The sequence below is a fragment of the Artibeus jamaicensis genome, unplaced genomic scaffold (genome assembly GCF_021234435.1).
Source record: "Artibeus jamaicensis isolate MK-2021 breed Jamaican fruit bat unplaced genomic scaffold, CSHL_Jam_final contig_466, whole genome shotgun sequence".
In the NCBI taxonomy this organism is placed as follows: domain Eukaryota; kingdom Metazoa; phylum Chordata; class Mammalia; order Chiroptera; family Phyllostomidae; genus Artibeus; species Artibeus jamaicensis.
This window is the reverse complement of record NW_026521844.1, coordinates 15,508,456-15,796,813: the sequence shown is the minus strand read 5'-3', so window position 1 is coordinate 15,796,813 and position 288,358 is coordinate 15,508,456. Positions and strand designations below refer to the sequence as shown.

Genomic DNA, 288,358 nt, shown 5'->3' with positions numbered 1-288,358 from the left:
CCCCACCTCCCTCCCCTTTTCCACCCCACCTTGTTATTGTCCATGTGTTCTTTATACTTGTTCCTCCAAACCCTTCCTCTTTTCCCCTAAAATTCATTCCCCTCTCCCTCTGGTCACTATCAGCTTGTTCTCAATTTCAGTGTCTTTGGTTATATTTTGCTTGTTTGTTTTGTTGTTTAGGTTCCTCTTAAAGGTGAGATCATATGGTATTTGTCTTTTACTGCCTGGCTTATTTCACTCAGCATAATACTCTCCAGACGCATCCATGCTGTCACAAAGGGTAGGAGCTCCTTCTTTCTTTCTGCTGCTTAGAATTCCATTGTATAAATGTACCATAGATTTTGGATCCATTCATTTACTGGTGGGCACCTAGGTTGCTCCCAGCACTTGGCTATTGTAAATTGTGCTACTATGAACCTTTTTACATATGATTTCTTGTCAATGCCAAGATGTGAACTAGCAAGAGTTGGTAGCTTCTCACCTCCAAAATCAACTTAAAGAAACCAAAGCAGTGAAATATAAATAAGGATTCTAGGAATTAATAACAACTACCACAAAATAGTCCCATTGAAAAGCCATTAGAAAGAATGAAGGGTGCTTTTATCTAGATTTGTGGCTATAACCAGAATTGCTGGGAAATCAATGAGAAGATAGGCTAGAATAAATCCTTTTAAACTCTGCTACCCTTCCACCCCATACACACCAGGTGCCGGTATGATTTGGTTAATATTAGGACCCTGAATGTGTAAGTAGTTTAGTAAAAGAAGTGTAGACTTACCAATGTCTACATTCACTCTTCCAAAATCCTTGAGGCTGATGGATTTCATCCAGGTACAAGGCTTCCAACCAATGTTTTTCCACCTTAAGAGTTAAAGGTGCAACCCTGACCATCATTGTTGCCTGGTATAGTGGCTTCAGACAGGTGAGATAGCCTTGAGACTTGTCCTGAATGTTTTCCCCATGTTGCAGAGAGAGAGAGTAGCTGATAAAAAAAGAGAAAGAAATGGACTCACCATCAAACATAAACACTTATGGAAAAAAAACTTCCTCAAAGAAGGATAATTACACTGAACAATCTACATTACCTGCCACAAAGTTATTGAACAGGTGGACAAGGATTTAAAACAAACCTAATAAATATTTTCAGGAATTAAGAGGGTTAACAGTAATATAAAACAGTAATATAATAAAACAGTAATACAAAAATTATTCTCATTGTTCACCCAATTCAGATTAATTTCTCTAACTTTGAGCTTGACAGAACCAAATATTTGTTACTAAAGTTAGAAGTAATCTATCATAATCACCAAAACAAAAAATAACAGCAAATGTTGTTTTTGTTCCTTTGACTTTTCAACCATGTGGTATGACCACTGGGGGCGCTAGAGGAACGCTTCCTCCCAGAGGACCTGAGAGGAGCAGTAGGACAGAGTGGGGCCCAGACAGGCCCTCCACGGGTTGTCCTGCATGACATGTACACAGTCACGCACAAACATATTTATCTACATATTTATTTTTTCAACTAATGTGTATACACAATTTAAAAATAAAATTCTATGTGAAGAATATAGTTTAATGCAGTTGTTTTCTGCATCACTCTACCTTTCTCCATGTTCCCTTCCTACAAATATTTTAGCAGTTACTTTAGGTTCTTTTAAAATACTGTAGCCTCCATGAGGGCAGAAGCCTTTCCGTATGTTGTTCTAGCAACTGCTGGACATTTTGGGGGCATGTTGGAAACTTTCTTTAAATGTCTGGCTATCCTGGATTGTTCTTTCATATTTAAGAATGATTCAAGAAGACACTGACTAAAACTGGTGTGAGGCATGATTTGAAGACTAGAATGTATGAGAGTCAAATCAATTCTTTTTTCCAGTTTTATTAAAATATAATTGACATACAACACTGTATTAGTTTAGTTGAACAACATAATGATTTTTATGTGTATGTACTGTGAAACGATTACCACCATAAGTTAACACCTGTCACCTCACATAGTTATATAATTTTTCTCATGATGAGAACATTTAAGATCCATTCTCTCAGCAACTCTCAAATATACAATACAGGACTGTTGACTATAGCCTGTATATTATATTGCTGTATATGATATCCGTATGATTTATTTATCTATAACTGGAAATTTATGTGTCCAACCACTTTTGCCTGATTTCTGTACTTCCCACTCACCACTTTTAACAATCACTAATATTTTCTGTGCATCTATGAGCTGAATTTTTTTAGATTTCACATATGGGAGATTATGTAACATTTGTCTTTCTCTGTTTTATTTATTTCACTTAGTGTAACCCCCTCAACTTACATCTATGTTATAGCAAATGGTAGGATCTCCACCTTTCTGTGGCTGAATAATATTCCATTGTGTATTCCAATTAGTATATTACATTTTTAGACCACTCAGCCATTGATGAATATTCAGTGGTTTCCACATCTTGGCTACTGTAAATAATACTACAGTAAACATGTTGTGTAGATATCTCTTTGAGATAGTGATTTCTCATTCCCTACAGATATCTACCCAGAAATAAAATTGTAGGGAATTTAAATTGACACAGCCACTGTGCAAAACAGTATGGAAGTTCCTGAAAAAATTAAAAATAGGACTACCACATGATCAAATCAATTTTTAAGCTGAAATTCCCCTAAATGAGAGGGGAGATAGGACTCTAAGCAGGTAGATATTGGATACATATACAAGGCATTTAATTCAATACAATAGAACCATTCTGTTTTTTGTTTTGGTGAAAGATGGTGACAAATCATACTTAATTCCTGATGTTATTCCTCTATAGTAGGGGAAAAAGTGGGGGGCTCAGCTGTTGAGTGCTGGTATCATACAGCCTTAGGTCTTATTCCTATTCTCAGCAAATGTTCAGGTTGCAGATGTATCAGCTATCAGGGATTCTACAGGTTTTAATTTCCTCTTTAGCTGAATTCCCATCTGGCATTCTCTAGGCTGTGATTTTCAACTGTCGTGTAGGTGTAGGTGGCTTTCTCCATTTGTTTTATGGCATTCAGGTTGTTTTCTTTTTCTCTTTTTTCATTTTTTTAAAACTGCCATTTAAGATATTAATATTCATCTCAGAAGAAGGAGGAGAGAAAAAGTCTTGCAGTAGGTCTGTCACTTTTGTAGGTAGTTCCATGAAGTTCTTCTGATGTGTCTTAGTTGTGGGGCTTTTATGCCACTCTGGAGCTGCCGTTTTAAGAGATCATGATTTGAACCATCAGCTTACTTTCATTTCAATGTCTAACAATCAAGGAGAGGCATTTAGTTCTTTACAAGACTATCTTAAACAATTTAAAATAAAGGGTGGTCAACAGTTAGCAGTTGCAGTGCTAGTGCTTATGTATAAGACAGAGCAGCCAGAGGGGAGCAGGATCCTGAAGGAGTGTCCCTGCAGGTTCAAGATGATGTTTTACACACGGGCCTCTGGGCATTCCTGAAAATCTGAACAAGGAGCTAGTTGTTTGAACAAGGTTTTATTTCACCGTTCCATTAAACAGAAAAACAAAAACAAGCAAAAAAGGAAAAGAAAATGGGAATGTGAAAATACCTCAGATCATAGAGATGTAATAAACTATACAACATATTTCTTATTTCCTAGCTGATTCTAAAATGAAAATGATGTAGCTATTTAAACAAATGTAGTTAATATGTAATAAAGCTACAGAATGGGATAAATAAACGTGCTGTTCACTGTGATAGTATTTTGGTAAGAAATAGACTGGGGTCTGAGCAGTTAGTAAACCAAAGAAGTCAAGGCCAGTTTCACAGACCTTGTGACTTAGAGGTAGAGTAGCATGCTAGTTACTAAGAGAAGCTATATTTTTATTTTTTCTGGACTTTATTTTTGAATTTCTCTCATGTCAGTAAATTTTTCATTTGTGAATCAATAATGTGGGGAGAAATACAGTAGGTTTGGAAAAAAAGCAGAATTTGGGAACAAGATAAATTTGTTCTTGGCACTGCCATGTGTTTCCTCTCCTGTCCTTAGGAGATTCTCAAAGTCATAATTTTTCATCTTTATATCAAGGGGTCTAATTGTATGTTATGCCTCTGACACGGGATTCCCTAAAGGTTACCTAAGTTTTCAAAAGCTGAAATACACCACAGCCACTATCACTTTCCTGCCTTGCTCCACCACTTCACAGTTACTTATAGTTTTGCTGTTTTTATCACAATCTGAATTATTTGTTATTAAGATTGATTGTATATGACCATTTTAGATTGGTGCATTACGCAGATGGGTATACACAGATGGGCTTTTTGAGTCTTCTTGCTGGAAGAGGGGCAGCCATGATTTCTTATTTAGTGTTCACAAATACCAACAATGCAGCATATCTTTCTATGTGCCAAACTTAATAATCTTGTTACAAGACAATAAGAAAATTATCGATGTAAACTACCCATTTTTATGAACACGTGGTCAGGTACATTAGCTTGGTTTTCATGCACAGATATTGCTTCTGTAGAATACAGATAGAAGGACTAACTACTCTTTCAAGGCACCCTTGAAAATAATTATTCACATGTCCTCTTTCTGCCCTTTTTCTCCTTGGTGGTCCTTAGACATTCTTTTTCTTTAATAGTGCCAGAAGTAGTAGGGGGTAAGAAGGGGTGGACAAGGGGATTTTGTGTACAGTTATAGATATAGCCTTTTGTATTTTCATTTTTGAAACTGCAGCCTTTGCTTTGAATGTATTTACACAGATGTTGGGGAAGACAGCTTGTAACCATCTACCACTGGCCTTGTGGTCACCTTTGCCTTAAAGCAATCTCTGGGAGGTACATTAAAATGATTGTATTAGACACCCATTTCTAAGACACCATGTTTTTATTCCACATTGTCCTTTTGGAATGTAACCTAACCCATATTCTTGAGACTAGGCATATTTACTTAGTATTATATGATTAGTTCATTTGGAGACGTATGGTTTTCTCATGCTAATATCAGTAGTCTATACAATGTACATGGGGCAAGCTAACACATACCTACTATGCTTCTTAAATAATTATCTCAAAAATGTTGGAACTGAATTTTGACATAATGTCAACAATTAGTAGTAAAGAGAAAATAAATCTTACCTGATTTTTAGGGTTCAAAGTTGATATTAAGAAAAATATTTTCAGAAGGTCATACTGAATAAAACCCTAACTTAAATATAAAAATATTTAAAAGTAGATAATCACTCAGCAATATCATTAAAATTAGCAAGAGATTTTGTTAAGACAAATTATGAGAACACAGTGGTACATTTTAATTTTGCTTTTAAGATCTTATTTTCTCTTGCTTTTTAAATATGTAACTAAACGATTACATCCTTCCTGATTCTTTCTTTCAGGGAAGCTCTCTGTTCCTTCAGATTTTGCAGGTGCACATGTCCTGCTGCTATGCCAAATGCTGCATCCCACCAGGAGTTTTTACCTGGCCAGGTGTCATTGCTGCCAAGCTGAAGAAAGAACACTAAGTCAAACCCTCAGGGAGATGTGGGCAGTAGAGTTGCTACCCACCAAGTTGGAGCTGTTACACGCGTGATGGCACTGTGCAGCCTTCAGTTGTGACCGGGCAGTTTCTCTGCTTTAGCGAACTCTGCTCTTGCTCACTGACTGGTCATATGGGCCTCCTGCTGCTGTGCCCAATAACTGCAGCTTAGATGCCTACATTTTTTCTCACCTTTTTTACCAGGAAGGAAGCATTGTCTCTGATTGTCCATCAGGTCTAATCCTTTCTCAGCATGATACTTGTTAGCATAATTGCAGAGAAAGGATTTTAAAAAGTGCATTAGGAGTTGTTTCTTTTTATTTGGACAAAAAAAAAGCATTGTATATATTTTGCTAATTCTAGTAGTTAAAGTTTATTCAATTTTCACCCATTATATTTACATTATTGGGATACATTAGAAACCTTACTAAATTCTAAAAAAACATCATAATCATCTCTATTAATATTATCAAAATCCAGATAATCCCAACTAATATTTTTGAAAAGTCTCAGCCCCAAGGGAATATGAATTATGAACAATCCAGTTACTTTTGAATCACCTTTGGTCATACAGCTGGGTTGCTCATGATTTGTACAAAAATGGAATGGAAGAACTTAGTTTTGAGATCGCTTTTCAAAAGAGCTATGAAGTCACTAAAACCCTTTTTACTCAGTCTTCAGAAAATAATCTGGGAGACAAAAGTGGTCATGTACATGGAAGGAAAATGCTGCCAGCCCAGAGATCAAGATGAAATGAGAAGCAATTATGTCTGCATGAGTATAGTTTCTCTCCCTAGAATAATAATATATGTGAGCTTTTAAAAAACAGAAAAGGCTTCAAAATTTTTGTTGACTCAAAGGAAAAAGTGTAATTGGTATCTCTGGTTAAAGAAAATATAAGTTAGGTTTTAAGTCAATGATATAAGTAAAAACAAATATTGATGAAGAATTATAGGAATGGAGATTCAAAATATACATTAACTTATGTATTGTTACTATTTTTGTGCCTACAATAATCCTTTGTATATTTCTGTACAAGGTTCAGAAAGAGACACAATGTTAGGAAAGTTATTGAAGTTTGATACAACTTGTAAATAAGGAAAAAGGTTTTTAAATGATGTTAAAAGCTGTAATTGGCACCTAGGACACATCTTGACAGGTGTCAAACAGTATAATGAGGACTCCCTGAATATTACTCAAGTGAGAAGTTTCTAGTTCCAGTTCACATTCCACTAAAAACTGGGGCAGTATCTTCTGGTAATATTACTCTACTTTTGCCAAAGTTTTGTTTTTGTTATTTTGTAATGGCATTATCTGGCTTTAAAGTCTGAAGGCATCCTTTTCACTATCACAGTTTTAAAAAACTTGTTGTAAAGAGGAAAATATTAAAGCAAATATTCTCTTGCTTGTTTTGCGCAGTGTTTACCATTTAGCATGATGACTCTGACACCATATAGAGTAAAAAGTCTAAGAAAGTTTTGGGTAATTATATCATCTTAACATAAAAAAATATTCACATCTATACCCAAGATTACTCTATCCAGCAAAGCTATCATTTAGAATGGAAGGGCAGGTAAAGTGTTTCCCAGATAAGGTCAAGTTAAAGGAGTTCATCATTACCAAGCCCTTATTATATAAAATGTTAAAGGGACTTATGTAAGAAAAAGAATATGATAAAAATATGAACAGTAAAATGTCAACAAACTCATTACTATCAACAACTGAACCTAAAAAACAGAAACAAAAACAAACTAAGCAAACAACTAGAACAGGAACAGAATCACAGAAATGGAGATCACATGAAGGGTTTTCAGTAGGGAGTGGGGGTGGAGAATGGGGGAAAAGGTACAGGGAATAAGAAGCATAAATGGTAGGTACAAAATAGACAGGGGGAGGTTAAGAATATGGGAAATGGAGAAGCCAAAGAACTTATATGTATGGCCCATGGACATGAACTAGAGAGAGGAATGCTGGTGAGAATGGGGTGCAGGGTGGAGGGGAATAAAGGTGGATAAATGGGGCAACTATAATAACATAACCAATAAAATATATTTAAAAAATAAATGAAGTAACAGAAAAAATATTCACATTCGTTTGTTTAAAGTTAAGTAATAACTTATTTTGTGACTTGCTTTATCATAAATAAGAGACACAGGGATAAGAACGTGTCCCTTTTTACTCTGGGATAAGCCATCTCACATGACCCAAATTCCTGTCTTGATATTGGCTTTGCATTAGTTTTCCATGTCTGACCTCACATAAGCAAATGTTGCAGGGTTCATACAGGCATACAGTCATAAAACCCAATAATAATTTGTAGAGATCAATCCACACTCAAAATGAAGCATTTCATAACAGGAAACAATTTGTAGAAATGATTCACAGGTTAAAATTCAGACAAACTTGACTGTTAGGATCTCATCATACCTAGTACTTTTTCATGAAGCTTATTGTCCTGATTGTCTGCGGTACAGTTCAGTTTTTTTTAACCATATCATTACCAAATGTTCCACTAAATCAGATTAACCAGAATATAGTGTTTGAGTGAGAAGTCAACACCTCATACAAAGAGAACTTTCTTTAGGTTTTGAATTTAGTTTAACAAAGGTCAAGGGTCTCAAGACCAGTCATTAGGGTTCAAACTCCAATCCCAGTGATGTCTTTCCAGAACAGTGTCCCTGTGTAGGCAGATGTTTTCAAGTTGTGATCTACTGGTGGAGAGACTAGTCCTAAAGTTATGAGTAGTGGATGTGTTTCTTCTTTCTATGACAAACCTGCAACTGAGTTAGGGAAGTCGTGACCTTTTCTTTATTATGGGAATTAATGCTTCTCAATACACAGATGAAATCAGACTATATATAATATATATTTCAATACATATTAGACCTTTAAAAATTATCTTCTCTGTTGTAATGCTTAATTAGTTGATTTTATATGTTGACTTGGCCAGGTCAAACATTATTCTAGATGTTTCTGTGGAAGTTTGTTTAGGTGAGGTTAGCACTTAAGTCAATAAAATTATAAACTTTGGATTAAACAGACTACTTTTCAAAATATTGTGTGGGTGTCATCTGATTACTTGAAGGCTTTAACAGAACAAGACTGACCTCCCTAGAAGAAGAGAAAATTTTACCAATGGACCGCCTGTGAACTCAGACTGCAGTACTACCCTGGATTTCCTGCCTGCTTGTCTACCCAGTAGGTTTCGGACTTGCCAAAACTTCACAGCTGTGCGAGTCAATTCCTTAGAATAAATTCTCATTCTCTCTCTCTGTCACACTCGCGCACACACACACACACACACGCACACACGCACACACACTCCTATTATATTTCTCTGGAGACCCCTGATTAATACAACTGCTAACACTTTTACTATTTCTACACTTTAAAAAAACCTTTTGACTCCTGGTTGGTGTGGCTCAGTTGGTTGGAGTGTCATCTCATGCATCAAAAGGCCGAGAGTTCAATTACCTTGTCGGGCACATATCTAAGTTGTGGGTTCAATCCCCCTTTGGGTGCCTACGAGAGGCAGCTGGTTAATGTTTCTCACATCAATGTCTCTTTCTCTCTCCCCATTCCTCTCTCTAAAAATCAGTAAACACACAAAAATAAAATAAAATAAAATAAAATAAAATGCCTTCTGATAGTCTCCAATGCCCTCACCTGTATTGAGATATAACATTACGTAGGTCTAATGTATGCATGTGACTGAATACACACATGTATTGCAGAATGATGGCCACAGGGTTACTCAACACATCTATCGCCTCAAAAAAACTAACATCAGTTTTTGGATGGGGGATAGTGAGAACATTTAAAATCTGTTCTTTCACAATGTTGTGCGTCAGATATTCATAACTTATTCTTCTTATAACTGAGAGTTTGTATCCTTTGACCAATTTCCTCATTTCTCCCAACCCCAATCCTGCGGAAACCATCATTTGACTTTCTGTTTCTATGAGTTCAGACTTTTAAAGGTTCCACACATCTGTGACGAATATAGTATTTGTCTTTGTCTGCCTCTATTTCACTTCACATAGTGATCTCCAGGTCCATCCATGCTGTCACAAAATGCAGCAAGGTTTTCCTTTTTGGCTAAATAGTATTCCAGTCTATGTCCATAATTACTTTATCAGAAAATTACTGTCACTTGACACTTAGGTTGTTTCTGTAGGTTGTTTCTGTGCCTTAGCTATTGTGAATAATGATGCAATGAACACTGGGGTGCAGATATCTCTTTAAGGTAGTGATTTCATTTCCTTCAGATACATACCCAGAAATTTAAATGCTGTTTCATATGGTAGTTCTATTTTTAACATTTTGAAGAACCCCTTTATTATTTTTTACAGTGGTGTACCAGTTTACATTCTTATATTATTTCTACTATTAATCTGATACCTTAGTCTCCCGTGAAAAAAAAATTTTGTGTCTCTTTCAATTAACAAGCTATGTCAGTTTCACATTACGACCCTGTCTTTTCACATTTCTGTGAGGATAGAGAAGGAGAGAGAAAGAGAAAAAGAGAGGAAGCATTCGTTTTATTGTATGGGAAGGAATCTGGGCTTAGCATTTGTAACACTCTCAATTGTTTTAAGGTAGATCAGGTAAAAACTCAATTTACTTCCCATTACTAATGAATTAAGTCTTATTTTATGTGGAAACTCAAACAATATAATAATACAGCATATTAGCTCTTTAGTCCCATGTAATTTTGTTAATTTAAAGAAAAACTGAAATTGCCTGATACATTATTTTCACTAAAAAATAAAATATTTTCAACTTGCTTTTTTTCATCCTATTTAAATTTTTAACATCCTATTTAAGCTAAACTTAAGTGTAAAAATGCTTAGAACTTGAAAATAAGTCTTTTTTTTAAAATTAAAGCTTAGCCAGTATCTGTACTCTAACAAAGCTAACCATTTTAAATATATAAATTTAGTTCCAAAGAAAGTGTATGCATGTATAAATCATGTTGCATACATTGTACATACTCACTTCAATGATGTCCTATGAACATTAGTAAAAATAGATCATCCACTGAATGATAACAATACCTGAATGCAGTTAGTACTCTGAAGAATTTGAAAAACAGAGCACATGCACAGGGGCTGGTCTTTCCATTATACTGCTTGCTTTGCACATGTATGTCTCTGCGATTTTAGATGTTAATAGAGATTATAGAAGGGCCATGCAATTTGAAGGTGATTTGGATTTTTTTGACATGGAAAAGAAGGGGGGTTATTTTACTTCACTTTTGTTGAAAGGAGTTAAGTTTAAATAAATTTGTAGTTAAGTAAGAAAACTGGATAAGGATTTCCCTTATTTCAGCAAAAAAGTTGTAGAGCACTTCTCAGGCAGAAAGTGCTCTCTCCGGAGTGACCCAGTGTTGGCCTTTACTGCAGGAATAGATTTGTTTTGGTAGACTGTGATAGCCAGCTACCTGCAGAGAGAAGGGAATCGTAGTAGAAAAAATTCTTAATGCAGTAGGTAAATATTCTTTCATTGAGTGAAACTTTCCCATATGGTATTCTCTTACACTCAGCATAATTTATAGACTTTTAATTCTATAACACTTTATTTTAGAATAATAACAAATAATTCAAAAATTAACAAGAGAATATATCTTTTGTGCACAAGTTTTAGCCTATTTAAGTCTAACAAGTCCACTCTGGAATAGCTAAGAACAAGATGTAGAATGAATGAGAAAAGAAAATACAGCAGAACGTACCAGATGTTCTTCATGTGTTGGTTTTACATATATCTTTCTTTGTTAGCTTTTAGTTGCAGATTGAGTGCAACATACATCATTTTATTCACAGTGAATAGCTATGTGTCATATATTCACATATGGATATCATTTCTCTAGATTTATTGAAATAGAAAGATAGGAAAAAACAACATGGCATGTATGCTGAATTCTATATAAGCAAGTGTGAATTATATAGTTAGATTTTTCTCTTCAAGGGGTTTCTTATCACTCTCTCACTGGGTAGTGTAAGGATTAATTAGTTAAAGTTTGTAGGCTCTTTGAAGCTAGAAAACACTAAGCAAGTGCTAAGCATTATCACTGTTATCATGGTAACTCGAGAGTGAGGTATATGTGATTTGCAACCTCATCAGCTCTTTGACATGTGTGTCTAGCCAGATTCACAGTTTTCTCTTACAGTGTTTTATGGAATAAAAAGTTCTCATCAAATTTTGAAGATTAAACACATTCTATTGAAATTATATGAATCTACAATCTTCCCTCTTCTTATTAAAGTGATCTTTCTCAAAATAGAGAAAACTGGGGATATGATTCCAAAGCTAATTTAATAAAGTAGGATTTTGACATTCATTATAACTCATCTATTATCACTGGAGAGAACTAAGCCTTAGTTCTCTTAATTAGTATAACTAAAGTTTAGTTAATTTGCATGATAGTTGCTGTTCGCATCTTTTTTATTTCAAAAGACAGTCAGGCAAGTATTCATTATCTCCATAAAGCTTATATTGATTCTATTAACATGTTTTGATCATTTTGCACTATAGTAATATAAATTCTGCAATCTTTTAAGAACATATTTCACATAGTTAAACATGAGAATTATTTCCTGATTTCTTAGTTAAATTGTGCATATATCCTTCACTCTCTTTATATTGTATGATTGTTTATAATGTGTCAAGAGCAGTAATGTGCTGATTATATATTTTGTTTCATATTCATATTTATAAAAAGTTTTTCTTTAATAAAGTACCACATTTTTCTAATTTTCCTTTTTGGAACCCCTAGGAGGTGGCAATGGGGTCAGGAACTTTGTTAAAGCAAATGAATGTGTAAGAAGATCATTTAAAGTTCAACTGAAAATGGACCATTATGAAATTATTAATTTTTGAGTAAAATTTGAAATATATATAATTAATATAATCATACCATATCATATAAATCTATTTACCTCTACTTAGAAGTAGAGGTAGGTAAATAGATTTTGCCTATTTATAGTGTACAAGGTACACTATGAATGTGTACCTTGTTCTATCTACATTACATTCAATTATAATTGGAGCACACACATCTTTTCAGTTCATTTCCTTTCTCCAACTTTGGAGGTGTAAATCTTACAAATCTATCATTTAGTTTTGTCACATTTTTATAGTTTCATTAAATATATAGGTTTATAAATAACACTTATTAGTGTTTTGAGAGTTTTAATATTGATGTGGATAGTATTGTCTTCTTTTTTTCCACTTAATACTCTTGTTGAGAACTATGCATATGGAAACAGTACATCCTCGTGTTTTGTATTCCATCATGTTTCATACTGTGTTTGCCCAAATGTTGCTCTGAAAACGTTTTCTATTCTTCAAGGTGCACATGTGTAAGAGTCTCTGATGGATATATACAAAAGGAAGAGCTATTGCAGGCTTTGTGTAATTTCAATTTTGGGGAGACCAACCATCCTTTCCTTGTCCACACATCCTGATTAGGTTAGCATATGTCCTGGATTTTTTTTAGTGAAATATTATTATAACTTGCATTGATAAAAACTAACCTGGATTTGTTAAATGTCCCTTTTGTGTAATAGTTCCAGCTTTTGTCATGTGTTTGTGAGACTATGAAACAAATGATATGTTAAAAAGAGTTCTAACCTCAATAGGGAGTTAAATTTGAAAACTGACTTTATTTTTCTCACCCATTAAAAAAAAACACGACTAATGGTTTCCTTTCAAGGACAGCACGCCCAGTTCTTGGTGGTCACATGATGCGCACCGCGTCAGAAGTGGCTAGGGACATGCAACTCTTTCCAGTCTTGCATTGAGGTAAGGAAAGTGTTAGACGTAATTTTCCATATTTCCCACTTACATGAAACTGGTAGGCAACCAAATGTTGGATTTGGGGAAAACAAAGGAAATCAGAGGTTAGGTATATGGAAATAATATGTAGCAGAGTAGAAACCAAGCCCTGTAGTTATTTTGCTACAGTGATTTTTTTTGTCATCTCTCGGACACCTACAATTATTTATTTAGTGAGTTTCTTGTTAACTTCATTTAGTTTGAGATAATATTTGATCAGCGAGTTAAAAAAATAAAAGTACATGTTTAATAAAAACTAAACACTAGATTTCCCTTTTGAGAAAGTTTGTATCAACCATAAATCCTGTACAATATATCCATTAGCTTTTTTTATTCTCTACGTGGTTGTGAAGGGGTTTTTTTTTGCTTCAAGAAGGTAACACTGGAAAACAACAGCTCGTATTTCTAAAGTTAATAGTTATTTTAAAGAAACTGCCCAAAGATGTCATTTTCCCAGGTTTAACATGTATATCTACAGAAGGTATGAAAGAATATCACTTGAAGAAATATGGCTTTTTATTTAGATCAAATTATTATTTTCTTAAATAGTATATTTTATTCCAAATATTTTCTGCACTTATAAAATATGCAGTAATAGATGTTAATATTAGCTTTATTAATAGCAGAGTAAATTCAAAAACAGTTGAGTAATGCCATATACATATTTCATGTCTAGAGAATTAGGTCCCAAAATGGTTCAATTAAAAACCCAATAAATTAAACCAAAATAAAGATTTTGAAAGTTTATTCTGCCAGAAGTTAAACATTTGGCAACCTTAACATTGCTTTTAAAATTCAGTCCAAAAGCTAACACTGATAATAACTGTTGTTGGTGATGACATGAATCAACTTTGGAAACAACTGCAGATCATTTAATAAAAATTAATAATAAACTATGTGAAATATGTATTTTCAGAAAATAATCAGAGATTATGATGGCTAACAAACTGCATTAAGCCCAAAAATATGTTTCACAATAATTATTTTACTTGTGATTTTTAAAGTTTAAATAGAAAAGGTTTTTTTTGCTTCAAGATATACAATTATGGTTTAAACTTTCTAAAGAATTTCATTTTCAGAGGAAATTTTGAACAGGACTATTTATAGGCCCATCAATACAATAAAAACAATTGTCAGTCAATAAATAAATGTATTAAAAATCACATAATTTTATGTATTTTATTATACTGTTTTATTCTAAAAAGTCAATTTACTGACATATTTTATATTCATCCTCATTATACTAGATATCACTAAATTACTCTGTAGATTGGTGTAACAAATTTATTCTTTTTTAGCAGTGGGTATTATTTTAGAAATTGTCAAGCTAATGCATGAAAAATGGAAATTCATGTGACTTTGAGATGTATCTCCCTAAATACTAATGGGTTGAGCCTCATGTCACTTTTTTATTGGTCATTAGAGTTTCTTCTTTTTCTGCTAGGTTAGATCATCTATTTATTTTGTCATTTATTTATAAGATTTATTTTGACATTTTTGTACATTGTTACTTTTCCCATACAATTTAATAGTGCTTATCTAGAGTTTCATAGATAACCAGGATAAATTGGAACCCATGAACTCAAGGTTTCCAAAGAGTCAACTCAGAAGTCTTCTTTTGTAATGCTAACTTCAAATATATTAAAGTACCGTATTTTGCCATGTATAATGCTCACGTTTTTGCCCAAAATTTTCAGGGAAAAATAAGGATGCACATTATACATGGGTAGTACTAATCCTGTATTCATATAAACATTTTTAATTCTTTTATTTATGTTTATGTGTTAAAAGTGTAACTCTAGAAAGCAATAATGATGTCCGTATTCAACATAACACCCTGGAATATGATAATCTATTTTGTTGAATCTATGATGAACTTCCAAAAAAAGCAGTTTCCACCAACGATTCAACAAAGTGAAATGAAGAGTGACCTGTTATCCACAGAGTAAGATAGATGATGCCAAGTGTTACCCACTTGATAAGACAGATGATGTCAGCCTTATCACCATAGGGTGAACAGTGAGATATTTCTCTTTGTGCACTTGAGGCAGGAATAATGATTGGAAAATCCATTAGAAAATATCAGAACAGTTTTCATATACTGCAAGCTTTAAGCTAACAGTTATTAAATATGCTAAAACACGTGGCAACAGAGCTGCTGAGAGATAGTTTGGACCTCCTCCCACAGGGAGCGTCCTCAGACTATGGAGTCTCTCAATTAAACAATGCATGTCATCGCAGGGTAAGATAGGACCACTCCAAGACTCCCACGTTTAGATGCTCCAAAGCGCAAAATGTTATCCTCTTAATAAATGCTGCATTTAAATAGCCATTTCAACCCTTCTACCCTATTTCAAAATCTTCTACCCTTATAGAAATAATATACTTATTAAATGTTAATTACCTGGCTTCTGTATAGTCTACTAAATATTTCACAATTGCCTTTTTTGGTAGTAAATAACCACTTTTCATCATACCTATTAAAAATGCGAGTTTTTCAACTCTTACTTCAGCTTACTGGGTCAGTATTTCCAAGGAAAATAACTCAATTTTTGAAATGACCCAAGTCATTTTTAGAGAAGTTTGGAAAACTGCTCTAACTCACAATCGAAAATAACATAAACAATGGAAAGCAAGTTAGAATGAAAAAGAAATGTATCTCCTCATCCTCTTCCTCCTTGGGAATGTCAAATTTTAGGGGACACACTCATGTGTTGCTTATTGCTTTATCTCTTTGTTATAAAATAGCAGTATTTAACACACAGGTTTAACCACTGTAACAAAATAACTTCTATAAATGTTCTAGTGCAACTAATTTTGTACTAAAAATTTGGAGACTGATATTTTTTTTTAAAGATTTTATTTATTTATCTTTAGAGGGGAAGGAGAGGGGCATGTCCGCCGGACTGATATTTTAAATTTGACATATCTGTGAGCTATCATCAGCTTGAGGGAATCAGCTTGAGAGGTCAGAGCTACAGTGAGAGGAGTTCTTAGTCTCGTTAACTTCTAGACTGTTTTGTGTGAAGGGAGGTGCAGGCATTGGATGAAGAGATAGGCCACTGAAGCACAACTGTGGTTAAAGCTGGAAAAGCTTTGGTGAGGTTGCACATGGTAAGAACTCCACTGGAAACTTAGAATGTTTCTGCTTTTTCATTAAATCTTCCGTAGGCTTTTAAAGGATATGACAATGTGGAAAGAGGCCAACTTTGTAGTCAGACAATGGACTTTGAGAAGTTAGCTTACTGTTTCAAGTCTCAAATACCAGGTTTGTGCAATGGCATTAAAAATATCTACTACCTGAAAGGGTGGTTATAAAAACTTATAAAATTAATGGCCATTGATTATATTTCTCTTGTATTTTTACCTAAAACAAGACCCCTACTTAATTTAGTTACTCTGCATAGCTTTGTGTGGTATTTTTTAAGAAATACTTTTCTGGTGATGAAGAAAAGAATAGTTATTCTGGCAAAGTAGCGAAGGGGCCAAAGTTTTACCACCTTAAAACTGCCTTTTGGAATATGGGCTTTAAGCTGGTTATTAAGAAACAAAAGGCTCAGAAAGAACCTTTGACCCTCCTCCTTTCCTGCTCAAGTATAGGAGATACAAAGCTCTGAGGATGGTCTGTTAACTAGATCACAGCTCCCCCCCGACCACGCGTGCCATTGTTTCTGGGTTGCCTAACAAGAATTACCCTACCAGTCTGTTCTGGTCTTTCTCAACTACCTGTGGGTTGCCTATTTCCTTAAAAAAACTCAGACCCTGCCCTCTCCTTTTTCCTTTTTTTTTTTAAAATTTATTTAGTTACTTTTCAAGTACATTTTTTTTTTTCTCTCCCCCACCCCTGCCCGGTCTCCCCCCTCCCTCCCATCCCCCCCCCCCCCCAGTCCTCATCTCTGTGTCTTTCATACTTGTTCCTCAAAATCCCTCCCCCTTTTTCCCCTTAAGTTCCCTTCCCTCTCCCCTCTGGTCGCTGCCCACTTGTTCTCTATTTCAGCGTCTTTGTTTTTATTCTGTTTGCTTGTTTGTTTTATTCTTTAGCTTCCTGTCAAAGGTGAGATCATATGGTATTTGTCCTTCAATGCCTGGCCTATTTCACTCAGCATAATGCTTTCCAGTTCCATCCATGTTGTTGCAAAAGGTAGTAGCTCCTTCTTTCTCTCTGCTGCATAAAATTCCATGGTGTATATGTACTTTTTCCTTTTTATATAATGGCATATAAACCTCAACTACTCAATGTGTTTCAGGTCTTATTTTTATATGGAACCCCTGAATGTACATTCAGGTAATAAACTGTGGACATTTTCTTTTGTTAATTGGGCTCTGTTAATTTATTAGCCCAGCTAGAAGAGCTTAGAAGGTGAGAGGAATAGTATTTTTTTAGCCCCTATAGTAGAATATTGAGTCTACCAGTGACTTTTCAGAGCTCCAGTTGTTTGACATGACTTGCAAAAATGTGGATAATTGCAGGTCGTTTAGGATACAGTCGTCAACTTACTGTGTTTGTATAGTTCTTGAGCAGGACACAAAGCCTGTACTGAGCAGTTAGATGTGAATGAAGAAGAGTCATTGATAAATGGTCATCTCAAAGATGAGTTCCCTAAATTTCTAGTTTGGAATATTTTGTGTATGGTGCTCCTAATTTGTGAGGCAGAGAAATGCTATAGGAGGAATCAAGTGTCTGGGCAAAATAAAGGACCTCATTTTAATATGTAGACACATAAAGTGGAAAGTTGAATATCAGTGCTAAGATCTGGCTTGGAAACATATATTTTGTTAATGGTTACCATAAAAATCATGTTTAAATCTCCAAGAATTCTACACCTACAGAAAAAAAGCAAACAGTTCCATGATTAAAATCACAACAATTTCAACATTTAGAGACTTGGTAGAGAAGCCAACAAAATACATATAAATTTTATTTTAAAAATGAATGGGAAAAAACAAATTACCTAGTAAGGGGTATTAAAACACCAGTTATTAGCTAGCAAACTGGAAAAATAATATAATCTATAGAGTATCTTTGATCAGGTATCCACATGTAAATGCTAGAAGTAAATTAATAAAATTATTTTTTATTATTTTTGCTGTAAAAGCCTTAATGCTTCCATTTGGACCAAGACATATGAGAGGGCTTCAGGCTGGTTAAAAGGATGATCAGTGGTTTCAGGGAGAGGCTCAGGTGGGAGCCAGACACAGAAAAGCCCCTCAGAGGCCTCTGGGCTCCAAGGTCTCCTGTTCATGCTTGAGGGTGAGCCTTTTAAAGAGACACTAGCCAAGTCCAGCATGGGAGGCAGCCAGCCTGTGAAGGTGACTCAGGTGGTCGCCACCTTCTCATCCAGCAAGTGGTTCAGAAAGTCAAAGAACTGAGGGTCTGTGCAGCAGATAGAGCCCAGGGCATGCAGATGCAAAAGTGCCTTGTTCAGGTTCTGCTTTAGGACCGTGGCAGTGGCTTCCATGGCATCCTATCATCCCACTCATCCTGGGAAGTCTTGAGCACATCCTGGAAGAGGTTGCTGCTCTTGTTTTGCATATTCAAAAAATGCTCAGGCCCTCATGGTTCTGATATGGGAAACTTTGAAAAACCTCTGTTTAACCTTTATTTGCCCAGGCCCCAGGCACCCTAGAGAGAATGATGGGGCCTGTCTGGGAGGGTGGGTGGCCGGATAGTCAGTAGGACTGGAACTAGCACCCCTGCTGATAGAACAATTATCACATTCTGCTTCTGTATCCCACGTTTGTCACATAGACAGGAAGACCCCTAAGCTATATAACCCCCCAAGAATCCTTTGTTCGGGGCTCAGAATTTGGAGACTGACTCCTCTGGGACGGTGCACATTAAATAATAAACCTCATACTTCAGAATCCCTCGGTGTCTGGTCGCTTCATTTTTCTGCAACAATTCTCCTCAGCCGACTTGGGGAAGAAGATGCCCACAGCCCCCAGAGCCACACCACTGTGACTGAAATGGAAGCCCAGAGAGAGGAAGGTGGAGGAGGCCCACAGATGCACGTTGACTGGGCGATTGGTGGCCGTCTTCACCTAGTGGAATAATTCTGATGAACTTGTGAGCTTATGGTTGCTCAGCAATAAAGAGTTAAGCTCGAAAAATGGTGTTGGCTGGTCTCAGATACGGAGGATGGCTGAGATGTTTCCAAAGGTAGTGACAGGAAAAGTGGTTGGAGTCTGCATTGGTTGGAAGGGGTGTCTCTGGCTCTGTCCTGTCCCAACACTGTTGAAGCAAGAGACAGGTCCTGGGGACAGCTGAGGCCACTGCCACATTAAATTATTTTCAAAGGCAATATTTTATAAACAAAAATTAATTATTCTAAATTCTATCAGCAGGTGTTTTCTATTACTCTCTTACTCTTCTTTATTTTTATGCCATTTTAATTCACCAAAATTGACTTCTGTGAACCCATTTTCATTTTTTATTTAACACTTCCCCTCTATTTTTAATGTATAAAACATCATATTTTTCAGTGGAGAAGATATGCAGAGTAAAACATCTTTGCTTTTTAGAGTTGGGCTTCTGAAATGTGGCTTACTTAAGGATAATCATCAGATCTTAAGTTTTCAGGTTTTTGTGATTGCCTGTTCAAAATAATCAGCCTCTTAAAGTGGTGACTACAATACAATTAAAATTATGCAGGATTTTAAGAAAATTATGTATAAGAGAATGGGAAGTTCTTAAATTTGAGGTCTTAACAGCATTGTTTCATCTAAGTGGGTTCTCAACTTACTTTCCCCAGATTTTTATTTTCCCCCCTCAGACCACATATTATAACTAGGAACATTGTTAAGCTTGAGATTCTTATTTATAGAAATAGAGATTGTAGAAAAACTTTAAGAGTTGAAACAATTCTGTGATTTTCTACATGAAATTTTTTCAAAACAAAATAGAGAGGTAGGTAAGTTTTCACTTAGTGTCCTTGCCTCCCCCTCCCCCAGGTGCCCTCTTTTCATCCTTTAGTTTCTGTGTCCCTAGTGACTGTGTGGTCCACACTGAATGTACATATGACCCGAGAGAAAGAGAGATGTTATTTTTATCATATAAAGATTTTGTCATTATTACAGGTACATATCTCCATATTTTTAAGCTATCTTTAATCTTATCTTTTAATAAAAATTTAATGATTTTCCTTCAAAGATATAGTTTTTACTAGATTTATTCTTTTAAGTATATTTTATTGATTATGCTATTACAGTTGTCATATTTTTTCTCCCCTTTATTTGTCTCCACCCTGCACCCTCCACTCCCACTGTCAATCCCCACACTGTTGTCCATCCGTGTCCATGGATCATTCATGCATGTTCTTTGACTAGTCCCTTCCCATTCTTTCCACTATTATCCCCCACTTGCCTCCCCTCTGGTCACTGCCAATTAGTTCCATGTTTTCATATTTCTGGCTCTATTTTGCTTATTAGTTTTTTTTGTTTATTAAGTTTTTCTTATAGGTAAGATCATATCGTATTTGTCTTTCACCAAATGACTTATTTCAGTTAGCATAATACTCTGCAGTTCCATCCATTCTATCACAAAAGGCAGGAGTTCTTTCTTTCTGCTGCATAATATTCCATTGTGTAAATACACCACAGTTTACTGGTGGGCACTTAATGCCCCTTAATCTCTTATTCATATGTTCTAGCTTTGCTACTCTGTTACATTCTAAGAAATTTTTCTAATTTATTTCTGAGTTTTTAATTCCTATCTTCATCTTTGTCTACTTTATTTTTAACCTGGAATTTTTAAATCTTCCTCTTCTGTTTGTAATGTATTTTTTCTCTTACTACCACTTACTTTAAAAAAAATTGTTGCAAGCCTGTTAATATCACATTGTCTTTCAGATTATCATTCTATCATCTAAATTCTTATGTCTAATAGACTGTCTGCTGTGTCTTTGAGTTTCTTATTACAGATTTGCATATTTCATCAAATCTGAAATGTCACCAAATGTAAGATGTAACCTTTCTCTTTCTCTATTCTTAAAGAAACAACTGCTTCTAGATATCCAAAAATGTAAAACATGCCTCTAAATATGAGTAAATATGACATCGACATGTCATTTTGCATTTTGTATGTGTGTAACTTTGAATTCATCTTTAGTAAAGATATGTGTGCATATCTGTGTATTGACAATCATATGAGGCTATTTTGCAGGAATATCTTTCCAGTTATTTTTCTTATGCTTATATCAAAATATCTTGGTACAGTGCTGGCTAGAGTTCATTATTTTTACATGAAATTTTATGCTTAAAATTCTTGTACTGTGTAGGTGATACAAATTTGACCCTAAACTCATATGAGGTCCAGATCTTGCTTGGAATTATCGGGTACTATATTTTTATGTTCTCCAAAAAAAATTCTGACATAAAAAGTTACTTGCAACCTTACTTCCTGGAAGTCCCAAGATATTCTCCCCTTTCTTACGAGGACATTGAAATCCATGCCCATTACTTTCTCCAAAGCAATAAACTTCCCACTGCCCAAAACATGCAACTGCCTTAGTTTTTCATTCTTAGCTTTACATATAGATTCCTCTTTAAATCTAGGGTCTAAGGCTTTTCTTTCACTACTATCAGTGAGTTTAGTATGATTTAACATATTATCCTTTATCTTATCATTTATAACCAATTCCACAATTAATTTGTAGGTAATTTACTTTGCAATACTAGCAAAGTGGTTTGTTTAGTTGTCTATTTTACAATAAATAACAATCGGAGATATATTAGTGAACTATTTCACATTTGAAAGTACATGTTACATTTTTAAACTAATGCGAAATTCTTTTTTAATTTAGATTTTTTTCAACTTCAGTTTACATTCAATTTATTTAGTATTAGTTTCAGGTTTATAGCATAGTGGTTAGACAATTATACACTTTGAAAAGTATTCCTCCAAAAAAAAAGTAAGCTGAGGGGAGAAGATTGTGGCCAAGTAGGTGGAAGCCGAGCCTACTTGCTTATACCCCCAGTGTGGATTTTCAACTAATCTTCCAACAAGTGACCTGAGCAATCAATGAAATTTTAGCTGATAAGAATTTCTGAAGCCAAGGAGTACAGAGGAGGCTTTGCATTATCTGGTAATAGATTTTACAAGTTGAAGGGGAAATACCCTGCATGACGTGCCTGAAGCAGAGGAGACAAACCCCAGCTTGGTGGGTCCCACCCTTCCCAGAGAGCGGGGCCAAGTCCCTATCAGGGAACCCCCAACCCCGATCAGAAGAGACTTGGGAGGATATATGGAGTCTGGGAGACTCGGGCTGCACACACACAGTGAGCAGCATGTAAATGGCTGCAGCGCCATGGGAGAGTCCGGGAGAGAAATTCTGGTGCCTAAGAGTATTGGAGGCATTGGCAGGCTCTGGCCAGCCCTGACTGAGAGACTTTTTGCCTTTTGGTGAAGTGAAGTGTGCGCAGATCTGGGCAGTGGCTTGGAGCTGCAGTGTGGGTACCACAAAGGGACTTTTTTAAAGAAGGAAGCTGAGGCATAGCTGAGCAGGGAACCCATGCAGCTCCCTACCAGCAAAGAGGCCAAATTCAAAGCGTGGATTGTGCCCACTGAACCCAGCTGGCCAGGAAGTGTAGAAGGCTGCATGGCAAAGGGATGTGGGGCCCCACTCAGTGTGGCTGGCATGCAGGGAGCTGTACACATAATGGAGGGTTTGGGTCCTGTGAGAGCAATGAGCTGGGAATTGGATGGGCTAGAGCTGAGCTCCTGAGAAGCTTTGCAGCCAGGCAGGGCCACCCAAACCATTGAATACAAAAGTCTGGGAGGGGGAAGGCTTGCCCATCCCCCACTTGCAGGATTGCAAACTACTCAAGGCCAGGCCTGAGAACCTGCTGCCAGGTACACATCCACAGGAGAAACAAAAAGAATCTCCAAAGAAGCACCTTATAAACTTTTATCAGATGCTATATTGAGTCCTTTTCAGGCCACATTCCACTGAACAGCAGAGCAGAGAGATTAGGAATTGACATAGCAAGAGGTAATCAGGGCCCTGTCCAGACTCTGTTCTCACATAGAGCTGCCATCAATGCCAAGCAGGAAACAGCTGACCCTTTTACACAGATCGGTCCCTCACATAAAACAGCTAATTCATCAGAAACTATACATTAGTGAAAATAATGCAGGACAGACTAAGACATGTGTCACAGGGGTAGGGAACACACCCATCATCTTCCCTGAAGACTGAACAGCACCTCCCGGGTAGGTGATCTGACGGGGACCTGGGCCTACAGTGTCCATGGCGTTATGGATGAGATATGAGATAAATTTACGCGGACTACTGAGTCCTGTAGAGGAAAAGGGACGGCATGGCTACTCCCTCAAGGAGGGAAGCACCTCAGAGTGGCCTGGCAACTCTCTCAAGGGGAGAGTGCACTGACCCTTGCCCAGACAGGCTTTTATCAGGTTCGATTAGCACAGGAATACAGGTTAAGTTCATTAATCATTGTCAGACAGTAAGGATCAAATAATAGATAGCATACAAAGAACTAGGAGGGCCTATTCTGAGTCAGGGTCTATTAGCTAAAGGGCTACAAAACTTTGGGAAACAAACTCATTTCCTGCTTGTGCCTTTATCTTTTAACTAAGAGCATTATTAGCAAAGCAGGTTTCACAGGATTTTACATATTCTTTCTCAGGCCTGATCACCTGAGGAGCCCGCCCTTTCCAGCACAGGGCTGCGCTCTGTCATTGTTTCAGGCTTAAGTCAGCCAGAGGAGGCAAGATAGCCAAAAAATTAGGAGAAATGAGGACTCAGGCTTCATCAAAGCCAAGGGGCCAGGATCCATCACCCCCTTTCTCTATAGCCCCCCAAGTCCTTCCCTGGGGCCTCCACGTGATCATGTCTGTCTTCAGTCTATCCCTGCCCCCCACCCCCAGGGAATCTTACTTGTCATTGGCTAACTGATCAAGTTAGTAGCCTCCAATGCTTGATCATTGGAGGCCAGTTATAGAAAAAGGAGCAGAAGCAGTGCCCCTGCCAGGGATATAAGCTTTGTCTCCTTAGTGGCTTATGGTCTGAAGGTCACTCACTCAGCCTTAGCCATGGTGGGGTTTCAGCTCCTGAAACCAGGCAGCGTGGTTCCCAACAGTGATCCAGAAATCCCACCCTCCTGATTGCACAAAAGGCCTTGCTCCAGAAGCAGGTGGAGATGGTACTCAGAGGTTAGATAAACCACCCCTGCACTTTGTGCTGATAAAAAGACAGCAGGGCAGAACAGTGGAGACCAGACAAGCCTGAAGGAGAAAGTCACAGACTGTGGATCACTGGTAGCCTTGAACAGGCTGCCTAAAGCTAGACTGGGACAGCAGCTGACATCGGGATGGACTCTGAAGGAGAAGACAGTTGACCAACAATTACTAGACTTTGCTGAAATAAATTCCACTTCATTCTTTTTCATTATTTGCACTACTGTTTCTCCTGCATAGCTTTTTAACATTGTTTCTACATTTTCAATTTTGTTCCCATTTCACTATTTTTATTTTACTTTGTATTTTTAATATATTTATTATTTTTTATTTTTGTTTTAATTCTATTCTCATATTTTATTCTTCACTTCTCTTACTCTATTTTGCTTTTATCCCTCTCCATTATTTTGTTTTAAAATTTATTTCCCCCTCTACACTTTATTTCTATTCCTCACTCTAACTATTTCTCCTCCCTCCACTTTCATGAAACCATCTTTCTTTCCATTAGTCATGTCACATTCTGAGATGTGTCCTTTTTTTATAATATTCTTATTGTCATTCCACGTTTATTAATATTTGTTCAGTTGTTGATATTGGGGTTGTTGTTGCATTTCTTTAAATTCTATCCCTTGGTATTCACTATTTTATATTTTAAATCTCATATTTTACTGTTCTCCTGTCCTACTCCATTTTGCCTTCCTCCTCCCCTGTTTAATTAATAAATAACATTATTACTCTCTTTCCACCCTTATCAATCTTTGCTTCTCTTTCACAGATATTGCTGTGGTACTTGCTTTTCCTTTATTTGGTTTCTAGTTTTTTAATAGTTTTTTTCTCAGAAAACTATTACTGTACTCTTCTCTTGTCTTACTCCAGTTTGCTCTATTTCCTCTCTATTTTATTTATGTGGTAAATTTTATTTTCTCACTTTTCACCTTGTTTTTATTCACTACTCTTATATCTATTCCTCTTACCTTCAGAAAATCATTTTTCTTTATGTTAGACACCTCACACTTGTTTTTTTTATATAACATCCTTATTCTTATTTCACCTTTATAAATCTTGGCTCATTTGTTATTGATATCATAATATCGTTGGTAGGTATCTTTTTTTTGTTTGCCGGGTTGTTTTGTTTTGTTCTGGTGGCTCCTGTACAGCATACAAGACATGGTGAGGTTGTGACTCTCACTCAGAAAATTGGAGGGGAGAACCACTAAGGAATGAGCCAACAACAAGCAAAACTCATTTACAAAAAGAGAGTTTACATAAACTGTATAGAGGGCATCCCTCAAATATCTAGCTCAAGAGTTCAAGGAGACTGCAACACACAGTTTCACAGAAATCCTATCACAGAAGTCTAGTCCATAAAGACAGGGAGTCAAAACAGATCAATCTAATATGTAGAAGCAAACTAAGAGAGCCACCTGAAATTGGTAGACAAAGAAACAACCCCCAATCAAAAGGAAAGGCAGAATCCCCAGAAAGGGTGCTAAATGAAATTGAGGCAAGCAGTTTATCAGACACAAAGTTCAAAGTAGTGATTATAAGCATACTAAAGTAACTCAGTGAAAACTACAAAAAACTTAGTGGGAATTACATCAGCATGAAAAAGGACATAGGAAATATGAATAAGAACCAAGAGAAAATGAAGAATATAATATCAAAAAGAATAATACACAAGAAGGAATGAAAATCAGACTAGATGAAACAGGGGGTTGAATCAGGGAGTTGGAAAGCAAGATAGAACAAACAGTACAACAAACTAAAAAAAGGGAAAATAAAAAAGAACAAGATAGTTTAAGGGAGCTACAGGACAACATGAAATGTAACAATATCTGCAACATAGGTATTCCAGAGGGAAAATAAAAGAAGCAAGTGATAGAAAACCTGTTTGAAAAAATAATGACAGAAAACTTCCCTAACTTGGTGCTGGAAATAGTCACACAAGTTCAAGAAGCACCCCAGTCAAAATGAAACCAAAGAGGCCCACTTCATGATGCATTATAGTTAAAAATGACAAAATGCAAAGAAAGAATCTTGCAGGAAGCAAGGAAAGAATAGCTTGTAATATATAAGGAAGCTCAGATAAGACAGTCAGATGATTTTTCAACAGAGACACTACAACTCAGAAGGAACTGGAATGTAATAGTCTAAGCAGTGAAAAGCAAGGATCTGCAACCAAGACTACTCAACCCAGCAAGGCTCTCATTTAAAATGGAAGGTTAAATAAGGAGCTTTCCAGACAAAAAAAAGGCTAAAACTGTACCCCTCCACCAAACCAGCATTGTAGGAGATGCTGAAGGGACTGCTTTAAGAAGATGAAGAAAGGGAGAGAAAGACAGAGAGGAACGCAGGCACAAAGGGAAAAAGTGGCAATGAATAAGTACCTATCGATAATAACCTAAAATGTAAATGGATTATATGTTCCAATCAAAAGACATAGGATAGTTGATTGGATAAGAAAACACAACCCACATACATGATGTCTACAAGAGACCCACTGCAGAACAAATGATCTTGCAGAAAAAATACTCCAAGCCAATGGACATGAAATAAAAGCAGGGATAGCAATAATTATATCAGACAAAATAAACTTCAAAACAAAGCCCATAACAAGAGACAAAGAAGTTCACTACATAATACTTAAGGGAGTTGTCCAAGAGGATATAACCCTTGTAAACATATATGCACCCAACATAGGAGCACCTAAATACATAAAGAAAATGTTGAAAAACTTTAAGGAGGAGATTGACAGAAATGCAGTCATCATAAAGGATTTTAACACCCTACTATCAATAGGATAGATTGTCCAAACAAAAAAATCAACAAGTATATTGTGGCATTGAACAACATTCTACATCAAATGGATTTAATTGATATTTAAAGAGCAATTCACCCCATACACACAAAATATACAATTTCTTCAAAGGCACATGAGTTATTTTTAAAGATAGACCATCTGGTAAGACACAAAATAACCCTCAACATTCAAGAGAATTGAAATTCTACCAAGCATCTTCTCAAATCACAATGATTTGACACCAGACATCAACCTCAAGGAAAAAAATTTAAAAAACATTCAAATACATGGAGACTGAACAACAAGTTATTAAATAATAAATGGGGTAACAATGAGATCAAGGAGGAAATCCAAAAAGTACCTGAAAACAAATTAAAGTGAACACACAACAACCAAAACCTATAGGACACAGTGAAAGCAAGTCTAAGAGGGAAATTATAGCAATACCAACCTACCTAAAGGAAGTAGAAAATTCTCCAATAAACAACCTAACCCTACATCTACAAGAACTGGAGGAACAACAACAAACAAAGCCCAGAGCAAGTAGAAGAAAGAAAATAATCTATATCAGAGCAGAATTAAATGACAGAGACTAAAAAGACAATTCAAAAGATCCGTGAATCCAGGAACTGGTTCTTTGAAAGATAAATAAAAATTGACAAACATTTAACCAGACTCATCATGAAAACTTTTGTTGGATTAATATACCTTTATCATTGTGTATTGTTCTTCTTTGTCTTTTGCTCTAGCATTTGTTGTAAATTCTATTTTGTCTAATATAGGTATTTATTTCTACCTTAGTTATTTTGTTTCCATTTGAATAAAATATTTCTTTCTATCCCTTTAAGTCTGTATATGTCTTTCCACCTGAACTACATACAGCACATATATGGGTCTGTTTTCTTATCCCTTCAGCCACACTATGTCTTCTGATTGGAGCACTTAATCCATTTCCACTTAAAGTTATTGTTGATAGTCATGTATTTATTTCTAATTTATTATTCATATTTCTGTATCTTTTTCTTTCTTAAAGAAGACCCTTTAATATTTCTTATAATACTGGTATTGATTTGGTGTTAATGAACTCTTTTAGCTTTTTTTTTAATCTGGGAAGCTTTTTATTTCTCAATTTTAAATAATAGCTTCACAGTTCACAGTAGTCTAATCTTTAGGCCCTTTATTTTTATTATTTTAAATATTTTGTGCTATTCCCTTCTGGACAGAAATGTTTCTTTTGCAAAACCAGGTAACAGTCTTCTAGGAGCTCCTTATAGGTAACTGTCTTTCTCTTGCTGCTTTTAAGATTCACTTGTTGTTTTTAATCTTTTGCATTTTAATTATGACGTGTCTTGGTGTGGACCTCTTTGGGCTCATCTTATTTGCCACTCTTTGTGCTTCCTAGACTGCATGTCTTTCTTTCACCAGATTAGAAAAGCCTTCAATTATTATTTTTTAAAATAGATTTTTAATCCCTTGATCTATCTTACCTCGTTCTGATACTCCTATGATGTGGATGCTGTTATAAATGATGTTGTCCCAGCAGTCTCTTAAAATATCCTCATTTTTAAAAATTCTTTTTAAAAAATTTTTGCTGCTATGATTAGGTATTTTCTTATACCCTGTCTTCAAAATTACTGATTTGGTCCTCTGCTTTATCAAATCTGCTGTTGGTTCCTTCTACTGTATTCTTCATTGCAGATATTATAATCTTCATTTCTGATTAGTTTATTTTTATGGTTTCTCTGTCTTGTTTTAATGCTTACTTTCTTTTTGTTTAAGTTCTCACTAAATTCTTCTACTCTTCCCTAAGTTTCTAGAGCATACTTACAACCAGTATTTTTGAAGTCTGTATCTGGTTGATTGCTTGCCTCTAATTCATTTAAGGAATGAAGAAATTTTTTAAGGACATTTTTCCTATTCTTTCTTTTGGGACATGTTTCTTTTTCTCTTTACTTTTGTTGTCTTTATTAGTTTCTGTGTATTAAGTAGACATGCCATGTCTATCAGTCTTGTTATGATGATTTTATATAGTATGTGTCCTGTGGGCTCAGTGGTGCATTCTTCCTGGTTACCTGAGCTAGGTGCTTTAGGAGTGTCCCTTGTGGAGGGTATGTAAGCCCTACTATTGTGGTTGAATCTTGATTGTTTTTGGTGCATCCATAGGTAGGACTGACCCTTATGTTGGCCGACTGTGAACATCAACTCCAACCATAGTGTATGAGCTTCTGTGCAGAAGATGACACCATGATGTAGAATTTACCCCAGGAGTGTCTGGTGCCTGCCACAGCTCCCTTTGTGTGTGCTACTTGTGGAGCTAATTGGGTCATGCTCTGATGTGGCCTAAAGCTTGTCACTGGGTGTTTTGATTTGGGGGCCTCTTGGCAGGGATTCTCTTGCAAGTAAATGTCAGATGCTGCCTGTGACTGTCTCTGGGCTACCTCTAAGATGCTAGAAAGAAATCAACAGTTAGTGGCTGTCCTTGCTGTGCCTGGGCTTGTGTGGGAGGGGCCAACCAGTATACCAAGGCCAGCTTCCTCCAGTACCATGCCTGAGGCAGGTCAGTACAAGACCTAAGGCACCCTGATATCTTTCTTCACTGCCAGTTTACCTGTTAGACTCAGTCACTGCAAGAGCCTCTGGTGATATGCATGCTTCATGAGTTAGGTTTTCAATGAGTCCCAGGTAGTGGTGAGCACTGTTCACTGGACTGATACAAATTCAAACTCAGCAGCAGCACTGGGGCCACCCAGCAAAAGTTTCAGGGTATACCAAGGCCAACTGCCACCTATTTAGGCTCACTGACTTTGCAGTAGGGCGAGATGTTAAGGAGTAATCAGAATGAGCCAAGTAGACTCCAGTAGAGTTCATCAGGATAAAACAGATTAAGATTTGGCCATGTAGGAGGAGGGCTCTGCACAGGAACAGTGACTCTGGTTGGGGCCCACTGGAAAAATGGTCCTCACACTAGAGCCACACAACTCAGTCCAGTCTTGTCTGAGCTGCTGTCCCTCTATTGGAGCCCAGATTGAGGAGACACAAATGCAATTTTGTGGTTCGGCCCCTTAAGAGTATACCTGGGTTTCAAGTGGTCTCCTATCTCACCCTGGCAGGTGGAATCCCTGCAGATTTTTATAGCCAGGTATTATAAGAGCCTCTCTTCCTGGCTTTGATGTTCCAGGTTGGGGAGGCCAGTGTGGGCTTCAGACCTTTTGCAGCTGAGTTATCCCTCTGGATTATGAACTATGGCGCATAGATGCAGGGCCAGGCCTTTTTGCATTTCTGACCTTCTTACCAGTCTCCAGGTAGCTTCTTCTGTATATTCTTGGTTATAACACTTTTGTTTACCTAGTCTTTAGTTGTGTGTTCAGGTTGGTTGTTTTATAACTTAGGTGTAATTATGATTTGCTTTTGAGAGAAGGTGAATGTATCTTCTACCTACTCTGCTGGTGTCTTGGATCTCTCTGAAATTATTTTTCTATGGATTTTGTAAACATTGCTTTACATGTTCTTAATTTTTTTTCTTTATTTTTACTTGGAATCAAGTCTTTATTTCAGAAATACTTTCACATTTTTGAATATTTTACTTGTTCTCTCTTTCCATTAAGAGCAAAATTTTTTGTATGTGGAGAATATTGTTTGTGTTTTGTGGAGGCTAAAAAGTTAATAATTCTCCACATTCTAGCTGGGCTAATGATCAAATTAATCAGAGGCAGATCAACAGAAGAAAAATCAAATTTTAATACATGCACATGAGGTTTACATAAGCATGAAAATTCCAAAGAATTTAAGACAGCATTGGATATACATATGACATTTTGGAAAAGGTAATACTGTGGAGACAGTAAAAGTTCAATGATTGTCAGGAGTTGGGGGAGAGACAGATGAATAGGCAGAACAGGGTGAATTTTAGGTCAGTGACAATATTCTGCATGATACTGTGGTGGTGGATACATTATAAATTTTTCAAAATCTGTAGAATATATAATACCAAGGGTGACCCCTAAGATAACTGAAGGCTTACCATCAGCATCAACTCTGTTTCTATCTTACTCCATTCAAATGGAAAGCTAATGTGCACCTAGAGCAAAGTGTAAAATACAGGTGGGTAACCTCTGTTATCATGCATTGTTCATAGCTTCTATTTTCAACTGACCCAATCAGACTCAACTTGTACCTTTTGGCATGACTGACCTTGTGCCTGTGATTTGGAAATATGGTTTATTTTTATGTTGAAGGCTTTATTTCTTTAGTTACATGTAGTCTTATCGATGAAAGCCATTGTCAGCCTCCCAATTTACCATTTCTAGAATCCATTCTCTTTTCTTAAACTCTTATATCTTAGGAGACACCTGAGATAGCTGGCATCCCCTTTTGTTTTTCTCCGGCATCAAGTTGATCTTGCATCATCAAACCTCTGTCTTTACAACCATGTGTAACCTTTGATTTGAGCCCAGTTAGTCTTCAAAAACTTGCAAACACTCCCATATATTTTCATTCTCATTCTGCTAACTGACTTCATCTTCTAGTGCTTTCCCCATTTGACTTTGTCAGCTACCTCACCTCTCCTAGTGGGAAGCTTCTCCTTCAACAATGTAAGTAAGACTACTTAACTGCTGTGGTGGATCTAATCAGAGCTTCATAAAGCTTTAGTAAACAAAACTCAATTCATCACTGAGGTATTATCAAAACTATTCCATTACCATCAGAATAAATCTTTGGGTGGGAAGAAGGGAGAGGTGCTTTCCAAAGGAGCACCATTACTTTGCTTTATTTTAAAAGTAAAATTTTCAGGGGTAGTGGAAGAGAATAGCTGGGTCTTCAATTATATTTGGAATAAAACAAATGGACATTACTTCAACCGATAAGAACCGTTACAGAATGGACCTGTGGGGGATGATATACTATTACTGAATAGACCCCCTCTTCTCCCAAGGTCCCCTTGTGCTAGGCCTGCCTTGCCCACCACCAGGGAATTATAGCTCTCAGCACCAGAGATTGGTGAAAAGAAAAGGAAATATTTATTAAAAAAGTTATACATACTTAGAGTAATGACTTAATGTCTCATTAAAATCCCCAAATCTTTCAAACACCCACAAACAGTCCTTCCTTCTGCCCTTTGCCCAGTCTGGGGTACCATATCTCAGGAAAAGAATTAGAAGACCATGGCTCAGGTAGCCCCTGGTTCTTTTCAGTAATCTGTGCTCAGCTGGCAGGCCTCCTGAATTTCCTCCTGAATTTTTCCTGAGATCAGCTGTGTTGCTGGGATCTCCAATTCTTTTAAAATATATTTTATTGATTATGCTATTACAGTTGTCTCATTTCTCCCCCTTTATTCCCCTCCATCCTGCACACCCCATCCCACCCATATTCCCCCCCTTTAGTTCATGTCCGTGGGTCATACACATAAGTTCTTTGGCTTCTACATTTCCTATACTATTCTTACCCTCCTCCTGTATATTTTCTACCTACCATCTATGCTACTTATTCTCTGTACCTTTTCTTAATCCAAATCCACCTGGCCCACCAGCAAGAGTCCTTTTACCCCTTTTGCTTCCCACAGCATCTCTGGCATTCTTCTAAACTGCTAAGAGAGAGTGCTGTATCACTGCTATATCTTACTTTCTGGCTTCCTAAGAAGCATGGCAAAAGAAGCCCCAAAGCCATGTGGTTCCCTCTCTTGCCAAAGCTGCATGAGTCTCCCTTGTATGGCTGCTGTGCCTGGGTTTAAATCCCAGCGCCAATGTTCTTCTGCACCTGCATTTCCAACTACTCCCACAGTTGGCTACACCTGCCAGCATTCCCATATTTTTCCAGTTTTTCTGGGATGCCATAGTAATTCTGGGCAGATGTGGCCCTGTGGTGTAGAATGAACCATTTCCAAGTTCTCACACAGGCGCTGTAGCCAGGGGGAGTTGCCTTCCATTTACATAATGGGCGGAAGTCACTTCCATCTCCCTGGCTCAAAGCATGGTCACAGCTGTTTAACATATCTATGAAATCAGTTAAATGTTATAAATATATTAAATGGTCATTCTAGTGGTTATTTAAAAACTTTTGGTATGCAAAATAACTCAATGGCCTTGCTGCATGCGTCCTATCCCCCAGTTCAGACTTTTGTGGGTGAGGACATCCTATATTTTTAATATTTCCTGGACACCTTACGTTCTGGACACCATTACAAATCCCTCTTTGGAGGGGGCCCTGGATGCACCCTGTACAGAACTTCTGAAGGATGTGTATACTGATTATAAACCCCAGTGTCACTTTGCACATCTCCTCCCTTAAGGAACAGTTTTTCAACCCACAGAACTTTCTTCTATGTGATGGGTTCCTGTACTCTGTGAAAGGTTTTAGGAAGATTGGTGCTTTTGCATCAGCAGTTACAGTAACTAGAGAAGAATTATTGCTTCCTTAACTTTGTGGCTCTGTTGACATAAAAAATAAATTAAAAAATCAAAGCCAGATGGCTCTAGAGGAAATGTGTCTGATGCTCCGACTGTTGTTATGACACCCTGGGAGGAGTTGTGTTACGGCTGGTCACCATGGCCCTGTTTTCCTGGTCCATCTGTTCCCTGGACTTTCTGTAGGAGCACTTGTGGCTTCAGTTAACTTTGAGCAGTAAAGTACCTGGTTCTGGTTCCATAATGCCAAATAAAATATAACTTTAGGGTTACAGATGAGAAAAGAACAGACAATATGTTAACTGTGTTCATAGACTCGGAACACAGCTAAAAGCAAAGAGAAACATCTGAGAAAATTGATAGAGCATTTTGAAACCAGCAGAACTACCTCCTATTTCTTCACAAGAAAGATGTCATCTATTGTCAATGGAAGACCTAGAAAAGTTGTGAAAACTAATTTCTTTCTCCAGTAACCTGAAGGAAATCTTTTTTCATTGTACCCAACCACTTTCGTGAGAGTGGTAAGGCATGAGGTTGACAGTCTGTTTGTGATACAAATTTCTTAGTTTCAATAAGGCTAATAGGTAGCATTGGTAAGGAATGATCACATCTGGTAAGCCCAGTGGCATATCAGTAAACCAGATTTCTAAAATGAGGAAAGCCCCTAATTTGTATGTAGGCTTCACAGAGTTTTATTATGTAACCTGTGGCCCATTTCAAGCTGCCCATGTTATAAGGACAGGCTCACAAAATTCTTGAATATTTAAAATTTAGCTGTCAGAGTGCCAATTCAGTGTGCTCCAGCTCGCCTCTGGACAAGTCCCAAATAGCCACACCAGACATAGTTTATAACAGATATGTTTTGAGATAAAACAAGTTTCTTGCAATGTCCTGATGATAAGGATTCTAGTGTGTAGAGTAAGAATGGTATTCCTGAAATGGTCTTGGAAACACAAACACGAAAATAGAGTTTGGTTCAAAGATTTTTTATAGCTTTTTAAAAACTAGCAAAAACATCATTAGATCATGTTGCTTAGGAATTTTCCTATACAATTTCACTATTTAGGATAGCTTAAAGTATTAGACCAAACTGGAGCATAGGGGTGGTGGTCAGCTTTAGTGAACACCACAGGGTAAAAATGTACTCAGTATTTTTCATACATTGTAATAAAAATTATGGTAGGAAGCTAAGTAATCTCATCATTTAAATAATGACCTCTTCCTCTAAGTTTAGCTGTTACATTTACTGGCAATGTTTCTAATCTTATTGTTCTTAACAAATGTGTAGATAGAAATGCACTTTTGGAGCTGTTGGCATCTGATTGCTAAAACGAATACAAGAGTTGACAAGAGACGTAAACTATAAAGCACTGGAGATTTTTTCTAATTCTGTAGAATGAAACAATGGGGAGTGATTGTGAAAGTTATATAAGTATTTCATTCCTTGCTTTGCAAAGTTTTATAAAAATTGTCATCTAAGTTACCAGTAAGCCAAAACAAAAAACCATTATTTTTAATACATCATGTTGTGTTGACAAACGCAGGACTTATTTTCTAACAGTACAGCCCTCATATTAAAAATGACTAAAGAGAGATGTATGCAGTTTTGAGTAGCAGTGGTTAGATTCAACATGCTCAATGCATTTTCATCTTTTCATGTTTTAAAAAAAGGGATTATTTTATTATTTGAAAAGATGGTGTACAGTCAGAAACATTCCAAAAAATATGTCTGGGAGGAATGTGAGGAGTTTGATTTGAAGTTGGTATAAAGTACAGAAATACATTTTGGCACAAATCAGTTTGAGGAAATTTTGAAATGAATTTGTATAAATTAAATATTGAAATTTTTGCATTTTGATAAATTGTGTGTATATATATTTTTAAATGCAGTGAAATTACCCATCTTCTAATAAAACACTGAGTGGCTGAATTAGAAAAATCATGCTCTGGTACCAGATTGCCTTGGTTGAAATCCCAGTCCCTTGGGTAGTTTTTTAAAAGAGTTTATTTGTATTTCACTTACCACATCTGTTAATAGTGTTGTAATATTGGTATCTCCTCTACATGGTTGTCATGGGGACTAAATGAGTTTATTTTTTTTAACAAAAGTAATGGCATATGACAAATATTCTTCTGAAATTTGCTTTTCTGACTAATACTGTATAGTGATTCATTTTACTTGTTATCCTGATTCTTTGTATGAACTTCCCAATGATATATGTATTTGATGTAAATTTTCCAAGCATTTCTATTATGACCAATGCTGACATGATTATTCTAATGTTGTGTAAATATTCTGTACTTCAAGTTCTAATAATAGCAGAGCCAACAATCAATTTAATATTTATATTTTTAAACACTATCAATAGAAAGGGCATTTACTTAATGGTTAATACTATACTTGCATTTTAAGTAGAAAACTAAAAATTTAAAGTTTACAATATGTTTTCTATTACTAAAACACCTATAACCACTATTTTAATTATATTTGCTTGGATGTGTTTGAGAGAGTTGACTACCCGATGTTTGGGATACGGTGTGTAAGCATGTTTCCCTGTTTAATGGAAAGCTGTTGTGAACCATATAAAAGAGTTTGTTGCTGACCCATGGGTCTATAAATAGAATAAGTGAAACTGGTATCCATCCTGAGTGAACATTTTTCTTTCTATAGGCAATGCCAAGGAGGCAGTCCTCCCATCCACTCAGACACACACAGTCTTATAGATCTGCTACATTCATAGCAAACCATGCCAGAGCTTTAGAACTATGGCTGTTAAAAGGATCCCTAGTTTTGAATTCTTGGAACCCTTGCATCTATCCTTCCTATGAATTACTCAGTCAATTTTTTAGTGAGAAGTCTTCTATTTAGTGGTGATAATTGCTAATTGGTTCTGTAAACCTCCCTGGATAAAGAGCATTAGAAAAAAAGATTTTCCAAAAGGGGCTGCTTTTAACAAGGGTAAAAGAAGCACTCCCATGTGCAGTATGTCAAAGACATGCATATGGAACCGCTTTGTAGTTTCACATGCAAAGGTGGCAACCAACCTCAGCGTGATGGCAATTATGTATGAGGAATTATGCATTCTCAACTTCAGTGTGATAGTGTTTATATTTTTAGGTACAGTGTGATTTTTAACATTTTTGGATTGGTAATTAAAGTTAAGGTAGGTGCATGAATAATTCATGCCGAATAAAAACAGCTTATATAAAAAATGATACCAGTAGTCAGGTATTTAGGAATTAAACAAATTTGTTCTTTTCTTTCAGATATTCATTACCTCCCATAAAAAGTGGTGAAGAATATACTTTTTAAAGCAAAAGTAAATCTAATCTGTCTCTTGAAACATCTCAGTGTCATTGGAAGTCATTGACTCACTTACTCTGAGGGACTCCTAATGGGAAAATTATTATCAAGGCACAAATCAAAATGAAACCTTAAAAGAATTTTATTTATGTCTACACTAAGAAGACTTTTGGAAATGCTAGTAGTTATTGCTATGGTAATTAAAGTTTTTAACTTATGGTAACTTTGTATTTCTTTGTAACATCAAAGAATTTTTGGATTGAGTTTCAAATCTTTAATAAGAGTGGATTTAACCATTTAGAGTGAAAAAAGCTAAATTTTAGGTAAAATTTGAGACATCAAATTTAAAGCAGAAAATATGCTGTCTGGTCTTCTCATTTTGTAGTTACTGTGTGAAACGAAAGGTCACGGAGCCTTACAGTCAATCGGGGTTCTTTTGTAGTATTCGGACTCTACTCGTCAGATCTTCCTCCAAAACCTCAGTGCCCCAATTCAGTTCACACTGGAGAGGAGCGAAGTTCTCACCACGAGAAACAACAGCCTACCTGCAGGCGCAACAGAACACTAATCATAAAATCTGTTCTGTGTCTTTGTACCACAGTATGCTACTAATTCTACTAAGCATAGTTTATAGTGTCTGAAATCCTCTTGAATGAGGCCTTTGCTAATAATTTTTCATGGTAACTTACTTTATTTTTGATCTGGGAAATATATTCCTCTCGTTTGGGATATTTAATTCACTAAATCTATGATGTGATGATTAATTCTTTGCTCTTTAGCTACAATGAGCTATACACAATATCTAAACAAAATTAGTGGAGGCTCAAGAATATTCTCTTGCCTGAATATCATGTATCATCATTTCAAGAACACTAGTTATAAAAATGAGACTATAATAACAACACTATTAAATATGTAAATAAATTTGATTTAATTTTTGGGGTCATTATTAAAATGAGTACTAAAAAGGGCACAAGACATTAGGTTTTCATATGTATCTTTGTTAAAATAAAAAAAGAATTAGCATCAGAGGACAAATTAATGTCAAAGATTATCATATACAATTAGTGTAATATTCATATCAAATCTTTTGACGACTGTTTTTGATTAAGAGATGAAACTCACTATAAGTAGGTAAGAAATTATTATTGTTGTAAGAAAAAATCTAAACAGATCAAATTACCTTGGTTTCAACCAGAAAGTCTTACTCCCTTACATTGATTAACTTCTCCAATTTTTCAGTTGACTTGGATAGAATATTAGATACTAAATTAGTTATGAAAAGTAGTTAGATAAGTAAATTATATATGATACAACAAATAATACAAAAATACATTCTTTGTATAACATTAATCTTATTTTAAAGTTATTTGCAAATCAGTTGTTTGAAAACAGTACCACACTTTTTCATAAAAATAATGTCACAAGGACTCGTTACTTTATACATACCAATCTTTATAACTCGTAATTGCAAGATACAAGACCAATAAACCTACAGCGAAGACTTGATTCACTGTGATCCTAAAACCATTAGAAGAGAGTGTGAGGAGTGGAGGAGAACAGTCGTTGAAACGGAAAAGATCTGGCAACTCAACGCCTCCAAAATCAGAAGCAAGGGAACACTTTCAGAGTCTCCAATTTAGGAGAAGGGACAATGGGTACAAGTCACTTGTAATCTAAGTTTTCACAAAAGGAAGATTGTTTGACTATAATAGAATACAATTAGTGATAGTTCTGTTGTTTGGCAATATTCACTGCTTCCATCAGCCCCTTGACTCTGGGCAGGGTCCAAAGAGACATTAACACATGAGAGAGAAGCAGGGACTTGAAATGTGCTTGGCAGTTGGACTTGCCCTCTGGAAAATAACTTGGTTAGCTGTTGGCTGAAGGAGGATACGTTGGAGTAGACTGAGATAAAATCAAACCCAGCTTAAATGAGTCACACCACAGCTAATCTGTAGATGCAAGGGCAAGAAGTATATGTGTGCTATAAAATAGTACTATATTTTGGTGTGACTTTATTGTGAAAATAATTTAACTGATGATACACTCTTTAACTCAACAACAACAACAAAAAATACTTTTGCCAAGCTTCAGACTAAGATTTACAGGGAGATCCAAAGTAAGAAAATTTAACTAGAACAGTGATGATGACCTTGGTAGCAGCCACTGTGAAAATGTGTTTTACTTGTATTGCCTCATTTTATATTAAAAAATGCTAAAAACTGGGATGCTTAAAACTTTGGCTTTACTAATTTAGATATGTCATATTTGCACGTCACCTGGGGTCTGCATTTCCCACTGCATGTCGGTCAAAAAGTCAGTTTAACGGACTCTTATTGTGGTCGAACTTTCCCACTGTAGATATGGGTGTAAATTGTGTCTCTGACTGAAGACGGTTTCCTAGATGAAATAGAAATGAAAAGAAAGACAGTTCTCCTGTCACTGATGCTCTATCACTCAGCCTTTGTAACTCTCTTATCAGTATTTATTATTTTGGTTGAGTAGTTCTTAAATATTCAAACAGGCAAATGACCTTGGACAATTGGATATTGCTTCATCTTTCACTAGCATATAACATAATTTGCCTAAGAATTATAGAGAGAAAGAGGCAATTTCATCTACCCATCCACTAGTAAGAATAAGGGAGAAAAACATAGGGAAATAGAGGGAGATACACAGAGAAGAAATGGAGACAGGAAAATAAATTATTAATTTTACCTGGAATTAAGAAATCTTCAAAAACCAGTGATTGTTTCTGCACCTCCAAAACGTTAAAATGTAATGATGTAGAGGACAGAAGCTGAGTCACACCCTAAGCAGAGGAAAGAGAATATTCAGAGCTATGGAGCCTACTGAAAAAGAGAGGAAGCAGTGTAAGTATAGGAAATCCGTGACACTATGTGTGGACTAAGCCAGGGCTGTAGGGCTGTGGAGGCAGGGAGTGGAGGGGATACTGCTAGTAAAAGTTTAAAGTGGGAATGCACACATTTTGGTACTTTGAAATTAGACATTTATTCAGTCAATGTGTGATGTTTAGAAATGAAGGTGAAATTTGCTTTTCTCCCTTTAGAAAGAAACTCTGCAATGTGGAAAGGGATAGTGGTAGGATGAACCTAGAGATCGAAGCCAGTTAGGAAAAGATTATTCTAGTATTGCAGGTGAGACATGGCACTTTGAAACCCTAGTGGAGACTGTGGGGAGGGAGAAGAGATATATAAGAGACATCCCAGGAGGCAGTGGAAATTCCAGGACTCAGAAGCAACCTTATTAAGTCTGCTACCTGTCTGTGGTCCCCACTCTAATAATAATATCTAGACCCAGATTTCTGCCCTTTGTGATCCTTTACCACAGGGAATGAATAAGAAAAGTATAGTAATCACATCTTAGAAAGACTGAAGTTAATTTTTTATTTTATAATTAATGCAGTCCTAGTTCAAATAGACTTTATTTAACCTACCAACTCTTTTTAAACAATGTTAGCTCTTTAATTATTAATCGACAAACAGATGCCAAATGCACAGCAAAACACTGGCACAAGCTCAGAAGGAAGTCTTTCTTGGAAATACTATTAGCTGATGTATTTATTATTCAATGTATCTGAAAGAAAAATACATCTATTAAAAATGTAATATTGACTGAGTGCCAACTGTATTCAACTTTCATTCAGATGTTTCTTAAATTTATTTTTCAGTATATAAGACAATTCAATGTAAAAAGTTATATTACCACTTGCCAATAAATAGGCATGGAGATACATACATCTTAGATGGAAAAAGAGTATATCCTACCAAGTAGAGTTCTAAGAATGTTTCATCCTTGCATTGTTAATAATATGCAAATATGTACTGTAACTGTTTGTACATACGTCTTCTTAATGCCTTTCAGCTTGTTAAAGTGAAGTTTAAGAAGCTCCTGGAGGAGTAATAGGCTGCGTATAATGGACTGGGGAGTGAAAAGTTTGGCTCTATATCCTTAATTAGTTTCTAATTTCTCTGTAATCTCATCATGAGTCTCTAACATAAAATAATATTGACCATACATATGGTACAAGTGGGTACTGGCATTTTAGATTATTCTCATGGGGCTCACTAAATTATTTGCTGATTCAAATTGAACTTCACCTTCAGCATAATTTTAAATTTGATTAGTAAATATTACCCCATGAACATTACGTAGGCTTATTGTTAGAACTAAGTGAAATAAGATATGTAGCATAATGTCTGTGAAGAAATAATCTGGCAACATGCCCTGGTCCATTTACGGAATAAGAATTTACATCATATTGTATATTGGGGAAAGCCAAAAAATACTTTGCATCCTGAGGTAAACAAAATAAAGCAAGCAATAATAACAAAAACGAAATCATTCTGTCTAGTTCTACTCCCCAAATTAACCCAAATCTTGAACTTTCTGGTAAGTTACTGGCCCCCTAAAAAAATAATTTTATCCTGACCTTTGCAATGTGATGCTGCACACCTGTGACAATTTTTATTAATAGGATAATCGTGGAAGATACTGACTGTTCAGATACACTGATGACTTTATTCATTCTGAAGATTCAGGACACCCTTAGTCAGATGACTTAGACTGGTCACTTCAGGTAGGACACAATGACTGACTCAGATGAGTAACCTTAGATACTGAATATTCTAAAATATGAACTATCTCGACATAAAGACTATATCTCCTGCAGCCCAAGAGAGCCTGACCTTTCCAACACCACTGTGGGGAAGGAAGTGACTAAGTTGAGACATCAAATAATTTTCTACCTTCTATGTATATAAAATGCTTAGGTATGTTTTCTCAAAATTTAGTTGGCTGTGGTTTCATGTAATTAATCCCAATGAGCACTAAGGCAGCTTGTGATTTGGTGAGAACTCTGCTATTACTTTACAATATTTTCTCTGGCTAATAAAGGACAGGTATTAGTTGTTTTTTAAATTTCAATGTATTTATTAGTGTTCTAATATTAAAAAATTAATTAGCATAATTTATAATGTGCAGCATTAGTGTTACAGAGCAGACTGTAAGAAATTTGTTACTAAATCACTCACAAAGATCTACTTGGACAGAATCTATTTATACTTTCTATGACTTATATTTAGTAACAAAAATATATGCTACTTCTAAGGTTTATCACTAAACTAATTATTGTATCTGAGGTGAATGAGATTGTGTTTGTGATGAATTATTTAAATAAATGAAATTTTAAACTTAATAATTAAGATTTGTGAGATTGATGTGTCACACTGAATACTGCTAATTTACTGAATATTGTAGTTGGTCTCATACATCATTCTATTCAAGAATAGTTTGCTGAACATATATACTGCATATTTGGAATGTGGAGATCAATATTTTGATGCAAAATATGTAAAAGGTATCATCTCTGACACTAAATATATAACCCACTTTTAAAAATAAGCCACACCAGTGTGAAATATAGGCATCATATCAAAGCATACTTTCAATGGCTCTTTAAAGTCTAACCTCTCCTTAAGTTGCCATTGAAATCTCTTAGTAATGGAATATTCACAAAATTTTTTATCCTATCTTTCTTTATTTTCTACATTACTTAGCAGCTAAATATTTTCATAATTTGTTGAGTATTTTAAACCTCTCCACATGGTTGTATTCATGCCAGAGCTTGAAGTAAAGTTATATAAGGAAAAGATGGAGAAGATCACAGAGGAAGTGGGACATGAGCTCTGTCCTAAAAGGAAAATGGAAATTCAATCAATTGTCCAATAAAAATCCCAACTGTCAGGCAGAGGAGCATAGAATTGATTTAATGGACACGTCTGAGTCTGGGTGGTTTCTCATGGTCCACGTTCATAAAGCTAAGTGATACTTCGGTTCTGAGAAATTCCCTTCTTTCCTTAGGCCAAAATTAAATCCATGGTTTAGAGGTAAGTAGAAAATCAAGCATCACCTCCCTTCCTGCTACAAACAAAAGAAAACAAACTTTGTAGCCAGAACAGCAGGAAGCTGGCTTTGTAAAACTGCAATCAAAGCTGCTCTGTTGATCAGCCAGCAATGGATCTCACGTGGTAATCTGGGAGCATGCCACCACCATGATGCTTTCAATCCTAGTTAGCAAATACCCCCTTCTAAGATGAAATCTGTCCCCTTTGAGTAACCATTGGGGCCATAAGGTTGATAAATCCAAACAAAAGTGTATTTTCTGGTCTAAATTCCATTATAAATTACACACATTTGAAATACAAATACAGTTTAACTTATTTCCTATGAAATACAAAAAGTTATAGGTTTTTGACCATATATGTTCTGGGATATCTGTACTAGTATAAAATGTATCATGGTATGCTGTTGATCATTTTAAAGGTAAAATAAATATGCAGTTGCAGGACCATACAGTTAAACCTTCAGTTGTGTAAAGAGTTGTACAGAGACATACAACCAATGCTTCTGGCATGAATATAAACAATGGCAAAATGAGAAGAAAAATCCCAGACAGTAGCCATATAATAAGGTTTATACTTCTTTTCATTTTATCTTATACTTGTAAAAAATCAATATTATTAAATATATATATATGTATATATATATATCTGGAGAAAGGGTAAGGAAGGGAGAAAAAGATAGGGAGAAATATTGATGTCAGAGGGAAATACTGATCAGTTGCCTTCCACATGGGCCCTGACCATGGACCAAATCGGTAACCCAGACATGTGTCCTGACTAGGAATCGAACTGGCAACCCTTCACTCCGTGGGATGACACCCAACCAGGCCACAATGGTAAGGGATCAGTGTTATTTTCGAGTATCGGAAAATGTGATACTAATTTCTTAATACGTGGTATTTTAAATATTCTTCCAAGGTTTTCATAGGACTTAGTTTAGTTAGAATTAAGCTTACCTGAAGCAAACTTTGTTTTAAGTAAAAATATATTTAACAAACACAACTCTGGAATTTTAGGAAGAATTTTTTAAATTACTGTTTACTTTGCTCAGACTAAAAAAAAGTTAGTGAAAAATTTGAGTAATGAACTACTACTTCCTGTGAACGGAACAAACATCTCTGTATTCATATCTAAAATAACTTTCTCTTTCTTCTCAAAGAGGTACAATTAGATCATGACAATCACAGAATATTAGAAAATACTGTTAAGAAATGTATGAAATTAAGAAAAATAATTAGATTTCTATATTTAAGAGAAATTTATTATTTTATAATTTGCATTATATATAGAATACTCAGTGGGAAAAAAATGGTCTTTAGGGTTTTTACCTTTCCTTTTATGTGATGAAGTTAAAGATAAAAGGCAAGCCTTTGTGCTTATGTCTGGAGTATAAAAGCAGCTCAGTGTGAGAAAATGAGAGTCCATGAACTACTATGTCAAAAACATTTTCAGTCAGAATTCCAGAAATAGCAAATTGTTAAATAGATAATTAAAATGTCTTTGGGGTATAAACCATAGGCACTTAGGGTTTTAATCATGTAGTTCATATTCATCAAAAGTTTTTTTCTTTTATTTTGATGCTGTTTTTAGAGAAAGACCAAGATCTGTGCCTCTGAAATTCTTCGGTTTGATAGGGTCTGATATTAGCATCTTTAGCTCAAAATAGTCATCATTTTCTTAGATGGCTGTTAGAAGCCTTCAGCAATACTGTCTTACAGAAACAGTTTCCATTTCTCATGACATTGGAACATGGTAGGAACTTCTGTGCCATGGCATAGGAATTGTGTTATCCATGGTCTGACTTTTATTTTCAGGGAAGGGATGTTGTAACTAATCATAGCTGTAACATAAACAGAGTTTACTCTAAATAATTGGTTAAAATGTAATGCAAGCAAAAGAGCATAGGTTTGGAAGTAAGGTGCTGACTGGAATAAAAAAAATATGATAAAGCTCTGGCTGGTATGACTCAGTGGATTGAGCACTGGCCTGCAAACCAAAAGGTCACTGATTCAATTCCCAGTCAGGGCACATGCCTGTGTTGCAGGCCAGGTCCCCAGTAGGGGGCGCATGAGAGGCAACCACACATTGATGTTTCTCTTCTTCCTTTCATCATTCTCTAAAACAAAAGAAAATCTTTACAAAATATATAATAAATATCTAAATATGTCTTGAAATGCTTATATCATCAAAGATGTACACCTTAGAAATTTACTTATTTTTGTTTCTTGGTATATGTGGCATTATTTTTTTCTATTTCTCTCTTTACATCTGAAAAATGACCATAAGTATACTTGATAACATTGGGTATAAAAATTAGTACACAAGAAAATATTTATACATAGATACACTATTAATTTCACATTAAAATATATATTCCCTAGAGTTAAATTTAGGGAATAAATTTGAAATATGAAATATAGCAGTGTATATTGCAACCTGCTCCACTATTCTTTTAACATTGTTTCTGCTAAAAGTGTTTTTTGTAAAAGACAAATTGTAACTAATACATGACCCATGATAAACTGCGTATTTGTGTTTGAGTTCCAGGAACTAACTTCAAAGGAAGCTGACTCCAGCAACCAGACCTTCCAGCTCCAGGAGACTTGCTGACTTTCAACCATAAAACCCAGACCTCTGCTTGACCAGTTTAGAGGTAATCATCAGAATAGACTGTGCTGACCTACACGTAGAGAACTTTCAACCACCCTCTCCCTGGTTTCTTTGTTCTGCTTTCCCTCTGCCTTGTAATAAAAACTCCTGCCCGCACAAAGATGTGAAGATGGTCTTTGGGGCAGGAGTTCACTGTCCTTTCAGGCTGTCAGCACCTGAGTAAACTGTCCTTCCTTCCATCAGCACTTGCCTCTTGAGTGTTGGCTTTTGAAGTGGCAGGCAGTCAAACCTGAGTTTGGTATGATGTTCTCTTATCAGCCCTGTTGTTGCATAAAACAAAAGGTGTAGATGTGAGTTAATTATTGTATCCCTTACTATCTTAGATCAAAAACAAAGGTTAACATCCCTCATTACCAGAGAAAGAAAAATTAAAGCCACAAGGAGATATCACCTCAAATCTGTCAGGATGGCATCATCAATAAACCAACAGACAGCATGTATGGGTGAGAATGTGGAGAAAGGAGAATCCTTTTGCCTTGTTGGTCAGAATGCAGATCGGTAAAGCCACTGAGGAAAACAGTATGATGTTGCTTCAGAAAATTAAAAATGAACCTGAGATTCCACTTCTGGGAATATATCCAAAGAAACCTGAAACATTAAAGTAAAAGAATATACATACCCCTGTGTTTATTGTAGCATTCTTTACAATAGCTAAGATTTGGAAGCAGCCCAAGTGTCCATCAGTAGATGAGTGGGTAAAATGACTATGGGACATTTATACAATGGAATACTACTTGGCTGTAAAAAAGAGAAGAAAAATTTTATCCTTTGCAATAACGTAGATGGACATGTGGAACATTTTGCTAAGTGAAATAAACCAGTCAGAAAAAAGATAAATATCACATGATTTCACTCATCTGTGGAATCTATTGAAAAAACTGAACAAACGAGCAAAATAAAGACAGACTCATAGATGGAGAGCAGGCTGACAGCTCTTGGAGGTGTTGGGGGAGCAGTGGAGGGACTAAACAAAAAAGGAAAAGATTTCATGGACTTGGACAGTGCTGTGATGATTGTGGGTGGGGGCAGGTGGAAGAGGGTATAAGGGGATCACTGGCAATGGAAAAAATACAATAAAAATGACTTAAAAAAAACAATGCAGATATTCCTCTAAGTTAACAGTGAATGCACACATTGTAAATAACACTTAAATAATCTTCTGTATTCTTGCTAATGAAAAGGAAATTAAAATCATTAGAGAACAAGATGTTTTAAATAATTGAAACATTTCAAAATGCTCCATATTTTACATAAAGAAATTGTCTCATTTGTTGTATTGGGTGAGAAAATGATGGAAGTAGATACAGAAATCATATTAGCGGAAATGTCCTTATTCACTACTTAAAACAAGTTTTAAGTAGTAAAACTGCAGATGCTGCTGTACTTGGGTTTAACGGCGTGAAAACATATGCAGGTGGAGACAATGGGAACTTGTACGTATCGGCCAGGGAGATGATGTGGTGGCAAAGCAAAATATCTTCCTTACTGACAGAGTGTGTAGAGTCATATCTAGTAAATGAGGAAAATATAATTGGCGCCTCCAGAACATTAGTCACAAATTTGCAAACTGATTTCTAAATGTTAGTAATGGGGTTCAAATAGGAAACTTCCTAAAAGTAATATTTTATAGTATAGGGATGTATTTATATGTATGTATATATATTATACTATATAAACATATAGTATATAAAATATTATGCTAGTAAAATGTGACTTTTGATAATTATTAGTTTACTTTATGTCTGAATACACTAAACAACTGATCTTTCTATTGACAATATTATCTTCAGGTTTAGCTTCTAATCATGTAAACGACATAGCTGAGGCAAAGTGAACTTTAGATTTTCTTTATAAACATTATTAAAACTGACATTTTTAGTTTTCACACCAAAACATAAGGTTAAAAATAGCATTTAAATGGTGTTATAATGAAATATATGAAACAAAAATCAAACCTACTGTATACCCATGAAAAATCTGAAAAAGCTAACAGACAAAAAGAATAATTCTTTTCAGTATTTAGTATCTTGGTATTTCTAAGATTACATATCTAATTTCATCATTGATTTCTGTGAAAATCATCTTGTTTTCTTCAAATTTGGGATTGTGGCACCCCTGCAAATCAAATTCTCCGGTGCTGTGTTTTCCAGCTCACACAGGGTCACTGGAAGCCTCTTTGTTTATCCTGTAAACACCTCACTTTCAAATCCTATCTAATGCCAGAGGATGCTAATCACTTTATCTGTTTTAGTCTGAAACACTCAGAATTGTTTTAAATTCTTTATAAAATCTCTCAGCATAAAGTCTGCCTGGATTTTTCTTAAAAAGATTTTGGACTTAACTTGGAAAACTTTTTAGAAAAAGCATAACACTGTGAGGTTTTAACTGAAGAACAGTTGGGATTAAATCTTGTAATGCAAAATCAGTTACAATAAATATGTTATTGTGTCTCAATTCCACTGAATTGTTGGTCTCAGATAGATGTTTAACAGTACCAAAATATATTTAAAGCCTGAGAGTGTTTTTAAACACATACACACTTTAAAAAAACATTCAGTTAAATAAAATAACATTGATGATACTTTTATATGAGCCAGATATTTATCTCAATTTGACTTATATTTAAAATAACTAATTGCTAAACTAAACTTTTCATATTTAAGCAGTTATTCACATATAAATAAATCATACAAGTATTTTTTGAGGTTTTATTAAAACAATATCACTTTGTAGTAGTAATTTACCTCAAGGAGCATCTATAAAGGACGCATGGACAAAGCCAAAGAGGGGAGAGATTGAAGGAAGGTGGGTGGGGCGGGGAGAAAATGAAGACAACTGTACTGGAACAACAGTAAAAAAAAATAATATAAGCCTTTTTAAAAAAACAAACAACAAATATAATATTAAACGTATTATATTTTAGTTACTGTTAATAAAAAATAAAAGTAGTTTATTAGTCATCAACTCTTCTACTTCAAATTGGAAATTTTCAATAACTAAGCTTGAATATTTAAAGCACAAACTCATTCACATCAATCAGATATAATTTTTATTTTGCCTTTTTGAGAAATGATCTAAATGCTCAATCATTTAGAAATGAAGATTATAATTAAAACAGTGTGCAACTTAATGTTAATCAGAAATTACGTGATGTACAGTAGCAACTAAAAAGATTCAAATGACTTCCAGATAACAGAAGTAAAGCTGAGAACAGTCTTTTAATAAAGGCCATTTTGCCTTGTAGGAAAAGATTGTTAGTTGTAAAAAGAAACCTTTTAAACTAATATGATGAGGTGCATGTGAAAATTAATATTATGCTTTAATGTTCTCTCCAGTGAGTAGCCTCAGTTGATTTATTCATTTAGGTAATTATGTTCAGCAATATTAGTAATTCACTGTTAAATTGAATTTGGAGAACACACAATAAATTGAAACTGTAGTCATATTTCTTTCTTGCTGTGTAACAAACAGAGATGTATTGATGTAAGTTCTGAGTGTAGTACATAAGTTAAATTCCCTAGACTGCAATTTGATCAAAAAGCTTTAGACATTTACTTGAGCTATATTAGATGGCAGCCATTGGATGGCAGTAAAATTCTACATCAATCACTTTAGCAAAGTGAAGCTGGGAAATAATGGGACTTTTATTATTTAACAGCAGAATGCTGATTTAAAAGGCAAAGCTCAGGGGGTTGTGTATACTGCAGCAATACTAACTGTTTTTTTAAAGCATATTCTTTTATTCTCCCCTCAGTTTAAAGGGAGATGCAATTCTGGAAAAATTATTTATAGAATTTTATCATTATAAGAGATTATGTTTCTGCTTTTCTTTTATGTAATAAAAATTTTTGTATTATATTTTTAAAAGAACCCAATAAAAGGAAATTAACAAATATATATGACTCAAATGTTTTATGCATTGTCAATGCCTGAATCCATTTTTAAAAATATTTAAAAAGAACATTTACATTTTTGTTATATTAAGGGCTTGGAAAGCAAATACTTTTAAAATAAAACTATAAACATCATAATGCTTACATTTTTTTACACATTTTAAACAGGAGACAAAGTTTCAAAGCACATAGTAAATAAACATTGCTAAAGGTAATATGACAGAAGACATTTTTCCTTCCAAAGAAGCTTTAAATTCTGTACTTGCATAGACCTCTGAAATCAGTCAATACTTTATCCTAGATATCTTAAAGACAATGTGAATATTTCTGACAATTGTTATCCCAGAATTAGTCACAGGGTGGGCAAGTCTATAAAGAAAACCTTTGTTGTCTTAAACTTGTTGTGTTTATCATATGAGTTTAACAGGAACAGAGCCAAAACAAAATGCTACATGTCCTAGATTTTACATAAAGAAATGCATGTTTTTTTGTCCCTTCCCCTTCATTTAGATTTTTATTTGATGAGAAGTTGATAAGTTCAATTACGATTTATTTGGCAATAAAATGAACCAATTGTTTTCAGAAAATATTCAGGGTGGTCTGCCACAATCAAAAGGCTATTAATCAGAATTTCATGGGACAAACCACAGACTTCCTTGCTATTTATCCTCTCCCTCACTTTATGTTTAAAGTCTATTAAAAGTTTATAGTCTTCCAAAGATCATATTAGGCATTAAAATTCAGACATCTCATTCTTACTGCAAAATTGTTGGAAGAAAAGAAAATAAATGGGTTATCACGAATCCATTCTCATCAGGAGGAGTGTAAAAAGCATGCACAGTGGAACAATATTCATTTATTTTTATGACAGTGCTTAAGAAGAGAAAAAAGGAAGTGAAATAAACCTAGGGATATGTAATATTATGACTTCCATGCACAGGGAGTTAGGAAAGCTGGAATGGAATACCTCAGCCTGCAGATGGGTTATATTTAACTTTGCATGTGAGTGTGTATTATAGAGTTATTTTTGCAAGATTTGGTTTATTGAGTTAATGAGTTTATTTCTGATAAAAAGAATAGATTTTATTTATATTTAAATTGGTATTTTGCAATATTATAAAAATCTATCCTGCCGAACTTTGTTAGAATAAAGAAGGCATTTACATCTTTTTCTACATATGTCATTCTCAAAGAAGTCATGGTTGAAAAAGTATATATAAAAGTAAATCTTAAGTATTCATAGATATATAGAGTTTTTTAAGATTAATTTAAAAAATTTAGGCATTTTGCAATTTTATACAGTGTTAAAAACAATAGCATTTCTTCTAATGTAGTACAAAATTGATCGATGCTTGAATCTTAATCTATATTTAATTATTTATGGCTACACTGTACATTCAAATGATAAGCTGATTTTACCCGGAAATTTAGGAAAGCATCTGCAAGAGCATAAACTGAATTTCTTTATATTGAGACACTATCTATCTAAATCTAACTGATTATTCACAATGATGTAGAAAGATAGTGAGTGATATGGTCAAATTTATTCTCAATCAGCAGGGCATATTGCAAATATTTTCTTAAATTTAATGCTACAAATTTTATTGAAAATTCCTTCTTAGTAGTCCTAAAATTGTATACAAAAATTGCTGCAGGTCTTTGAAGAAATAATGTGTCTTTATCTTGTTTATTCTTATAAAGGCATATGAAATGTTGAAATGGATACACAAAAAGAAGTAGCTGAGAAGCTATAATGCCTACTTCAGAATTCACAGTATGCTTTATACCCCTCTGATGCATGTTCATCGAATCAGTGTTATCTAGTCTGTTTTTAAACAGAGTATTAAGTACATAGCTGAACCCCTTGAATTAAATATTGGTTCTGTTACTGACTAGCTGTGTGACCTTGTGGAGTTTACCTGATCTCTCTGTGCCATCATTTTCTTTCTCTTTCAAGTATATGAAATAGTATTACCTATCTCTCAAGTTTGTTGTAATGAGCATATGAAGAAAAATATATGCAATTATTAACTAGGAAAGTGGTAATGTCATGGTATAAATATGGCAGTTATCACTGCTGTGTGTCAGAAAAGTAAATAGAAAGACCTAGGGCCCCTGCTCTTAAGGAGCTCATAAACAAGCTTAGGAGATAAATGAGTGTTTTTGAGATATAATCATGTACCTGATATTGTAGATACAAAGTGGAGTACTTCAAGATGCTCACAGGCAGGGGCAGGAGATATAACATAGTGGGGTAAATGAGGTGATAGAGCTCTGCCCTGTCTAGAATACAACACATAGAAGAGGATGCCAGTCTAGTCTTCAGGCTGCACAGTAGGCTGAGGCTGAGCCATAGAGGACCATTTCCATGAAGAGCCATGCCTTTAACTGGATTTTGAAGAATATGAGTCAGTCAGAAGAGAAGTCGGATGTAAGTAGAGGAATCATCTTATCAGAAAGCAACAAACACAAGAAAATTTGATCTGTTCAATGAACTCTAAGTGATTCATCCATGATATAGGTAGAAGATACATAGGAAAAATTAAAATTTTTTTTCAAACAGATTTAAATTTAACGCAAAAAAATAAAATAATACCTGATATATTTAGCTTTTATGTTGTGGTAGAATTTCACTCCTGTCATTTGGCGTGCAGATTATCCAATAAGGAAAACAGGGCTGGGCTTCTATGGTAGATTACACCTGTATTTAAAATCTGGAAATACAAATGATAAAATGTCAAATGACATTCAATTATTTCTGCTAAAAAAATGACTGTATCTGAATTAAAAATTACCTTATAATGCATATTATATTTCAACAATGCTACACTTGGATCACTTTATTATAAATAGTGTTGTATAATTTAAAAAATAATTACTAGCTGTGATACTGTGATGTATAAAAATAAATATATATTTTGTCTTCATCCTCATTTCTGACACAAAGCTCCTCAAATTCCTGGAACTTCCTAAGTGAGAAAATATTCAAGGTATCTTTATTATGTTAATGAGGTGGATTTTAGAGAGCACACAAGAATGGTGGCTGGTTGCCAGGAGAACCAACCATGTGATTTGAGAGTTAGACCTCTCAGTCCTACTCTTGCCCCCATCCTCCACCTGCAAGGAAGTGGAGAGGAGTTGGCGATTGAGTTTACCAAGGGTCGATAATTTAATCAATCATGCCTAAGTGATGAAGCCTCCAACAAAACACAAAAGAACAGGGTTCAGAGACCTTCCAGATGGTGAACAAGTGCAGACTTGAAGAGAGTGATGCACTTGGAGAGGATTTGGAAACCTAAATCCTTTTCCTATACCTTGTTCTATGCATATCTCCTATATGACAGTTCTTGAATTATGTCATTTCATAATACATCAGTGATCTAGTAAGGAAAGTGTCTCATAGTCTTGTGAGCTGATCTAGCAAATTAATTACGCCCAAGGAGAGGGTCACTTCAACCTTTGATTTACAGGCACAGTTGACAACCTGGACTTGCTATTGGCCTCTCAGGTAGATGGCAGTCTTGTAGCCCTAACATGAGAGATCTGATGCTATCTATCTCCAGGTAGGTAGTTTTAGAATTGAGCTGAACTTTAAGAGCACTCATCTGGTGTTGAAGAATTGCTTGGTGGTATGGGGACAAAAATCCACACATGGAAATTGGGTGTCAGTGTAATGAAAAGCTCTAACACTTATATTAATGGTTTTACTAAAAGATTGCATAATAAAAGGTGGAAATTGGACCAAAATGACAGAATTGCAAATGAAAAATTTTCTGGTCTTGCAAATGAAAAAAAAAAGTGTGCTTAATAAAAACAGCTGTTAAAGAATTATAATGGTAAAGGAAACATATCATCAGGAACGTATAGATCATATACATATGATATATACATACATACACATACACACATATATAAAGGAAACCAACATGGAGCCCAGAGATCACAAAAAGGTTGCTTATTATTACCCTATATATAAACTTTTGACCAGCTGTAAGACCACATCCTGAACTTTACTGCCTCCTCACTATGGTAACCACACAAGTTGTACTGTTCACCTTGAAAGGAGTCAATCTAGTTCACCAGCCAGTACCTCTCATTTGCACAGAAGACCTATGAGGTTTAAATATTTGGACTTTTGTGCTTGCTAAGGGACACATCCTGGCACTTGGTAATCTCACCACTCCAACTTGACCCAGTCCTCCTCACCCTATGTTACACAGATGGACAATAAAAGTTTCCTTTGTTACAAACTTTGTAATTTCTGCATTAATAAACCCTGCCTTTGTTTGTTCTCTTCAGAGCACAGTTTGTGTTGCTGCTTGAATCCCAAATATGAATTTTTTAAGTTAGTGGAATCATCATCGGCTACACCAGAAGGTTGTGGGTTCCATCCTCAGTCAGAATGCATATAAGAGGCAACCAAATCAATGTTTGTCTCTCAAATTAGTGTTTCTCGCTCTTCCTTCCTCTTAAAAAAACAATTAAAAATACCTTTGGGTGAGGATAAAAAAATAATAAGAGATAATGTAAAATCACCTACTTTTGAGAAAAAGCAACATTATAAAATAAAGGGTCCAAATGAGCAATATATAGGAAATATCTTCCAATGAACAGAGTTAAAAGGTAAAATAGAAAACTTTTAAATAAATATAAGCAATAACCTCTGAGAAAAGGAAAAAGGCAATGTAATGAAACATTCATTAACAAAACAAGAATAAACTATGGAAAGAAAGAACAAACAGTGATCAAATTATTAAATTCAGTTATGAAAAAAGTAACCAAATTATCAAAGCAGAAAATAAAATTAGCGAGCTAAAATATTGTGCCAAAGAATTAGAGCCACACTAGACAACCCATCTTCTAATATGTTACCTTTTGGTTGGTATTTATATAGTCAATATGTTTATTTACTTATCCAAATTAAACACAATATTTTAAAATAAATTATTGTTGGGAAAATTTTTTAGTTACAGTTAGGCAGCTTGTCATAATCATGTATAAATATTTTTAAAGCACAGAAAGTGTCAACAAAGATGATGAGTATTATTGATTATTCTGGTACATAAAGAGGTTATTAAAATTAATTTTAGCCTCCAGATCCACAATTATATAAAGGACAATTTTTAAAGAAACAGAATCTTGATATTAAGATGGAAAATATACAACATGCAAAACAAAACATAAAGACATGGATGAAGACCTATGAATGGTCCCAGGATGAAGTCCCCCGGTATGGATTGAGTATGTGTTGACTAAAAAACAAAAACAAAAACAAAAAGCAGTAAGTGAAAAGAGTAAAATGCTTTAGTGTTGAAAAAAGACATACTTTCACACTGAAAGTGGCCACAAGATAAAACAAAACACCAGATGAATAGAGTCAATGCAGTGAAATTTTAGAACAAAGAAGATAATGATAAAATTATAAAAAATGCTACAGGGGATTGTGGGGGAGCTCTCCCCAGAGGTCCAGCCCCCCCCTCACCACAGATGAGAGTAAGTCTACCAAGATGTGATCTGGTTGGGGAGGAAAGATGGATGATCTTGCAAAGGAGAAAGGCCTGGAACCTGTTCCTCAATGAGCTTTTATTGGGTTTAATTTGCATAGGAATACAGCATGTATATGTAAAGCTCATTGATCAGTGTCAGGCAGAAATGATTAGACAGTAGATAACAGTCAAAGAACTCTGAGGGCTTATTCTGAGTCAGGGTCAGATAGTTTAAGGGCCATAAAACTTTGGGGAACAAACCCACTTCATGCTTGGACCCTTATCGTTTAAATTGAGGGTATTAGCAAAGCAGGTTTCACTGGACTTATGCATTCTTCTTTAGGCCTGATCACCCTAGGGAACCCGACCTTTCCAGCACAGGGCTGCACCCACCTCCAGCATTGTTTCAGGCTTAAGTCAGGCAGGGGAAGTAAGGCAGCCAAGAGATTAGGAGACTTATTGCAGACAGAATGAGGAGGACTCGGGCTATGTCAAAGCCGAGGGGCCATCACCCCCTTTTTCTATAGCTCCCCAAGTCCTTCCCTGAAGGCCCCTTTGTGACCATGCCTGTCTTAGGTTGTCCTTCCCTTGAGGAATCTTACCCATCACTGGCTAACTGGTCACACATTTGAGGCCAAGCAGGGTAAAGTAAAGGGGGTAGAGAAGGCACCCCTGCCAGGGAGATAAGCTTTGTCTCCTTAGTGGCTTAGGGTCCCAAGGTCACTCACTCAGCCTTAGCCATGGAGGGTTACAGTTTCTGAAACTGGGCAGGGTGGTTCCCAACAGGGGATAAAAGTACAAGCTTGCAAGCACACACAAATGCACACACAACACTTAGTTTATTTACAATTAGGAAAGAATAAAAATTTAGGGGGCATCTGATTTTCTTTCATCGAAACTGAATTGAGGAAACGATGAAGCAATATCTTCAAGGTTCATAGGGAAATTATTTTGAATTTAAGCTTCCTACCATTTTCAATCTGTATCTATTTATCTGCTTTCTGTCTACCTACCTACCGACCTATCTGCTATTTATTAGAAGCAGTTTCGAAATGCAACCTGTGGCAGATTGTATATTCAAAAAGGGTCAAGACCAATATTTCAGATCCAGTATAATTGCCAAAACTTCAAGATATCCCCTTTAAAGAGATGGAGTCAATTTGCCATTTCCTTGAACAAGGAAAGTACATTTCAACTGCCATGATAGAATAGGGCAGAGATGAAACTAAGTATCATTGATAACATGAAAATTTTTAAATGTTATAGGATTAAAAAATCAACAAATAGCAACCAAATTGGACAAATACTTGCCATACATAATTTGTCTAAAAACTCTTACAAATTAATAGAAAGATTATGACAATTTAAGAATTGAGCAAAATTCAGGAATAACTAAGTCACAGAAAAAGAAATGCACATAGGCAATAAAATACAAAAAATATGCATAACTCACTAAATATAAGAAATATGCAAGCTGAAATTTCAATGAGATGTCACTTTTGCTTATAATATTGGCAAAAGTAGATTTTAGATTTACAATATTTAGTAATGTAAGGGTTTTATTAATAGCAACTTACAGTATCTAATTAAACTGTAAAAGGTTAAAATTTTTATATTTATTGCGCTGTACATTAGATCTCTAGAGCTAAGTTACTACTCACTGAAAGTTAGTACTCTCAAGCACCTGACCTGTCCCCCACATCCTGTCCCCGGAAGCCACCATCTTACTCTCTGTGTTTACAAGTTTGACATTTTTAGATTCCACATTTGAGTCATATTATACAACATAATAAAGCTTGATCGGATCGTAGACCTTACATATTTCAACCACTAAAAAGAAATGATAATTATGTAATATGATAGAGATGTTATCACTACAATGACAATCATATTACATATATAAATGTATCAAATGAACATTTACATGTCAAATATATTTCAATTGACCCTTAACATTAAAATAACTCAACTCACGAGTCCTACTTGTAGAAATCTATCATACAAAAATATTTGTATAAACATATGTGTGCCTGTGTGTGTGCCTACGTAGGCATACAAGGAAGTGACTTAGAGCAGCATTGATGATTCTCAAAGTTACTAATAATGCCCATGTGCCCTAATTTAGAAACATATAAAACACAAAATATAAGATAAAATAATATAAGTTAATCAAATAAGGTAAATATATTTATATTTATAGGTATATAAAAATGGCCAAGCTAGATATCAACACAAATATATATGTGTATATAACTATAGCTGTGTACATATGAAGATACAGATAGTACTTTTTACATAACTTGACTTACAAATGAATATATATGAGCTTATATGAATGCATACATATATGTAAAATTATTTGGAAAGATATACACTAATCCATGAATCACTGGAAATTAATTTTAGGAGGGAAATAGGTGTGTGTGACCAGCATAGGTGTAATTTCAATTTTTATTTATGTAGCTTATGTTATTTGATTTTTCAAAGTGAATATAGTGCTCACTTTGGCAGCACATGTACTAAAATTGGAACCATACAAAGAAGATCAGCATGGCACCTGTGCAAGGATGACATGGAAATTCATAAAGTGATCTCTATTTTTATGTAATAATATCCATATAACAGGGATACCAGGAAGAAAAGAAGAGGAACAGGGGATAGAAAAAACTGTTTGAAAGAGTAATGATGGAAAACTTCTCTAATTTTATTAAAGAAAAAGTTATACAAGTCCAGGAAGTACAGAAGGTATCAAACAAGATGAACCCAAAGAGGCCCACTCAAGACACATCATAATTAAAATGGCAAAATTCAAAGACAAAGAGAAAATCTTAAAGGCAGCAAGTGAGATACAGGAAATAACATACAAGGGAGCTCAGATAGGGCTAGGGCTGACTTCTAAACAGAAAAGGGAAGCCAAAAGAGAATGGTGAGAAATATTCCAAGTAATGAGAAGCAAGGGCCTGCAACCAAGTCTACTCTACCCAGCAAGGCTCTCATCTAAAATGAGGGGAGATTAAGGAGCTCTTAAGACAAAAGAAGGCTAAAAGAATATACCTTTACCAAACAAGCATTGAAATATATGCTAAAGGGACTGCTTTAAGAAGATAAAGAAAAAGAGTGAGAGAGAGAGAAACACAGGTGCAAAAGGGAAAATGACAATGAATAATTACTTATCAATAATAGCCTTAAATGTAAATGAATTAAATGTTCCAATCAAAAGATATAGGGTAGCTGAATGGGTAAGAAAACAGGACCTGCACATATGCTGCCTATAAGAGACCCGTCTCAGAACAAATTACCTATACAGACAGAAAGTGAAGGTTGGAAAAAATATTCCAAGCAAAAGGACAGAAAAAAAAGCCAGATCAGACAAAATAGACTTCAAAACAAAGACCATGACAAGAGACACAGAAGGATGCTTCATAATACTCAAGGGAAGAATCCATCAAGAAGACATAAATATTGTAAACATGTATGTACCCAACATAGGAGCACCCAAATATATAAGGAAACTTTTGGAGGACTTCAAGAAAGACAGACAGCAATACATTTACAGTAGGGGATTTTAACACCATACTGTCAACAATGGACAGATCTTCCAAATGAAATATCAACAAGGATTTTGTGACACTGGACAATACACTAGCTCAAATGGACTTAACTGATATATACAGAAAGTTTTATCCCAAAGAAGCAAAATACACATTCTTTTCGAATGCACCTGGATCATGTTCAGGGATCACATGATAAAACACAAACAAGCCTCAACAAATTCAAGAAAATTAAAATCATATCAAGCATTTTATTGGACCATAAGAGCTTTAAACTAGAAACGAACCTCAAGGAAAAAACTTGAAAATGTTCAAATACATGGAGACTGAATGGGTTAATAATGAGATCAAGGAACAAATTTGAAAGCTTCTGGAACAAGTAAAAATGAACACAAAATAGTCCAAAATCTATGGGACACCATGAAGGCAGTCCCGAGAGGGAAGTTCAGAGCAGTACAGGACTATCGATAAAAGATAGAAACATTTCAAATATACAGCCTAACCCTACAGTTAAAAGAACTGGAGGAACAACAACAAACAAAGCCCAGAGTAAGTAGAAGAAAGGAAATAATCAAGATCAGAGCAGAACTAAATGGCATAGAGACTAAAATAACAATTCAAAGGATCAATAAATCTCTGAGCTGTTTGTTTAAAAAGATAAGCAAAATTGACAAGCCTTTACCCAAATGTATCAACAAAAAAAGAGAGAGGACTCAAATAAATAAAATCAGAAATGAAAGGAGTAAAATTACAACTGATACCACAGAAATACAAAGGATTGTAAGAAATTACTACAGATGACTATATGCCAAGAAATTTTAAAACCTGTGTGAAATGGACAACTTTGTAGAAACATTTGATCTTACAAAAGTGAATCAAGAAGAAGCAGAAAACCTGAACAGACTAAGCTAGTGAAATTGAAGCAGTAATAAAAAAACTCCTGGCACACAATTCCCTGGACTGAATGGTTTCACAGAAGAATTTTACAAAACATTTAAGGAAGAGCTAACCCCTATCCTTCTCAAACTATTCCAAAAACCCAAGAAGAGAGAAGACTCTCAAACTCTTCATATGAGGCCAGCATCATTCTAATCCCCAAACCAGATAAACTCACAACAAAAGCTAGAGGCCGATACCGCTAAAGAACATAGACAATGAAATCCTCAACAGAATATTGGCAAACGGCATCCAGCTTTACATGAAAAAGACCATACACCATGATCAAGAGGGATTCATTCCAAGAATGCAAGGATGGTACAATATTTGTAAATCAAAAAAAAACATAACACATCACATAAAAAGAGACAAAAATCATATGATCATATCAATAGATGCTGGAAAAGCATTAGATAATGGGTTTTCTTCTTACAGTTAGGGGATATATTTTTTTTCTTTTCACCCTGTTGGGTGAGCCTTTTTCCGTTTAATTTTGATGATTAAGAACGGGGGTGGTTTGGTCGTGTCAGCAAAGTGGGAGCACAGGGAACGTACCTCAACATGAGAAAGGCCACATACAAGAAACTTACAGCAAATCGTACTCAATAGGCAAAAACTAAAAGCTTCCCCACTAAGATCAGGAACAAGCCAAGGGTGTCGTCTATTTTCACCACTTCTATTCAACATAGTATTGAAAGATCTAGCCACAGTGATCAGATGAGAAAAATAAATAGAAGGCATCCAAATTGAAAAGGAGGAAGTAAAGCTCTCACTGTTTGCAGATGACATGATAGTGTACATAGAAAACCCCATAGACTCTACCAGAAAACTACTGGACTGAATAAGTTAATTTGGCAAAATAGACAGATATAAAGCCAATATTCAGAAATTGAAGTCATTCTTGTACACCAACAAGGAAATATCAGAAACAGAAATTAGGGGGAAAAATCTCATGTGCTATAGCAACAAGAAAAATAAAGTACCTAGGAATAAATCTAACCAAAGATGTAAAAGATCTGTACTCAGAAAACTACAGAACACTGAAGAAAGAAATTAAGGATGACACAAATAAATGGAAGCATATACCATGTCCATGGATTAGAAGAATTATCACCATCAAAATATCTGTATTATCCAAAACAATGTATAGAATCAATGCAATCTCAATTAAAATACCAATGATGTATTTCATAGAATAAATAATTAAAAATTTATATGGAACCATAAATGACCCAGAACAGCCTCAGCAATTTTGTGAAAAAAGAACAAGCAGGAGGTATCACAATACCTGATATAAAACTGTATTAGAACTCCATGGTAATCAAAACAGTCTGGTACTAGTATAAGGACAGATACATAGATCAGTGGAACAGAATAGAGAGCCCAGAAATAAACCTATGTCTCTATGGTTAATTAATATTTAACTAATGGGGCAGGAACATAAAATAGAGTAAAAATAGCCTCTTCAACAAGTGGTGTTGGGAAGTCTGAACAGTTGCATCAAAAAAAATGAAACACAACCACCAACTTACATCATACACAAAAATTAACTCAGTGGATAAAAGGCTTAAATATAAGTCACAACACATTAAAGTCCTACATGAGAAGACAGGCAGGAAAATTTCAGATATTTCACACAGCAATATTTTTATCAATATGTCCTCTAGAGCAAGGAATAAATAGGAAAGAATAAACAAATGGGATGACATCAAATTAAAAAGTTTCTCCATGTCTAAAGGAAACATTAGCAAACTGAAAAGGGAACCAAACATGGGAAAATATATTTGCCAATAATACCTCATACATGGTTTGATCTACGAAACATATAAAAAACTCACATATCTCCACACAGGAAGATAAAAATTCAATTAAAAATGGGCAAAGAACATGAACAGATGCTTTTTCAAGGAGGACATACAAAGGCCCAGAGACATATGAAAAGATGCTCAGCATAATTAGCCATCACAGAGATGCAAATTAAAACCACAATGAGATACCACCTCACACTGGTCAAAATAGCCATAATAAATAAATTAACAAACAAGTCCTGGTGAGGTTGTGGAGAAGAGGGAACCCTGGTACACTGTTGGTGGGAATAAATACTGTCGTATCCACTGTGGATAACAGGATAGAATTTTCTCAAAAAACTAAAAATGGAACTGCCTTTTGACTCAGCAGTTCCACTGCTGGTATTATACACTAAAAATTTTGGAACACCAATTCAAAAGAACCTATGCACCCCAATGTTCATAGCAGCATTATTTATAATAGCCAAGTGCTAGAAAGTCTAAGTGCTCATCAATAAATGAATGGATCAAAAATGTAGTACATGTACTACACAGCAGAAAGAAAGAAGGAGCTCTTACCCTTTGATAGATCTGGAGAGCATTACGCTAAGTGAAGTAAGCCAGGCGGTAAAAGACAAATACCTTGTGATCTCACCTATAAGTGGAACCTAATCAACAAAAATAAGTGAGCAAAATAGAACCAGAGACATGGAAATAAGGAACAAACCTGCAGTTACCAGAGGTTTGCAGTTACCAGAGGTTTGGGGCAGGAGGTAATGGGGAAAAGCAGAGGAAGGGTCAAGCCAAGCCACGTGTATGAAGGACCCATAGACAAAGACAATGCAGGCAGGATTGAATGTGAGAGGGGACTGGGTAATGCAGGGGAGAGTAGTGGGGGGAAATGGGGAGAACTGTAACTGAACAACAAAATATGATAAAATTTAAAAGATTAAACTAAAAAATAGAAATGCATATTATTTATTTTTCAATGAAAATATTTAGAAAAAAATAAATTTCACATGTTGAGCAGGGCTTGGTGAGAGCATATTATCATTGCTCCAGGTAGTGTCACCTGGGACAACTCCAGTGGGACTAGGGTACCTACATCTAAAATGGCTCATTTAAAGCCCTGGCCAGGTAGCTCAGTTGGTTAAAGCATCACCTTGATACATCAAGTTTTCGAGTTTCACTTCTGATCAGGGTACATACAAGAAGCAACCATTGAATGCATAAATAAGTAGAACAACAAATCAATGTCTGTCTCTCTCTTTCCCCCTTCCTTTCTAAAATCAGTGAATTAAAATAAAGAAATAAAATAGCTCGTTTACATGACATTCAAGTTGGCTGCTCATTCTTAGCTGGGAATGCAGCTACACTTGATGACTGGGATCTTGTGGCCATTTCTTTATCTGGGAAGGTTGATCATGTCACAAGAAGACAGTCTCAGAATAGCTGACTTCTTATATGGCACCCCCAGAGAAATAGAACTTGGCAAATTTTCATAATTCCTAGGTTTAAAGATGTTAAAACATCACTTCTTTCACATTTTATTGGTCAAAGCAGTCACAGGACCAATAGAGAAATAAAAGGGAAGTGAAGTACACAAGAGCATAAATAAAGGGGAATATGGTTCACTGAGGGCGGTGAAAGTAACAGAGTACTATGACCTGCCAGAAGATGAAGGTTGGGACTGATAAAAATAGCTGGAGAACTGAACAGAATTTGATTGAGCTGAGGAGAGAGGCAAAGCAAAAAGAATGCCATACTTATATAATCTCCCTTCAAATCCCTATTTGTCTTGTAATTCAATGTATTCGAAGAATACTCAGAGAAGCCAAGCAGAAAAGGACAGCATGAAGTTTGAAAAAAGACGAGCAGAATTTCAGCTGCTCCCCACTGCCAAGGAGGAAAAGGGAGGATTTTGAGTTTTGTTAAATTATAGAGGAAACACAAAAATACCAGGCTTTCTACTGAAATCACAAGAAGGCCATATTTTAGGAAGAAAATCTATTTGCAAGGAATAAAGGATTCAACTTAAGAATAAGAGTAAAATCCATGTTGTCTCATCTCTATAAAGTATAAAACAGGCCCCAGAAGGTGTGTGTGATTAGTCAGTCATTTTACTGTTTGCTAGAATATGCCAACATTTTTCAGAGGACATTTTAAATCCATGGTCTCTGAACATGTTACCTAAGTTTATAAGAGAATATGACTCATAGTCAAGATAAAGAAACAGCTAACGGTAAAAGATGATTCAGGTACTGAAATTAGCAGAGAAGGCCTTTAAAGCAGCTCTTAATATGTTCAAGAACTTGACAAAAGGGAGGAGCCTTACAGGAATGGGTGAAATGGGGAAGGAATTAGGAAGTACGAATTGATAGTTATGAAACAGTCACAGGGATGTAAAGTTTAGCATAGGGAACATGGCCCATAATATTGTAGCAACTATGTATGGTGGCAGGTGGGTATTGAAAATGTTGAGTGGAACACTTAGTAAAGTCTTTGATTGTCTGACCACTAGGTTGTATATCTGAAGCTAATACAAAATAATATGGAATGTAAGCAATAATTGAAAACTAAAATTTAAATTAAAAACATTGAATAATTAAAAGAAAAGATAGAGAATATTAGATTTTTCCAGAAAAAATCTATATCTGAATTAAAAATATAGTATTGGGTTGGCCAAAAATTCTGTTTAGTTTTTCCATAAAATAAAAGACATTTTTTCTTTTTACCAATAACTGTATTGATTTGGATATTTTGAGTATGTTGACTATCTCCCACATGGTATAACACTGATTGTTCTTAATTAGTGTCTCAATTTGATTGCTGTCAACTTCAACTGGTCTACCCGAATATGGAGCATTGTCCGGCAAGAAATCTCCAGCATGAAACTTTGCAAACCACTTTTGTCACATTCAGTCAGTCACAGTACCTTCTCCACACACTGCACAAATCATTTTTTGCCTTTCAACCTTTCTTAAAATAATAAACCATAATATGCTGAAAATTTTGCATATTTTTATCTTTCGTCTTCAATATTAAAATGGCTACACAAAAATCCAGCAATTTTGATAAGTTTTTTTAAGCTCACACGGATATGAAAACTGTCACAATACAATCTAACAAAATTGTTTCAAATACCTCGTACAGTTAGACAACTAAGCACCACTAAAGCTATCTTATGGACGAAACACCAAACAAAATTTTTGGCTAACCCAATATATTGGATAGTCTTACAAGTAAAGGGAGAAGTCAGAAAATATCAAAGTGATCAAATATGTAGCAATTGGAATAATGTTTATCAAAATTATACTCTTCCTAATTCCCAGAGCCTGAAAATGTTACCTTATGTTAGAGAAAGGATTTTGCAGATGTGAGTAAATTAAGGATTTTGAGATGGGAGGTCATTCTGGATTATCTGGATGGGCCCAGTGTAATCACAGGCATCCTTAAAAAAGGGAGGTGTGATGGTCAAAGCTAAGGAAAGATTTGAAGTTGCTAAACTCCTAACATTGAAGATGTATTAAGTGGACAGTATCCAAAGAGTAAAGACAGAATCTAGAAGCTGGAAAAGGCAAAAGAATGAATTCTCTGCTAGATCCAGAAGGAATTCAGCCTTCTCAGGTCCTTGATTGCAGTCCAGTAAAACCCATTTCAGACTTCTGATCGCTGGTACCACAAGGAAGTAAAGTTTAATGTAAGACCTGAAGAGTAAAAATGCAACACTTATGAGAACAGTGAAGAAAAAGACTTTCAAGTATGGGAAAAAATGAGGGGAAAGGCCTTGAACCATAAAATAACTTGGCACACCTAAGGAACTTAACTCTGGACTAGTGAGTGTGTTTGAGTGATGAGACCAGAGCATTTGGTAGGACCAGGTGATGAAGGGCTTTGTAGAACATGGTAAAGCATGTACTTTTTTTCTGAGAGCTATCCTCCATGTAGATCTTTTAAGCAGAGGAGTAACTTGATCTGATGTACCTTTAAAAGTAGAGAATATTACAAACAATGAATTTGAAAAAGGCAGGAGTGAAAAGAAGTCAACTTTTGGTAGGCTACAGCAATAGATGAAGCAAAATATGAGGGTAGCCTGTATTTATTTACAGCGGATGTGGAAGGCACAAGTTAATTAAAGATATTCTGGAAGTCAAATTAGCAGGACTTGATGGATTTGAGGTGGAGTGTTAAGAAAGGGGAACTTGAAGATACACGTGAGTTGTGTTTTTTGTTTGTTCGTTTGCCTGTTTTTTTGGCCTGAATGGCTGAAAATGGTGGAAGATTTTGTGGTGTTCAGTAGTGAATGTCATTTTGTTAGTAAATGACTTAGCTGGGTAATGATGCTATATATTGACTCCAAAGCACTTGGTTTGAACCACTAAGCCATGTTGAAAATTGAATTTCTACTTCCTAGGTTTTCTTGATTAAAAAGGAAAGACATTAAATCATTAGAAGTCCTCTTATCTTTGTGATTCTCTGAAGTACCTAAAACTTTCACCCTATATCTGAGTCTACACATCAAAGAAACATAAAGTGGATCAATACACAGCCAACTTAAATCACCCAATTTTCAGTCTGAAAAAACCAACACAGAGTCAAGAAACAAGGGGATGAATTAAAAAGTACATAGACTTGTAGACATAAATACCTGTTATTGAGTCTTGGTACCAGCACTTTTACCAGCTAACCAAATTATTTTTACCATTTATAAAGTTAAAAACTAGAAATAATTCATTGCTTCTTTTTCTCAGTGGTCGAAGTTACAAAATAATCAATTGCTAACATTTAAAAATAAATAGATTATTTAAAATAAAATTAACAGTGGTTTCTTTTTCCAATATCCATTATAACCATTAATAATAAATTGACTTTTGAACTTACATACATTTTATTTTGTGTATAGAACATTTCAAACATTATGTCCACATGTTTTAAAAGTCAGATTGCTACACACACCTAAACATGCATAACACACATTCATTCTATAGCTTGCTCTTTGATCTAACAATATAGTGTTGCTATCCTTCCAAGGCAATATATATGTCAACTTAGCTTGTGTTAATAGCTGCATAATAATCAATGTTACATATATACCAAGTATCAATAGATGTTCCATTTAGCATTCCAATTTGGGGGAAAATTAAGTTTGTTTCAAGATTTTTCTATTACTAAAAATGCTCTAATACATATCTTGGAACACTTATCTTTTAATACTGGTAGTTTTATTCCTATGTGATAAATACTAAGAAGTGGGAAAGTTGAGTCAAATGCTTTACATATTTTAAAAATAATTATTTAAATTATTTAAATACTAAGTTAAATGTTAAAGTAAAGTTAAACGTTCAATAATAGTTATTTAAATACTGCATCATGTTTTCAAAACCTTGTAGTTATTTACATTCCTAAGTGTACTCACAACTGTAGCAAGTTTGGATGCTTTTATTATTATTATTATTATTTTTCCAACCCAATAGATGTAAGTAGCATCTGTTATATCAATTTCACTTTTCTGAGGACTAATAATATTTTCTCATATTTAATCTGTATTACAGTGAAATACCTGTTAACTTCATTGCTTTTAAAAACAAAAGAAACTGTATTACCTGTCTTAGTAATTTGTAGAAGCATTATGCATATTAAGAAAATTAACTCTTTATCTAATATTTGTTTACAATCATTTTCTCCTGCTCTATCAATCCTTTTTTTTTATTTTGTTATGACTTGTCAAATAGGGTTTTTATATTTATGTAATTAATATGTAGATTGCTGCTTTCATGATTTCTGGATTCTTACTGTGAATTAATTATGTACTCATGTTTTAAATTTTTCTATTTTTGAATATCTTTACCATTTTTACATATTGTTTTTAATTCATGAAGAATTTACTTTTTATATATAATGTATAGTAGAGTCAGACATAATTTTCCCAATATAAATTGTACTTAGCATCTTGTGTACATCATTAAGTCCCTATATAGACTTTATCTGTTTCTACATTTAACTCTGTTCCATTGATAAATATTATTTGATGCTAAACAATGCTGGGGTTAAATGAGATGATCTCTTGCAAAGTCAAAAATTTGCATAAACTTTTGACTTTACCAAACCATAACTACTAATAGCCTAAGGTTGGCTGGAAGACTTACTGATGATATAAATAGTCAACATACACTATTTTGTATGTTATTTGTTGTTGGGGGCTGGGATAAGCCTGAAACAGGCTGATACAATCCGACCTGAAGGTTGCGCCTGAATAACAGGATGCTGCGATTAGGAGCCATAGAACTCCCCCTCCTGGACATGCGGGTGGCACACCAATCAGTGCCTTGATCACGCGCCCGCCATGCACCCCCCGGCCAATCGCAGGCTAGAGCACGCTTTGAAGCCACCTATCCACTGCACTTCCTCCACTGCCCTCCTCTATATAACTCCCTCCATTTTGAAATAAAATTTGCAGCTTGATCAGAATCCTTTGTCTTGCTGCCATTCTTCGCGCCTCCTGTCCCACCCCCCTTCATCCGTTACAGGTATATCGGCGGACCCGTTGACTGCCTCGCGGGCCAAGGCAATTTGTATTATGTGCTGTAGTCTGACACTAAAGTAAGCCAAGGGAAGTAAAATATTATTACGAAAATCATAAGAAAGATGAAATACTTTTACAGTTATGTATTATATTTATCAATGCTCTAAGTTTACATTGTCTTTTTATCAGATGAATCCTGTGTCAGAGCCTACATCAATATTATCTAATACAAAACACTGTAGATAGTATAAGTTTTAGAAATTCTAGACATCAAAAATGGATAGATAATGTGGAAAAATTTGTATTTATGTATAGGTATCCATGCATTGATAATGAAGAAGCAGCAATATGGTTGCTTCTTTGTAGCCTAGTGAAATTGATACAATAGGAGGTAGCTACAAAATTATTGCAGTAGTACATTACTCACTACTGTTAATTTTATGCAGTTATGATTTAAACTGCATCTTTATATTTGTTTACATTTCTCTCAACTGTAAATGGTATTGCCTATATATAATTTGTGTATATAATTTTTGATAAATTTTAACTTATAATAGATTTGTATATATTTGATGATAGTAAATGATAAAATAAGCTATTATAGATATATATTTTATGTATTCATGATATAGGATTTAAGATTTAAAAAAAAATAATTTGTCTGTGTTTTCAAATTGCTGCAAATGTCCAAAACATTTTACATTATATTTATTTTTTTAAATATTTTATTTATTTTTAGAGAGAGGGGAAGGAAAAGAGAAAGAGTGGGAGAGAAACATCAATGTGTGGTTGCCTCTCATGTGTCCCCTACTGGGAACTGGCCTGCAACCCAGGCATGTGCCCTGACTGGGAATTGAACTGGTGACCCTTTGCTTCGCAGGTATGTGCCCTGACTGGGAATTGAACTGGTGACCCTTTGCTTCACAGGTCTGCGCCCAATCCACTGAGCTACACCAGCCAGGGCCATTATATTTATTTTTTTAAATTTGAATGTAAGTGGACTTGTACAATTCAAATCTTTATTATTTGAGGGTGAACTATATTTCTATTTCTGTGCCAGTCCTGTGATACTGTGATTGTACTAGTCTTTTAATAAATTTTAATACTTGCTGGGCTAAGTCTTTGTGTTATCTGATTTACTAGTAGCTTCTTTAAGATACTCATTCTTCAATGAACAAGAATCATTAATAAGAATATATGCACCCCCAATGTTTATAGGAGTTTTATTTAGAATAGCCAAGATTTGGAGCCAGCTCAAGTGTCCATTAATAGGTGAGTGGATAAAAAAGCAGTGATATACATACACAATGAAATATTACTCAGTTATAAAAAAGAATGCATTCTTACCATTTGTGACAGCATGGATTATCCTAGAGTATAATATGCTCAGTGAAATAAATCAGGCAGAGGAAGACAAATACCATATGACTTCACTTATATATGTAATCTAAAGAACAAAATAAATGAACAAAGAGAAATAAAGCAGGCTTGTAGACACAGACAGATAACTTGTGGTTGCCAGAGGTGAGGATAGGGACACCAGATAAAAGAGGTGAAGGGACTCAGAAGCACAAATTGGCAGTTACAAAATAGTCATGGAAAAGCAAGCAACCATAGGGAATATAGTCAACAATATTGTGATAACTATATATGGTGCCAGTTGGGGTACTGGAAATACTCAAGTGAGAGCTATGTAAAGTATACTATTGTCTAACTGTAACCAAACAACCAGTGGGGTTCCTGATACTCATTGCCAAGAGGCAAAAACTATGAGATGGAGTTTGGCAGAAAGGAGAAAGACTCTTTTATTGAAAGTATATAAAATTTGAAATAATAACAGGTTTCTGTCTCAAAGCCTGTTTACTTCAAAACATCCAAAGAAAGTCACCTGCCACCCTCTGCCATTTTAGTTCAAGATTGCCCAGGATCCTCTTCTCCCATTCAAAGGCATCATCCTTTAAGAAACATAGGTGGCTTAGCTGGTTTCCAGGTGCTGTCTGGCTTCAAGCATTCTTTGGAGTCTGTGTATTAGGCATCTTACTTAAAGTACACCGTTCTCTTTCTCCAGCCACTGAATGCCGGTGCATCTGTGTGCCTGGCCAGGTAGGACCCGCACAGCACCGGTCCAGTCATCAGCACCCCTGCAACTTTCCATGTAGGGGAGGGGCATGGGTCCCATTGCCTGCTCATGTGGCTTCCATGACCAGCACCAGTTTGCTAAGCCCTGTCCCATACATTGGTGCCATTGGGCCAAGTCCCATGCTGGAGTAGGAGAACTACTGTTGCAGCAGTGGGCGGGCATCTGGGAACTGCCACTGAGGATTCCCAAGCAGGGGAGCGGGAGGGGCCACACAGCTTCTCTCCCTTCTTCAGGGCCTAGCAAAAACTTTGTTGCAGGAAAGCCCTGGAGGGGCATCAGCAACTTTCCCAAACCATTGAGAAAGGCCTGAGGCCCAGGAACTCCAACCCCGGGAGGCAGCCAGGAGAGATGGGAGAACAATGAGCCTAGTGTTTGCATGAGCTCTCCTTTTAAAGGCAGTCCCCTGAATCCTTTGCTGCCCTGGTTTTCAGTACATCCCCAGCTGGTTCTCTGTTGCCTGCAGCTGAGGCTCATGTACCTCCCTTGGCACTTCACCACCTCTACCCTATTTCCATGGGGGAGGGTCCCTCTATTATATAATCACTAAACTGCACAACCAAACCAATATATAATCAAATGTAAATATGTATATGTATGTGTGTATATATATATATATATATATATATATATATATATATGAAGGAATATCTAGTTTTTTTAAAGAGTGTTAATACTGGAATAGAGAAGTTAGAGAAACTTGATTTTTTTAGTAACTGCTTAAATGATTAGATTCTTTTTTTTTTTTGCTTATATCTTTCTTATTTTTGCTCAAGTTCAGTTGTCTCTATTTTCCTGTCACCACTCCCCCCTCCCCACCCGTCCTCACCTCCTTCCTCCCTTTGGCTTTGTCCATGGTCCTTTATATGTATTCCTTGACAACCCTTCTCCCTTTCCCCCCCATGTTATCACCTTACCCCTTCCCTTCTGGCTACTGTCAGTTTGTTCTTTATTTCAATGTCTCTGGTTATATTTTACATGCTTGTTTGATTAGATTCTTCATATAAAAACTTTAATGCTACAAAATGGTTGAACAGGACTGCATCAGATAGCTTACTTCTGAAGAAATCTGAAGTTTACATTCTCACAAAAAGACCTCGTTCTAACCTTCTCACCTTCCTCCTTGAAAAACAAGAGCTTCAACACATGCTACAGCTTCACCACAAGCTACGAGACCCTGGGCTCCATGTGGTTGCCCAGCCACCTGGTCCAGTGGCCAACAGCACAGCCAGCATGTATGCAGGCACCAGGGGCTTGGGTTCACAGATTTTGGTCTCCAACTCCACCAGTATGTGGGACAGCTGGAGGTTTGGAGGCCTGGCTACAGGGATGGCGGGGGTTTGGTGGGCATAGCAAGTGAGAAGGAGACTATGCAATGCCTGAATGACTGCCTGGTCTCATACCTGGAGAGGGTGAGAAGCCTGGAGGTTGGTAATTGGAGACTGGAGATCAAAATTCAGGAACACCTAGAGAAGGAACTACAGGTCAGAAACTGGAGGCCATTATTTCAAGACCCTGGAGGAGCTCAGGGCTCAGATATTTTGTAAATTTTGTGGATAATACCCCCATCAATCTGCAGATTGAAAATGTCCCTCTTGCTGCTGATGACTTCAGAGTCAAATGAGATGGAACTGGCCATGTGCCAGTCTGTGGAAAATGACATCAGTGGACTCCTAAAGTTCATTGATGGCACCAATATCACTCAGCTGAAGCTGGAAACAGATTGAGGCTCTGAAGAAGGAATTGCCCTTCATAAAAAAAGAACTACAAAGAGGAAGTAAACGTTCTACAAAACCAGATTACCAGTTCTAGGTTGACCATGGCATTGGATGCCTCCAAATCTCAGAACCTCTGGCAAAATCATGGCAGATACCTTGACTCAGTGTGAAGAGCTGGCTCAGAAGAACTGAGAGTAGCTAGATAAGTACTGGTCCCATCAGACTGAGGAGAGTGCCATAGTGGTCACCTCACAGACTGCTGAAATAGGTGCTGCTGAGAGGGCACTCACGATGCTAAGATGTATGGTATAGTCCTTTTTGAGACTGAGCTGGACTCAATGAGAACTCTGAAGATCAGTTTGGAGAACAATGTGAGGCAGGTGGAGATGTGCTATGCCATGCAGATGGAACAACTCAATGGGATCCTGTTGCACCTGGAGTCCTGTTGCACCCAGACCCGAGCAGAGGGGCAGCACCAGGCCCAGGTGTATGAGGCCCTGCTGAACATCAAGGTCAAGCTGGAGCCTACTGGAAGAAGGGGAGGACTTCAATTTTGTTGGTGCCCTGGGCAAAAACCACTCCTTACAAGCCACCCAAAAGACCATGACCTGCAGGATTGTGGACAGCAAAGTGGTGTCAGAGGTCAACAGACCGAAGTTTTGAGGCATTAAAGGCAGCAGAAGTGGGGCATTCCTTGGCAAGGCAGGAGGCCAATAAAAAGTTCAGAATTCATTGAAAAATAAAATAAAATAAATCCTTTTGCTTAAACAATATTATATTATTGAATGTAGTGAGAACCATTTGTTATTTTTGGATTACAATTTTGATAAAGAGTACAAATTTTTTCATATATTTGCATAAGTCATATGTAAGTTTAATTTCTTGTTTTTATTTTTATTTTACAAAATCTCTGTGTCTTAGAAAAGATTAAATTATGTGTTTGATTTCAGAAATATATCCTGTATATGTGGGGGGGGCTCTGGTCATGGGGGGAGCCCTGCGGGCAGAGAATAAGTCTCCCACAGAGGAGAATAAGTCTACCAAGACATGATCTGCTTGGGGAGGAAAGGTGGCTGATCTCTCACAGAAGAAGGGCCAAGAGCCTTTTCCTCAATGGGCTTTTATTGGGTTCATTTTGCACAGGAATACAGGTAAAGCTCATTAATCATTGTCAGGCAATAAGGATCAAACAATAGATAACATACAAAAAACTCTGAGGGCTTACTTTGAGTCAGGGTCAGATAGCTAAATGGCCATAAAACTTTGAGGAACAAACCCATTTTTTGTTTGGACCCTCATCATTTAATTGAGAGCATCTTAAACCAAGCAGGTTTCACAGGATTTTACGTATTCTTTCTTAGGCCTGATTGCCCCAGGGAACCTGACCTTTCCAGCACAGAGCTGCACCCACCTCCAGCATTGTTTCAGGCTTAAGTCAGGCAGGGGGAGTAAGGCAGCCAAGAGATTGAGAAACTTCTTGAAGACAGAATGAGGACTCAGGCTACGTCAAAGCCAAGGGGCAAGGGTCCATCACCCTCTTTTGCTTTAGCCCCCCAAGTCCTTCCTTGGGGGCTCCCCATAATTGTGCCTGTCTTAGGTCATTCCCCCCTTGGCAAATCTTACCTGTCATTAGCTAACCAATCAAGCATTGGGGGCCAGGCAGGTTGAAGAAAAAGGAGTAGAAGCAGCACCCCCACCGCTTTGTTTCCTTAGTGGCTTGTGGTCTGAAGGTTGCTCACTCAGCCTTAGCCACGGGGGGTTACAGCTTCTGAAACTAGGCAGGGCAGTTCCCAACATGTACACTATATTTGCTACTGAAAAGAAGTCTTGATGGATTAACACTTAGAGGAATCAGAATTTTTTAGATGAAATATATAAAACATGAAAGTGGATATAGAAAATTTATGGCTTCAAGTCAAGATGGTGGCATAGGGAGACATGGCTCTTCACTTCTCACAACTACATCACAATTACAACTAAAATATAGAACAACCATCACTCAGAAACATCAGAAATCAAGTTTAATGGAAGTCTGATAACTACATAATTAAAGAAACCATAGCCACTGAGACTAGCAGGGGAGATACAGATGTAGACTGTGCTGGTCTCTCACCCATATGTGGTGGATGAAAATTTGGGAGGGAAAAGGTGGAAGATTTGTACAATATGAAGAAAAACTATCTATAGAGGGTGGATGGACAAAACCAAAGAGGGTTAGGATGAAGGGTGGGAAGTAGGGATGGCTGGGGTGAGGGAGAGTGGTAGAGGGAAAATGGAGTCGACTGTACTTGAACAACAATTCAAAAAAAGAGAGGGAAAGGCAATAAAGACATTATCCAGTAATTAGCATATAAAATTATACTATAAAAATAATTGACTAAGGGTAAAAAGATCTGTGTTCTAGTCACTGTCTTCTATTCAATCAGTTGTGTGACTTTGGAAATGTGATTTCAACTCTCAGAATATCAGGATCAGGTCTTCTTTTTCTTTTTGTTTTATTTTATCTGTAACATGAAGTGGTTAGATAAGCGCTGTCTATATTCTAACTAGTTACAGAACCAATTAGTCCATACATATCACAATAAATTATATAATTCTACTACCTGGAAAAAAATTCAGGAGGGATATCTCAGGAATAAGGAGCCTCTGACCCACACCAGTTGCCCCATCTAGGGTTCCAGTGCCAGGAAGATAAGTCCCTGCAACTTTTGGCTGCAAAAATCAGTGGGGATTGAGTCAGCAGAAGAAAATTCTACAGGCCCAAGCAGATCCTCTTAAAAAACCCACACATGAACTCATCTACTCATACTCACTCCCTCTGAGGATCAGCCCCATGGTGGCAGCTTGAAAGGCACAGTGGCGTACTGGGAGAGGCTGGAGTATCTGACATTGGAGCTAGCAGAAGCCATTGTCCCTTTTCTGTGCCCTTCCCCCACTGTCTCGTGGAGCTGGCAGGCCAGTGCCATATTTGAGATGCCATCAACCAGGCTAATATTATCTGACCCACCTTGGAGATCCCCAGAGACTCTGCCCCACCCAACTTATGGGGCCACTGAAGCTGCTTTTCCGTATGAATGGCTGTTTTTGGCTCATGCTGCACAGCCTCCTAAATTCTATCAAACAAACAATAGCTGGCATCAGTGAGCTCCAGGCCAGGCACTATCAGTAGCCAGATTAGTTTCCTAGCTTGGCTTCAACTGGGAATCTCCAAGCCCAGCACAAGTAGTGGCCTTCTCAGATTGCTTTATAGCTCACAAAGGGAGGCCCTGGGCAAACATAGGTGGGGACTCACCTTGGCCTGCACCACCTGGGAAACCCCAGAGCTAAAGTACCCTGTGGACAGCTAAAGACCACTTCAGAGCACTGCCACCCTGTCCCTGCACAGCTGAACCTACATGGAGGATGGAGTTTTGTGATCAGTGGTCACAGCAAATCCTTGTAGCTGACTGGCCTGGGAAAATCCCTCCCATTGATCTGCCAACAGCAGCCAAGGCTCAGCTAGAGGAGAGTGTACTCAGCCCACACAAAGGGCATGCCTTGAGTACCCAGCTTGGGTAATAGGGGAGTCTGTGCCATTGGACCCTGCAGGACACCTACTACATTAGATTATACTACCAAGACATGGAGTCAAAGCAACTCTACCTAATACATAGAAATAAACACAAGGAGGCTGCCAAAATGAAAATGCAAAGAAACATGACCCAAGTGAAAGAACAGAGGAAAACTCCAGAAAAAGAACTAAACAAAATGGGAATAAGCAATCTATCAGATGCAGAGTTCAAAACATTGGTTGTAAGGATGCTCAAGGATCTTAGTGACGATATCAGCAGCATAAAAAAAGACCCACTAATTGAAATACAGAACAATTTACAAGGAAACAACAGTAGCATGGATGAAGCTGAGAATCATACCAATGATTTGGAACATAAGCAAAAGCAACCAATCAGAATGATAAGAAGAAAAAAGAATCTGAAAAATGAGGGTAGTAGTATAGGTAGCCTTTGGGACAACTTCAAGAAGTCCAACATTTGCATCATAGAGGTGCCAGAAGAGAAAGAACAAGAAATTGGAAATCTTTTTGAAAAACATAAATAAAGTAAATTTTTCTAATTTGTTGAAGAAAATAGACATGCAAGTCCAGGAAGCATAGAGGGTCTGAAACAAGATGGATGCAAATAGGCCCACTCCAAGAAACATCATAATTAAAATGCCAAGGATTAAAGATAAAGAGAGAAAATTACAAACAATAAGAGAGAAGCAGAAAGTTACCTACAAAGGAGTCCCCACAAGGCTGTCAGCTCATTTCTCAAAGTGAACTTTGTGGGCAAGAAGGGGCTGGGAGAAGTATTCAAAGTGATGAAAAGCAAGGACCTACAACCAAGATTACTGTATCCAGCAAAGCTACCATTTAGAATGAAAGAGCAGATAAAGCTTCCCAGACATAGTAAAGCTAAAAGGCTAATTCACCAAGCCCTTATTACATGTAAATTAAAGGAACTTATTTAAGAAAAAGATCAAAACTATGAACATTAAAATGGTAACAAATTCATAACTTTCAAAAACTGAATCTAAAAAATAAAAACAAAAAAAACAAACTAAGCAAACAATAAGAACAGGGACAGAATCATAGGTACAGGGGTAAAACAGAGGGTTATCAGCTGGGAGCAGGAGGGGGAGAAAGGGGAAAATGGTATATGCATGAAGGATCATAATTGATAGGAGCAAAATAGACAGGGGGTGTTAAGAGTAGTATAGGAAAAAGAGAAGCCATAGAATAACATGTGTGACCCATGCACATGAACTATGTGTGGAGTGATTGCTGGAGGGAAGGGGGATGCCGGGTGGAGGGGATCAAATGGAAAAAATTGGGACAACTGTAATAGCATAATCAATAAAATACACTTAAAAAAGAGGAAAAGGTAACATGCTCCAACATTTAAAATCAAAAGAGATTGCACTAATAAGAAAGAGGTAAACTCTTCTCTCGTTAGAAAAATAGTAAAAATTATTAAGCAATAACAAAAAATAAACCCTAACTACACTGGGTTTTTAATCTGCAGAAGTGAACCAAATTGTCCAGATGGTAGGATTGGACTGAATATTAGACAAAAGACACTGATGCTTCATGACAACAGTGCATTGATGGTGCTGAAATGTGACAAAGTAAACAGAAGAATCCCTCTTTCCCAGTCTGCTTTTCCTCTCCTCTTCTCCAACCCCATCTAGCCTGACATTTGACAGTTGGCAGATACCTTATTCCAAGAAACAGAGCCAAATATTTGATTTGACTAATCATACAGAAACTGTCTTGCTCTAATTCCCATTACCAACCTGTCTGCTTTTCCTACTTGTTGGGATATGTGAAAATAAAGATAATCAGAACTTTAAATAGGGTCTAAGATTCTGAATGAAAGGAATCAAAATTTTTTCTTGTAGTCACAGATGTAAACTATAACAGTTAGTTTCTCTTTCAGTTAAAAATGTGTTGTATTGAGAGATTTAAACCTTGATAATTGTTGCCTTATTTGTACCGTTGTACGATCACATTTTCAGAGGTGTCAGTCTGACAGAATTTGACAGTCTGTAGACAAGATTGGTTTTTATGCAGGTTCTGTTCATTATATATATTTTGTATCTTACTATTGAAGATAATGCTTATCTTTGGTATTAAGACTGGAGAGTTATAATTACAGTGAAATAATTTAACACTATGAAATTAGGCCAAATCATATCCATTTTAGAAGAGGAAGCTATTGCCGAGTAAAGACACGCTGCTTAAAGCCACAAGAAGGAACACCATCGAAACATAGGATGGAGCTCCCTTACTGCATAAGTATCTACATTCCTGCAAAATCTTCATTTATTTAGTCAACAAAATTTTGTTTAGCACACATACTGTCTTCCTGTAGGTACAATAAAAAAGCAATTCCTTTTCTCAAGAGACATATAAAACTGAGAACAGTGGAGACCACCTTCAACTTTTTTCTCTATAAAAAAAACAATTCCAAAATAAAATAAAAACAATAATATTTACATCACTATACAAATTATCTAATACCTAGCAATAAATCTAATACAGATTTAGAAGACTTCCTATAAAAATACAAGTTATTATTGAGATAAAGACAATTTAAATAATAGAGGAGACATTACAGGTTCATGAATTGAAAAACAATATTTTTTAAATTTGTATTTGTTTCAAATTTATTTATAATTTACTACTCTCTCAGTGAAAATATCTACTTTGACCCTCATTCGCAGTCATCACACCTTTTCTTATATGCTCTAGAGACAATTGTATATAATCTTAGGGGAAGAATTTTGAAGATACTTGTCACAGCGTTATTTGTGGTTGTAAGGTTTTCGGTAATAGTAACCTGGGGGCTTATTGCAAAGGGAATAAGTGAACACTAGTGGATGACTTCTTCAGAGTAAAATTTACATAATTTGAAAACCGTAAATTACAAATATACTCAACCACATGGGCAGATATTAAAACCAAATGTTGGAACAATAATGAAGAAACAGAATGAACCTATAGAACAATACAATTTGTGTACATTTAACAAGCATGCACAAAGACAGTAAATATTTCTCAAAATTACGGATGTGTCTGAGATCTTATACCAGATATATTAGAGTGGGTGAATATGGTGGCAACAAGAATAGGAATGGGTTTGGAGAGGAAGACAGTAATAAATAAAAATAAAACAAGAAGAATTTTGCATAGTTTGATGACGATCATGTACCACGGTTATCTTAAGTCAACTGTGTTCTTTAGATACGTATATGTAAATATAGTATAAATAATTGTATAGATGGAGGAAGTTATCAATTAAGTTCTCTGCTCCTAAGAACCAGAGAAACATTGGAGAAAAAAATCTTCCTTGAATTTGACATTACAGACTCCTTTAAAGATCTCAACAAGAAAAATTTCAGTAGAATGGTAGGCCTGTAAGCCAGAGTAGATGGGCATCAGGGTGAACAGATGAAGAGGAAGAGAAAAAGTAGTAAGTAACAACAACATATGCAAAATATTTCATACCTATGAAAAGTTACAGGAAAACTCCTTGTGAACCTTCCATAAAAAACGGTGATATGTAGAATTTCTCAAATACATATGATTTTAGGGTAATGTGTCCCCAAATCACATATTTTGGAAAATGTTAAATTAAGCAAAGGAGTGCCTGAAGTTGATTAATTTCAGCCGTGGAGAAAAAGACAATTATGGTTCTTTCCAAATTTAATTTTAGAAATTTCTGATTAAATCCATGTACATTTAATTCTCAGATTATTTTCATAAACTGAGATTCAAGATAGAAAATATTGAATAGAAAAGTAGCTTTTCACTGCTTGATGAAATGTGTGAATTCAATCACATGTTGTACCAGTTTTGAGAAAAGAATAAATAAGAATGGTGGAGAAGAAATCATAAACTCTATGTGTTATACCACTGCTTTAACAAGTTACCACAAAATAATCAACTTAAACAATAAAAATTTATTTATGATTATATCATAGAGATCAGAAGTCTCCAAATCATGGTATAGGCAGGGTTGCATTCTTTTGGAATGTCTATGGTTGAATCCACTTCTTTGTCTTTTCCAGCATCTAGAGGCCATCTTCATTCTTTGCTCATGATTCCTAGCTTCTCCAAATTCAAAACCAAGAGCATAGCATCTTCTAGGTGCGCTCTCTCTCTCTCCATATATACATATCCTTTTACTTAACATTGGGTATACTCAGAGATTCCTAGAAAAATTTTCTATGATGAGATCTTAACAGAAAACATATCTTAATCCTTTTATTATGTAAGGTAACATATTTACATTTTGGGGAGATTATGATGTAGACATCTTGGAGTCCATTATTCCACCAACCGTGGACTATAATACTGTATCTGTCTTCTCTATTGATTTTCATTTTTACCTCTCTGTGACTCAGTTCATTCATTCATAAAATGGGGGAAATATATTTTACATTGCATTCTTTATTTGGATATTATAAGGATAAGTTAAAATGGTATGTAAAATTATTTTGAGAGAGTATATTATTCAGTCAGAGGAGAGTAGAAAAATGTTCTATCTATCTGCACCACATGCCCACACATAGTACTGTCTGTCATGGTTGAATTATAAAAAGAATAAAAGCTTTAAAAATATCCTTCTATCATTTTTAACATTAAATTTATCTTTACTCTCTTATTATCATTTCCCACAAATTGGTAACAAACAAAGTACAAACAAATAATTATTTTAGCCAATTAGTTAGATAAAAAGAAGGGATAAAGAAGAAGAAGAAAAGAAAAGGAAGAGAGAGAGAGGAGGAAGGGGTGAAAGAATGTATAAAGAACTTATTGGTGCTACTGTTTCAGGCAATCCACAGTCTAACTTCATGTCATTCTCACAATAATAGTACACTCCATTTCCATTTTACAGTTTAGAAAATTCAGGCTTGATAAAGTCATATAACTTGTCTAAGATTATAAATAATAAATAGTTGGGTTAACACATCAATATATCTATTTCCAAAGCCCTTATTTTTCTATAGCACAACAGTACATGTTTTGTGTTAAACATGTTATATTAATTTCCTAGGGTGCTCATAAAAATTATCACAAACTTTATGGGATAAAACAATAGAAATTTATTCTCTCCCACTTCTGGATGCTAGAAGTCTGAAAATCAAGCTTTTGACAAGGCCATTTTCTCTCTGAACACCCTGTCGTAAGATCCTGCCTTGTGTCTTCCAGGTTTTGGTTACTCTGGAAATTCTTTTGCTTGGGACTTCGTAATTCCAGTCTTTGTTTCTATCTTCACATGGCCTCTGCTCTGTCTCTGTGTCCTCTCTTTCTCTCTACTTCATTGAGGTATGACTGACGTGCAAAGAACTGTACATATTTAATGTATACAACTCAATGCATTTGGGCATAAGTAGAGACCCATGAAATCATTACTACCATCAAAACCATAGACATACTCATCACTTTCCAAAATTTTCTCTTGCCCCATTATTATTATTATTAGTGTGTGTGCTAAAAACACTTAATAAAAGATCTACCTTCTTAGAAAGTTTTAAATATACAATGCAGTATTGTTAGACAAAGGCACTATGTCTAACAAGATCCTTAACAGAAATCATATCTTAATCCTTTTACTATGTAAGGTATTGTACTATTATATAGTAGATCTCCAGAACTTATTTTGTATACTAAAACTTTATACATTTTGACCATGGTTTCTGTATTTCTCCATCTTCCAGCTCTTAGTTATCACTTTTATACTCTCCGCTTCTATGAATTTGACTGTTTTAGATTCCCCACATGAGTGAGATCATGTGGTATTTGTCTTTCTGTGTCCAGCATAATATCTGTGTTTTCCCTTACAAAAATTCAATATCCTCTTATCTTCTCTTATGAGGGAACATTGTTGGAGTTAGAGCCCATTCTAATCCAGCATGATCTCATATTAAACATCTTTTAGCTACAAAGAGTCTTTCTCTAAATAATGTCAGTCCAAGTTTTCAGGGTTAGGATATATATTTTGGGGAGGTAACTATTCAACCCACTACAAATAGGTTTATTACTTAAGCACAATTAAATTAGCTGTCATATTGAGGTTGAGGACTATATCCTCTTTGTATCATTGTGTATTTTGCTACATGACTGTATACAATAGGTACTTAATTATTACAAAAATTAAAATATTATTTCTGACCAATAATTAAAGTTCTTCTAGAATTTTATTAAATACTTTTTAAGTAAACAATTCTGTAGAACTCCATGTATTTACAGCATTTAAAATGTGAATACAGCGCCCCCCCCCCCCATGCTGGGATGGGAGTAAAAGACAGAAAACTGTACTTGAACAGCAATTAAAAAAAAAACATGAAATAAATAGTGTATCTGCATGCAAAAATATTAGAAGCAAATATCAAGAAGAAAAATAAAAAATGTAATATTAAAAAATGTGAATACAGAGTCTAATTAGATAATTCTACTCACATAGTAATTAACTGTCTCTGTCAGAAAAATTCTAATTGTATGAAAAAATTGGTCTTGTCTATGATGTAAAATATGTGAATATAGTAAAAAATGTCCCTAAGTATTGGTAATCACAGATAAATATTGCTTCACAAAGTCTATGTTAAAATTAGCTCAATTTACCACTATGGTCAATTACATAGCCAAATATATTCTTGATGAGACTTGTGTAATGGGCCATCATTCTTTCAAGAACAAAATTGTTTCCTATTCCTATGATTTGATAATAAGTAATAAACATGTAACATATCAATTTACAAAGTAAATTACATAATCAAGAAGAATGCCAACAGCAAAACCAAAATACTCTGTACTGTATTTACTTTCATATTCTCAACCTTCCCTAAGGCACCAGCCCTGGCATTTTTCCTACTTTCTCAATTTTCTTTGCATAATTTTCCACTTGGTGGACTGCCATTGTCAACAGCAACACTCTTCAACTTCTGGAGGTTTGGTAAGAGCGTTTGAATTGATGAGAACTGTGTTTAATTAAATCCTAGTTGCCGAATGTAAATGTGAAAGTGCTTAATTATTCAACATTGCTAGTGAAAAAAGTCACAAGAAAAGACCCAAAAGAAATTTTGTATCTCATGAGCTTTGAAATATAATCCTGAAAAATATAAATTTCCTCTTTACCTCCTTTAAATAAAAAATAGTTTTAAAAGATGAAATTATGCATAACTCATAAAATACCTCGCTGATTAATTCTAACTGCTGAAATAGATACATGTAAAAATAGGTAATGTGATTTTATAATTGTGGTAGGGTATCCTTCATGAAAACAACTAGGGGCTTTGTTATTCATACATATTTAAGGAAAAAAATTTAAACACAAAAGAAGAAAAGGGGTTAAACTGAATTCTAGTACAAAATTTGATTTTTTTCTTTCAAAACTTGTTTTAGTTTTTAGGATCTCACTTAAATATTACAGATTTCAAAGCATTTGGGCTTAATTAGTTCTATAAATTTAATGTCATTTTAATAAACCTTAATTCCCAAAGTGTAATTTTTTAGTAAATAAGACTCTAACATCCTTCAGAAAGAACCTCTACAATGTTATTTGTGAAATAAAAATACAGCTATATTAAGCACCTACTGTACTCTTATGATATAGGAATCTTAAATATGCGTGTCAATATCAAAGAAAGAGAATTATTTGGGTAAATTTCACATTGTACACAGCACTGTAGATGAACTCTTTGTTTCCTTTATTGATTATTTGGTTTTTACTGACAACATTGCTGATAACATTTGGATAAAATGGCATTTTAAATTTTACTAGAATAGCTAACCACAGATAGATTAAATTTTATACAGATGTGGATATCCCCAGATGTGAATATAGGAAATACTTACTTTTGTCATTGGGTGTTTATTCACCTTATAAATCTACTAGCACAATCTTTTCTGTTATGTAAATAAGATGTGGAATTCCAATAGTGTATCAGTGTTCTACAGCAGATGGTACAATGAGATTTACCACACCATTACATTTAATGGGTTTGAATTCATTTGGATTTCTTGATGTTCTCCCTGTCCTTCTCATAGCAGCAATGTTGCCAATGTTCCTGATTATATATGATTTGAGAGAGTGCTTAAAGAAGAAAAACTCCTTTATCTTAGAAATATGAGTATTTTATGTCAAAGTTTAAAGTATATATATATTACATTTTAGAGAATTTATATGCTCTGTGAGAAAAGTATAGTTAATGAATATTCAACAAAGTAGTTGCAATCATTACACTCAAAGATATTTTATAAAAAGAAAATACTCAATTAACTATTGTAGTGCTAGTACGGAGTATTCATTTAAGAAGCAAAAAGAAAATTTCATTCTAGACTGTGAATGAAGTAAGAAAAAGTTTAATATAAGAGAATACAAAGAATCAGCACAGCACACATCTTAGTTGTATTAAGTTAAGATACTCGTGACTATTTCTGTCAACAAAGATAGTTTTGGACTCACTAATTACTCTATAGTAATAAGTAATAGCCCTCAAAGTATTTGTTCTGTGAAGGGTCAAAGTGATCATTGAAAATGGCAGCATGAGTCACATGCACTTTTTATTTGTGAACTTGATCTCGTTAGGGTCAGAATGACTGCTGGTGTAGTTTTAATCAGTTACAAAACTTACTGTTGGTTAACATGGAACAGAACAAGAATAAAGACTCTACTGTTATGGATATAAACTGGCATTCCTAAATCAGTATACCTCAGAGGGTTATGAACAAAGTATCAGCATCAAAATCTCTATAATATTTAAAAATGGAGATGCCTGGGCCTGATCCCAGACTCACTCAAAATTTGTGGCGGTAGAAGTTGGGTGTCAAACATTAAGAAAATCTCTAATAATTCTCATTGAGCACATACTGAAATATATGTTGCAGTTAAACATTCAAGTTCAGTGCTCTAAAGCAAACTACTTGGGTTTTAATTGGGCTCCTTCACTCACTACTTCTGTGACTTCACACCCACTATTTAGTGTCTCTGTGTCTTAGTTTCCTCAACTACTAATGGGGCTAATCTACATACAGCATGAGATTTTGGTAAAGATAAAATGAGTTAGTACTTGTAAATCAACTAATACCTGGCTAGGAGTTTGTAAAAGGATAATAAAAAATATATATGTGTTCATTCAAATTGCCAGGTCACAGCTAACACCAGTTTATTAGAAAAGAAAAACAAAAACTTCCTAGAGAGTATCCAAGAATCAAATATAACACTAACTATAACTCCAAGTTTAAAGTTAGTAGACTCCAAAGTTGCATTCTATATTGTTTTTGCGTTGTTCACTATTACAACTTTGTAATAAATATTGTTAATATTGCCAGAGTCAGCTTTGAGTCATATTCTGAATAAAACAGACTTTAAATCTTTTCCAGTCACACTGAATGCTAACTCTGGTGACATACACTCACAAATGGTGAATGTATTTTTCATTAGAGTGAGATGAGGTTTAAATCCAGCATCCTGGTGCATTATGTGCCATGCTATTTCCAGCAAATCACTGCGGCAATCTTAAAATGCAGATACAACAGTCCGGGCACTGGGTCTTCAGTTCATTTGTGGGACATTGGACTCATTTGGCAGCAGTGCTGAAGTCACATTCATTTATAGGCACTCCAGAGACATCCACACAACACCCCCTAATTGCGTTACGATGGCGTGCCATCGCCATGTGTTTATTGATTTTCAGTTCTTAAAAGCCCTTTCTATTATTATCTGTAAACTCCTTAGATTTATAATCATTTGTCTACATTTAGAACAAGAAAAACTGAGTCTTAAAGACAGATAGAAGGGGAACATGATTATATTTCAATTGACTAATAGCTAGCTCTTTACCTAATGACAACTTAATTCCAGAAATGAACCCCAATTTTGGATATATCATGATGTCACCATTATTTCACCTATTCTAATGTCAGGGTCTTGAATTTTACATACATCTCATCAGAATCAGTAGATAAGCTCTACAATGAAAGAAACATGTCTGGACAGTTCATAATTATTCTTGCAGCATTACTCACACAAGCTTCCAGTAAGTCTAATTACTTCTTCAAATTGGCCTGAAAAGCATTTAGACAGTAGGGCTTTCCATTGGCCCAGAAGTCATTTGATCTCTTTATGACTTCCCTGAGCTAGCATCAGCCATTTCAGATTGGCTCTGACTGTGAAACAGGCAATGGTGCATCTGTTTTTTGGTTTGTTTTTTTAATGGAAAAAACACTTTGTAAGACGGCAAAATACATATCCTTACTTATGTAAGATTTATGTGTAGCCCTTTAAAATATATAAATGAAAGTACTCCTGAAAAAAAAACAAACGGTTCATCCAAATATAATCTGGAAACTGGAAAATGTACCCAGGTTAACTTTAATATAAAATCTATGTATTTTGTGTATGTGTGTATAAAATAATAAAAATGTAATTGACCTAGTTCAAGCTGACTTTGATATCCTAATTACAAATTTGAACAGTAATTTGGAAAGTTTTAAAATTAGTGATAAAACTGAAATTTTTTTGTCACACATGATCTCTGCCTCCTTGAAGCTTCAAAAAATAGCCATCCATATTATTTTTCAAATTAACAGATCACCACTTTAATACTCTTCTAAATGTGAGTATTTCTCAACTGCAGTTACTTGGGAAAGTCTTCAAAAAATACTTATTTTATATTGTAACGTAACACCAAATTAAAGATAACATACTTTTATGAAATTGAAAATAGTACAGTAACATAACTGTAGAGTCATTTACAAAAATATTTTATTCACTCATTTTTCCCAGTCTCACCAATTAAAAAATGTTAATTTATTATAAAATTTTGAGATGATAATCTAAGAAAGGTTTATTAGCAACTGTCAAATTTATTTTAATTAAGATTTAAAATAATAATATGAATACCTCTTCACATACTTCAAAGCTATCTCTGAGCCAATTAGTAATAATAAATCAATTAAATTACTAAATATAATTATTTTTCTTAAGAAGTTTACTGTTAATAAGAAATTAGAAAATTAAGGACTTTTGGCCAAGATGGAGATATAGGTAGACACACTGTGCCTCCTTGCACAACCAAAAGAAGGACAACAACAATCTAAAAAAAAACAACCAGTACTAACAGAAAATTGAACCGTATAGAAGTCAGACAACCAAGGCCTTAAAGAAGACACATTCATCCAGACCTGTAGGAGGGGCAGAATCAGGTGGCTGGGTGGAGCAGGGTCTCAGCAGGTAGCTGGAGGATCCAGCGAGGCAGTGGATTATGAAGGGACATGGCACACAAGGTGGCTGGCAGATGGGGCAATCCCACATTCATGTGCAGATAAACCAGGTGAACCTGGGGATTGAGACAGACCTCACAACCCAGGGTCCCAGCACTGGGAAATAAAGCCTTAAAACACTGATTGAAGATACCTTTGGGGGCTGAGGTGCCGGGAGAAGCTCCCAGCCTCATAGGAGAGTTCACTGAAGAGACCCACAGGGTCCCAGGATGTATATAAACCCACCCACATAGGAATCAGCACTAGAAATGCCCAATTTGCTTGGGGGAAGAGACTGAAATCTGACAGAGAGCTGAGCAAGCGCCATTGGTCCCTCTTGGACCCCTGCCCCACATACAGCATCACAACCCAGTGACTGGGTTGCCCTGCCCTGGTGAATACCTACACCTCTGCCCCTCACTGTATAACAGGCATGTCAAGACAAAACAAAACAAAAAAAAGGCCCAAACAAAAGAACAGATCAAAGTTCCAGAAAAAATACAACTAAGCAATAAAGAGATAGCCAACCTATCAGATGCACAGTTCAAAACACTGGTAGTCAAGATGATCACAGAATTGGTTGAATTTGGTTGCAAATTAGATGAAAACATGAAGGCACTGCTAAGTGAAATAAAGGAAAATATACAGAGAACCAATAGTGATGAGAAGGAAATTGGGTCCATACCTTCTGGTGTGGACCAGAAAGAAGATAGAAACAACCAACTAGAAAAGAATGAAGAAACAAGAATTCAAAAAAATGAGGAGAAGCTTAGGAACCTCCAGGACATCTTTAAACGTTCCAACATCCAAATTATAGGGGTACCAGAAGGAGAAAAGGAAAAGCAACAAGTGGAAAAGTTATTTGAACAAATAATAAAGGAGAACTTCCCCATTCTGACAAAGGAAATAGATTTCCAATAAGTCCAGGAAGCTCAGAGAGTCCCAAAGAAGTTGAACCCAAGGAGGAACTCACCAAGGCACATCATAATTACATTACCCAAGATGAAACATAAAAGGAGAATCTTAAAGCAGAGAGATAAAAGGAGAAAGTTCCTACAAAGGAATGCCCATGATTATCAGCTGATTTCTCAAAAGAGACCTTACAGGCAAGAAGGGACTGGAAAGAAGTATTCTAAGTCATAAAAGGCAAGGACCTACATCCAAGATTGCTCTATTCTGCAAAGATTTCATTTAGAAAGGAAGGGCAGATAAAGGGCTTCTCAGATAAGGTCAAGTTAAAGGAGTTTATCATCACAAAGCCCCTATTATATAAAATGTGAAAGAGACTTATCTAAGAAAAAGAAGATAAAAGATGTGTACAGTAAAATGACAGCAAACTCATAATTATTAACAACCACACCTAAAACAAAAATAACCTAAGCAAACAACTAGAACAGGAACAGAATCACAGAAATAGAGATCACATGGAAGGTTAGCAACAGGGGAGTGGGAGGGAGAGAGAGGGGAAAAAGGTGCAGAGAATAAGTAGCATAGATGGTAGGTAGAAAATAGACAGGGGGAAGGTAAGAATAGTATGGGAAATGTAGAAGCTAAAGAACTTATAAGCATGACACATGGACATGAACAAAGGGGGGAATGTGGATGGGAGAGGGTGTGCAGGGTCGAGGGAAATGAAGGGGGAAAAATGGGACAACTCTAATAGCATAATCAATAAAATATATTAAAAACAGAAATTAGAGAATTAAAATAAATAAGAATATTGTTTTTGTACTATACAGAATCTGGAATTGGTTCTGTATCTATTTATGTCATAAATTTAAGGTACCTATAGGCATTTAAATATTCATGACCCAACTACTATACATTTGTATACATACAAATACCATGAAAATTTTAATATTATTAAAAATCTTGTGTAATGCAAATTACAACTCTGTGTAGATCAATATGAAATATTTTAAGAAACTCATCTACTTTCCAACATTTGTGACTGGGAAAACAAAATATTTAAATTAACATTTGACATAGAAACTTTATGCATACAAGCTTTTTTGTCCCTTCCTACCATCTGTGACTTCTCCATATTGTGTATATTTAACATCCGATAAAATTGAAAATAATGTTAATATCACTGAATTTATTTGACAAATAGTTGTTTAATACTCACCATATTCCATTCACTTGAATAATAGATAATAGGACTAATAAAAACAAAGTAATCATATAATAATAAAAACTCAAACAGGTATAATTCTTACCCTCATAGGACTTGCAATATATCTGATATCAAACACAGAAATTATATAATTATAATCGCAAACTATAGTTTGTGCTATGAAGAAAAGTTATAGTGATCCATAATAGGGGAATGTAATGTATTCTGATGTATTCAAGGAAAGTTTCTCTGAAGAAATTGTATTTGAGTTCAGATCTGAAGATGTTAGAGTAAATCAGAAACAATGGAGGAGATTGTTTTTGGCCTTGAAGTGCTGAGGGCAACAGAAAATAGTCAGTATGAGTCAGCACAGAGTGAGGACTAAAATAGTATGAGGTGGGACAGAAGTTAGGTAAGAAAAGTCTCGTAGAGCAGGAGATACTTAAAGAGTAGTCCAGCTGCAAAATACAGGTGAATTAGCAATGGACAAAAGTTAGGAAGAACAGTTAGGAGACTACTGCAATAGTATGGACAGAGAACAATGATCACTTCGGGTAGGATATTGAAGGCAGTAGAAAGGGAGACATGGATAAAACTGAGAGATACTTAACAAGGAAGAATCCAAATTACTTGGGTGCAGGAGATAAATAAAAATGAGGTACCAAGGATTATTCCTAGGTTTTGTGTGTGTCTAGTGGCTGGATAGTGCTGCCTTGTGTTGAGACAGGGATCTGCAGTAGGACCTCAACAGGTGGAAGAAAATGGCAGGAAGATAGGATAAAGCATAAAAAAGGAGATTCTTGCTCTTCTTGGCACTAAAAAATTATAGGAATAGGAAGAGTAAGAGATGCAAGAGAAGGAGAAGTTAAATGGATAAATTCAATTTTTGCTTTCTTTGAGGGTTTTTACCTAGAAAAGGGAAGGTATATTAAAAAGAAAAAGTTCAGAAAAACAAAAAGGGAAGGATACTTTGTACTGTATAAGATTTAGGATTTAAGGACATTTCCTATAATGTTAGCTAGCTTCTCATTTCCCTCAATTCTTACTCCCAAATCCTGCCCCTGAATGAACATGGGAATACCTCTGCAGCAAGTGAACTTGGCATTTCAATATAGTTAAAGAAAAAAATGAATGTTTAGCTGTCTTAAACCGCACCTTTTTCCTGTATTGTATGAGTGGGACTCTGAGGTTCTCATAGACCCCTTGGAGATGGGATGCACAGTAAGTGGTCAGAGCCTTACAAGGGCACTGGAGAGGCTGACAAGGGAACATGTTGGTGAGGGGCTAGGAAGAAGGTGTGGTGAAGCAATAGAGCAGCTTTTGTCACCTATGAATCTTAGAAGGCTCGGCTACCTGGACATAAAGACCAGGTTCTGACAAAGTCTAGAGGGGTGGGAACAGACCACACATTACACTGAAACGGAAATAGCAACAAGGTACACACTCACCAGACAAGGCTAAATAAATGTGAATATGGAGGTGACTAAAGTGGTCAGAAAATATCACAATGATTAACAACAGCAGCAACATTTTTCTCCACCAGTAAAATGCCTTTCTCATGTGCCGGATGCCATCTAGGGTAAGAATAGAAAGAGAAAATTAGGCATATTATTTCAGGTGACTATTTCTATTATTGTACTGAACTAAGACTATACAATATATTGAATAAGATTTTTCCATAATCTGAAATTCAAGAAGTTCAAAATGAAAGTTCAAAATATTTATTATGACTTTAATAAAGAAGTTACTTTTTCTTTATACATCTAAGCATAGTTCAAGTAAATTTAACCCTTTGTATTTAAGTATAGAGTAACAATGCATTGAAGATGATGACAAGTAAATGCCATGAACACATCTCACATCTTTTAATGTCTCACTTCAATTGGACTTAATCTCCAAAAGTGATGCCAGAGATACTGCAATGACATGTGAGGTGACCCTCATTACCATTGCAGAGACAGAATTCTGATTTGCATTAGCACTGGTATGGCCGTTGGTAGGTCTTCCTACAAAGCTTCTAGAATCTGAGACACAAAGGTAATAAAACTGTAATTAGTTAATCACTTTTTTAACATGGTTGATTTTAACAAAATTTAGGTCTAACTTTTAGTCTTGTTGGCTGTAAAAGGCACCATATCATTAGAATTACATGTATTTTATGATTGAATTTTGCAGAAAAAAAATGTAGAATAATATTTAAATATATAACAGCTTAAACCAGAGCACAAAATACAGCATTGCCATGCGTGAGAGAGATACTGAGGAGCAAATGATAAATACTGGTGACAGAGCTGACAAGGGTGAAAATATGCAGTAAGGTGCCTGCCTCACTAACTGAGGTGTTAAACTTAGGGGAACATGGTTAAGCCCTGGGTGGTGTGGCTCAGTGGATTGAGTGTGGGCCTGCGAACAAAATAACTGCGGGTTGATTCCCAGTCAGGGCACATGCCTGGGTTGCAGGCCAGTCCCCAGCAGGGGATGCACGAAAATCCAGAGATATCCAAACAGGAAAGGAGGAAGTAAAGCTGTCACTGTTGTCAGATGACATGATAGTGTACATAGAAAACCCTATACCTACAGACTCCACAAAAAATTTGTTCTAATAAATGAATTTGGAAAATGGAGGAATATAAAATCAATATTCAGAAATTGATGGCATTTTTGTATACCAACAATAAAGCAATAGAAACAGAAATTAAGAAAAATCCCATTTATTATAGCAACAAGGAAAATAAGATACTTAGGAATAAACTTAACCAAGGAGGTAAGACATGTATTCAGAAAACTACACAAGAATGAAGAAAGAAATTAAATAAGCCAGGTGGTAAGGGACAAATACCATATGATCTCACCTTTAACTGGAACATAATCAACAAAAGAAACAAACAAAATATAACCAGAGACATTGAAATGAAGAACAATCTAACAATAGCCAAAGGGGAGGGGGGAGGGGATGGTTGGGAGAAGGGTTTTCAGGAACTACTATAAAGGACACATGGATAAAACCAATGGGAAGGGTGGAAGCAAGGGAGGGAGGTTGAGTTTGGGTAGGGTGTGGGGGGAGCAATTAAACAATAATAAAGTAATTTAAAAGAAAAAGAAAGAAATTAAGGAAGACGCAAATAAATGGAAGCATATACTGTGTTCATGGATTGGAAGTATTAACATCATTAGGATGTCCGTACTACACAAAGTAATCTATAGATTCAACACAATCCCTATCAAAATACAAATCACATATTCTGCAGATATAGAAGAAAGCATTATCAAGGCTTTAATCTCCAGTAGTTTGAGACTAAAACAAGTTACACTCATTAAATCATAGACTAATGTGAGAGCTTTAGACTTGTAACATCAGTGATTTGCAAAATTTAATATATATAAGTTAAAGTAAAAATTGTAGATAAGTTAACTGACTTTTATCATATTTTATGCTATGCCTGTGCTTTTGGGCATTGTTGGCTTTATATAGTCCATTTCAAAAAGTATTATTTTAGATAACACGTAAATATAGTTATTTAAGTGCCACTCTACATTATTCTGCAGCTATATGAAGAAAATGGTTGAAATAAGGACCACTGTAGCCATTTCAAGTGAAATAGTTCATGACATCACCATATTTTGTGTTCTAATTAGATGCTACTCTGATTTGGATAAAAGTTCAGAGATAAAATACTGCTGAGGTTGATTGAGTGCAGCAGGGTCCTGGAAACAAGGTCTTTTACTCCTTTGTTCAGTAGGTGTGTGCATGTCTGGGCAAGTGCGCGGCCATTTAGTGATGATTGTGTTTGATTACATTTATATAGGATGCATTTTTACTTTATCAAGACAAATTTTATGTCCATTAATTGAATACCTGTTTCTGAAAACTTCCGAGCCTTTATTTTGGTATATCTGCTCATTAGTAGTCATTGTTTTGAATAAGAAAACAAGCTATTTTCCTGAAAATATGAATGTATCATTTAAAAATGTGTACTCTATTTCACTAACGCTAAATAATATTTTGCATTAGTAGAATCTATGCATTTTTCATTTCATTGTCAGTAGAAAATTATTTCTATGTCCACTTTGGCTGAGAAATACCAATTTGATGGCAGTACATTTACATGGTTCATAAACTAAGAAATGATTAATTTGAAATAATGATAATTTTAGGTAACACTTAGATGCAGACATTGTTTAGGGTTTCACACAAAATGATGCATTTAATAGTTATAGAAAAACAGTTCTTATTGTAACTACATTTATTAGCTAAGGAAGTGAGGCCTCGAAGAGGAAGTGAGTCGCTTGGCCGTGAGTACATAGCTCAGAAAGAGTCCAGCTGAGATTTTAACCCAGTGTCTTAACCACGTTCTCTCTCTCTCTCTCTCTTTTTTTAAGATTTTATTCATTTATATTTAGAGGGGAAGGGAAGGAGAGAGGGAGAGAAATATCAATGTATGATTGCCTCTTGTGTGTCTCCTGCTGGGAACCTGGCCTGCAACCCAGGCATGTGCCCTGACTGGGAATCAACCTGCAGTTATTTGGTTCGCAGGCCCACACTCAATCCACTGAGCCACACCACCCAGGGCTTAACCATGTTCCCCTAAGTTTAACACCTCAGTTAGTGAGGCAGGCACCTTACTGCATATTTTCACCCTTGTCAGCTCTGTCACCAGTACTTATCATTTGCTCCTCCGTATCTCTCTCATGCATGGCGATGCTGTATTTTGTGCTCTGGCTTAAGCTGTCATCACGTACTTGCATAACATCGTCAGTATCTTCACTTCTAATTCCTTTTATATGCAGATATCAGAATAACCGTACTGAATTGCCTTTATAATCAAAGCACTCAACAAACTAGGAACAAAAGAAAAGCGCTCAAACTGGTAAATTGGTGAGCAATATGATATGTAAATTAAATCTCAATAAAGCCTACATGTAAATTAAAAAATAACATTTTTGAAGTACTCCCTTCTCAGAATCCTTCAAGGTCTACTGATTTAAGTCAAAGCACCTGTGCATAACTGCAAGCTCTCGTGATCTGGCCTCTCCCGTTTTGTTTCTTTCTGGGTGCCTTTGGTGCGTAAACACTAAGTATGCCTGTTGTTCACACATGTCACATATTTTTCCCTTCATGGCTTCTTTACCCAAGAGATAACTATCTCTCCATCTTTCTGTGCATAACTTTCCTAACTTTCAGTCCCATCCGTATGCTATCTGAAAGAAGAGACTCTATTTTGCTCTATCTAATTGCTCTCTCTTTTCTGAACCTTCATAACAAAGTAATCTTTCACAGCACTGGCTACTTTGTTACCTAGCATGGTTGGATCAGCTATACACAAATGCCTTGGGCTCAGGTTCCCTGTGTAATTTATTTATTTTTTACCTCCCTAAGAACTTATGAAATGGCATGTGTGCACTTGTTATTCAGTAAGCATTTTAAATGAGTTCATTATTTATTAAAAGCAGAAAAGCAGAAAAAATGAATAAGTAAAAATAGTAAATAAATGAGCAAATAAAACAATGAATCTCACTTTCTCTCTAGGCTTTTAAAGCAAGTTTCCTGGCTAATATCTTTAGAATTCTTAGCTGCAAATAACAGATTCTACTGTGATTAGTTTAGACAGAAAAGGAATTTTTAAAAGTACATTATCTTCTAGAATCTCCCATTGGGCCAGAGAGACACATTCTTTAACTCTCTTATCAGAACAAAGGCCAGGAACAGTAGATAAGTTTATACAGAGAAAACATCCTCCCCACTAGCTTCTCAACATTTATGAGAGCCAAGACCGGATCACAAAACTTTGTTAATGTCACCCCTTGAAGAACTGAATACAAGTCTTAGCTAAGTTTTACAAAATTAATATGTGTACTTTCCGAACACCTACTGTGAATAAGCCTCCTTTCAGAATATATTACTTGTGAAAAGCCAAATATGTTTAGCAGTGCATGAAACAGCAGCAGTCATTCATTGGTGGGCACCAAGTCACATTTAAGCATAACTTTAAAGGTGTCATAGACCTTACATTTATTGTTCTGAAAAAAATATTAATCTCATGAAGAGTGAAGGACTGAAGCCTTGTAATTACCCACTGGCTAGGTGTACTGTCATTAAGCATGACAATATCATTTGCAATAGACACATTTATTGGATTATTACATTGTACACCTTAAACTTACCTAATGTTATATGTCAATTATATTTCAAAAAAAGAAAGATGTGAAAAACATAAAAAATATATTATCTGATGTTTAGAATTAAAAATGTCATATTTGTATGCTATGTTTTCAAATAAGGGAAATGAATGAGGATCTAGAAGACAGCTTGAAATAAAATTTAGGGGGTTGAAACATTTTCCTCTATGAATAAATATTCTTACAGAATAGGACAAATCTCTGTCTCAATATGGTTATTTGTACTTGTGTATATTTCGGTTCTTTTGAGTCTTGTAGGGAACAAAGATAAAATTGATATATTTTTAGGAGGGGAGGGGTGGTTACAGAGACAGAAAAATACCAGGAGAAAACACCACTGAAACTTAAATGCTGAGAAAACTAAATTATAACTGAGTGATTACATTTGTTAACCTCCAATTCAACTAGACACATGTAAAATCTATTGTTTCAACATTCAAACCATAAATCTAAAGCTTAGATTTAATTAAGAGAAAAATATCACTGGCTGGTGTGGTGCAGTGGATTGAGCTCCAGTCTGTGAACCAAAGGGTTGCTGGGTCAATTCCCAGTCAGGGAACATGTCTGGGATGCCCACAAGGTCCCCAGTTGGGAGCACCGAGAGGCAACCACATGTTGATGTTTCTCTCCCTCTCTTTTGCTGGAAATAAATAAATAAAACCTTAAAAAAAAAACAAAAAATAGCCCTGGCTGGTGTAGCTCAGTGGATTGAGTGTGGGCCTGTAAACCACACGATCTTGGTTCGATTCCCAGGCAGGGCACATTTGTGGGTTGTAGGCCAGTTCCCAGCAGGGGCCAGTTCCCAGCAAGGGGTGCACCAGAGGCAACCATACATTGATATTTCTCTCCCTCTCTCCTTCCCTTCCCCTCTAAAGGTAAATAAATAAAATTCCTAGAAAAAAAATAAACAAATGAATATTTTCTGCCATATAATAAAATGACTTGCAGGCAATTGAGCTATAAGAGAAAAACAAAGGTCTAATTCTTAATAAAAGGCAATTAAATAAAAATTACAATGCAAATCCAGTTGAAAAATTCTATTACATCTTACTTTTTGTGAGTTTTTCTTTATGTTTATTCCATTTGAATAAGAGCCCAGAACATTTTGTTAACTTTCATTTATTAGGAGAATCTTCAAAAGTTTTGTGCAACAGACATAGTAGATGTTTTATATAAAAAATACACAGAAAATCAAAAATATTGCACATTAAGTAGTAATAAAATTGGTAAATTAATTGAATAATAAGATGATAGTTTGAAGCGTAGTCAAGTTCTAGTGTTTTCTTTTATTTTAATACATGTCGTATAATCTGTTTTTGAAGACTATATCAAATCAGATAAAAACATGACAGGATTTTGGAAGAGAAGACCCTATTGTTATTTATAATAAGATATCTGAGCATAATTTTAAAGAGTAATGCATTTTTTCAACTCATGGTTATTTTATAATTTTATTCTAATGATTATAGTTCTTTGACGATTATTGTTTTAAAAATATATTGTGCGGGCTGATTGAGGCCTGCAGTCTGAGGGCTGGCTGAGCGGCACAAAATTCAACAAATTTAATTCCTACAGAGCTACTCTCGTTATAGTCCACTTCAGTTCACCAGTAAAAGGGACTTGTGCCATTGCTTTGCTTGTGGCAGTGAATAAATATGTTTAATTAAAAAAACACAGTCCAGGATTTTGATAGCTCTTGTATATAATGCTTCTATATCAATTATGCAATTTATACTATCCTCAAAATTATAAATGATCCAAGTACATAAGAAAATGTTAGTTTCATAATGGCTCCTAGCACATAAACATTTATTTATTGATTCATTCATTCCTTACTTGTTGAGCATCAACCATGCTCCAGACACTATTTAGTCCTAGGCATAAAATGGTGAAAAGGTAAATACAGTCTCTGGTCACATGTATCCTCTATTGGGAAACAAACAGAGAACAAAACAGTACAAATGAAATTTTTTTTCACATTGTCTTAAGTGCTACGAGGAATGTAACAAGGTGCTAAGCTAGAAACAAAAAGGTGGAGGGCATGAAAAGCTGTTTTCAAGTTCTTTCAATAAGATGCTCAGAGAATTCCTTTTTAGAATAGGTGATCTTTATATTTCTTAATTTTTTTACTTATTTTTTATTAAATCATTTTTATCGTTATTCTATTACAGTTGTCAAAGTTTTCCCCTTTTGCCCTCCTCCACCCCTGCGCCCCTGGCTCCGCGGTCAATCCCCACACCGCTGTCCATGTCAGTGGATCATCCAGACGTGGTCTTCGTCCAGTCCCTTTCCCTCTTTTCCACCATTACTCCACTCTCTCCTCTTCTCTCGTCACTGTCAGTCTGTTCCATGCTTCCGTGCCTGTGGATCTATGTTGTTCATTATTTATTTTGTTCATCAGATTCCTCTTCTATGTGAGATCATATGGTATTTTTCTTCCCACCAACCAGTTTCTTTCAGTTAGTGTTCACTTAGGTGGTATTCCATGGAGGAGATGGAAGGTGGTAGAGCCCAGGGCTAAGATACCTGGCTGGAGCTCCCCTGGCAAGAGGCAAGGTAACCATGGCACGTCCCAAGTCACATGGTCTAATCAGGCACCAGATGGAGGGTGTTCTTGAAAATAAGAGGGGAGAACGCCCCAAGCCAAGAAAAGAATAAGTCCTAAGTTTCTACTGTGCCTCAGAACCTGGTCTGAGAGTCATGGAGCCTAGGTCAGGATTCCCAGATCTCTGCACCGTCTCTGCAAAGTCAAGAGCCCACTTCTGATCCCCTCTCCACATTTCTAACTGCCATTCTGGGACTCAGCAATCTATAGAAAAAAGCACTTTCTTGAAAAAACATTTAATGCAGAGTCTGAGATGCCACTAATTAGCCAGTTAAAATCTCCACTTTGAACCCGTCCCATTCGTCAGGGTCAGACCTTATGAAGGAGATTAGATCTGTTAGAGAGAATCAAGAAACTTCAATTGCTTCATCCATTGGATTGTCCTGCATGAATGTGCAGCACTAAAACCATCATACTTAGATTTCATAATTATGCCATTTATTTCAGTTCATTGACTATCTACATGTAATTAGTATACATTTATAAATACATGTTCATCAAGACAAGTGTATTGCTATTAATGAAGTTCTCTGAAACAAAAGTATTCTGAACATGAGTAAGAAATCATATGTTCTGTGGCTGATACTGTCACTGCCACCAACTGGCTCTGTAACCTGGGGCAAGTCATTTAATTTCTCAGGGCATTAATTTTCTCTGAAAAATGAAGAGACTGGACTAAATCATTGCTAAGGTCAATTTTGATTTTTGATGTCTGTCATGTGAGTTTAAAATTAGGCCTGCTGAGATGATAGTGGTTAGATTTGCATTAATCAAGAAACAATGATAATAAATGTAGAGCCATTTAGTGAGTCCAGGCCATTTGTCTGGCCCAAAGTAAGTCATTTGATGTAGGTTATTTCCAATCCTCTAAATAAACCCACGAGGACATAGAGGTTCAGAGAAGCCATAATTTGCTCCATGTTATAGAGCAGGTAGGTACAGAGCCAGGCTCATATCCTGTGTTTTGGCTGAAGCTTTTGAATTAGATACTTTGGTTTTTTATTATCCATCTTTTTGTAGCATTGAATTAGAAGATTCCACCCATGCATTGTTAAAATCATAACTTTAAAGATCTTCATGCTATCAAGGTACTTTTATAGTATCAAGCATAGGAAACTCTCCCCAGAATTGCTAAAGAATTCACTTATATCACTGCTGTTGCACTTATTTTCAAGGCATAAAACCTGTAAATATCTCCTGTGAACCCACAACCAAACTATATCCTCTGAAGGAATGCCAAAGACCAGAACTAAGAAAATCTAGGGAGGGTGGCACCAGCAGCACTGGAATTCAGATGAGAGAGAGAAGACTAAGGGGCAAAATCTCAGGAGGCACTTACACCAGGGGTCGCCTCACCCTAGTCCTGGCTCTGGGTGGCACAAAGGACTAGTGGATTGGTAGCTCATTGGGACCATTTGAAGTTCAGCAGGATTAGTTCCCAGTAGTAATACCCAGTGAAGTTTGACTGCCCAGCAAGACCTTCTGTAGCTCCTGGAGAATCAAACTGGTGTCCAGAAAGACAATCCAGGGCTGGGAAACCTTGCCTGGTAGGATATTCTAGTGGTGGAATAATGGATCACCAAAAAAGTCTAAACAATGCTAACTAAACAGCTATCTCTCAATGCAATCATTTCTTGGAGCTAAACCTTGACAATGCAATGTTACAAATGGAAACATTTCTGAAGCAACTCCTGTTGAGTTGTTTCAGGCTTTTACTCAGGAGTGTTACTTTTCCTGGGCAGTCGTATCTAATTACAACAGCCTGGGTGTCTTAACAAAAGTTATTTTCTCACAGTTATAAGTCCAAGGTCTAGTGCAGGAGACTTGGTTAGTTCTGAGGCCTCTCTCCTTGGCTTTCAGATGGCTGCCTTATGTGCTCCCACATTTTTTCCTCTGTACAGGTATCCATGGTGTCGCGTTTCATCCAATTTTTTTTTCTTATAAGGATACCAGTTGATTGAATTAAGAACTACCCTTCTAGACTTATATTAACTGAATTCAAATAATGTCAACAATCTAAGAACATAATTTGTGTTCTGATTTTCTGTTTTGTGTGAGTTTGATTTTTTACTACATAGCAAGATACATGTCTTTTAAGTAAATATGTAGAATTGAACATTTTTCTCATTTTTAAAATTATCTTCATGCAGACTTAATTCATACATTCAGATATGAATTGGATATTTATTATCCTTAATCCTATAGTAATATTAATCAGACTTGGACTATCTTGCTGGCTTCAGTTTATCTTGAAATAAAAATTTTGCATTTAGTTCAGCTACTATGAACGACTCTGCATCATGCATATATTATTTATTTAATCCATTACACTAGTAATGAATAGCCTTTATTCTATTTTTATGTATTTATTGTATTCCTAGCACTACACATCTCCCCCTCAGCCAAAAGAGTCAAAACATTTTCCCTTTCTCCTGTGGTCTAAAATTCTCTGATTTCTCTGTCCAAATAACAAAGGGAAAAGAAAAACTGTGTAGATATTCTTTATTTACACACTATAGTATGCCACCAACATTCATGTGAAGACTGTTTAATCAAATGATTTTCCCACTTGACTTTGTAAAAAGGAAATAGCCTGTCACTCGTTGTTTATTACTGGCAAATATCACTGACTTGTTTTACGTTGAAAGTTATATTGACCAGTTCACTCAGAGCAGCATTGCCAGCAGCAGTTGAGCTCAGAGCATAAACAAAAGTTCTCAAACATTTGTTTAAAAAAAAAGCCCTATATTTTTATTTATTTTATTTTTCTAGTTTTTTAACTTAAAAGATCTGAGGCAGATTATAAATTATGAAATGAAGCAGTAGCTCCTTTACATCCTTATGTCAAATAGAATTTTGTACTGAATTTTTATAGGAATAGTTTAACAATAGCACTTAGCCATTAGAGCTCATGCCAAGTTTAAAAGATGACAAAAGACATAAACTCATGAATTGGAGTAATTATTCCAATCATTCATTTTACAGATAAAGAAAATGAAGCCAAGATAGTAAAGGCAAAGTTGTACACAGAGAAGTGATCTTAAGGGGCTTTCGTTTTTAGGTTCAGAAATTGTTTGAGAAAGATGTTCTGCACATGACTGTCAGGAATCAAAGATTTGTGCTTGCAGATAGGTATTCTTGAACCCAAAATAATTAATTGAATAGGGGAATACAGACATACTCGTACTCCATTTTAAAGCCAATGGAAAAATGAGTTCTGTGTATTGGAAGAAGAGAGTCAGTTGAGAAACCCCATAAAGTTTAATGCTCCTTAACTCTATAATTTGTGACAATGCTGGCTGACAAAATGGAATAATGTTGGGAAAAATGGGGTTAAAGACACCTGTAGGTTAACGACTGAATGTGATTCATTTTTTTAATTGACTGGGATCTGGAGAAAGATTCTGGTGATAAAATGAAGAGAAACACAACAGGAATGTTTCAAAAAGAAAAATTAATTATTAATAAAAATAGGAAAATGTCATCAAGGAGAACAAAGAGAGTTAAGGATGAAGACATCCAAAATTTGGTGTTACATTTTTTATGTATAACAAATTAACTCCACATTCATATTTCCTCAGAAATTAAGGCTCAGAAGTGGTTTTAAAATATTAGAAAGTGGTAGATTTTTTTAAACAAAAACTAAGATGTATTTATATTAGCTAGGTAAACAGATTTTTAATGCATTTTGCCTTTGTACCTTCTGTGTATAGTAGCTCTCGGAGACTCTTACATTTCAGACTGGAGACCAGTCTACGTGACAGCATATATTTTCTGTGCCGAAGGCCAGGGGAAAAAGTGTCTTAGCTTTCACACATCCTTTGTACCAAAGTCCTTTGCCAACATGGAAAAATTCCCTTTTCTTTTTTCTCTGTGGTGTTTATGGTAAGGAGGCCGGGGTATTGTTTCACAGTGTGCTCTTCCATGTCATTTGGATGTTAAGCCTTCCACCTCAGAGGACCTTGAGCCAGTGGGAAGCTCAGAATCAAGTCATTTGAAGTGGGAAAACAGCTCTGATGTATTGCCCCCTTCTCTCTTTTTCCCTCAATTGCTCAGCCCCCTACAGTGTCTTCAAACCCAGAAGTGTGAACAGAAAAAGCAAAGCAAAAAAGTCACCAAGGTTGAGTATATATCTAATCTAAATTTGTCCATATGCATTCGGTCATTATTGTACAATACTTTCTGAGCAGAAAGAATATCACAATTAAAGGCTAGGCAAATTCATGAAAAAATAAAGAAAAACTAGCTTAACCAAATTAGCCAAATTAGCTTAAGGAAATAACCTATTTTAAGTGATTACTCTCTGTGATCATGAGATTTGTCAGTTTACCTGAATAAAAAATATTCAGGGTTTGTTTATCTTCTTTTTTTTTACTAGATGCTTTGGTTTTTGGAAATTAGTGTTGAAATTCCAAGAATTATTTGATGATGTTGTATAGTGGTTAGACTGCATTCCCTAAAAGGCTGTGTTGAAGTCATGCAAAGGTGACCTTATTTGGAAATAGGGTCTTGAAGATGTATGTAATCAAGTTAAGGTCTAACTGGATTCACCTGGACTATAAATCAGATGCCCCAGGGAAGAGAGCTGAGGGAAGAGAGGGAAAAGAGCCACATGAAGGCAGAGGTAGATTTTGGAGTGAGGCACAAGCCAAGGAATGCCTGTGTCTGTTAGCAACCACCAGAAGCCAGGTAGAGGAAAGGAAGAATTCTTCCCTAGAACCTTCAGAGAGAGCTTGGCACAAGATCTTGGTTTCAGAATTCCAGCTTCTATAACTGCGAGCGAGTACATTTCTGTTGTTTTGTGCCACTCATTTATGGGAAATTTTTACAACAGCCTGGAGAGACTAACTAATACATGCACTGAAGTATAATTTTTCTCTGATTATAAATTATCTACTCATTGCTATAATGTTTTAATATTGTTATTTTAAAAATTCAGTTCTTTTTTTATAGAGAGAACATTGAGATGTTTTTAAAGACACCTAGTAACCTTGAGGTCTATGAGCAAACTGTGCAAATTTAAAGGGAAAAAGCATTTCATCCCATTAATGAGTCAATGTCGATTGTGTGAAGATGAACATCCTCATTCCCGTGTGTGTTCTGGCTTTGCCTTGTCTTGTAGGCACCGCAGAAGTAAATCATGTGGACTGTGACGTATGTGTGTGTGTGTACACTCGTTGGATAAAAATCTTGATTGTAAGTTTCCTTTCCTTTAGTCTTAGCTCAGGGTCCCCAGAAAACAAAGTCTGAGATAAAGGAGTGTGAATGAGACTTTCTGGGAGGATATGCAATACAGGGGAAGCAAAGCACGGGAGGAGGGAGGTTTACTCTAATAGGCTGACCAACTTGGCAATGTGTTTGGGCAATTCTAGAATTCATACTTTATGGTAAAGAAACTCCTCTGTATTCATAACAACTTCAAATAATATAGCTGTCCTTGACTGAACACAGGCTCTCCCTCCCTACAAGTCACCATCCTCCGCAGTCCACACGAGCAGAGGCATCTTAATCTCTAACACTGAACGTATTATACGGCTCTGCCGAGATCGGGGATTCTCCTTGCTTCCTGCGTCACACTGTAACCCTGCCTTACATTTACAACCCATTTCCTTTGATTTTCACAGTCCTTCTGTGCACCTCAACTCCTGCCAACAATTATAATGACTTCAACATTCACATGAAGGACTCACCAAACATGTGGTATCTCAGTTTCCAGACCTTCTAGTCTCCAAAGATCTTCTATTACACTTGACTTTAGCCTTTGTCTTCCACTGTTTTTATATTAACCTATTTTACCAATACCTTAAACTACTTTGCCTCTATATCCCAAGAATGGAGGCCTAAACCTAGAAGACCCTTATGTTCTGGGTATTTACCAGCAAACTGTAATGTTTGAGCTGAGATGTGAAGAGGTGATGTGGCAAAAAACTGAACAGAACCTCTAGCTACTAGCCAGCAAAGAACTGAGGTTCTTAGCCCATAACACACAATGAGGTAAATACTGCCAAGAACCATGGGAGTGAGCTTGAAGGCAGATTCTTCCCCATTAGCTCCTTGAAATGACTAAAGCCCCAGCTAACACCTGGATTGCAGTTTTGTGAGAAGCCCCAACCCAAAGGTACCCAGCTAACCTGGGTATGCAGAAATTGTTAGTTAATAAAAGTTGTTTTATAGGCTACTTGATGTGAACCCTGGCTTGTGGGGTCCGAGACATTGTGAATGAAACTAGAGAAAATCACAGGGACTACCAAGTCCTGTGGAGGAAAAAGGATGGCATGGCTTCTCTCTCACGAGGAGAAAAGCCTCAGAGCACCTTGGCCACCCTCTCAAGAGGAGAGCATCCGGACTCTTGCCTTGACAAGCTTTTATTGGGTTCAATTTGCACAGGAATACAGGATGTAAGGTAAAGCTTATCAATCATTGTCAGGCAGAAATGATTAAACAGTAGATAACATTCAAAGAACTCTGAGGGCTTATTCTGAGTCAGGGTCAGATAGTTTAACAGCCATAAAACTTTGGAGAACAGACTCATTTCCTGCTGGGACCCTTATCATTTAAATTGAGGGCATTCTTAGCAAAGTAGTTTTCATAGGATTTTATGCATTCTTTCTTAGGCCTGATTGCCCTCGGGAACCTGTCCTGACCAGCACAGGGCCGCACCCACCTCCAGCATTGTTTCAGGCTTAAGTCAGGCAGGGGAAGTAAGAGGTTCCAAGAGATTAGGAGACTTCTTGCAGACAGAATGAGGACTCAGGCTATGTCGAAGCCAAGGGGTGAGGGTCCATCACCCCCTTTTTCTATAGCCCCTCAAGTCCTTCCCTGGGGGCCCTCCTGTTTGTGCTTGTCCTTGATGTTCCCTCCCTTGAGGAATTTTACCCATCATTGGCTAACCAATCAAGCACTGGGAGCCAGGCAGGGTGAAGTAAAGGACCAGGGGCGGTGCCCCGGCCAGGAGACAAGCTTTGTCTCCCTATTGGCTTATGGTCCAAAGGTCGCTCACTCGGCCTTAGCCCAGTGTGGGCGGGGGTGCGGTGTTAAAGCTTCCGAAACCAGGCAGGGTTGTTCCCAACAGCTACTAAGTTTTGGTGCAATATGTCATTTAGCAACAGAACAAATGCAGTATCTATGGCCCCTAAAAATCATCTGTTCCGTTGGAAACTGACATGAATGCTGGAAACTAGTACTAGCAAATAGGTAATTGTTAAGTGGGAAGCAACAATAAAACCTCTAAGAAATAGTAAGAAGAAAGGAGAGAAAATAGCTAAAAGGAGGAACATAAACCAAATGACACACCCATGAATGCATCCAAATATTTGCCCTCCCATAAAAGTGTTGTTGGTGCCATTACTATATGTGGTCTTGGAAGGACTTGGTGTTTGAGCCAGACAGTATGTAATGGGTAGAATGACTCTAATGCATTATTTGAACCTTTTTCTAGATTACATATGCATAATTTTACAGATTACATAATCTTACTATTCTGAGCTTTCCCCTGCTCAATTTTGTTACAACATTTTGTAACACATTTAATAGGATGTGGTGTGACAGAATTTTCCAGATTTTTCTTTGCCGCCCTTTTTTTCATGCTGTTGCTTACAAGGACTATGACAGTAATACTAACAAAGTAACGATGACTAAAAGATCCCACCTTTTACATTCAGGGGCTGTTCGGGAGCAGGTTACTCTCATCAGGCTTTGTCTCTCCAGAGCTGGATTTCACTGTTTCCACGTGGACAACAGAAACTTTGGTGTCTCTGACAGTTTTCTTCTGAGATTGGTTTGGACTACATTTTGAGGGTTTATATCTCAAAATATTATAGCTTAGGTAATTTAGACTCTAATTCATGATTCTTATACACATGGAGGCAGTTCAATTAGTGCCATCAGTAGAGCTTAGGTAGTGTAAGGGTTAACAACGCTGATGAGGTACTTTGTCTTTCAGTGTCTTAGTTTATTGATCTGTCAAATGGAGAAAGTAATCATCCCTACTGTGTGGTTATTGAGAGAAATAATGAGTTAAACATGTAAATCATATAGAGCGGTATCTGGTACATAGGGAGCTCTAAATGTTAGCTGTATATACCAAGTATAAACTTTCCCAAAGTAGGAAAACCTCACTTCTGTAGGCAAAAAAAGTTTTCATACACGTTATCTAATCCTTGTGGCAAAAACAAACAAATAGATGAACAATCACATTTGAGGAAGAAATGGCAGGAGGTATTATACTCATTTTACAGGTTAAAAAAATCCAAGGATTTCAAAAACTTAAATGACCAGCATCGCATCTTGTGAGTGTCAGGGCTAAGATTTAAATCTCGGTTGTCTCAAAATCTTTTCTGAAGCTTCATCTGTCTACTTTAGAGAGGACAATGGTGCCAGATGGCTTCATTGTATTGGATGGGGACTCAGTGGGCTGTGATCTTTTTGCCCTTCACCAGCACATAGCCGGCCAGTCTCAGGGGTTCACTGTAGCACAAGGTGTGGGGTATGAAAGAATTAGCAAAGATTTGAAGTATTAGTGAAAGGACAAAACATTGCTACAATATTATTGGTAGACAGTCTCTTGAGAGCACCAGGGAGTCTCCCCATTGGCTAAGATGGTGGCAGAAAAGAGGTTCTTCTACTGAGCATGCTGAAAGGTAGAGCTATCAATGTATAGAACATAAATATGCAAAGAGCTAGCAAGATAACTGAATAGAATAAAAACCCTCTTCCCATTCTGGTACTAGATTGAGGGTGGATCAGGGTAAGGCAGGCACATGTACCATAGAAGTCGAAATGATGCAGGGGAAGGTGCTATCCAAAGAGGCTTGTCAATTTATCCTGGGGAAAGAAGGGATTGGTTGAGACATGGACTCAGCTAAGGTATGAAAATTGGGAAGTTGATTGGTCATTTTGAGAAAACACCTGGCTCATCCCATACCCAAGCAAATATAATCCTAGGGGAACGGAGAGGCTCTTGGGCTCGTGATTCTCCCTGTCTCCTGATGTGCGTTTGCAGGGTGCATTCACTTTGCTTTCCAAGGACCACATGACCTTAGCAGCCAGGTGGTCCATGTCCTCCAAGAGGGAGCCTCTCTCTCTTGCCCATCTGGTGATGCAATTGCCTATGCATTCACATGCTCTGATGCCTGGCAACATGCAACTCTGTGGCACCAGAAGCCTCATGGCCCTTGCCTCCAGGACGGAGTCACTTGCTCTCTCTTTCTCACCTAATGATGCACTCACTGGTGCATTCATATACTCTTCCAGGCATATGTGACCTTGAGGCCCTAGCAGCTGTATGGCTCTTTGCCATGTGGGCACCATGCAAGCTCTAGGAGAGAGCCTAAAATGAACAGCAGCCAAGAACAGGCTAAGCTATTTGGAGGGGGAGTATGACTGCTTAGCAACTACCTACTGGCTCCAAGAAAACTGTACTTTAAATTGGATGAGAAAGTTTGGACACTGGCTTTTGCCTTGGTCTTGCTGTGGAGGTAGGCTTTGAGACAGGAGTCTGCCATTCTCCCAGATCAACCAGATTATTGAAGCACCTGAATAAAACCACTTTCCTTTTGCCCCAGCCTCTGCCTCACAAAGTTTGGCTTATGAGGCAACAGACACCTGAATCTCCACTTTCATTTAATTACAACAATATACAGATGCTCCTTTGGGCAATCACCATCTAAACTTGGCTCATTAAACTTGGGAGGATGTACTCCTATTTGTTTGTTTTTTTTTCATTTTGTTTTGTTTGTGCTTTTATAGTATAAGACAGTAGCATAGTAATTTGTAGCCAGTGTTCAAGAATGTTGGGATAATGATGCTCCAGACAGCACTTCACATCCTTTTTTGGGAATGGAGTTTTCTTCTGTGTTTGTTTTAAGAATAAGAAAATGTCCAATCTTACCACTGGATGGAGTGAAATAAAAACATAAAATAAAGCAGGATGTACATTTCATATTTGACGGTTCTTAATGATGTTTCTAGCTTCAGCATGACCAATACAATTTTTTGGCTGTACAGAAATACAGTAACACAAAAGTAAGTGTTCATACTAATAGAAGTAAATAAGCCATGGAGTTCATGCAGGGAATTAAATTCCTCTTTTTCTTTGACTTACTCCCATTTAATCATTGTTACCAAGACTTCTGGATACCACACATATAAAATATCAAAAGAATATAACAGAAATGTCCAAAAGGCTGGTTTTATGTCTAGATTTAGTGTCTTTTTATATTTTACTCTTTTATATTTCTAGGAATTCCCTGTCAGCACAGAACTCTCAGGTCCTGACATTTATCTGTAGCCCCAGTGAAACTCCTCCTGTCTACTTCTGCCCTGTGGGTTTCTTTGGGGTGGTGGTTGGTGCCAGAATGAGAGGAAATACCATGCCCTCCGAGCCTCAAGAGCAGCTGGTGCAATTGCCCTGGTGTTTATGGGACGATATGGGCGTAAAGGCACATTTGGAACTGGTTGGGGAAGGAAGTTAATGCTTTTTTCTTTTATCTTTATAATCCACTTTCCTAGTAAGGATTATCCTACTGTTCATACCAAATTTAGCAAATGCAGATTAAAAAAAAAAAACTGGGCTGCCACAAGTTACTCTGAGAAGGCAATGTATGTTTGGGTAGATAAACTGCCTTTTATCCAGTGAAACAATAAAGACACAAAGACACTTCTCTAAATTGTTTTTGTTTTTTTTTTTAACAATGAAAGCCATTTTTGTAAGAATTAACCAGAGGGAGTTGTACATCTGGAAATTAGTGAACACATAGTTTCTGTTTGCGAGAAAACTGACATTACTGTGGAAAAAAATTATACATCTGCAGTATGATCCAAATTTGTCAAGCTGGGGGTATCATGGAGGAAAATTTGCTACCAGAAATTTGCATTAGATGGCATTTTCGCTATTTATTTTCAATGATATCCTCCTTCATTTTTTTTGGCAGGATTTTTATAGTGTATATTTTGTGAAGCTACAGAAGCTTAATATAATAAAATAAACAAAGTGAGAACACAGCAGAACTAGGGCCCTAGGGTCATAATGGCAACATTTGTTTTATTTCTCTATAGAAGTCAGGACTCAGGCAAATTCTGCAAATCACAGAAGTTATTCGTTAGTGCTCTGTTGCCTGCTTTTTTATACTCTTATCCTTCCCATTATTCCTTTTTACTATTTTTTTCCTGATCATGTAAGATGGGCCATTTTGATGCCTATTCTCTATGCTTTCAGCAAACATCAGCACTTAGTGTATTTTATTCACTGAGTGCATAATTCTGCAGACAATTGAAAAGCAGCTATGGTCCACAGACTTGATAAGGCACTGGAAGTACAAAGATGAGTATATATCAATATGCCAGAGTGAAGTTCTGCCCCAAATACATAATAACACACTGTAAATGGAAACTGTTAAAGATTATATGGTTGTGCTCAAAAGAAAAGAAAGAAAAATTATTAAGGAAGCAGGAATACAAAGTAAATGTAGAGCCGAAGTCAGGTGGTCTTCAGGTTTTCCAAAACACATTTAAAATTTATGGGGTTGCATCATGGGATTTGATGTCCATGCAAGAGGAGGCCTTCATGCCTTGAAAAGCGAGAAGCCTCCATATAAACTCAGAAACAGAGGCGCTCTCCGCTGATTCTCCTGCGATATGGCATGGAAGCTTTCACCTACCACAGCTCTGGTGAGAGAGAGTGACCTGGGGGAAATTGAAGCCAAGCTTATTTAGAATGCACCTAGGAGATTAGAAGTTTTATTCTCAGTTTTTTTAAGTGAATTTTGTCCACTTTAGGGGTAAACTTAAAAATCATGTATTTGATTCCCAGTAAAGAGAGTGACCTCTGGAAATAATCATACCATCAAAAATCACCAATCACATAATGAAGTAAGCCTTTATGAAGAGTCAATATATGTTAACAAAGATAAAGCAACTGGGAATCAATCATAATAGTTGATATTCAATAGGTTATTTGGAACAAAGTTTTAATGTTTGTTATATTTCATTTTACTCAACATTTCTTAAAATATGTGGATTCAATTCTCATTCTTATTCATGTTTATCTGTTGACTTGTACTGAATTCTTTTAGAGAAATTTTGTTTAATTTTGGAATTTGAAGGGAGATTTCATTTGCTTGCTTACTCAGTCCTTCAACATTAATTGAGAGCTATATTGTACCAAGTACTGTGAAATATGCTAAAGATACAAGATTTAAATGACACCATCAATGTGGCTAGGGAGATAAAAAGCTTATTTAGCAGAGGAACTAGTAAGCAGGAAGTTGTAACTATGTGAAAGTTTAAACACATAAATAAAGAGCACAACACCTGCTGATCTTAACTTTCTACAATCCTGGGAAGTGTTAGATTTACCCTGATTAAATTTTTTGAATGTATTAAGAAAAACATCCTTTTGGCATCAGAATAAAATAATACTTGCCATTTATTTTATTAAATAAATAAATAAATAAATAAATAAATAAAATAATAGTAGAAATCACAAGCCAACTTTCCTCAAATATCCATTCTGTAACCAAAACTACAGAAGATTTAGCGATGTCTATAGAATACTCATTGAAGGAACTGGCAGGACACAAAATTCCATACATCTAAGTTTTCAATCACGTGAGGAATTAATCAAGACACAATTCTACATAATAGGAGCTCTCTCTTGCCCAGTGAAAATGGCTTTAAAAGTGCCTTGCAATTGAATCTGAGATAATCCAAAATAAAAAATAGAAACTTTGGGTTTGAAAAGGTTATAATTTCACAGTAATTATAATATCAAAATAAAACACAAAGGTTAAAAATTATTCTTGAAGATTAAAATTCATTCTCTAAAATAAATTTAAAAAAATAATCAGAGATCTTTGGTTCTGGAGGTAGCACCGTAATGGCCAGTGAGTAGAAGCACCTTATTAAATGGGACAAAGAGAAAGCCAAAAAGAGGTTTTTCCTCCCCCTTAATATTAGTGTAACGTGAATCTGTGTTCAACATAAAAAATATTGTGAATACACTAGTAACAAGGACTCATGGAACCAAAACTGCATTGAATGACCTCAAGTTCATAATTTTCTTTTTAGTAAGCATTACCAATTTGCAGAAGGATGTCATCTACAAGTTTCAAATTTAATTTGATTACTGAGGTTGTTTAGGACAAAAACTGCCTGATGGACTTTCCTGAAATTAATATTTTCCATGATAAAATGTGTATTATGTTTTTAAGTTAGCCTGTGATTTAAATTCTTATTGACATCAAAACTATCAATGATTATTCAGTCCCTTTGCTATCTTTTTGTGTTTTTTACCAAGGCTACCACAGGTAACTCTCCAAGACCTCTATGAGCAATGCTAGCAGGTTCATCAAATCTGGAACAAGATAGTGGAAAATATTAATGACCCAAACAGTAGAGAAAGGTGGTTAGAAATAAGTGACCAATTTTTCTTTGCTGGAGAACACTAGAAAAATTAGCAAACACTTTTTAGTTTCTTTTTGCACTATTATTATTTTTATGTTTTTTTTAAATTAGAAAAGTCAAAAGACTAAAGAGGGTCAGGTTAGTAATGAGAATTCTAATGGATCTTTACAATAAAAGTAAAGTAGTTCTAAAAGTCTAATCAGTGAAAAAAATAATCTAGATAAAAATAGGACCAGTTAATAGGAACAAAAATTCAGAAGCTGGAAAGGCATCAATAAAAAAGAATACACTTTCTTCGTCTTATAGAAAGGGGAAATCAACCACTATTATAACATGTGATAATATAATTAGAGAATGATCTATATTTTAAAATTATAAATACAAATTTTAGGAGAATTAAAACAGGCTATATATTTACTTTTCAAATCACCAGAGAATAAAATAATAAGCAGGGCAAAGAAGTACAGAAGATTAAAAATAATATTAAAATAAAGAATGATGACTTGGAAATCTAAAAGTAAAATGAATAAACACTCTTTAACATTACAGTAAAGCACATTTAAATAAACCTGTATCCACAATTTTAAAAATTTATCTTAAATATATTTCTATCATAAGTGTTTTTGAAGTTCATAGAACACAATATTTTTATGGTTTTTATGAGTGTTATACAAAGGTTTTCAGAAAGTGATTAGTTCACTGTATTAGAAAAAAATATGAAGGTATATGTATTATTACATTCAAATTAAACTGAAATTATTTCATTATGATTTAACTTGTGTTATACAGTGATTCATCCAGTTTTCTTATTTTGTAGTAGGATTTATAAATAATATTTACTCAATTTCATAGAAGTTGTCATTATGAAATCGTACTGAATAAACTAAATTCTGCATGCAGATATTTAACAGATATTGCTAGATATCATTCTCATCAATGAGCTCAGACTTCCTTTTCTAGTAAAAACTAAAAGATGTGATACAAAGAAATGATATCCACTTCTAAACCAGGATGACAGTTCTAGAAATTCAATACATTTTCAATGTGTGTAAAGGAGGGGTCTGTTTTTAATTACTAGAGAACAAAAAATTTTAATTTAATTTAATTTTTGATTTTTTAATGTTTTTACAGTTGTTCCTGCTCTTTCTCCCCCTTCCCACCTCCACCCAGCCCCACATTCCTCTGTCCATCAGTCAATCCCCCCATCATTGTTCTATTACAGTGTCTCAAGCATAAATGTTCTTTGGTTCATTCCCTTCACATTATTTCATACAGCCCACCCCTGCTTACTCTCTGCTCTGACACCTGTCAGTCTGTTCCACGATTCTATTCCTGTTTCTATTTTGTTCGTTAGTTGATCGTGTTCATTAGATTCACATATAAATGGGATCATTTGATATTTGTCTTTCACTTCCTAGCTTATTTTACTTAGCGTAATATTCTCCAGGTCCATGGATGTTGTCACAAAAGGTAGGTATTTCTAGTATTTCTTCTTTTTACTGCCATATAGTATTCCATTGTGTAAATGCACCATAGCTTTTTTTATCCTCTCATCTACTGATGGGCTCTTAGGTTCCTAGGAAACTAAATCTTGAACATATGTTGGAATGGGGTTGAGATGTGACCACTCTTCACTCAGTTACACATTTCTCAGTGCCATATTTCTTCTTGCCATAGGATCTTTGCATATTCTGTTCCCTCTGCCTAGACATTCTCCCTTTCCTTCACCCCCCAACCCCTGCCCTCTTTTAAGATCTCACCTCAAAAATTAATTTCTCAGGGAAGTTTTGTTTGATCCCTTTAAAAAGCCTACTTCTCCTTTTATGTTCTCATCATACCATTTTATTTATTTAATGAGTACTAATCATAGCTCATTGAAACAAAGACTGCTGATTATAAGATGTACCTTATTTTATGTTTTCACTTGGAAATGAAGTGTGATGCCAATTGAACTATAATACAGTGTGTCATATGATTTAGAATTTTTACTCGTTAAAAAGAGCTCTTTTAGAAACTGTTAGAGCTATTTTATCATCTATCTACTCAGGAAAATTATTTTGCCAATCAAGGCTACTTCATTGTGACATCAGAAAGTGACTCTTACACCCGCCTTCTGCCATTTTACCAATAAAGTAGCAGGGTGCAGGAACACGTTTGGCCAGTCCTTATTTCACAAATTCCATCCCCTCCAATCCAAATTTATAAATTAATAACTATTTTATCACCTAGAACAAAAGAAACTTTGACTCACTAAATTTAGCATCGAGGGCAAATAGTCCCATAAGATGAGTTGTAAGAGAGAAAGATAGAAGAGAAATAGAAATAAAACTTATTTTCACATTAATGTTATACACTGTAGAAAAATTAAATCAAATATTACTGCGCAAATAAAAAATCTGCAGTTATGAAATATTTTTCATAAAGACAAAAATCAAGCCCAATTGCACTTTTTATGATAGTTTAAATTTATGTCAGTGCTCCCAGCTTCATTCAGGGTACTGAATGACATGCTTTAATTGCACACAAAAGTACTAGAACAATCTTTTGTTTCTTTATTTACCTCTATTATAAAATGTCTTGGCAGACTTAGTCATTAACATTTTCTGCTTTCTCAAGGAAAAGATAATTTACCCGCTTAAAGATATTAGGCTCCTGTGTATTGTTTTTCTCCATTTGTTTTTCATGATTCTCCCTCTGAACACTTGAGTGCTTGCAATCAGAGCACAATGACACTCACTAATAATGACTGAACCACTGCACCGCGATGCTGTGTGGCTCCCACACCCACCAGCTCCGCCCGGCCAGGAGGCATGGTGTCTCAGAGCAGAGGCCGACTCCTCTCCACAGCTGCATCTGTTCCCTTCTCCCCCTGGAGCATCTGCTCTGAAGCAGAACCACTGCTGAGCACATGTAGACCCCAACCTGAGCCTTTTCCCCCTGACATTCTCAGACCTTAGAATTCTGTGGTCTGAATTCAAATATTCAGACTCCAGCAGCTATGCAAACAATACTGGGGGACAGAAAAAATACTATTTTTGTTTTCATTAAGGTTATTTTTCCACTGACAGAAATAGTTAAAAGAAGTTAGTATGACTTTCTAGCAGAAAAATCTGACAGAAAAAATACATTTTGATTTTTCCGATAGATGATGAAGTGGTATTTTTTAATAAAGATCATATGAGTGCAAAAGTTGTTCATGTTGGAGGAGTTTTGCCATTTCAATTATTTTATCTTATAATACATTTCCTTCCTCCACATGATCAAGCCTGCCATTCTTTATTTTAATTTTCCATGAATTTAAAATATTTGGCTATTGAAGATCAAGAAATGGCGTGACCTCTTTGAAATAACCAAGGTAACCCAGTAAAACACAAATCAGAATCATTTACCACATTAAATCATGAAGACAGGATGTGATTTTCTCTTAGAAAACTGGCTTCCCTTAGCTGTTTTGACTCTGGGGGCAGGTCATACCGTAGGCAGCATTCAGGGGACTGTATCATGGCTGGGCTTCCACACCGTTCTATCCGACTTGGTCCTTTTAAAACTGCAACAGTAAAACATAGGAGTTAAGGAGGCTTGTTGGGGGGACTTATTTTTTGCCTTTAAAAAAGAAATCTATCTTCCTTTGCTCCAGTCAATATTTCTAATATTTAATTAGCTCAATAATGTTCAGATTTGTTTTAGCATCTCCCATTTTTCTCAAGCATTATCCAAGCAACTTTATTGTTAAGTCTATGAACCCTCTGAACATAGTGACCACCACTCATACAGCCTGGCAGTAACTGAAGCAGCAGCAAAGCTTGCAGTAAATATCTAATGGACAAATAAATGACAGAACACATGTGCAAATTTTCCAAATGCCCAAACTAGATATTTACCTTAGGGATGCCTATTATTTTATCATTTTAATGCCAAAATGTGGTTGATGTATGCATTAAGTCACTTTTTGAAAAGTGTTCCTCCAGTTGTTCTGTCACTACATCCTGGACCTGACAAAGATAGGCAGATGTCTACACTGTGGTGAGAATAACCACCAGTTCCTCCTGGGCCCCCTGCTCATCTCTTCTTTCAGTAACCAGGCTGGTGAGAGAAGAACTGGGCTCCATATCATACTACAGCAGACTGAATTAGTGCTGAGTTATTGTAGACAGGGTTTTATTTTGTAAAAGATATTAGTCTGGGGATGAAACAAGTAAAATGCTACAGGGTCTTTCTATTCTGTCTTTTTAAACCCTTTTGGCTTCCTTTTGCTCCAGACAATTGGTGATACCTGTAACCATGAACTGATCACTAGAAACAACCCTTTCATCCAAAAAAATCAGGTTTCTGACTCTGTCTGCTCTGAGAATCACACCAAGTATCATGAGATTTTTCTTAGGCATTGCCAACCTGCTTAATGTGTTTGCCTCCCTCCCTTTTAATAGTAGAAATTAGATATAAAGCTGAGTGTTTATATTGACTTCATCATTGCCTCTCAGAGGAGATAGAGGATCAGTTAGCTAAGACATAAAGAGAGCAGGAATGTCTTTGGGGACAAGACATAATATTAATTACTGGCATGTACTTCCCGTTCCCTTTGCAATACCCATATCTGGCTCCTGACAGCACTTCCACAGAGCCCAGAGGAACTCTCACTGTTCTGCAAGCAGGGATCCGGCTAAAATTACCATGTACACAGACAGAAAAGCCTTTCAGCAGCAGAAGAGGTCGGTGTGCGTGCAGTCTCCTAGATGTGCCCGGTGTGACCTGCCAGCTGCGGGTTACCTGCAGGTACTGTTCAGGTACCACCACATGGCACCAGTGAGGAGGACCCCCGTGCCCACATCCCTTTGTAGACCGGACGACCCGCATCCGACATGGTTTGATGTGTGTGAGGGGGGTGGCTTCAGTGACGACATTGGTCCCTCACAGACAACCAGCTCTCTCCAGGCAGCTCAAGCCAACAACACAGTTTATACCTTTCATTTTTATAAGGCTGGCAAAACAGAAGAGACAGTGCAAAGCTGCCGAGCAGTGACTGATTTTTTTTTCTCTAAAATAGGGAGGCAAAGCCTTAAATCACTATAAAGCTTATTTCTTCCTATTAATTTGCTTGCTTATTTTTTGTTCAGATTTCGCCAAAATATTGATGGCAGAAAGGGAAGTGTGATTGGAAAACACAAGTCAGGCTCTCTCATTAGCCACTTCAAAATCCTCACAGCCTTGGAGAAACCTCTGTTTGTGTTATCTGAAAATAGCAAGCGCTGTGTATTGTATATTCAGATAATATAGCAGTAAAACACAGATTCAAGGGTTGTTAATCTCAAACATATTATGGGATTGCAGAGCACCTACGGTACTGAGTGTCTTCATTTTAATTACCAGGGTTGGCAGAGAAATCCAATTATGTTTCTGTGTCCCCAACATAACCCTTTCTGTCTTTGTTTGCTGCTCATTTATTCTGAGCATGTTTTGATCACCTTTGTTTGTTTGTTTGTTGTGTTTTGTTTTCTAGTATGCAAGCCTCCTGCTCTGATCTAAGAGATATTTTGGAGGTTTTATTCTCACTCAGAGAGCTGCTCATCTTCCTCTTGCATGCATGACATGTTTCATGTTAAGAATATTTTTTTCTTTTATCATTCCCTAGTGGAATTGAGAAAATAAGGATGACTAGCTTCCCATATGTGCGAGACCATTGTTTGAATCTGATGGTTATGGGCTTGGGTTGCACAAATTAGTCTAACTCAGCGTCTGACATCATTGGAGGAAATTTTCATTCCATATGAATTGCAAAGAAAGGATCCTTAGAATTTCTGCTTCTAAACATATTTTCACATCATTTAATGCTAGAATGGAGTGAAAAAAATTGATTTAAACAATCACCTTTATTGATAGCTAGGTTGAAACATTCTCTATATAGATAATGCACAGCATTTTTATAATAAATATCAAATCAGTCATCAAGTTCTTTCTGCTCAACCCTCCATTGTCCCTGGTATCCACTCTTTCATTTCTGTTCCTTACAGCCACTGCTACATTAGCCTTCATTGTTCTTCCATAAATATTTTAATAATTTTCTGACTAGTCTTTCTGCTTTCAATCTATCCTTGATTTGCTCTCTCCCTTACTTTCATTTATCTCCCCCAAAACAGGTATGATCATTTCATTTCCCTGCTCAGAAATTTTACAAGGTTTTCTGTCACCGCTGAAGCATCATAAACTCTCCTCATCTGACACAGCACAATCTAGCCTTCCTATCTACACTATACCCTGCTACTCATCACCTCCATCAAACTGTTTGATGACACTACCTGTATTCACAGCATATTTTCTACCATTGCATTTTTTTGTTTTTCCCTACCCTATTACAAACCAAGAATTAGGTCTTACTTTAATTTTCTTATATTCATATTTCATTGTTTGTAACTAAGCACAATTATTATTGTTGCCCCACTCAAATGCAAAGAAGTTTTGGCATATTCCTTTTCTGTAGCAAAGCATTTTATACTTGTTCCATCTTTATTGTGTTCATAATAACCTCCACTAATGTACTGCAACCTGGGGATCATAAAGGTTATGCTTTATCCATTTTTGTGTATCCTCTGTTGTCTTAGTACTCTGGTGATCATATACGTGCTCATTCATTCATTCAACAAATATTCATCAACCTCCAACAACACACAAAATGTCTGCAGTTGTGAAATATATATTCTATTGAAGGAAAATAAATAAACAAAGGGCATTAGTAAATTTTCAGAGCAAGGGGGGGAAAAAGCCATGAGAGAGATAAAAAAATTAAGCTGCAGGGATGTCATTGTAGATGGGTGATCTGGGAAGGTGGCACTTAAGAAAGTACAAAAACTGAAGAAAGTGCAAGAAAAAGGCATGGGACATCAAGAGGGAAGGGGAAGCGATATTGATGGGAGAGCAAAAGTGAGGGTGGCTGAAGGTGACAGAGAAAGGGGAAGAGTGACAAGGGATGAAAGGAAATTATAGGGAGGGTGGGGTTGGACCACGCTGAGCAATGATACAGTGCTGTGGAAGTGAAGACATGATTTTCATCTGAATACCATGGCAGAGTATGTCAGGTTTGAGAGGGGGAGGAAAATTATGTGAATTACATTTTAAAACATCACACCCATTTCCAAACTTAAAGTGAAATGAAGTAGGCCAAGGGTGGAAGCAGGAAAATAGTGACAATATTACGAAGACTTGGGGCTGAGTAAGTGGGTGTTCTATGTTTTAGGTATAACTGGCCAGGATCCTTATTAAACCCTCTTTCTAGACAATAGCATGAAGACAGACGAACAAGCTAGATATTCACTATATGGTCCTGGAAAAGAGTAAGAGGCTCTGTCCTTCAAAGTCTATAGTAAGATGTCTAGTAAGACATCTTACTATATAGTAAGATGAAATTTATACAGTATAATAGACTAAGGAATGAGAGGAGGAGAAAAAAAGATCCTCTTTAACTTCCCCAAAACAGGCATGACCATTTAATTTTCCTGCTCAGAAATTTTAGAAGGTTTTCTGTTGCCTGTAAAACATCATGAACTCTCTTCATCTGACATGTTAAACCTTCTCTGACACGGCACAATCTAGCCTTCCTATCTACACTATATCCTCCTACTCATCACCTCCATAAAACTGTATGATGATGCTACCCACACTGACCCATGAGTGTCCCTTACCAGAGGCAGGACATAGTTAAGAGTAGAAAATATGTCATGGTTACTTGTTACAGCTTCTTTGATGAATTGTTTTCCACAGAGTTTTTCCTCCATTATTAATGCATCTTAATAAGCAAATTACTTGAATTATTTTCTTAAAATTCAGTTGTTTTATTTAATCTGTGGATAGAGGAATTTTGTTTCTTTGGCTACACATCCATTCTGTCATATGTTTTTCAATAAAAATACAAAACTTAATAAGCACCTACAAGACATAGTTGTATGCATATTAGGCAAAATCCCATGGGGAGACCACGATGCATTTGGAAAGACAAGTTATTACTAAATAGGGTAATAGCTCAATGTAAGTGACTGGAAAAAATTAAGCAATACATAAACCAGTTATTTCTCATAAGTAGACACAAGGATCACTTATTCTGTGTTGATGTATTACAGAAGACTTTATTAGGTCAAGATAAGATGGAATAAAAGTGGGGAGAATTTCAGATGTAGAGAATGTATAAATAAATTCTTGGAGGAGTGTTTGGGCAACAGACTATCTAGAATGAATCAAATAAGTTAGAGAAGAATAAAAATAAGACTTTAAAAAGGTTTAACTCTAATAAAAAGAGGCTTAGCTCTGGCAGGGTAGCAAAGCTGGTTAGAGCAATATCCCAATAAACCAAGGTTGTGGGTGTGATGCCAGGTGTGGGCACATACAAGGAACAACCAGTGGGTGCATAAATAAATGGAACAGCAAACTGATGTTTCTCTCTCTCGAGTCAGTAAATAAAATAAATAAAAGAGGCTTAAGTGAGCAAATGAGAAAACTGAAATTTAACTATTGGGTGATGAATAGCTGCTAAAAGACCTTTGGAAAGTATAAGAGAGAAAGAAAATATTAAAATTATAAAAACTTCATTTTATAAAGATCAACTAGGAAACCATGTACAAAATTCACTGGAGGAGTTCTGAGACCCACAGAACTTAAACACCGACAGTCTTTGAGACATCACTAAAAGCCCACTGATATCTATCTACCTGGAGGCCTTCCATCTCAAATAATGTTCTCACACTTGTTTCAAAGACTTACAATGGCATCCCACTGCAACCATACATGAACAAAATCCTGGCTGAGTCAATATCATTTTTCTTTTATATATATATATATATATATATATATATATATATATATATATATATATATTTATCTTTAGAGATAAAAGGAAGGAGAGAATATCAATGTATGGTTGCCTCTCGTGAGTCCCCTGCTGGGAACTGTCCTGCAACCCAGGCGTGTGCCCTGACTGGGAATTGAACCACGATCATGTGGTTCGCAGGCCCGCACTCAATCCACTGAGCTACACCAGCCAGGGCCTCATTTTTCTATTTATAGGTCACATACCAGGCATTGAATTTGGGCTAAATATTTGCTTGGTCATTTCAAAATAAAGTTAGCACAACAATGTTTAGAATGGGATTTTTCCTGTTATTTTATAGTCTTGGCTAAAATCACATTGCTTATGATAGTGGGTACAAATACCACAATCCAAAGGTAGATTCTACACACATCACGGCGGGACTGGTTAAAATAAAGTCAAACTAGCCAAACAGCCATTTCCCATCTGCAATCTGTATAGATGAAGGCTAGGGTTTATTGCTGAAGTCAGGATTTCTTGAAGGAAAGAAATTTGTATGAAGAAAGAGAAATATTAGGATTTCCCTTCCTGAAAGTATCCCGTAAGGCAAATGAGAAGGTTCTAAATATTGGAAAGATTAGGAGAAGATAGGGTCAAGAAGAGAAAACTGATGTCTTACTCTCTGTGTGTAGCTGAGCTCAAAAACCCACAGACAAGGCCCATGCTACTACCAGGGTGGAGAGGGTTATGAAGTCTGTGGAGATTTTGGCCCATCATACCCTAGAGTCTTGGTAGCAAAGAAGCTGCAGTCTAGCTCTCATACTGGAAGTTCTGAAGCTGGGAGGATGCCTGAAGCATGCACACCTTGGTGAGGTAGAGAAGAAAAAACACAGTGGAAATGCGGTGAATTTCCAGTTTGACAAACAAAGGAGTTTATATGTTCCTTTGGGTCAAGTGGATGTTGTAGAAAGTAGATATGCTGAAGTCATTTTGGAAAGTACTCTCCTTTTCACCAAGCACCAATAAAAAAAGTTTGCATGCCTAGAAGAGGACCTGGTGAAGTGTACTGCCAGAAGCACTAGTTGAGAGCAAAATCTAGAGGTCAGCTTGGGGCTGATACATTCTCATCAGGGAATATACAATAGTAGAGGTCACCATGGGGTGGATAGAAAGAGACAGTTCATAAACAATCCAGTGATATATTTCATAAATGTTCAAGCTGGGATGTTTGCATTGACAAAGGGCAAGAATGAGCCAGTGCTAGCAAAGAAGACACTGACAATAACCCCACTTAGTAAAAAGGCCTGGGCTTTCTTTGCCTCTTGACATTCATTATGCTTTTACTTCTTGGAAGAACCAAGAAGACAAGGAGGAAGAGAGGAAGTTCAAGGGGAAGGCAGGGAAGAATGTACCTTGAAGCTAATGAAGTTCAAACTCAGAGCCCCTCACATACACAGGTCTCCTTGGGATGCCATGGACCAAGTTTCATATTCATAATTTGTATTATTTTTTCATAAGGAAGAGGTCTTTCCCCAAATTGTAAATGCTTTGGGCTCCACAAGACCTGGGCAGGAAAAAAGGAAAAGACAGTGCATGTCATTCTCCTTGTTGCTGCTTGTGTGGCCATGGGTTAGACAAGGTTGGAGTGATGTTTATATGCAAGGAAAAAATTAATGTTTTGATATAGAATGGTCTAGACTTATTACCATATTTTTAGGACTATAAGACACACCAGACCATAAGATGCACCTAGGTTTTAGAGGAGGAAAATAGGGAAAATATTTTTTGAAGCAAAAAATGTGGTAAAATATTTAATAACTTGTGATCCTTCTCCACTGCCACCTCCTCCACACACACAGCAAGCCAGGGAAGCTACATTTGGACTATAAGACGCATCCCAATTTTCTTCCCAAATTTGGGGGGAAAGTATGTTTTATAATCCAAAAATACAGTAATTTCTGAAATTAAGATGCTTCCATTATCTGAAAGTTACTAGTAATTCATAGGATATGCTTGAGTTGCTATCAAGAGACCAAAAAAGGGGATAGAATTAGAAGTTTGGAAGACCGTGAAGTAGAAGGAAAGATAAGCCACTTTCTACTGTTGCCCAGCAAGTTCAACCCATTAAATATTTGGTTTTTTGTTAGAAAAAGACAATTCTGATGCCAGTTTTGTGATGAAACTTAAATATAATTAGGAAGAAAGCCAACTTAACCCCTGTTTTCTGATTTCTATATTTCACATTTGGGTTGAACTGTTATTCTTAAAATCAATATTTTAGATGGTACAAGGGAAGATGGTTTGAAAGCTGTAATTCACACACACATGTATACACACACAAATATTTTTAAACAACATCTGTGATTACACCGGTTGTAAATTAATGAAAACAAAATCACCCTAAAATTACCAGCCCAGTGAAGGTCTCATGCTCAAGAAAATCATTAAAAAGTTAATAATTTAATATTTTTACCTCATACTTAAAGTAAATGAAAAAGATTGTATGTAAATAAATGACATTTTGTTACCTCAAGAAAAAAATGCTGATTTTTCCAAAGACACATTCTTATTTCTATATACAATAGGTATGTGAATGCATATTTCATCTGACAATAAATAGCTTAATTTAGCTTTCAGTAAATAAAAAAAGATGAAAAGTTCTCCAAGAAAAAAATAGAGCAGCAGGCTGTGTTGCTATTGGGAGCAAAATTTCATATGTAAAAGACAAAAAAAATCTGAGCTGAAATTAAAACAGTGAAACTTCATATGTAGAGTTTATTAATCATATTATTTGATGCAGTTACAATGTATTTGTGTTCTTATTGGAATATCTATAAACACACTACAATTTGCCCCCACCAGTTATAATCAGCTCATCTTTTCTTAGAACACTGTGCCCTCAAGTCACATTTGTTATACTTCTGGTCTCATCACAAATCGTTTGGAATACAGAGTGCTACGGAATTGAGTTTCCATTTGGATTTCTTCCAGAGCTATTGCTTTGAGAGCAGCATATGAAATAACATAATTGGCATGGGCTGGTTTTACTCCATGGCTAACTCTGTTGTTTTCTGTTGATGATAAGTATCTGGAATAGTTGAAAATGTAATCTATAATGTGTTTTTTTTCTGTGCAGATTACATTATATATAATTTAGCACTTATCTTCAGTTATATTCTGAAGCTTCACACATTTCAGTAAACATCACTTTTATAGCTTATGGTAGATAATTGATAACAAGAGAGGATTGAAATAAAGAAGCAGAAATAATAGCATTTTCATTCACTAGCTAGCACACTGGTGTTTTCCCCCCTCTTTTATAAAGATGGCAGTTTTCTGGCAAAGGCAGTAATGTGACTAGGGGATTTGATATTCTCTTCATATTGCTATGATATCAAATAAGGGTAAACATCTTGGAATTAATAGAACTTAAAGGAAAACAAAGGACATTAAATAGTATCTGGGTATTTTTCAGAGGAATGTGTCAGAATACTGGTATGGAAGTCCTTGTTCTGTTATAATTCACTAAAGCAACATTGTAAAATCATGCTCGTAAAGAAATGTTAGTATTAAGTAAAAAAATATCACAATGAAGTTGGATGTTCAAAAAATTTACAAAACATGTTTATTCTTTTTAAAAAAGATTTTATTTATTTTTTCAGTGGGGGGGAGAAAGGGAAAAAGAGAGGGAGAGAAACATCAACATGTGATTGTCTCTTGCATGCCCACTCTGGGCACCTGGCCTGCAACCCAGGCATGTGCCCTGACTGGGAATCCCACTGGCAACCCTTTGGTTCACAGGTCAGAGCTCAATCCACTGAGCTACACCACTCAGAGCCATTTGTTCTTATAATGTAGTTGTCAACATAGGTGCTGTATATCTCTAGATTTAAATGAAATTGTCTCATTTCCTTTCTCATAGCACATGCCATTCAATCCCAAGGTCCTAAGTGGTTTATAACTATATCCACTTTTCCATTTCTTGATTATGTTACATGAAAAATATATTATTTTACATATTATAATAAAGGAAAAATAGCAGATGAATATCTTGATGAGAACCTGGTGTAGTGGTGGCATATGTGAAGGTAAAGCTTTTAACTTCAACTTGGCAAATGATCATGATGTCAATAATTTTTAGAGTATATGAAGTCTTATGAATAGCAACTAAATGCTATTGTGATTGCTAATAGTTTATTAATGTCTTAAGATAAATAAAAAATCTAAATGTTAAATACAAGTAATTAAAGTTTAATTTATTGAGAGAAAAAAGAGAATATAGTGTTTTATTAAGTTAGATACTCAAGTTCTTATGAAAAAAGATATTTCATTAGTAAGTGTCAACTAATTTGTACAATTAAAATCCAACCCTAAATGCTCTGAGATTCTGCCTCAGCACCATTTCCCCATATGGCCCATCCCTGATTCTACGATGTTGAGTCTACTCATCTGTACCAATATTCTCATTCATTTTGTCTGTATTCTTTTCTTTTTGACTCTATCCTGAGAGTGCCAGACATGTTTGAAGTACTTAGTAAACCTCATTATAAAAATGGACAATAGACTTGAACATTCACTTCATAAAAAAGATATATATGAGTTTCCAATAAGGATATTAAAAGGTACTCAACATCATTAGTTAGCAGGGAAATTTAAAACCATAATGAGATATCCATTAAAATAGCTAAAATCAAAAAGTGTTAATAAAAAAAGGAAAAAAAAAGAACATAGAGAAACTGAGGCTCTTGTATGTTGCTTTGGAAGTAGAATATTTTACAACTACTTTGGAAATTGGTCAGGTATTCTTTCATAAAAATTAAACATATATCTATGCTAGCACCTGAAAGTTTTTCTTGGAATTCTGAGGCCAGGTAATTAAACCAGCCTCAAGAACTGTTTCATACTTTGTCTTTTCAGATCACTATTCAAAATGTAAATGTTTCTAGTAAGTTATAATTTTATATAGCCTCATCTTAAATAATTTGTTTAGAAATTTGATTATGGTTTGCCTGGTTGTGCTGTTCTTTGTGAATGAATCTTGGCATATACTTTAAAAAAACATAAAAATTAGTTTGAAACAGATAATAAGCCTGATATTTTTTCAAAAGCCCTAAATATAAGGCTTCTAAAACAAGGCATAGAAGAATATTTTCTTTAGTTTGGGGTGCCATCACACAGAACTTAGTAATCACAAAATAAAAACACTTAGTAAATATGTTCACTAAAATTAAAATTTCTGCCCATCAAGATCCATCACAGAATGGCAGAATACATTTACAATGCATTTGCTTGACACAAGATGTATATCCAAGATATATGCAATATGGTGGATTAATGCAGTGTGGTGTGTGTATACCACAAAAGAGTATATAACTATGAGAATGAACTATTATTACATGCAATAATAAAAGTATATCTCATGAAGGTTCTGTTGAGCCAAAGAAGTCAAACAATAAATACATATTCATGTTTCCATGATTATAACATTCAAAGTCAAAAACTGACGGATGGTGATATGAGATAGGATTGTGAGTTCCTTGGGTTTTCTCTTTCTTCATATAGCCTAGCTGAATCCAGAAATGTCAGGATTGCAGACAAAAACAAAGTCATAACAAATATCTGCCTTCTTTATCTAAAGGACTAGAAAGCAGCAGCATAGCAAGAAAGAAAATGTTCAGGCAATAATTGTCATATAACTGGCAAAATCCATCCAGCTGTTTTAACTAATAATGAAGAGACACACAGAAACTCATGTGTGTGTGTCGTCATAGGCTTGGACATTCAGGCTTTCAAAATCTACAATGGTGAAATTTCTATATAATCACAGATAACAAATAATACTTAGCCTTCTATTTTGAACTTGTAAAACAGTCATATTGTACAATAAATCAACTCATCAAGACTTTTCATTGTTTTAAATGTTTCTGTTGTCATTGTTCAGAATTCAAATTAAATTCTTGTAGTTGTTTATTTGATTGTGAATCAGGTACACATTTTCCTCTGGCAGGAAAATGAAAAAAATAGCAATAGCCAAATCATTTCAAACTTTAAAATGCAGATTATGTAACTAAAAAAATATGATAACTTTAAATTAGTTATTTATAGGTAGAGTGTGATATTATTTTAGGTCTCTAAAATATAAAAGGGATACTAAATGATTATTTTTAAGTAAATACTTTACTTTTGTAGTTTGAAAGGGTCCTGAACTGACTTTTTACAAAGATCTTGATTAGAAATTTCTATATCTTAATGTGACAATGATCAAAAACCTTCTTTGGAAAGACCTCACCTTTCTGAAGGTGGGCTTTCTGAATATGTCCTCTAATTTTATTTTAAAAGCAAATTGTATATCATATTACCAACCTTTAATGCTATGCTCTTATTTTAAAGTTTTAGTAAATTTACTAAATCTATATTCTGAAACAGTTTGTGGTTTTTGTCAAGATCTTTTTCAATTCAGCTTGCTCTGGATTATTATGTTGTGTGAGGGAGGAAATTAAAAGGCAGAAATCTAGAATTCAAAGAATTATTGAATAAATAATTCTTAAAATGAGAAGGCTTTCCTAACCATGGTTTTCTCTGTCATTTGTTTATGGCTAATACAGGTTGTAGGTTTTTTTCTGTGAGAGGGAGATAAAGAAAATGACGATACTAAATATAGAATACTAAGGAATATTAAACTTATAAATCTTTAGTACTAAATTCTAAATCAAATTCATTATAAACACTAGAATACTAAAATTATAAATCAGTAATTTAAGTTAAATAGACCACCTTTAGCTTCTATCCTCACTAGGGTTAGAGAAACATCCATTTTACAGATTAGGTAGTAGAGGCCAAGTGATGTTACAGTTATTTCCAAGAATCCTTCATAGCACATTATTAAGTGCTCAAATACTAGTTGAGTGGATGTTTGAATGACTATTACATATAAATGCTAAAGTGGAGTATCTAAGCTTCTTTCTATTGACCCTATGCCATCACTAACTGCAATGTGGGTTACCTTGAATGTTAAAAAGCTCAATAAAGCTATTAAATTGTATTTACGTTCAAGGAATGACATTTCTTATTAAAATTCTAATTTTCCCTCTTTTTCTTCCTGAAGCACTGGCTATTTAATGTCATGGCAAGGAAAAAATTCATGATCCTGTGGGAACCAGGAAACCTTTCCCTTATGCTTAGTTAGCCACTTAAATATATGATTCTTAATCCAGATCATTTCCTTCAAGTTACATATTTAAATTCTTCTAGAAATTATATATATTTCAAACAACTATGAGATGCTTTATATATCTATACTTTACTATATCCATTTACACGAGCTTCTCAGTTTAAAATTATACATCTTGTAAAACTTTATTTTTGTTGGTTAGCATACACATTTTATACTTAGGAACAGTTGTAAACTCTGACATCTGGAACATCCATCAGAAAAGAATGTCCCCCAGGCACTTACACAAGAGGATATCAGTGCACATTCACACAATGATGTTTCAGACAAATAACTGCCCTTATAGAGGGGCACCAAATAAGAAAAATAGAAAGCATGAGCAAGGAACACATGACATAAAATGAAATACATATGTAGAGACTGACCATCAGTTGCCGGGGTTAGAGACCTTTTCCATGGGGAAACTGAAGTCCATTTTAAAAGGGAAGATTTAGCATTTAACAGCTCAGCACATAAAAAGGAATTTGTAGCAGAAAAACCTACATCAGTTGGAGTGACCTTTCTCAGAGATATCTTTTACAGTTTCTTTTTGGTTGTCTCTTTTCTTTCTTGCTCTACCCTAGATATTTTTCAATAGAGACATTTTTCTTTCTTTTCTCATAGATAACTGATATTTTAACTTCTCTAGTCTTATAAATCAGCTTCCACTGGAGAAAATTTTAAGATAATATTTTGGTCTTGGTGTTTGAAGACTGAGAACTACAGAATCCTCTCTATTGTATCAGACTCCTTCTGTAAAAAACATGGTTCAAATTATGACATCAGGGAAAAGAAACATGGAAGCCTATTACAGTTAATATACTTCAAACTCTTCAAAATCTTTCTGTCATTTCTCCTTTATTTTATCCAATCCATGTGGAAGTCAAAGGGACTCCATTACTGACTCCACCCCATGGTCCCAAAGTCAGGGCATTAGGAGGAAGTCAAAATTTCAATATTAGAAAACTATGTAAATGATGGGTATAGTCTCATTATTATAATAAATTTGATTAATAGTCAGTTAAGAATGGATTAAGTAAATATTATAGAAATATCAAACACTTACCACTTTTTATTCCTGGTCAAAACCTTTATCTGCATGGCAACTGACTTAGTCTCACAGAGGGAAATTTTTAAAAAATTTACATAACTAGTCACTTCAATATCTAAATTTTAATGAAGCTACATTCTACTACTGTAAGCTTAAAGGTTACCAAAAAGGGCCAAAGAAGTTTAACGAGCAGAGCTTCTGGAATCTCCTCCTGTTCCCTCATTTATACATGTGCTCAGAAGGCGGTAGACTCTGCACCTGTCCTGGGTGAGCACTGAATCCCAGCCAGGGTTCAGGAAACATGAAGAGTGGATTTATAAACTTCTATACTTTCAGTCACATATGTGTAAAACTCCAACATTACATAGTTTATAAACATGTTGGGAGAGACCATGTCACTTCTAGGTTTAGCTTAGAATTATTTTACTAGACCAACATTATCCTGTATGTGTGTTTTCCACACAATATGTAAAAATGACAATGCGTTGCCCATGCGCAATAGCTTTGAAAATATGTAAAAATGACAAGTGGACAATTATTTGTTATTTACTTGTTGCACACAAGGTTAGAGGTGATTGAGCTAGAAAAACCTGATGATGGCCTATCACAGTGAAACAGTTATTTCTTAGAGAAGTGCTTCTTTGAGCAGATCACTATGAGTCAATATGATCTGCTTGGTGCTCCAATCTCTGGAAGTCCTTCAGAATGGCCAAGATGGTTACTCTTAAGAAAAACACTAGAAAATTCAGTCAGTGACTCTGGTACCATGTCATCTGAACTGACATTAAGAGGTAATGTTTTCTTTATTACTCCAACAGAAAAGTCAGTTAATCTCAAATGTAAAGTATGACACATCAGAGACAGATATAATAACATAATTCACTTGCAGCTTGTCCATCAGATATTTAAAATAATAAGGAAAATAACATTCTCAAATAAAATATTGTCATTGAAATATATTTACATGTATGGTGAAGGAATCTTAGCTTGAGGGACTAAGCTGAATTCACCCTAGGATTCAGATACATTTCAGTAAATGTAGTGAATCTGTTTAAGTGTCTACTAGATTTATTCCTAGTTACTTCATTTTTCTTGTTGCTAACCAAGGAGGTGAAAGACTCAGAAAATTATACAACACTGAAGAAAGAAATTAAGGAAGACACAAATAAATGGAAGCATGTACCATGCTCACAGATTGGAAGAATTAACATCAACAAAATGTCCATACAACCCAAAGCAATTTATAGACTCAATATAATCCCTATTACAGTACCAATGACATATTTCAAAGATATAGAACAAACATTTCAGAAATTTATATGGAACCACAAAACCCCGAAAGCGGCAGCAATTTTGAGAAAGAAAAACAAAGTAGGAGGGATCATAATACCTGATATCAAATTGTATTACAAAGCTACTGTAATCAAAACATCCTGGCACTAGTATAAGAACAGACACATAAACCAATGCAACAGAACAGAGAGCCCCAAAATAAACCCAAGTCTCTATGGTAATTAATATTTGACAAATGGGGCAGAAGCATAAAAGCATTTACTATTGAGTAAATATAGCCTCTTCAACAAGTGCTGTTGGGAGAACTGGACAGCTATATCCAAAAGAATGAAACTTGATCACCAACTTACAACATACATAAAAATAAATTCAAGGTGGATAAAAGACTTAAATATAAGTTGTAACACCATAAAAGCCCTAGAGAAAAACATCAGCAGGAAAATCTCAGACATTCCATGCAGCAATATTGCCACCAATATGTCCCTTACAGCAAGGGACATAAAGGAAAAAATAAAAAAGTGGGACATTATCAAAACAAAAAGCCTGGCTAAAGAAAACAGCATTAAAATGAAAAAAGGACCAGCTGTATGGGAAAATATATTTGCCAATGATAACTCAGACTAGGGTTTGATCTCCAAAATATAAAAAGAACTCACACAACTCCACTCCAGGAAGACAAACAACCCAATTAAAAAAATGGGCAAAAGACCTGAACAGATATTTCTCCAAGGAGGACCTACAGAGGGCCCAGACATATGAAAAGTAAGAATGGTCATCATAAACAAATCAACAAACAATAAATGTTGGAGATGATGTGGAGATTCCCACTGTTAGTGGGAATGCAGACTGGTACAGCCACTGTGGAAAACAGTATGGAATTTCCTCACAAAACTAAAAATGGAACTGCCTTTTGACCTAGCAATTCCACTGCTGGGATTATAACCTAAGAACCATGAAACGCCAATCCAAAGGAACCTATGCACCCCAATATTCATAGCAGCACAATTCATATTAGCCAAGTGCTGGAAGCAACCTAGTTGCCCATCAGTAAATGAATGGATCAAAAACTGTGGTACATTTACATGATGAAATACTGTACAGCAGTAAGAAAGAAGGAGCTCCTACCATTTGAGACAGCATGGATGGAACTGGAGAGCATTATGCTAAATGAAATAAACCAGATGGTAGGGACAAATACCATATGACCTCATCTTTAAGTAAAATCTAATCAACAAAACAAACAAGAAAGCAAAAATAACCAGACAAACAAGAAAGCAAAAATAACCAGAGACATTGAAGTTAAGAACAAACTGACAGTAACCAGAGGGAAGGTAAGCAGGGATAATGGGGGGGAAATGAGAAAGGTTTTCAGAAACAACTATAAAGGACACATAGAGAAAACCGAGGTGGGTAGAATCAGAGGAGGGAGGTGGGGCTGGCTGGGTTTGGGGAGGAAAGGTAGGAGGAAAAGGCATACAACTGTACTTGAACAACAATAAAAAAAAATGTCTACCAGTGTTCGTTTGCATAAAGGACTAATGAACCTCCTAAGAAAGAACAAATATCTTGAAAAGAGAGTCAAGGAACACAAACTTGCCTTATGGGTTTTCTCTAAATCCTTAGAGAGAAAAAGATGAACATTTTTTGTATATATCAAATGTTACATTCTTCTTCTCTTTCCTTAAAGATTTACAATAGAGACCTGAGTACAGGGGTCCAAATAAAAAAAGGTTGTTCCTTAAAATCTCTGTAAACAATGAAAAGAACAGAGCAACCATAGTTTAGCAGCCTACAGAACAGAATGTAGTACTTTCTGTAATTTAGGTAATTATTGATCCCTGTGGTCACATTAGCCAAGGCAGCAAACCAACCCAGCTTCTCTGCAGAATGAAGGAAAAGAACTATATCAGAGTTGGAACATCAGAGTACAGGAGATGAAAGACATGTCTTCATAGCAGCTGGAGTAGGAGACAAAAAACTGAGAACTCCCTGGGGTATCCAAGTTTATGAAAGAGGAAATTGTACTCTCTGCATGTCAGCTGCATGGACTGCTTTTTGGTTGTCCCCATAAGGGACAGCTTGAAGCCTGTTGGAGAAATCTGAGGGAAGCTGAAACTCCTGAAATTTTATAGGTAGTGGCAAAAACAGAGAAATGCTGTTTTATTACTCTTCTTGGGCCATTATCTTTAGTCCTACACTGGTATATTTTGGAGAAATATGGGTAATAAATACATGTTATTTGGGGAATTTTTTAACCTTTAGGCTATTTTTATAATAACCTCATTTTGGAAAGAGCTGAAGTAAAAATCAGCCTGAATAATATTTTTGATAAAATATATTATTTTAAGCAAAAGGCTTTGATAATTTAACAGCTGGCTGAAAATAAAAGTCTATTTTCCGGATTCATTAAACTTTGCTTTCCTAATCAATATATAACAGATGCATCATAAATGACTAGGTCTTGCCAATATGGGTGGATCTTAAATGAACAAACATACAAGAAGTGCCTGCAACCAGTGTCTTGAGTGACAGAATCAGGAAGGAGTTACAGTAAGATAATTTTCCCACTCACGCTTGTTCATATGGTGATCTAAGACTGGGTGTGAACCCTTTGACTTTTCTTTTTGTATAAGCCAGTGGGGCCCAGAGGTACACAATGAGTAGAGCCAAGGTCGAGGTTATCTATCAGGTGACATTGTGTCTTTTATCATTTACTTATATTACATGCGAAAAACACTTTGGGAACAGAGTTAGGAAATTAGAAACCAAGAAGGAGGTAGAGAGGAAAAGATAGATGTTGTATATCATTTGCTTTCTGGTCTTGTCTTAGTGGCCCATGTTGCTTTTGATTGCTTGTTTGTTTCCTCTTCTTTATATCTTAGTACATCTGATGCTGAATACTCAATTGACATAGCACATGTAGGTGCCCTGGGGAGGATCATATTGCTCCAAATTTCTCTAACTCAGAAGAAATCATCTAAAATATATATTCAGCTCTCTCTCTCACATAGACACACAGATGCATACATTTACCATATACATATACTTTCATATCAAATTTATCTTGAGGGCAAAAGTAGGTATGAACATAGTTATTTTTATTCTTGAAGTTTGATATTTTTGTATTTTGTTTTGGTAACCTTTTCTTTGTGAAAAACTTCAATATGGATAACTTAGTCAATTGGATATGGAATCAAATCAAGAGTCCCCTTTCAACCATGTTTTCCCTTATGAGATAAATATCATGACTTAAACTCACATTGAGGAAAAAAATTTATCCATGGAGTTAAAATAATATCAATTTTTTTCCTATGGTGATGTAGAAATAACTGAGGCAAAAAATGAAATCAAAATTCTAGAATTTTAGTTTTTGGTCTTCCTAAAAATATTATTTCTTTATCATAAACAAAGCATGCCAAGAATGTAATTTATAAGGCATAGCTTAAATTTAAATAAAAATCACATTGCCAAACATGATCGAATATCATGCTAATTGCAGCAGGATCAGAACTCAGTGTTCAATAAAGACCCTCTGATTCACGATGAAGAAACAATGCCCTGCATAAGGCACCAGCCATCTTTCAATGAATCCCTTTAGCTAAGCGTTCGTTCAGTAAAAGTATTCCCAATTAGAGAAAAATTGCTTCACCAGTACTTTATTAAATTTATTCATGTCTGAGTTATTTTATTGTTTAAATGACTATGACCATGTTATGAATGAAGCCCTAAAGGACAAAAAATGGTTTTTTTAATATATCTAACTGTGGCATTGTAACTACACTTTAGTGAATGTTTAATTACTTTCTATCAGTTTGATATTAAAAATTGCTTTGCCCTTAATACCTGGTTTTGATGAAAATGGATAAAAACAAAATACAGTTTTGATGAAAAGGGATAAAAACAAGCAAAGACCTCCAAACTTTTTACAATAAAGAATAAAACATTTGAAAACAACTAAATTTAGGATAAAAATTTAAAGTGATTTCAATGTGCTAGTTCAACAGAAAGAATAGGTTGCAATTTTAAGGCATATCCTAAAGCTAAGTTATTTCAGGCTTCTTTTAAATGAGTAGATGGAAAGATCATTGAGATTGGGAATATAATGTGCTAAGAGGTCTTCAGGTAAAGAACACACTGTCTTTGAAATTCTAGAATTCTTTCATATAATTGAAATATCTTTCATAGAAATGAAATATCATAGGATGATAAAATTCAGTCACTTTCATTCCTGTTGTGAAATAATTGTGATTAAATACAGTTTTATTATTAAGTTTTTACTTCTCCTAAAGCACATAAGTTTAAACTTAATTTGAAGTAAATTTTTAACCTTAGAAGATGAATTCATTTATTGTGAAAAATTATTTAATCACTGAAAACAATGCAAACATTTTTCTCTCATCAATAGAGATAATAGTCATCCACAAACAGGTTTATTTACTTTTCAGTGCTCACAAGGCCATTAGGTGAAATGTACACAAGTACATTACAAGAAAATTGATTTCTCCCCTTATGGGAAAGCTGATGATCTCCCATACTTTCCATATAAGAATTGAATGTGTGACTTCCCTTATGTGTGAATAACACCTCCAACAACATTCAAGTATATTTGTCAAATAAAACAACAAAAACTTTTCTTTATATTACTTTTCATCAGTTTTTGTGTAACAACAATTGACACTGATAGTACCATTGAGAAAAATTAAACAAATATGGGTAATTCTGAACCATCAACATTCTGAAGTCTAGAAATTGTATTTTATTTTATTATTTAAAAAATATATGATTTATTACTAATAATGTAAAATAACTTTCAGTGGCTTCATAGATTTTTTTATCATGCTTTGGAATGTGTACTTTTCTATTGAATTTATTGGGGTGACACTGGTTAACGAAATTATACAGGTTTCAGTTGCACAATTCTGCAACACATTATCTGTTGGTGCATCATTTTAATTTTAATTTTAATTTTAGATTTACATGGTTGCATATATATTTTAAAATAGGAACATATATTTATATGAACAACAAACCTAACTGAAAATGCAAAAGCTCTTTAGTCTGTAGCAATCTAGTACTACTCTAACAGAGTGTTATATAGGAATAAATTCAGAGAGAAGGTTCTAGATAATGAACTAAGTACCTTTGCCTACATACAAACTGATTTCCTATTTTTGGCAAAAACAACAAGATAGGTAAGATGCAGGGCTGTCTCCCATCACAAAAACAAAGAAGAGAAGTTATTATATGGAGGGTAGAGTGAGAGGACGTGTTGTCTGCTAATCAGATAATCTTTCCCAGAGTATCTTTTATTTATTTTTTATTATTTATTTATTTTTTTCTTAGAATTTTAAATATTGAGAGAATGCAAGGTCCAGCTAAAAAAATTCCAGCATCTATCATAGAATAGCACTATTGTTAACGTCAGAGACTACAGTGTCCCAGACTATGGTGGGCTCTAAGTTCACAAGTCTTAAAGTCTTGGGCTTCCCATATGACATTGGTTTTCCAAACTTCCTTTTTATTTCTATGATGTGTCCTTCCAGGAAATTTCTTTCTGCTTAGTTAGCCAAAGTGGATTTTGACATTTATATCTAAGAATCCCACTCATACAATGCCTCACCTTCATTTGCATGGGATTAACCCACTATTGTTTAGCACTGGCCTGGACATGACAAGGCTTATTCAAGTATGTTATCCTTTTAGAATCAGCACCCACAAAAGAGAAATGTAGTTAACATTAATCATAGAATACTTTTGATAGGTATTTAGTTTGAAATGGGAAATTTCTGACATCTGGCTATTTTTGCCATTGAGCAGAGATTTCATATAGTTCACAAAATTAATAAGTATATATATTTATTGTTTTTGTTTGAGTTCCATATTTTTGGATCAATACTGGCTAAACCTCATCAACCAGGTTCTTTAACAATATAATGACCAATCTGGAAATCCAAAGGTCAAAGCCGCATCCATAAAATGGTTTAGAGAAGAATGACTGCAGTTTGGTCAAAGAATCTTTGTCTGCCTTTCCTCTGGTTCAAGGAAAGAAGAAACATTCTTCCTTCCTTTGAATAAGATGTCTTTTAAAGATCAGGTGAACTATTTTTTGAGACTTGCTGGTAGAAAATATTTGCAGTTAGTCATTAACCAGGAAATGTCTATCAAAATAAAAAGAAAAACTAAGATCAATAGTTGAAAACCTAATTTATTAATTCACAGTATGGCCAGTCAAGAAGATTTCTAGACATTAAGCTCAAAGTTTCCATAGATGGTGAAGTAAGGGTAGTCTTCTGGAATACTCCTCCATGGCCATCCACCTGTGTCACCTGGGCAACATCTGCTAAACACAAGTGAAACTGCCACAAAGGACGTTAGTATTATACCTGTGACTAACTCATATGTTTCACATTTCAGAGGGGGGAAGAAAGAGACAGGCAAAGAGAGAGATAGTGAGGGAGACAGAAGTGTTTTATATAAGTCTCTATTTCCCATTCTAAGCAATGACAATATTAAATTGCTTTATAACTCCTACACTTCTGGTTTCTGCCCCCCAGTCCACACAGCCCAGCCCAACAACACAACAAAATACTGAAAACATTCCATTTTAGGCCTTTTAATTAAACCAACACTGGCCACCTTGAACAAGTAAATCAGTTCAACATCAGATTACATTTGTTAACTTCAACCCTAGGTTACTGGTAAATTCTAAGGAGTTTAAAAATGTGTACTGAGGAAATGTTTGGACAAAATTATGACAATGAGTTGCTTTCTATTTAAGTAGTAGTCTTTATGACAACTGCTAGTAAACATAGCATCCTCAGTTTCCATCCGTATCCCAAAATTTGAAATCAAATATTTCAGCCATTAAACAGTAGACATTTGTCCTGAAAATATTTATGTTAGTCTGGTAGATTAGTTGCTTTCAAAAAGATTTTAACCAAAATATTTTCATATGTATGGACACATATAATTTATCACTTTTATTATGTATAGAACACCACTGCTCATTAAGGACTTCAATGACAGTGCAGTTGCATAGTAATCTGTGTCCTTTGGAAACTCCAAACCTGTGCTAGTTTTTTGAAGGGCAAGGAAAGATGTGGCATAAGAGTGAAAAGGAAGAATGCTAAGATCTACCACTACTCTTTCCTATTATTTACCTGAGTACTCAATATAATACAGGGCTTGAAAATATACCTAAGTGAGGTTTTGCAATGTGGAACAACAGACAAACTCCTTTGATACAAATTGACAGTCTTATTCATTAGCTGTTGAAAGCATCTCCAAGAATAAAAATATTCTCCTATAAGATGATTGTTTTGGTATTATCTTAATTTTATTTATTGTCTATGAGAAGACTTTAGGGAAGCATACTGTGCACAATTATTTAAGTGGCTGCTTAGAAACATATTCTACTTTTTGTTTCATCAAAAATAATCAATTCTAGACTATTTTTTTCAACATAAACTTTTTACATTTCAGGTAAAATGCTTACCAGGTTTCACCTCTTCAGAGTGTGTGCTTAAACATGTGTCTCTTTGTGTTTATGTACCTATATTGTGTGTATATAAGAGAGACAGAAATAGAATGAACCAAACAAGAACACAGAGAAGAAAAAATGTTATCTGCCTTGCTTCTAAATTTAGCAATCTGCATTATGAAAAATCTGGATTCAGGATACAATAGCTATTAAAGGAAAGAAATTTATTGCAATGTTTAACAGCTCTTCATTGACTATCTACAAGACTATCAAAAAGATGTTAAGTACTTGGAATGATACACATGTGAAAAATAGTAAAAACAAATATCTCATATGTATAATCTATGAGTCTGAATGATTTCAAGAAGGATGACAGTATATATAGAAAAGGATGAATGTCTGAGCTCTGGAGCAAAATTAAGAGATAAGGAGAAATAAGCTTATACACTTCGTGACAGCATGGATGGAACTGGAGAGCATTATGCTAAGTGAAGCAAGCCAGGTGATGAAAGACAAATACTATATGATCTCACATTTAACTGGAACATAATCAACAAAAGAAAAAAGCAAACAGAGTCATTGAAAGTAAGAACAACCTAACAATAGCCAGAGGGAATGTGGGAAGACAGTGGGCAGATGGGTTTTCAGGAACTACTATAAAGGACACATGGACAAAACCAAGGGGGATGGTGGAAGCAAGGGAGAGAGGTGGGTTTGGAGTGGATGGGAGGGAGGTGGGAAGAAAATACAGACAACTGTAAATGAACAACAATAAAATAATTTTAAAGCAAGGAATAAGGGAGAAAAACGATGAGCCATTGTCCAGTTAGGAGACTAGAAAGCATTTAATAATTTTTAATATAGATATAATATGGGAATGATCTATTTTTTAAAGAGTGGCAAAACAAAATTAGGAGGAAGGAAATGTTTCCCCTATTGGTATTTCCTTCAGTACCCAAAGATTAGGTACCACAAGAAGTTGTTAAAATGCCCACAATAGCAAGAGCTTGTCTGAGTCACAGTGCCTACTGCAGCTGCTTCAGAAATGCTGTCAGCTGTTGATTACTACCCTAAAGGCACCACACTCACAACTGTCATTTCCAAAACTCCAGAATTATTGGAAAACCCTGCCATAGCCTTCAGGTGTCCAGAGTCACCCATTGCTACCAATACTTACCCGCATTTGGAACTCTGTCACAGCTGCTGGGACCACCTGTGCTTTTGCAGAAGTCCACAGCCAATTACCCACCACTGCCAAAACATTAATAAAATGTTTTCTGCCTACTGACAGCTTCTTACCTGGTGCTGGGTCTCCATTAACAGAAGACATTCCAGAGCTAATAGGCAAGAGCTAATGTGAAATGTAAGTTGCAGGCTTCAACTTGGTAGTACAATGGAGAGTACAGAAACAAATGTATGTCAGAGTTGAGTGCCAACTGATAATATTTGGAGCCCCAACTCTTTGATTGTTCAGCATCCATACACACTCTTACCATGTTAAACTTCTAAATAGAAATAATTATGCCAGACCAAATTTCTACTAATATGATGCAAGTAGCTGCCATATACATGATGATACTTTTATTCTCACCACCTTACCCCAAAGTAGAAAAATAGTTTTATCAACCACTGCAATGATTTTGGAGAATGTTAATTCCTCTTCTAGTTCAGTCACAATTTCATCCACAAAAGTCTATTTAAAATAATAAGTAAAGGGAAAAAAGAAAAATATCACACACATACTGAAGATAATAATTGATCACAAGATGGCACTTGACATTTATGTCTTCCTTTTTCACTAACCATTTTTATACCTCACCTGGTCAGAATTTTTTGCAGTAGAATGATCTAACAATCAAGGTCTCTTTGTTTACAGGAAGTCTTCTATTTACTTTTATCATTTGGTATTGATATACTAAGGAAGATCCCAAATATTTCTTGAGTTTTATATAGAGAGCTCTCTCTCCTCTTAGTAACTGGCATCTAGTCCTGGCTGGTGTGGCTCAGTTGGTTGGACTGTCATCTCATAAATGAAAAGATCATGGATTCGATTCTTGGTCAGAGCACATGCCTGGCTTGAGGATTCAGTTCCTGGTTGGGGTGTGTGAGAGAAACAACTGATGGATGTTTCTCTCTCACATTAGTGTTTCTCTCCCTTTCTCTCTTTCCCTCCCTTCTCCTCTCTCTGAAGTCAATAAGCATGACCTTGGGTGAGGACAATTAATAATAATAATAATAATAATAATAATAATATAACAACAACAACAACAATAATAAATAGGTATTTATAACAATGGAGTAGAATGCCCTCTCTTTTGCTTCTTGGCATAAAGATCCCCAAATAGTCAGGTAGCTATCAAAACTTTCAGTTCCAAAAATCATAGTTTGTCCTTATTGAAATTATTTCTTCCTTTGAAGTAAGACTTTTAAAGGCAAAGTTTTCAGACAGGAAGTAGAAAAACTTCAAGTGAGATATTAAGTTTTTAAGAGAGAGAAAACACTCAGACATTCATTTGTTAATTACTAGACCCATGTATAATGGCCATAGAAGACTGTTGCTTCAAAGCATACATTAAATTTTATGCTTTGGACAGTGCCCAAATTTACAAGAGTTTGTTCTTCAGCTCTCAATGAGTCTTCAAAAAATCATTGCGCTTTTCTACAAGGCTACCTGCTTTTCTAGTAGCATATGTTGTTAAAAAGGGGGGCGGGGTAGAATATCATGGATGTGAGCTCAGTGTTTTTTTTTTTCTAAATGAGTTCCTTAGTCAGAAATGGCATTATCTGAAATACCATCACGGAGAGTAAGGCTTTCATAAGAACATAGAGGGAATTTCTAGGAAAAGTAAAGTGGATATGAAAAGAAAAATATTAAGTAAATTGAATATGCACTCTTCTGAGGACCCCTCCCAAATGGAAGAGTCCAAAATGTAATCACTTTGCCAATAGATGGACAAATAGTCCCCCAAAATGCAGGTGCCATATCTGAAATCCAGTGTTGGCCTTTACTAATGGCATGTTGGGCACTTACTAGTGGCAATTTCCAGAGAACTCTTGTTGAATGGGGATATTTGTTACTAATTCCATCCATGGCTTCCTTTTCACAGCAATGGCCATACTTTACATAAATTCATTCATCATATGCTGGATTACTAATGAGAGAAAGTTCAACTGACATCCAGAGAATGGGTTATTATATCAACCCTAAGAGTCTTCTCTACAGTAGTTATTCTTTTGTGAATGAAATTATAAAACATAAATATCCTAATATGCTGTGCCCTTCCCAACAGGTTTATCTACATGTTTTGTCCCTCATCACTAATCCTTCTATCTTGTATTTAAGCTCTTTATCATCTGTCCAGATGAGAGAAATAAAAAGAATATGGCTTAGAATAGTATATTTTGTTTATTAAACTTTTATTACTTCTGCCTGACAGTCTCCTGGGTGTTGAGGATGTCATGGTGAACATAATAACAATGGATGCAAAAGGTGAGCAATGCTGAGTGAAAGGATCTTATTATCAAGGAGTTTACAGTTCAGTAATAAATAATCTAATCAGATATTTCCACAAGAATATAATTTCAAACTTTTGTGAGTCTTTTGGAGAAAAAGAACATAAAGTTATAGAAGCATACAGCAGATCTAGTATAAGGGGTCATGCACAATTTTCCTTAACATAATATTTGAACAGAGATAGAAGCTGTGTTCTGCATATATTAATTAAGAAAAATGGGAGAAGGAAGAAGTATGTCTGGACAGAGAGCTTCAAGAACTGAGGTCTTCAAACACAGTACAGAAAAACTTTTAAATAAGTAAAGAGAAAGATAAACAGATTTAAGGAAATATCTCTGATTTTTATACAGAGAAAAATTGAAAGAAGGTAAGAGAAGAGGTGATTATCAGTGGCTTAAATATCACCATTTATACTATAATTCAGTCATGTTTAGGCTAAGTGGGCTTTGGTTCTGGAAGTCAATTGTCACCTACAATGTTAAATGTATGGAGAAATGTGTTATTCATTCTACCTCTCAACTCAGATATGTAGAGACCTCTATTTTCAAAATAGTAGCCACTAGCCTATGTAGCTCTTCTCTGCCCACAACCCATCCCATTCAATATTAGTGGCAGAGAAGACTGAACAAACACCCGTGATATGGGAATGAACATTCTTGAAGTGATGGGAACAAGGAAAAGACTTCAAAGGCATTGGCAGTCTATTGTGAGGAACATGCAGTTCCTTCATGGAGATAGGATGGCTAAGAAAGGCAAGGGCTTTGGAGAAAGGGTAACTTGATTTGGAATATCAGATTTATCCCTCTACTAGTGACTTTTCGCAAACTGAAAAATCTTGAAATCTTGAATTTTTTAGCTTGAAATATTGTTTGCCTTGAATTTTAAATAATAATGCCTAATGTAAAGGATCACCTCAAGGATTAATGGAAGATAATATATGTACATGATACTTAACAAAGAGTAAAACTTATAGTAGGTGACATATACATGTTCACTTTTTTCAAAGTATTATGAAAGACTAGTGGTAGAATCTTCAGGTCTATTAATGTTACTTCCATATAACAATATCATTACAATTTATTGTGTATCTTTTGCCCATTATTGTACTCCATTTTCATGCAATTTCCATTGTTCAAAGTGTATCATAAACAGAACAAAGTAGGAAATAGATATTTTCATTCTTCTAATTAAAGCTAAAACATCTAGGATATGGGAATTATGTTGGACAAGAGTTCAATAAATACTGGTTAATTTATGCATTCATAAACATCAAAAGCACTTAATCTAAAAAAAATGACTGTATTACTGTTAAACTTGGAAGTCTTGAAATTATAAGATTTTTCTCCTCCAGATAGCCAGCAATCTTTTTCATCAAAGAGAAGAAAATAATAATAATAATTTAGAGTCTTATGGGAGTCATGTTATGGGAGGTATCTAATATATTTGTCCTATCATTTCTTCTGCCTTCTGAGGGATGTATTAATGCAGCCATTTTCACTGGATGATATTGAGGAGGTACAGAGAAGTTCAAGTCCATAGCCTAACATTCAGCCAGCAAACTGAAAAAGCCAGAATTCCAACAAGGACCAACTGATTCATGCTCTCTAATTTTTACCTCATGCTTTCTAGGGGCAGCTACTAAGAAGAAAGGGTCCTGAGTTTTCTAATTCTTCTGTATCTGAGGTTGACTTAATGCTCCTGGGAGATCAGAATGTGATGAGACATGAAAATTATTTCATAAGCCAATAGTTTTCTTAATGTCATGAAATCTTCAATAGAACTCAATAGCAACAAGGAACACAGTAGTGTACATCATATGGATAACTCTTAAAAGTAAGCAAACTTATTAATAATTCTGCTTTCCCATCTCTTTCATGCATTTATCTAAGGAGAAATTGCTCTCATGAGGAACAAGTAGAAAGTTCTTAAGTGTGGTGTCTGAATATATGCTAGCAGGAGTAATGTATTAGATGCTTTTATGACAGGCATGTTTTTCCCTGTTATTTAAAACCACCCATGATGTAGTTATTGTGGAACGTACTAACAATAGAGTCCTTTTTTACACATCTAGGTCCATTTTGAAAAATGTGAAATGTATCCAGATATGTTGCCAAATCTATTCTAATAAAATTGTATATGCTTATGAAAATAGATAAATAAAAGGGGGTTAAACCAAAATTATTTTTATTTTTATGTATTTATTTTAAATTTTATTGTATTTTTTCTATTACCATTTAGTCCCTTCATATCCCTGCTACCTTCCACAATCACCACACTGTTGTCCATGTCCATGTCCTTTTTCCTTTTTCTCTGTCCATCTACCCTTCCCTCCCCCTCATAGCTGTCATCCTGCTCTCTATGGATTTGTCTCTACTGTGCTTGTCAGTTCAGTTTATTTATTAGATTCCACATATGAGTGAAATCCTATGGTATTTGTCTTTCCCTGACTGGTGAATTCCCCATAGTATAATGTTCTATAGGTCCACCCATGAAGTTGCAAGAGTAAAATTTTCTTCTTTTTTTATGGTTGAGTAGTATTCCATTTTCTTCTTTTTTGTGGTCAAGTAGTAAATATCCCATAGTTGTTTTATCCCCTCATCTACTAATGGACTGTTGGGCTGCTTCCATATCTCAGTGATTATAAATAATGTAGCAATGAACATAGGGGTGTTTATGTTCTGAATTAGTATTTTGGGTTCCTTTGGATGAATTCCCAGAAGTGGGATCTCTGGATCAAAAAGCAGGCACATTTTTAAATTTTTGATGTACCTCCATACTGCTTTCCACAGTGGATGTACCAACCTGCATTCCCACCAATAGGGCAAAAGGGATCCCCTTTCTCCACACCTTCACCAACACTTGTTTGTTGATTTATTAATGATAGCCATGCTGACACGTGTGAAGTAATAACTCATTGTGGGAAGCAGTTGATGCATATTATTTTTCCATTTGCAATCTTTTGCTTTTACAAATAAAGATGCTGTGAAAATTTGCATACAGGTCTTTGTGTGGGCATATGTTTTAATTTCTCTTGGGTAGTTTCATAGTAGTAAAATTGCTTGGTCACATGTTAGTTTTATGTCACTTTTTTTTAGAAGCTGATAAACTGTTTTCTAAAGTGGCTGTGCTATTTTTCACTCCCACCAGCATAATGTGAGGGCTCCTCTTTTTCCACATTCTCCACAACAAATTTTATTGTCTGTCTTATTTGTCATAGCCATTCCAATGGGTATAAAATTGTATGTAATTGTGGTTTTAATATGCATTTCCCCAATGATTTGTGATGTTGAACATCTTTTTGTGCACTCATTAAATATTCATATAAGTTATTTAGTAAATGTTCGTATCTTTTGCCCATTTTTAAAATTGAGTTGTTTGTCTTCTTATTGTTGAATTCTAAGAGGACTTTGTAAATTCTGGATAAAATACCTTAACTAAATGTATGTTTGGCAAATATTTACTTCTAGTTTATTGCTGGTATTTTCATTTTCTTAATGAGGTCTTCTGAAGTGCAAAAATTTTGAATTTTTATGATGTCCAATTTATCAGTATTTTTTAAATTAATGTCCTTTTTGGTATCATATAGAAATATACTTCAGTCTTAAGGAATTTTTATGTTTACTTTTAAAATTTATACTTTAAAATGTTTACATTTAAGTTTGTTATCCACTTCAGTTAATTTTTAGGTATAATTTTAGGTGAAACTATAAATTTATCTTTTTTCATATGGGTCCTCACTTGTCCCAGACCCAGGCATTTTCGACACCAGTGCCAAAGTTGCTCCACTATGCTAAGTGAAGTAGATAAATTTGAGTGAAGGTCAAGACTGACCAACTTCCAATAGTCACATATAACAGCTAAATGGAATTGAAGACCGACTAACAAGAAGTTAAAATCGACCTGAGCCAAGAAGTTTTCAAGTGTGATTAGTTCAGTTTGTTAAAGTTTACCACATAGAATCTTGTTCTCTGATCCACTACCCAAGTTAATGTAATTGGTTTCATACTTCAGCCAAATATTAATGTAAATGTTCTAATAAATGTCCACAAAATTGTACAATAAATTTTGTAGCAGCTTTAATCAGAATAATCAAAACTAGAAACAGTTGAGGTGTTGAACAGGTGACTAGACAATTGTGTACATTGATATAATGAAATACTCTCAGTAATAGAAAGAATTACTGTTTCAATAACAATGTGAATGAGTCCCAAAAGTGTTAACCTGAGTAGAGAAACAAAACACAATAGTAAATACTGTTTGATTTGATTTTTATGTAACTGCAGCAAAACTAATCTCTGATGATAGAAATCATAACGGTAGTTGTCCGGTAGATGGAGGGAAAATCAAAAGAGCCAGTCTAGTCTTTCCCACACCATGTCACTTGGACACTGGCTCTGTTGCTTCTCTCTTCCAAATTTAAAGACTCTAATCCAAATAATACCTAATCAGTTCAGCTGATTAGCAACGTTAGTTCTATTGGCAATCTTAATTCCCCTTTACTATTGATGTGACATGTTCACAGGTTCCAAGGATTAGGATGCAAACATCTTGTGAAGGAGTCAAAGAGGCAGCATTATTCTTATTATCAAACTTAGAAATTTAGCCATCATGTCTAACATTGTTTCTGTGAAAGAAAAGAATGTATTAAATAATCTGAGACAACCTCTAGCCATCTACTGGATGCTTAGTATTTACAAGACTCAAGAAGAATAGTCCACAGATAGTACAATCTCCCTGGCCCATTGATGTTTTACAAAGTATTCTTAGATCTGCTGTAAGCATTAAAGACTACTGCATAGGCCTTAATGTGTTGTTATAAACCAATAGTTTTATTATACTCTACTCTATAGTATAGAAACATATATTTCTGTATGAAAAAAACTTCATTATAGAAAATACTGGGGCCTTCAATGTTTATACCAAACACCCACTGGGACATTAAAATTAATCATTATTATAAATGACTGAAAAGCAGTAAAACTGAAAGCCCTCACTGGTGTGTCATACTGAGCCACAAGATAAAGAGCTGTGTTCTGAGTTTTCTGACCATTGCTATCTCACTTACACCATCAGTTAGCAAAAGCGTGGGACCAGCTCAGACTTAGTAGATAGAGATAATTCTTCCAAGATACTTGCTGCTATTTCTGTGAGATCTGTTTTAAGTCATAATCTTGAGATCTCTTCTACTTTATAGTTTTGAGTAACTTTCCACAAATGTTATTACATTTATAATATTTTTAGAACTATGTCAATAGGCTTGATTTGACAAAGAAAAACAGTGGATTTCAGGGTTATGTATTGTAGTTAAGAACTATTTTTTTTTGTATTTTTAAGTCTTGTACATAGGTTCTTGATTTATTATAAATAATACAAAAACATATTCTATTTATCCTGAAGGCAGTGGCCCTCAGTCTTGGCTATAGGTGCCTGGGTCATGCCCCAAACACTCTGATTTAATTGATCTGAAGTTCAACCTGTACACTGGTGTTTTAAATGTTCCCAAATAATTCTAATAGTCCTCCAGTATTGAGATCTACTGTTTTAAGGTCTGGGTTAAGAACTGTAGAAACAGAGTAAGAGCAGGGGTGATTATGGCTAAATGAAAGTAACGGTTTACAAATCCAAGTTCCCTTTATTCACATCCTGAACTGTTAATATATTTCACATAGAAAAATAATAAATCCACCATGAGATACCACTTCACTCCAGTCAGAATGACCATCATAACCAAATCAACAAACAAATGCTGGCAAAGTTGTGGAGAAAAGGGAACTCTAGTGCACTATTGGTGGGAACGCAGACTGGTGCAGCCACTGTGGAAAACAATATGAAATTTCCTCAGAAAACTAAAAATGGAGCTGCCTTTTGACCCAGCAACTCCATTGTTGGGACTGATTATACCCTGAGAATGCTGAAATACCAACTCAAAAGAACCTATGCACCCTAATGTTCATAGCGGCACAATTTATATTAGCCAAGTGCTGAAAGCAACCAAAGTGCCCATCAGTAAATGAGTGGATCAAAACATTGTGGTACATTTACACAGTGGAATGCTATGCAGTAGAAAGAAAGAAAGAGCTCCTACCCTTTGTGACAGATTAGAGAGAACTGGAGAGAATTATGCTGAGGAAAATAAGTCAGATGGTGAAAGACAAATACCATATAATCTCACCTATAAACTGAACCTAATCAACAAAACAAACAAGCAAGCAAAATATAACTAGAGACATTGAAATTAAGAACAAACTGACAGTAACCACAGGGGAAGTGGATGGGGATAAAGAGGGCAGGTGGGGGAAAGGTTGTCAAGGAACATGTACGAAGGACATATGGACAAAGCCAAAGGGGAGTAGGATCGAGGGTGGGAGGTGGGGATGGCTGGAATGGGGGGGACTGGTGGGGGGGAATGGATACAACTGTACTTGAATAATAATAAAAAAGAAAGAAAGAAATACTTTGGTAGATAAAAAAAGAGTGAATCCACAGAAGGTTAATTTTTTATAATAACCTCTAAAAATTTATAAAACTTAATAATTTAATCATTTCTGATGAGATAATAAGTATTTGAGTCAATCAATATTTCAAACAACATCACAGGGTATTTTATATTCAATCATTTAAGTGTGATTCAAGAGGTATTAAGGATACCTTAATTTCAAAACAAATTGATTTTTTCCCCATACTCTTTTGATTTATTTAGTGTTTCAAAGTTTTAAAATAAAACATAATCTTCATTTTTAGAAATTTATAGCTGAAACAATGCACTAATGTTTGCTACCACTTTAAGAGTGAAGGATATGGAAGGAACTTTTTGGAATGGCTTTTTAAAAGGTCTGTCATTCTTCTTGATCCAGTGTTAAGGCTGGTATTTCTATAATTTTCACCAGATACAAATATAGTTAGAAAACTATTTTGTGCTAAAGATTGTTACTTTCCTAGATAATAATCTTTTCAGAAAAAAATTCTAACTATATTTTTAGTTCTATTATTACAAAGCCTGTATGTGCTTCAGGGGAAAAGTAATCTAAAGTTACCAATGAGTAAAACAGTTTGATTATAAGAGCTAGACCCCTTTTAATCTGCACAGTTGACTTGCCTTTGTTTTCTTAAATACCTACGAATATGATCCTCTCCCTTACCTTCCCCAGAGCAACTATGGGTATTACCTAGGTAACTGTGTACTGACAAAGGAGAACTAATCATAATTTTCATGGATTGACTCCAAAAACCAAGCACCATTCATGAATATCCAGACCAAAACTTGCAACCAATGTTAAGGGCCTGTGGAGAGTCATGTGATAAATGGAATTCAAAAGTTAAGTTAATTTCAGCCCTGGCCAAGTAGCTCTGTTGATTAGAGCATCATCCTGATACATCAAGGTTGTGAGTTTTAACTCCAGTCAGGGCTGGTACAGAAAGCAACCAATGAATGCATAAATAAGTATAACAGAAATTTCTCTCTCTCATCTTTCACTCTCTCACCCTCCCTTTATCCATGTCTAAAATCAATAAATTTTTTTATAAATGTTAACCTCACAATCAGTTCTCTGTGGCACAGATTCCACTCTGCATATTTTTTATATCTTCTTTGATTATGGTCTGAACCGATATCAAAGCTTTGCAGAAGTACTACACTGGCTGCCTGGTGTTTGGAATAAGCATTATTATATAGGAAGTAAAAACAGAAGCTACTGGGCCTCACTTTTCCAATTACAACAATCAGTCAAACATTGTAACACACCTTTGAGAGGACTGAAGTGGTTATTGTTACCATTACAGCCTTTGAAAATGGAGATGTGTTCCTTCACATTTCTGAATTCTGTCTGGCTAATTAAAAATACCAGTAGTACCTGGAGAAATAGGGTGGATTTTTGAACCTGCTCAGATTATGACTCTAATGCTACTGTTGTCCCTATTGGGGACTTCTTACTAAAACAAGTGTCCTGGTACTTGGTGTTCATTGAAATAGCAAATACATCTTACTTCTCACATACAGAGAATAAGAAAAACACTTTAAAGGGCCAGTAGTACAAATGTACTATCTTGCATTAAAGATAGAACACTCCAACTAAATACTTCAACCATCCCTCCATTCTACAGAATATCATGCTGATCCACTATATTTATATTGACATCATGCTGCTATCTGGAGTGGAAAGTAATAAGGGATGTAATAGTGGGATGTGATGCATTGGAAATACATGAGAAATAAATTCAAGGAAAATAGCAAAGGATGCATTATAGAACTTTTGTGGGATGAGTGTCATTGAACATGTTAAATAACCCTTTCCTCTAGTGAAGATCAAGTCATTCCTCTTTCTCTTCTGAAGACAATCATTGTACTTTCTGTTCTAAATTACCAAGGGGTAGGCACAGTGCCTGGTGGGCTACATGGTTTTTGCTGGCAAACATAAACCATCTACAGGTGTTCTCTTCCAATCTCTTTTCCAAATTATCCAAAATTGAGTAGGGCTCAAAGGAAGTTTGCAACTCACTGGTCCTGAGCGCAATATGAGTAGGTCAAGCAATATTCCTTTGACAAAAAGTAATGTTGCCAAAACATTTTGAGGAGCCCCTCCCATTTTTCTGGATGTGTCATGTAAAAAAAAAACAACCTTGCTAGACTGGTTATAGCAAGAGTCTCTGGAATTTTGGAAGTATCCTCTTCAGCAATTTATTATTTTCTTCCTGAAAATAACCTGTGGATCTGGTTGTTCAGAACTTGGAAGATCAGCTGACCAATTTACCTGAGCTGTGCATCTTGAATTAGGGACTATGTGATCTAATTAGCCACACAGTTAGAGTCCCTGCCTGAATAGCTTTGCAAAATTTAGATAAGCTTTTTAGATGACTGTACATACTCTGATCATGGTTTCTCCTGCCATAACATTGCTTTACCTCAATCAGTCCCAAAAATAACCACCACATGGGGAATCTTCTCTTCTGTTTGATAATAAAGAACCTGGAGAGTGTAGCTGGTTCTGAGCAAAGTGCATCACTTGTTGAAAGTGGCAGTTATAAATATCACAGCTCCACTCAGTTGGGGTCCTGAAGGAGAGAGGAGAATGGGGCCCCTCCAGTGGATAGTAAACTTGAAGCAGTAGGTTTCACTGCTATGGTTCGGTGATTGACCCTAACTCTGAGGAGTAAGTGAACTTGCTGCTAGATAGTGAAGCTGACGAGGGGTGGGGGGAGGGTGAGTGGGTAGAAAGTATAGATGTAAGGTAGAAAATTCTTCTTGAGAACATATTAGTTCTACCTTATCAATAGATAAACATCATGGTATTTCTATATGGGCGGGACCAACAACAGTCTCTGGACTTTGAGGAGTAATGACTTGAATCACCCTAACAAGAGAAAAGTTCTGAACAGCAGATATTGAACAAAGAGACAATAAATAGATAGTGGAGAAATTAAGTCATAAATACTAGCTCTGGCTTTCAGACAATTTATGAAAATTAAGAATATAATCTATTCCTGGATTGCTGAATATATGATACTTAAAATTTTATATTCTTTTTTTCCCCTTCTTTCTTGTACATGTGATGTGCTGATGGGTATTTTTTCGTATATTTTATTGATAATGCTATTAAGTTGTCCCAACGTTCCCCCTTTGTCTCCTTCACCCAGGGCCCCCCTTCCCTCCAACAATATCCTCTTAATTCATGTCCATGGGGCATGCCTATAAGCTCTTTGACTACTCCATTTCCTATACTGTACTTAAACTTCCCCTGTCTGTACTACTAGTCTGTACTTGTTAATCCCTGCACCTCTCCCCTGTTTTTCCCCTTCTCCTTCCCAACTGATAACCCTCCAAATGATCTCCCTATCTATGATTCTGTTTCTGTTCTGCTTGTTTGCTTAGTTTTTTTTTTAGATTCAGTTGTTGATTGTTGTGGATTTATTGCCATTTTAACATTTATAATTTTGATCTTCTTTAACTAACTCCCTTTAACATTTCATATAATAAGGGCTAATTGATGATGGAATTTTTTAAGCTTTACCTTGTCTGGGAAGCACTTTATCTGTCCTTCAATTCTAGGTGATAGCTTTGGTAGATAGAATTATGTAGGTTGTAGGTTCTTGCTTTTCATCACTTTGAATATTTCTTGTCATTCCCTTTAGCCTGCAAAGTTTCTTTTGAGAGATCAGCTGACAGTTTTATGGGAACTCCTTTGTGGATAACTCTCTGCTTTTCTCTTGCTGCTTTTAAGATTCTATCTTTATCTTTAACTTTGGTATTTTAATTATGATGTGTCTTCTTTGTCTCCATCTTGTTTGGGACTATCTATGCTTCCTCGGCTTGTATGTCTATTTTCTTCACCTAATTAGGAAAGTTTTCTTTCATTATTTTTTCAAATAAGTTTTCACATTTTTTTTGCTCTTTCTCTCCTCCTTCTGGTACCCCTATGATCTGAATGTTGGTACATTTGAAGTTGTTCCAGAGGTTCTTTATCTATCCTTATTTTGGGATGCTTTTTTTATTCCTGCTGTTCTGATTGAATGTTTTTTTTTCTTCTTTATGTTCCAAATCATTGATCTGATTCTCAGCTTCATCCACTACTGTTGGTTTCATGTAAATTTTTCTTTTCTTTTTTTTTTTTGAAGTGACCCACAAATACAGTACTGAAGTGCTGTCTGGTGTCCCTAACACAGAGAAGGCTGTGAAGAACGCTTCTGTTTACTCTGAATTTTCTTTAAAGAAGTTATTGGGGGGGGGTTGTTTTTTAAGTATTTATTTATTTATTTTTAGAGAGAGGAGAAGGGAAGGAGAAAGACAGGGAAACATCAATGTGTAGTTGCCTCTCATGCACCTCCCCCCCCACCACCACCACCACTGGGGATGTGGCCCGCAACCCAGGCATGTTCCCTGACTGGGAATTGAACTGGTGACCCTTTGGTTCACAGGTCTCCTCTCAATTCACTGAGCCACAACATCCAAGGTTAAATTTTTCTTTAGATCATTTAGTGTAGCTTTAATTTCTGCCTGGGTCTTTTTTATGCTTTTGAAGTGCCCAATGAGTTCCTTGAGCATATTGTTCACCAGAGTTTTGAACTATGCATCCAATAGATTCTTATCTCCATTTTGTTTAGTTCTTTTTCTGGAGTCTTGTTCTGTTCTTCTTTTTTCATTAGGGCCATATTTATTTGTCTCCCGATTATAGTAGCTTCCCTGTGTTTGTTTCTATGTACTAGGCAGAGCTGCTTTGACTACTTTAGTAGTGTGGCCTATTGCAGAAAAACGCAGCAGGAAGTTGGATAGGATGAGACTTTGGTAATCTCCAGGGAAAGGCAATTCATGTAAACCAGGTTGGTGGAGTCTTAGAAATGGTGACACTGCTCTGTGGCTATGTGTGGGGGAGGGCTCAGAAAGGGCATAATGCTGCTACCTGGCCTCTGGAATTTTATCCAGCAGGAAGCTCTTCCCAGCACTTATCCCAGAGGCCAGAAACTTTAATTTCTCCTCATTTGCCACTGGTGCTCTTTCAGCTGCTGCTCTAATGCTGAAGCCCAGAGGAAGTTAGTCTGCATAATTGTGGGCCCTTTAAAAAAAGAGAGACTCCTGAGAATCCTTTGCCACCCCACCCTCACTCTTTTTTATAGCCAGAAGTTATGGGAACTTATCTTCTTGGCATTGTAACTCTGGGCTGGATGGTCTGGTTCGAGGCTGGTATCCCTCACTCCTAAGGTATCCCTTCTGATTTTTATCCATCACACATGGGTGTGGGACCACCCATCACATGTTTCTGCATCTCCCTCTGTGCCTCTCTGCATGTTTCTGCTACTCCTACCCATCTGGGTGAATATGACTTCTCTAATTCCTTGGTTGTAAGCCATACAGCTCAACCTTCTGATGATTCTGGGTGATATTGGTTTTTAGACTTGTTGTAATTTTTGTTGCGGTTGCATGAGAAGGTGAGCTGTCTCCTATGTCTCTAGGAGACTGGATCTGATAGGGGTTATACAAATGACTTGCCATTATAAATTGCACAATTTCATGAGGCAGCTATGGGAAGTAGAAAAAAATATCATTGCCCAAAGAACAGTAACACAATTTTGCATGTGGCAGCTGGACGTTTGGTTTTCTTTCATTAGGAATGAAAATATCATTTGAAGTCTTACAAAAGAGAGAATTATGCATGTGCGTATGTATTCCATTTAATTAAAGTGACCTTTAAAGACCTCAAAAACTAATACATTAAGTTACATAGTTGTAAATAAAGCTTAGCTCTTTTTATTGAGAAGGCTGTTTTCTTAAGTAATCAAAGACTTAATAAAGATAATATGAAACACAAAAAATGATTTTGATAAAACTCAGAAATTTTGTTTTCTAGGCAGGTTACTCAAAAGGTAAAGAAAAGCCTTTCACAGTCTTAGTGAGAACAGACTGATAGCCCAAGAAAACATTGTCTTTCTAGTAGATAAAAGAAAATGAGGTTTGAGTTTTACATGAGTATGCTATTATACTTAAGGCTTATTTATAAAACTAATTAGAGCTCCTTTACAAATTCGTTTTGACAATACCATTCAGAGGTAGAAAATGTTATATATATAACACATATATCCATAGACATATATAAACATACATACAGACAAAACAGACATTGTAGCTTTTATTCTGAAACTTTAGCCATGAATCAGATAAAATACAAAACTAAATTATAAATAACAATTCAACACAAATTGCACCTTTGGAAAATGAAACAAGTTAAGATGATTCACTCACATGGCTAATACATTTTACTGCTATTGATAATAATATTTGTAGAAAAGACTTTTAAGTTTTGTATTTGCCATCCATCTTATGGAGTCTAATGGCATTCCTGGCTGATATGGCTCAGTGGATAAAGTGCCTGCCTGAGAACCAAAGGGTCTCCAGCTCAATTCCAAGCCAAGGCACATGCCTGGGTTAAGGGCCAGGTCCCCAGTCCTCTTGCACTCAAGAGACAACCACACAATGATCTTTCTCTCCCTCTCTTTCATCCTCCCCTCCCTTCTCTAAAGATAAATAAATAAAATATTTAAGAAATAACAATGGCATATTTCACAAATCTAGAAAAAATACTTCCAAAATTTACATAGAACCGAAAAAGACCTTGAATAGCCTCAGCAATCTTCAGAAAGAAGAACAAAGTAAAAGGAATCATAATACCTGATATCAAACCATATTACAAACCATATTTGATTGTAATCAAAACAATCTGGCTCTAGGATAAGAACAGATACATAGACCAATGGATAGGAGCATACAATGGACTAAAGATAGCCTCTTCAATAAGTGGTGTTGGGAGAATGGGATGGTATGTGCAAAAAAAAAAAAACCCCACACAACTAGATCACCAACTAACACCACACACCAGAATAGACTCAGAATGGATAAAAACCTTTTTTAGTGTATTTTTAATTGTTTAAATACAGTTTTCTGCCGTCCCCTCCCAGCCCAGCTGAATCCCCTAGCCCTTCCCAACTTCCTCCCATTTCCACCCCTCCCCCCGTTATTGTCCATGTGTCTTTTATAATTGTTCCTTCAAACCCTTCACATTTTCCCTTGAAATTCCCTCCTTACTTCCCTCTGGTCACTGTCAGCCTGTTCTCAATTTCAGTGTCTTTGGTTATATTTTGCTTGTTTGTTTGTTTTATTGATTAGGTGAGATCATATGGTATTTGTCTTTCACCACCTGGCTTTTTTCACTCAGCATAATGCTTTCCAGTTCCATCCATGCTGTTGCAAAGGGTAGGAGCTCCTTCTTTCTTTCTGCTGCATAGAATTCCATTGTGTACATGTACCATAGTTTTTTAATCCATTCATTTACTGATGGGCACCAGGTTGTTTCCAGCACTTGGCTGACTTGAACAGACACTTCTCCAAGGAGGACATACAGAGGGGCCAGAGGCACGTGAAAAGATGCTCAGCATCACTAGCTATTAGAGAGATGCAAATTAAAACCACAAGGAGATACTACCTCACACTGGTCAGAATGGCCATCATAAACAAAGCAACAAACAATAAGTGTTGGAGAGGTTGCGGAAAAAAGGGAACCCTAGTGCATTGTTGAGATTGCAGACTAGTACAACCACTATGGAAAACAGTATGGAATTTCCCCAGAAAACTAAAAATGGATCTGCCTTTTGACCCAGTAATTCCACTGCTAGAATTATATCCTTAGAACCCTGAAACACTGATCCAAAAGAACCTATGCACTCCAATGGATAAAAGACTTAAGCCTAAGTCATGACACCATAAAACTCTCAGAGGAAAATATAAGCAGGGAAATTTTAGATATTACATGTAGCAACATTTTTGCTGGTATATCTCCTATCAGGAGTGTCAAACTCATTTTCTTGGGGGCCACATCAGCCTCCAAGTTGCCTTCAAAGGGCTGAATGTAATTTTAGAACTATATAAATGTAACTACTACTTAACAGTTAAGCAAGAGCTTGGCACTGCTGCCAGGTAGAAACAAGATGCCAGGTTGGATAAAACAAGGTAAGAGGGTTGGATTAGGCCCCTGGGCCTTGTGTTTGCCACCTGTGTCCTGGGTCAAGAGAAATGAAGGAAAAGTAAACAAATGGGACTATATCTAAATAAAAACTTCTGCACAGTTAAAGAAACCATCATCTAAATCAAAAAGGACTTGCCTGTATGAGAAAACACATTTGCCAATGATATACTGGACAAGTGTTCAATCTCCAAAATATGTAAAGAACTCATACAACCTAACTCCAGGAAGAAAAACAATCCAATTGTAAAATGGGCAAAGGATCTGACACTTCTCCAAGGATGTATAGATGTCCCATAGCCATATGAAAAGATGCTCAACATCACTAACCATCACGGAGATGTTAATTAAAACCACAAAGACATGTCGCCTTATACCTGCCAAAATGGCCATCATTAATAAATCAGCAAGTGCTGGAGATGTTGTGGAGCATAGGAAATTATAGTGTACTGTAGGAATGCAGACTAGTGTAGCCACTGTGGGAAACAGTATGGAATTTCCTCAAAAAACTAAAAATGGAACTGCCTTTTGACCCAGTGATTCTGTTGCTGGGAATATACTCCATGATTCAAAAAATTCATGTACCCCTATGCTCTTAGCAGTGTTATTTACAATAGCCAAGGGCTAGAAACAGCCTAAATGTCCATCAGTGTACGAGTGTATAAAAAAAAGAAACTCTGGTATATGCCCTGGCTGATGTAGCTCAGTGAATTGAATGCAGATCTATGAACCAAACACTTGTAGGTTTGATTCCCAGTCAGGGCACATGCCTGAGTCCCCAGTAGGGGGCACTGGAGAGGCAAACACACACTGCTGTTTCCCTCCTTCCCTTCCCTTCGCTTCTCTCTAAAAATAAATTTAAAAAATTTAAAAAAACTATAGTATATTTAACAAGGAAATATGTAGAGGAAGAAAGAAACTTAACCTTTTGCAACAGCATGGGTGGAACTAGAGAATATTATGCTAAGGGAAATAAGCTGGCTGTTGAAAGACAGATACCATTGACCTAACATCTAAGAGGAATCAATGGCCCTTACTGGTGTTTTCCAGTGGATTGAGTGCCAGCCTGTGAACCAAAAGGTGGACTGGTTAGATTCTCAGTCAGCTCACATACGTGAGGTATGGATTCAAGCCCCCGATAGGGGACACGTGAAAGGCAACCACACACTGATGTTTCTCTTACTTTCTCCCGACTTTCCCCTTTCTCTAAAAATAAATAAATAACATCTTTTTTTGAGAGGAAGCTAACAAAAAATAAACTAATGAATAAAATAGAACCACAGACATGGAAACTTGGAACAGAATGACTATGACCAGAGGAGAGGGGGCAGGGGGATAATGATGGAAAGAGGAGGAAGGGACTAGTCAGAGAATATGTATGAATGACCCACAGACACCAACAGTAGTGTCTGAAGTGACTATGGGAGCACAGGTTGAGATGCAAGGAGGAGACAAACGGGGAAATATTGGGACAACACTAATAGAATAACAATAAAATGATTACATTTAAAAATTTTGGGGGGGAGAATCATTTCTAAGACCAAGGTCCATAAATTTCCTTCATCTTTTCTTCTTCATGCTTTATTTCTTCTGGTATTGTATTTGGATCTGTATTAGCTAATCAAAAAATGTAAATGAAACTATAATGAGATACGACCTTGCACCTGTTAAAAATGGCTATTATTAACAAGACAAATAATAATGAGTGTTGGAGGGATTATAGAGAAAAACAAACCTTCATTCACTGCTGGTGAGAATGTAAATTGGCACAGCCACTATGGAGGAGAGTATGGATGTTCCTCAGAAAATTAAGAACAGAGTTACTATATATAACAACAACCCCTCTTCTGGTATCTACCAGGAAAAAAATTGGAACCATTTATACACAAAGATATAGGCACCTTTATGTTCATTACAGCATTGTTCGTGGTGGCCAAGACATGGGAACAACTAAAGTTTCCTTAGAGAGATGATTGAATAAAGATATGTTATTGTATACAGTGAAATACTCCTCAGCCATAAGAAAAGGTAAAATACTGCCATTTATGACAACCGGAATGGACCTTGAGGATATCATGCTAAGCAAAAGAAATAAGACAGAAAAAGTCAATAGCCATGTGATTTCTCTTATATATGGGGTATGAAACTGAAGAGTAACAAATAACCAAACCAAACAAACAAACTAAAACTCAGACACAGACAACAGTATGGTGGTTACGAGAGGGCAGAGGGGCTAGGGGGAAGATATTAAATGATTAAGAGGGCCATATAAATGATTAAGGAAGATCACTAAATGATTAAGAGGGTGATAGAAGGACATTTAACTTTGGGTTGTAAACACAGAATGCAATATATGGATGATGTGGTATGGAATTAAATATTAGAAACCTCTATAATTTTATTAACCAATGTTAAAGCCTTTTCCCTCCCTTCTTCTTTAATGTCAGGCAATTGTGGGCAATGTTTTAGTTATTACTTCAGGTGTTTACATTTCAAAACATGATAAGAATTACAATTTCAAGACCAAGGAAGACTGCATGTTTTCTCCTAGGAACTTCAGGGTACATTCTCTATCATCAAAACTCTAGGGTAATTACTATTTAAAAATTTCCACTTTATTAGAGGCCAGATAGCATGGGACACTCTGTCTGTTTCCTTGTCAATCACCTCCCCTTTGCTCTCCTCATTTCCAGGAGGATTCTACTGCTTAACATCTTAATTAGGCTGTGTCAAAAGTGCTCAGATCTTAATCCATGGCATCTTGCACCCTCCTGGCTTTGCAAAATGACCTGCTAATGTCTGTAACTTATTTTTCTGTTCTCCCACCTTGTCTGTCAGACCTGAAGCTAACAGAGTAGGGCACAACTGCATGCACTTCTCCAGCCTCAGGTCTTTTTCCAACTTTCTAACTAGAGCTTCAGTCTGTAGTTGGAGTTTGGCATCCCCCAAACTGCTCACAGTAAAGGCCAGCCCATGATGCACACATATGTTTCTTTTCTTGGCCACAGTGTACTACATGCACTTCCTCAATCATATTAGACATGCCAGCATTTTCAGGACATTCCCATACTTATGTGGCAATCCATGAATATCTAAGTATGGGCCACCCCTCCCACATAGAGGTTGATGGCTAACTTGGGATTTGTCAAGACCCCTTTCTTTTGTCTTCTAGCTGGCTTGCCAATCATTGGTTTGTACACTGGTCCTATTCACAGCAGACAATAAAAGAAAAAAAAAACACAACAGACTGCTCCAGATTGCTAGGTATCTTAATAAGCAAAAGAACTTTCTTAAAAGTTTTATTTTTGGGGTGGAGGCAGTACAAATCGATTTGCACCCACCCGCCAGAAACTTAAAAGTTTAGACAGAGGATTTAATTGGGTTCAATCATGTATACCATTCAGATGGTCTTAACAACTCCTTATCCTCTCAAGGCTATATCTTTGGAATAGCTCCCACTGTAGGAATGGTTGGCGGAATGCACATTCCAAGGACAGGTGAGGAGGTGAGGAGCTTCTGCCTGGGTTTAGCCCAAGGAACAACCATGGGTTTTTTTCTTCTCAATTACCTTCTCTTACACTGCACATGCTACGAAGCCCAGGATGAAATCCAGGACCTGTGTATGCGTGTGAAGAAACAGCTGCCCACTGCTATGGCAACAGAGCACCCTGGAAACTAATCCCAGAAGTGCACTTTGCACATTTCTGAATTATGGTATTAGCTAAATTCAAAAACTCTCCAGGCATTTTATGTCAAGGTTAGAATATTGATTAAAAACGTGTGGACTCAGGGCTAAGTAATAGTAAGACACTGACATCTACAGTCCTGGGTTCAAAGTCTCATACGTATCACAAACAACTGAGGCACCGGCAACAATTTTCTTAAATTCCCTTATTTCCTAAAGGTATACTTATAATAATTATGAAATAAGTAGCTGTGTTTTGAAAATTGAAGTAGAAATTTGAAAATAAAGCATTTAATATGTAACAGGTACATAGATGATATTCAGGAGATGTTAACTATTAATTATCTTTAATAAGTTCAAATAGATGAGAGAGAATTTGTAACTAAGCATTATAGACTTATCAAACATTGACTGTAATAGAAATTTTTCATGTTTAAAGGAATTTAAAATGCATTTCTTACAATCAAGAAGCTTCCACTTATTTGGGGAAAACTGGACTAAAACGTGAAAATCTAAATTACAATGTAAGCAAGAAACAGAGGGTCAATGTGGTGAGAGAGGAAGTCACAGAGTTTTACAGGATTAGTGCCAGATTAATATTCTTGGTAAAAAAAAGTGTTATGTTTTTCCTAAGTACCTTCTTTTATCAAATGACTCTATTTGGTTTACTGTATCATATTTTTGTTTATGTTCTTCTTATAGCAGGGATCAGTGAAATCTAAGTAGTTGCAGAACTTAATGCCTTGATTTTTGACATTTATTATCCATTTCCTAAGCCCAAAACTAAATCTTTAAAATATGTAAGACACTGCAGTAATCCAAGTGGAAAACGCTTTAACATCTCTGTGTCATGGGCAATAAGGCTTTATTAATGACAGCTGTTCTCTCATTGTGGCTGTACTTGCCATAATACCTTAGGGGTTATACAGTTACTATTAGTGTTTCCTCAAGCAATTTCCTATCTGACTATGTATAATTTAATACACAACATCTTTAAACCTGCTATTTTGTGGATTTGTCAGTAGCACATTTTAATAAGAAAAAAGTCCTTAAGTCAAATGTAAATTACTTTTTTTGAAAATAATTTAACTATAGATATAATACAAGTTTTAAAATGTGCTGGACAGACTTCGGGTCAAGATGGCAGCATGTATAAATGCAGTACTTAAATCCTCTTACAACCACATCAAAGATACAACTAAACTACAAAAAAGCCATCATTTAAAACTTCCTGAAATCTAGCTGAATGTAACTGCTACAACTGGAGATTTAAAGAAGAAACCGCATCGAGACTGGCAGGAGGGACAGAGACATGGAACAGTCTGGTCCCATACCCACTCATGGCTGTTAAAAACTGGGAGATATATCTCAGCTACAAGGTATCCCCTGAGACACAAGGGGGCCCAAGCTCCATGTCAGACCCGCCAGCCCAGAGTTACAGCGCCAGGAAGAGAAGTCCCCATAACTTCTTGCTGTAAATACAAGCGGGAAGTATGGCTAAGTGAGACTGAAGGCTACTAAACTCCCAGACATTTTCTTTTAAAGGGTTCACACAGACTTAAACTGACCCTTCTGAGCTGAGCACTGAGGCAGCAGATCAAAAGGCACCGGGGACATATGAGCAGGAATTGAAGCATCTGACATTAGGATGAGAGCTGGAGGGGCAGCTTTCTGTCAGACAAAAGTGCTGGAAGAGGCCACTGTTCCTTTTCTGAAACCCTCCCCAATGGAGCTGGCAGGCAGTTGCCATATCTGTGTCTCCATCAACCTGGTCTTCATGGCTGCCCAGACCTGGTGGTTCCCTGAGACCCTGCCCCACCTAACTTGAAGGCCCACCCAAACAGTTTATAGTGGCTTTTTCTTAGAAACTGCTTGCCTCAACTCCTGCTGCAGACTTTCTTAAAATCTCTTGAAGATTCACAAATTGCAAATAAGCAGCATCTGGCTTTGGTGTGTGCAGTACCTCTTGCTAAGTGACTACAGGTATGGCACTAGCAACAACTATGATTTGTGGCTTGGCCTCTCCTGGGTACCTCCCAACCTAGCACAAGTACCAGCCATCTGCAAATCACTCTGTAGCTTGTGTTGGTGGCCCCAGTCAGGGTACAGGCTATTGTGGCTGAACTTGTACCCTCCAAGAGGTCCCAGAGTCAGTGTACCCAGTGGACAGATTCAACCATGACAAATTGCAACCCTACAACCTACTCAAGTGACACACTTAAAGGGTGGACTCAGTGAGCACCACAGCTCCACATCAGCAAGTCCTTCTCTGTAGGGTCAGCTCCCATATAGCAACTTCTCTAATATAGTCACAACCCGTCCTCACAGCAGATTGGCCTGAGGGGTCATTCCTTCTCTGTGATGTCAACAGCAACCAAGCCTCAACTACAACCAGATGGTACACACAGCACACACAGAAGTTTACCTGGATCACCCAGCTCAGGTGACTGCAGAGGCCATGCCAATGGGCCCTCCCTGCAAGGCATTTACTACATAAGTCCACTATGCCAAATCCAGAATATGTAGCAGCTCTGCCTAATACATAGAAACAAAATTAGGGAAGCAGCCAAAGTATGAAGATAAAGAAACAAGATCAAGTAAAAAAAAAAAAAAACAGGAGAAATCTCCAGGAAAAGAAGTAAATAAAATGGAGGCAAGCAAACTTCCAGATACATAGTTCAAAACAGTGGTTTTTAGGATGCTCAAGGAACTTACTGAAAACTTCAACAGCATGAAAAAAGACATAGAGACCAAAAAAAGAACCAGTCATAAAGGAAGCATACAGTAATTGAAATAACAAATAATATGTAAGGAATCAAAAGTAGGTGAAGCTGAGAATCAAATTAACAATTTGGAATATAAGGAAGCAAAAAACACCTAACCAGAACAGCAAAAAGAAAAGGAATACAAAAGAGTAAAGACATTGTAAAGAGTCTCTGGGGCAACTTCAAGAGTACAAATATTTGTATCACGGGGGTGATGGGAGGAGAAGAGAGAGAACGAAAAATTAAAAACTTGTAAAAATAATGGCATGAAACTTCACTAAGTTGGTGAAAAAAAAATGAACATATAAGTCCAGAAAGTACAGAGTCCCAAACAAGAATAACTCAAATAGGCCTGCACTAAGACACACAGGAATTAAAATGACAAAGTTTAAAGATAAAGAGAGAATCTTAAAGGGAGCAAGAAAAAAGCAGTTATCCACAAGGGACCTCCCATAAGATTGTCAGCTGATTTCTCAATAGAAACTTTGCAGGCCAAGAGGGAGTAGTAAGAAATATTCAAAGTGATAAAAAGCAAGGAACTACAAACAAAATTACTCTACCCAGCAAAGCTATCATTTAAAATCAAGGGACAGACAAAGAGCTTCCTAGACAAGAAAAAGCTAAAGGAGTTCATCGCAAAATGTTTTATTATATGAAAGGTTAAGTGGTCTTCTTTAAGAAGAAGAGGAAAAAAATTAAAATATGAACAACAAAATGGCAATAAGTACATATCTATTAATAATTAAATCTAAAAAAAACAAAACAAATGAATAAGCAGAACAGATACAAACCCATAGATACAGCAAACATTTTGATGGTAGCTAGAGGGGAGGGCGGTTGAGGGGATGGGTGTAAAGGGTGAAGGGATCAGAAAGTACAAACTGGTTGTTACACAATGATTGTGAGGATGTGGAGTGCAGCGTAGAGAATATAGTCAATGGTATTCTGGTAGCCATGTATGGTGTCAGATGGGTGTGGGGTTTATTGGGATGATCGCTTGGTGGGTCATGTGGTGTCTGGTCATTGGGGTGTACACCTGATACTAGCATAGTACTGTATGCCAGCTGTAATTGAAAATTTTAAAAAATGATTATAAAAAATAAAAATAAAAATGTGCAAGACATTTGTTTAAAATATTTTGTTAATTAAGTCATCTTTCCCATTGATTCATATTATATTAGAAATGTGTTTTATATTAAGAAATTTGACGTAACATCAATAAATACGAGTTAGAAATGCACACTATTTAGAACACATATTCAAATGGAAAACACTTTCCTAAACTAATACAAAAAATTATTTATAAAGTCTTCTATACTCCTGTATATGTTATGAATACAGTAAAACCTAATCCCATTGTCAGGAGAAATTAAATACAATTCTCAATGCTATAAATTCTATAGAATGTAAAATGTATCATCATTGTCTTCTGCACAAATAATGTGGCTGGTCTGCAGTTCACCTTGCTTGCTCTGTAGATGCTCATATGACCATCTGGTTCAAAATAATTTCTATTTCTCTGTTTCTTCTAATCATTTAATTAGTTGTTTATAAATATTTTCATCTATTGAAGATCACAGCTATTTTGCTTAATTTTTCCATTGATATATAGCCTCCAATATTATATGAGTTTTCTATTACTTCCTTAAATTTAGTTTGCATTGTATCAGGCAAATCATTCTTTCAAAAAAGATCAGAAGGGAGAATTTTGGTCATTTTTCCTGGAGGGTTCAGTAGCTAAGAACATGTAAATGTAGTTCTAGAATGGAAAAAGTGACAGGGAATTGTCGAATAGACTCTTCTCTACCTTATTACTATGGTTTATCTTATGATTCCAACTTAACGATCATACTGGAAGTTGGAGTCTGTTGAGGGTACAGTCAAATGAAAAAGATTGCTGAAATATTCACTTATTGCTCATGTTCTTTTAAACACTCCCTCAAAGCATTTATTCTTTCTATTCTGTCTTCTCCATCTAACCCCCATGACTTGAGTTCAAGTGGGCTTTTTCCCTGAAATATGTGCCAATGATTTAATATAACTACAAGTAGTATCAGTCATTTCAAAACACCAATGATCTCCAAGCATTTACTCTTTTTTTTACCCCACCGACCTTCCCAATTACTGAAAGATTATGTTCCTGAACATAACTCTAATCACCATCCCACATAAACAACAATGGCTCTTCTTATTTATGCAGTAAAAGCTAAACTCTGGAGCCTACAACTGAAAGCCGACCATAATCTGATTCTGCTTCTCATGCACATCCCATTTCCCTTCCCCTGGCGTGCCAAACCGGACACTCACTCTTCTTTCTCACATCCTATGAGCTTTCCCTTCTTTGTCCTTTCCCTTGTGTCAGGGCTGGGCGTGCTTCCTTCATCTCCTCACATGGATATTCCCGTCTCCTTTCACCCCACCAAATAGGAGCTCTTCTTTGACTACCAAAATATTTAATTTTAATGTCCACATACACTGTTTATTTATGGTTTAAATTAGTTGAGGCTTATCTTTTCCAGGAGTGAAATGAAGAGGTTGAATTTAGGTAATCTCTAAGGTTGCTAAAGATCCAAAATTTTATTCTAGGCATTCAAAATGTCATGACAAAATATAAATATTTCTGTTGATAAAAGTGTTACATTAAATATTCAGTTTGAGATATATTTGTCAATGCTTATTTTTAGTGACTGCTTTAATGCTTAGAAAGGTCACTAGATATAAATGTCTTTATTCTTCAAATGTACCTTGATTTCTTATTCTCCCACTCTACCTTGGACAGTGCCTGACTTTTATTAAACACAATAGGCAAGCAGTAAAAGTTTAATAACTCTTTATTTTAATTCTAGTTCTCATTTGGGGACTAGTTTATCCTTAATTCAATATTCTGTTTTGGTCACAACAGTTAATATTTAGAAAGCTGTGAAATATTTATGGAACACGGAATAAAAAAAAGTTGTACCAGAAAATAGTTCTTCACATGTCTTTGGGAAGCTGCTTCCTTTTAGACTTGATAGTAAGGCTTCAGACCAGCCCAGAAAGAGTAATTCAGAATTTATAGACTGATACACATAGTCGTTTCCAACTGAGGGTTTGGCTTATAAATAACTTCTAAACTAGAGTTCTAAAATTATAAGAGGCCATTTCTAACAAATCTCATAGTTTGAATTCTAATTAAACTCTTACTCTAATTTAATACCTTAAATATATTGTTTGAAAAAATTGACAGTACCTAATAGATTTCAAAAGGAAGATTTAGATCATTAGACTGGGCTCCATGGGAAAGAAACATAAACTGACAGCAATAATGTCTCTAAGTGAATTTTCCTCACCTTCACAGCTGTTTAGAAGACAGAAGATGACTTTGTGTTCTTCACTGATATACTCATTCAACTAACAAATATCATTGAGCACATACTCTGTGCCAAGTAGTTTGGGATAGGTGCTATAGCAGGAAACAAGCAGGGAAAAATCTGTCTTGTGGAGTCTACATCTCAGGAGGAGGACACAGACACAATTGGTAATACATTACATATACTAGATTAGAAGGTAATATACACTATAGAAAAGGAAAAGAGAGAAATCTGGGTGATGGTGGTGACATAATTTTAAATAAAATAACCATGGAAGCTCTCACTGGTTCTGTGACTGAAGAAAGACACCCTCGCTCATAATATCCGTTGGGCACCCCTTAAAATGGCAGGTACTCTGGCCATTTTAGAGATGGATGCCAGTTTGTATAGGGTTTCCCTTGACCTTGATGCACTCTGCTTTGTAGGAGGTTAGGCTCAGCATAAAGAAAGCTGAACAAGCACTTCTAAAAGAGCAAATAAAGGGTAAGAGGTGTTCCTTTTTATGTTTAGTATATAGTTATCCTGGCCACAGATATATAGAAGGTAAGGGAGTGAGAGGGAGCCTATTTGGGGAAAGAACTTTTCAGGCTGAGGGAACTGCAAAGGCTCTGTGACTGAGAATGCCTGGAACTGAGGCAGGTAGATTGTGGGTGAGCAGAGTAGGGGGCGATGAGATCAGAGTGTAATAATGGAGAAACAGACATCAGGAACTCTTCTGAGGCATTAAAAGGACACACTTTAATTGAAGTGAATTGAAAAGGGGGGGAGGTGTTGCTGGAGGATTTTGAGCAGATGGTTGTCATGACCAGAATAATGATGACAGATGACAGGTACAAAAGAAGAGGTAGCAGACATCCTCAGGTATCGATTTACTTGAATTCGTATCCAAGGTATCATCTACGAACACTGCCTCTTATTTGTGTAAATCCATCTGTGGGCTGGGAAGCTCTGATTCTAGTGCCAGGTAGATTCATGGTTGAAAAACTATCTTGATCTTGTTCTCACTCGACTTTTTTGCTCTTACCTGTAAAAAATTTATGATAGACTAAGTCACCAAATATTGTAAGTTGGTATAAAATTATTGAAAATTATAGCCTAAAACTTTTTAAGTTATTCTGATTTTTAATTCATTTTTAACATTTTAACAGTCTAGTCCGATATTAGTAAAATTATTGCAGTACTTAAAATAGAACATATCCTGGTTGCCTATTGCAGATTGAGATACTTCTTTTTTGCTTTCTTTGTGAACTATAAATCAAGGTCATTAATAAACATACAACACAAGCAGTTGTTAGAAGAAAAACTGCATAATTCACTTAAAATAAGAACAACATACATCACATATCACTTTTCTATTAAAATAGATTAATTGGACATATCTGAATGCTTACAATTTCAATGTTACCGAAATATTATTCTGTTTATAAGCATCACACAGTAGGATGTATAAATTTGTGATCATAGAGTGACTCACAAAAGAAAATCTACAGAGACCTTAGGATTTGACCAGTTCTAAAAATTTGGCTCAGAAACAGGAAAGTAGCTTCTTTAAGTAGAGTAAATTGAAGTAAAAAAGTACTGATGCAAGGGACTTCTGGCCAAGGTGGAGGCATAGGTAGACACACTGTGACTCCTCACACAACTAAAAGAAGGACAACAATTTAAAGACAAAAAACAACCAGAACTGACAGAAAATTGAACTGTATGGAGGTCAGACAACCAAGGAGTACAGAAGACATATTCATCCAGACCAGTAGAAGGGTCAGAGACAGGCAGCCTGGCAGACAGAACTCGCAGCAAGGCAGTGGCTGGAGGACCGAGGCAGGTGGCTGGTGGACCCGGCAAAATGGTGGATTGTGGAGCAGGGCATGCAGGGCTGCAGATGGCTGGCAAGGCAGCAGTGGGCAGACCCAGTGAGGTGGCGGATTGTGGACCAGGCAGTCCCACATTCCGATGGTGGTGTGTGTGAGGTGGCGGATTGTGGACCAGGCAGTCCCACATTCCTGTGCAGATAAATCGAGAGTAACAACTTGGGAGCAGGATGGACTGTGCAACCCAGTGTTCCATGTGGGGAAATAAAGCCTCACACCACTGGTTGAAAACATGGTGGATGAGATGCTGGGAGATACTCCCAGCCTCACAGGAGTGTTTGTTGGAGAGACCCACAGGGTACTAGAATGTACACAAACCCACCCACACAGGAATCAGTACCAGAAGGGCCCAATTTGTTTGGGGGATATGGGAGAAGTAACTGAAATCCAGCAGAGAGCAAAGCAAGCACCATTGTTCCCTCTCAGACCCCTCTCCCCACATACAATGTCACAACCCTGCAACGTAGGTTATTCTGCCAAGGTGAACATCTTAGGTTCCACCCCTCACTATGTAACAGGCATGTCAAGACAAAAAAAATGGCCCAAATGAAAGAACAGATCGAAGATCCAGAAAAAAATACAACTAAGCAATAAAGAGATAGCCAACCTATTGGATGTACAGTTCAAAACACTGGTGATCAGAATGATCACAGAATTGTTTGAATTTGGTTGCAAATTAGATGGAAAAATGAAGGCAATGCTAAGTGAAATAAAGGAAGATGTACAGAGAACCAATAGTGGTGAGAAGGAAATTGGGTCCATACCTTCTGGTGTGGACCAGAAAGAAGATTGAAACAACCAACTAGAAAAGAATGAAGAAACGAGAATTCAAAAAAATGAGGAGAAGCTTAGGAACCTCCAGGACATCTTTAAATGTTCCAATATCCAAATTATAGGATTGCAAGAAGGAGAAGAGGAAGAGCAACAAGTGGAAAAGTTATTTGAACAAATAATAAAGGAAAACTTCCCCAATCTGGAAAAGGAAATAGAATTTCAGGAAGTCCAGGAAGCTCAGAGTCCCAAAGAAGTTGGACCCAAGAAGGAACACACCAAGGCATATCATAATTATATTAGCCAAGATTAAAATGAAGGAGAGAATCCTAGAAGCAGCAAGAGATAAGGGGACAGTCACCTACAAAGGAGTTCCCATAAGACTGTCAGCTGATTTCTCAAAAGAGACCTTACAGGCAAGAAGGGGCTGGAAAGAAGTATTTGGAGTCATGAAAAGCAAGAGCCTACATACAAGATTGTTCTATCCAGCAAAGCTATCATTTAGAATGGAAGGGCAAATCAAGTGCCTCCCAGATAAGATCAAGTTAAAGGAGTTCATCATCACCAAGCTCTCATTATATAAAGTGATAAAGGAATTTATCTAAGAAAATGAAGATAAAAAATATGAACAGTAAAATAACAGCAAACTCACAATTATTACTAACCACACCTAAAACAAAAACAAAAACAAACTAACAAACAACTACAACAGGAATAGAAACACAGAAAGGGAGATCATAGGGAGGGTTATTAACAGAAGAGGGGAAGGGGGAGAGAGGGGGCCAAGGTACAGAGAGTAAGTAGCATAGATGGTAGGCAGAACATAGAAAGGGGGTGGATAAGAATAGTATAGGGAGTGTAGAAGCCAAAGAACTTATAAGTATGACCCATGGACATGAACTAAAGTGGGGGAATGTGTGTTGGACATGAACTAAAGGGGACGTGCAGGGCAGAAGGAAAAGAGAAAAAAAGAATTGACTGTGCTTTAAATGTAAAACACTCACTGGAGTTTGAACACTTGCAATAGAAAAATTAAAGTCATTAATGGTATTTATATTTATTCTACATTAAAATGATACTTTAGATAGATTGAGTTAAATAAAATATATTCCTAAAACTGAAAAAATATATTGATGCAGTAGTTTATTTAGCATACTTATGATGAGTTACATCATTGGAACTGTCAGAAATGCAATCTATATGTTACAAGCATTGCCTAATCTTGGAACAAACTTTCTGGAAGAGTGTGTCTTTCATCTTCTCATTTGAGTGCCCACTCCAAGCCCTCTCAGTCAGCTGTCTTTCTACCACTTTTAAGCACATAACTGTTCAGTAGCTTGGGCATGAATAGCAACTTCAGAAGAGAGGCCTATTCACTGAACAAGTTGGTGAATAAAATTTGGAAAAAATAAAGGCTCTCAAGTACTGATCAACATTTCCCTTGGTATCCTATTAGTCTCATGCTGTAACTGCTTGACAATAAGACTATGCAATTATCTTACAATTACAGCTTCAAGATTTTAACCTGAATGTGTTTGTTGGGTCCCACTTCCATTAGTTTTGCCATATGTCATTCTAATGAATGTTTTGTTGTAGTCTTTCATAGTCAATTCTTTCTCACAAGACTGGGAAGTCAAAACAGTAATATCTAATCTACTGTATAATGAGAAAGTTACACTAATTGGTTGATAGTTTCTTTTCTCATATTTTTTTTCATGACTGTCTATTAGACCTTTCTTGTTGAAATTTAATTATGCTATATTTTAAAGAATGACATAAAAGACAAGAGGAAAGAAGCCTAAAAATGCAAAGTAAAAAGTGACTGAGAAAGAAGAGTAGTAGGGGAGGCAGAAAGTAATATATGAGAAGGTATAACTGTGGTTAAAAATCTTCTCAAGATATGCTTCTTATTTCATTTTTCATATAGTCAGGGTGTTAAAAGCTTTATATTTTACCACAGGAAATTGATTCCTGCTCACTTCTAGAATAGAAGTGCAAATTGGAAAATTATTTTAGATTTTTACTCACTCCATCCTGTCTCAAACCATATTCTCCAATAAAATTAAAAAATTCTAAATTAGAGTCCACATCTGAAGCAATAAAATGAATTTATTATTCTACTAGTTTCATATCTATCAATGTAACTTTATCATGACAATATTATCTGCATATCTATCTCCACATCATAATTAATTCATTCATTCATTTACCTACTCAGACATTTAACTGTCTAGAAATATTGCATGTTTAATACTATATTTATATGTAATATCTGGGATGTGATTTGACCTAACTAAAATTATAAAAGTTTTGTTTCTTGTCAAATATTTTTGGCATGGAGAGAGTTTATTCAGAATAAATGATAAATGACAGAATAAATGATAAAAATGTTTGGTTTATTTGATTTTAGACACAAATAGAAACAATACAAAATTTATTGGCCCACATGAAAACCTTTTTTGACTAATCTGACTCCCTCAAACCAACTAACTTATATTGAAGACTTGAAATGCCCCAAAGATATTTCATACCACCTAACAAAATATTTTGTAGCACACACAAAAAAACTTGAACAGAGCAGTGGGAACAGAGCCCAGTAGATGTAAAACTTTACATGTGATAAAGAAAATAACAAAATTCAATAAGAAAATAATTGACAATTTTAAACACACTCTTGGGAAAACTGGGCATACAATAAGAAAAGAAACATTTTCTTAGATCCTTACCTCTGGCTCTACATAATAAAGTCCAATGGAAGAATGATTTTGACAGTAAAGTTTTTTTTTAAAGAAATAAAATCAGTAAATAACACAAAAGCTTGTAGAAAAAAAACTAGATTTGAATTAAAATATCAGGATGGGAAAAAGTATTTCCAAAAAAAATAAGAAAAGAAATAACAAAGGAAAAGAATGACAATCTGTAATTTAAAATGGCATGCAAATTAAAAGACAAAATGATAAATGTGTTTGCAATATGTACGACAGAATGTTGAATAATCTTATTACATGCTAAGATGTTATGAATAAGTAAGAAGTATGTATGCAGTTTAATTTTTAAAAATGGGATGAGAAGAAACACAGTACAAAGAAACAGATGTAAAACTCAGTAGTAAATAAACTCGTGTGTGTATATAATTACATCACTCAAAGCAGGTTGAGATGGTGTTATGGCTGTCACTGGCATGAACTGTAGCCTTTCTGGAAAACACTATGATGCTACACCAAGAGCATAAAGATAATTGCATTTTTATCTTATAATTTTTACTATTGCTACTACAAATATATCTTAAAATCATTAGAGACACATATGATTGATACTCAAGGATGATCAAAATATCATTTATTCAATAGTATAAAAGTAAAAATAATCTACCTTTCTAACTGTATAGTGATAGTAAAATAATGCTATGTCTCTAAAATAGAAATGCTGCCATATGTATTGTAGCTTCTGTAAATATTACATGATATGAGTAAATGTTAATGGTATAATTTGAGTAAAAAATCCATTCACAGAGAAAAATTTTTTCTAATTCTTTATAAATGGGTAGATAAGTAGCTAGGTAGTTAGATGAAAGGCTAAAATAAAATAAAAATATTAACACTGACCAGTTTTCGACGATGGCATTATAATTGCTTTCCATTTTTAAATCAAAGTTAAATATTTACTTTTTAATTTATATCTTTCTAAATTTCTTTAAAATTAACGTGTATTACAATTATAAGAGAAAAAGATAAATATTTTAAATAACAACATATCACCCTTTTTCAGTCCTTTTTTGCCTCCGCATCTCAGAAGCTACTTAAATATTAACTAACACTGAATGAGCAGAATTGAAGTGAGTTCATTTGACCCTGAGAGAACTTGCTTTTCTCCCTTAGACCATACTTTCCTCCTACTTCATTTTCAATATGCATCTTTACAATTCATGAACATATCCAGCTTCCAAACTAGACCCAGGACCCATCAAGAGCATGGAGTTCTACTTCCACCCTTATCTAGGTGACCCACTCTCTCCTGTCACAGTCTACAGTCAATATAGCAGCCAGGGAGGTCCTTTTAAAATTGAAATCATATTAAACCTTCTACTCAAACCCTCTGATGGTGTCTCTCTGTTCAGAGTAAAAGCTAAAATTCTTAACAACAGCACACACTGTTTTCATGATCTAAGCCACCACTATGACCGGTCAACTTCTAATATCTGCCCATCCCACACTGTTCTGTAAATTTTTTAGTCTCTTTCCTGATCTTGAACCTGTCCCAGCATGCTCTGACTGTAGAACCTTAACACTGACTGTTCCTATTGCCTGCAACACTCACTGAAACCATACCATTTAAAATTACGACCTCCTAGTTTTCCCAATCCCTTTTATGCTGTTTTACTTTTCTCATTTGTACTCATCACCTAATAATCTTTAGAGTTTACTTATAAATTGTCATTTTGTATGACTTTCCCCCTGGAACATAAGTTTAATGAGGAAGAGAATCATTGCTTCTTCTGTCTATTAGTATCTATAGTGTCTAGAATAGTGGTTGACTTGTAGGAAGAGCTCAATTAAATTTATTGATTAAATGAAAGTTTATACTCCCAGCTCCTAGCTTAGGGCTTGTCACATAGACATGACACAAATTCAATAAGTTTTTTGGTAAAAATATAAATATCACTTTATATAAATTGTTTTACTTTACCAATTTACAACTGTTGCTTTCTTCCCCTAAAATCTGTACTAAAATAAGACCGAATGGAAGAAGAAAGCTAACCCCTTGCATTCAACTGTGAAATATCAAATTTTCTTTAAATAAAGTTTAATTTCTCAGCTGAAATGTAAAATTTATGAGGAAGAAATACATATTTAACCATAAAACTAAAAATCTTTTTTTGTAGAACATTAGTAGAGACCTCTTAATGACTATTCTTTTGTTGTTTTTTTCATATCACAAATGCTTTTGTATCGTTTTTATTTTTATTTTTTTGTGGTCACGATTAAGATAGCAATATATTTTTTTAATTAATTTTATTTAGTTATTTTTCAAGTACAGTTTTTTGTCTATTTCTCCCATCCCAGCCTCCCCCGCCCCTCGCTCCCCACCTCCCAAGATGGCAATATTTTTTAATTGAGGTCTAAATGATGTAAATATTTATTGGCTTCATTCAACATAATGACACTGTGTATATATATATATATATATATATACATATATATATATGTGTGTGTGTATATATATATATATATCATTCAATTTAGCCATAAAAAAAGAATGAAACCTTGCCACTTGTGACAACATGAATAGACATTGAGTCATCAACAAATATTCTGAAATACTGCTTTTGTCTTTCATTTATAGATTAAATATATACAATATTTATATTTCCTCAGTAATTTATATCCAGGTAAGCTTCTCTTCACCCAAGGCCCTGTTATTAAATCAGAAAATTTTGATGTCAAATAAAAGTAACAAAGTTGAAAGCTGGTTGTTTAATTAAAAATAGGTAGTCATTATTCAACAGGAAAAGCCGAAGCCAGTCAAGGCTCTTAATTAAGTCTTCCTGCAAATCAGAATAAATAACTCATATACCCCATAACTCATATACCTACAACATTCATATAAATTTCAGTTCCAACAAAACAATAAACAAATAATACGGGCAGAACAAAGTGCCATCAGGAATTCAAGTAATGCGTGGGATGCTTAAGCAGTGTCATGGTCCCCAGCCTAATGCTATAAAGGGTAGCAAGTTGCACTAAAAAATAGTTGGGGCTTCTGGTCCATGGTGGGATGCTGCTAACATAAGAATGGCATTGACCATCAAATGTCAGGATGTCTCCACATAGTCGGCGTGTTGTCTGAGCTAATGGTGCATCAAAGAGAAAGCTATTTTCAAAGGCTTATGAATCATCCTCCTTCCAAATCTTAAACCTGGGTCAGTCTTTCTGAGTTGGTCTAGCTCACTGGCCTTTTAAAATTCTTTCAAAGAAGCCCTGACTCACTTTACAGTTTAGTGAGGCTGAGAAGAGTCCCTTATCCTGCATCTTGTAGGGGTATTCCCATCCTAAACTCTAAAGGCCAACTAATCAAGATAAAGGTCCTGTCTGTCATGTGCCTAGAAATTCGAATTTCTCAATAATTAACCAAGGACAAGTACAATGACATGCCCTAATTTACACCATAGGTCCACATTCTTAGTGATGCTCTTCCTCATGAATGAGGCTTTAACATGATTGCCATTCAGAACTAAGGAACACTGAGAGGGTAGAATTACAGGGAGACTGACCTTTGTTTACCTGAAAGAGTTCTCCTGATAACATTAGTTTATTCTTGTTCTCAGAAAGTGAGCTTCCCAGTTTCGAAAAGTAATGAGTGCCAACTTGAGTCTTACCCTGGATAAATTCACTGAAAAAAATGTATTGCCAGTTCATGCTCTAGGTTGTTTTATGAAAATAACCATATGCTGAACTGTTCTTTTACTGACAAAAAATAAAGAAAATCTACAGATTTATTTTTATTATGCTTTGGTATACTTGCATAATTAACTTAAAATTGTATGATGCTATCATGGTGTAAAAACAGTGGACAATTCCAGAAAAAGAACTTTAAGAAAAAGATATGCAAAATAGACTCCTGAGGGAACCTCTAGGTTTAACTTGATAGTTTGTTTACACCAATAAATTCCTATCTAGTTATTGCTTGACCTCGGGAATACCCCATTAGCTCAGTATTTAAATCTAAATAGTGAAGTATCAGAATCAACAGCAGTTTTTTTTTCTGAACATAAAACACTTTCAAATTACCTACATGGTAGTGTTTGCCACAGGCAAATGATGTGACCTGTGATTCACCAGACTATAAAAGAAAAAAAAGCCACAATTCCCAAGACAGCAGAAAACTAAACATCTGGGGGGAATCTAGGACCCAAAGATGGATTATACAATGTGGTGACAGGCGGTGCAAAGAACTATTAAGCTGATTTTAATATAAAGGCAAATATCTCCAATTCCATTTCTTTCAGTAAATTCCTTTAAGCAGGTGCAAGGGCAAAGCAGAATCAGTTCCCTTGTGTTAAGATTTAAAGAGCTTTTTCCCTCTTTTTAGAATCTTTGAGATGGCATTACTGTAATTAAAATATCACTGTATACTATGTTTTATTTTTGTCATTCAAGAGAAATGTAAATAATACATATCAAAGTAGCTAAATATCTGAAACAACTGTCTACATGCTGACAGATTACATGAATGAAAATAAACCAATCTCAATGCAAGACTACTTTTCTTTGTGTAAGGGGTTAAAATTTGTATTAAAATAAATCCAAATAATGAAGACATCTTATAAAAAATAGCTTTTAAAAATGAAGTGAAAGTCCCGGTTCTCAGGCTGGTCATTTTAATGTCTCAAGCTCCAATTTTTCTCAGTTGTACAGGACAAATAAGAGACAATCTGATCTCTAACTTTAAAATATGGCATAATTTTAAGAGCTTGGATAATTTTCTTTAAAAATATAAATGCTCAGCTTTTTCCATCTTTGGACCCATGGCGGGTTAATAATATAAGGTAAGACAGGGGATGAATACCTGACTAAAGTTGAATTCATAACTTAATAGATGGAGGTCGAGCTTTAATTACTTGTGATCAGTGAAAACTCTAACGTTAATAGACCCTGAAATATTGTCTGGATACTTAAATGCTGTGACTATTTTTCTTTACATTTTTAATACTTACAAACATGTTTTTTATTAAATTTTTGATCTATGCCATGCCAAGCTTAGACTATGGCCAATGCAAACAGACGTCTACTATACTTACCTAACCTTTTTCAGATTCACACACTGATATGGAAGACTTTGGTGATTAAAAAATCTGAATTTTCATTTAAAAATATATTTCAATATATTTTTCTAAGATTTATTCCTCAATTATTTCTGCAAGAATTTGAGGACAAAAGGCACATTGTATAGAATAATTTAGTTTCACATCTGAAGCAAAACACTTCTCAAATTATTTTTAAATGATTGTGTGTTTTCTTTATTCCAGAAATCCATTCAGCCAAGTAGTCTAATTTATATATCATATAATTTTATGTTAACTTGCACCCATTGCATAACAGGGAAATTATCAATGTAGTGTTGTCATTGTTACCTCTGTGTTTGGTTTCTAACATGTGCCCCAATTTGGGCTTCAGAAATACTGCTTGCCACGTTGCAAATTCTCTACATCTATGCTTCTGAAAGAGCACACATCTGCTTCACCACACAATTTCTGTCAATATATTCTCCTAGGAAACCAAAAAAGAATTTTACACATGTATTTGTAAATATAAAATTTGGAAACAGTGTAGTTCTCTGGTTCTAAGATATTTTAAGACAGGTTAATAGTAATTTGAGAGTTGGTTCAGCTGCTTATGTATTCAAATTGTGAGAAAACGCTCTCAAAAGAAACTATAATGAATCTGATCTTTGTTTCATTCTTCTTATATAGCTTCTCATTTCACAACCTGAGAAACTCTTGGTGAGAATGAGATCATCATTGAAGATGATTAGTGGAGCGCTGTGAATCCTTTGAGTGAACAAGACAGCAAGTGTTTGGTGGTACTTAACACTGCTGAGCCACAAGTTGAGAATGGGGCACTGGAAATATTGCAAGACACACCTCTTTCCTTTAAAATTAGTGTTTCCTTTACATTCCAGAGAAGTCATTACATTCTATGTTAATATAATAAAATGTTGTAATATTTCATCTAATTCTATAACCACAAAGAATATGCACTTTTTAAAAATCTGACAATACCATGCCAAACTAAGTAGTATATTCAGTGAAGGAAAAGAAAGAAAAACACTTTCACTGTGGCCTATCCACTATCTTTTCTCTAGCCCTCACATTACTCGATATCCTTTCTCTTTTATTTTCACATTCTTTTTCCATAACTCTTGAATAAAACATGGAAAAACATGGTGGCTATCTTCAAAGCATCTACTCAGTACCCAGCAGAGAAAGCCGAAAATTAATTAAAATAAACTTCAGTGAGCTTTGTGACAGGGTAGAAGATAGACTATAAATAGTGTCATGGAAACCTAGAAAGGAGGTCACCACCCAATAAGACCTGAGGGGCTTATTGGAACCGGGTAAACAGAAGAGTGTGTGCATTCTGGGTACTGAAAGAAGTTAACTATGGTGTAAAGATACAGATGAAGCTTCGGCAGAGCCTGACAGCTGTGCACAAAAATTAATTTTTCTTTCTTCCTGGACGTTCCCCAATGCTGTATTTCCCAGCTTCTTGCCTTTACATTTAGATGTAGTCATATGATACTTTCCCACCAATAGGATGTGAACAGAAATGGTGTGTGTCACTTCTGAACCAAGGTCCATTCCCTCTTTTCCTTTGTCATTTAGGTACAAAAAATTACAAGTCCCAGAAAAGGTAGAGCCACAGTTTGGGAGAACTAAGTTTCCTGAGGTAGTGTTAGGTATTGTAGAATGGTTTGCCTACAGGAACACCTTTATGGACAATTAGCTAAACAAAAACTACACCTCAACTGTGTTTGAGCCATTACACAATTCACCTACTTTAACCAAATTGTGGGAGGTCTTTCAGGGTAGAAAAGAGTTTGATCTTTATCTTAATGGCCACTGACAGCATCTAATGTGGGAAAAGCCAAGATCACAAAGCCTGTTATCTTCGATTAGCTCTACACTAATGAAGAAATAGTCATTGTTTCCAATAATTTAGGTAGTTTCTCACCAGTTCCTTCTTCTCTCACATGATGAATAATATATGGCATGATTTACTCAAATACTTCTGGTAAACTCTAGCCTTGATACAATAATCATAAATGTCTAGAGCTTTAAAGGACACAATAGATCTTGACTCAAAGTCATTTATTGCAGAGAACAGGAAGGCTTGTAGCAGTCAGGTGCTTACCGAAGGTCACTTGGGCAAGGTAAGAGCAGAGATGAACACCAGAACTGTAGGCCAAGTTCTCTTGCTCTCACTCTGAGACACTTTTCACGACGCCAGGCTGTTTAATTCCTCTAACCCCAGTGTTTGCAACAGATTGGATTACTCTGGGGACATGAATTGAAGAAATTCATCATGGAAAAGTTATAATTTTGGCAATAATATTTTGCTTTTAAATTTGGAACCATTTGTATACTGATGGGAGAAATAGACAAAAAAAACTGTACTTGAAAAATAACTAAATAAAATTAATTTTAAAAAAAGAACTATAGAAGAAATATGAGTTTCCTCTACCTGTGTTTAATTGGTGTTGTGTTGGGCTGAAATAAATAAAATACTTAAACACTTTACATCTATCACTTTAGAAGAAATATCTCAATCAGGTAAAGAGATTTTTTACTACAATTTTCTATCTTTGTTTTATAATTTTATATTTTTATAATCTGAAATGCCCTATATATTCTTTTCTGAACTCATTTTCTTGTCTTGAAGGTAGTTACCACAGTGACTAAATCATTAATAAAATATCCGACTATACTGCACTTATTTATATTGGCATTTTCTTAGCTGTCAAATATTAAGAAATAAAGATCAGAAAGAGCACTGTGTCAAGAAAGTTGATTCTAATTTTTGTGTGGTAACTAAGGCTGTGGCCACTGGTGGTGAAGGATGATAAAAATATGTCTATCAGCAAATATGAGTATAGAGAGTTGGATCTATCAAATAAAAATGAAGAAACAGAGAAACTGACAAACCAGGAAGTGAGAACTATAATAAAGCAAATAATGGCACATATTAAGAAGGTAGTACCCAGTATGGACATTCATCTCTATTGATATTTAGTGTCAGTATAGATGAAAAAAAAAGAGAAGAATCTTAGTACCTAATGTCAAGCTGGAAATTAATGGAAATAATATAAGTTAAAACTTGCCAATCACACACTTGCATTTAGCTCTATATCCTCTAATACCTAAAAAACAAAAGCATAATCTATAAGTTATTGTAAGTAAATAAATCAGTCACTAATAAAATATGAGGGAAGGCCCGCAAAAACCCCAGAATTATATTCTGTGGGGTGGGCCCTTGTAGTTCAGTCTTCCAGCCCTAGGGAAGTGTTCTAGAAACCCAGCTATATCAGTGTACCAACTGGCATTGTGGTAAGAGGCTACATTTGGCTTCAGTGACTTTTTTGAAATCTCTTTCAACGTGTTTGCCCATTTCATAATGGGTGATTTACGAGTGCACCTGCTCACACCTCACTGAGTGTTTAGCGGTTTTGGTCCACAAAAGGCATGACCCCTCTGCTCCACCCTCCCCTATTCACCCAATTTTGCCCTGAGCAACATTTTTGTTTGTTTGTTTCCCAGATGAAAAGAGTTCTCAAAAGGAAACATTTTGCTGATGCGGAAGATGTGAAACAAAAAACAATAGAAGCACTAAAAGACATCAAAATCAATGAGTTCAAAAACTCTTCTGAGGAGTGGAAAAACGTCTAAATGGATTTATTTCGTCAAATTCAGGGTATTTTAAAGGTGACTAAAGTGTAAACATGTAAGAATAAATTCTGGGCTTTTTGGTGTTCCCCCTTGTAAAATATCAGCAAGGGTGGATCTTCTCTTAAAATGTAGAAATCATTTCAAAAGACATTTAAAATATTAACTGAACCTAGATTTTAGCATTGTGTGACTCATAATGATAAGTTCAAAAATATATTATATCCATCTAGACTTAGTGAATGCTTTGCAAATGAATACTCATATCATATAGGGGATGGTAAATGAATATTAAGGTATGTGTGACAGGAAATCCCGAGAGAAAAGCAAATGCACAGTGATTGGGAGATGTAGGGATTGAAGAAAGAGAGGAAGCATCCAAAGTAGCTCTAACTTTGGGCAAGAAACTTGTCTGTGCTTCTTTTCTTTATCTCTAAACTGTACACAATCATAATTTTCTTACCAATTTTACCTGAGAATTAGAATTTTTACACATACACACACACACTAAACATATGTCTGCTCTTGTATCTAGTACATGGTAGGCATCTAAAACATGATAGTGCCCTGGCTGGTGTGGCTCAGTGGATTGAGTACTGGCCTGCGAACCAAAGTTTTGCTGGTTGGATTCCCGGTCAGGGCACATGCCTGGGTTGCAGGCCACATCTTTACTGGGGGGCATGTGAGAGGCAACCACACATTGATGTTCCTCTCCCTCTTTCTCTTTCCTTTCCCCTCTCTCTAAAAATAAATTAATTAATTAAAAAAACATGATAGTTTTATAGCCATCATCATCATCATCATTATTATTATACATTATTATTCATATATATTACTAATAATGCATTAATAATTATATTACTATTATACAATACTATTACTATTTATTACCATTATCATTTGCATTTTATTGTAGCTGGTATTACTATATTATTATTATTAATATCATCATATTAAGTTAGTCAAAGTCCCCAATAAGTATATCAAAACATTGTTTCTTTTAGAATTAATCCAGTGGTGAGTAATGGTAATGAATATTTAACTAAATGGTTATTACCTAAAGAGGTATGTATTTGTAATTATATCCTGCATTTATATGTGTATAATATACACACACACACAAACACATATAATATATAGTTACATATAAAATATAATTATTCTTGATGGAAATACAAATATTTCTATTTTTCTACTAGAACTAAAATAAATGACACTATGCCAAGAAATATGATGACCAGTCTACTTGCTTATTTAATAAGGAACAAGATAATTGCCATAGATGTTCTCTGGAGTTTCAGCACCTTTTGTTCAAGCTGTGTAAAAGCGCTCCTCATCCAACAACAATGAATAAAAAAGGTAGTTAGCTAAGAAAAAAATGCTTCAAGAGTATGATTTCATTGTGACCCTGAAGGACATTGGACAGAAAGTTCAGAATAATCTATAAAAAAAATGGGTAAAGGGAGGGGGTTGGTGAAAGGGGCCTTGGGGCCAAGGGGCCATGTGTATCCGTGTGGAAAATGATCAGTGCTGGAGAAGGTTACATTCTCAGTCCCCCAAGTCTCGATGTTGTGGCTACAGCCCAAGAAAGTTAATGAAAGAAAAGAGTACTGACAACTCCTGCTGCTTCGACAGGAGCTTGCCACCTCATTATTGGCCAGATTCTTACAACCAAAAAAAAAACAAAGGGAGAAGAAGAAGGAGGAGGAGGAGGATACTCTAGCCAAAGAAAATAGTAAGAGCTAGAGTGAGTCATCCAAGCAAGACATTGCTGGTACTGGGCAAAGATCAAAGTAATATTACACAAAAGAATTGAACAAGAAATGGCTGAGCCAAGAGCTAAGACCACACAGGCTAGATATCTATCCAAACCCTAGGCAGGAGTCATGGAAAGAAGTTAAATCCCTAGTCCTCCCTGCTGAACAGGAAAAAGTAAATGAAGTGACACCATCTGCTCACTTTCCCAGAAGAGAGAGTTGCAACTCCTCATGGTTAGCAGTGCAAACATTTTCAAAAGCATTACTCTAATTACAAATGATTAGAAATGATTCCTAGAAGTGAAGACTTAACTCACAGTGTGCCTAACTAATGAACATTTTCTGCACATCTCACTACACTATAAGCTGGCTTCAAAAGCACTGGCTGCAGATGGTTTCTGAGGTGTTAAAATAATCCTCTAAAGTACAATAAGTTGCTTCACTTTTTCTTCTTCATTTCTCAAAGCACACAAATCCACATGGTTTTTTAAAGCAAAACAAGAAATCGCTGGAGTTTTTCAGTACCAGTAGATACAATTTTTTTGTTTTTATTTTAGTTGGTGGCATGCGAGTGGGTGTGCTTATGCTTGCTTATGTAAGCCAAATAAGTGGGGGGAAGGAGCACAGGTCAACTAAAATTAAATGTTTAAAGTTCCATTTGTAATAATACTTTGTATGGAGATATACACCCAAAGACATACACCACATTAAGTGTTGGTGAAGAAGTGGAGTAACTGGAGTGCTCCTGGATTGCTGATGGATGTAAATATGGAAAGCTGCTTGGTACTAATTATCACAGCTGAACATAAATTGACCCTGTGACTCTGTAGTTAAGTAATCTCAAATATAAAAACCAAAATACATATGTATATATACATTATATACATCAAAATATGTCAGAAGCTTTTTAGCATCATCAGCCAAACTGGGAACAATATCAGCAGTAGAGAAGACAAATACATTGCGTTGTACTCTTAACAATAGAATACTCTTCTACATGGGTTGACAAACTGGGACCCATGAATGAAACCTGGCCACCATTTAATTTTGTAAATGTTTTATTACAACACAGACATTTCTATTTGTTTACATGTTGTTTATGTCTGTTCTTGAGCTGTATCACACTACAATGGGAGAGTTGAGTAGTTGCAAAAGAGATCATATGTCCCACAAATATTTACCTTTGTTAGAAAAGATTTGCTGACCACTGCTCTCCAGCAAGAAAAACAAATAGACTATTGCTATAGTTAATGACTTGGATAAATTTTTAAAATAAAATAATGAGTGAAAGCAGACAAACTAGAAAACTTACTGTTTGATTACATTTATATAAAATTAAAAAGCATGCAAAATTAATCTATGATAAAAGATGTCAGAAAAATAGTTAATTTTGTTGGGGGGAGTTAAGGTCTAGAAGGAAGCATGATGAAAACTTCTGTTTCTGTCTCCATGGTGAATGATGGTTTTATAGATAGGTTTACTTGTAAAAATTCACTTACAATTAGTACATTTTCTTTTACATTATATTTCAATAGCATTTTGCTTAGAAAATAAAAAAGTTTAAGCAAATGTGAAAAATTGAGTCAATATCATGTTTGTTGACAGTTATTATCTCCCTATAGTGTTCTTTGTGCAGAAGATAGCAAATAAATGTTAAGTCAAATCAACAGGACAACTACACACAAAAAAACTGAAACTAGACCAGTAACTTACGCCATACACCAAAATAAACTTAAGATAGATAAAAGACTTAAATATAGGATGTGACACCATAAAAGTCCTAGAGAAGAACATAAAAAAATTTCACATATCCCATGCAGCAATATTTTCACTGATACATCACCTAGGGCAAGGGATGTAAAAGAAAGATTAAACAAATGGGACTGCATCAAACTGAAAAGCTTCTGCATGGCCAAAAAAAAAAAAAAACAGTAACAAGATGAAAAGAGAACCAACTGTATGGGAAGACATATTTATGAATGATACCTCAGACAAGGGTTTGATCTCCAAAATATATAAAGAAATTACACAACTCCAGGAAGACAAGCAACCCAATTAAAAATTGGGCAAAGGACCTGAAAAGACACTTGTCCTGAGGAGGACATACAGAGGCCCCAGAGACATAGGAAAGAATGTTGAACATCACTGACCATGAGAGAAAGCAAATTAAATCCACAATGAGATACAACTTCACACTGGTCAGAATGGCCATCATAACAAGTCAACAAACAAGTGCTGGTGATATTGTGGAGAAAAGGGAACCCTAGTACACTGTTGGTAAGAATGCAGACTGTTGCAGCCACTGTAGAAAACAGTATGGAATTTCCTCAAAACACTACAAATGGAACTGCCTTTTAACCCATCAATTCCTCTGTTGGGATTATACCCCAAGGACCCTGAAACACCAATTCAAAAGAAACTATGCATCCTAATGTTCCTAACAGCACAATTTACAATAGCCACATGCTGGAAGCAACCTAAGTGCCCATCAGTAAATGAGTGGATCAAAACACTATGGTACATTTACACAATGCGATACTATGCAGCAGAAATAAAGAAGGAGCTCTTACCTTTTGTAACAGCATAGATGAAATTGGAGAGCCTTATGCTAAGTGAAATAAGTCAGAAGGTGAAAGACAAATACCATATGATCTCACCTATAAGTGGAACTTAATCAACAAAACAAACAAACAAGCAAAATATAACCAGAGACATGGAAATAGAGAATAAACTGACAGTAACCAGAGGGGATGAGGGAGAGGGATAACAAAGGAAAGAAGAGGAAGGGACATCAAGAAACATGTATAAAGGACCCATGGAAAAAGCTAAGGAGGGGTAAGACTGAGGGTGGGAGGTCAGGGTCATTGGGGAGGGGGAGAGCACTGGGGAGAAAAATGGAGACAACTGTACTTGAACAACAATAAAAAGAAAGAAAAAAAAGAACCTGAAACACCAATTTAAAAGAACCTATGTAGCCCTATATTCATAGCAGCATTATTTACAATAGCCAAGTGCTCGAAATAGCCTAAGTGGCCATCAGTAAATGAGTGAATCAAACAACTGTGGTACATTTATACAATGGAATGCTATGCAAGAGAAAGAAAGAAGGAACTCCTTCCCTTCCTGACAACATGATGGAACTGGAGAGCATTATGCTAAGTGAAATAAGCCTGGTAGTGAAAGACAAATACCTTATGATCTCACCTATTAGTGGAACCCAGTCAACAAAACAAAGAGCAAAATGGTACCAGAGACATGGAAATAAAGAACAAACTTGCAGTGACCAGCACTTGGCTATTGTAAATAATGCTGCTATGACAGGAGAAAGAAGGGGAAGGGATATGTCAAGGAATGTGAGGACTCATGGGCACTGACAGTGGTGTGGGGTATGACTGGGGGTCCAGGGATCAGGAGAGCAATGGGGAAAAGGTGGGACAACTGTAACTGAATAACAATAAGTTTTTTTAAAAGAAAAGAAAACTGTAGACATTAAGGATACACTATATTTTAAAGTCAGTAGTCCTATACATGAAAACAAACACATTATCCTAATGTATCTCCATAAAATCAAATGTATATATGCTACTTTTGCTTACAAATAATTATTGAGAGTGTATACCTGTTTGCTAAACAACATACAAAATTACTCTCTAATGTGTTTAATCATAACATTTCTACAAGAAAATTCATATGAGCAACAACCATAAAAACATGTTGTTTTGAAGCCATTCTTAGCCATCTGTTTCTCTGTTAAGCCATTGAGAATATTTAGAGCTACTTAGGTTTTTTCTTTCTCAGAATAAATCAAAAGAAACCTTAATTTTTTTCCATGAATGTCCCACTTTTACTCTTTATTTGACCACATGAGTGTATGACTGACATTTCTCAGGTACGTATGTGTATTAAAAAACTAAAATCTCTACCTGTCAGAGTTCGGATTTATGGGGAAGACAAACATGAAAATTAACTATTATTATGAGTATAATGGTTGCTGCAATAGGCGTCTATATTAAGCACCAGAAAGAATGCAATCAACTGTACATATGCATGTCAGGGTGAAGAGGCCTGAGAAGTTTCAGGGTAGGTGACCTATATGCTGTTGATTCCAAGGTAAGACTTAAAGAAAACTACTAAATAAATCATTGTTTAGTGATAATGATTTTGAAACTGCTCTATTATTGTAGTAAAATTATAGCAGCCTAACAAAAATCAGATGAATCAACTAACAGACATGTACAATTTAGGAAATAAAACCATGAAGCAAGGAAAGGAATAAGTAATGGGAAGTATTTGTACAGTGGATGGTTCTCCTTTCATTGGGGGAGTTTTGTTTTTCTCAGGAAACATCAATATTAATTGAGAATTAATAAATGTTATGTCAGTAGCTCAACATTTTTTCTTTTGAAAATCACTTTTATAGTGATCAATTTTATGATAGAACAATCAGATAATCCCATAAATTTACCAGAAAATTATGTGAAACAAAGAGGCAAATGAAAACAAAGGGAGGTAGAAAAGGACCTGGAAATGAAAGTCGTTATGTTTCCTTTTACTTGCTCTGCTAATATACACATTTTTTAAAGTCCCACAGTAGTGGATAAGTGAAGACAAGTGTTTTCCTCTTCTGGAAGCTTTGGAATTAGTGAAAGCTAACACAGAGACACACACATTGAAAGGGAGTGGGTGGAGATTGAGAGTATGAGGAATAAAAAAATCAGACTTTTGAACCCAAATTATAGTCATACCAATGACCCAGAAAATGCAAATATTTTAAATATATTCAGCATGATGGAAGGGCATTTTTGATCATTTAACTGGTTAAGGAGTTAGGTGACATCTGATGTTAGGCAGTGATGTTCAGTATTTGTAGGTGCTTAAATGGGGAAACATTTCTATTAAGAGTGATTTTTATTGTAATCATTTTCTGAGTTTTTCAAAGATTCTGAACAATGAAACAAATGCAAGAAGCTGGTATCGTCATCACTCAACTGATTAAAAATAATATTTATAATTCATTTATTATATAAAATCCATGGTTATGCAATATAAAATACCATGTAATCATCTTGTCCAAGGAATCAATAATCGAAATGTGTTGGGACTTAACTCTCATAACATCTTGAAGGATGAAAGTTAATAAGCCATGAATGGGAGGTTTGCCCTTCATGAGCCAGGGGTTTTGAGAGTAAAAAGTCTCCAATGGTAGTGTTTTGCAAGGTTATCTTTTTTAGGTTTACTTGAAAGGTATTGGGCACCTATCTTACCATGTAGGTCACCAAGATGAGACAACTGCAACAATAAAAAAACAAATAATAAAAGCCATTTTATGCAAAGTGACTTGTATTTTGAGTGGCGTTCATGATGACAAGCTTGCTTCAGAATTAGCCCTCATTCTCCTTGTATATTCTTCACATTCAATTTTCCCTGAACTGGCCATGATAATTTTTATGGTATTAATGAAGTGCAACAGATGGATTTGGGAGAAAGAGTGCACAGTCTGAAGGTGAAGTAGATATTCACTAAACTTGAAAGCAGATATGTCTTATACCTCTCATCTGTAAACACTGTAAAGTAATATAAAGATTTGGGGACATTCAGATTCAAATACAAATTAATTTGGCTTGTCAGATGCACTACCCCAATGATTTTTATTAAGACCTTATGTGAGTTCTAGAAGAACCAGCTCTCCTACTGATAACAGCTTTTCCAAGATGCATTTAATGATCTGAATCTCACTGAAGAATGTTTATAGCAACTTGACACAAAGGGGAAGTCTACCATGAACTCTTATTTTAGTTGCCTATCAAGAGAGAATCACTAAACTTCCATTCTCCAGAATTCCGTGAAGAACAGATGTTTCTGTTACCTCATGCATTATTGCCCTAGTACCTCCACAATGCTTGGAATAATGAGCCAGAGGCCTGGATAGAATTATATGATCTAAAATGTATCTTAGAAAATCAAGTTTTTTAGTAAGCTAGGTTTGAAAATATCTGCCATATGTTTTCACCATAGATTGAAAAATCAACATTTAACAAGACTAAAAATGAAAGATAAAGGACCAAAGCATTAAGACCTATGCCAGGTTTGTAATTTATTTTAAAGAGAAAATGAATTAGTTGTCACAAACCAGATGGATGAGCATAAGGCTAAATAATCTCCAAGCAGTGAGCAAGTCTTGAGGAAAGGCCTCTCCGACCCTGTTCTGTGCGTCAAGAAAAACTTCTGTCCAGATTTACACTTAGCAAGGACCTCTCCTGCCCTTTACTGACACCTTCCAATAGGTTCTGTCAGTTTTAAGGGGACTACAAAAAGGCATTATAATGTATGACTATGTATTAGCTCCTCCAGATTTCTAGGTCTCCTTAAATAATAAAAATCATAATTATAATCATAATTATAACACATAGCTTTTTACTACAATTTCTTTGATCCAAACCCTTGGTTTAACACTAAACTCAGATTTTATTATGCATGTGCTGCATGTCCAATGTGGGGGGTAGAACAGTGAGAATGTAGCTAGTGCTCCACAGAGCTTATATTCTAGAGGAGGAAACATAAAAATGAGAGAATGGATAAAGAAAGGTCTGATAATATGAGCTATGAAGGCAACAAAAGTAAGTGATGCTTCTAGGCATTGAGAACAATTGGATCAGAGAGGAGGAATACTACTCTGGCTAGATCATTTGAAAGACCAGATGCAGAAATGAGGTAATTTCTAATTGGTGAAAAATGGAAAGTCAAGGACTGATCAGGCTAAGATAGAGTTAAACAAAGGAAAGATCATGAAAAAAAAAAACCCTGGAGTAGTTCCATGCTTAGGTGTACCAAAGATAAACAGGTAGCCAGTGAGTGCAGAAAGCCCAGAACATCTTGTATGACATTAAATCAGAGGAATAGGAAAGTCACATTATGAAGAGATTTTAAGTCTGAAATTCAAAATCTGATGAAGCCACTGATGGATTCTGTGCTCAGGTATGACTTGATGTAACTTGTCTCTCTAACTGCATGTGAATAATTAATTATAAAGGAAGCAAAGCAAGTGAGGTTTGGAGGCCAGGTGACCAATATTGGAGGCTTATTCTGAAGACAGAAGAGGAAAGGATAGGATGCATTCTAGAAGGAAAGCTAATAAGACTTACTGATCAGTTGATTGTAGGAGTGGATATATCTCAAGAGTTTATATATCCTTGTATAATAACTACCTTTAAGAGCAATTATGTACTCACTTTTTTTATTTCTCTACCTAATCCAAGACAAAAGGTAATAAAGTTTAAAATTTTGTTTTCAGTGAATGAAACAAAGGAAAATTTTGAACATTGTAATTACATGAAAGTCTTCTCCAGTTAAAAGAATCTGATTAGTAAAAACAAACAGCAGTCTATATAAGTGAAGAAAAAATCTTTCATTTTCAAGATATGTTTGTTCCTAGTAAGAACATATATTCAAACCAATCTCAGGAATAAAACAATAATCAATGAAAACAATATAAGCAAGGTTAATGACACTGGATAACTCTAACAGCAATAGAGAGAATTCTCCAGGAATTTCAACAATCTAAAATGAACAGAATAACATGATATTTTTCTATATTAGTATAATTTTTTGAAGATATCGCAAAGATTTATTTAAAAAGGGAAAAAAGTGGTTAGCAGTTAAATGTGGAGTGCACATAGACCACTATGGGTGGGTGAGGTGGAGAAGAAAATCCGGGAAAGTTGCATTTTTTTTTCTTGGGGAAAAATATATATATTAATTAGGTGTTTTTAATTTTTATTATTTCTCATTGTAATAGTATAAAATATTTGGGGTTATTACTTTTGTAATAGATTTTTGCACAAACAACTTTTAGTATCTATAGACATTGTCTTATTTTTTTACTTGTTTAAATGCAATTTTTCTAAAAAAAATAATAAAAAAGAAAATTAGCAAAAACACAGGCACACACTATAGTTTTAGGCTTCATTTTTACCCCTGGGTCTAGAAAGAACTAGTACATAGGTTTTAACTTAGAGTTATATGAACTTAATATTTAAACATCAGTCTCTTGAGTAATAAAATCTAAAAAATTATTATTTGGGAGGTAATTGGTGTTTTCAAACATTTGGCCTTTCCATTCTATTAATAAATTTAAGGAAAATAAAAAGTTTATCTAGAAGGTATCCAGCTATGTAAAATAGAAAATAGAGATGTTTATTGAAGAAGATACAAGATACAAGGAACTTTGTACATGGGACAATGATGTCTCAGTCCCTTTCAAAGTAGGCACCTTGGGACCTCACACAGTTCTCCCAGTCAACCTATTGTATTTTCCTGAATCTTGTCGAAGGTCTGAAATCTCTTCCCTTTCAAAGGTGACTTTAGTTTGGGGAAAATATAGACATCACAGGACACCAAATTTGGGTTGTAGGGGGACTGAGTCACTTGGGCAATTTGATATTTCACCAAAAATCTCTGCATGAAATATGATGGATGGGTGGGTGTATTGTCTGATGAAACTGCCAATCATCAATTGCCAATAGCTGAGACCTTTGGAATCACTGGAATAATTTCCACAGGGGGGATGATCAAGCTTAAGGCAAAATTTGATGCACATTCGTTGGTCTTCTCACTCAGTTATTCTGAATGTGATGGCCACACAGCTCACATGTTTATTCAATGGTATCTACAGCCCTCACTGACTAGTACAATGAAGTTGTCATTGTTCATGAATGTGCATTCTGGTCCACCCTCCTTGACTGCCAGGTTACATCAATGTCTCACAAACCATTTTTGTAATATTAATGGCTGGAATTTTTTCAGGACAGATCTCCTCATATTTTAGTAAGAAAGTAAAATTGAAACACCACTATTTATAAAGTCATAAAAAAGATTCAAAGTACAGCATGTTCCAAGAATGAACTAGTAATTTTGTCATTATAAGGTCTCCTTTGCTAAATCTCAACTCTTGTTCTCTATCTTCTACCAGCTGAATAAATGAAAGATATATTTAGGACTGTCTATAGCAACCATATTCTCATGCTTTTAAGAAAGCAAGAATAACAATACATAACAAAGTCATAAAAATAAAAATAATAAAAACTTGTAAGAATTTATATCTATTCTGGGATAGCTGGAATAAGAAGATAGCAGACACTTTTGTTTAGTTTTACAGAAGCGTATAAAGTAAATAAAATACCCCTGGGTATGTTGCATTAAAATCAAGAGAACAAATAACCTACATTTAGAAGACAAAAATAAGTGTGCACCTAAAGAAAACTTAAATCCCACTGTAAGAAGCCTTCTTCCATTCATTGTTGTGAATTACACACTTTTTATGTACTCTTTACACTCATAAATTCTAACTTTAAAGTGAGAGAAAAATATGGGAATGTTTAGCTATGACAAAACTTGAGAATTTAGATAATTTTTATTTAAATAGAATATTGACAGCACCAGATGTTTTGAGAATAAGTAATCACCTTGCAAACTCTTGTTAGAGATAGTTGACACTCATTAGTAGAGTTTTTGCCACTATCAAAGGTAAATTCTCAGTGACAGTAAAGCTAACTGGGATCTCTGTAAAGGAACACAGTTGGGACTTGTTTCTAGCAAAATGCAGTATGCTCTTCGAAAGGTAGGGGTCCTTCCAAAGGGGATTGTATCTTGCCAAAAAGCTCATTTGTATGAGCTTCTCCCTTCACAAGCTCCCCAGCAACTTTCCTCTTTGCTTGGCATCACACAGCATCAACACGTGATGTTTTGGACTGGTTGATTGAGTTCATTGAACATAAAGCCTTGGCAGTGGCAATTATCCTGGCAGTAGCCGAAGCCAGGAAACACATACCAGTAAATGGATCTCATTTTGATCACTGTACATAAGGTTTGCTTGATTTAGCCCATATTACACTAAGCTCCAACCTGACAGCAAGACTCTGCACTGAGTTGCCATGTTCAACAAAAGTGCTGAGGTTGAACTTTGATAACATTGCCAACATACGGTTTTCTGTAACTTCCTTTTTTAATTTATTTTTTCTACTTTTGTTTCTTTATTAAGATTCAATTATAAATCTGAACAGATTCAACTTTGTTTAATTTTTAGAAACTGTAAAGTACTACAACTGTTTCTATTCGAAACTTAAGATACCTTTAACAGAATTTTAAAATAAAGATTAAAGATCATTATTCTGAAGTAGATAACGAGTTCTTGCTCCATTAACTTTTCATGTAGTCTTAATATTTTTCGCCTATACTTGTTTTTCCTTGAAGATAGTAGCACATATTCTTTATTTAGTTGGGTTATTATAGTTAAAATACTTAAATTGTGCTGGGTTAATACAGTTTAAAAATACTTAAATTGAACATAATACATACTCAAGAGCTACTAGTTTTTGCTTTTGTTTAAACTAATTACATATTAGTTTATTTGCTAATATTTGTCTCAACCTTAAACTAAGATCCACCTGTGGTCATTTGCCATTTATTTGTATTCAGAGTGACTGGCAAATACATTGTACTCAACCATATCTGTCAACCTATAGCAAATCATCATCATCATCAACTGTTATCATGAAAAATACTGTACTATTGTTACTATGAAAATTATGCTTTAATAATAAAACTTCAAAGAAAGAAACAGTCCCTAATAGAGTGCATATTTAATAAGTGTAGGCTAGAAATTGGAGGTATAAAGATGGGAAATGACTTAGGAACTCTACATCTTTTCACGCTGATCAGAAAGAGACACAAACAGAAGTAGACTCATAACTGCAACATGATATTACAGGTTTTAATTAAATGTCATAACCAATTTTTAATTTGTTTTGAGAGTTGTAAATGAAAATTTCACAGATTCTATTTTCCACTTTGAAACACGGAGACTACCCCCCAAAAAAGACTTTACTAAATATCTATGATATACATGGTATCATAGCAAAAAATGTATAGTGTTCATCTGTATACTATACCAAATAAATGTTACTATACTTTTGCTTGTTTATTTTTATTAAATTTATTGGAGTGACATTGGTTGATAGGATCATTTAGTTTTCAAGTGTACATTTCTATAATACCTGATCTGTATATTACATTGTGTTCCCACCACCCAAAGTCAAATCATCTTCTGTCCCCATATGTTTGGCCATGTTTGTCCCCCTTTACTTTATAACACCTTCTATGCCCTCCTCTCTGGTATCCACCATACTGTCATTTCTATGTCTATGAGTTTTAGTTTTATATCTCACATATGAGTGAAATTATATAGTTCTCACATTTTTCTGACTGACTCATTTTGCTTAGCATGATATTCCCAAGGTATATCTATGTTGTTGCAAAAGGCAGTATTTCATTTTTTCTGATGGTTGAGTAGTATTCCATAGTGTATGTGTACCACTTCTTCTTTAACAAATCTATCAAATGACACTTTTGTTATCTCTATGTCTTGGCCATTGTGACGATAGGGGGGCATATATATTTGTGAGTGAACGTTTTGGGGTTTTCCATGTAGATATCTTAAAGAAGGATTTCTGGGTCATATGGCAACTCTATTCTTAATTTTTTGAGGAACCACCATAGAGTTTTCCATAGTGGTTATACCAGTTTACAGTCCCTCCAGCAGTGAATGGAGCAGAGGTTTTTTTCCACAGCCTCTCCAACATGTTTTGTTAATAATAACCATTTTAACAGGTATGAGGTGGTAGCTTATTATAGTTTTAATTTGTATTTCCCTAATAGCTGTTACATTTGTACATTTTTTAATGTATCAGTTGGCTCTTTATATCTTGAGAGAGGTGTTTTTCCAGGTCCTCTACCCATTTTTTAATTGGATTATTTGTTTGGTGTTGAGTTTTATCAGTTCTTTATATATTTGGGATAATAACCTCTTATTGAAGCTGTTGTTTGCAAATACCATCTCCTGTTTGATTGGTTTCCTGTTCTTGGCTTGCTTTTTTGTTTCTTTGTTTGTTGCTGTACAGAAGCTTCTTAGTTTGATATAGTACCATTTCTTTATTTTTGCCTTTGCTTCCTTTGCCTTTTAGGTCAAATTTATAAAATCTTCTATAACATAATGGTCAAAAAATTAAATAGCTAGGTTTTCTTCTACATAATTTATTGTTTCAGATTCATATTTGGGTCTTTGATCCATTTTGAATTATTTTTTGTACATGGGGATTAACTGTAATCTAGTTTCATTCTTTTCATTTGTCTTTCCAATTTTCCCAGCATGATTTATTGAAGAAACTTTCTTTTCTCTATTGTGTGTTTTTGGCTCCTTCATTGAAAATTATTTATCCATATAAATGTGTTTTTATTTCTGGCTCTCCATTCTATTCCATTTATCTCTGTGTCTGTTCTTCTGTCAATACCATGTTGTTTGATCATTGTAGCTCTGCAGTATAATTTGAAGTCAGGTAGTGTAATACCACCAGCTTAATTTTTTCCCTCAGAATTCCTTTGGTTATTTGGGGTCCTTTGATTTTTTTATTCTATTTCTTTAGAAAACAACATTGGGATTTTGAGAGAGATTGCATTAAATCTATGTGTTGCTTTGGGTAGTATGACCATTTTAACTATATTGATTCTTCTAATCCAGGAACATGAAATATATTCTCATTTCATTGTGTTTTTTCAATCTCTTTTTAATAGCTTTCTAGTTTTTAGCATGTAAGTCCTTCACATTCTTTGTTGATTCCTAGGTATCTCATTCCTTTGGTTGTAATTGCAAAAGGAATTGCTTTTTATAAATTGTCGTGCAAGTACAGTTATCTCTATTTTCACCTCACCACACCCTCTACCCCACCCCTCCCTGCCTCCCACCCTTGAACCTACCCTCTTTGGCTTTGTCCATGTGTCCCAAAAGGAATTGCTTTTATTTTCATTTCTATTTCTTGTTTTATTGTTAGTATATAGGAAAGCAGTGAATTTTAGTATATTGACTTTGTATACTGCAAATTTACTCTATTTGTTTATTGTTTCTCATAGTTTTTTGGTGAAGCCCTTAGGGTTTTCTGTATACCGAATCATGTCATCTGCAAAAAGCGACACTTTTACTTCTTCATTCTCAGTCTGGATGTCTTCTATTTCTTTTTCTTGCCTGGTTGATCTGGTAAGGACTTCCAGGATTATATGGAGTGGTAGTGGTGAGAGGAGGCATCCTGTCTTGTTCCTGATTTTGGAGGAAAGGTTTTCAGTTAGTTACCATTGAGGATGATATTGGCAGAGGGTCTGTCATATATGGCCTTCACTGTGTCGAGGTACACTTTCCTATATCCATTTTATTGTGTTTTAATTATAAATGGATGTTATATCTTATTAAATGCCTTTTCTTCATGTATTTACAAGATCACACGATTTTATCTTTTGTTTTGTTAATGTGGTGTATTACATTAATTGATTTGCCTATGTTTAATCTCTCTTATACCCCTGGAATGAACTCCACTTGATCATGATGTATTATGTTTTTAAAGTATCATTATATTCAATGTGTTAGTATTTTGTTTAGGATTTTTACATTTGTTTTCATCAGAGATATTGGTCTGTAGGGGTGTGTGTGTGTGTGTGTATGTGTGTGTGTATGTTATCCTTGCTTGATTTTTGTATCAGGGTTATGTTGGCTTCATAATATGGGTTAGGAAGTATCACATTCTTAAAATTTTTGGAACACTTTGAGAAATATAGGTATCATATCTTCTTTGGATGTTTGATAGAATTTACTAGTGAAGCCATCTGGTCCTGGACTCTCTTTTAGAGAGATCTTTTAAGTTTATTTTAATTTCCTCTCTGTTTATTTGTCTATTTAGATTTTTCACTTCTTCATGTTTCAGTCTAGGAAGGTTATATATTTCTAGGAACTTATTGAATTTGGTGGCATATACTCTTTCATAGTATTCTAGTATGATCATTTGTATATCTGTGATGTCTATGGTAATTTCTCTTTCATTTCTGATTTTGTTTATATGTGGTCTTTTTTTGTTAGTAAGTCTAATCAGGGGTTTGTCAATTTTATTAATCTTTTCAAAGAACCATCTCTTTGTTGTATTAATTTTTGTATAATCTGCTGGTTATCTGCTTTATTTAATTCTGTTCTATATTTTATTATTTTCTTTCTTCTGTTGGTTTTGGGTTTCTTATGCCTTTTTCTAGTTCTTTAAGATGTAATGTCAGGTTGTTTACTTGGGATTTTTCTTGTTTCTTGAGATAGGCCTGTAATGATATAAACTTACCTCATATTACTGCTTTTGCTACATCCCAGAAGCTTTGATATGTTGTATTGTCATTTTTGTTTGCTCCTACATATATTTTGATCTTACCTTTAATGTCTACTTTGGCTCACTCACTTTTTAGTAGGTTGCTGTTTAATCTCCACCTCTTTGTGAGTTTCTTTACTTCCATTTTTGAAGTTGATTTCTAATTCCAAGCATTGCAGTCAGGTAATATGCTAGGTATAATTTCAATATTCTGGAAATTGTTGAGGCTAGCTAGTTTTGTGACCCGACATATGGACTATCTTTGAGAATGCTCCTATGTTCTAGAGAAGAATGTATAATCTGATCTTCTGGAAAGAACAGCTCTGTAAATGTCGATTATGTCTATTTGGTCTAATGTGTCATTTAAGAATGGAGTACTAAGGTCCCCAACTATGTTTGTGTTTTTTTTCAGTTCCTCCCTTTAGTTCTATTAGTAGCTGCTTTATATATTTTGGTCCTCCCTGATTGCATAAACACTGAGAAGTGTTATGTCTTCTTGATGTACTGTCCTTTTTATTCTTATAAATATCTATCTTTGTCTCCTGTTACCTTTGTAAACTGGAAATCTGTTTTGTCATATATAATATGTCTACACCTGCTTTTCTTTAGATGTTATTTGTTTGAGGAATCATTATACACCTTTTTACTTTGAATCTAGCTTTGCCTTTGCAGCCAAGATGGGTTTCCTGAAGGCAATGTATGACTGAGTTTTGTTTTTTGAGCCAGTCTGGTACTCTGTGTCTCTTTATTGGTGAATTCAATTAATTTATATTTAAGGTAATTATTGATGTATGAGGATTTTCTGTAGACATTACACCTTTTGTTTTCTGGTAACTCTGTGCCTCCTTTCATCTTTTTTTCTTTGTGTTTCTGTCTGTTGTCTTTGTTGGTGATATTCTATAGTTCTTCCTTCCATTTCTTCTTTTTTAAGGTGTGTGTCTCAGTTATTTTCTGTGTGTGTGTGTGTATGTGTGTGTGTGTATTGTGTATGCTTGGTTACAATTAGGTTTATGTAAAAGAAAGTTTCATATATGCAACAGTCTTTTTTCTTTTGAATTTATCTAATACCCACCCCTTTTCAAATTTAGATCTCTATCCCCTATTTTATGGTTTTCTCCTCATAAAATTCCCTGTTAATGCTGTAAATATGTTGATGAAGTTACGTATAGTTTTGTGAACTTTTGTTCTTTGTTTCAGGGAGAACAACCTACTTAAGTATTTTCTTCAATGGCTGCCATCTGGCGATAAGTTCTCCCAGCTTCCATATGTCTGAATGTGTTTATTTCTCCTTCATATTTGAAGGAAAATTTTGCTGGACATATTATTCTTGGCTGGTGCCATTTCCCTTTCAGTTGTTTGAATATTTGGTTTTACTGCCTTCTGGCCTGTAGAATTTCTGCCGGTAACCTAATGGGCTCTTCTTTATAGCTTACTTTTTCCTGGTTCCTTTGAGAATTCTTTCTTTGTCATTGATTTTTGACAGTTTAATATAATGTGCCTTGGAGATTGCCTCTTTGAATTAAGGTAACTAAGTTCTCTTTTTACTTTCTGAATTTGAGGATCTAGCTTTTTCTATAGGTTTGGAAAGTTTTCATCAACTATTTGTTTGAATAGGCTCTCCATACCCTTTTTCCTCTCTTCTTATAATATACCTATTATTTTTATATTGCTTTTTCTGATAAAGTCAGATAGTTCTCATAGAATTCTTTCATTTTTTATGTTCAAGTCTCTCCTTTTTCCCTCTACACCATTTCTAGATTTTTACCTTTGATTATCACTAGTTCTTTTCTCCATCAGTCCACTCTATTTCCTGTGCTCACTAGTTCATTCTTCATCTCTTTTGTTGAGTTCTTCACCTCTAGAATTTCTGTTTAGTTCTTTTTTAAAGTTTAATCTGTTTGGTAAATACTTTTTAAGATTGTTAATGTGTTTTCTGAGCACATTAAATTGCCTTTCTGTATTCTCTCAAATCTCATTGAATATTTCCAAAACTGCAATCCTGAATTCTTCTGTCATTTATATCACATACTTCCATGTATTTGAGTTTGTTTTCTGGAGATATTTCTAATTTTCTTTGCTACATTGATTATTCATGGTATTTTATGGATTTTTTTTCTGTCTAGGCATCTATGTATGAGTGCCACCATCTAGCTGGTTAACTTGACATGTTTCTCTCATTTTCCAATGGGTGGTGATGAATCACAAGTTTGTCACTCTGTGGAATCCCACTGCTTTGTCCTACAGCCAGATGCTGCTATCAGTATAGCAACAATGCATGTGGGTGCGGTGGACTTGGGGAACCAGCCTACTTCTTTATTGTTTTACCCTCTTGGTAATGGCAACCTTGGAACTCAGTGATATTTCCCCTTCATCTCAACCATGGGATTAGTCACATAGTGCCCAGAAAAAACAATTCTGAAGTACCAGTTCTCAGCTTCTCAGATAATGTGCGGTGGACTTGGGGAACCAGCCTACTTCTTTATTGTTTTACCCTCTTGGTAATGGCAACCTTGGAACTCAGTGATATTTCCCCTTCATCTCAACCATGGGATTAGTCACATAGTGCCCAGAAAAAAACAATTCTGAAGTACCAGTTCTCAGCTTCTCAGATAATGTGCTCCACAACCTGAAATAAAGGGCAAAAGTAGATGGGGTCTGGGGGACTATAGGGTGGTAGGTCTCTGTGGCTTTCTTTCTTTGCCTTGAATTCCAGCTGTGTGACAACCACAGCTGTGCCCCAGTGCAGTGTCCTTCTCATGTCTTTAGGCTCAACTGCAGCTTGTACTACTCACTCCTGCAGAAATGCCCACCAAATCTCTTAATTCTTCCTGGTTCAAGGAGGTGCCAGCAGCAACCAGATTCTTCCCTGTTTTATGCTGAGCCCCACCATGAACTGTATGTAGAGCTGCATCTGTGGCTCATCTGAGCCCTTCCCCCTTCTTGCCCACAATTTTTGCTGCCTCTTGCCCACTTAGATTTCCAATATGTGGATCTCTTAGGCTTGTTTGTACATTGAGCAAATTATTTGATGAGTTATAACTGTTCAAATTGTTGAAACTTGAAGTGGAGAGGCAAAGGGGATCTCTCATGCTTCCATTCCTTTGACATCACTTTACTGATTCTTTTTTAAAATTTGAAAATTCTGGTTAGAATTTTTGTTACTTTCTGGCTTAGTTAGTAAAGTACCTGAACATGACTAAAACAAGAAAGGTTATATGGATACTTAACATTCTGTAATGGTTTTTATAATGTGTCTATGGGGCTAAGCTACAGACCATAGTTATTCAATAAAACATTAATCTATGTGTTGCTCTGAAGGTATTATGTGATTAATGTAAATGTATTATGTGAACACAAATGTGATTAAAAACCATACCGAGTTAGCTTGAATATTATCTTAAGTAATATAGTTAACTTTGATTCACTTCATTTGAAGCACTTAAAATCAGAGGTTTCTCTGAAGAAGAAATTTCGCATGTAAACAACAACATTAGCACATGCTTAAGAGTCATAGCCTGACCTTTCTGTTGGCTTGACCTGTGAGTTTTAGACTTGTCTATATAGCCTCAAAAATCCCATAAGCCAATTTCTGAAATTACGGGAAATCTCTTAATATGTTTATTAAGAGAATGTAGTACTGAATTTACATCTCTGGTTGAATCTTGATTGACACTTTTTTGTTTAACCTGGAAGTACCGAAATGCTCTAACAATTATCTAAAATTGTGAAAGAGCCTTTGGAATCGGGCAATGAGAAGATGCTGGAAAAAGTTTGAGGAAGATAATTTTTTCAAACATACAAAAACAAAACTGGATTGCCTTGAACATACTAGTAGAAATATGTGTGTTAATAACTAGTAACAATGACTTGGAAGATAATGAGGACTATGAAAGAAAAAAACAAATCATTTTAGTAAAGAAATACTTATGTTGTAATATGCAAACTCTTAGTAGATTTATGGATGTTAAATGTGCTGCTGGTGAGGACTCAGGAAAAAATGAGAAGCATTATATTAGAAACTAAAGAAAGGGGAGATTCTTCCAATACAGTGGCAGAATTATGCTGTATAATTTATGTAGAAAGAAGAATTTGGAAGCAATACAATCAAACATTTAACTGAAGAGATTTCCAAACAAATTTGTGAATTTGAGGCACTGTTTCTTCTTGTTGCTTACAATAAAATGCAAAAGAATAGAGATAAAGTAAGAAAAGAATGGTTAAACACAGAGGAACCAGGACTTGATCATTTGGGAACTTCTCAGGCTATTCAAATTGTACAAGAACCTCAAATTAAGGGATTTCTCCATCACAAAAAATAGGCTCTAGAGATAAAAAGTCAGGAATGTGACTATAGAACCCCATCTAATACCTCAGGAATATAAGTATGTCAGAATATTTAGTAACTAATGTTTGTTGTGTGACTCATAGATCCCATCAGCCAATTAGTAAAAAAAAAAAAAAGATTGGATTATCTAGAAAAGATCTGTGCAGGGGATTCTTTTCTACTGGAGTCAATCTTCATGAAACACATAAGAAACCCACAGTATCCTTGAGAATGTTGTACCAAAAGAAACACTGCCAATTTGGACTAAAAGTGTAATCAAAGACACAGATTCAGCTGCCTGCTCTGCAAAGAGAGCCATACTGGTGAGACAAGTGCTGGTGGAAAAGGAAAGGTTTATTTAGGTTCCTTATGTAACAAAGGGGTTTTGCAAATATGATTTAAGTAAGGATCTTGAGATGAAGAGATTATCTTGAATTGTGTTGAAAGACCCAATGTAATCACGAGGGGCCTTAAAACAGTATGAGAGATAGGTGGAGATTTGACTATAGAAGAGGAGAATAATGCCGTGTGAGAAAGGTGAGAACTCAATTTACCTTTCTAGCTATGAAGATAAAGAATGGGGTTTATGAGTTAAGGGATGTGAGCAACCTCCAGAACCTGGAAAAGGCAAGGAAACTTAGGCTGCCCAGAGATTACAGAAAAGAATGTGGTTATGACTTAAAATCTTCATTTTAACTTATTTAAACAGTGTCAAACTTTTAACCCATAGAACTATAAGATAATAAAGTTTTATTGTTTAAGTGTGGTAAGAGTCAATATTGATTTATGGTATTTAGCTAATGTGTGGCTGAATAATAATGAACTTGGAAAGGAATCCAGTCTTAAATGTGGTGGCAAGGAGACCTGGGAGAGAAATATGTAAATAGACCTCTTTGAATGGGCAAAGAACATGAAGATACTTGAGTCCCATGTGAATACTTCCCAAAGGGTGATCTCAGAAGAGGAGGATTATAGTAATCAATTGTACAAAATAACCTTTTCTCTGGATATCTATGTCTCTTTCCCCAGCCTCTCTTCTCATTGCCAAATAGGCTTATGAACAAAGTGGCCATGGTTGCAGGGATGGAGATTATGCATGGTCTCAGCAACATAAACTTCCATTCACCAAAGCTAACCTGGCTACAGCCACTGTTGCATGCCCAATCAGCCATCAGAGACCATTACTGATTTGCTAATAAGACATCATTCCCTGGGAAGATCAGCCAGCAACCTAGAGAAAGGTTGATTACATTACAACACACCCTTCATGGAAGACGCAGCACTTTGCTCTTACTAAAATAAACAATTACCCTAAATATTAATTTTCCTTCTACAAACACAATGCTTCTTTGAAAATCACCACCCAAACAATTACAGAATGCTTTATCTATTATCATGTTACTTCACATATCTTTGTCTCTGATTATGAAAATTTCTTCACAGGAAATTAAGTACAGCAATAAGTCCATGTTCATGGAATTCCCTAGGCTTGCCACATTTCTTATTATCCTGAAACAGCTGGCTTTCCAGAATAGTGAAATAGCTTTTTGAAGACTCAATTACAGTGGCAGGTAGGTGGCAATATCTTGAGGACTTTGACAAGCTCTAGGATGCTATATATGCTTTTAATTAACATCCAATATATAATGTTTTTTGTCCCATAATCAGGATACACAGTTGCAAGATTAAAGGGTAGTATCACCACTCTCTGTTACCCATGGTGACCCACTGGCAAAATATTTGCTTCCTGTCTCCATGGTCTTAAGCTCCGCTGATATAGAGGTCTTAGTTTTAAAGGAAAAACTGCATCTCCTAGAAGACATAACAATGGTTCCATTGAATTGAAAATTGAAACTGTGAGAGAGTCACTTGGGCTCTTCAAGCCTAAATATCAACAGACAAAGAAGTAGTTTACTGTGTTGGCTAGGGTGCAAGGTAAACTGGTTTGCTACAATACTATGGAGTTAAGGAAGAGTGTGTTTGGGAAATAGGAGATTCCTTATGCCATCTCATAGTACTACCATATCCCATGATTACCATCAACTGAAATCTGCACCAACACCATTCAGGCAGGACTCCTATTGGTAAAAACACTTTGGGAATGAAGTTTCTGGATTATGCCACCAAGTGAAGAATGATGACCAGTTAAGGGCAAAGAAAATATGAAATTTGTAACAGAAGAAGGCAATTATGAATATCAGCTGTGGTCACATTACCACTGTAGAAACAAATATTATAATCATTATGAGTATTTCTTATTTTATTATGAATGTGTGGCAAAAGTAGGTTTACAATTGTGTGTATGTGATACGCAGTTTTCTAAATATTATTACTTACTGATTATGGTATTATTTTCTATAAAAGCAACTGTAAACCTCACCCTTTTGTTTTCTTCCATTTGTTATTCCTTTGTCATCTAACACGTAGTGCATTAACAATAGTTAAATGTAACAATAGTTAAATGCATTAACAATAGTTAAATTTCACAGTATTTAAATGGCAAGATATTAAATGAAAAGAGTGAACATCACCCAAGAACACTTCATTCTTTTCTTGGGAAAGGATTTGTTTTTGGTTATACCTAAGAAAGTTACATTATGTCCAGCATAGTCCAGCATAAATATAGTTTTGTTACTGTCTCAATTTGGGGATTTTAGAGATTAAGATTTAAGGTGATAGGTTTCAAAGAGATAGGTATCTTGAAGCATGAGCTGTAATAGTCTTTTATATGTGTCCACTTGGTTAACCTACAGGACTTACTAGTTATTTAATCAAATACTAATCTAGGTATTGATGTGTAGGTATTTTGCAGATGTGCTTAAAGTCCATAGTCAGTTGAAAGTGAACACTCTGGAAGAATGAATAAAGAAGCAAAGCTGGGTATTTGCTGAAAGTTGAGAAATTGCATGGATGTCTATAGTACAATTTAAAGGCAGTGTTGGGAGGTGAGAGGAGGTGCCTCATTCAACCTGATGTAGTACTGCGTGGTTAAAACGTAATGTTCATCCGAGGATGAGAAGTAGAGAATGGCTAACATATGCTACAGGTTATAATAATTTGCATGAAGACAAAATTGGTTGAGGTCAGAGAAAAAGATTGACATGAAAATATTAGAAAGATTGGTTCAGTATTTGAGAATATTAGATACACAGAATTAAAAGCAAGATTTTGCTGTGCATCGATTTTGATGTAGAAGATGAAGAAGAGTACTGAGGAAAAAGTAATAGCACTCTGCTGGCTGGGTTAAAAAGCTGTGTATGTAGAAGTAGTACCACCAATGTGAAATTTAAAAAAAAATAATATTATGACAAATGGTGTCTATAAAATAGCCAGTATCTATACCTTTGCATTTTACTACTGCAAAGAACCTATACCTTTGCATTTTACTACTACAAAGGAGAAAACTAGTTTCATCTTATTACCTTAAAAATGAGGGAACAGAGGCCCAAGCAGATGTCATCGTCAGTGTCACAGAGCTAGTTCAAGGTGGCAGAACTAATAGAATTCAAACAGTTTGTTTTCTGTTCCTTTCAGTGCCAAGCTAATTCTCCACATTCCTAGTTTAAGTGGTAGAACGGTGGAGTGGTTAATAGAATTGCTTCTCAGACCAGACAACCTGGACTCAAATCCTAAACACACTAAAGATTGTGGTAAGGAATCTATTTAGAAAATCAAATATAAGAAGTAATTTTTAAGTGAATAATGTGATTAAAAAGCTACCAAACAGAAGCATTTAATCAGTGGTGGCAGAAGATGAAGTCATTTCTTAATGTTGCATCTTCAATGACAATTGGGTTCAGGAAAAATATGAACTACATCCTGGGGGCTGTTTCTATGGTGGGAATAATTGTGAAGATATTCCCAAGCAGAAAGTCCAGATAAGTGGTCAGAAAGGGAGAACAGTAAAACAGCTCTATATTTTGGGGTAGCTGAAGGGATAGTTAAAAAGCCTAGGAGCTATTGATAGATAAAACGAAACACAGCAGGAGAACAGTTTCAGCCTCAGTATGTAGAAAAAAACAGGGACTGGGAACCATAGCATAATGTTCAAGTACTCAAATGAAGGATCATTAGACTTAAATAGACCAACAAGGGCCAATGGAACTTAGATGAAACCTCTCACTGGCATCACTGACTTCTTGAGCGCAAATAAGAGTAAAATGTATTTAAAATGCTAAGCTCTGTGACAACCTTTCTCTGGATATAGCTTCGAGAGAATGGCTTTCTGAGTGGGTGGAACAATTGGCTGACTCAAGCTGAACAAGACTCCACATGGTTTTGGTGTAGGAGTTGCATCAGTGAATCACAAAATGCAGTTAAGGAATTAACTGTTTATGTTGCAGGGTACTAAGAATTTTTGTATTTGGCTACATAACATATTTCCTTTCCACAGGAGGTAGTTATGACAAATTAGAAGTCTAAAAATTTTCTGATGGTGTAGAGGCCCAGCTGTCACTGGGGAGACAGTGATCAGATTTCATAGCTGCTCGGTCCCGTGGCGCCACAGAGAGCTCCATATGGTCACCCAAATGTTCCAGCTAAATCCACTGAACATTTCCAAGCTGAGTTTTACTTGAAAGAATAAAACTCTTCTGGTATGAATTTATCATTATGGGCCTACCAAAAGAAAGAGTCTTGTTAACTGGCTACAATTTTTTAAAATGGATGAAGATAATCTGCTTAAGAACAACTTTGTGCAGCTGACCTGTCATCTTCGTGATAAACAAATAATGGTGAACTTCTGGAAACTTTACAGAATTTCATTTATATCAATTGTAATACAACTTAAGAACAGTGGACGTTTCAATGAATTTACAATGAATAATTAAAATCTATGGGAATACTTCCTTATGTGATAATAATTTTATAAACCATTGTTCTCTCATTCCCCCAGACAACAATCTCTGCTAAATTGTTAACGTAATTACTAAGTGCCAGGGCACTTGTATGCATGTCAAAAATGTCAGGTAAGTCTTACCCAATAACAAATGACTGATGCATAATTTATTGAGTCTTAAATGGCTATGTCCTTGGATATATTTCATATAAGTAATTTGCTTAGAAACACATCTGGCTCATGAAAGCAACAACTGTTTTAAAGAAAGTCAGCTCTATATTTTAAAGTTAAAGGAAGGATACAGTAATCTTGTTATACTGCTGTACTGAATCAAGAAAGGTTTTGGTTTTGTAATTCTGTTTGGAGTTTTGATGACATAAAGAATGTGACAAATATGTTCCTCTGAAACTTGTAAATATTGAAAATATGAGCAATGAACCAGATATACCTTCATAAAAAATTGTTTCATTTATATCAAAAATAACATATCTACTTGATTTTTATAATATACATTAGAATCTACTAGGTTGAGTACTATTTTTAATTAAATGTAAATGCAAGTATTTAGTATTTAGTAATGAAAATATAAAATGGAAGTATTAATGAAATTACTTCTAATATTTAATATTTATTCACTGAAATTATTTTACTATTAATTCTTAATCCTATATATCCTAGATAGTTATTAATATTTCTTGTGGTAGTTCTAAACTTATAAAACCAGATAAAATATTCTATTTTATTATATCTTATCTTTTAAGTTTCCTTGATAGAAACAAAATATGATTTTTGAAATACATTTTAAATTTTATTCTGTTGGTGTACAAAGAAAGGTATTGTGGATAAAATGCATTTTCAAACCCCTATAATAAATAGCCAAGTGCCTTTAACTTTACATTTCACCTTGCAGCACACTGAAAATGTTTAATTATTTGAGGATTAATGGAGGTAGTTTATAATTAAGCTGAAGTATGAACTGATGTCATCATCTCAGTATGATGATATACATTTTTATGCCAAAGCACCTGTTGTTTTGGAAGGAAGCAGCTGATATCATTATCTGCGCAGCCAGATAGCCCTGTTTCCTGCTGCTTAAAAAATTATCCTAAGGGTTACCTAAGTTGGAGTAATTCAGCATTTATGTTTTCATACCCAGAAGAGGACAGAATGGAAAAAAATGACTTCTTCAGCAATCAGAGGAAGGGAAAGGAAGAGACACGCTAAGAAAAAAAAAAGATGGAAAAAAGGGAGAAAGCGTCAATGTAGGATATTGCTGCTTGCCTCTGGGATGGCCATTTTACTTCTTCTAAGAGCATGTGGGGTTTACAAAAGAATAGAAGAATGGAAGTGCCTAATTAATTTTACTAATGTAATAAGTAAAATTTTACATTGTTGGAGGAAGTGGAGAGCAACATAAAATTTTATGCTTCAACACAAAATGTAATATTATTGTATTTCTAACCACTAATACCAATGTCTGTATTTGTAAATTTTGTATATAGAAAATCAATGGCAAGATTCACATGACCCAAATTCTCATTTTCTCCTGTCTTTTAGACACCCTGCCCCTGAATTTATTTATTTTTATTGGCTGGCTTGTTGGTCTTTTGTTATGCATTGATTAGGGATGAAGGTAAAGGTTTATGCAATATAAACTCAAGGTGCTTTGTAAATATATTAATCAGTATATTCACCTGACTTGTCCCTGGTTTCATCCTGAAATCTTTCAGCATGAGACAATTCTACAGTTTCCCACACTGCCAAATCAATATTCCAAATATAATCTGGACCGTGTGTATTGCTCCTAACTCTTCTATAAGAGGTTGTTGCCAATTCAGTGTTCCCATTGATCAAACATAAGTTCTTCCCAACTTAGTCCTTCCTTTTTTTCTATTGGTACTCATGGCCCTAATCAATACTATGTATCTGCCATGTTTTCTTCCATACAATCTTAATTTTTCCTGCCTCACAGGCTTTCTCCCATAACACCTGAGGGCACTAGTTATTATTTCCTCATAGATCATAGCTACTGCTTATTGAGATGAATTTTATTCCCATAAAAAATGTCACTTGTGCCCTGGCTTCTGTGGCTCAGTGGATTGAGTGCTGGCCTGCAAACCAAAGGGTTGCCTGTTCCATCCCAGTCAGGGCACGTGCCTGGGTTTCAGGTCAGAATCCCATTTGGGGGTGCACAAGAGGCAACCACACATTGATGTTTCTCTCCCTTTTTTTCTCCCTCCTTTCCCCCTCTCTATGGAAATAAATAATTTTTTTTAGAAAATCTCACTTGAGATAAGAAAGTTGAGCTTTATAGATTTAAAGCAACTTTCCCATGGTCACACAGTAAATGGTAGAACTGATACTCAACCTTGGTCTACAATATTCAAAGATTATAGTCATAACCACTTTCTTATGTTATTTTCAGTTCAACTTTTTCTTAAGCGCTCTTTCCATTCATTTCTTTAACTGAAACTGATTTGTCTCTGAGGGCCACAATTCCTTACAAAATTTGTGTTCACATATACTCACTGTTTTCACTTATATTCATTGGGGTAATTACCTCTAGCTGCCTAACAACCCAGGAAATACAGTGGATTAATAAACATTTACTTCTCACTCATGTCACAATTGCATCCTTAATTATAGAAGTAGTTTGGGGAAGTTTATGAGGTGAGCACTTCTCCAGGTGATAGTTCAGCAATTTCCAACCAATGGTCCAAGTTGGCTAATGAGCAAGGATATTACCTGTAGCATTGTTAGCAGTGACAAAATACTGAAAACTACTTAAATGTCCACCATGTATTGGAAAAGTTAAATATAATACAGTATTGTATTCTATATGGAAAGAGTAATGGAGCTTTTAATGAAACCATATAGAAAAATATTCCAACATGTAATGAGTAAAAAATGTTCAGAAGAGTATACACCATAAATTACTCTGTGCATACGTGTGTGTGTGTGTGTGTGTGTGTGTGTGTGTGTGTTCATTCTCTGGAAGAAAACACGAGAAACTAATAACAATATATGCCACCATTGGGGGAAATGAGTAAATGGAAAATTAGGTGGAAAAGTCATTTGTTTCACCACATATCCACTTACACTACTTAAATTGTGTACCATATGCATATACTACTTATTCAAAACAACAAACAAGTATAACTAATACAAATAATATTTTAAAACAGCCCAAACAAAAAACACTTGAGGTAATGAAGCTACCAGAGCAGAACTACCTTATCACAGAATATTGTCCTCGCTATAAGAATAGAGTTCTCACTGTAAGAAAGCATGGTAAGATTTTTACCAAGGTGACTAGAAAAAGTTCAGTGTTCCAGTATTATACAGTGGACTTATGTATATATCACTCAGTTTGTAATTTGAAAAACAGAGATAATTCCAAGTATTTAAAACAGAAATAAATTAATACTGAGCACTGGTTTTACATTTGAGAAAAAAAGTTGAGAAAGCAAACAAGTGACAGTGTATTACCCTGGAGATAAGTAGCAGCTAGAAGCCGCTGCCTCCTGGGCTGGCAGGAAAAAAAGAGCAGGATGCTCACCACTGTTCAGCAGCAAGAGTCATCTGTCAGAAGCTGAAACTGCCAAACTGGAGTTGAAGCCAGTGCTGCTGGAGATGGTGCCTGGGTTACAGTGGAAGAAACACCGTGGTTTCTCACCCTTTCTTCAGCCCCACGTCTAATTGTGCCTTCCACTAGTAAATTCAGCCAGAAATCTGCTCTCAGGGAGCTTGGAAAGTGAAACATTCAGGGATCACTCCACCTGAAATACAAAACAAACTGGATCTGAAAGAAAACAAACCAGGGACCAGCAAGCAGTTCCTTTTTATTACTCAGCAAAAGTTTCCACTGCTGTGCCTATATATAAATCACACATAACGATGTGATGTTTCTGTCTGATATAAGGCTATCATCTATTATACAAACTGAAATGCTCTTTCCTTGTATCCAACAATGTATCCCTCTCACTTCCAGGATCTATAGGAAATTTCTGTAGAATCTTCTGTAGAAATTTCTGTAGAAAAATCAGGTCCAGATGTTATACCTTATGCTATCTGGTGACACATGAAATGGAATTGTAAAGTTAGGCACCATTAATTCTCCTTATACAAAATAATAAGTGAAGAGGGGGAAATAATTGTAACACACAGACAGATAGACAGACACACAGACAGCATGCACAGCTACTAGAGTGCTCAGCTCTGGAAATGGTTATGAGGGTTTCATTGATGTTTATCCATTTTTCTTCCTACTGCTAGGTCCATGTTATCTTTACTCTCAGATCATCTGCTCTGGAGTTTTACGTTGAGAAGTGTCTGAAACTTAATTCTAGAAAGCTTTGAATCTTCAATGGTTTTGCCTTTATAAGGCTGGCCTTTCTTTTTAGTCAAGGAATGAGTTTCTGTGAATCCCATGAGTTCCGACTGTGTTATGTTGTGTTCTTGCGTAGCAGTAACCCACTATCCCCTTGGTCATTTGTAACAGTCACCCTTACTAATATCATAACCTCTTCACTACCTTTTATTTCAGGGGCCTGAAGAGTCACGTTTCTGAAAATAGTGATATGGTAGTTTCAAATCTTAGTTTATTTGTTGTGTCACATAATAGGCACTTGAACAAGGATGCAGGAACTGAAAGAAAAATGTCTGTAATGGCTTGTGGATAATAGTGTGAGGGACCCTTCTCGCTTTAACTTCTTAGATTCAGGACCTGTGAATTCTGGCTATGAGAGAACTATCATCACCTAACTCTGACTGATTCAGAGCATATACTACCTACTGTGGGAGGGCACCTCAACTTTACTTGGTCTCCCATAACATATTATTGCTGTTTTCAGCAGGCTGTTCTCCTTTTCTTCAGGCACACTGCTTCTGGATGATGAGGTTTATGACCAGATCAGAGAAATTCCTGGTGGAAGTCCATTGCTGCATTTCTCTTGCAGCAAAATATGTTCCTTGATCAGAATTAATGTTATGTAGAATAACATCATTATGCATATGGAATTCTCCAAGTACATAGATGGCTATGCTGAGAGAAGCATGTGGGTATGGAAGACAAATTCATATTAAGAATAGATATTTAATCTAACAAGCTCACCTCTGAGTATATATCCAAAATAACTGAAATCAGTATCCCAAAGAGATTATCTGCAGGTGCACATTCATTGCAGCATTACTTATCATAGCCAAGGTATGAAAGCAAGCTAAATGCCCACTGATGAATAAATGAGTAGAGAAAATGTGGTATATACATACAATGAAATATTTTGCGGTCCCAAGAAAATAAATGCAGTTATGTATTGCACCCTTAATGAATGAACCTTAATGACAATATGAAAAATTACAGTGAGGAAAAATCACTTTCACAATGGAAGAGGTCCAATGGCATCCACCTGCCACAAGTGGACTGATCAGTACTTCTAGAGATTGGTGTTGTATTGGATAGTCAGTGTTTGCATCTGGTTCAGAAACAGTTATCAAAGACAATAGTGAGCCCAACCTACTTAAGGCAGTCTATGTTGTTGAGATCAAATATCACTTACATTCCTGCTGATATGGCCATTTGTATTATGGGCCCATTGAAAAACAAACAAATCAACAAGCAAACTCAAAATAGATAAGAGAGTAGGCTGCCAGCTCTGTAGCCAGTTGCCATGCACACATAATTAGTGAACTCCTCCTCTGTAGATGCTCTTATGTGGACACACATGTCCATATGGCAAAGTCTGTTTATACAGTGTCTCTCAACCTCCTCACTATCAACCCTCCAATCTTGTTTGTTTCAAGTCGTTGACTAATGAGGACAAATATTAACCACTTTCATGAACCAGAGAACTTCACCTCAAGCCATCTCTCTCATTCCACAAAAAAATGAACAGCCAGCTATACTGAACAAAGTCTTAATCATGGGAACATTGATCTTCACCACCACCCTCCAGGTTTGCCTCTGTGTGGGATTGTAATGTGGTAGCAGTGCATGTGCAAACTGACCAAGCATATTGTGCAACTTCTATGGAAACCAACATCAAGCATTTCCTCCTCAATCAACTGGTCACAGAAAGCCCACATGGGGCCATAGTTGTTGTTTAGTAGGGGAGTAGCAACACAGCTGAAGTATGTGTCATGCAAGTATGAGTCACCTGAGCATCCTACTGTGTCTTTAGGACCTGCTAAAGCCAACTTTATATACCAATTCTATTTCTTTTTTAAATTTTTGTTGTATTTTTCTATTACCATTAAGTCCCCTTACACCCCTCCCCATAAAATCGCCATACTCTTGTCCATGTCCCTGAGTCCTTTTTCCTTCTTTGCTCAATCCCTCCCCCTATGTTTCCCCCCTTAGCTGCCCTCCTACTATCTATGAGTCTGTCTTACATGCCAAGTGAAATAAGTCAGAGAAAGACAAATACCATATAATGTCACTCATATGTGGAATCTAATGAACTAACAAGGAAAACAGAGACTGATTCTACTTCATAACACACTGCCACTGCACATGTTCAAACTTAACATGACACTTTTCAAGTTCTAATATTAATTCTACCATGTGTGTCATTGGATTTGGGGCCTGACCCTCTGTCACATCTTTTCTGCTACTACAGGTTAAATATTATTTTAAGGTACCCATAATAGCTACCTGATTCTCAAATAATAATGTGAACAAAGGACTCAAAACCTTGAGCCTATTACTTTCTTTGTACATGTTTTTGAAACTTTATTCCAAGGATAGTGCTTGAAACTATCATTACTACCATACCAGTAGGGAGCAGTTTCTATAATACTTGTTTGCCCAAAGACTTGCTGTTGACTGGCACTTCATTCCAAGAAATCATGTACTTATTTAAGTAATCTAAGCCACTGAACCCCAAGTATTAACGTTAGTTCATTTTCCAACTGCAAGGTCGCCAATTATATTCATAATGGTCACTCAAATAGAGAAGCAACCCAATCCTGCAAACCCATCTTGAAAGTTTCTATCACTTGGGATGACTACTAATAAGAAGAATTTTGCCAATCAGTGTATAATCAAGAACATAATAGTTATAAATAGAGAAAAATTAAGACATTAAAGTGGTTACAAAGGTGACAGAAAGTGAGAATCTATTCAAGGAGTGCTGACTCCTCAATACTGCCAACACCCTGCTACTGTGTGACCCCAGAATCAAACTCACCCAGAATATAAGATACTATTCAAGACAACTGGCCAATATTTTTCAGAGGATTTGATTTAATGATGAATGGAGAAGGGAAAGAATCTTCTAGACTGGTACAAAACAAAGACACATAAAATCCCTCATTGGAAAATAAAATTGTTCGTGTCCTACATAGGAAAATATAATATAAAATTTCTAACATATCACCCAACATGATACATCTTTGAAGATAATGAGGATGCCATTAACAATTGTACCAGTACAGTGGGACTAAAATGGGACTGTCCAGAGAAACCAAGATACACTGTCTCCTAGTTGTAAAGTACATCTTTCTGATAATTAGGGAAATATGTAGATAGTCTGTACATTGAAAAGTGGCTATTTGATTATTTTAATTTTCTAAGGGGTGACATTGTCATTGTTATACAGGGAAGTTAATTTGTTTTGGGAAGATATATTTACACTGAAGTGTTTAAAGTATTGCAATGCATTCTGCCTCCTTTTGGATAGTTTGACAAAAAAAGAAGTATGTGTGGAAAGAGAGAGAGTGGTGGAGCTAGTGAATATATTAATAGTAAATTAAGGCAAGAGGTTATATGTTTCCCTTGGACTGTTTTTTAAAATTTTCCACAGGTTAGAAATTGCTCCTTAACTCCTCCCAAAAATGTCAGCTACTGGGAAAAGGAGGAAAATAAAAATAACTAATAAACATTAGAATAAATGCTTGGAAAGAACAATGACAGAAACACCCGATTCCTAACTCTCTATTGCATCACCAGTGATTGAGGTTTTGGGTGTAGAATCAAATCAGGATCAATATATGTTGATAGCTATGAAACAGGTTTGGGAATCTCTAGCTTTGCTAATTAATTATGTGCTGGTAAGTCTTAGGTCATACTCACCACTCTTCTCTCTTGTTCCACATACAGTCCTGTAGTTTTGATGGATACTTCCTTCTTAGAGCTATCTGGCCCCTCAAACCTAAAATGCTTTAAGATATATTTATTATTTCTCTTTACAATTCTAATTTCTTCCAAACAGTCTCTATTCATTGCTTTTCTATTTTTTTTTACTAATGACACCTAAATTCCCCAAGTATCTGAATTAAAATGCATGGAGTCTTTTTCCCTTGTCCATCCCTTTACATCAGATTCAGGGCTATCATGTCCTCCTCCCCATTGCCATTTCACTACTGTCAGGAAAGACCTCACAGTCTCTCTCACTGTATCATTACAAGAGTCTCATTGTTGATTCTCACTTCTATTATAGCCCCTTCTTCAATCAGTCATATGCACTGCAAACAGAATAAACTTACAAAAATATGCCTCAATAAAAGAGAAATTTTAATTATTTCATAATATCCTTGTAAATTAAATTAAAAAAATTATTCTTGACATTTAAATTCTCCCTTGATTTTTTACAACTAAAAATTTTAGGCTTTTCCCATATTGCCTACCTGATATTTGAGTTATAATCCAGACCTGCCTTTTCATGATCTAAACTCATATTGAAATTGTTTCTGCACACTAACATCATCCTCTATAACTTCTTCAAGGACAAGAATGCTGCTTCCTACAAAAAGTCTCTATTATCCCCTTTTTCATGAATCCCCAAAAGATGTTATTTATATTAAGCCCACTTTTCATTCTAATATTGGAAAACCTAGGACTTGCATAAGGAGAGGCCCTATTAGGTTCTGCATCCTATCCTATCCTTTCTCGTATCTCTATTCCTACTTATTACTCAGTTCTTTTCAGAGAGGTGATGGGTTACACTGTTTACTTGCAGTTACCCAAGTTGGTTTTTATTTCCTGGGCTTCCTTATCTGATCTTTCCAATACCAGCCAGTCATTAACCTGGTGAAAACTGCCAAAATATACCTTCAGTTAGATATGTTCCTAGACATCTATTCTACATATATCTCATAGGCCAGCTAGCTTTCTAAAATTTTATCTCTTCTAGTCATTTTCTTCCTTTTATTATAATTACTCAATTTCACTCAATAATATCTATCAGCTTATTAAGGATAGAAAATGCCTTTTTCATCCCTATATTCTTTGTGACACTTAGATGTTTGCCTACATTTTTTTGTTTAATAAATGTATACTCTCTGAATTGAACAAGTGTTTTTAGTGTTCTATACAAATCATTTTGCTGTGCTTTAAAGAAATTACCAAATATTTGGATAATTTTAATATTTTTTTCAAAACAAAAGTATGAAATCACACTTGGTGAACTACAGCTGCATTCTGCACCAATAAATTAAACTCGATGATGGGACAAATAAGTGGTAGAAATTGTTGGGAAGGCAGAATGAAAAGTTAAAAAGTGACTGGTAAATGAGAAATAATGCTTCTTTTATTAGATTAAACTAGCTAGAAATTAATATTTATTAAAATTTAAGTTGATGAATGCTTAAAAATAGTACACATAAAGCTGTACTACTATCTTGAGATTCTAATGGCAATGATGAACTAAATTAAAGGTTTGTGATTTTTTACACCACTATAATATTTGGATATAATTACAGACTTATACTAAAGTACATTTTAAAAGAGAATATACCTGTCTGTGTTAAATTCACTATATTGAAAAAATACAATTTGTAACAAATATTTACATAATATAATCATGTAAACAGCTGCTGAGTACAAATTTGTTGTGTTTCAAGTCCTAATGCTGTGATAGTTTAATACATACAAGAAAGGAGAAAGAGACTGGTTCTACTGTTTTATCTCAGAGTAAAAAGAGAATTATAGTTTTCTGTACAGTTTTAAGGTTTTAAAATATTTTGACAGCACAAGTATTTTTCACAATTTACACTTCTACTTAAAATTAAAAATTACTTTTAATTAAATCATTAATATGATTTAATTTTATCTTTTAATTTAATTTTATCATAAAATTTTTATCTTTTAGAACAAGATGTCAAAAAATTTAAAAAACTTCACAGAATCTAAAATGCAATGTAGAAGGTACAAAATAGGGGGGAGGGAGCTGTCATTTGAAAGTAAGAGATATGTACTCACTTTGTCAACACATATACTAAAATTGAAAATAAAGGATAGACCAAAGAGGAAATCAATGATTAAAAATATTCTTATCACTTCTGGTCAGGATGGAGGTGTAGGTAGACATGCCTCCTTGCACAACCACAGAATTACAATTAATCTCAAAACAAGTAACACCCAGAACTGTCAGAAAATCAAACCGTGTGGAAGTCTGACAACCAAGGATTTAAAGAAGCTATATTCATCCAAACAGGTAGGAGGGACAGAGACAGGGAGTCAGGACAGAGAGGTGAGGAGCTGCTGTGTGCCATGGAGAGGTGGTGACAGCAGCAGCAGAACTGGTGGTCCCACATTCGTGTGTGGTGGTGAAAATCAGAAGAGATACTTTGGGAGAGAGCAATTCCAGCCCCATGGTTCCAGCACTGGGAAGATAAAGCTCCATAACTTGTGGCTGTAAAAACCAGTGAGGGTTGGGGCAGTGAAAGAAACTGCCAGTTTTTTCAGGAAGGTCCATTTAAAGAGCCTGCACAAACATAAAATGTCTACAAACCCATCCATCACCACCAGGGCAACAACTAGAAGGGCACTGGTAGCATACTGGAAGTGGGTGAAGTGACTGAAAGTGGGTCAGTGCTGGGCAAGCCTCCAGAAGCCAGGCAGCAGCATTATCCCTTCTCTGAGCCCTCCCTTCACACAGGCACACAGTGGTGAAGTGGGTAGCCCATCCTGGTGAATACCTAAGGCTGCATCCCATGCAACTTAACAAATGTGCCAAGACAGGGAGTCAAAGCAGCTCTACCTGATACACAAAAACAAACACAGGGAGGCTTCCAAATTGAGGAGACCAAGAAATATGGCCCAAATGAAAGAACAGAGCAAAACTCCAGGGGAAAAAAAAAACTAAAGGAAATGGAGATAGCCAACCTATCAGAAGCAGAGTTCAAAATCCTGGTGATCAGGATGCTCAGAGAACTCACTGAGTGTGGCAACAACATAAAGGAAGAAATGAAGGTTACGCAAAGTGAAGTAAAGAAAGATCCACAGGGAAGAAACACTGAAGGAAAGGAGGCTGGTGTTAAAAGCAACTATTTGGTGTATAAGGAAGAAATAAGCATTCAACCAGAACAGAAAGAGGAAACAAGATGTTTTCAAAAAATGAGAATGGCATAAGAGCCTCTGGGACACCTCCAAACATGCCAACATTTGAATCATAGGGTTGCCAGAAGGAGAAGAGGAGGAACAGGAAATTGAAAACTTATTTTAAAAAATAATTAAAGAAAACTTCCCTAACTTGGTGAAGGAAATAGACATGCAAGTCCAGGAAGCATGGAAAGTCCAAAACAAGTTGGACCCAAAGAGGCCCACACCAAGATACATTATAATTAAAATGCCAAAGGTTACAGATAAAGAGAATCTTAAAAGCAGCAACAGAAAAGCAGAGTTACCCACAAAAGAGTATCAGCTGATTTCTCAAAAGAAACTTTGCAAGCAAGAAGAGACTGGCAAGAAGCATTCAAAGTGATGAAAAGCAAGGATCTACAACCTATTACTCTATCCAGCAAAGCTATTATTTAGAATGGAAGGATAGATAAAGTATTTCTCAGACAAGATAAAGTTAAAGGAGTTCTTCATCACCAAGCCCTTATTATATGAAATGTTAAAGGGATTTATTTAAGATAAAGTAGATCACAACTATGAACAGTAAAATGGCAATAAATCCACAACTATCAACACCTGAATCTAAAAAAAAACAAACTAAGCAAACAAACAGAATAGAAACAGAATCACAGATATGGAGATCATATGGAGTGTTATCAGCTGGGAGGGAGAAGGAGGAGAATGGAGGAAAAGCTGCAGGGATTAAGTGCAAATTTGCAGGTACAGAATAGGGGGGTGTAAAGAACAGTATAGGAAATGGATTACCCAAATCATTTATATCACTAGGTGCCTTTTTAAAATAACAACTTCCTAAATTTTTGCAGGTTGTGATGGGTCCACCCCCTAGCTAGTCTGACAGGTGTCTGTGGTCCAGCACCCCCTCCCATGTCCCCCAACTATCTGGCACAGGAGGGGGAAAGAGAGGAGTGTTAACCCCCCTGGTGCAGCAGTGTTGTAATCCCCTGGGATGTGAAGCTGACATCCCTACATATCTGGTTTAATGCTTGCTCTGTCTCTTCAAATGTGTTTCTTGTCTTTTGTTATGCCCTGTAATTTTTCTTGATAGCTGCATGTGATGTATTGTAAATATTAAAGGGACAACTACTGTAAATAAGTCTTTAGTAAGAAGATGATGAGGAGGTGTGGGGGAGGGGAAGCATTCTATTGTCCTATGTTTAGTCTTAGTATTTTAGCAAGCTTATGCTTTCTTTGCACTATAAAAATTCACAAATTATTTTTCTTTTTTCTCTTCTCTTAGGTAGGATATGATGGCTAGAGTCAGCTGGAGTTGAGTATTTCATTTCACTCACATGGAAGACTACAGCCAGCAGGAATTGGGTATTTTCTTTTTCTAGGTCACCTGAGCTATGATAATACCTCATTAAAGTGAACTCTCCTCAAGTAGTTTCTCCTTGAGGACAGGCCTTATAAAGAAAAGCAAAGTGCTCTGGTATATTTCAAAATGGTTCTTTTTCTCTCCCGTGAAGGAAAACTAAGGGGATTTTTTTCTCAATATTTACCGTAGAAATATGGTCAGGTTCCTGGATATAAATCTCACCATATTGTGGGGGCCACACTGTGGCTGGGTCCCTTTGGAATCTTTTACTCTCAGAGTTGTCCACACTGAGCTTCCAGCAATTGTCAGTTATACTCTTCTTTACCTTACCCAGGCCGTGGTTTCAGCAGCCCTTCTACCCGTGAGTCTTCTGATGAGTTATCGCACCCTGTATTCGTTGTCTCTCCAATCTTCTTTGCTTGGTATTTTCTCCTCTCTTATGCATCTGAAAAGAGCTGTCAATTTTTCAACCTCTTCAACTTTTTACTTGTTGTTAGGATGGACTGGAAAATTTGAAGGTCCTTATGTTAGGAACCAGAAAACAGAATTTTCTTTAAAAAATTTATTGTTATTATATTACAGTTGTCCCAATTTTTTCCCCTTTGCCCTCCTCTGCCCAACCCACCCACCACTCCCACAGTCAATCCCCATACCTTTGTCCATGTTAATGGGTCATTTATGCATGTTCTTTGACAACTCAATTCCCTTTCTTTCCACGATTATCACCCTCCCTTCTCTCTTGTCCCTGTCAGTCTGTTCTATGTTTCCATGCCTCTGATTTTATTTTGCTCATCAGTTTATTTTGTTCATTAGATTCCTTTTATATGTGAAATTATATTGTATTTGTCTTTCACCAACTGGCTTACTTCACTTAGCATAATAGTCTCCTTTTCCATCCATACTGTTGCAAAAGGTTGGAGTTCCTTCTTTCTTTCTGCTTCGTAGTATTCCATTGTGTACATGTACCACAGCTTTGTGATCCTCTTTTTGCTGATGGGCACATAGGCTGTTTCCAGCACTTGGCTGTTATAAATAGCACTGCTATGAACATAGGGATACTTAAGTTCTTTTAAATTGGTGATTTGGGATTCTAAGGGTATAATCCCAGCAGTAGAATTGCTGGGTCAAAAAGCAATACCATTTTTAATTTTTTGAGGAAATTTCTTATTGTTTTCCACAGTGGCTTCACTAGTCTGCATTCCCACCAACAGTGTACCAGGGTTCCCTTTTCATATCATCACCAGCACTAGTTCTTTGTTGATTTATTAATGATGGCCATTCTGACAGGGGTGATATGATATTGTGGTTTAAATTGCATCTCTCTGATGGCTAGTGATGTTGAGCATTTTTTCATATGTCTGTGGGCCCTCTGTATGTCCTTAGAGAAGTGCCTATTCAGGTCCTTTGTCCATATTTTATTGGGTTGTCTGTCTTCCTGGTGTTGAGTTGTATGAGTTCACTATATATTTTGGAGATTAAATCCTTGTCCAGTGTATCATAGGCAAATGTGTTCTCCCATACAGCCAGTTCCTTTTTCATCTTGATGATGGTGTCTTTATTTGTGCAGAATCATTCTAGTTTGATATAGCCCTGTTTGTTTGTTTTTTTCCTGAATCTTCTATAATCTTTTAGAATAAGCATTATTTTAATATTAAGTACTTATTGTAAAAAATAGATAATATGTAAGATTATGAAGATGAAAATTTATGCATAATACCACCAAGGAGAAATAAGCATGCAAACCTTGTTATATATCTATTTCAGATATTTTACAGATTCACATACATCCACATCACACAAACGTCTTAAATCCTCTCCTATTATTTAATTGTTATTTATCAAATAAACATGCTCCAGTATTATTAAACAGTATTTTAAAACATTGTTTAAGGTCTATATAATATTCATTCACATAATATTCCATAATTTAACCATTTTTCATTGTTGGTCATTGAAGCTATTTAAAAATTCTACTAATATAAATAATCTAGATCAAACATCTCTGTAATTAAAACTTTATTTCTTATTATTTTCTATGAATATTTTCCTAGAATCAAAATATTGGATTAAGAAATTCACTGTTTAAAAATTCCTTAATGAATTTACTAAATATTTTTTACAGAAAAGCTGTTACAACTTAGCCTTCCTCCTGAAGTGTATTAGAGAGACATCTTCACCCATTGAAGGAAGAGACCACGTAGTATCTAAAATTAAGAGAAGCTGACTTTACTATTTACATTCACATAGGATCGATATACTTATCAATCACAGTGTCATGGAACTGATTTTATACATACAACTTTGAAAAGTGTGGAGCTAAGGACAGAAATGAAAGGGTTAGGGACTCACTGACTTTCAGTCATGGGGGCATTATCACAGGAGTGATGCTATTTACCATCCTATGGGCTAACGTGTGGCACTGTCACCCAGTGTCTGACTCCCCGGAGGCGTGCATCTGATGCAAAGTGTCACTGGACGATGAGACGAATTTAATCCAAGTTCTGCTTTGTTACTTGGTCATGTTTAGGGTTATGACCAAAGAGCTGTCAGGTTTTTAATTTTTTTTGCATTAATGAAGTTGATTTTTTTTCCACTATGTTTATTACTCCTTTTTTTATGAGTTCTTTTCTCATCTGTTTTGTCCATTTGTATAAGATAATTTTCTAATTAATTTGTATGACTGTATTTAAGTTTTATGAATGATTTTGGGCAGCATATACAAAGAAAACATTTCCAGTTTATCATTTGCTTTTCAGATTTTAGTGACTGCTATAAAATCTCTGTAGATGTGAAATAAGCGAGGAGATGAAAAGCAAACACCATATGATCTCACCTTTAACAAGAACCTAATCAACAAAACAAACAGACAAGCAAAATGTAACCAAAGACACTGAAATTGAGAATAAGCTGACAGTGACCAGAGGGGAGAGGGGAGGGAATTTCAGGGGAAAAGGGGAAGGGTTTGCAGGAACAAGTATAAAGGACACATGGACAATAACAAGGAGGGGAGGTGGGGAGGGAGGTGGGGGTGGGCTGGGATGGGGGGTAAAGGGCGGAAAGCTCTACTTGAACAACAATTAAAGTAATAAAAAAAATTAAATCTCTGTAGATGTACACAAAATTTCTATTTCTGTCATCACCACATCTACAGTCTTCATTATCTTGCACCTGAATTATTGGCCTGGCCTCCTGGCCAGTTTTCTAACACCATTCTCCTTTTTCCCAGGTATTTCTCTTTTCATGGCTCATCTTCCTCATACACTGCTTTCATTAAGTCAGGATTCCTCCACAAAATCCTCAATGACTCCTTATGTTCCACAACATAAAATCCTAAGACTTCACACAATCCTGTCACATGTGCATCCCAATCATAACTTGCTTAACACTAATTCTGGACTCTAAACATGCTGAACAATATATTCTCCAACATCCATTAATTCATTTTTTTGGAAAAGCCTTTAGTCAGTGCCTTTCGTATGCCAGTTTCCCAGGGGATGCTAAAGCCAATAAGACCTGCAAATGTTTACCAGACAGTTGGAAAGCCCCAGAACAATCACACAACTCCCACAGAGTGCACTAAGAACTGTGTTAAATAAAGAGGAGTATTGGAGAAGAAGGACATGCTTCTCACAGGTAATAATACATGACCTGAATCCCGAAAGTCAAAGAGAATGAGCTGCAAACGTTGAAAACGGAGAGCAAGTAAGAAACACTGGGAGCTCGAAATAGTCCTGTAGAGACAAAGCAGAAAAGGTAATGGTAAGGAGTGAGGCCAGAGAGAAAACATGGACATATCTGCACCAAGAATGAAAGTGTAGATTCCTTCAGAATCCTCCTGGATGCCTGGATGGCAGACAATGGGAGGTGGGGAAGTAAAAAGAATGGAATCAGTTTGACTACTATAAGCCCTAGTTTTCTAGTATAGACCACAGGGTAGATGCTAGATTCCCAGGCACAGGAAACTGAAGGAAAAACAGGGTTAGTGAGGTTGGGAAAAACAGAATTCAGTTTGGGATATAGTGAGTTTGGTTGTCTAAGAGAAATACAAATTCAAAACTTTAATTGGATTTTCTCCTCTCTGCTTTTACCTATAATGGCACCCTCTCCACTCTCCAAATCCTACCCAATTCACAGCCTAACTTTTACCCAGCAGTCATTAAAATATTTGTCTACCCAAAAACTGAAACATTTGCCTAAAAAACTATTTAACTGTCACTTATCCAAATATGTGAGTCTTGTCCTCTCAAAGCTGCTCCTACCTTATATGGCCCCATATTTGATAGGGTTTGGCACTTACAATAGAAAATTTTTTTGCCATTTTGAGTTCACTTCCACAGCAACTAGAAATGAACTATATATTGAGTGAGATAAAAGCAAGTTGGCCCTGTACACGTGGCTTGTTTGGAACATCATCCAGTACACCGAAAGGTTGCAGGTTAGATCCTTGATCAGGATATTTACAGGAGGCAACTGATCCACGTTTCTCTCACACATTGGTGTGTTTTTTCTCTCAAATCAGTAAAAACATACCCTCTGGTGAGGATTTTAAAAGAGTAAGTTGAAGGCTGATTTGAGGCAAGAATGTATGCTTTGGGGGAAATATGCACTTATTTTCTGAATTGTTTGGCCCAGTCATAGTGAAGGACAGCTGAGACGTGACAGAGTAATCACAGGTTGTGTTGAGTTTTGTGTGAAGGGTATTCTTGGGGCATATTGTCTGTGCCTTCATAGAAGGAGTTCTGGGCCATGACCATTGTTGTGATTTGTTCATTAGTAAATGATTAGGCTTTTTATGGTATGTAAGAGAAGAACAGCTGTCTAAAGATTAATAGATATTGAAATTCATGACTGTCGGGTTCGAATAATATTAAGGCTCCCTTCCCCCTCTGCCTTCTAACATAAAAAAGCTTTAATCTAAATTTGGCTTTTAAAAAATGATATGCACAATAGAGAAAGACACATAAGCTGTGCTGACATTCAGGATATAAAATAATTGCCCAGGAGTATGCACTATGCTTATAGCTGATTAATCATCAGCTTTGAATGCTATTTAGCTATTTCCTATATATGAAATATAGTGTCACTAATGTTTTTAATGATACTCATGTAGCAACTGTCATTGCCTCATAAAAGGAAACAAACTTGAACACAGGTAGCAAAAACATATAGCCTTTTCTTAAATCAAATGGCACCTTTTCAGAGACAATTTTTAGCAATAAAAAGGAACTGCGAGTAAAACAAAAAGGTCTACTCATTTGGTAAAGTAAGAAAAGTGCTGCATGTCTAATTTTTGTGAATCTTTGAATCATAAAAAATTAAAGATCATGTAATAAAAATCACTGTGGGGTTAGGATTTGAAAGGAGCCCAGTTCACAGTGGTATGGTTAGCAATTCCAAAATCACTAACTATGCCTTTTAGGATTGAGGGTATGAGTAAACATTCTGGGAATAATAAAAAACATATTTCTCCCTGTTGGAGAAAGGAGTTAGAAATATAAAGGGAGAAGACAAAAATGGGCTCTGTTATAATGAATTAAAATTGAAAATAGCAGTATGAATGCATAATTTTAATAAAGAGATACAGAAAGAAAATTATGGCTAAACAGGAAGATATATGCATGTTTAGCAGCTCTTCCTACTGAGAAGTCCTGAAAGTACAGCTCCCCCTATACCAATGAGCAAACCTAGATCTTGGATATTAGTTGTCATACACTACACCCTCCTAAAAAGCAGCTGGGGCTCCTTGCAAAAATGGCTGAGTATGGAGCTATGGCAGAGAAAGTACAATGTGAGCCTGGAGCATCTTATTTTGTTAAGAAAGGAGTTGTTGACAAAATATGAAAATATGTCAAAAGGACACTTAGACCAGTTTAAAATGGTTCTCATAGGACAGATTTGGGACAACTTTATAAACTAAAATAAGAATTTGTTGGAGTCCCTACTAATATAAATAAGTAAACGGGCATATAAAAATAGATGAAAAATAATAAAGTTGGAAAATAACTATTCTTGCAAACATTGTATAAATTATTGATTTAGCTATGAGTCAATGATGGCTAAAATTTGTGAAAAAAATTTCATGAAAATATTTACATACTATGAAATACTCTTGTGCAAATTAGTTATTGCTCAAAAAGCAAATACAGTAACTTTACAGTAGATAAACATCACAAAAACTGTTAGATAATCAGAATTAACATCACCAATAATAGGGCGAACCAATATTGGAAGCTTCCTGACATGATACATCAGATAAACACAGAATCACTTCCAGTACTTCTGCCAGAAATATTGGGTTGGCCAAAATGTTTGCTTAGTTTTTTCTATAAAATATGACACATTTTTCATTTTCAGTAATAACTTTAACAATTGGACATTTTGAGTATGCTGGCTATTTCTCACTATTAGCTCCTAGTGGGTAGAGGCCAGGGATGCTGCTGAAAAATCTTCCAATGCATAAGACAACCCCACAGCAAAGAATTATTTGGCCAAAATATCAATACTATCAAGATACTTTACAAAACACCTTTTGATGTGTTCAATCAGTCACAGGAACTTCTCCATATACTACACAATTTTTTGTGTGTTTCAGTTGAGTTTTTACCTTTCTTGAAATAATAAAGTGTAATATGCCAAAAATGTTGCATATCTTCTTCCATCTTCAATATTAAAATGGATGTACAAAATGTCACCAATTTTGGTAAGTTTTAAAATACATGCTGATAGGACAGGTGTCACAGTGCAGTATAACAAAATTGTTTCAGATACAGTCAAACACAGCTAAGCATGCTATACACATCATACAGAAAAAAATTAAATGAACTTTGGTCAACCCAATATATAATCTGAATCTACCCATAGTGAAACATTTGACAAACATAAATTGAGGGGCTTTCTAAATGGATAGTATGAGTATTATTTCTTGTTTGTACATATAAACTACTCATACTCAATCAAACAGTCACTGAAATAGAAAGAGTGGATTCAATATTAAATTATAAAATAATGGAACAAATAAAAATTATGATCTTACCATTATGAGCAGGGCACTCTTACCAAAATTTCTCTGACATTAAAAATATCAAGATGAACATTATTTTTACTGTGGTGTTGTTTGAGAGAGTGATGATCATATTCTCTAAAATGTCTGAATGGGAAAACATATTAATTTCTAAGAACTGTATAATAAAACAAGATAATTCAGGGAAAGAAAGACAATGGTAAAAACAAAACACACATAAATGTCTAAAATCTACTCTTCCTATGAGACATACCCCCAACTATGGGATTTTAGAAGTGAATGCCTCCTTAGAGGTTCTCTAATAATCCAAATACTTTATTTGCAAGTAAAGAAATTGAATTCATATAGATTAACTTACCAGAGATCATCTGGCTAATTAGATCATGACCTGGATTTGAATTATGTAGTTAAAGTTGTTTATTTGAAATCTTTAACCTGCCTTCTTTCTGATTGTTTAAAAATTAAAATAAATGTTTTATATTAGAGGCTTTCCAATAAAGAAGCAGGGGTTTAAATGTATTTAAATTCCTGGGATAGATATAACCAAGGCATGACTATGCCCTCAATACTACCAAGTGTTTGCAGAATGGCTCAAGTCTTAAAACTATTTTTTCAAAATGTTGTTTCATTAGTTTTTGAGATAGGGAAAAAATGCAATATGTGTTTTTGACGAGCTGACTGAATTACCTGTCCAGAATGATTATGAACTTATTCATTGTTAAGATTAATATGGGCATTTTACATATGGATGTGACAAACTCTACTAGATTTTTAGTTTCTTTTCAATATATCTAAGAATGCTTCGCATATTATAAAATTATAAGAACATTTAAATTAAACTAGAGAGATTACAGTGATAAACTAAATCCAAATTTATCATTCTTAATAAAAACTCTTGAACATTAGGCACTCTGCTCAGGAGAGCAGTACAGAAAGTGAAAGCTGCAGGCGTTTGGGAACTAACTGTCATGTCATTAACCAGAGAGACCTCTCTCATGTGAAATCCTGGAAGGTTAAATAAAGTCCTTAGCATCATAGTGAAAACTGGTTTACTAAAGCTAAGCAATTATTAGTGTTCTCAACATGTTGACATAAACATTTTCTTGTTTTTAATTTAAGCTTCATTATATTTTTCCATTACCATTTAGTCCCTTATCACCTCCTCCCCCAAGTAACCACCACACAGTTGTTCACGTCCATGAATCTTTTTTTCTTTTTGCTCAATCCCAACATTTTCTCTTTTTAACTTTATTAAGGTGTATCAACAAAATTTTAAGATATTTCAGTTTACATCGTGGTGATATGCTACATATGTATACCTTGTGAAGGGATTCAATTCATCTGTCATATATTTATCTTTTTTTAAAGAAAGGTCTATTTTCTTTAAAATTTTAATTTTATAACACAAGGATATTGACCATTACGCCATGTTTTACATTAGATTCCCAGACTTTGTTTTTTTTAGCTGAAAGCTTGTACCTTTTTACCAAACTCTCTAATACCCTCCACCCCCCAAACCCTGGAAACCACTTTTTATTCCTTCTTTCCAAGAGTTTGCCTTTTAAAAAATACCACATATAAGTTATACCATGCAATATTTGTACTTCTCTTTCTGGCTTATTTAGCTTAGCATAATGACCTCAAGGTTGATCAACATCATAAATGGCAGAATTTCTTTCTCATGTGTAATGATACACCATTGTGTACATATGCATCACATCTTTCTTATCCCTTCATCTGTTGACACACGTAGACTGTTTTCATATCTACCTTTTATATATATTTAAGTATATTTTATTGATTATGCTATTACAGTTGCCCATTTTTCCCTTTTGCCCCCCTCTGCCTAGTACCCCTCTTCCCTCCATCAATCACCCCCACTTAGTTCATGTTAATGGGTCATACATAGACGTTCTTTGGCTTGTCCATTCCCTATTCTTAACACACCCCTGCCTATTTTGCACCTACTAATCATGCCTCTTAATCCTTCTGTTTTCCCCCATACTCCTCCTTACCCCTCTCAAATGATAACCTTCCATGTGGTCTCCATATCTGTTCAGGATTCTCTTCCTGTTCTAGTTGTTTCCTTAGTTTATTTTTATTTCTGTTTTTGCTTTTACATTCAGTTGTTGATGGTTGTGAGGTTGTTTTCATTGTAATGTTCAGAGTCTTGACCTTCTTTTTCTTAAAGAAGTCCTTTTAACATTTCCTGTAATAATAGTTTGGTGATGATGAACTCCTTTAGCTTTATCTTGCCTGGTAAGCACTTTATCTGCCCTTCCATTCTAAATGATAGCTTTGCTGGATAGAGTAATCTAGGTTGTAAGTCCTTGCTTTTTGTCACTTTGAATGCTTCTTGCCAGTCTCTTCTTGCTTGCAAAGTTTCCTTTGAGAAATCAATAGATTGTCGTATGGGAATTTCTTTGGAAGCAACTCTGCTTTTCTCTTGCTGCTTTTAAGATGATCTCTTTATCTGTAACCTTTGGCGTTTTAATTATGTGTCTTGGTGTGGGCCTTTTTAGGACCAACTTGTTTGGGACTTTCCATGCTTCCTGGACTTGTATGCCTATTTCCTTCACCGAGTTAGGGAAGTTTTTTTTTTCATTATTTTTGAAATAAGTTTTCAATTTTCTGCTCTTCCTCTTCTCCTTCTGGCAACCCTATGATTCAAATGTTGGCATGTTTGGAGGTGTCCCAGAGGCTCTTATACCATCCTCATTTTTTAAAAACATCTTGTTTCCTCTTTCTGTTCTGGTTGAATGCTTATTTCTTCCTTATACACCAAATAGTTGATTTGAATCCTAGCTTCCTTTCCTTCACTGTTGTTTCCCTGTGGGTTCTTCTTTATTTTACTTTGTGTAACCTTCATTTCTTCCTTTATGTTGTTGCCACACTCAGTGAGTTCTCTGAGCATCCTGATCACCAGGATTGTGAACTCTGCTTCTGATAGGTTGGCTATCTCCATTTCCTTTAGTTTTTTTTTCCCCTGGAGTTTTGCTCTGTTCTTTCATTTGGGCCATATTTCTTGGTCTCCTCAATTTGGAAGCCTCCCTGTGTTTGTTTTTGTGTATCAGGTAGAGCTGCTTTGACTCCCTGTCTTGGCACATCTGTTAAGTTGCATGGGATGCAGCCTTAGGTATTCACCAGGGTGGGCTACCCACTTCACCACTGTGTGCCTGTGTGAAGGGAGGGCTCAGAGAAGGGATAATGCTGCTGCCTGGCTTCTGGAGGCTTGCCCAGCACTGACTCCATTTCCCATGTATGACTGGTGCCCCTCTAGCTGTGGCCCTGATGGTTCCCGAGTGGGTGTATTTGCATATATTCTAGGACAGATTCTCCTGAGAGATTGGTAGTTTCTTCAGCCACCACAACCCTACTGGTTTTTACAGCAAGTTATGAGGTTTTAGTTTCCAGTACTGAACACTGGGCTGCACAGCCCTGCTTGAGGCTGGGATTGTTCACTCCCTGGGTGTCCCTCCTGGTTTTTATCTGACACATGTGAATATGGGGCCAACCCATTCCACTGCTTATCACCACCACCTCACTGCCACCACACTGCATCCTCTCTGCCCCAGCTCCCCAGCTCTGCCTCTCCTACCCATCTAGATGAATATTTCTTCTTTAAATCCTTGATTGTCATATTTCCATGTAGTTCAATTTTCTGGCAGCTTGGTCATTTTTTGTTTTGAGGTTAGTTGTGATTCTTTTTATGGTTGTGTAAGGAGGGAAAGCATGTCTACTGATGCCTCTACTTTGGCTGGAAGTCCTCAGGTAGGCTTTTGATAGCATTCAATCTGTTTAATGTACAGTGATGAGTTTGACGTGAATTTGATGGTAATGGTTAGTAAGGTTCATTCCCTCGATTGCTATGTTTCCCAGTGCCTGTTTCCATATCTTGACTATTGTGAATAATACTACAATCAATGATCATGCGAATACAGATATCTCCTCATGACACTGATTTAATTTCCTTTGGATATATACACAGAAGTGTGATGGCTAGATAATGTGGTGCTTCTATTTTTAATTTTTAGAGTAACCTTCATATCATCTTTCATAGTGGCTGCATCAATTTACATTTCCACCAACAGTGTCCTAGGATTCCCTTTTTTCCATATCTTTGCCAATTCTTATCTCATGTCTTTTTAATGATAGCCATCCTAATGGGTATGAAATGATATTTCATTGTGATTTTGATTTGCTTTTCCATGATATTCAGGAATGTGGAATATCTTTTCAACAATTTGTTAACCATTTGTAAGTACTCTGAAAAAAATGTCTATTCAGTTCCCCTGCCCATTTTTAAATAATTATTTACTTTTTATTGAGTTGTTTGCATTCTTTACACATATTGAATATTAACCATTTATCAGATACACGATATGTATTTATATATCATCATGACCAATTTTTTTCATTCTATAGGTTGATTTTTCATTTTGTTGATGGTTTCCCTTTTTGTGCAAAAAGATTTTTAATTTCACATATTCCAACTTGCTTATTTTTGTTTTTGTTGCCATAGCTTTAGGTGCCAAATTCAAACAAAAAAAAACTATTTGCCAAGGCAATCTAATCTAAGAGTTTATCCTCTAAGTTTTTATCTAGGAATTTTATGGTTTCAAATTTTATATTCAGTGAATTGATATTTGCATATGGTGTAAGATAGGGGTCCAGTTTCATTCTTTTGCTTGTGACTATTCACTTTTCCAAAACCATTTATTTAATGAGAGACTATCTTCTTCCCAATGTATATTTTGGCTCCCTTATCATAATTAATTAGCCATATATGTGTGGGTATATTTCTGGGTGATATGTTCTGTTCCATTGATTTATGTGTCTGTTTCTATGCCAGAACAAACTCTTTTGATTGCTATAGCTTGTGAAAATAATTTAAAATCAGGGATTATCATAATGCTTCTAGCATTTTTTTCCTCAAGATTGTTTTGGCTATTCAGGGATTTCTGTGCATTCATACAAGCTTAAGGACTGTTTGTGAAATTGTATCGAATCTGTGGATTGCTTTCTAATGTATGGTATTTAAACAATATTTATTCTTCCAATCCATAAGCACAAATATATTTTTGTTCATTTGTGTTTTCTTGAATTTATTTTATCAGTGGCATATTTTTTCAGTGTATAGTTTTTTCCCTCCTTAAATTTATTCCTAGATATTTTATTCTTTGAGGCTGCAATTGTAAATGAGATTGTTTATTTAATGTCTTTTTCTGATAGTTTATTATTAGTGTGTAGAAACAAATCTGATTTTTGTATATCAATTTTATATCTGCACTTAATTTATTGAATAGTTCTACTAGTTTTCAGTGAAATGTTTTGAGTTTTCTTTGTACAATACCATGTCATCTGCAAATAGAGACTGTTTTGTTTTTCTTTTTTTCATTTGGATGTCCTTTGTTTCTTTTTCTTGCTTAATTGCACTGTTAGGACTTCTAATAATACTGTTTTGAATAAAAATAACACGAGTGGGCATCTTTGTTTATAATCTTGGAGAAAAAGTTTTCAACTTTTTACTATTGAGTATGTTAGTTCTGTCTCATATATGGCAATTATTATGTGGAGGTATGTTGAAAGATTTTATCTATTATACTGCATGTTGAATTTTGTCAAATGCTTTTTCTGCACTTATTGAGATAATCATATACTTTTAATTCTTTATTTTGTTACTGTGATGCATTATATTGGTTGATTTGGAGATATCAAACCATCCTTGCATTCCTAGAATAAATCACACTTGATTATAATGAATAATCCTCTGAATATATTGTAGAATTTGGTTTCCTGAGAATTTTGTATCTTTGTTTGTTAGTGATATTGGCCTATAATTTTCTTATAGTGCCTTGTCAAGTATTGGCATGAGGCTAGTCTGACCGTGTAAGTAAGTTTGGAAGTATTTTCCCCTCTTTCATATTTTGTAATATTTGAAAAGGATTGATATTAATTATTTTTCAAGTGTTTGATAGATTTCACAAGTGAAGTTATCTGGTCCTGGGCTATTATTTGTTTGGAGGTTTTAATTACTGTTTCAATTCTCTTACTAGTAATCAGTCTGTTAAGATTTTTATTCCTTCATGATTTAGGCTTGATAGGTTGTAAGTTTACTTAAGTAAAAAATTGGATCAACTTAAGAAAAATTCTATGTAAATAACAGTATGAGTTATTCAAAAATAAGACAATCAAAAGACATGTAAAGTTTTATAGAAAACTTCGTTCTTGAAAACTTTCACTTCTTCTAGAAAAGATTTCCTAGTGATTGCAATAGGGAATTAGTTTTCTCTTCTATGAATTATTAAACTCACTTATAGTTTTCATTTATCCAGTAAATCTTATGTTATCTATTATGCCTTTTGACAATCTTACTTTGGTATTTTCGTTACTCACTCCATAAGTATTTATGGAAGAACTATTATATATTAGCCACTGTGTTGAGACTAAATGCATAGTGGTGACCATAGGGTTCACATTGTTAAAAACCTAAATCTTAAAAAATAACTTTGTGATATACCTCATACTTAAGGGGAACTAAGTCTAATAAAGAAACAATATTAAAATGACACAGCATACCCAGTTGTTACAACTCTCTTCACCATAATCTGATTCTTGTAGCCATGCAACATTGAGTCCTACTCTCCACATGCAACACATCATTGCTCAAATAAAAACCTCAGGGATATATATGACTTTGAGGTAAAAATGTAACCAATAATCTGAAGATAGAGTAAGTAAACTATTCATTCTGTATACAAATAAGAAGGATAACAGAAATCAGACATATGAGTAGGGTAAATGGTGCAGGCTCTATTTGTCATGTGTCAATCAAACATTTGGTTAACATTTTTACCATTTAAATTATGTCTATTTATATTTTTTCATGTATTTAACAATACAAATGAGTCTGGGAAGCTATTTCAGCATTTTACAAAGGAAACCTGTAGGAATCTTTTCTGAAAGAAACATCCTAGATATCTTAACTACTTGCAAAGTCACTGATCCTTGAAGCATTATTAAAAGTATGACTTAATACCATAAAAGAGTAGCTATTTTTTACCTTCAGTCCACTAATATTTGAGAGTAAAAAATATCCTTCATAAATTGTAACTACAGGCATATAAATCCTAGAAGACCTGGTCTAAGACCACTGCCTCACACACGATAAGAGAGAGTGGTTAGCTGCTTTTCAATACATCATCACATTTTTTTAAATTTATTTTTTATTATTTTTTTATTTAGTTATTTTTCAAGTACAGTTTTTTGTCTATTTCTCCCTACACATTGTTCCTTTAGATATTGATAAATGTTAGATTAATGGTGCCATGAGATTTTTGCAACATATGTTTCCTGAATGTTTAAGTGACTATAAAGTAATTAAATGATTCCAATTTAATCCCCCACTCTCTTCAGTTCTCATATCCATCTTTTATATCCTTTTTCATCTTTTCTTTTTCTTCGTCTTTCAAATAAAAGAATGTTTTTCCCCCCATTTAATCAAGACAGAAGTCACAAGGTGGAAGATGGTGGCCAAGTAGGTGGAAGATGAGTCTACTTGCTCTTTCTTCCAACTTGGATTTTTGGCTGATCTTCTGACAATTAACCACAACAATCCACAAAATATTAGCTGACGTGAAGTTTTGAAGCCAAGGAGTACAGAGGATGCTTTGTACTATCCAGTAGGATGTTATAAGTTGAAGGGGAAATACCCTGTGCATGGGGCCTGCAGCACTGAAGAAACCAGACAGAAATTGGAACTCTGGAACTCCCTCCTGTGTTGGAGCAGGGATTCCTAACCCTAACAGGGAGAGACTTGGGAGCATATATGGAGTCTGGGAGACCCAGGTTACACACACACAGCAAGCAGCATATCCATAACTATAGTACCAACCTTGAGAATTCCAAATAGGGACTTCATCTCCTAAAATTATCAGGTTGCCATACCTAGGTCTGTCAGAGGTACCAGCAGGCTGCAACCAGCCATGACCATGAAAGACATTTTGCTTTTTGTGGAAGGGATATGCACAAAGAACAAGACAGTGACTCAGTACCGTGGTATGGGCACCACATAGAATCTTTTTAAAATGGAGCTGAAATGTGGCTGGTCAAAGACCCCCTACACAGATGCTCTTCCAGCAAAGATATCAGATTGAAAGTGAAGTTTGTTTCCACTGAATCCAGCTAAACAGGGAGTTCAGAGAGCTGGGCAACAAAGGGTTTCCTGGGCCCCATCCAGCTCAGCTAGTAGGCCAGGGACTGAACAGACAGAGTTCTGTACTGCATCTCCTACAATGACAGTGGGTTGGGAGTTAGGCAAGTTTTGAGCACCATAGATTTTTTGCAGCAGGAGAGAACTCATCACCTGCAGAATAAAAACATTTAGGAAAGGAAAGGTGTGTTTATGTCCCTGCTGCAGAAAAGTCTGGCCAGGCTCAGGAGTCCCCTGCTGGACACATATCCATATAGGAAAGAAAGGGAGACACTAATGGGGGATTTCTGAGCTTTTCTCAGCTGCAATGAGATATGCTGGTTCCTCAGGCCCTATTCCACTGAAATCAGCTGGGCAGAGTGCAGAAATTGGTGCAGCAAGGGGAATATAGGGCCTTGCCCAACCTTGGCTTTTGTATATAGCTGCCACCAGTGCCAGGCAGGAAAGAGCCAATCCTTTTACACAGATTGGCCCCTCAAATGAAAGGGATGACTAACTCATCAGACACTATACTGTTGCAGACCGCTCTGCCTGGTTCTAGGAATTGTATCTCGACCCCTTGTGGCTAAGGGTGAGGGATGACCTTTGGAAGGCGAGATGCAGGAGACAAAGCTTGTCTCTGGTAGCAAATGCTGCCTCAGTTTCCTCTCCCTGCCCCCAAAGCTTGGTCGGAAGTCAATGATGGGTAAGACCCCTCACGGTGGGGGGCAACCTAAGCCAGACTTGATCACTTAGGAGGCCTTCATGGAAGGACTCAGGGGGCTGCAACAAAGAGCAATGGACTCTCGCCCCCGCCCCCCCAGCTTTGACAAAGCCCGAGTCCCCATGTCCTCTGGGAGAACAGCCTTCCTGGCTCTAATCCCCTTAAGTCTGTATACCTGATGGGGAGAGGTGCAGCTCTTTTCCTTGCTAGAGCATGTCCTGGGGAAAAATCTAGCATCACAAAGACTTCCTGTTAAACCTGTGAAATCTGCTCTGCTAAGAGTGCTTTCTTTCATATGTTAAGGGTTCACACAGGAAACCCTAAAACTGTTCCTGACAGACTCTGAAGCCCTCAGATTTCTTTGAAATGTTATGTACTGTTTGATCCTTGCTGCCCTGTATTCCTGTGTATTACAACCCAGTAAAAGACTCTGGAGGAGGGGGCTCAAGGTCTTTTTCTCCTTGGAGAAACTGACCACTGCTGGCCTTTTTCCCCTGAGAAACTGGCCACTACCCACAGCCTTTTTCCTCTGGGAAAACAACCACTTCTCCTCCCTATGCAGATCACATCATATCTCTGTCATGATTACTCTCATTCGTGGCACTCAGGGGGACTTGTGAGGAAAGTCGCCCCCACACTATACATTACTGGAAATAACATAGGACAAAGACATGTGGCACAAGGGTGGGAGAACACACCCGCAATTTTCCCTGAAGTTTGAACAGTGCTTCTTCTAAGGGGAGATTCAGGGCTCCATCTTCCTGATTGTGCCAAAAGGCCTCTCAATAACAGATGGGTCAGTGATAAAGACTAATGACAGGGCCACAGATGAAGGCAGGTGAATGTGGTACCTACTGTGTTTTTTAGACATTGGATGACCCACATCTTGGCCCTGTCCTGATGAAAAGCCAGCAGGGCAGAACAGTGAGGATCATCCCAAATGCAGCCAAGCCTGAAGGAAACAGCAGCAAACTATGGTCCACTTGTAGCCTTGAGCAGGCTGCTGAGAGCTAGATGGGGACAGAGTCTGACATTGCCAGAGTCAGATATAGAAGGAGAGGCCTTCAGGGAAGAACTTGACTCTTCTGAGAATTCCACCTCATTCTTTTACATTGCTTGCATGATTTTCTCCTTTGCATAGCTCTTTAACATTTTTTTCCTTTTCCCCAAATTTTTTCCTATTAGTTCACTATCTTTTTTATTTCAAATCTTATATTTTACTCCTTTCTTTTCTTAGTCTATTTTGCCTTCTTCCTTCCCTTTCTTATGTTCTTATTTTCATTTAAATTTTTTTTCTTTCCTTGCCTTGTTCTTGTTCCTTACTCTCATTATTTCTCCCTGCTCTAATCCTGGCAAAATCATTTTTCTTTTCTTTGGTCATCTTATATTCTTTTGCTCATATAATAATTGACATTCTCTTTCAACCTTTACCACTCTTTTCACATTTGTCATTGATATTGCTGTTGAAGTCAGTTCTTCATCTTTTCCTATTTGCTCAATATTTTTATATCAAATCTCATATTTTACCCTTCCCTTGTCTAACTCCATTTAACTCCTTCCTTTCCATTCTTAATTTTGGTTTAAATTTTATTTTATTCCCATTCTTCAACTTCTTTCTATTTTTTACTCTTATTATTTCTCCTCCCTCTATATTCTCAAAACCATTTTTTTACCTTTAGTCATCCAATACTTTTTTCTGTCTTATAATATTCTTATTATTTCCATCTTTAAATATTCTTAATATTTAAATATTAAATATTCTTAATATTTCCATCTTTGTTGATCATTGCTCATGTGTCATTGATATTGCTGTGGCTATTGTTTTTCCTCAATTTTGTTCCTACTTTTTCACAGTTTTTAAGAATAATTTCAAACTAATGTTTTAATCTTCTCTTTTATTTTAATTTGCTTTCTTCCTTCCATCTCTTATTTACATTTATCACATTTTTCCTTTTTTCACCTTGTTTCCATTTACTACTCTTATTACTTCTCCTACCTCTACCCTCTCAAAATCATTTTTTCCTTTCCTTTAGTTATCTCATATTCTTTTTTACCTTTCTTATAATATTGTTATTCACTTTGCACCTTCATTATTTCTGCTCATGTGTCATTGATATTGATATGCTGTTGTTGCAGGGGGATAATTTTGCTGGTGTGGGTTTTGTTCTCTGTGTCATTTTCTTTATTTGTCATCACCTGTACAACAGAATAAGGGATCAAAGAAACTTCACCACTGAGTCCCACCGACTTTTATGACAAAAGGCCACCCCACGAAGACAGGTAGTCAAAACAGATCAATCTAATACATAGAAATGAACAAGAAGAGTCATCTAAAATGGGGAGACAGTGAAACAACCCCCAATCAAAAGAAAAGGAGGAATCAATTCTTACATCAGACAAATGAACTTCAAAACAAAGGTCATAATAAGAGACAAAGAGGTCACTACTTAAACTTACGGGAGTAGTCCAACAAGAGGATATAACCCTTGTAAATATGAATGCACCCAATATAGGAACAACTCAATACATAAAGAAAATTCTAGAGGGTTTTAAGAAAAAGATTGACAACAATACAGTCATTGTAGAGGACTTTAACATGTCACTGTCAACAATGGATAGATCTTCCAAACAAAAAAATCAACAATGATATTGTGACATTGAATGACACTCTACATCAAATGGACCTAATTGATATTTGTAGAACATTTCACCCCAACAAAGTGAAATATACATTCTTTTCGAACACACATGGAATAGTTTCAAAGACAGACCACATTGTAGGATACAAAACAAGCCTCAAAAAATTCAAGAAATTGAAATCATATCAAGCATGTTCTCAGATCAAATGGCTTGAAATTAGAAACCAAGGAAATAAACTCAAAAAAAACATTCAAGTACATACAGACTGAATAACATCTTATTAAGTAATGAAGGTAAACAGTGAAATCAAGGAAGAAATCAAAAAGCACCTGGAAACAAATGAAAAAGAACACACAATAATCCAAAAGGTATGGGATACATTGAAGGCAATCCTGGAGGGAAGTTCATCGTAATATAGGCCTACCTGGAGAAGATAGAAACATCTCAAACAAACAACCTAACCCTACATCTAAAATAACTAGAGGAAAAACAACAAAGCCCAGAGAGAGAGTAGAAGGAAGAAAATAATCAAGATCAGAACAGAATTAAATAACAGAGAAATAAAATTTTAAATTAATGAATCCAGGAGCTGGTACTTTGAAAAGATAAACCAAATTGACAAACCTTTAATCGGACTCATCAAGAAAAAAACAAAGTGGACCCAAGTAAATAAAATCACAAATGAAAAAAGGGAAGCAATAACTGATACCCCAGAAATGCAAAGGATTGTAAGAAATTACTATGAATAAGTATATGCCAGGAAAGGGATGACCTGGGACAAATGGGTAAATTTCTAGAAACATACAAATTTCCAAAACTGAATCAAGAAGAAGCAGAAAACCTTAATAGGCTGATAACAACCAGCAAGATTCAAACAGTAATCAAACCAGTACCTCACCTCCCAACAAATACACACACAAAACCCCTGGCTCACAGGTGAATTTTACCAAACATTCAAACAAAAAATTAACACCTATCTTTCTCAAACTATTCCAAAAAATTCATGAAGAAGAAACTCTCCCTCACTCTTTTTACAAGGTCAGTATTACCCTAATTCTAAAACAAGGTAAAGACACAACAAGAAGGAAAAGTACAGCCCAATGTCTCTGACGAACATAGACGCTAAAATCCTCAACAAAATATTGGCAAAATGGATCCAGTAAAACATTAAAAAGATCATGCACCATGATCAAGGGAGATTTATTCCAAGGGTGATACAATGGTTGGAATGGTTTATTGCAATGGTTTTATTCCAAAAAGGATACAAAGGTGGTATAATATGTGCAAATCAATAAACGTATTACATCACATAAATAAAAGGAAGAACAAAAATCACATGATCACAAAATAGATGTGAAAAAAACATTTGATAAAATTCAGCACCCATTTATCACAAAAAAACCGTTCAGCAAAATGGGAATAGAGAGAGCATACCTCAATATTATAAATGCCATATATGAGAAACCTACTGCCAAGGTCATACTCAATGGGCAAAAAGTAAAGTGTTTCTCTTAAAGTTAGCAACAAGACAGGGATGTCCACTTTTACCAATTTAATTTAACATAGTACTAGAAGTTATAGCCACAGACATCAGACAAGAAGAAGAAATAAATGCATCCAAATTGAAAAGGAGGAAGTAAAACTGTCATTATTTGCAAATGACATGGTAATATACATAGAAAATTCTACAGACTCCACCAAAAAACTATGTGACCTAGTAAGTGATTTTAGCAAAGTAATGAGATACCAAGTTAATATTCAGATAAGGCATTTTTGTACACCAAAATTGAACTACCAGAAATAGAATTTAGGAGAAGAATTTCATTTACCATAGCAACAAAAAATTAAGTAGCTAGAAATAAATTTAACCAAGAAGGTAAAAGAGCTGTATTCAGAAAATGATAGAACACTGATAAGAAACTGAGGAAGATACAAATAAATGGAAGCATATACCATATTTATAACTTGAAAAAATTAACATCATTAAAATGTCCATACTATCCAAAGCAATCTATAGATTCAACACAATTCCAATTAAAATACAAATATCATATTTCAAAGATCCAGAACAAATACTACAAAAATATATATGGAACCAAAAAGGATTCTAAATAGTCTCAGTGATCTTGAGAAAGAAGAACAAACTTGGAGGGATTATAATATGTGATATCAAACTATACTATAAGGCCACTGTAATCAAAACAGTCTGGTCCTGGCATTAGAACAGACACATGGATCAGTGGAACACAACGGAGAGCCCAGAAATAAACCCCTGTCTCTATGGTCAATTAACATTTTACAAAGGGCGTACAAGCATACAATAGAGCAAAAATAGTCTCTTCTGTAAATGGTGTTTGGAGAACTGGACTGGTACATGCAAACAAAACAAAACTGAAACTAAACTAACTCACACCATACACCAGAATAAACTCAAAATGGATAAAAGCCTTTTTTTTTATAACTTGTGATACCATAGAAATCATAACAGAAAACACAGACAGTAAAATTTCAGATATCTCACATACATTTTTGCTAATATCTCTCCCAGGTCAGGGGAAATAAAGGTAAAAATAAACAAATGGGACTATATAAATTAAAAAGCTTCTGCCCAGCTAAATAAACCTTTATCAAAATGAAAAAGGAACCAATGTATGAGAGAATGTATTTGCCAATGACACATCAGACAAAGGTTTAATCTCCAAAACATGAGGTCTGTCTAGAAAAAGTCCAGTCAATGTTAAGATAATGAGAACAGTTTGTGCAACATTGATGTAACCTTGCAGCCAAAGAGACTGGACTGGAATGCACATGCATGAACAATTACAAATTCTATACTAGTCAGTTGGGGCAGTAGATACTATTCAGTGAGCGTGTGTACTATGTGGCTGTGGCAGAATGAGCAGAACAACGAACCTGCATCAAATTTTGCATTAAGCTCGAATGTTCCTCCACAAAAACTATTTGGATAATTCAACAGGCCACAGTTATGGGCAACTGGTGATTGGCAGCTTCATCACAGCAGCATTTCCACTAATGCATCACATCTTATGCAGGGTTTTGTTTTTTTGTGTGTGTGTGTGTGTGTGTGTGTGTGAATCTTCAAATCACCCAGGTGACTCAGCCCCACTGTAGCCTAGATTTGGTGCCCTGTGATTTCTGATTTTTACCAAAACTAAAATCAGCTTTGAAAGGAAAGAGATTTCAGACCAGTGGTGAGATTCAGGAAAATATGACAGAGCAGTTGATGGGGACTGAGTATACTGTGTGAAGTTGCAAGGTGCCTACTTTGAAGGAGACTGAAGCACCTTTGTCCTATGTACAATGTTTCTTCTATATTGTACTTTCTTCAATAATGTCTCTTTTATTACATGGCTGGATATCTTCTGGACAGATCTTGTATATAAAGAACTTATATGACTCAACACCAGAAAGATAAACAATCCAATGAAAAATTGGGCAAAGGACCTAAACAGACACTTCTCCAAGGAGGACACAGAGCCCACAGACATATGAAAAGATGCTGAGCATCACTTGCCATCAGAGAGACGCAAATTAAAACTGCAATGAGATATTACTTTACACCAGCCAAAATGGTTATCATTAATAAATCAAGAAACAAGTGTTGGTGAAGGCGTGGGAAAAAAGGAAACACTATTACGCTGTTGGTGGGAATGTGGGCCAACTCAGGGCCAATGTGGAAAGCAGTATGGAATTTCCTCAAAAAACTAAAGATAGAACTACCTTTTTACCCAGTGATCCCACTGCTGGCAATATACCCTAAGAATCCCAAAACTCCACTTCAAAAGAACTTATGCATCTCTATGATCATAACAGTGCTCTTTACAATACCCAAGAGTTGGAAACAGCGTAAGTGCTCATTGGTACATGAGTGGATTATAAAATTGTGGTACATTTACACGATGGAATACTATGCAGCAGAAAGAATAAATTCCTACCTTTTTTGACTCCATAGATGAACCTGGAGACTCATATTAAATGAAATAAACCAGTCAATGAAGGATAAATACCATATGGTCTTATAAAAGGAATCTAATGAACAAAATAAACTAATGAGCATAATGGAGCCAAAGGCACGGATTCATGAATAGACTGACAGCAGTAAGACTTTACTGGTAGGGTAGACTTTATAAAAGAAGGTGAAAGAATTAGTCAGGAAGCATATATGAAGAACCTGAGGACATGGACAACAGGGTGGGGGATGACAATGGAATTGGAGGGCAGTCTGGGTGGACATGGGTAAAGGAGAAAATAATTGAAACAACTGTAAAACATAAAAATAAAAATATTAAACAAGCATTAAAATAGAAAAAGAAAAGACAGGTATAATATTCTGTTTTAGGATATCAATCCAAAAGAATAAGCAGACGTTTAAAAATTCAAGTTATTGTATGGCTAGTTTAAATTCACTAATTGTCCAATAATATCTATTAAAATATTTTTAATTAATTAAAAATACCCCATTTTCTTCAGCTATATATCCAAATCCAGGTATCTTTCTGTAACTTTACTGTTACTGTCTCTGAATTCAAGACTCTAATACCATGATGATCCCATACCTTGAAATACAAATCACAGGCCAATGGACAACATAGTTCTCCTTGCCAGTAGATCGCATTGACTCCTTTTCATTGTCTGTTGATTGACAGTTTTGTGCTTTTCCATGCATATTTGGGATATTCATGTGGAAAATCATTACAAATGATGCATGTTTAATTGAGGAGCTACCAGAATTCCTCAGTCTTCTAGTATAGTTTGGAGGAAACCTAAACCCATTCTGAAAACCAACAAGCTATCGATACTAAAATAGCATATACATTTCCTGTGGAAATGTTTTATATATCATGAACACAAATTAGTTTAAAAGATTTGAATTTCAATGCAATCCCTGTTTATAAATGTATATTTTACATTATGCATTAATGAAAACAACTTCTTCTAAAAAGTAGACCATTTAAACTTGACTTTTTAATGGAATGAAAAATAGAAGTATACAACGATTTTATAAATCTCACCTTCGGGATATTAAATGGAATAGATTTCTATGGATACCATAACATACAAGTTCATAGCAAATTGCTCAAATGTCATACAATCCATTAGATATTTCTATAATCAATATGAAAACTACATCGCTTTAAAATGTCATTGACAATTGCTGTTTTTTTATTTTCAGTATTTCTGAAAGATAAATGAAAGGATTTATTCAGTAAGACATGGATTTTCACCACATCAAGATTACACACTATAATTTTTCCCACACATAAGTTACAAATGATTAAATTATCTTCATGAATATGAGATTATGCATGCAAAATAAACAAATTTAAATGTGTATACAATTACCTGTAATCTGGAAATGAAGTATGTAGTATTCATGAACTATAATTATTTGCTCTCACACATGGAGAATTTTTGTGGGATAACTTTGATGATTTCTTTTAGAGAAATAACTCATGAATTGCTCCTACCTGAACTTGCCAGATTTTATGGCAACATAGTGAAAGATCTTCTGTTCTAAAAAAAATTAGGGTTTTAAAATCCTGTTTTTCTCACTATAACTCTTATAGATTTGATTTCTTGAGTAATTAAGAGAAATTTTACTCAATTTATAAAAATCATATTAACCTAGAAGGCATTATGTGTTTTAATAATTTTCTATAATTCTTTCTCTTCAATAATAATGACTCTCAGCCAACTAATAATGGGTTTCTTTTAAACTTTTTCAAACTGTTTGCCTGTTCTAAGTTTCTCCAGTGATTATATAATTTAAAATATAATTGTTGTACTCAAAAATATTTATTTTATTTTCTCAAACTGTTAAGATTTCATGAGAAGCTCATAGACTCTTTTGTTTCATGGACTGTAAATAAACCCCCAATCTACCACCTCAGCACATTCCTAATTGTAATGCACCGTGTAATGTTATACACCATTATACAGCTGTTTTCTGTCATTGTAAGGTGGTAGACAGTGACGCTGAAATGTGTGCTTGCATTTGAGTCACAGTGTGGACTTAATCATGAGTCTTAATGCAATGGTTTTTTTAACTCTAGAAACCCAAATTTACTCAGCTGTTTGCCCTTCAAGTAAGTTGTTACGTTTGAATTCTTGGGAATAATAGCCAGTGAATTTCTCTGAATTAAATATAAATAAACAAATACATATATATATACACATATATACTTCTTTGATTCATACTTCATGTGTATATGATTTTAATAAGATTTAATGATTGATATCAAGTATACTCTATATAGAAAATGCTAAAATTATATTCCTTGAGTTTTTAATAAAACAATTTTACCCTCCCTGTGAATGTAATAAAACTATGATTTGAGGGGGCTTTTTTTTAGTATATGGTTATAGTGGTTTATGAGGAAGGAATGAACCCCAAGAACAGGTGAATGTATACCCACTTAAAATGAATGATATACAATCTTGTTTCAGTACTAACCTTTTTCTTGGAGAGTAAAGTTGCTAAGACCTGAGTTTCCTGCCAAGACAACCAAGTGTTACATGTTAGTAATCAATCTTTGCTAGCTAGAAAAAGAACCAAGCTCACTTTAATACCATGATACCCTGGCTATTAAATTTTAGTTAAAATTTAGAAATTTTAAACAATAGAATACTGGCATATATCATTGTATTGCACACTGTATTTTTATTTTGTTTGTTTGTTTTTTGTTTTTACAATTGATGTTTGTGACAATGCTTCATTACCAAAAAACGATGTAAGTCATTTTGATAACAAGTCTATCAACATCATACTTCCAACAGCATTTGCTCACTTTGTGTCTCTGTGTGACGTTTTGGGCATCTTGAAATATTTAGAACTTCTTCATTATTATTAACTTGCTATGATGATCTTTGACGCTACTATTATAATTACTTAATGTGATTATTATAGTTGTTTTGGTGAACCACACCCATATAAGACAACAAACTTAACTGATAAATTTTGTGTGTGTTCTAACTGCTCTACCACCTGGTCATTTTCTCATCTCTCCCCCCTGCCCACCCCCCAGGCCTCCCTATTATCTGAGATGCAATATTGAAATTAGAGCAGTTAATAACCCTACAATGGCCTTTCAGTGTTGAAGTGAAAAGAAGAATCACATGTCTCTCATCTTAAATTAAAGCCTAAAAAAAAAGACTAAGCTTAGTGAAAAGACATGTCAAAAACCAAGAAGCCAAAATAACCTGAAAAGTAAGCCTCTTGTGCAAACAGTTAGCTAATTTGTGAATGCAAAGGAACAGCTCTTAAAGAAAATTTCACTTCGATGAAAACAGGAATGATAAGAAAGAGAAATAGCTTTATTGCTAATATGAAGAAAGTTGTAGTGGTCTGGATAGATCAAACTAGCCACATTTCCTTCAACCAAAGCCTAATCTAGAGCAAAGCCCTAACTCTCTTTAATTCCATAAATACTGAGAGAGTTGGGGAAGCTACGGAAGAAAAGTCTGAAGGTAGCGGAGGCTGGTTCATGAACTTTAAGGAAAGAAGCTGTCTTCATACCATAAAAGTACAGGTGAAACCGTAAGTGCTGATGTGGAAGCTGCAACAAATTATCCAGAAGATCTAGCTAAGATGATGAATAATAGTTATCCAGAAGATGTTGCTAAGATAACTTATGAAAGTGACTACCCTAAAAACAGATTTTTGGTGTTGACGAACCAACCATATATTGGAAGAAGATGCTATCTAGGACTTTCACTAGCTAGAGAGGAGATGTCAATGCCTGGGTTCAAAGTATAGACTAGCTCTCTTATTAAGGGCTATGGTGACTTAATTGAAGCTAATATGCATTTACTATTCTGAAAATCCTAGAGCCCTTAAGAATTATGCTAAATCTACTCTGCTTGTGCTGTATAAATGGAAACACAAAGCCTGGATGACAGCACATTTGTTTACAACATGGTTTATTGAATATTTTAAGCCCACTGTTGAGACCTACTGCTCAGAAAAAGATTCATTTCAAAATATTACTCTTCATTGACTATGTACCTGGTCAGCCAACAGCTATGCTGGAGATAGACAAGGAGATTAGTGGGGATTTTTATGCTTACTAACACAACATCTATTTTACAGTCCATAGGTCAAGAAGTGATTTTGACTTTTGATTCTTATTATTTAAAGAATATATTTTCCAAGGCTATAGCTGCCATAGACAAATATTCCTCTGAGGTATCTAGGAAAAATCAATTGAAAACATTCTATAAAGGATTCATTATTCTAGATGCCATTAGGAACATTCATTATTCATGGGAAGAAGTCAAAATATCAAGATTAATAGCAGCTCGGAAGAAGTTGATTCCAGTGCTCATGGATGATTTTGAAGCATACATGACTTCAGTGGAGGAAGTAATGGCAGATGTCATGGAAATAGCAAGAGAATGAGAATTAGTAGTGGAATCTGAAGATGTGACTGAATTGCTGCAATCTCATGGTAAAGTGTGAATGAATAAGGAGTTTTTTTTTTATGGATGAGCAGAGAAAGTGGTTTCTTGAGATGAAATCTACTCCTGGTGAAGATGATTGAAATTACAACAAAAGATTTATAATAGTAATCGAACTTTGTTGATAAAGCAATGGCAGGGTTTAAGAGATTGACTCTAGTTTTTAAAGAAGTTCTACAGCCAGTAAAATGCTGTCAAACAGCATCACATGCTACACAAAAATTGTTCGTGAATGCAGGAGTCAATTGACATGGCAGCCCTCACTGTTGCTTTATTTTAAGAAATCGTCACATCCACTCTGCCCTGCAGAAACCAGCACTCCTGAGTCAGCAGACATCAACCCTGAGGTAGGACTCTCTGTCAACAGAAAGATTTTAACTCACCAAAAGATCAGATGATGAAATTTTTAGCAATAAAGTATTTTAATTGTATGTACATTGTTTTTAAGGCATAAAATTATTATACACTTATTAGGCTATAGCATAATGTAAACAAACACCAAAAAATATTGTATGATGCTCTTTATTGTGATAGACATTTTATTGCAACTTTGGAGCTGAACCTATAATATTTCAGAGGTATGTCTAGATAGAGAATGCTAAAAGGTCCAAAAAGAGTCCATGTCAAATTCTTTTTTCAATTTCTAACAATAATACATTTATAACATTGTTATGAGGTTACAAAATATCAGGTACTATTTTGAGAACTTTTTAGATATCATTCCATCAAATCTTCACAACAACACAATGAGATAGCAGCTACCAGGCATGAAACACTGAACTGGTTTATTTTTAAAATATTTTATTTTATTTAATCCTCAAAACCAATGGATAAAAATAGTATGATTAATTCTATTGATTAAAAAAATAGAATGATAATGCATATTACCTAAGATCTTTGTGATTGTTTCTAATTGCCAAATAACGTGTTATTGCAACTTAGTGGCTTGTACCAGCACCCATTTATTAGCTCACAGTTCTGTAGGTCAGAAGTCTTAGCACCACATGACTGGGTTCTCTGATAAGGGTCTTAGAAACCTAAAATCAAGGTGCTAGATTGAATGCCTGTCTGTGAGTTCCAGGTAGAATCTATTTCCAAGCTTATTCAGTTTGTTGGAGAGGTTTGATTCCTTTCTACAGTACCATGGAAGTCCTATTTATACACTGGCTCTCATCCGGGGGCTGTTCTTAGTTCCTAGGGACTATTCATATCTCATACCCTTTGCGCCCCACACTGAATTTTCAAAACCAACAGTTAAAAATCTCCTGTCAGATCTGCCTCACACTTCAAACTTCTTTCACCAGAAAAAGACTGTTCCTTTTAAGGCTCATCTAATTAGGTCAGGCCCACTGAGGATATTCTTCCTTTCTTAAAGTCAAGTGTGTCCTATAGCATAACCTAATTACAGCAGTAATATCCCATTGTATTCATATTCCTTGGGATTTTACTGACTGTGTACATAGTAGGCAGTAATCTTGAGGGACATTTTAGAATTCTGCCCACAACAGTCTCATAGTCAATGGGAATTCCACAGACATTTTAAATTAAAATCTCAATTGTCAATGTCTCTAGCTTAGCCATTTCTCAATTGGAGATGGGGATAGACTTGAAACCTAGGAGTTCTCTAAAGTTTTCTCAAAGGGTGAGTGAAAAAGTGACATTTATTTTTTTGTTGATTATATAATTGACATGTAACATTATTACTTTTAGCTTATGACATAATGTTCTGATATGTGTCCATATTATAAAATGATCAACAAAATACAGGGTGGGGCAAAAGTAGGTTTACAGTTATGAGTATGTGAAACAATTTATTCTTGCATAATTATTAATTATTTTATTATTTTTCATGTGAACAGTGATAAACCTACTTTTTTAGACCCTGTATGTCTAGCTGACATCCTGCACCACATATAGTTACAATGCTTTTTTCTTATAAGAACTTTTAATGTCTGTGCTCTTAGCAACTTTCAAATGTGCAGTACAATGTTAACTATAGTCACTATGCTGTATATTACTTTCCCATGACTTATTTTATAACAATTCTGTTCAGTGTTCTACATCTCCATCATTATTCCTTTAATCAAAGTTATCATAATCTCCTGATAGATAATACTAGTATAAGTACCAGTTGCTTTTTTCCTACCTCATTTGGCCCTCTCAACACATAATGCTCCCTCAATAAGTTTTCATAAATTAATAAGGCTTATACAGGCTGCTTATTGTTTCTGGTTTACTTCTCAAATTTGTCTCTTCCACTAATTTTCTAGGCATCAGTCATACCGAACTCTTTTCAGTTCCCAGACCATGTACTAGGCCTGCTTGACTCCAACCAAGCCTTCTCATGTACTATCCCCTTTCTAGAACATTTTCCTCACTATTCATTCCCAATGAGTGGGCTAATCCTCATGTACATTTTAGATATCCTCTTGTACATTAAATTTCTATAAAAATTTTCTGTAATTCCCCTAAGTGATCTAAAGCTTCTATCCCATGTACATCTACTATAACCCAAAATTTCCCTGCACAAGTACAAATGTTCCCTTCACTCCTATAAATAAAAACATAAGTATACCCATAATTTTGCCTTCTGTCCTCAGTGCCAGGAACAATGCATGGTATATAAACATATATTCAAATATGAATGAAGCAATATATGCATTAAAATTCCTTTGCAAAACATTAAAATAAAAGTGCCTTTATATTTTCCACCTTGCCTCTCTTTCAAGCCTTGTCACTTCCACACAGCCCAATATAGTCTATTAGCCATGTACTTGCAGTTTTCCATGGATCATATTTCTTGCCACCTCTATGCATTTTCATATCCCAATTTACCTCTCTAGAAATGTACCATATACCTTCTTCTCTGAGGTTACTCACTTGAGCTTTCAATCCTTCCAGAAACTGATTTTTCCAAAAATTCACTTACATGTCATCCTCTGGACTCCCAGCTCCTGTGGGTGCATTTCTCTATTATATTATTTTTCATTGCTGCACCAGTAGGATTTTTCTCTTTACACCTAGAGCAAATATTTTGGTATATCTTTTTACCAAACATACAGAAGACTAGCTAATAAATACAAAGAACCAATTACTGCCGACTAAATGAAAGAGGAAAAGAATAATTTTAGTCACTCATGTGCTATTTCAATAGCATAATGAAAGTAGATAAATTTAGCCATGAACCTATAACCCTGAAAGTAAATTCTCAGAGAGAATTAAATAAAACAAAAATATTATATTAATATCTTTTACATCCCATGCTCATTAGGGAGAATTTTGTTGAACCATTGCTTCATAGTCAATAAAAATAACCATTTATATTTTAGAGATGAGTAGTAAATTACAACCCCTGAGAAATCTTACCCGACTTGAAGAAGCCAAATAGCTTCTTGCTAACTTCATTCCCTAAATAGAAATTCTGCTGCCAATTACATTCACATTAGATGAAAAAGAAGGCTGAAGGCTTTGTTTATTCAGCTATTCACTTGATCCTCAGCATGAACTTGAGGTTAGCCAATTTTAATTTTGGAAGAAAACTTTTTATTTTGGTTTAATTTTTAAATATTTCAGTATTTCCACTTTTGTATACATAAATAAACATATGAAGCAAGACGTTTACACTCTTAATATATAAATAAGGAGGTTTAATAATTTGGATAATAGTTGTTACATAAATTCTTAGAGAAATAAAAAAGTACTAAGGTTGTGATTATGTTATGTCTAGATTTAATTTAATATAGTATGGCACTTGTTATTTGCTCATTTGAGTGATTAATTTTTGTTAAGAGCTATATTATGTTTTTTAAAATTATTATACAATCCAGTTTTAATCTTATAATGTTTAAAATTGAAAAGAAGAAAATAGTATATGAAGTGCTTGTGATACCTTTATGTATAACTTTGAGAGTTGTGGGATGTGGTTAACTTGAAATCACTTAAATTATATCTGTCGAGTGTAGTTATTTTATTTTCTATTCACAGCAGTGTTTTACATGCATGTCAATTACTGAGTCAAACTGGCAAATTAATTTAGGAGTATTCTGTTGCAATGCTCTTCATCATTGTCATTACATACATCTACTATTGAAAGTTAATACTTGCCCATTAAAATTGATTGTCAAATATATCATGCTTAATATACATATATGGCTAAATTAGAGATTATGGTTCAGAGCTTCCATAATATGGGGGCATTCAGTTACAAAAAATATTTCAAGAAAATTAGAACTTGAAAGCATAAAGAGGCTCAGAGAAAGCTTAAGAACTATTTAAGAAAATTGTTAATAGAACTAAGGAGGCATTTTTAAAAAAAGACAATATCAAGATATTTAAAGACACAATTATTTAAAGGTAAATATTGCAGTATAACAAACATTCTAGGTTCAACTTGGGAAAAAGAGAAACAAGGATTCTGAAACACTAGCTTAGTCTATCCCATTAATTAAAAGCCAGGCATTAATAAAAAGTAATAAAATTAAAATAAACCTTTGGGAAATATACTGTGACAATGTCATACATACTGCATTAGTAAGTAGTATTTTTACCATATGTAACCATGATTACATCATTGTATTATACAGCAATACTGAGCATTTGAAAGTCTCTGACATTCTTGGAAGTTTTGTAAATAAGGTAAAAGCTGGTTCGAAGGTTGCGGATTATTGTTAAGCTGTAAATAAAGTAAAGACACAACTAATTTCCAGGAACATCTATAAAGGACATATGGACAAAACCAAAGAGGGGCAGGATCAAGGGTGAAAAGTGGGGATGGCTGGGGTAGGGAGTAGTGGTGGGGGAAAAATGGAGACAATTGTACTTAACAACAATAAAAAATAAGTTTAAAAAATAAGCTTTTTTATTAATAAGTTTAAAAAGTTAAAAAAATCAACTAGATATATTTTTTTAAAAACCTCATTTCAAAGATACAAAATTCACCCTTACCTGGGTGTTGTCCTGTGAAGCAAAAGGTCATCAGTTTGATTCCTGGTCAGGGTACATCCCTGGATTGCGTGCGGGTTTGATCCCCTGTGGGGCAATGTAGGAGAGGCAACTGACTGATGTCTCTCCCTCACATTGGTGTTTCTCTCACCACCCCAAAAGAAAAAATTAAGTAAAATCTTCAAAGACACAAAATTAAAACAAAAAACAAAAACTGATCAGATGCCAAAAAATTTATTTTCTCAGAAAGGAAGAACTATACGCTTTGGAAACACCTGTGCTTTGAAGTGCCACCTCTTTTGTGGAAGTCACATGTAGAACAGCAGGAAATACAGCATCACCTTCATTTACCAACATGCAGGAAACAGTAACCTTCACGTATCTATGCAAAGCTGGGAGCTGCACACACAAAAAGCAAGTACAGCCTAAGAAGACTGAGAGATGTACGTATAAAAGCAACCCACATGAAACCTTTTGACCATGGCAGGAACTTCAAAAGCTGTTGCTTTGAAACACTACATAATACTGTATCAAGGATGACAGCAAGAAAGTCTTGCTAGTATGAAGTAATAAAATCTTTGCTATGTGGGTCAGTATAAAACCCACATTCTACATCACTTTCCTGACGCTTCAGAAATATCCCACTTCTGATTTACTAGTTTTGATCCTTTTGAATACATGTTGTTTGTAATGTAAAATATATAATACAAGAATAAACTATGTTTCATTTACTCACAACTGCAACCTACTTTTGCCCACCCTTGTATACATTTATGGAAGAGAAGCGAGAGAAAGGCCACCACCCAGGGCACAGATGAAAGAATGCTGCAGCTTTTATCTGATGAACTTATTCCCTGAATTCCAAACCCTGTACCTACACTTTTCTTCTCTTTATAAAAAGGATCTGTTTAAAGTGGAATTTAAGATGGTCTGATAGGGTACAAACCCACCGTCTTCTCAGATTGCTGGCCCTCTGAATGAAGTGCCCATGAAGATTAAAAAAAAATTTCAGACTGTCTTCACCCTGCAGTTAATTATTAAGTTGCTAGGTTAAAAGTGACTAAGTGAAAAATACCTTAGTTGTCAGGTTAACACAGTTATTTTGAGAGCCTCTAACATGAATTTGTATTCACACTTGTTTCTGTGGAAACTAACTCAGTGGAATGATAATTGGTATAAGATTACCGAAAGGTTTCATAGTCAAGTTTGAAAAACAAAGAATTAAACTGCTAAAATACCTTTTTGTGTTTGGTAGTTTTTACTGCACTGATATTCATATGTTCACAGGATACATTTTGCAGATCCACAAAGCATAGTATGCATATACATTTAATAGTATCGCTGAATATGAAGGTTAACCCAAGTTAAGTTGCTGAATTACCCAAGGCTCAGTCATTCTCAAACAGTGTTAATGCTATTTATCAGAATTGCCTTGGAGGCTTTACAGAAAAATGCCTAGAACACATCTCATTTAATGAAGGGGAGCAGTGAAGGTGGAGTCTTTAACTGCATGTTTTTGCACTAGCTCTATAAATGATTGTAAAGTGAACCTTTGTTTAAGGAACACCAACGTGAATATGGCTGTTACTTTTCTCTCCAGTTTTCACTTCCACTTACATCTCTATCTAATTAATCATGTTGTCTATATTTTGTAGCTCAACAGTATTTCCTATAAGCCAAATGAAAATAGCAATATTCTAGAAAGTTTTAAAGTATATTACAACCATTTAACAAGAATATTTGAAACATTAGTGGTATTAAACAGTCGCGGCCTGAGTGCTGTTGTGATCTTCCCTGATATCCGACTCTTGCATTAGTCTGCTGGCTCTCATCCTGTGAGTGCCCATGCGGGCTCCACCTCCTCCTTCCCTTGGCCTCTAGCCGGGGTTGTTGCCACTCCACCACAACACTGAAAGCATTCCTGGTCCAGGGCTCCATCCTGAAAAAGGTTCTGGAGGCTCTTAAGGACCCATCTCTGAGTCCTGCTGGGATGTGCAGAGCATGGACTTGTCCCACATCTCTTTGGTGCAGCTCACCCTGTGCTCCGACAGCTCCGGCGGGTACTGTGGTGATTGCAATATGGTAATGTCCAAAATAGTAAAAGGTGATGGCAACAAAGGCACTTCAACCCTAGGGGCTGAAGATAATGCAGACACACCTTGGCACTAGTATTTGAAGCTCCACATTAAGAAAAGTTTTCAGACTTTGAAATGAAGTTAATGAATTTAGGTGTTGAACAATTTGGAATTCCTGAACAAGAATATAGCTGTGTAGTAAAAATGCCTTTTGATGAATTTGCAAGTGTGTTCTGAGGTTTCAGTCACATCAGAGATGCTGTTTAATTTCCTTGTGCAAAAGATGGAGTGAAATTTTCAGCTAGTGGGGGACTTGAACTTGGAAATGAAAATATTAAGTTGTCACAAATAAGTAATGTTGATAAAGACAAGGAAGCCATTACCACAGAGATGAATAACCCACTTCAGCTAACTTTTGCACTGAGGTACCTGAACTTTTTTTTTTTTACAAAAGCTACTGTACTCTCTTACAATAACAATCAGTCTGCCTGCAGATGTAAACCTTATTGTAGAGTATAAAAATACTAATATGGAACATTTAAAGTGCTGTTTGATTCCGAAGATCAAGGATGAAAAGGATTGTAGACATTTTTAAATCCAAGAAACTAAAACTAAACTCTTTAAGAACTGCTTCTGAGATTCTAACAGGCCCTTAAAGGTCTCTTTTGTCACTGTATTTGTACCTGAGTATGTGTGTAGATACTGTTGTCTATAAGTAACTTCCTTTTTTCATTCTGTACAATTTAAAGGATAAAGTCTCAAGTCAAATCTGGTCTTATTAACCTAGAACTACTTCTGCCTTACCTAGAAATACTCGTTAGGATTTTTGTAGCAAAGTATTTTGATCATTAATGCAGTTTTAAGAATTCTGTTTTCAACTTACGTAAAAGTTATTTAAACTTCAAACATCACAGGAACAAATATTTGTAATATTAGATGCTCAAACTGAAAGTATATCAGTCCATGGAATTTGAAGCTATAATAAGAGAATTAAATATAAAATAACACTGTACAAAAGTAATTGAACAACTCAAGACCCTCTATCCTTCACGATCCAAATGGATGTTTACCGTATTTTTGTACTTTCACTATTCTATGAGACTCAGATCCCTTATGCTATTTAAATGTACTTGTATATTTATCTTTACATAATTGCATTTGTTTACCACTTAAATTTTTTTAATAACAAAATCTCCTTGTTAGGAGGGATCGTAGTGACAGTTGATTATGACTTTCTAGACACTGTTTTAATATTCCCTGAAGTGCTTCTTACTCTTGGCTTTACTTATCTCTTTGTAGTACATGTTTTTTCTTGCTTCTGTCTCATTGAGCATTATAAGCATTACTCTTAATTCTTTTCTAGTTTTATCAAATGCAATTAGTGAATGTTGTTGACTGACAAGGAAATGATGTAGCCTCCCATAACATTTACTGTTTTAGTCTTTGTTTTTTGTCTTTTATCAAAATGAATACTTGAATTTTAAGGGCTAAAGGTGACAAATAAATAAGTCATCATTTTATTTACTTGTAATAACCAGGGTTGTTGCTTGCCAGTGACAGCAATCCAACTTAAACTACTTTAAGAAAAAAATGTGATACATTGCTTTTTTAAAATTCATTTTTTAGTTATATTTGTATTCAATATTATTTTGTATGCTTCAGGTGTCCTGCATAATGGTTAAACAATCATATACTTTACAAATTTTCCCCATGATATTTCCAGTAACCACCTGGCACCATACATAGCTATTATAATATTATTGACTATATTCCCTAGGATGCATTGGTTTTTAAGTGCAAAAGGCAAGTTACAGCAGCCATTAGCAGAGTTGCATCCAAGTGCTCAAACAAAGTCAACAGCAGTCCTTCTCTCTCTTGTTCCCAGTCCCGCTTGTGTGGGGCTGGCATTTTTCTCAGACTGGCATTTCCCTTTTAGCAACAAAGATGGACAACCAGTAGTTCTAATTTACTTAGCTAATGTAGATGCAAAACACCACATGCCCAAAAGACTATCAGAACTTCTGGAGTTAACGCTTATTGGCTCAGCTTTAGTCTTAGACCCATCCCTGAGTCAATTACTACAGCTAGTATTGGAAGGCTATTCTGATTGGCCAGATGGTTCTGCCCCTAATCCTACTGACCGAAAGTGATTAGTGATCGACAGATCTTTTCTCAGAGGAAATGAAAGATATTGTTACGAAAATAGTAGGAAGGCGGGGAGATAAAAGTAAGAAGTGGTTTTTGAGATCTTAAATCAGCTTATTATACTGTGCCAGTTTTATCTGTGTTTTATATGAAATAACTTGTTAATTTAGTTGATGATTTCAGATTTCATTGGTGGCAGTTAATACTTTGAAAAGGCAATTATTTTTATTGCTAGTGGGGATATTTACATATTCCTTATATCATATGGTTAATTATATTTTGAGTTAATATTTAATCCTAAAAGACATTGAAGCTTAACCATTTGATTAGTAGCTAAAGTTTTTTTCTTTTTTTGTAATTATATTTATTTATTTCAGGTTCCACTTATCAGAGAGGTGATTCTTACCATGTCCTAATTTTTTAAATGGAAATAGAGTACTTGCATTTGCAACAAAATTTATTTTTTAATTTATTTATACTCACCTTAGGACATATTTTTTTCACTGTTTCTAGAGAGACAGGAAGAGAGAGAAAGAGAGAGAGAGATGTCTCAGAGACATGTCAATTTGCTGACTTATACTTATCCAGACAGGGGATCAAGCCCCACCACCTTTAGGTCCATGGGACAATGTTCCAACCAACTCAACTGAGCCACACCAGCCAGGGCTGGAATAAAATTTAGAGGATAGAAAACAAAAGCTTGTATGTGAACATTAACAGCAGCATTATTCATAATAGTTCCCAAACTGGAAACAACATAAATGTCTATCAGTCAGTAAATAGATAAAATAAATTTTAATATATCCACATCATGGATTATTACTCAGCAATAAAAAGAAATGAAATACTAGTACACGCAATAATATGAATGCATTTTAAAAACATACTAAACATAAAGGTAAAATGCTACATAGTGTATGATTTAATTTGTATGACATTCTAAAAAAACGCCATGATCATGATGGAAAGCAGATGGGTAGTTGCCTGGGGCCCAGGCGGAAGAGGGGTTTGGCTGCAAAGGAACACAGTGGAAATTTTAGGGGTCTAGAACTGTTGTAGATCTTGATAGAGTGGTTATGTAATTACATTATTAGATACATTACCCCAATCTATTAAACTGAATGCTTGAAAACAGGTAAATTTTACTGTAGGTATATTATACCTCAGTATAATAAAGCTGAAAAAATTCCATATGCAAAAAAACGTTTAAACAGTGAAAAGTAATTCTCCTTCCCACATCTGTTCTCTAGCTTCTTGGTCATCCAGTCTATGCCCCCTTCAATTACCTTTTGTAGTGGTTCTTTAGATTTATATAATGGGCACCTGAATGGTTTGAAAATCAGGTTAAGAATACTAGAATTCAGATGTCAAATTCTGATAACTGAAATAATAAAGATGTTCCCAATATTTTTGACCATATGCTCAGAAGAACTCAGTCTGTTCCTTGGCTTTCCCTTACCAAGTGCTTGCTATGGACCAGCTACTTTGCAAAGGCTTCTCATTCCATTCTCACCACAGCCTTCTGAAATGTGTATCAATAGTCCTGTTTGATGAATGAGGGAGTTGAAGCTTAGACACTTTAGGTAACAAGGTTACCCACCAAGTAAGTGGCAGAGCTGAGATACAAATCCAGGTCTGTTCCAGGAAAACACCATAAATCTGTGGTCATAATACACTGAGCGATGTGTTGTCTTGATTTAGAAAGAAGGTAGGGAGACCACCTGGTAAACAGAGCAGCCTGTGTGATTTCACTTCTAATCTTGTAATATAAAGTAAATGTACCAATTCACTGATCCTAAACATTTGCTTACAAGTTATGGAGAATGCATAAATAGGTGTGGTGTTTTCCTAGTAGTGAGAATAAAATAAACAATATACATAAATACATTGTGTATTAACTATACAAAATCAAAATCAATTATTCAAGTGTTAAATTGTAAAATGCCATCTTGCTGTGGTGCTCTTTCTGAGACTTGGCATGTAAGCTTCTCATTTCTTTCAAAATAATCAATTAAAGAAAAAATATCACTCATTTTATTAGAACCAATCATACCAATACTATCTTTTAAAAAGATGCAAAAATCTTACAACTATAAATATTAAGTCAAAAACAAAACAGAAAAATATAAACACTTTCAGAAACTTAATATTAAAATGATATCCTTTACTGTATTCATCACCATGACAGATTTTACTTATTCTGTTAACTTTTCCTTTATCTTAAAACATCTTGAAACTTTTTGGGGGGAAGATCCTTCAAGGCCAGTTTATAAGCCACTTGAGAAAAGAAACTGTGTTATTCATTTTCACATCACATATCTTATCTATAGTTAATTAAAACAATTAAAAACACATCTTCCTTAACAGATTTGACTTAAAGTGACTCCTATTTATTTCCTACAACCAAGCATTCACCAAAAGATGAAGACTTATCATAGTTAAAAACCTTCAGCCCTGGCTGGTGTAGCTCAGTGGATTGAGCACGGGCCTGGGAATCAAGCAGCCATGGTTCAATTCCCAGTCAGGGCACATGCCTGGGTTGCAGGCCAGTTCCCAGTATGGGACACACAAGAGGCAACCACACACTGATATTTCTCTTCCTCTCTCCTTCCCTTCCCCTCTAAAAATAAATAAAATCTTAAAAAAAAACCTTCAAAGAATGGAGCACATAAACTGAGTGCCAAATAAAAAATATTTTTCTTATTCAAAATTATCCAAAAAATTTTAATAATTATCTTTAGAATAGGTAGCTGTTAAGAGGAACGTTATTTAAACAAAAAGTTTTTCTTTGGGCCTGTCATTACTTTATAGTCACCAATAATATTTAGATATTTATTTTATATTATTGTAATTGTATAATAATGCTAATAAATATAGCTATATAGGTAAAACATACTTTATTTTTTAAGGTTGAAAGCCCATACTAAAACTGAGGCCTGCAAAGAAGAGATACTATGAAATCGATATTCAGCTAAATGCCTTTATTTATATGAAAAATTTTAAATACTTAAAATTCTTTTAAATATTTTAATATATCTTAAATTTTATAGAATATCTTTAATTCAATATCTTTATCCATCTCTAAAAGAGTGCTTTTGTTTGTTCCTTTGTTTTACTGCAGCTGAGAAGCAGGATACTTTTACAGTCACAACTTTCAGTGAAATCCATCAGCTGATTAAAATGGCAGGTTCATGCCTCTGCTAAGATTACTGTGCTGATGAAGCCAAGTTCACAGGTTTGATTCCTAAGTGGGCCAATTTACTTTGCTACAGGCAGTCCCTCAAATGCTGGCCTGACATCCTGCAAATGGAAGCCATCAGTCACAAGGACAAGCTGGAAAAAGTGTCAGTGGAGCAGAGCCAACTCACCCCCACGAAGGAAAACAACTTCAAGTCCAAACCACCAAGTGGTTATGCCTTGGCATTTCTCTTGTAAGTAAAAAAGGGAACTATCTTTCAAATGATAGTGAATTGAAACAGGTTAGCGTGTAAATCCGATCTCGGAAAATGTACTTTAAGATCAAGTATGTCAACAGTTAATGAACGAGTAATCAGTTGTGTGATGAGGGTTGTTCTAAGAATGGTTCGAGGTGTAGGGAGAGCCCAAAATAATGCATAAATTTATTTTTTAATGTATTTGTTCCCAATTGCCACAAAATAATTGGCTGCTGCTTAAACTAGCAGATAAATTATGGCAATAATGGGATAAAAGAAAAACCATTAAAGCGTTGTGTCAAAGTTTTATTTAACTCATTAATGAGGGAACTAGCAAGGTGACAAAGGCAGTTCAAAATAAAATTTAAGAAACTGATTTTTTTTTGTCAGTAGGAAATTAAGTACCAAATTAGGTACTAAATTGTTTAAAGTCCTGCAGGGTAATAAAACCATCACACCTTACCAGTTTTACAGAACTGTAAAATGGCCCTAATCAGTTGCGCAAACAAAGCTATATTCCCTTAGAGCATATTAGAAACAGCTGGGGAGGTTTTAAAAATAGTGACAATTAGGTCTTACCCCTTATATTCTAATTTAATTGGAAACTGGGTAAGGCCTGAGCAGCAGGATTTGTAAAGCCTCCTCAGGTGATTCTAATGTGCAACCAAGTTCAAGAACCACTGCCCTAGGAAACAGCATGGCCATTTATGAGGGCTGTAAACAGTTTGCCATCCAAACTCACTACTCAGAATGTATGGCCTCGTCCAGCAGCATTGCCATCACTTGGGAGCTGATTGAAATTCTGAGGCTGGGTCCACAAGTCAGAGGCACTGAGTCTAAATCTGCGTACAGGTAATTTAGGTGTGCACTAAAGGGCAAGAAACAGTTTTCCCATGTATTGAAAAGACTTGCAAATCACCTTTTTCTCTTATCTCCAATTTTTAGAGTAATTTTTTTGAAATAACATCAATAGAAGCTGCCCAAATATCTTTAAAAAGGCACAAATTGTACTTTATGTATATAGAGAGGAAAATCAATTCTAAGCTGGAAAACCTGCACTAAATCCGTCAAAGGTACCACTTCTCAGAAATCTTTGATGACACAGGCACAATATCACCGGCTTTGTTCTTCTTTCTCAAGACTGCTTAGGCTAATAAGGACATTTCGTGGTTCCATACAAATTGTAGGAGTGTTTTTTTTTCCTTAGTGAAAAATTCCATTTGAATTTTGATTGGAATTGTAGTGAATCTGTAGACTGCTTTGGGTAGTAGGGCATTTAACAATATAGATTCTTTCAGTTTATGAGTACAGAATGTCATTCTGTTTATTTGTGATTTTTAAAAATATTGATTTTATTGGGGTGACATTGGTTGATAAAATTACATATATATATATGAGTCAAGTGTACATTCTATAATACATGATTTGTATATTGTATTTTGTGTTTCTCAATCAAAGTCAAGTCTCCTTTCATCAACATTTATCCCCACTTTATCCTCTTACACCTCCTCCAACCCCTGCTTTCCCTATGGTAATCACCATACTGCTGTCTGTGTCTATGAGATTTCTTTTAGGCTTAATACCTTCACTTTTTCTCCAAGACCCCAAAACCCCAACCCTTCTGATAGTTGTCGGCCTCTGTATCTATCTGCCTATTTCTATTTTGTTTGTTGGTTTATTTATTTTTTCATTAGATTCCACATATAAGTGAAATCATATGGTATTTTTCTTTTTATGACTGGCTTATTTCACTTAGCATAATACTCTCCAGGTTCATCCATGCTGTTGCAAAAGGTAAGATTTCCTTGTTTTTTCATAGCTGAGAGATATTCCATTGTGTAAATGTACCACAGCTTTTTATCCACTCATCTGCTGATGGGCACTCAGTCTGCTTCCTAATTTTGGCTATTGTAAATAACACTAAAATGAATATAGGGGTGCATATATTATTTTGAATTAGTGTTTTGAGATTCTCTGGATGTATTCCCAGAAGTGGAGTTACTGGGTCATGAGACAGTTCCATTTGTAAATCATTGAGGTAACTCCATACTGTTTTCCCCAGTGGTTGTACTAATCTGCATTTCCACCAACAGTGGACAAGAGTTCCCTTTTCTCTACATGTTCACCAAGACTTCCTCTTTCTTGATTAATTGATGATAGACATTCTGACAGTTGTGAGATGGTATCTCATTGTGGTTTTAATTTGCGTTTCTCTGATGGTTAGTGATCTTTTGATGGTTGAGTATCTTTTCATATGTTTATTGGCCATAGGTATGTCCTCTTTGGAGAAGTGTCTATTAAGTCCCTTTGCTCATTTTGGAATAGTAGTGCATTTAAGAAAGATAGGTGTTAGTTAATTCTTTAAATGTTTGGTGAAATTTAACTGTGAAGCCATCTGGTCCAGGACGCTTGTTTGCTGGGAGGTTATTATTATTATTATTATTATTACTGCTTTAAATTTATTAGTTGTAATCAGTTTATTCAGATTTTTTGTTTTTCCTGATTTACTTTTGAAAGATTGTATGTTTCTAGGAATTTATCCACTTCTTCCTGAAGGTGCAGTATTTTGGCATATAGTTTTTTGAAATATTTTCTTATAATCCTTTGTATTTCTATGGTGCCAATTATTATTTCTCTTCTTTCATTTCTGGTTTTAATTATTTCAGTCCCCTCTCTTTTTTTCTCGATGAATATGGTTAAAGTTTTGTCAGTCTTATTTATCTTGTCAAAAATCATCTCTTGGTTTCATTGATGTTCTAAAATATTTTAGATTCTATTGTGTTTATTTCTGCTCTCATCTGTATTATCTCCTTTATTCTACTCACTTTGGCTTGGTCGTTCTTTATCTAGTTCTTATAATGTACAGTTAGATTGTTTGAGACTTTTCTAGTTTCTTGAGGTCGGCCTATAATGTTATGAAGTTTCCTCTTGGGAGCGCTGTCTCTGTGTCCTATAGATTTTGGTTGCTGTCTTCTCACTTTCATTTGTTTCACAGAATCTTTGTTTTTTTTTTCTTTGATCTTATTGTTGATCCATCTATTGTTTAGTAACATGTTATTTAGCTTCCATGTCTTTGTGTGTTTTTCACTTTTTTCTTGTGATTAATTTCTAGCTTTATACCATTATGATCAGAGAAGATGCTTGATATGTTTTCAATCTTCTTAAATTTATTGAGACTTGTTTTGTGTTCTAACATGTGGTCTATCCTAGAAAATGTTTCATGTGCACTTGAAAGAAATGTATATTCTTGTGCTTTAGGGTGAAATGCTCTGAAGATATCTATTAAATCCATCTGATCTAGTGTGTCATTTAAGGCCATATATTCCTTGTTGATTTTCTGTCTAGAAGATCTTTCCATTGATGTAAATGGGGTGTTAAAATTCCCTAATATGACTGTTTTACTGTTGATCTCCTTTTATGTCCATTAAGATTTGCTTTATATATTTAGATGATCCTGTGTTGGGAGAACAAATGTTTGCAAGGATTATGTTCTTTCTGCACCACTCCCTTCATCATTATATAGTGTCTTTTGTCTCTTCTTACAGCCTTTGTTTTAAAGTCTATTTTGTGGTATTTAAGCATTACTAAGCCTGCTCTTTTTTCCTTTTTATTTTCATGAAATATCATGTTTTTATTCCTTTGCTTTTAGTCTGTGTGTGTCTTTCATTCTGAGATTGGTCCCTTCTAGACAGCATATGTATGAATCTTTTTTCTTAACCATTTAGTGCCATATGTCTTTATATTGGAGGATTAAAATTTGTACATTTCAAGTAATTATAGATCAGTACATTTTTTATTTTCATTTTATTCTTTGTAACTAGATTCCTCTTTTCTTATTCTTCTTCTCCTCTGTTTTTCTTAAAGGAGAATTTTTAGCACTTCTTGGTTTGCGCAATGAAAGAACACTGGTTTGGTTGTTATACATTTTTTTAGTTTTTTCTTGTCCAGGAAGTTTTTTAATTGTCCTTTGATATTAAATGGTAGCATTGCTTAGTAAAGAAATCTTGGATGAAATCACATGCTTGTCATCACTTTGAATATTTCATGCCAATGCCTCTGGCCTGAAATGTTTCTGTTGAGAAATCAGCTCACAGTCTTATGGAAGCTCCCTTCTTACTGCTTTTAAGATCCTCTCTTTAACCTTTGCCATTTTAGTTATTGTGTCTTGGGTGTAGGCCCCTTTGAATTCATGCTGTTTGGAACTGCATTTCCTGGACTTGCTTGTCTTTTTATTTTACCAGATTATGAAAGTTTTTAGTCATTTTTAAAAATAGTTTCTCAATCCCTTGCTTTTTCTCTTGTCCTCTGGTACCCTATATTTGGATGCTGTTATGTTTGATGTTGCTCCAGAAGTCCCTTAAACCATCCTCCTTTTTTAAAATTTCCATTTTCTTTTTTTTGCTCTGATTGTTTTCTGCTGCAGTGTCTTCCAGATCACTGATTTGACCCTCTGCTTCATCCAACTGACTGTTTATTCCTCCTAGTGTTCCTTTCATTTCAGATATTGCATTCTTCTTGGTTCTTTTTTTATAGGTAGTGTGTCTCTTTTCACACTGTTGTCCTTACTAAGTTCCTTCAGCATCCTTATAACCATTTTTTAAAACTCCATTTCTGGTAGATTATTTGTTTCCATTTCATTTAGCTCCTTTTCTAGAGATTCCTCCTGTTCTTTCATTTATAGCAGATTTCTTTTTCTCCCCATTTTGGCTGCCTCTTTGTGTTTGTTTCTATGTATTAGGTAGACCTACTATATCTCCTGGTCTTGGTAGTGTGGCCCTGTGTACTAAGAGTCCTGTGAGATCCAGTGGCACAGTCTCCTTGATTACCTCAGCTGAGCATTCTGGAATTGTTCTTGTGTGGCTCATGTGAGCCCCCCTGTTGTAATTTCAAACTCGATTGCTATTGGCCTATTTACACACGGGTTTGACCATCAGACTGGCTGATTGTGAGGACTGACCTTGACTACAGTTTATGACCTGCTTTTTAGGTGCTGACCACACCAAGTAGAATCGGCCTCTGGATGGTCTGGTACCTGCTGATATAGTCCTTTAAATAATCACTTTTGAAGCAGTGGGTTCCTGCTCTGATGTTTCCTGAAGCTGACCACTGGGTGTGTTTCTGGAGCCTCTTGGGAGGGACACTGGTACAGACCAATATCAGATGCTGCTTGTGAGTGGTCATAGGCCATCTGTATGATCCACATTTTTTGGTCCTTCTACTAGGCCTAGGTGTGCATGAGAAGGACCAAGTTCTACACCAAGACCAATTTCCACCAGTTTTGAGTCCAGGGGCTAGTCAATAAAAGGCCCAAGGCATTCCAAGTTCTGTCTCCTTCTTCTGGCTGCCTGTTAGGCTCCATCACTGAAGAAGCCTTTGGTGGTACTCAAGTTGCATGAGGAAGGTTCTCAGTGGGTCACCAGATAGAGGCAAGTGGTGTTCATTACATTCAGAGAGGGTTAGTTTGGAGCCAGTCCTGGGTCTGAGTCTACTCAGCAAAAGACACAGTGTATACCAAGCTTAGCTGACATTCCCCAGGTGCCCGCAGACATTTGTAGTGCTTCAGGGTCTCAGGAAATTATCAGAATCTGTCTAGCAGAGTTTATCAGGCCCATGGAGAGCAGGATTTGGCCATGTGAAGGGAGGGCTCTGTACCTGTCAGGCATGTGAGGGAAAAACAGCCCCCATTTTAGAGCCACACAACTCAGTCTGTTCCAGATTCTGCTGGCAGCTACAGCTAATGGAGCAGAGAGAGGAGGCTGGGGGTCAGAAGGATGTGGCTAGTAGATCTCTGTGAGGGTGAGTACTGGTCAGGCTTGGGGGAAGGAGGGAGGAGTGACCCCTGCCCCAGAGCCACACTACTCAGTCACTGACAACCCCTGAATCTGCCCAGACCTCTACACAATTGCTCAGGCAGTTGACTCTTCAATGAGTATGACATATACAAGGTAGGGCAACAGGGAGTCCAGAGGGTACAACTATTGCATTCCATAAGATTGATGCAATGCATAAAGTAGTGTTCCATCCAAGAAAGATGGTATCTGCCATGGAGAGGGACTCAGCACAAAGATCCTTGTGACTGTCCCTTCAGCTCTCTCCACAAAGCCATGAAGCTCATGTTTTCTTCACTCCCTCTGCCAGAGACCACAGTGGGTGGCTGTGAAGGACATTGTGTGTTTGCCCTTTGAGAGGGGTGCCTGTGTCTCTAGAAATCTGCCATCTTTCCCAAGCAGACAGAATCCCTGCTGATTTTCAAAGCCAGATGTTATGTGGGCACCTCTTCCCAGCTCTGATACTCTGGGTTGGGAGAGCCAGCTTGCAGTTGAAAGTTTCTCAGGGGGAACTTTGCAGCTGAGATATCTCTCTGGAATCCCAGCTGCCACTCCTGGGAGCAGGGCCAGCCCTTCTCTCATTTCTGTGTTTCTTACCAGTTTTGATGTGGCTTCTGGAAATCCTTGGTTATAAGACTCCTGTTCAGCTAGACTTTGGTTGATTATTCAGGTTGACTATTCTGTATTTTACTTGTAATTCCAGTTTGGTCCTGGGAGGAGGTGAATATAGCTTTCATCTAATCATCCACCGTCTTCTATATCCCCTATTTGTTTTTTAAATTTTTTCATTAATATTTTATAATTTTTAGTGTATAAGCCTTTCACCTCCTTAGTTAAATTTATTCCTAGATTTTAACTTTTTAAAATTTAATCTTCATTGTATTTTTCATTACCATTTAGTCCCCTTAGACCCTCCTCCCCCCAGAAATCACCACACTGTTGTCCATGTCCGTGAGTCCTTTTTCCTTTCTGCTCAATCCCTCCACCCCTAACATCTGTCATCCTGTTCTCCATCTATGAGTCTTTCCCCATTTTCCTGTTAGTTCAGTTTATTCACTTAGCATAATGTTGTCCACGTCCACCCATGCTACCACAAAGGGTAAAATTTTATTCTTTTTAATGGTCAAGTAGTATTCAATTGTGTAGATGTCCCATAATTGTTTTATCCAGTTGTCCACTGATTGACACTTGGAAGCATCCCTGTGTTCACTGCAGCATTATTTATATTATTCCCAGATTTTTTAATGTATATGATGTAACTTGAAATAGGATTATTTACTTAATTTGTTCTACTGATAGTTTGTTTTTAGTGTATAGAAATAAAAAAGAATTTTGTAAATTGATTTTATATCATGTAAATTTCCATTTGTTTTTAGGTCTAACCATGTTTTGGTGAAATCTTCAAGATTTTCTCAATATATTATCATGCCAATGATAATAAGAGGAAATTTTATTTCTTTCTTTCCATTTTGCATGTCTTTTGTTTTTCTTGCCTCATTGTTCTGGTTATGCCTTCCAGTATTTGTTGAATAAAAGTGAAAATAGATATCCTCGCCATGTTCCTGATCTTACAGGAAAAGCTTTTGTATTTCACTATTGAGTATGTTAGTTGTGGGCTTCTCATACACAGTTGTTACATTGAGTCACATTCCTTCTTTATCCATTCTGTGGAGAGTTTTTGTCATGAATGAATGTTGAATTGTGTCAAATACTTCTTTTGCATCTATTTAGGTGATAGTAAGATTTTCATCTTTTATTTGTTTAGTGTGATGTTTCACATTGATTTATTGTTGGATATTGAACCATTCTTGAGTTTCTGGAATAAATCCCATTTGATCAAGGTAAAAAATTCTTTGGTGTATTGTTAAATTTAGTTTGCTGGTTTTGCTATCTTGTTGAAATGATTTCTATATACGTTCACTAGAGCTATTGATCTATAATTTTCTTTTCTCCTTCTTGTTGTATCTTTGATTTGGTATCAGGATGATGCTGGCTTCATAAAATAAGTTTAGTTGTGTTCCCTAATTTTAAGTTTTTTTAAAGAATTTGAGAAGAATTGATAATCATTTTTTAAATGTTTGGTAGAATTCACCAGTAATGCCATGTAGTTCTAGACTTTGTGTGTGTGTGGGGGGGGTGGTATGATTCTGATTCCCGATTCCATCTCGTTGCTAGTGATTGGTCTGTTCAGATTTTCCCTTTCCTCATTATTCAGTCTCGGTTGGTTGTATGCGTATAGAAATTTATTTATTTCTAATAGGTTGTTCAATTTGTTAGTGTATAACTGTTCATAATAGTCTTATATGATCCTTTGTATTTATGTGGCATTACTTATAATGTCTCCTCTTTTATTTCTTATTCTTTTAATTTGAGTTCTCTTGTTTTTCTTGGTGTGTCTATTTTGTTTATCTTTACCAATATACCAACTCAGAGTTTCATAAATTTCTCTCATACCTTTTTTAGTCTATATTTTACTTCTTTCCTCTTATTGTTTTCCTCTTTTTACTAACTGGGCTTAATTTAGTATTCTTTTTCTAGTTTATCAAGTTGTAAATTTAAGTTGCTTTTTGAGGTCTTTCTTTTTTTTATTGAATATATTTGGTGTGTAACATTGTGTAAATTTAAGTTGTACAGCATATTTCTTGGTAAATTCATATATTGTCATTCAGTTGCAAATGTACTGATATTTATCACATTACATAATTATTATACAATATTATTGTCTATATTTTGTATACTATGCACTAAATCTCTATGGGTAACTTACAGATATCATCAGAAAACAATGAACATTTTACTTTTTTCTTTTTGATTTAGATGTTTCTAATTTCTTTGTCTTGCCTAATTGCTCTAGCTAGAACATATGGTACTATATTAAATAGAAGTGGTGAGAGAGTGCTTTGTTCCTGATCTTAAAGGAAACACTTTCAATTTTGCTCCATTGAATATAATGCCAGCTGTGAGTTTGTCATATATGGTCTTCATTATGTTGAGGTTTGTTTCTTTTGTACCCAGTCTTTTAACTTTTTTTATCACAAAAGGATTTTGTATTTTGTCAAATGCTTTTCTGCATCTGTTGAGATGATCATATGATTTTATATTTAATTGTATTGATGTGATATATTATATTTATTGATTGTATAAGTGGGACCATTCTTGTATGCCAAGGATAAATCCCACTTGGTCATGGTGAATGATCCTTTTAATGTGTTCTTGAATTTGATTTGCTAATATTTTGTTGAAAATTTTGCATCTATATTCATCAGGGATGTTGGTCTGTGGTATTCTTTACTTGTGGCATTTTTATCTGGTTTTGGTGTCAGAATAATTCCAGTCTTATAGAATGAATTAGGAAGTGTTCCCTCCTCTGTGATATTTCGGAAGAGTTTAAAATTCTTTAAATGTGTGGTGGAATTCTCCAGTAAAGCCATTTGGTCTTGGCATTTTCTGTGTTGGAAATTTTTGATTACTGATTTAATCAATATCTTTACTCATTATTGGTCTGTTCATATTTTCTATCTTGGTAGGTTGTGTGTTCCTATAAATGTAACTATTTCTTCTGGTTATGTAATTTGTTGGCATATAATTGTTCACAGCAGTCTCTTAATGATTCTATGTTTCTTGCTATTATCATTTGTAATGACTCCTCTTTCATTTCTAATTTTATTTATATGAGTCTTTTCTTTTACTGAGGCTTGCTAAATTTTTGTCAATTTTACTTCTTTTCAGTGAACTGGCTCTTAGTTCATTAATCCTTTCTATTGATTTTCTAGGCCCTATTTCATCTATTTTCACTCTCATCTTTATATTTCCTTTCTTTTGCTAACTTTGGGCTTGACTTGTTTTTTTCTAGTTCCTTGAGGTATAAAATTAAGATTCTTAAGATAATTTTAGTGTATGCATTTGTGCCTATAAACCTTTATCTCAGAATTGCCTTTGCTGCATTCCATAATATTTGATGTTTTCATTTTTATTTGTTTCTAGATAATTTTTTATTTTCCTTTTGACTTCTCCTTTGACCCAATGCTTCTTTAGAAGTATGTTGTTTATTTACCACATATTTGTATATTTCAAGTTTCATATGATTATGCTCACAGAAGACAGTTGATATGAGTTTATTCTCCTAATATTTTCTAAGATTTGTTTTGTGGCCTATTACATTGTCTGTCCTGGAGAATGTTCCACATGCATTTGTAAAGAACATGTATTCTGCTGCTATTGGATAAAATGATCTATTATAGCTATTAAGATAACTTGTTCTAAAGTGTGATTCAATTCTAATGTTTTGTTATTGTTGTTGTTGTTAATTTTCTGTCTGGATGACCCACCCACTGCTGATAGTGAGGTGTCAAAGCTCTTACAATTCTTGTATAGCTGTTTGCCTCTCCTCTAAAGAAATCTTCTTGCATCTTAATATAGGATTTTATGGCTATAAACTTCTTAGAACTCTTTTGCTGCATCATATAAGTTTTGGTATGTTGTATTTGCATTTTCATTTCTCTCAAGGCATTGTTTTTAGTCTCTTGATTTCTTCTTTGCCAGTTTGCTGTTCTGTAGCTTGTTATTTAATCTCTACATATTTATGAATTTTCCAGTTTTCTTCTTGTCACTTCTAATTTCATACTACTACAGTCAGAAAAGATGCTTGGTATGATTTCAATCTCAAAGTTATTAAAATTTGTTTTGTGTCCCAACGTATAATTTGCCCTGGAAAATATATTATGTGCATTTCTAAGCATTATGCTGGTTTGGGGTTGAATGTTCTGCAAATATTTGTTAAATTTACCTGGTACAATGTGTAGGAAGTCCAATATTTCCTTGTCGTTTTTGTCTTGTTTTCTGTATTAGCAATAGATGATATATCTATTGCTAAGTAGAGTATTAAATTCCTTCACTATTTTTGTATTGCTCTCTATTTCTCCCCTACAGGTCTGTTTTATATATTTAGGTATTCCAATGTTGGGTGCATAAATATTTACAAATGTTATATTCTCTTCCTGGATTGAACCTTTTATGATTACACAATGACCCTCTTTACTCTTGTTGAAGTCTTTGACTTAAAAATCTGTTTTGTCTGATGTAAGTACAGCTATGCCTGATTTGTTTTAGTTTCCTTTTGCATGAAATATCATTTTGCGTTTCTTCACTTTTCATCGGTGTGTGTCCTTAAAGCTGAAGTGAGTCTCTTTTAGGAATTATATAGATAGCTCTTGATTTTACATTTATTCAGCCACTTGATCCCCTTTAATTGGAGAATTTCATCTATGTATATTTAAAGTAACTATTGATCGATATGGATTTACTATTGCCCTTTGTTAGTTATTTTCTAGGTGATCCGCACTTTCTTTGTTCCCATCTTCTTTTAAACCCCCTTTGGGATTTGATGATTTTGTGTTGCAGTATGCTTAGATTCTGTTCTTTTACATTTTGTGTAAGTATTATATATAGCTTTTGCTTTGTGTTTACCATAAAGTTTATATAAAATATCTTATATTCATAACAGTCTACTTTATGCTTATGTTAAAACACATATCAAAGCTTTACCATTTACATTACACTTTATATTTTTTCCTCTGTATTCATTAACAAATTATTTGGGGTGTAGTTAGTTTTACTACTTTTGTTTTTTAATTTCTATAGTAGATTTATAAGTGACTTACCTACCACCATTACAACATTAGAAGAGCCTGAATTTAACTATATACTTATGTTCACCAATGAGACCTATACTTTCATATATTATCTTGTTACTAATTAGTGTCCTTTTGTTTCTGCTCATATAATTCCCTTTGCCATATTTTGGAAAACTGGTCTAGTAATGAACTTCAGTTTTTTTCTTGAAAAACAACTTTACTCGGTAGAATATTTTCTTTGGAAGTTTAATTTTTTCCTTTAGCAGTTTGAGTATAACATGCTATTCCTGGTTTGCAAATTTTCTGCTAAAATTTTTAATGATAATCTTATTGGGGTTTATTTATAAGTAAAAAGTTAATTTTCTCTTACTTCTTTTAAGATTCACTTCTTTTCCTTAACTTTGGACAACTTAATTATAATATCTCAATGTTGGTCTTTGTTTGTTTTACAAGGAAGTGAGTGAGACCTAGAAAGGAACTTATTTTTATTGTTTAACTTATTTTTTATTGTTGCCACTATTACAGATACCCCCATTCCCCCTCTGTGCCCACTGCCACCCATCCCTGCCCCCTTTCTCTCTTGCCATGGCCACACTGTTGTCTATGTCTATGGTTTATTCATAGATGTTCTTTGGCTAATCCCTCTTTTAGTTTATCTTGTGGGTCTCTTTTAATTCATCTTATTTGAAATTCTTTGGGCTTCCTGGATCTGGATGTCAGTGTCTTGGCCCAGGTTAGGAGAAATTTTAGCCATTAGTTCTTCAAATAACTTTCTTCCCCCTTTCCTCTGTCTTCTTCTGGTCTACCTGTAATGTGAAAATTGGTCACTTGAGGATGGTCTCATATGTCCCTTAAGCTATCTTTACTGTATTTTTCTTCTCTGATTAGGTAAATTCAGCTGCCCTTTAATCCACTGACTTTTCTTCACTTCATCTAGTCTGCTGTTGGGCCCCTGTACTGAATTTTTCAATTTAATTATTGTATTCTGCAGCTCTATGATTTCTATTTTGTACATTCTTATATTTTCTCTCCTTTCTTGAAATTTTAATTTGTTCATGCACAGATCTCTTAACCTTGGTGAGAATCATAATTAATATTTTTTGAACTCCTTATCTGGTAAATCATCTTTATTTCATTAAATTCTGTTTCTGGAGTTTTACCTTAATTTAACTCTCTTTTGAAATATATCTCTTTGTTTCTTTATTGTCCTTACCTTTCCATGTTGGTTTCTGCAAATTAGACAGAATAGCTGCTTTTTCCAAACTTGAAGGAATTGCCTCATGTGGGAAATGAACCTGTTGATCAGCCTGACCCTAACTTTTTATTGTCTTTCAAACTTTTGTGATTGTCCAAGCAGCCCTCTGTTTTTAGAGGTCCCCAGTAAGTGTGTGTGTGCCAAAAGCTGTCACTGTTTCAAACTAGAGGATCTCAGTTATCACCTGGACACAGTTAAGCTGGACCCTTAGGCAGCAGCTTTTAAGGTGTAAAAACAGACCTCTTTCAAGGAAAGATTGAAGAATGGGAACCTCTGTTCTCTCCCTCTGCACAGAACAACAAAGACATCTAGCCAAGAACTGCCTCTTTGTTTGCATAGTCTGTAAACCCTCAACCACAAGGGCCACCAGTCATCAGAGCCAAGCTCTTCAGGATGTGTACTCTGGGCTGCAGCCATTAGAAGCAGAGGTATCAGACGTATGTTCAAGCTTCCTTCAGGGAGACAATGGGGATCTATTTTGAGGGTTTTTTATTCAATGTTCACCTGATGTGTAGGAGTCACTCAGCTATTTTCTGGATATCTTTCATGGGGAATTGTTCCATATGTAGTTGTAGATTTAATGTGTCCATTGGAAGAGATTACTTTAGGAGACTCCTATACTGCTGTCTTTAACTGGAACCCTTGCTCTAAGCTTACCGAGGGCGGGAATCATCTCTCCTTTGTTGTGGCTTAAGAGGTGCAAAGAGTCATATCCCTCTTTCTTGTCACTTGCTGAACCTTTCCATATACTCTGTGTTCCTCCTTATCACTGTTAGTAAACTGCCCATTCTCCTTTCTGAAGGCAACATCTTCCCTTATTCCCTCCTGCTAAAAATCAAAAATGGGAACAGTGACTCTGAGTAGGAGAAAGAAGGCAGGAACATTGTTTTCTAGCTCAATTTTTATTATTGAGAGGAACGGGTGGTGGTGCTCTGACATGGTCTGTAGCTCTGCATTGGGTACATAGGTTCTGTGGTGTCCTGCATTGTGCAGGACAAGGTCAACCCCTACTTGCGTTCTGCCCAGGGCCACCCCACATGAGCTATAAAGCAACCTGAGAAGGCTGCTACTTGTGTAGGGCTTGGAGATTCCCAGGCAAAGCCAAGCTGTGAATCTAGGCTGGCCATTGCTATTGCCAAGACTGAGCCACTTAGCAAAAAGTGGCTGGGGCTTACTTAGGCTGGCTGTTGCTTGAATGATAGGCTTTAAAAAGTTGTGAAGCATCAGCCAAGGACTGTCATTCATATGGAAAAGTCATGGTTAACAGTGTTGGTGGGCCCATAATTTGGGTGGGATGGAGTGTCAGAGGATCTCCAGAGTTGGGCAAACAGTGTTAGCCAGGTTGATGGAGTCTCAGGTATGGCACTGGCCTGCCAGCTCTGTGGCTCTGTAATAGAAGGCTCAGAAAAGGTACAATGGCCTCTGCCCACATTTCTGTCTGTTAGAAAGCTCTCTCCCAGCTCCTGCCTTCATTCTAGACACTTCAGTTCCTGTATACTACTGGTGCTTTTCAAGCTGCTACTCCAGTGCTGGAGCTCAGAGGGAGGGATTCTGAATAAGTCCATGGGTTCCTTAAGGGGAACAGCTTGGGACTCCTGACGCTTCCTCCACCAAATCAATCCCTGCTGGTTTTTGCAGCCAGAACTTATGGAGACTTAAGTGGGGCTTGGATCCCTCATCCCCAAAATATCCCTCCTGAATTTTTATCCACCCCACATGGGTGAGGGACCACCAGCCCATTCCACATCTGCACCCCTCCTACCAGTCTGGATGGCTGTGGTTTCTCCAATTCTTAGTTGTCAGATTTCTATTCGACTCAATTTCTGATGGTTCTAAGTGTTGGTTGTTCTATAATTTAGTTGTAATTTTGATGTGGTCGTGTGAGGAGGAGAGTTGTTACCTATGCTACCATCTTAAGCTGATTTCTCTAAAGAAACTTACAGGCTAGAAGGGACTGACAAAAAATATCAAAGCCATGAAAATCAGGGACCTACAGCCATGATTGTTCTACCCAGCAAAGATATCATTTAGAATCAAAAGGCAGATAAAGAGCTTCCCATACAAGAAAAAAAGAAAGAAAAGAGTTTATCATCACCAAATCATTATTATATGAAATGTTAAAGGGACTTATTTAAGAAAAGATCAAAACTACGAACACAATAAAATTGGTAATAAATGCATATCTATCTACAGTTGAATCTAAAAAACAAACCAAGCAAACAAAAAGAACAGAGACAGAATCATGGATACAGTGAGGATTTCAATGGTTGCCAGATGGGAGGCTGGTGTGGGGAATGGGTGAAGAGTTGGGGGGATTAAGAAGTACAAATAGGTAGTTACCGAATAGCCATGGGGATATAAGTACAGCATAGGAAATGGAGTAGCCAAAGAACTTATATGCATGACCCATAGACATAAACAATGTTGTGAGGATTGTCTGAGAGAGTGGGACATGCAGAGTGGAAAAGGGCAAAGTAAAACAAATTGGGACTACTGTAATAGTGTAATCAACAAAATGTAACTTATAAAAAGATGAATGGAATAAGGAATAAATAATGTGTAAACTTTCTCAAAGAAAGTTTACTTTAGGTGATAGATGAAATGAAGCTTCTCTGATATAAAATGTAGGTTGATTATGGTGAGAATTCAAACAATGGAAGTTTTTAATTCATATAATTTTAAAATATCAATATTTATTCATGTCTGTTACAATGGTAGTCTCTGAGCCAGAGATTGGACATACAGTTTTTTTTGTTCTTGTTATTGTTGTTGTGGCTTTTAATCATCACTGAGGACATTTTTATTATTTTTTAGAGAGAGAGAAAGGAACAGAGGAAGGGAGAAAGACAAACATTGATGTGAAAGAGAAGCATCTATCGGTTTCCTCCTGTTGGCACCCAAACTTAGAACCTCGTGTACACACATTGGGGACCGAACCACAGCCCAGGTATTCACCCTGACTGGGAATCAAGCCAACAGCCTTTCTATTGCAGGGGCACCTAAACTTTTGGCATCTCTGTGCCACATTGGAAGTAGAAGAGTTGTCTTGGGCCATACATTAAATACATTGAGACACACAATCACAAATAAATCTCAATGTTTTAAGTAAATTTATGATTTTTGTGTTGGGCTGCATTCATAGCCATCCTGAGCTTCACGCAGCAGGCAAGCTGCAGGGTGGACACCCCACAGGCTGATGCTCCAACCAACTGAGCCACACCAGCCAAGGCTGAACGTTTGGTTTTGAATGGCATGGTATAGTTCCTCCTTTTATAAAGCTCAGAGAGTAATGGTGCAGGATTTACTTCCATGAAGTGCTCGGAACGTCTTCTCCCATTTTAGGAAGACACTGCACCATGCCCACTGACCGTAAATTAATATAGCAGCCTGCCCCCACTCTCGAAACTTGACTGAGAACCATATTTCCTCTGAAAAATTTCATTTACAATTCTAAAACCAAATCAAAGTTCACAATATGTTTTAGAGCCTCTTTTCTCTACTTATTTTAATTTTTGTATTTAGCCCTATTGTAAGGATAGGCCCTAGCCCATATCTTTTTTTTTTAGTTAATAGGTAAATAAACTTCAATCTCTTAATATGCAAGTAACATCAGGTCTGTAATTTTAGCTTTTAGGTGTATTCTACTCAGACCTATGCAAATTATTTGACACAGGGTATCTCAACAGTGAAACTATTGGCAGTTTGAACCAGATAATTCTGTTGTGGGAGGCTCTTTTGGGCATTTTAGGATTTTTAGCAACATCTGGACATGTACCCACTAGACGCTAGTAGCAACCTACCCCTACGGCATGACTACCAAATTTGTTTCCAGATATGTCAAAGTACTCTGAGGTGTGGGATAGAAGTACCCAACTCCCAGGTTAAGAGCCACCAATTTAACATCTTTGCTGCTCTGCTGCTAGGTAAGAAATACAGCTTTAATTAGAGATTTAAACCACACAGGAGAGCACTTCGTGAGTTGCATGTAGAGTATAGAATTTGAAGCTTCATGGTTATTAATATTCAACAGTTTTTGTTACTATATAAACTATAATCTTACAAGACAACCAAATTTAAACATTGAAAAATTAAAACACACTGGAGCTTGGAGAAAAGTCTCTGAATAAACCATCTGAAGATGGTTCTCATCCTGTCAGCCTGACACCAGGACCGGATGGCACCTTGGCCATTCGGTTGAATTTCCCTCCACTGCCACAACCTCTTTCATTTCAACAAGAGAACGTTCTATCTGTGCTCCTCACCACTAGTCACCCAGGAAGAGCATTCTGTTGGCTGTCTCAGTTACTCAGGGTCCAGGTCTTCAACAGCTTTGATTCCAAATGGATGAAGCTGGAGAAAGAAAAGGGGGGCAAAAGAAATAATTTAGAAGATGGGTACAGAGCATGGCCTTAGATCTCTTCTGTTAGGGTGTAACTTCTCACCTAAGTAAAGGAATAGAGAAAGCTCCTCCCCATCTCTGCTTGAATTGAGTTTATTATATTAATTTGCGTGTAATACTTCATTAAACAATGAACAATATCTTCACAAATTGTCTCAACAGTGTGTATCAAAACTGCCACTTAGAATATTTTGACAAGCTTTAGACCATGAATTTACATAAAAGAGTAAAATGAATATTTAAAAGAATATAATTAATTCTTATTGTAAATTTCTAGAAAATAACTAAATTACTTATTATTTAAAATGTTTTGCATGTGAATTGTAAAATGCTATGACTGATTTTCAAAACTATTTAGCCATTGCTTATAAATTTAGCTTATATCAACTCAGTGCCCATAATTTGACTCCTATGTATCTCCAAGCAAAGTGAAAATATTTGCCCACAAAAAGACTCACACAGGCCCTGGCTTGTGTAGCTCAGTGGATTGAGCACAGGCCTGCGAACCAAAAGATCATGGTTTGATTCCTAGTCAGGGCACATGCCTGGGTTGAAGGCCAGTTCCCAGCAGGGGACACACGAGAAGCAAACATACGTTGATATTTCTCTCCCTCTCTCCTTCCCTTCCCTTCTAAAGATATATAAATAAGCTCTTAAAAAAATAATAAAATAATAAACTAAAAAAAAGACAACAGTATCTGTAGTAACCCTATTCACAGTGGCCTAAAACTGGAAATAACTGAAATGTTTGTCAACAAAGGGCTGATACCTAATCACGGTCTGTGCATACAAAGAAACACGACCTAGCAATACAAAGTATCAAAGTATTGATACACTCAACCTAATATCATCATGTATATTTTACACATTAGAAAAAGAACAAAACAAAGTCATTTATATGAAACTCTAGTTATGCAAAGCTAATGTATTTACCTATCATTTTCCCTGAGAGGTCTTCCCTGGCTACTACAGCTCAAATTGCAACCCCTCCCCACCCCACATCCTCAATACCTAGATTGATCACATCCTTTATTTTTCAAATGGGCACAGCAGTGAAAAGAAACATTACTGGTAATTATGCTGGACAAAAGTAATAAACCAAGGCTCCTTCCCTTCTTGCTTTATTTTTGTCTGCAGCCTTAGCACCATCTAACAACTATTTTATCTAATTGTGTGGGTAATTGTATTTTCCTCTTCTTGATGCAAACTCACTCAGGACAGTTTTTTTGTTTGTTTGCCTTTGGCACGTAATAGATGCTCAGTAAATATTTGTTAGATGAATGCATTTTAAACCAATGTAAATGATTTGATAATCTTTTGGTTTGTGTTATCAAATCTCATGCTTCTCCCATTAGTGTAAATATAATTCACACTCTGAAAGTGTCTATTTGCAAAAAGTCTTAAACAACTTTTGACTATGAAATTGAACTCAAAAGTAAGTTAGGGGGATACACAGTAATTAGAACAAAAGAGTGTGTGCTCTTTGTAAATTAATCTCAGTGCAGGTTTTTTCTGTTGTTGCTATTGTTGTTAGTTTAAAAAATACATGGCAATAAAAAGGAAGTTCATTTAAAAAACATGCAAATCTTTCCATGTTTAGGGGGACATAAAGATTCTCATCATTTGAAGAAAATGGGTTAGGAAAATGTGAAGTGTTAAAAAAAGTTCTTTGTTGTGTATTAAATGGAAGTCACATAATTGGACAGTAGGAGGAGAGAGACATTATAATAATGCAAAAGCACCAAATCTACACCAGGCGCTGTGTTCATTTATCTTGCAGCCCCAAGCTGCGAACCCCCTCTCCTCCAGCCTGTTGCCCCCATGGCATCTGCCCACGATGAAGCACTATTACCCCATCTAAGGAACAGAGTATGGAAATGCCTAATCCTTCTACTTAAGCATTACTATAGGTAATTTGGGATTCAGAATAAATTTATGTTGTATTTAATGGAGGTCAATCAATAAAAATATAGAGAATGAAAGTTAATTTGTAACATGGTATGCACAGTGTTGGCATATTTTAAAAAATCAGCCCTGGCTGGTGTAGCTCAGTGGATTGAGCGTGGGCCTGAGAACCAAAGGATTGCAGTTCAATTCCCAGTCTGCACATATGCCTGGGTTTCAGGCCAGTTCCCAGCAGGGGACACACTAGAGGCAACCATGCATTGATGTTTCTCTCCCTCTCTCCTTCCCTTACCCTCTAAAAGATAAATAAATAAAATCTTTAAAAAATTCAGTATATGTTTTAAAAATGGATGATGTGAAAAGATGTCTTCAAAATGTGTCCTCAGTATGCATATACTAGTGAATGGCTCCACTATCCACCTTGATTCTCAAGACAGAAATGGGGTGGATACTGGATTCTATTTTCCATTCACCTTCTCCTGCTGATTTTCATTGCCCTGTCCACTGCTCCGCAAGCACTGTTTAAGTCCTTCCGAACCCATCCTTTTCTTCTCTGTCCCCACTGTTATTTCGAGTATATGCACGTGAATGTTTCAAGCACCCATCGTGTTTTATCTGGTTTGATGAAATAGCCTGCTGCCAGTCTCATTTTATCCTCTTTTCCCTGATCTTCTTGCCAGGTATTGCCAGAGCGAACTTTCTAAAACCTGGTCTTGTTACTGTCACACTGAAATTCTTCAGGTGTCCCTCTATAGCTCAGGGTTAAAGTCAACAAGTCCTAACCAGACCTCATACCCTTCCTAATGTTTGTCCTTCCCAGCTTGCCAACATTTCCCACTCTACTCCTTCATAAATATTTATGTCGGGGAGATTTCCTAGGATCCTGTGCTGAATATGGATGGGAAGAGCAAGCACGGGGTAGTCAGGAAGCCTTTATAGGATTAACTCCAAGGTGTGGGGGGAGCAGGGGGCAGTGATGGTTTCCAAACAGGCAATGGGGAGAAGAGCATTTCCAAGGAAGGGAACAGGAAGAGCAGGGGCAGATGCACAGTTCATGAGGCCTGGTGAGGAACCAGATGGGGTTGAGTAGAGCTGAGGATTACAGTACAATAAATCAGTCATGGGAGGAGAAAACCATGAAGTAAAGAAAGAGGTCCAAGTGTAAAATCCCCCCAAATCTTTGTATGGCAATGTAAGGAATTTGAATTTGAAATACGAAGAACTCATTGGCATTCTACTAAAAATACGGTAGGATAGTTAACAGGAGAGATGGAAAAATACAAGAATTAAACCAAGTTTTCTCTGAAAATCATTTTATGATTGGTCACAATTAAGGTTGTTAATTACAAGTTATCATTTGACATTTAGATGATGGAATATTTTCAGTGCTAAAAAGAAATGAGCTATGAAGCCACACAAGACATGAAGGAATGGTAAATGCATATTAAGTGCAAAAGCCATATGAAATGTTTCATAGTGTATGACTCCAACTACAACATTATAAAGAGGCAGAACTATAGGAATAATACAAGGAACAGTGGTTGCTGGGGAGATGAGGGAACATGACGAATGAGCAGAGCACAGATGAGTTTTAGGGCAGTGACAATACTCTCTATGATATTGTAATGATGGCTACATGTCATGATAAATTTATCCAAACCTGTAGAATGTACAGTATCAAGAGTGAGCCCTAAGGTAAATTATAGGCTTTGCATGATGAGGATGTATAAATGTAGGTCCCTATGTAACTAATGGACCAATCTGGTGAGAGATACTGATCGTGCGGAGGCTACCCTGTGTGGGGGGCCGGGGGTAGATGGGGAGTATCTGTAGCTTCCTTTCAATTTTGTGATGAAGCTGAAACTGCATTTAAATGTAAGATTTTTAAAAATCAAAAATAAGAATGTAAGAAAGAAGTAAACCTTACATCCAATGTCTGGCCTCTCTCTTACTTCATAGTCCAATATGAAAATATATCACATTGGCCAAAGTGATGTTTCAGACACGTAAGCCAGATCACGTCGCTTCCCTACTTTAAAGCTCCTAGGACTGCTTGGGGCATTTGGAATAAAATTTAAAATTCTTACCCTGCCTTTAAAAGCCCTAGGTGATCTAACCCCATACTTCCACTCCGACACTTTCCCACCATGCTTACGATGACACTTCAGTCACAGTGACCTCTGCTCTGTTTCTCAACCCCAGGAACATTAATCCTTCAAGAGGGACTTGGCACTTGTTCCTCCCCCAACCCCAGGAATTCTCATCACCCCGATTCTCATAATCTCAGCACCTGTTTATCATTCAGATTTCAGCTCAGTTGACATCCTCTCATAATTATCTTCTTTATGTACATGTTTATTATCTGTCTCCCACACGACAATATAAAATCCTTGACAGGGGAGACCATTTCAACTTTGTTTGCTATGCTAATGCTGGCACTCAGAGGAATTTCTGACACATAATACGTGCTCAACAAATATGTGTTGCATAGGTGAAAGAGAAGGTGATACTCTTCTTTTAGAACATGTAAAAGATATTAAAGTGGCTGTTAACCTGATGTTTTACATGTAATATATGTGACATATATTTATGTGCATATACTTACAATGTCCTTTGTGATGAAGTAGCAAAAATGGAAAAGTAATTAAACATGGCAGCTAAGTATAAATACAAAGTAAAATGTGGGAAAAAATCAAAGAAACAAATCAGAAAAATATATGTGGTGTGCATGCAAATATTTAATGTGTGAACTTTGCCTCATTCTTTCTTTGCAAACGAAACAGTTGTAAGGAGAATAAACTGAGGAAAAGCTCATCCTTGATCCCATCTGGAGAGCTAGTACAAAGAAAGACTTAGAAGAAAGGGGACAAAAACATGCTGGGGTCACAGAAGGAAGCTGAGTTGAAAGGAGGAGGAAAATCTGCATTCCGAGTCATTTGGAACAGAGAAGGAAGGGAGACATTATCTGAAGATCATGTTCACCAGAGGCAAACAGACTGAAAAGGAAATCGACATCTGTGAGAGTCTCCTGCGCCCAGATCTGAGGGGCAGATGAAGATTGTTTATGTAGCACAAGAAGGTGTCGGGAGAAGGAAGGAACAGGCTCACATGGAAACATATGCTCTCTGACGCTCCTTGAAAAATAAAGTATGCAGAGGAGAGAGAAACATCTGTGTTGCACACGGGCAGACCACCAGTAGTGAAGCAGGCTTGAGGAAGAAGGGAAAGGCATACACAAACAAGATCGGACATTATGTCTTGTCAAAATGACATGTAAAGGCACTGGGTCTGCATCTCATTCTCTGGTGAGTAAATGGGAGCCCAGCCATCTGGGGAAAACAAGGATGAGTAAGCTAGCTGCTTTGGTGTTTTCACAGTTTTGCAGAAATGACAAAGCATTCACAAGTTTTTCCAGGGCTACTTTATTTTTCCTACTGGAAAGAAAAAAAAAACCCTTAGAGTACAGTTCAGTTTATTTTTTTTTCCATAGAGAAACACATTGTAGAGCTTTTATTCTAAATCCACTGCAGCAATAGAAGCAGCTGGATTTCTTATCCTTTGATGGCAGATTGTCAGTACATAATAGCTTTAGAAAGCATCCCTTCACATTAGTAACTGATTGTAGGAATTCTGTAAAACATTAAACAGATATCATTCCCCTCTAAATACTAAGAATGGTAAAGTCTGAAATACTCATCTTATGAGTAGATACTAAATTTTAACGACACTTAATTACTAAAAGTGGTTATAATCTTTAATTTGTTAAAACATAGAAATAAATATACTATTTTATTGGTAAAATAAAAAGTTAAAAATTAGAAATTAAATCAAGTGAAAACTAGCAATTAGATTACAAAGAGATTATTGTTACAATGCATTATAACTTACAGATACCTATTTATATGTGTGTTTATGTAAAACATATAAATAATCACAGTCATCTTTACATAGATAAACACAGGGCAATAAGTTTACAAACATATGCAATCTTTTATTATAAATACCAACTTATTTCTAAAAGGTAGGGTTGACAGATGAACAATCATGCCAAGAATAAAAAAGGCAAGTAAAACAATAAAATTTTAAGCATAAGGCATCTGGTATCTACAGTGGGATTCTCAAAACTGTTTAGAAAAAAATTACATAAAGTGTGTTGAAAATACAAATGTCAAAAGAAAACAATTAAAATTATAAAAACATATTTGCAGTATCTTGATAATATAAGGATGTCTAGGACCTAAGTATTTACACCAATCAAACAGAAAAGAGTCAGTTTGGGATAAGCATGGAAAGCACAGAGTCACTTTAGAGTAAACATAGGGTAAGTATCTATTAAGTGTTAGCAAAAATGAAAGTGAAAAAATTGTGTTAGTCTATAGAATAGAGATAATGAGCCAGATCCAGGTAAAACCACAAAAGGTAAACCACTGATGTCTGGCTTTTGCAACAACCTGAAATCTTTTGTGCTTCCTTCTCATTTAAACAAATGTCCACCACCCAGTCAACCAGAGGTTGTTCTGCACGTAGTTCACGGAACTTTTCCTTCTCTGTGTTTACCCACAGCAATGTCACCACTGTGCAGTACTTAAACGTTCCTTGATTTCTGCCATAGAAAGAAAAAATAACATTTATTTAGAGTTTACTAAATGCCTACTTTATGTGTTATTTTATTGAATTCTTACAACAACCCTGTACACCTTTGTAATCCCCATTTTTAAAGACATGGAAACTAACACTCAAATGTAGAAGTAATATAAGACTAATGAATTAAGAAGTAAGATACAGCTATGACTCCAAAAATTATTGTTTCTCTTAACTTACATTTCCTCTTTAATAAATTATTCCTCTCTGGATTATTAACATCTGATAACAGCATTAAGCCATGACTCAAAATTGCCATTGTCAATAATTTACAAGAGAGAAATTTATTTTTCATTCTTTTAACTATTCAAATGATACATACTTATCATAAAAATTTCTAAAATATATAGTAATATGAAGACAAACAATGTCATTTTAACCAAATCACCCAGAGAGGAAAATTATTGTTAATGTTTTATTTTTTAATTTCTTTATTGTTGTTCAATTACAGTGTCCCCATTTTCCCCTAACACTCTCCCCTGTTCTACCCAACCCCCACCTTCCACAGTCAATCCTCCCTTACCCATTGCCCTTATCCACAGGTCCTTTATACATGCTCTCTGACTTGACCCTTCCCATTCTTTCCCTCATTTTCCTTGTCCCCTCCCCTACGGTCATTGTCAGGTTGTTCTTTATTTCCATGTCTCTGGTTCTAGAATAATTCCACTTAGCTTTTTTCTGTGCCACTTGTGTAAAATGTCCAATCCCATTTAATGATAAGCCTTCCATCAATAAGTAGCTCAATTCTAATGTTCAAATCAAGAGGATTAGAGACTGATTTTCAGAAGAACAGACTGAAAATCTCAGTGAATCATTTACTCTCTCCTAAAAACGACAAAAGCACTGATACAATTCAAATAACCATTTCTAGGACTCTAGAAATTAACCAAAGCAACAGGACTGTATGGTAAGGCCTGAAATTCCAGGTACAACCTTGGTATTTTTGAGACTCCTATGGCCCCAAAGACCTAGCTATAAGTTCCTGTTCTTGCCAGATATGCCTCCCACTTAGTGCAACCAGGAAGGCAGGTAATTCCCTATCAGCTGCACCAACCAAAGAAATTATTCAAACAAGCCAATCATACTTTGTTGAGAAAAACAAGAGTACCCCACCCTGCTATTAATACAAAGACTATCTCCCACAGTTCCTGCAGCTTCACTCTGTTTCCAAGAGCAACCTCTGTGCAGCCTTGTATGATGGGTATTGTCCTCCCCCCACCACCTATGAGTACATGTGACTAATAAACTGCTACTAATCTTACTGTCCATTGTTGAATGTCAAGTGTTTAGCCTGCTTGTGCTATTTAGGCTAATGGAGTCCTCCTTTGCTCATGGAGTAAATAGAAATTATCAGAAAAATAACAAACTTAAAATCTTCAACACAAAAGTAACTATGAGACCTCTGTAGACAGTGGGGGTCTTAACAACCCAAATTAAGTATTTGGGTTATTCCCCTCCCACTGCTCTCCATAAGCCATTGGTTTATGAAGATGAATGCCAGTCAGCTATAAAATGTCAAAAGTTGTACAGCCAGTTGATGGGATTGAACTCTTATGGAGCTTTATAAGAAGCACCCTCCCCAGAACAAAGTCACTTCAATGTCCAAGCATCCAATTCTATGAAAAATTTCCAATATCGAGGTAGGACAGCATTTTGATTTAAATTGGATTCTGGCTCAGCCATGGTGGAGGAGAGGAGTACTACACCTAGGTCATTACTGAAATGATACCAGTCTACTAGCAACTTTACAACAACCTGAAGCTATTATTTTAGTTGAAGGAAGGAAAAAAGGAGCTTAATCAGAAATTGAAAAGAAAATCTTGGAGAATATTGCATAGGAAATTTGAAAAGTTCTGACATGTTTCTGGACATCTAAAAGACTGTGTAAACATGCACCCAGCTCAGGAAAAATCTGTTTAAGAAGAAAGCCCAATTCACTACTGGCTACGAAGACATTTGAAGAAATGTTGGTCAAAAATGAGGACTGAGCATGCAGGAAGGGAAAACTAAGGCTGTCTTATAAATGGCCTGGAGTTGGGAAGTATGCCTTTTCACCCAGATCTCCTTGACAAAGGGTAGTTGATACACAGGCAAGATATTTAAAGACATCATTTCACTGACCTTAGTATTTTTTGGCTGACTATTAAATTACACTGAATCATGAGAAGCTTAGGAAAACAGGTTTGAAATTTTAAATAAGAATTACTTTACATAAATAAAAATTTATTTTTGTTAAACTAAATTCTAGCAGAGAATGCAGTGGTTGCATTCTGCAGGAAATACAGAATCTGCAAAGTTGATCCAGTAAATCTGTGAACAAAAACACAGCAATAAAAATAGAATAATAAAATTTTAAAAATCTGGCAAAAATTGGGCAGTATATAGGAAGGCTTGATACCAAAGTTATTATATTATTTAAAAGTACAGTTTTTTAACAAAAAGTTATGAGATGTGAAAAAAATCCCCCCAAATCATTGATAAACTTAATAGGTACAGATTTAAACCACCTATTATAATTATGTTCAAAGAATAAAGAAAATCAAATCTAAAAAATAAAAAGTATGACAACAATGTCTCACCAAGAATATCAAACAGATAATTTTTAAAAGAACCAAGTAGAAATAATTCTGCAGAAAGACACAATAACTGAAAAAGAAAAATTTATTAGAGGGACTTGAAAACAGTCCTTCAGGCAGAAGAAACACTTATCAAATTGACATATTTCGAGAGATTACTTAGTTTAAGGAGCAAAAAGAAAAAGAATTAAAAAATGAACAAGGCCTCAGAGACTTGAGGGACACTAACAAGCATTGTAACATACACATAATGAAAATTCCATGAAAAGAAACAAAAGACAGAAAAGGTATTTGAAGAAATATTGGGCAAAACCTTCCTTAATGTGATAAAAAATAATTTTTTGTTTTCTTGTGATGAAAAATTTTAATCTGCTTGTCTAAGAAGCTCAGTGAGCTCCAGGTACAATAAAGCAAAAAAAATAATGATACCTAGACATATCATAGTCCAATTGAGAACAGTCAAAAATGAAAAGAAAATCTTGAAAGCAACAAAAGAAAACTAAGTTATCACATACAAGGACCTCTCAATAAGTTTAAAAGCTGAGCTCTTATCAGAAGCCACAGAGTCCAGAATTCAAAGTTCTGGGAGAAAAGTCTGTAAACCAAGAAGAATGCTAAACCCAGCAAAAGTATTTTTCAAAAAATGAAGGAAAAATTAAGAAATTACCCCCCCCAAAAAACCCAAACAAACAAAAACAGAGAATCTGCCACTAAAAAATCTGCCCTGCAATAATTACTAAAGTTCCTCAGGCTGAAATAAATGGACAGTAAACAGTAACTTGAAGACAAATGAAGAAATAAGGAGCACCAGGAAACATAACTACATGGAAAAAATAGAAAAGCCAGGATAAATTGTCTTTTTGTAACTCTGTTTATAACTATCTTACTTAAAAGAAATCTATGCACTAATAATTATATAACTGTGTTGACAGATATATAATGTATAAAATGAAATTTGTATGACAAATTTATCACAAAGGTAGAGGGAGAGTGTGTATCTGTTGGAACAAACTCTTTATGTACTATTGAAGTTAAGTTAATATCAAACTAAACTGGATTGCTTAAGATATTAATGTAATCTCCAGTGCCACCATGAGATAACTACACAAACATATAGTTTTTAAAAATAAGAATTTAAATGGTATACTAAAAATTAAAATGTTATACTAAAAGTATCTATTTAACATGAAAGAAGGCAATAAAGGAGGAATAAAGGACCAAAAGACATGACATATAGAAAACAAATCACAGATTAGGAAATTTAAATCCTACTTTATCCATGATTACATTAAATATAAATGAAGTGATCACTCTAATCAAAACACAGAGAGTAGAAGATGGGTTAAAAGAAAGAAAAAATTACCTACCCATTTGCCATTTACCAAGGGCACATTTTAGATTTAAAGGCACAAGTAGTTTGAAAATAAAAGGATGGAAAATATATAACATAAAACACTAATCAAAAGAAAGTTCAGGGGCTATACTAATATCAGACAAAATAAACTCTAAGAAAAGGGTTATTCCTAGAGATAGAGACATTTCGTTATGATAAAATGGTCACTATGCCAGGAAAATAGAACAACTGTAAATGTAGATATACTTCACAACAGGGCCTTAAAATATATAAAGCAAAAACTGACAAAATTGAAAGAAGAAATAGGCAACGTACCAATAAGAGTTGGAGACATCAATACTACACTTTCAACAATAGATAAGGGTGGCATGAAGGGCAATTTCACTTCCTAATTAAAGCCACCTTTATTTGTGCACTTTTTCTCACCAGAAACCAAGCATTTTTGACAGATCCTCTCATTTACCTTCAACATATCATAACAAAATCTTAATATATATATTTGAACATATGACTTCTCTCCATCACCAAGTGGATCTACCACTTTAGTTAAAACCACCATCATCTCTCCTTAGATTAGTGTAATAGACTCCTATAACCATCTAATTTCCCCCTACAAACCCCCTTTCACCATTCATTTCATTTTCACATAATAGTAACTGGCATACAGTTTTTTAATGTTTGTCTCATGCAGCCATTAGAATCTCTCTATTTTCTTTAAAATGAAATCCAAATTCTTATCCATAGTCTACAGAGCTCTGTATAATTTGGGCCTGCTTGATTCTATAAACTGACTCAACATTCTCTTGACACGTGATCTCTGTTTATCAAACTCACCAAGGTCCTTTTCAACTTAGTTCTAAAGCCTTCTATTCCTTTCACTCAAATTCTTCAGGTCTCAGCTTAAAGACAGCCTTCCTCAGAACTTCATTGATTCCACAATCCAAATCACATCTCTTTACCACTCTCTTTTATTGGGCACTACGCATTTTCCTTTACAGGACTTACATTCTTTTTTTTTAATGGGAAAAGGACTTTTTCACTTTTTATTGTGTTTTTTTCATTACCATTTATCCCCTATACTCTCTTCCACCTTCACCCATTTCGCCTGCCCCCTGCAACCACCATACTGTTGTCTGTGTCCAAGAGTTCTTTTCCTTTCTTTTTTTGTCGGTAGCAAGTTTATTAGGAGTATTATTTGTAAAAGTACTTAAAACTGAACCCAACCCTTATGAGTTTTTATCTGTGTTTTTAACAATTTAACCTAAGGAAAGGCATGTTTGGTAAATTTCAATTTGATTTTTAAAAATACTTATGAAAAATAAAATGTTTCCTGTGACTTCTATAGATTATACTTATAGTCTGTAAATGATTTTTTGAGATATAATGGGAGGAGAGAGGGAGAGATTTATAAATATATTCAGTTTTAAGTAGCTGCAAAAATATGCTTTATGGGTATATTCTACCTGGATGTCTTTTCCTTAAGATCAAAAATCCTTTTTATCTCTGATTATTCCATTTCACTCACTGTCAATATGTATAATCTTGGTGTTCTAGGATATTATAGAGGCCATTCATATATACTTTCATCAGGCTTTAAACACATGTTTTTGTATAGTCTTCATTATTAATAATGGCCAATAGTGTCATGATTTTTGGTTATTTCGGACAAGCAAAAAGGCCTGTTAAAAAATGTGGGTTGAGAAATATTCAGTAGGTGCAGCTTCTTAGAATTAAAATGTATAAGTATAAACTTGGTCAACTGTTTTATGAATATGTTTTCTTTGCTTAAAATGTTGGTGATATTAAGAACATTGCTTTTTAGCTTTGAAAAAGGGAGAAACTTTTTCACATATTTTATTTCAATACATTCTTTTCTTTTTTTATTTTTAGTCTATTTTGATACAAGTTTAACAGTCTCTTTAATTTTTGACACTTGGAGATTATGGTGATCTCCCGAAAGATTTTTTTTCCACTAAAAGCAATTGACAAATTTGAGAAAGTTTGGCTAGAAGAGGGTATATCACATTTGTTTCCACCTCTTCGACATGCGGTGCAATCCATGTAACAAATGTTTCTGATTGACACAAACCTGACCCTGTCCCCAGAAGTTATTAATGAGAAATTAATTATTTGCCTCAAAATTCCTTTGAGAGTAGTTTCTGATTTTCACTGTCAGTGTATAATTAAGGTATACCTTTTTAAAATTCTTATATTTTTGGACAAAAAGTGGGCCATGTACTAAACCTGACAAGCTCAGGGGAGGCTTGCATGGTTGTGTTAAAATCTCAGAGACCTAAAGTAACCACATAGGATATTCTGAAATTTAAATATCCTAACTGAAAGCAAGTCATGGTGGGTAGTCATGTCCTAGGCTTGTATCTTCCTTGACAAAGGTTAATCTTTACCTTAACTGAACCTGTCTATTGTCCTTTTGTATCAACAGTAACATACCTTGGGAATGTGAGACTAATCCCCTTTTTCCAGACCCCTCAAGGGCACGATCTCCCACCAGAACAGGAGACCACAGAACCCCTCATTGCTATCTTGTTACCAAAACAGCATTTCTATGTGCTGTAAATGTTAATGCTTAACTGTCCTGCACCACTCATGTAAAAGAAATATGTATCTGTCTTGCTTTTTATCCAATCTCAGATATTCCCCCTTTTTGCTTTCTTTTGCCTCTCTAATCTCCCACCAATGGATGGCATGTAACCACTTTATGTTTTCCTCTTGATTCTGATGCATAAGTGGTAAAACTGCCATTTTCTCAATTTACAGTGACTGATCAAGAGCTGGAAAAAAACCAACAACAAATGCCTTAGAAAATGCATAAACAAATAATTGTATAAAATGAAACACTTATAAGACAATAAAATATAACTGTTATATATACCACAAGGATGAATCTGCTGGATATTACACTTGAGGGAAAGGACCTAAACACCAAAGGGTACCTAGTGAATGATTATTAGATACAAATTTGGAATAAGCAAAGTTGATCTATGTTGAAAACAACTCAGAATAGTGTTTGCTCCTCTCATCAAAAATTGGATATGATGAAACTTTGGAGGGTGTTAAAAATGATCTATACTTTTATTGGTCTGTAAGATTTTCAATACTGATTAAACTATACCTTGAGATTTGTGCATTTCAAACATAAAATTTTACTTAATGCAAATAATTATAAAGGAATGTTGAGCTCTAATTAAATACTAAATTCTGAAACTCTTTGTATTCTAAATGAGAGGTAATAAATAAATATATTATGGATAATAGGAGCTAGATTTCTCTCTATCAGAGAATGAGTTACTACTGACTACTATTAAATTGAAGAAGACTAAACTGTGATACTGAAATCAAATTAGAAATACACATACAATCATATTGCATGTAGTATAATGTAAAATAATGTAATCTTTTTACTATAGAGGCCTAGAAGAAATGATGCAACAAAGATCCTTAAATAAAAGATTGATTATAGGGCTGAGGAAGTAAAAGAAAAACGTATAAACTTGGAACAACTTATAACACTAGAAAGAATACAAGCCTCAAAGCCCACTGGAAATATCAAACAGACACTCGTGACAGCTGTAAGAGTCCCTCACTGGCTATACCAAGAAAAATGGAAGTATCAAAATGATAGATTATAACCACTGGATAAGTGAAAAATCCACAAATTTATAAAAATATATATAAGTGAATCAACAAGTAAATGGAAGAGAGCAAAAGGGGTTTCTGAAAGTAGACTGAGAAATGTTAACTAATATTATAGAATTAAAAATAATCAATGAACTTTAAAACTACTATGTGAAAGTTGAATTTAAAAAAACAGACTTAAGCATACTCCAGAGAATATCAGTTGTAAAGGAACAAGTATAATTCTACAGGAGGTAACTGGCAGCCACCACTGTAACCAGGTGATCACCTGTATTGGACAGACCTTCATCAAGTGCTTCCTGATGAAGCACTGAGAAACATACACCATTACATCAGCACTCTTCCTGACAAAAATACATACCATGACTCTAACCGTGAGGAAATATCCAACAAACCCAAAAGACGTTTTTACAAAATAATAATTCATACTCTTAAAAAAAAAGTATTAGGCTCAAAAAATTCAGAGAAAAGTCAAGAAATATTACTGATATTCAAAGAATAAGGAGACATTCATGCAATGTTTATTTTTTAAAGATTTTATTTATTTATTTTTAGAGAGAAGGGAAGGGAAGGAGAAAGAGAGGAAGAGAAACATCAGTGTGTGGTTGCCTCTCATGCGCCCCCATCTCGGGACATGGCCTATAACCCAGGCATGTGCCCTGACTGGGAATCAAACTGGTGACCCTTTGGTTTGCAGGCCTGTGCTCAGTCCACTGAGCTACACCAGCCAGGGTGCAATGTTTATTCTTAGATTAGCTATCAGCAGAGAAAAAAAATAGCTTCTAAGTAAATTATTTAGATAATTTATTCTATTTCAATGTGAACTATATATTAGATGACAGACCTGTTATATCAATAATAGGACTGTCCTTAACAAATACACAAATATGTAAAAATAAATGGGTAAAAGTTCTCCAAATTACTCTCAAATAGTTTAGGAAATATATATGTATATATCCAGTCCTACAATTCTATATATCTCTAATTCTATCTATTTATGTAGAAAATAAAGCAATTAGGGCAAATATTCAAAAAAGAAAATATTAAAAAAATCCAGAGGAATCTCACAAATGTCCACTTCACCAGGCTAGTAAGGAAACTAAGAATTAAAAAATGTGTAAAGGAAGAAAAGTCCCTGAAAACAGCT

The 288,358-nt window shown here is 35.5% G+C and overlaps 1 non-coding gene and 2 pseudogenes across 1 annotated transcript; all 3 read left to right on the top strand.

The window, feature by feature from the left end:
- The first annotated feature begins 57,513 nt into the window (after positions 1-57,513).
- Positions 57,514-57,620, top strand: LOC119055984 (U6 spliceosomal RNA). Its single transcript, XR_005083802.2, has one exon. It is a non-coding gene; the product is annotated as a U6 spliceosomal RNA (small nuclear RNA).
- Positions 57,621-63,500: 5,880 nt separating this feature from the next.
- LOC128627746 (keratin, type I cytoskeletal 18-like) lies at positions 63,501-72,341 on the top strand (annotated as a pseudogene).
- Positions 72,342-105,743: 33,402 nt separating this feature from the next.
- On the top strand, positions 105,744-250,979 carry LOC119055963 (proliferating cell nuclear antigen-like; annotated as a pseudogene).
- Positions 250,980-288,358: the final 37,379 nt, after the last annotated feature.